At 46.5% G+C, this 231,374-nt stretch overlaps 1 protein-coding gene and 1 pseudogene across 2 annotated transcripts; one reads left to right on the top strand and one right to left on the bottom strand.

The window, feature by feature from the left end:
* Positions 1-8,054: 8,054 nt before the first annotated feature.
* c2cd3 (C2 domain containing 3 centriole elongation regulator) lies at positions 8,055-199,161 on the top strand. Of its 2 annotated transcripts, XM_072477143.1 has the most exons (33): positions 8,055-8,232; positions 11,983-12,252; positions 17,064-17,221; positions 21,013-21,242; positions 23,359-23,540; positions 34,396-34,531; positions 43,250-43,402; positions 47,658-47,805; positions 54,160-54,341; positions 59,087-59,296; positions 62,234-62,349; positions 63,609-63,727; positions 70,111-70,245; positions 78,041-78,544; positions 78,973-79,124; positions 85,267-85,510; positions 86,324-86,501; positions 88,217-88,400; positions 91,814-91,983; positions 93,586-93,721; positions 132,331-132,596; positions 134,354-134,446; positions 135,394-136,002; positions 138,522-138,866; positions 159,563-159,701; positions 161,213-161,277; positions 167,995-168,197; positions 173,836-173,963; positions 174,195-174,335; positions 180,352-180,563; positions 184,573-185,599; positions 186,214-186,322; positions 197,494-199,161. In XM_072477143.1, the coding sequence occupies exons 1-33, from the start codon at positions 8,184-8,186 to the stop codon at positions 197,626-197,628; spliced, it is 7,128 nt and encodes a 2,375-aa protein (XP_072333244.1). In that variant the 5' UTR covers positions 8,055-8,183; the 3' UTR covers positions 197,629-199,161. The 2 variants fall into 2 exon arrangements, with proteins under 2 accessions (XP_072333244.1, XP_072333245.1); XM_072477144.1 differs by lacking the exons at positions 8,055-8,232; positions 11,983-12,252 and adding an exon at positions 16,750-16,774.
* LOC140391714 (U6 snRNA-associated Sm-like protein LSm3 pseudogene) lies at positions 195,179-196,841 on the bottom strand (annotated as a pseudogene).
* Positions 199,162-231,374: the final 32,213 nt, after the last annotated feature.

Below are 231,374 nucleotides of genomic sequence, written 5' to 3'. Positions count from 1 at the left end.
TCATGAAAGCCCACCTTCTCAATGTTACTGTGTCTGAGATAGTGTGAAAAATGGTTTCCAGATCTGCCAACATGAAGTAATTTATTGCTTGTGAGGTACTTTAGGATTTGGAGAGAGGCACTTCTTAAAACCTGGGATTTCCAGCGTGCTTTTTCTGATACTCAACCAAGTTAGCTCAAAAAAGTAAGCCTGCAATTCTTAGGAACTGAAGTGAATGCTTAAGTGAAAAATAAGTTGGGAAACTGTCCTTAGTGAACAATAACTCCATGTGTTATCACTAGATTTACAATTAGTATTGTCATTACTTGTTAATGTCTCTTCAGGGCACAAGTAAAATAAATCACACCAGACATTTTCATAACTGATTATGATACCAAACATTTTATTTGTAAATAATGTTTTACAGAAAGAAGCAGTGGCAGTCAAAACATGTAGCAGTTTCGAACAAGTTCACAAAGGAATTAAACAGTCAAGTGTGTCAGTTGAATTGATTTAAGGACTCTGTGGCCGATCTTTCAAAGATCGGCAAGCATTTGGAAAAAGAAGCAATCTAAAAACTACCGCTTACTTCTTGGAATTCAGTGGGTTGTCTACCTATGGAATAGTGCCTGTCCTCTATGACTTTCAAAACCATAACTAATTGATTTTATGAGTCAGGTCCTTATATTTGTAAAAGGTTTTGAAATAATTACCTTTGAAAATCTAGTAGAATCAAATAATTTTTAACATGTTTGTTTATCTTAGCTGTTCGATTTCTGAATGAGGGAAGCAGTTTAGCCTCATTCCCCTTTCTGCTAACTTTTTTTTCACATATTTATCCACTCCTGTTGTAAACATTTTAATGAATTCTACTTCAATCATTGCTCCTGGGAGAACATTCCGCGTCATAATAATATTCAAAAAGAAATCCAAGCACTCCCTTTGTCCTTTTGGTGAGTCTTAAATTTATGCCCTTCAGTTACTAACTCAGTGATGTGGAAATAATTACTTTCATAACTTCTTATCATTTGTACCCTACCTCTGTATTCTGGGCCACAGTTGCTTTTTGAACCGGATGCCAATATGGGAGAAATTATGATAAAAGGTAGCTCACCTGAAAATAATTTTATATGATCTTTCCATATCACGATAAATGTGATCATATTTACATTTTCGTGGGGTTTCTTTTGAGGGATTGCTGCCATAGAAGGAAGTATTGGGTTGATCTAAAGGTTCTGAATGGTCTGCCCGAACTTTGTGCTAGGGTTCTCCAATTCTGTCTCCCTCTACTCTGTAATTGCACAACCAGTTGCATCTTCTCACAAAGCTTAGTCTGGCATCTATCACACTCAGTGCTAGGGTACTCTAGCTAAATTATTTGTATCCCTCCTTCTCATCCTAAACTTCTATGCAACATTTGATACAGTAGATCACACCCCAACCCCTACATGTCTGTTAACTGCTGCACAGTTCTGTGGTACTGTCTTTATATCCTTAGTAGTGAGCTTAGCATGATGTGAAATCTTTCAAAGTGTGCATATAAAGAGTCTAGGAATCTAGACTAAGAGCGTACATCAATTTTGGGTGAAGTATTCGAACAGCATTCTGAAAGAAGGAATAATGAGACACCAGCATGCACTTATATGTATGTATGTATTGGTCTTATCAACAAATTGAGCAGAGTTATTTGAAGGAAATAATGTGTTGACAACAGGAAACCCAGGACTGTTGATATATTTACATTTTCCATAAGACTTCAGAGAGTCTAAACTCATAAAATTAAAGAACACAGGGGCGGCATGTGGTTAGTACTGGGACTGCGGCGCTGAGGACCCAGGTTTGAATCCCAGCCCTGGGTCACTGTCCATGTGGAGTCTGCACATTCTCCCCATGTCTGCGTGGGTCTCACCCCCACAACCCAACAATGTGCGGGTTAGGTGGATTGGCCACGCTAAATTGCCCCTTAATTAGAAACAAAATAATTGGGTACTCTTTAAAAAAAGATTGTTTTTAAAAAAAATAAAGAACTGGATATCTTGAACACTTCAGTGATCATGACTAATGATCATGGAAGGCCTCAAATATATTGGTGGACACTGCATACTCCCTTTCCAAGGCCACCCAGAGGCATCTAAGACCATGAAAAAAAAATCAGAGAACAGGAACAGCCAGCCAAACATTTTCCCCCTTATGCTTAGGTATTGTTCTTAAATGTGCACATTTGAAATGGCTTCATTATGAGGTTTTTAGTTGATGTCACGAAAGCAACCCAGTGCAACCTTATTGCTCGCTTAATAAAAAGGCATGGAATAGGAGCAGGCTTCCGATGTGCACTAAAAGTTGACTGAAATGTGATGAACGGTTACTGCCTTGTCATCATATAAGGTGATGACAAAGGACAAAGAAATGTACAGCACAGGAACAGGCCCTTCGGCCCTCCAAGCCCGTGCCGACAATGCTGCCCGACTAAACTAAAATCTTCTACACTTCCTGGGTCCGTATCCCTCTATTCCCATCCTATTCATGTATTTGTCAAGATGCCCCTTAAATGTCACTATCGTCCCTGCTTCCACCACCTCCTCCGGTAGCGAGTTCCAGGCACCCACTACCCTCTGCGTAAAAAACTTGCCTCGTACATCTACTCTAAACCTTGCCCCTCTCACCTTAAACCTATGCCCCCTAGTAATTGACCCCTATACCCCGGGGAAAAGCCTCTCACTATCCACTCTGTCTATGCCCCTCATAATTTTGTAGACCTCTATCAGGTCGCCCCTCAACCTCCTTCGTTCCAGTGAGAACAAACAGAGTTTATTCAACCGCTCCTCATAGCTAATGCCCTCCATACCAGGCAACATTCTGGTAAATCTCTTCTGCACCCTCTCTAAAGCCTCCACATCCTTCTGGTAGTGTGGCGACCAGAATTGAACACTATACTCCAAGTGTGGCCTAACTAAGGTTCTATACAGCTGCAACATGACTTGCCAATTCTTATACTCAATGCCCCGGCCAAGGAAGGCAAGCATGCCGTATGCCGTCTTGACTACCTTCTCCACCTGTGTTGCCCCTTTCAGTGACCTGTGGACCTGTACTCCTAGATCTCTTTGACTTTCAATACTCTTGAGGTCCCCTTTAAGACCGGGCTTGGAGCCCCGGGGACTCCGCCTCTGGCGCCGCCCATCTGTGAGCCATATACAAGGGGCTGCCTTGTGGGCTGTGCAGCAGTTAGCACATGTTTCGGTTCTAGCATAGTTCTTAGTCTATTAAAGCCTTCTTTACTGTTTACACTCTAAGCGTCGTTATTGAGGGTACCTCAATTTAATAGACTAAACTAGATCAGGATGGATGCAGGTCTAAAACCAGAGAAGCTCAATCTGGCAGCACGGACACCGGAGGCAAAGGAAATTTTAAATACTGGCTGCGGTGCTTCAAGGCCTACCTGGACTCCGCAGAGATTCCCATCCTGGGGCCACGCAAGCTGAGCCTACTCCACGCCCGGGTGAGTCACAGAATCTCCGCCACGCTTGAAAACGCGACGACTTATGAAGAGGCGGTCGAGTTACTCCACAAGCGGTTTGTCAAACCCATCAACGAGGTACACGCCAGGCATCTGCTCTCTACCTGCCGGCAGCGCTCGGGGCAATCACTAGACGAATTTGTCGAGAAACTCACCGCGCTTGCCAGGGACTGTGACCATCAGGATGTGACAGGGGAAGTCCATATGAACCTGCACATCAGAGACGCTTTCGTGTCCGGCATCCGCTCGACCTACATCCGGCAGCGGCTGCTCGAAAACGGGGCAAAAGACCTCCAGGACACGCTAACGCTCGCCTCCTCGCTGGAGGTGGCCCGACATAACTTGGGTACGTACCCCGCGAGCCCCCCCTGGACTTCCTCAGACTCAGCCGTATTACAGGCCTGCGCCACGCGGCAACCCGCTCACCATGGCGGCACACCGTGCTACTTCTGCGGGCAGGGCCAGCATCCACGCCCACGCTGCCCAGCCCGCTCCGCGATCTGCAGGAAGAAGGGCATTTTGTGAGGGTCTGCCTGGCCCATGATTCGCACGAGGCTGATGACACGTCAGGGTTGATGGCGCGTGTCGGGTTTGGTCGAGGGTGATCGCACCCACTCACGGGTAGTCCGAGTCCTCAGCCGAGTCGGACTCGTAAAATGGCCGCCGCCGTCGGTCGCACGTGTCAGGTCTCGCAATGCGGCTGCGCACCAACCCGACACGCCCCCTTCTGACGTGTCATCAGCCTCGTGCGAATCATGGGAGCGGCCATCTTCTCGACCTGACACGTGCGACCGACGGCGGCGGCCATTTTACGAGTCCGACTCGGCTGAGGACTCGGACTACCCGTGAGTGGGTGCGATCACCCTCGACCAAACTCCGCCAAAACACCTGCAGAACTCTATGATGCAGGTCCAGGTCAACGGGCGCGACACTGCATGCCTCTTTGACTCCGGGAGCACGGAGAGCTTTATCCATCCTGAAACGGTAAGGCGCTGCTCCCTACGCACCCATCCCGCATCCCAAACCATAGCCCTCGCATCCGGGTCCCACTCAGTACAAATCAAGGGGTACTGTATTGCGGATCTCTCGATCCAGGGCGCCAAATATACCCGTTTCAAATTTTATATCCTCCCTCACCTCTGTGCCCCCCTGCTGCTCGGACTCGATTTCCAGTGCAGCCACCGAAGCCTGACACTGAAGTTCGGCGGACCCTTGCGGACCGTCACGGTATGCTGCCTTGCGACACTGAAAGTCGCACCCTCCTCGCTATTCGCGAACCTCACTCCCGACTGTAAGCCCGTCGCCACCAGGAGCTAGCGCTACAGTGCCCAAGATATGACTTTTATCAAGTCAGAGGTCCAGCGTTTACTGGGAGAGGGGGGGTCATCGAGGCTAGCAACAGCCCTTGGAGAGCGCAAGTGGTGGTAGTCCGGTCCAGGGAGAAGAAACAGATGGTCGTGGATTATAGCCAGACCATAAACCGATTCACGCAGCTTGATGCGTACCCCCATCCTCGCATTGCGGAAATGGTAAATTGGATCACCCAATACCGAGTCTTTTCCACGGTCGAGCTCAAGTCCACCTACCACCAGCTCCCCATCCGACCAAAAGACCGCCCCTATACTGCCTTCGAAATAGCCGGCCGGCTCTTCCACTTCCTCAGGGTCCCCTTCGGTGTTACAAATGGGGTCTCCGTCTTTCAAAGGGCGATGGACCAAATGGTGGACCAGTACGGTTTGCGGGCTACATACCCGTACTTGGACAATGTCACCATCTGCGGCCATGACCAGCAGGACCATGACGCTAACCTCAAAAAGCTCCTCCAGACCGCCCGAGCCCTTAACCTGACCTTTAACGAGGAAAAATGCGTTTTCCACACCACCTGTCTAGCCATCCTCGGCTATGTCATGGAAGACGGGGTCCTAGGTCCTGACCCCGACCGCATCCGCCCCCTTAAGGAACTCCCTCTCCCCCGCAGCCTGAAGGCCCTCAAATGGTGCTTGGGGCTTTTCTCTTATTACGCCCAGTGGGTCCCCAAGTATGCGGACAAAGCCCGCCCACTCATAAAGACCACCATGTTTCCCCTCTCGGCTGAGGCTCAATTGGCCTTCAACCGCATCAAGGCTGACATCATCAAGGCCGCTACGCACGCAGTGGACGAAACCATTCCTTTCCAGGTAGAGAGCGATGCATCAGATATCGCCCTGGCTGCTACCCTCAATCAGGCAGGCAGACCAGTAGCGTTCTTCTCCCGAACCCTCACCGCCTCCGAGGTTCGACACTCTGCAGTCGAAAAGGAGGCACAAGCCATTGTGGAGGCTATGCGGCGCTGGAGACACTACCGCGCCGGTAGGAGGTTTACCCTCGTCACCGACCAACGGTCAGTCTCCTATATGTTCGATAACACGCAACGGGGCAAAATAAAAAATGATAAAATTTTGAGGTGGAGGATCAAACTCTCCACCCACACGTACGATATCAAGTATCGTTTAGGGGAGCTCAACGAGCCCCCTGATGCCCTGTCCCGCGGCACATGTGCCAACACGCAGGACGACCGCCTGCAAGCCATCCACAATGACCTCTGACACCCGGGGGTTACCCGGCTCGTCCATTTTATCAACTCCCGCAACCTACCTTACTCAACCAAGGACGTCAAGGCCATGGTCAGGGCCTGCCAGATCTGTGCGGAGTGCAAACCGCACTTCTACCGGCCAGACAAGGTTCGGCTCGTGAAGGCCTTGGGTCCCTTTTGAGCGACTGAGCGTGGACTTCAAGGGGCCCCTCCCGTCCACCAATCGTTATGCCTATTTCCTCACCGTTATCGATGAGTTCTCCCGTTTCCCATTCGCCATTCCCTGCCCCGACATGACCTCAGCCACGGTGATTAAGGCACTGCACAGCATCTTCACCCTGTTCGGTTTCCCCGCTTATATCCACAGCGACCGGGGTACATCGTTCATGAGCGATGAACTGCGTCAGTATCTGCTCAGCAAAGACATCGCCTCGAGCAGAACGACCAGTTATAACCCGCGGGGAAACGGGCAAGTGGAGAGGGAGAACGCGACAGTGTGGAAGGCTGTCCTTCTGGCCCTGCAGTCGAGAAGTCTCCCAACTACCCGCTGGCAGGAGGTCCTACCCAATGCCCTATACTCCATTAGGTCACTCCTCTGCACGGCCACGAATGAGACCCCTCACAACCAATTGTTTGTCTTCCCCAGGAAGTCTACGTCCGGGGTCTCGCTTCCACCTTGGCTGATGGCTCTGGGGCCTGTTCTTCTCCGGAGGCACACGGGGAGCCATAAAACGGACCCCCTGGTTGGAAAGGTCCGACTGCTCCACGCCAACCCCAGTTACGCCTACATTGAGTACCCTGACAGCAGGCAAGATACGGTTTCCCTCTGGGATCTGGCACCCGCTGGATCCCCCACTACAGACGCCCCTTCCCGTGCCGCTCCCCTGCAGGACCCAGCGCCCCCTACAACACACCCCCTTCCGGCCCTATGTTGGTGAGCACCTACCTTTACACACCCCGCTGGCGCTGGCACCGCTACCCCCGGCTCTGCCTAGTCCCCCTGCCCCGACCCAGACCGAAGCTCCGGCCGCTGTGCTCCCGGATGTACCCTCAACTGGGATGTCTGTGCCCGCCGCACCACAGCCCGAACTGAGGAGGTCGATGAGGACGATCAGACCACTGAGACGGATGGACCTATGATGGCACTTCACCCCCGCCGGCCTCTTTTTTAAACAGGGGGTGAATGTGATGAACGGTTACTGCCTTGTCATCATGTAAGGTGATGTCCCCTTTAAGACCGGGCTTGGAGCCCTGGGGACTCCGCCTCTGGCGCCGCCCATCTGTGAGCCGTATATAAGGTGCTGCCTTGTGGGCTGTGCAGCAGTTAGTACATGTTTTGGCTCTAGCATAGTTCTTAGTCTATAAACAAGCCTTCTTTACCGTTTACACTCTCAAGTGTCATTATTGAGGGTACCCCAATCGGAGAAAAAGAGTAGCTGGAAATCACTAGTAAAATGCCATAAGGATCAGTGCTCTGATCATTGCTCCCAGTGTTTATAAAAGATTTGGAGTCTGCACCCGCCTATTTATTAAACAACATATTTAATGTGGAAAAATACATGGCAATGAAAGGAATGTATAAATTAATTGCCTCTGGACGAAAAGACACAACCTGGTCCAATGAAGGTCTCCAACCCCCAATATTATTAACCTTTCCTCTTTCAGTGTTTTTCAGGCCGGAGTGCCTATGCAATTAAACATTTACTAGTTTTATTTCATATTTCCAACCTTTTCTTCCCCCATGATGGTCTCAGCTTTCCAAAATGTTACGCCCGTCACAACGAAAGGGCAGCACTCACCAAGAGGGATGCGACGCTGCTGCTCCGCCATCCCATAGGGCGGCGCGTCGCTGGTCCTCCGCCGTCCCACGTGGTCTTTGGTTGGCGGCGGGTTTGAAAGCCGAGTCCGTTGCCGGGGAGAGCGGGCTTTGTAAACAAAAGTGAGTGAGGCGTCACTGTTGGTCCTCCAGTATCCCAGGGTGCAGCGCGGGCCGTGTCCCTGCCGCCGGCACTGGGGCTGGCAGCGGGATAGTGCGGGAGGCGGTTTTGTTGCTGGAGGACGAGCCAGGGCGAGGTGAAGATTACTCGAAGTCATGTGCAGGAAAGTAGCAGGGAAACAATGAAAACTAAAAAAGCCAAAGCGGCGAAACTCGGAAAGAAGAACCGAGGTAAGGGCACGTTCTCCCTTCTGTTTGAAATGTTGTTATTTGGCCCTCGCTTCTTTAGGCCGACTTGTGAGTAGCAACTGGTTATCAATGACTACTGCACAAGGTGTTCCGAGTTTAAGAAATTAAGTGTAAGAAATAAAAGCAGAGAGTGCTGAAACACGAAGTTCCGAAGGGGAATCATGTTGGACTCGAAACGCTAATTCTTTCTCTCCTTGGATAAGTTTTTCCAGCACTTTCTGTTTCTCATTGAATTTACAGTGCAGAAGGAGACAATTCGGCCCATTGAGTTTGCACCGGCCCTTGGAAAGAGCACCCCACACCTCATCCGTATCCCAGTGACCCCCCCCCCCCCCTAATCATTTGGACACTAACGGCAATTTTACACTAACGGCAATTTTATCATGCCCTGTCCACCTAACCTGCACTTCTTTGGACTGTGGAAGGAAACTAAAGCACCCGGAGGAAACCCGTGCAGACTCCACACAGGCAGTGACTCAAGTTGGAAATCGAACCTGGGACCCTGGAGCTGTGAAGCTACTGTGCTGCCTGATTTCGAACATCCGCAGTATTTTGCTTTTTTACCTATTATTCATTTATGGGATGTGATCGCCTCTGGCTATGCCAGCATTTATTGCCCATCCCTAGTTGCCCTTAAGAATGTGGTGGTCAGCTGCCCCCTTGAACTGTTGCAGTCCATGTGGTGTAGGTACACCCATAGTGCTGTTGGAGAGAAGGGGGGATTCCAGGAATATTGGGCATGACTGAAATCCTGAACTGCATAACCTGAAAACATTCAGGTCGCTCTAGATTTTGGTCTGAGAAGGGTCTATCCTTTGAAAGCTTGGTTTATCGGTTTTGGTTTCCTGGTCTAGCCACTGTCAACTGATTGCAGCCTGCCAACATGGCGCAGCTGCCAAGCTGCTTTGCACCTTGCTGTGCGAATGGCGGCATTAGAAAATAAACTTGACTATGTCTTCAAGGACTTAAGATCCTAATGGTTTTTCCTCATGTCACTTCTTGTCGTTTTGTCAATCATGTTAAACAGGTACCCACACTTATCAACCCTTCACCTGTCGGAAACTGTTTCTCTTTGCCTACTGTATCGAAACCTTCATGAATGGGCGGTATGATGGTGGGGTGGGGTGGGGGGGGGGGGGGGGTGACAGTGGTTAGCACTGCTGTCCCACAGCACCAGGGACCAAGTTAAATTCCGGCCTTGGGTGGCTGTCTTTGTGGAGTTTGTGCATTCTCCTTGGGTCTGCATGGGTTTCTCTGGGGTGCTCCGGTTTCCTCCCACAGTCCAAAGATGTGTGGATTAGGTCGATTGGCCATGCTAAATTATCCCGTAGCATCCAAGGATGTGCAGGTTAGGTGGGGTTATGGGGATGGGGCGTGGGAGTGGGTCTAGATAGGGTGCTGTTTTGGAGGGTCGGTGCAGACTCAAGGGGCCAAATGGCTTCCTTTTACACTGTCGGGATTCTGAGAGTTTAAACATCTCCATCAAACCTCCTTTAGCTTCTGCTTGAAGGAGAGCGAACCCTGCTTTCCACTCGTTCATGTTAATCCATCGTAAGATTTTAGAGTCTGTTATTAAAGATGAGATTGTGGGGTATATGGAAGTGCATGATAAAATTTGACTAAGTCAGCAAGGCTTCGTCAAGGGGAGGTCATGTCTGACAAATCTGTTAGAATTCAAGGAAGTTAGACAAAGCAGAACCAGTGGACATGATCTATTTAGATTTCCAGAAGGCCTTTTGCAAGATGCCATATTGGAGGCTGTTAAATAAGTTAAGAACCCATGGTGTTAAGGGCATGGATAGAGGATTAGCTGACTGGCAGAAGGAAGAGTATGGGGATAAAGGGGTCTTTTTCAGGATGGCAGCCAGTGACTCGTGGTGTGCCTCGGGGGTCAGTGTTGGGTCAACTTTTCACAATATAAATTAACCCTCGGGAAGAAGGAACTGAGGGCACTGTTGCTAAGTTTGCAGATGATACAAAGGTATGCTGAAGGACATGTAGTATTGAGGAAGCAGGGGAGCTACAGAAGGATTTGGACAGACTTAAGAGAGTGGGCAAAGAAGTGGTAGATGGACTGCAATGTGGAAAAGAGTGAGGTTATGCACTTTGGTAGGAAGAATGGAAGCATAGACTATTTTCTAAATGGGAAAGTAGGAAATCAAAAGCACAAAGGGACTTAGGAATCCTAGTTCAAGATTCTCTTAAGGTTAAAGTGCATGTTCAGTCGACAGTTAGGAAGGCAAATGCAACAATAGCATTCATGTGGCGAGATCTAGCAGACAAGAGCAGGGATGTATAAGATGGTCAGACCCCATTTGGAGTATTGTGAGCCGTTTTCGGCCCTGTATCTAAGGAAGGATGTGCTGGCCTTGTAAAGGGTCCAGAAGAGGTTCACAAGAATGATCCCTGGAATGATGAAATTGTCATATGAGCAGGGTTGAGGACTCTGGGTCTGTACTCGTTGGAGTTTAGGAGGAGGAGGGGGGATCTTATTGAAACTTACAGGATACCGAGAGGCCTAAATAGAGGGGAAGTGGAGAGGATGTTTCCACTAGTAGGAAAAACTAGAACTCGAGAACACAGCCTCAGACCGAAGGGACGATCCTTTAAAACTGAGATGAGAAGGAATTTCTTCAGCCAGAGGATGGCAAATCTGTGGAACTCTTTGCTGCAGAAGTCTGTGGAGCCCAAATCATTGAGTACCTTTAAGACAGAGATAGACAGGTTCTTAATTAATAAGGGGGGAAGGCAGGAGAATGGCGATGAGAAACATGGCAGGAGAATGTGGATGAGAAACATATCAACCATGATTGAACGCTGGAGCAAACTCGATGGGCTGAATGGCCTAATTCTGCTACTATGTCTTGTGTTATTGTAATCCCTCTTCATGGAGATATCTTGATACATTCCTTCTGTCGGCTTTCCAAAGCCTTTACATCCATCCTGAAATTTGGTGTCTGGAGTTGGGCACAATACTGCAGCTGAGGCTAAACTATTGTTTTATATAGGTTTATCATAGCTTCCTTGTATTTGTACTCCATGCCTGTGTGTAAAACCCAGGATTGCATCCATTTTGTTCACTATCCTCTTAACCGGTTGTCATCTTCAAAACATTATGCAGACATTTTCAAGCCTCTCTGTTCATACACCCTCCTTAAATGTGTACCATTTAGCATCTATTGTTGCTCAATCTTCAACACTTCACATTTTTGCTTTGAATTTTGTGTCTGCCCATTTCACCAGTCTATGTTATTGCTGCCATTATGTAGTCCAGTGTTATGAGCACCTTGATGAGAGCACATTTTGTTCTTGACTTAATTTTTAAAAATTCATTTACGGGATGTAAATCTGAGAAATCTTTTAAATTTGATTCTTGGTTAGTATTGGGCCTCATAGCGATGAGCAGCCTGATTGTAAAATACTCCTTATTTGTGGACTTAAAGCACTCTCAGAGCATTGAAACCAATATTGATATAAATTTTGTGAAAAACTTTTAATTTCTCTCCACAAGTCCCTCCCACCATATTGATAGATCTATCAGCATCAGTACTGTTTGATATTTCGCAAAATACGCTTTCTATAGCCAAAATCAAAGATTGGAACAGTAAATTCTGTTCTTGTACGACTGGGTATTTTGTAGGGAGCATTTGTTTATATTGTACAATCAACATACTTAATAATCATGGTCCTTAAAGTCATTGTAAGTTTAACTTTGTTAATTTCATGTTACAGGGATTAGTGATGTCTCACCATCCACTAGTTTGCCGCCACTTGTTGAAGGCCAGGTTCAGTGTTTTCTAAGGATTGCAGTCAGCAAAATCTTGTGGATTGTCCCCAGACCTCCAGCCTCGCCTCTTGTTAGACTGCGTTGGTGGGGTGAAACTTCCAATGGCACTCAGTTTCGCCCTAGAGATGCTTCGCATGCTGAACAAAAGTCTGCGAAAACAATTGCACGATATGCTGTTCGCTGTGGACCAAAACAGTTCACTTCGTACCTCACAGGTTGGTTGTATCCATGCTACTTTAGATTAGGGGGTTTCATTAGTGTTTGTCCTGCAGAGTACTGACTACTGTAATGAGATCAAGATAATCTTTATTAGTGTCACAAGTAAGCTTACATTAACATTGCAATGAAGTTACTGTGAAAATCCCTTAGTCGCCACACTACGGCACCTGTTACACAGGGTACAATGAACAAAGAAATGTACAGCACAGGAACAGGCCCTTCGGCCCTCCAAGCCCGTGCCGACCATATTGCCCGACTAAACTACAATCTTCTACACAGAGGGAGAATTCTGAATGTCCAAATGACCTAACAGCACGTCTTTCGGAACTTGTGGGAGGAAACTGGAGCACCCGGAGGAAACCCACGCGGACAGGGGGAGAACATGCAGACTCCACACAGACAGTGACCCCCCCCCCCAAAAAAAAACCAGGAATCGAACAGGGGTCCCTGGCACTGTAATTTATGGGATTGATTTCCCCGAAAGCAGTCAGCAGGCCTCAACAGCATGCTAATATTGCACCGAGGCAGATGTTAGGCTCTTTGTTATGCAGAAAGCCTATGAAGCTAGATAAGCTGTGATTCTTCATTGCCCAGACCCAATAAGGCAGGTGATGGCTTCATGCCCATCATTTGGCGTCTTAGCCAGCCACGGGGTGCTTGGAGAACACATGTTGCTATGTCCAAGGAAGTAGGCCATTCAGTTCTTCGAACCTGCTCTTCCATTTGATAAGAGCTTGGCAGATCTGGTTGTGGTCTCATTCACACTTTCCTGTCTGTCCTCCATAATCCTCAGACTTGTCTGTCAAAAATCTATCTATCTAACGTAGCCTTGAATACATTCAATGACCCAGCCTCCACTGCTTTCTGGGGAAGAGAATTACATATCCTGTAGCACAGAGAAACAAAATCTCAACTTGTTCTTAAAAGGATACCCTTATTCTTAAACTGTCTTCCCTAGGTTGCATCATCCCCACAAGAGGAAATATTCTCCTGGTATCCACTTGGCAGTATGTTATATGTTTCATAAAGATTGCTACTCATTCTTCTTAAGTCCAATGGCCTGACCTGTTCAATGTTTCTTCATAAGATAGGCCCTTGACTCTAGGAAATAGTTGAGTGAACCTGCTTCTAACACAATTGTACGCTTTCTCAAATAAGCAGTACTCCAGTGGTGGTCTAACCAAGGTCCTGTACAGCTGCAGTGAAACTTCCCTATTTTTATATTCCATTACCCTGGCAATAAACACCAACATTGCATTTGCTGTCTTAACCACTTGCATTCACCTGCGCACTAAAGTTTTGTGGTTCATGTATCAGGACAAGACGATCCCTCTATACATAGATATCATAGAATTTACAGTGCAGAAGGAGGCCATTTGGCCCATCGAGTCTGCACCGGCTCTTGGAAAGAGCACCCTACCCAAGGTCAACACCTCTACCCTATCCCCATAACCCAGTAACCCCACACAACACTAAGGGCAATTTTGGACATTAAGGGCAATTTATCATGGCCAATCCACCTAACCTGCACATCTTTGGGCTGTGGGAGGAAACCGGAGCACCCGGAGGGAACCCACGCAAACACTGGGAGGATGTGCAGACTCCGCACAGACAGTGACCCAAGCCGGAATCGAACCTGGAACCCTGGAGCTGTAAAGCAATTGTGCTATCCACAATGCTACCGTGCTGCCCTAAACCATGGAGTTCTCTATTTAAATAATATATTGCTTTTCTATTCTTCCTGCCAAAGTGGACAAGTTCTATATTATATTTCATCGTCCAAATCGTTGCCCACTCACTTAACCTATCCATATCCCTCTACAGATCTTTTTGACAACTAACTTTCCGATCTATCATGGTGTCATCAGCAAATTTAGCTATACATCCTTCATCCAAGTCACTGATGTAGGTTGGAAATAGTTGAGGCCCAGTACTGACCCTGTAACACTACACTCATTACAGCTTGCCAGCATGAACAAGATCCATTTATCCCTACTTTCTGCTCATGTTTAGCTAACCAATTCTTTATCCATGCTAATATGTTACCGCCAACTGCTCTTATCTTTTGTTGTAACCTTTGATTTGGCACCTTATCAAATGGCTTTTCAAAATCCAAATACAGATCTATAGGCTTCCCTTTATCTACTTTGCTAGTTATTTCCTCAAAAAAAAGCCATTATTTTAAATGATTTTTGCTTTCACGAAACCATGTTGAAAATGCCCGATTTCATTATGAATAATGCTATAACCTTATTAATGGATTATACCAATTTCTTTATGTTAGGTGTTAGGCTAACTGGCCTATAATTTCTGACTTTCCAGAATCTAAGGAATTTGGAACTTGTACATCCAATGCCTTTACTATCGCTGAAACCAATTATTTTCAGATCCTCAGGTGCAGCCACCTAGGTCCTGGGACTTGTCAGCTTTTAGGTCTAATACTGTCCTCAGCACCTTTTTGCTGATGGTGGTGATTGGTTAAGCTCCTCCCTCCCTTTCAGCTCATGATTTTCAAAAATCTTTTAGATGTTTCCGTGTCTTCTACAGGGAAGACAGACACAAAATGCCTCGCCATTTCCTTGTTTTCCATGATCAATTCCCTACACCAACATTAGAATGGGCGCCATGTGCCCCAACATCTAGGCGAGCTATCAGGAAGTTTTAATGAGAATGTTGTAATGGCCTGAGACCTTCATAATCGGGAGTAGGCGCAACGTGATGTTCAGGCCACTATCAGCCATAGTTATATTGACTAGTGGAGCAGGTTCGAGGGATTGAATGGCCTCCTCCTAATTCATATGTTTGTAATTAACACAGCTTTAACTATAGTATTATCAATTTTAAGAACAAAAAGAGACCATTTGGCTTGAATGAGTCTACTTCTTCATTATAGCTCAAGTCCACTTACCACATTTCTTGCCTGTAAAGCATAATCGTGTTCACTGCTGGCTTTGAGTTCCCTGATCTGCAAAACCTTTCCTGGCCTTGGATCTCCAAAAGATCATGCCTCCAGGCTCCCCAACCCTGTCCCTTTCTTCATTCCCTCCATCAGTACTGATTTCTGTTTTCCCTGTGATCCTGCTGATGTGGCCCACAATTATCTGACTTGCTAGAATGTTAAGTTTAGCTTGATCTTCGTTCCATCATCCCAGGTATCTTTGTGCAACACTGCCCTCCTGGTAATGAGTTCTGAGGCCTAATTTCTGGGTTCCGGCTCACTCTATTCTGATGCAAAATTGGGTGCTCCTGAATTTCCTCGTGCTTCCGATAATAAAGATTAAGTTTTCGTTTCTATTAAGCTTTTCTTTAAATACAAGTAAAGCAGCTGTGACCAATATTTAATTACATTATGAAGTCATGTTCTGATGTTTACTGGATAAACAATTATATTACCAAAATAGTACAAACTTTCCTTTGATGACGCGTCCTATTTTTAAAGTACAAAAGAAGATTCATGAGCATATCTTATGATGAAAGAATTATGATGAGGTTGCAATCGTGTAGAAAGAAAAATTGTTTGGGAAAAGTTTATTTAAATTTTGATTTGTAATATCTATAGGGGTCAATAGGCAGCTTCTGTGCCATTCAAATATTGATGCCATAGACTTAAACAAATGCAGGGCCTGTTTATTACCAACAAGGTTGAAGGCAAATAGATTTGACTTTTTAGTAAGAATCAATAAATGATTGCATTTACAGTGCAATTATATATCAATTTTGTTGCACACTGATTCAGTCCCATTGGAAATACTTTCGAATTGTAAATCAATCATACTTGAAATAAATTATGAATCACAATAAATTATATCCATTTAATTTCATATTGACTGACATACAAAAAGCATTTTTTTAAGATTAGATTTTAAAAACGCTATGAAGTTTTATAACCTGTCACTTGGGCATGTATTGGTTATTTATAGTCGTTTGGAATATAGAATTTGAGTATTTTTGAAAAAAAGTGACATGCTATCAAATCTTCTTGGCTTGTATGCATCAGGCCAGCTATGCAAGATAAACCAACAGTATATACACTGCATGAGAAGAGAGTGATGACTGCTTGGCAAATGGACTTTAATTTGTAGAGGTGTTGCCATGGAGAATGCAGCAGGAAGCAGTTGACTGACAAGCTTTTGTTTCAAATTCATTTTGGACAGGTCGCCTCTGATTGTCAAGGTATTGCCATGGGGAATGAACCAGGGAATGGCGGTCCCCCAAGCTTTTGTTTAGAGTTTAGTTGGAAAAAGCATAATGCATGGACATGTTCCTTCTGTCTGCAAAGGACAAGACCATGTATGTGAATATATGTGGATTTTAGTATGTATAAGTGTACCACCAAGCAAACTATTAGCCTGACTGATGAAATTGGTTTTCAGTGTAATTCTTAGCACAATCAGAATTGTTGAGCAAGTGTTGTCCAATCGCTTACTCACACCTAATCATGTTCGTTGTATTTTGCGCAGACTAGTGAATGGGCCTGGAAAGTGCCCGGTCTACCTCCGATTACCCTGGAAGGCTAAGGTGTCTCAGAAATGTGAACACTGGATGAAGCTAGCTGTTGCACGTTGTTATTATGCAGTAATTTTTATTGGGTCAGATAACTCTGCAGATTCTTATTCTTATTCATCAGCTTCCTATAACTTGCAGCCTCTTAAAACAAAATCATGACATCACTTAAGGTTTTGTGAACAAAAATGTCTTGTATTTTTTCCTGTATCTTTAGTTTGTTTGTCTAGTAGAAAAGTTTCTAAAATGCTGGTATTATTTTGCTTGCTGTTTTGTTCAAATGTGTACTTTTTCATCGTCATAGATATGGGAACGCTGGTGTTGGAGGTGATGACGAAGCCTGACCATCTTCCCATTGGCCGAGTCCAAATAAATGGAATATCACAACTTTCACCAACCTATGGTATTAGTGGGTTCTTCACAGTGATTTCACCAACCTCCGAGAAACTCGGAGAACTACAGGTTAGAAATATCTTGCTTACTGATATTTCTATATTAAGAAATGTGATCTGATCAAACTTTGTTTTTCCTTATTTGTTCATGGGATGTGGGCATCACTGGCTGGGTCAGCATTTGTATTGCTCATCCTTGAGGGCATTTAAGAGTCAAACACATTGCTGTGGGTCTGAGTCACATAGAATCTGCATTGACCCTCTGAAAGAGCACCCTACCAAATAGGAAAGAAAGCTTCACCAAGAAATATTTTTCTGCATTGTTCAAGACTATGTTTTGCTGCAAAGCTTAAGAAACAACATTTAGTTATTGGAGAATTTAGCTTTATCATGTTCTTGACCAAATAAGGATCACTTTTTTTGTTATATGCTTATTTCGTTTCAGTTTGTCATATGTACATCTTTCAGGAAGAGCAAGTTAAAAGATTGTCTAAAATTGCAGCCTTTACCAGAAAACTAATGTGTTTTAGAGACAGAAACAGATGTTCGACATATGGAATTCACGAAGCAAAGGGGTCCTGCTTATTTATGGTTCTTTTAATTGGGGTTGCTCTTTTGTTCATCTGTAGGTTACGGTTATGCTTTTTGCTCTTGTGTTATGGCTTTGTGGAGAGGTACGAGTTTGTTCAGCAAGTTCAATTGGTGTGGGTGAGGATGTGTCTGACTGATGCTCCACCATGCTTGCTGTTTGAAGGACCACGCCATAAGTGTCCAAGCCATCCCCAAGCTCTGCCAATGCAGTCCCCAGAGTCCAGATAATTCAATCCTACTGATGTGCACTTATTTATTGGCTGGTGCTGTTTGTATCTTCTAGACTATGAGTTTTGAAAGGACTGCTTTTACAAGTTGCATGTAGGTCAGACCAAGTAAGGATGACCTATTTCCTTCCCTAAGGACATTTGTGAACCAGATATGTTTACGACCATCGACCACTAAGTCATCATTAGACTTTTGATTCCAGATTTTTATTGAATTCAAATTTCACCATCTCCCCTGGTGGGATTCAAACCTGGGTGCCAAGAGCATTTTCCTGGGTCTCTGAGTTATTAGTCCAATGACAATGCCGCTACGCCACTGCCTTCCCTTTGAGACTTGGCTAAAATAAACCAAAACAAATGATGTTCCCTAGTAATTTTGATTGATTGAAAAGACATATAAACTGTCAAGGTTTATTAATTGGTCAGGTATTTAAACTTTGGTTATGAGTTTTGCTGCTATTCATGTTCTTAATGTGTTTCCTAACTATAAGGATAGGAAGTATAAAGGCCAGGTGAGTATTGATTTCAATTACTAGGTAGCGCTACCTCCTGAGAGTCATGCATTTGTGGATCCAAGCTCTTGCAGGGATTTCAGCATATATTCCAGGTTCAGTCCAAATGTGGCATGTTGCATTGTGCGAACATTTGTCTCGGATGAAACAGTGAAGCGAGACACATTCTGGCTGATAAAGAATGTGTGGCACTTTGAAAGCAAGCAAACAGTTCAATTTTCATCCCTCGGTCAACATTACTAGAAACACACCTTCAAAAGGTGGAGACAGGAAGAGGGGACTCTGACGGTTAGGGACATGTAAAAGGGCGATAGAGGAGTGACCCTGGGAGAACTCACGGAGAGGTCCAGCTGCCAAGAGAAAACGACTTGAGATACTTTCACTGCAAGGAAACAACAATGTACCCCCAGATACCAGGACCCTCGTTAGTAGACGAATTCTGGACGTGGGCGACCTAGGGAAGGGAAACTGCAACCTTGTATGGGCTACTGTTGGAGGAAGTACCCTTCCCCCTGGACAAGACAAGGAAAATGGGAGGAAGAACTAGGCATAGAGATAGGGAGAGGCACTACACAGGGCAAACCTCCACGTGCGCAGGGCTGAAAGAGCCACAGGACAAAGCAGAAAAGGAAAGAGGGTGGGGGGAGAAGGGAAGTGGGGGGAGGCATGCAAAGAGAACGAGAGGGAAAAAGCCAGAGGGGATTGGTCTGATTGTTGGAGCCCAAACCAAATTGTAAATACTGTAGTGCTCTGGCCACACTGAGGATTGTAATATATGTATGCCGGCTAAAGGGAGGTCACGGCCACAGTGGAGGGGAGGAAGGCAATTGCTTGAAAACAGAATTGATCATTTCAGTTCCACACACACATGTTTAACTGGAATGCTTGAGTTTAAATCTTAGTACAGGTTGCCAGTCAGTTGGATTCTCTGAATGAAAGTTCCACCACAGGCCTTTTCACTCACCAATTCCCATTTGACAGTCCTTTTAGTGTGAATGCTTTACAACTGTGCAGCAGAAATGTATTCCACTGTAATCCAACCCCATCACTCTCCACATCCTTCACTCCACTCTTATGATCAAGCTGGGGGACATACCTTGGTTTAATGAGGAGTGTTGAAGAGTCTGCCAGGATTAGCATCAAGCATACATAGAAATAAAGTGCCAACTTGGTGAAGCTACAACACAGGATCGCATGCATATTAGCCTGGTATCGTCAGTTAAGCGATCCTCCAGCTAACCGATCCGATCAAAGCTCCACAGCCCTGCCACATCCAGTTGTGAATGGTGGTGGAAAATCAAGTAATGACTGTGAGGAGGAGAAGCTCTCTGATCAGCCCCATCCTTGGTGATGGAGTGCAAAGGACAAAGCTGAAGTACTTTTAGTCATCTTCACCCAGAGGTTCTGAGTGGGTAATCCATCCTGGCCTCCTCCTGCAGTCCCTACCATTACTGAAGCCAGTTTTTAGTCAATTCAATTCACTCCACATGATGTCAAACAGTTGAAAGCACTCAATACCACAAAGACTATGGGCCCCCAAAACATCCTCGCTCTATGCTGAAGACTTAGGCTCCAGAACTGTGCTCACGTTAAGCTGTTCCACTGCAGTAATGAACTAGTATCTACCCACTTAGTGGAAGATTTCCCAGGTGTGGGTAACCTCCATTAACTGCTCCATCAACCTACTTTTGATGATTAGCAAAGGGATGTAAGGGGCCATTGATGGTTCTATCAAGCAGCATTTGCTTAATTTGGGTCCTGAGGACGTCCCCGCTCCAGACCTCATTATAACCGAAGCACTGTTGCTTCACAGACTGTGCGGAGTCTGCATGTTCTCTCCGTGTCTGCGTGGGTTTTGTCCGGGGGCTCCGGTTTCCTCCCACAAGTTCCGAAAGACGTGCTGTTAGATAATTTGGACATTCTGTACTACCCCTCCATGTACTCGACAGGCGCCGGAGTGTGGTGACTAGGGGATTTTCACAGTAACTTCATTGCAGTGTTTAAAGCCTACTTGTGACAATAAAGATTATTTTTAAATAGTCAAAGCATGGACAAAAGAACTGAATTCCTCTTAACATATGTCACTTAGCACACACGAGTTTGTTTGAAGTAAAGTAAGCTGCTCTATTTTTGCATACGTGGAGGGGAGTGGGCTAGCTTGATCTTGGTTTCGGAAAATGCTCGGCACAACATCGAGGTCCAAAGTGCCTGTTTTGTGCTGTACTGTTCTATGTTCTATAACTGTCTTGGGCATACCCTTAATTTTTGCAGTGTTTTATTCCAAGGGCTTAAACATGATTTTTATAATACATGGTGCCATCCTAAAATGGCACAGCATTGTTATGTGATTAGCACTGAGCATAGTTTTCAGACTTAAATGAAGTCAATTCAGCCAGTCACTGTAAGAGGTATGATCTGCATATTACTTTATTTCATACTTCTTGAAACATTAACAAATTATGTCACTGAATTGTCACACGTTATTCTTGCTGATCATTAAAACAAATTTCTATAATTGGTACAACTTTTAGGTATCACTTGCTCTGGAATCTCTGTCAGAATCTTGCGACAGCAGCAGTTCTATTCCAAACACAGACGCAAGTGTAGATGGTGCGGTTTCAGCCCAAAGCTCTGCAGTACTGCTCACTTCACGGACAGGATCCTTTGAAAATCTCATTGAATTTTCTGCTCCTCGTAAATCATCCATAACCAGTGCAAGTGGAAAGGAGTCGCTGTCCAGTAGCACCTGTAATACCCCAAGGTAATGGCAGTAAAATAAATCTTCTGGGTCTGTGTTTTCAATAATATTTGCCAGTGGTCACTTTGGGTGGAATTTAATGCCTCCCCCTGTAGTGAGTGGTGCATTTGACCAAGTGGGGGAGTGGAAAATGGGGGTCCTGCTGCCTCGGCCCTGATTTAGCCCTGGTGGGGAAGGCTTATTGGCCTTCCCACCGCCACCAATTGAGGCTGTATTCACCAGCGGCAGGAAGGAAACACGCCATGTGGGAAGCCTGAAAAGCTAACCTTGTCAGGCTTGCTTGTCGGCTTCTGGGTTGAGTTGGGGGGAGACGCTCAGTGCCTGATCAAAGGACCCAGCAATGGGAGGGGCTTGCCGATCAAGATCCGTTCCCCTGCTTTACTGCCGACCCTAACCTCTTGTAATGTCCGTCCTGCCAGCACTTGTCTGCAACCTGGGTCCCTCGGCGATCCTGGGTCTCAGGTAGGTGATGAAGTAAAGATGTTTATGTCTGCAATGTGTATGATGGGATCTTTCCTTACATTTTATTTTGGTTAGCTTATTAACAGTTATAATCTTTTCTTTGACTACAGTATCTAAATTCCTGCCTTGAATTTTTTATTTTATTCGTTCATGGGATGTGGGCATCACTGGCTGGGCCAGCATTTAAGAGTCAACCACATTGCTGTGGATCTAGAGTCTCATGTAGGCCAGACCAGGTGAGGACACCGATTTCCTTCCCTAAAGGATACTAGTGAACCAGATGGATTTTTATGACGGTCAACGATGGTCATTGGCATAGATTTTTAAAAATTGAATTCCAATGTCGCAATCTGGTGTGGTGGGATTCTAAGCCAGCCTCCAGCGCATTACCCTGGGTTTCTGGATTATTCGTCCTGCGGCAATGCAATATGCCACTGCCTTGTATAAAGTATTCTTTATAGTGGATCTTGCTCATTGGTAGTCCAGTGCAATTTCTGTTGCAACTTGAACCTAACAGCTGATTTTTCACACAGTAAGTTATATGAGCTGCTTGCAGAAAAATATTTTTCACTGTACCTCAGTCCACGTGACAATAAACAAATCCAATCCAATGGGGGGGGGGGATAGATTATGTGTATCATTAGTGGTATAAAAGATACAGGACTGACAGATATAATTTATGATGTTGTGCTTGTTTTTCCACAGTCATTTTGCAGGTGCACCCAGGCCAACTACGATGCACTCCAAAATACCTATTGACTCTATTTGCCTTCTTCCATACCATCCTGAACCACCGTGTTTCATCTGCAAACCAGTCCCACATCCCCAGTGCCACTCCTTTCAAACTCTGCTTGCACTCTCCAAATATGTTTTGAAGCACTTTGACCATTTCTCTCTCAAAAGCAGATGCATGCTTTCCTCATCTTAGTTGCTCTTTTTTAAAAAAAGCTAAGGCAAAGAAATTGAGTACACGAGTGAAGAAATGTGTATGAAAGCCAAACAAGAATTCAGTCATTTAGAGAATGAGGGTAGGAGAATCTTATCGAGGGCAGCATGCTAGCACAGTGGTTAGCACAGTTGCTTCACAGCTCCAGGGTCCCAGGTACGATTCCCGGCTTGGGTCACAGTCTGTGCAGAGTCTGCGCGTTCTCCCCGTGTCTGCGTGGGTTTCCTCCCACAGTCCACAGATGAGCAGGTTAGGTGGATTGGCCATGATAAATTGCCCTTGGTGTCCAAAAAGGTTAGGTGGGGTTACGGGGATGGGGTGGGTGTGTGGGCTTGGGTGGGGTGCTGTTTCCAAGGGCAGTGCAGACTCGATGGGCTGAATGGCCTCCTCCTGCGCTGTAAATTCTATGAAATGGAGAGAGAAAAGTAGCCAGTGAAAATCTGAAAGCTGCAAACACCAGAGATAGAAATTGAAAGGAGAAAGAAAAAAGTTAAAGATAGAGAAAGAAGCAGAAAGCTTTCAGGAAGAGGCACAGTTCTTTTTCTTTGCGGGTGATAAATTGATTATTATAGTCCAATTTATTTATTATATGGAAGTAAGTTATAAACCTTGCCTCTAGTCTGTCGATTATTTGAAGGAGCCAAAACTTGTAAGAAAGAAATTGAGATTGTTTAAAAAAAAATGTAATTTTCTGTGTATTTTTCCCTCTAGAGGAAGAGATCATGTGTATTTCCAGGAAAACGCCAAAATTACTAAGACTGTTTCCTCTGAAAAGAAGCAGCCCCTCAGTTCAGCCCCCTATGTTCCTGCGGAGACGCTTGAGGCTGCAGGCGAGCGGATTGAAGCACGGGTACTGTCAACAGATAGCCAAACTACCAAAAACCTTATTTCGGGTACGTTGCTAACCTAGCAAAATTCTTAAATAGCGGCAGAAAATGCTCAGCAGGCGAGGCAGAATCTGTGGACAGTGAGGAATAAAGTTAATGGGCTGGATTTAACATTGAAGATGTGGGAAATGCATGTTAAAAACAGTGGGCGCCCTGCCCCATTGCAACCACCCCAACGGCAGGATGGTTTTTCTTTACCCAGAGTATGGTAAGCCTGTGCAATTCGCTACTACAGAAAGCAGTTGAGGCCAAAACATTGTGTATGTTTTCAAGAAGCAGTTAGATACAGCACTTGGAGTGAAGGGGATCAAAGGGTTTGGGGCGATGGTGGGATCAGGCTATTGAGTTGGATGATCAGCCATGATCATAATGAATGGCGTAGCTGGCTTGAAGGGCCATATGGCCTCTTGCTCCTATTTTTTATGTTTCTATGTACAGCCTACCCAGCAGTGGACGGTGGGAGAGTCTTGCAACAATAGTGGCAGGTTTCTCTGTATGGCCTGCTGGCAGGCAGGGGATCCCTCAAAGAGCCGCCACGGTTTTGCCACCTCCTCCCCCATGGCATGTCAAACCTTAGCCCCGCACCCACCTCACCAGGGTCTAAATGATTCAGTACAGCACATCTGAAGTGCTGGAGAGCTACCAACTTCTGATTCGCCACCAGTTGTCTGAGACGGGATTTTGTCTCCAGTCTATTGACAGCCAAATTGACCGTTAAATGAAAGCCGGTGTTCCCCTCTGTGCACTCTCTCCACCCCACCCATATCCTTTTTAGTCAATGCTTGAGAATCCAGCATCTCGTCTTATTCAGTCCAGTGTTTGTGATCCTTCACTAGAACAGTCCTGATGAAAGGTCACAAATCTGAAATGTTAATTCTGTTTCTGTCTTGACAGATGGTGCTAGACCTGCTGAGTATTTGCAGTATTTTCTGTTTAAAATTTCAGATTTCCAGCAAATGCTTTTGCAACTAAAGAAATACCTAGCTAAAGGTATTTAAATAGAGACAGCTGCTGGAGAACCTGCGATTAATTGCTTCAAAGAAGTAGTCAGGATTCTTAATGACGCAGATAAATTGCACCCTGATAATATGTTCAGATTGTGAAAAGCTGTAGAACACAGGCTCAAGCTTAGGAATGAAATGAAAAAATCGCTTATTGTCACAAGTTGGCTTCAAATGAAGTTACTGTGAAAAGCCCCTAGTCCCCACATTCCGGTGCCTGTTCGGGGAGGCTGTTACGAGAGAGTTAAAATGTGTAGACAGTTTAGATTTAACTCTTCTACGCAATGGGTGATGAATATTTGGAATCAACTACCCTGTTAGGTGGTGCAAGCAGTAGCATGGAAAATGTAAGGAAGAATTGGATAGAGTATGGCTGGTACTCAGCAGTACTGGTCTTGGGATTGGCTGCTTGGTCTCTACGGTCTCTTCAGTGCTACACTTTTTTTCAAAGTGAAATTTTCTGATGCATCTTGGTTAAGCCTTGCAATCCCAAATTGAGGAATATTGACCATTTTAATAACCCCCAAGATCCCATGTTCCTAAGCTTAAACATGTGGAATTCTCCCATTTTGAATGTCCTGTCTTTGTGCCATATTGAAAAGACGTCCAACATCACTGACCCACTATTGAAAGAAAATGGACTGACTGAGAGCGGAGACGAATTTGTTGGAACGTTCTGAGGTCAGAAGATAGACCGCCTCTAGGACACACAATCTGGAAGATCCACCTGCAGGTGCTCCCTCAACCCACTGCTGTGGTCTTCCAGGATTGTGGGCAGCCTCTATCCTGAACTGCAGAGCAGCCCCAGGCATTCAGATGGGTCCCAACATGGGCGGCACGATAGCACAGTGGTTAGCACTGTTGCTTCACAGCGCCAGGGTCCCGGGTTCGATTCCTGGCTTGGGTCACTGTCTGCGCGGAGTCTGCTGATTAATGCACTGAAATTCATGGTAGGAGGACAACAAAATGCTGTTTTTCGATGGTTCTAGACAACTGGTGGAGCATTGTGATTTGAGATTTTGTTTTCAGCTCACCCATGCCTCCTGCAGGATAATTTACCATCTACCATGGTGGGAATCAAGCCTAGAACCCCAGAGCATTGCCTGAGGTTTGTGGATTACCAATAAGTCACGCGCTAACTCATCAACAATCACCGTATGACAAATTGCTGTACGTTTAAACACATTCTTTGCCAGTACATTCAATTAACATGTTACATGTTTAGTTTGAGTTACCAGAAGGTGGCAGCAAATGCCACTTAATACAATAGGTGAATAAAACTTGGCTTCTATCGCTTTTCAAGAATTCATATTGGTACTTTCCTCTGCATTTTTTCTTTTTAAATAATTTGTATTCAAATTTTCACACAATATCAACAACAAAATACAGCAAGAAAAGAACCCCCCCTTATACAAAAATAATAAATTAACAACCTTCATCAACACAAAGGCAAATATACACGCCCACTCAAGATAAACAAAAAATCCTTCGCCGGGCTACCAGGGACGCAAAGGCCAGAATATCAGCCTCTTTCGCCTCCTGCACTCCTGGCTCCTCTGCCACCCCAAATATTGCGAGCCCTCAGCCCGGCTTGACCTTGGAACCTACCACCCTCGACACCGTCCTCACTAGCCCCTTCCAAAAGTCCTCCAGCGCTGGGCACGTCCAGAACATGTGGGTGTGGTTTGCTGGGCTCCCTGAGCACCTAATACACCTGTCCTCGCACCCAAAGAACTTATCTCTTTGCCAAGGATAAGCCAAGGCTTATCCTTGCCCCGGTCATGTGAGCCTTATGCAGCACCTTAAATTGTATGAGACTGAGCCTCGCGCAAGAGGAGGAAGAGTTCACCCTCCCCACGGCATCCACCCACGTCCCCTCGCCAATCTCCTCATCCAACTCCTCCCACTTACCCTTTAGCTCCTCCACCGAGGCCTCCTCCTGCATCACCTGATACGTTGCCGAGATCCTCCCCCTCCAACCCACAACCCTGACAGCACCCTGTCCTGGACCCTGTGGCAACAGTGGGAACTCCACCACCTGCCGTCGAACAAACGCCCTTACCTGCATATATCTGAAGGTGTTCCCCGGGGGGAGACCGAACTTCTCCTCCAGCTCAGCCAGGCTCACGAACTCCCCGTCCACAAACAGGTCCCCCATCCTTCTACTACCCACCCTGTGCCAGCTCAGGAACCCACCGTCCATCCTCCCCGGGACAAACCGGTGGTTCCCCCGAATCGGGGATCACACCGAGGCTCCCACCTCCCCCTGTGACGTCTCCATTGCCCCCAAATTTTGAGGGTAGCCGCCACCACCGGGCTCGTGGTATACCTCTGAGGAAGCGGCAGCGGCGCTGTCACCAGCGCCTCCAGGCTCGTGCCCACACAGGACGCCATCTCCAGCCCCTTCCATGCCGCCTCATCTCCTTCCATCACCCACTTGCACACCATCGCCATGTTGGCGGCCCAATGATACCCACAGAGGTTAGGCAGCGCCAACCCCCCCCCCCAATCCCGGCACCGCTCCAGGAACACCCTTCTCGCCCTCGGAGTCTTCTGCGCCCACACAAACCCCATAACGCTCCTTTTAACCCGCCTGAAGAAGGCCCTAGGGATCCAGATGGGGAGGCATTGGAACAGGAACAGAATCCTCGGGAACACCGTCATTTTAACTGACCGCACCCTACCCGCCCGGGAGCGTGGCACAGGTCCCACCTCTTAAACTCCTCCTCCATCTGCTCCACCAGCCTCGTGAAGTTAAGCTTATGTAGGGCCCCCCAGCTCCTAGCCACCTGGACCCCCAGGTACCAGAAATTCCTCTCTGCCCTTTTTAAACGGGAGCTCACCAATCCCCCTCCCCTGGTCCCCTGGGTGCACTACGAACAACTCGCTCTTCCCCATATTAAGCTTGTACCCGGAGAAATCTCCAAACTCCCTAAGGATCCTCATCACCTCCGGCATTCCCCCCACCGGGTCTGCCACATATAGCAGCAAATCATCCGCATAGAGCGACACCCGATGCTCCTCCCCACCCCGTACCAGCCCCCTCCAGTTCCTCGACTCCCTCAACGCCATGGCCAGGGGTTCAATCGCCAGCGCAAAGAGCAGGGAGGACAGGGGACACCCCTGCCTCATCCCCCGATATAGCTGGAAATACTCTGACCTCCTCCTGTTCGTGGCCACACTCACCACCGGGGCCTCATATAGCAGCCTCACCCACCTGATGAACCCCGAACCCGAAACTTTTCAACACCTCCCACAGGTACCCCCACTCCACCCTATCAAAGGCCTTCTCCACATCAATCGCTGCCACTATCTCTGCCTCCCCTTCCATCGCCGGCATCATTATAACATTCAAGAGCCTCCGTACATTAGTATTCAACTGCCTCCCTTTCCCGAACCCCGTCTAATCCTCGTGTATGACCTGCGGCGCACAGTCCTCTATCCTCATGGCTAAAATCTTTGCCAGCATCTTTGCATCTACATTTAGGAGTGAGATCGGCCTATATGACCCACACTCGGGGATCCTTGTCCTGCTTCAGGATCGGGATAATCAGCGCTCTAGACATCATCGGGGGCAGAGCCCCCCCTTCCCTTACCAACAGCGGGCCCAGCAGGTCCGAATACTTGTAAAATTCAATCGGGAACCTTCCGGCCCCGGTGCCTTCCCTGCCTGCATGTTCCCTATCTCTTTGACCCACTCCTCCAACCCAACCAGCGCCCCCGACCCTGCCACCTGCTCCTCCACCCTTGGAAACCTCAGCCGGTCTAGGAAGCGACCCACCCCTCCCTCCCTCCAGTGGGGGCTCAGACCGGTACAGTTCCTCGTAGAAGTCCCTGAAGACCCCATTGATACCCACCGCACTTCGCACCGTGCTCCCTCCTCCATCCCTAACTCCCTCGATTTCCCCCTAGCTGCCTCGCGCTTCCGAAGTTGGTGCGGCAGCATCAGGCTCGCCTTTTCTCCGTATTCATATACCGCCCCCTGCGCCTTTCTCCACTGCGCCTCCGCCTTCCTGGTGGTCAACAAATCAAACTCAGCCTGGAGGCTACGCTGCTCCCTAAGCAATCCCTCCTCCGGGGCCTCCGCATATCTCCTGTCCACCCTCACCATCTCCCCCACCAACCTCCCACTCTCTCTCCTCTTTCCCCCCCCTCTCCTTGTGTGCCATAATAGTGATCAGCTCTCCTCTGACCACCACCTTCAGCACCTCCCAGACCACCCCTACTTGCACCTCCCCATTGTCATTAGCCTCCAGGTACCTCTCTGTACACCCCCGGACCTGCCCGCTCGCCTCCTCGTCCGCCAGCAACCCCATCTCTAGGCGCCACAGTGGGCGCTGGTCCCTCTCCTCCCCCAACACGAGGTCCACCCAGTGCGGAGCATGATCAGAAATGGCTATCGCTGAGTACTCCGTATCCTCCACCCTCGGAATCAGCTGCTCATGACAAAAAAGTTAATCCGGGAGTCGGCCTTGTGAACATGGGAGAAGAATGAAAATTCCCTGGCCCCCAGCCTCGCAAACCTCCATGGGTCCACCCCTCCCATCTGGTCCATGAACCTCCTCAGCACCTTGGCCGCCGGCCTCTTGCCCGTCCTCGACCTAGAGCGATCCAATGCCGGGTCCAGCACTGTGTTGAAATCCCCCCCCCCCCCCCCCCCATTATCAGGCCCCCTGTCTCCAGGTCCGGAATCCGGCCCAGCATACGCCGCATGAACCCCACATCGTCCCAATTCGGGGCATATACATTGACAAACACCACCCGCTCCCCCTGCAGCTTGCCACATACCATCACATACCTACCGCCATTGTCTGCCACAATGCTCGACGCCTCGAACAACACTCTCTTCCCCACCAAGATCGCCACCCCCCGATCTTTTTTGCATCCAAACCCGCATGAAACACCTGCCCTACCCACCCCTTTCTCAACCTTACCTGATCCGCCACCCTCGGGTGCATCTCCTGAAGCATGGCCACATACACCTTCAGATGCGCGAACACCCGGGCCCGCTTGACCGGCCCATTCAGCCCCCTTACATTCCTGGTTATCAGCCGGATCAGAGGGCTACTCACCCCCCCCCCCCCCCGGCCGGCTAGCCATAGCCCTTCCTGGGCCAGCCACGTGCCCGCACGACCCGTTCCCCACAGCGGCAGACTCCGGCCCTGACCTCCTCTACCAACTCCAGCTCCCCCTTGGCCATTCCAGCATCAACCTGGTTCTCCCCCACCCCCCTCTAGGTCCCCCCCTAGCTGCATTGCTCCCCTCATTGCACTCCCGTAAGTCTGCTGACCCCGGCCACTCCCACCGCTCCATCGACACCCCCCCCCCTCCCCCCCCCCCCCCCCCCCCCCCCCCCCCGTCCACCAGCAGACTCTCATCCATTCCACTCCCAGCGCGGGAGAAAAAGCCTGCGCTTCCCAGCTCTAGCCCCGCCCCTTCAAGCCTAAACGTGGGAAAAAGCCCGCGTTTTCCACTCACCCAGCCCCACCTCCCCTGGCGCAGCTCCCTTTCCAGGCCCGGTCCCACCTTAACACACACTCTCGATCAGCAAACCGGTGGAACCGCATCAGCACCGCCCGCGGCGGCTCAGTGGGCTTGGGCCTCTCGCCAGCACTCAGTGGGCCCCCTCCAGCTCCCAGGGCCCCTGAAAGGCCCCCGCTCCCATCAGCGAATTCAGCATGGTGACCACGTAGGCCCCCACGTCTGATCCCTCCAGCCCCTCCGGGAGACCCAGGATCCACAGGTTCTTCTGCCTCAACTGGTTCGCCATCTCCTCTAACCTCGCCTGCCATTTCTTGTGGAGCGCCTCGTGCGCCTCCACCTTCACTGCCAGGCCCAGGATCATCGTTCCTCGAGACCTTCTGCCGGACCTCCCGGATCGCCGCACCTTGGGCCATCTTGGTCCCCAGCAGCTTATCGATTGAAGCCTTCATTGGCTCCAGCAGCTCTGCTTTCAGTTCCTTAAAACAGCACTGGAGAAGCTCCTGCTGCTCTTGCGCCCACTGCCTCCTTGCTGCCTGGTCTCCGCCCGCCGCCATCTTGGTCCTCCTCCCTCGCACCTTTCTTTGCTTCAATGCCGCTTTTTTAATCGCCCCACTCCTGGTCCAATCCACACACTATCGGGGGAATGTTGCTGTCCCCTTCCCACACCGGGAAACGTCAAACAAGCGCCGTTATGGGCCCTAAAAAGAGCCCAAAAGTCAATTTTTACCGGGAGCTGCTGAACGTGTGACTTGGCTCCGCATAGCTTCAACCGAAAGTCTCTTCCTCTGCATTTTTTAAAAGACGGCCACAAATGAATTGTTTGCAACAAGTTAGTATGTCATCCTCTCTGCTTCCCTCCTCCATTCCCACTCTCTGTTCTTCTCTGCTCTTGCATTCCCACCATCCCTTTATGCTCTCCCGCTTTCCTCTATGCTATTCCCTAAATAGACCACTATTGTTAGGTTCTTGCAATTAGTGCCCTGTTTACAACATTTCTTTCATTGTCACGGTTAGTAAACATTATCCATGCGCAGTGCTTCGACAACTCCCCTCTTTGAGTCCCACCAATAAAGTTCCCATCCTTTCAGCAGCAAGATGTGTTGAATCATGCTTGGAGTACTTCCCACAGTTCTAATCGTCATATTACAAAAATAATATCAAGTCATAGAGTCATACAGTGCAGATGAGGCATTTTGGCCCATCGGGCCTACACCGACAAAGCAACACTTATCCCACTTTACAGCACGCCCCATAGCCTTGAATGTTATGACATTTGAAGTGCTCATCCACATACTTTTTTAAGTACCCTCCCAGGCAGTGCATTCCAGACTCCCACCACACCCTGGCTCAAAAATATTTTCCTCAAATCCCCTCTAAACCTTCTTCCCCTGTCATAATTATGCTCCTTCGTTATTGACCCTTCAATTAAGGGGAACAGCTACTTCCTATCCATCCTCTCCATACCGCTCATCATCCTACATACCTCAATCAGGGCCCCCCTCAGCCTTCTTTGCTCCAAAGAAAACAACCCAAACCTATCCAGCCTCTCATTGTAGCTTAAATGCTCCATCGCAGGCAACATCCTATTGAGTCTCCTCTGCACTCTCTTCAGTGCAATCACATCCATCCTATAGTGAAGCAACCAGAACTGAACACAGTCCCCCAGCTGTGGCTTTACCAAAGTTTTGCAAAGCTCCAACATAACCTCCCTGCTCTTATAATCTATGCCATAACGATAAAGGCAAGTGTCCCGCATGCCTTCTTAACTACCCTATTAACCTGTCCTGTCGCCTTCAGTCATCTGTGGACAAGCACTCTGAAGACCCCTCTGTTCCTGAACTTCCAAGAGTCCTGCCATTCATTGAGCTTGTCTTGTTACTCCTTCGAAAATGCATCACCTCCCACTTTTCAGGGTTAAATTCCATCTGCCACTGATCTGCCCATTTAACCAACCTGTCTATATCTTCCTGCAGCCTAAGATCATCTTCTCCACAAGTAACCATCCTGCCAGGCTTTGTGTTATCCACAAATGCACATATAAGGGCTGGTTTAGCTCAGTGGGCTAGACAGCTGGTTTGTGATGCAGAACCAGGCCAGCAGCATGGGTTCAATTCCCGTACCAGCTTACCCGAACAGGCGCCTGAATGTGGCGACTAGAGGCTTTTCACAGTAACTTCATACTTGTTATATTTTAAATAATGACTTATCTAAAATATATATATTACTCTTGAATCCACCAGGATGATAAAATGATCAATAGTCTTGTTGAAAGATGAACTATTTAATGAGTAATAAAATAATAAACTGTGAATCCTTTTACTCAATACTAAACTAACAATAAAGAATTAAAGTACAATATCGATAACTATATAACTATGCACTACTATAACAAGCTAGTTCTAACTTCGCTCACTCTAGCTATTCTATGTCTTGCTTGTTCAGTGTTCTGAATCACATCATCATGTCATCTGCATCATCTGACTTAGAAACGTCGGGAAACCAGTTCTTGTAGTATCTGACTGTGAGCCATCGAGTGTTGAAATGACTGTACTACATTTACATATATTGATCATGTATATTGATATCTGAATATCACTACACTTGTGAGAATAAAAGATTATTATATTTCCCCCACACCAAACCAACACACTCTCAGCTATATAAGGGATTCAGCACTAATCCCTGTGGTATGCCACTGGATACCGACCTTCAGTCATGCAAGTAGCCTTCTACCATCACCCTCTGCCTCGTACCACTAAGCAAGTTTTGGATCCAATTTGCCTAGTTGGTTAACTCGGATCACATGTGCTTTTATCTTCTTTATTAGTCTTCCATGTGGGACCTTGTCCAAGGCTTTGTTGAAATCTGTATAAGCTACATCAGCTACACACCCGATTACCTCCTCAAAATTCAATCAGATTCATTCAGCATGACCTCCCTCTGACAAAGCCATGCTGACTAACCCTGATCAAATCTTGCCTCTCCAAGTAGCGATTAATTTTCTCTCAGAATTCTCTCCAGTAGTTTACCTGCCACTAATGTGAGACTCACTGGTCTGTAATTTCCTGGTTTATCTCTACCACCCTTTTTGAAAAGTGAAACCACATTAGCTGTCCTCCAGTACTCTGACACCTCTCCTGTGACCAGAGAGAAATTGAAAATTTGGGCAGAGCCCCTGTAATTTCCTCTCTTGCCTCCCACACAGTCTGGAATACAACCCATCCGGACCTGGGTAATTATCTACTTTTAAGCCCACTAAAACCTCCAGTCCCTCCTCCCTCCTTATGTCAAAGTGTTCAAATACCTCATGGTCCCTCTCCCCGAATTCTGTACCGACATCCTCCTCCTCCCGGGAGAAGTTATATATGAAGCTCTCGTTTAACACCCTACTAATGTGTGTGTGTGTGCCCCACGCTCTGCCGTAGATTTTCCCACATGAAACTGTTCCCAGTCTCTTTTGGCCAAATCCTGCCTTATTCAAATAAAACCTGCTTTCCCCCAATCCAAAACTGTTTTTTGCAGACCATCTTTTTCATTTTCCATGATGAATTTAAATCGTTCTGTGTTGTGGTCGCTATCACTAAAATGCTCCCAACTGCCACCTTAACACCTATTTGGCCTTGTTTGCCAGAATTCGACCCAGCACTGCACTGTCCTATGTTGGACCTTGAGCATATTGACATAAAAGGCTATCCTGAATACATTTCAAGAAATCCACCACCTCTAAACTCTTTACACTATGACTCCTAATTAATGTTAGGGAAGTTGAAATCCGCTAATCATTATCCTATTATTATTTTTGCACACCTCAGTGCATTGTCTGCATACCTGCTCTATTGCCCGACCCATTTCTTATTAAGCTCTACCCACAAAACCTCTTTTGAAGACCCTTCCAAGATACCGTCCTGCCTTCCTGCAGGAACTGACTTAATTAATAATGCAACACCACCTCCTCTTTTACACTCTTCCCCCTGTCTCGCCTGAAGATCCCTTGCCCCGGAATGTTGAGTTGCCACTTCAGCCCCGTCCTCAACCACGTCTCTGTGCTGGTAACAGTGTCACAATTTCACATGTCAATCCAAAAACATTTAGAGAAAATGTAAAAAAGATTTATAAGTATGGTACTGCAAATAGTGAGCGCAGAAAATACTGAACAGACTAGGGCTCTGCAATCCCTATCCCATTCCCCCACCATTGACTGCTGAGTCTTCAGTTTCTAGATTTCAACTCATTTCATGCCATCCTTGAAACCCACCTCTTCGATTAAGCACCTCGAGACATTTTTATGTTTAAAATGTTATATACATGCACATTGTTGTTATAGGGGATGTGAGTCTGCACCTGTCTGTTTGTTCATTGTGTATTCTTGTTTCTAGTTTTGTTGGACCGAGGGAGCAAACTGCGAAATGCAATGGTGATTTCTGCTATGAAAACAGTTCCCAATGGTATGTCTGGATTGGTGGACAGTCCTTACATGGTTCCATGTGAGGACATTGGCATGTCAAAATCGAAGTAAGCTTGATGAAACGTTCAACTGTTAATGCTCTTTATGTGCCTTTGAATTTGAAGCAATCACAATTTTTATCTTGGAAGCTAACCAAAAAAACTATGGCAACCTTTTTGTAGAGACGTGAAGAGTAGCAGTGGCTGAAGTGATCTCTTCACAGTACTTGTCCAAACTACCAACTGATCTAGTTTTTTTTTGATGTATAGCATTTATGGTTTTGACTTCACACTCTTCGATACTGGGATAAAATAGATGCAAAATATTAGCATTGGCTAGAGTTTTTCCCTAGTCCATGAATGGCGTCAGTACTCGAATAATAGCCGCTGGGGTAAAATATCAATGTTTTATTGGGTAATTTGGTTTGAGGTACATCACAATCTTGTAAGATTGTGTCCTGAACCTTTATTTAAAATTATGCATTCTAATAGGAATCACTAGATGATAATCAATTGTGAGAATACCAGCTGGAAGCTGGTGAGGCCAATTCTAGGATGGTATATTTAGTTTCCATCTGAGAGGACTGATCTCGAGTGGGCACCTGTAAGATACTACAGTTCTGTGTCTGCATCTGTAAGGTAGTACAATTGCCCTCACTATTCCTGCACTGAAGGAAAAATACCTGCCTAGTTGCTTTCCACTGATCATTTGGCAGGTATGTGTGGAAGACCGGATGATACTAGCTGTGATGTGCTGCATGATCAAACAATTTGTTAGTATTTGCTCTCTAAGTTCACACATGATGCACAGCCATCTGGGCAGCATGTCAGAGACTGCCAGCATCCTTGTGAATTATATAAGGACTTTATATTAACTGGTCTTGAATAATTTTGAATTGGTTCTGAACGCAATTTGCGATAGCAAGAGTCAGCACCTTCAGGCAAGAAAGGGAGAAAAATGGGGAGGAAGTAAACCAACACACTGAGAATCGGTAATAAATAATGGGTCATATTTTATCATGGTAGGGTATCTGAGAATTGGTCAGACATTCCGTTGCATCTTTCGATTACAAAAGATTACATGGCAATGCTGAAAGTGTGAGATAACCACGTAGTGAGAAAAAATGGGCATCTGGGACCAGAGTGAACAGGGCATCTCCTTAATGTCCATCTCCTTAAACAATCAGAATGAAGGATTGTGAAATCAACTGCATTAGGACGAAGTGACGAAGCATCAATTAAAGTGAGTGAATGGAATACTAAATCGGGACTAAAGAGAAACAAAGTGAGGGAAAGAAAGATTGGGTTAAGAAAGACAGAAAAACAAAGACAACAGTGAAAGATAACTTCTTTGAAAATTGTAAGTCTACAATTAAAACTGAATAAATGAGTCTCCACATTTATAATAGTTAATTTTCCGTGCCAGAGAGGTTGTTTGGAAATAATTATCACTTATTATATCATAAGGGTACTTTGACTGAAATGGACATGATTTAATTCCCATATACCCCACAAGTACAGCACTTCACAGTATTCAATGCATCTTAATATTAAGACAGATAGCAAGATGCTGTTTTCCGGACGCTATTGCTGGAGTGTCACAACTCAGTAGTTTATGGATTATTGATTTTTTTAAAAAAAAATGTATATTTCATTAAAGTTTTCAAACAATTTTTCCCCCTTACAAATCAACAAAAACGGTAACACTAACTAATAGATAACATTGTTTAAGTTAAGTAGTGAACTAACAAAGTAACAAGAAATGGTGCTCTTTCCCCCCCCCCTCCCCCCAACTAGAACAAAAACAAGTTTTTCTCTCTCTTTCCCCCCCCCCCCCCTTTCTGGGCTGCTGCTGCTGGCTATCTATTTTCCCCTAATGTTCCGCTAGATAGTCAAGGAACGGTTGCCACTGCCTGGAGAACCCCTGAGCCGATCCTCTCAGCGCAAACGTCACCCGTTCCAGTTTTATGAACCCTGCCATATCGTTTATCCAGGCCTCCACGCCGGGGGGTTTCGCTTCCTTCCACATGAGTAAAATCCTTCGCCGGGCTACCAGGGACGCAAAGGCCACAATATCGGCCTCTTTCGCCTCCTGCACTCCCGGCTCATCCGCCACCCCAAATATAGCTAACCCCCAGCCTGGCTTGACCCGGACCTTCACCACCTTTGAGATCACTCTTGCCACTCCCCTCCAATACTCCTCCAGTGCTGGACACGACCAAAACGTGTGTGTGGTTTGCCGGGCTTCCCCCGCACCTCCCGCACCTGTCCTCCACTCCGAAGAACCTGCTCAACCTCGCTCCCGTTATATGTGCTCTATGTAGCACCTTAAATTGGATCAGGCTAAGCCTGGAACACGAGGAAGAGGAATTTACCCTACTTGGGGCATCAGCCCACAAACCCTCCTCAATCTCCTCCCCGAGCTCGCTTTCCCATTTTCCTTTCAGCTCTTCTACCAGCTCCTCCCCCTCTTTTCTCATCTCCTGGTATATTTCGGACTCTTTGCCCTCCCCGACCCACACCCCCGAAAGCACTCTATCCTGGATCCCCTGTGTCGGGAGCAGCAGAAATTCCCTCACCTGTTGTCTCGTGAACGCCCTCACCTGCATATACCTAAAGATATTCCCCGGAGGCAGCTCATACTTTTCCTCTAGCGCTCCCAAGCTCGCAAACGTCCCATCTATAAATAAGTCTCCCACTCTCCTAATTCCTGCCCGGTGCCAGCTCTGGAACCCTCCGTCCAACCTTCCTGGGGCAAACCTATGGTTGTTCCTGATCGGGCACCACACCGAGGCTCCCAACACACCCTTCTGTCGCCTCCATTGCCCCCAGATACCTCATGTTGCCGCCACCACTGGGTTCGTGGTAAACCTTTTCGGGGAGAGCGGTAGCGGCGCCGTCACCAGCGCTTTTAAGCTCATTCCTTTACAGGACACCATCTCCAGCCTATTCCACGCCTTCCCCTCTCCTTCTATCATCCACTTGCGGATCATCGCCACATTGGCGGCCCAGTAATAGTCGCCTAAATTCGGCAGCGCCAGTCCACCTCTGTCCCTGCTACGTTGCAGGAACCCCCTCCTTACCCTCGGGGCCTTCCCTGCCCACACGAAGCTCATAATGCTTCTATCTATTTTCTTAAAAAAGGCCTTAGTGATCAAGATGGGGAGACATTGAAACACAAATAGAAACCTCGGGAGGACCATCATCTTAATCGCCTGCACTCTCTCCGCCAGTGACAGCGGCAGCATATCCCACCTTTTGAAATCCTCTTCCATCTGCTCCTCCAGCCGAGTCAGATTGAGTTTGTGTAAAGTTTCCCAGCTCCTGGCTATCTGAATCCCCAAATATCGCAAGTTTCTTTCCACCCTCCTTAGCGACAGGCCATCTATCCCTCTACTCTGGTCCCCAGGGTGTATTACGAAAAGCTCACTCTTTCCCATGTTAAGCCTATATCCTGAAAAGTCTCCAAACACCCTCAATATCTGCCTCTGTCATCCCCCCACTGGATCCGCCACATACAGCAGTAGGTCATCTGCATAGAGTGACACTCGGTGTTCTTCTCCCCCTCTAACCACCCCCCTCCATTTCCTAGAGTCTCTCAGCGCTATGGCCAGTGGTTCAATTGCCAACGCGAACAGTAATGGGGACAGAGGGCACCCCTGTGTAACCGAAAATATTCCGATCTTTGCCGATTTGTGACTACACTTGCCACTGGGGCTCCATAGAGGAGTTTAACCCAGCTGACAAACCCCTCCCCGAACCCAAACCTCCTCAGCACCTCCCATAAGTACTCCCACTCTACCCTATCAAATGCCTTCTCTGCATCCATTGCTGCCACTATCTCTGCCTCCTCCTCTGCTGGGGGCATCATTATCACCCCCAATAGCCGTCGCACATTGACATTCAATTGTCTCCCCTTTACAAACCCTGTCTGGTCTTCGTGCACCACCCCCGGTACACAATCCTCTATCCTCATTGTCAGCACTTTTGCCAGCAACTTGGCGTCCACATTCAGGAGCGAGATAGGCCTATAAGACCCGCATTGCAGCGGATCTTTATCCCGCTTCAGGATTAGTGATATCGTCGCCTCCGACATTGTCGGGGGTAGAGTCCCCCCTTCTCTGGCCTCGTTAAAGGTTCTTGCCAGCAGCTGGGCCAGCAAGTCCACATATTTCCTATAAAATTCCACCAGGAACCCGTCTGGTCCCGGGGCCTTCCCTGCCTGCATGTTCCCCAGCCCTTTAGTCACCTCGTCCACCCCAATTGGCACCCCCAGGCCTGCCACCTCCTGCTCCTCCACCTTCGGGAACCTTAGTTGGTCCAGGAGCTGCTGCATCCCCTCTTTTCCCTCCGGGGGTTGGGACCTATATAACCTCTCATAAAAGGTCTTAAACACCTCATTTACCTTCCCTACACTCCGCACCGTAGTTCCCGTTTCATCCCTAACTCCCCCTATTTCCCTCGCCGCTGTCCTCTTATGAAGCTGGTGGGCCAGCAGCCGACTCGCCTTTTCCCCATACTCGTATCTCATCCCCTGTGCCTTCCTCACTGTGCCTCTGCCTTCCCTGTGGTCAGCAGGTCAAACTCCGTCTGGAGTCTTCGCCTCCCTATATAGTCCTTCGTCTGGGGCCTCCGCATATCTTTTATCCACACTCAAAATCTCCCCCAGTAATCTCTCCCTCTCTTTGGCCTCTGTTTTCCCCTTGTAAGCCCTGATGGAGATCAACTCTCCCCTCACCACCGCCTTCAGCGCTTCCCATACTACCCCCACTTGGACCTCCCCATCATCATTGGCCTCCAGGTACCTTTCGATACATCCCCGCACCCTTCCACAGACTCCCTCATCTGCCAATAATCCCACATCCAGTCGCCAGAGTGGGCGCTGTTCCCTCTCCTCTCCTAGTTCCAGATCCACCCAGTGCGTGGCATGGTCTGAAACAGCTATGGCCGAGTACTCCGTTCCTTCCACCCTCAAAATCAGTGACCTACCCAAAACAAAGAAATCTATCCGGAGTATACCTTATGGACATGGGAGAAAAAGGAGAACTCTTTGACCAGCCCCCCCCCCCATTACCAAGTTTCCTATCTCCAGGTCTGGGATACGTCCCAGCATCCGCTTCATAAATCCCACATCGTCCCAGTACGGGGCATATACATTTACCAGCACGACCTCCATTCCCTGCAGTCTGCCACTCACCACCACATATCTGCCACCGTTGTCCACTACTATATTCCTAGCCTCGAACGACACCCGTTTCCCCACCAATATAGCCACCCCTCTATTCTTTGTGTCCAGCCCTGAGTGGAACACCTGTCCCACCCATCCTTTCCTTAACCTAACCTGATCCGCCACCTTCAGATGCGTCTCCTGAAGCATGGCCACGTCCGCCTTCAGTCCTTTTAGGTGCGCGAACACTCGGGCCCTCTTAATCGGCCCATTTAGGCGCCCCCCCCGGGTCGACTAGCCATCACCCACTCTGGGCCAGTCCCATGTCCAGGTCCCGCGCACCCACCAGTCCCCCAGGCGGCGCATTCCCGTCCCGACCACCTCTTCTCTTACCAGCTCCCTCTTGATCCCAGCAGCAGCAGCCCAGTTATCCCCCCCCCCCACCCCGCTAGATCCCCATCTAGCATGGTTACTCCCCCCATATTGCTTCCGAAAGTCAGCTGACTTCAACTGACCCCGGCTTCTCCAGCTCTCTCCTTGACCCCCCCCCCCTGTGTGTGGAACTCCCATCTTCCTTGCGCCTGTCTTCCCGCCATCATCTCTCTAGCACGGGAAAAGACCCGCGCTTTCCTAGAACCGTCCCGCCCCCTATGGCGCAGCTCCCCCTACAGCCCCGTTCCCATCCCCCACCTATGTCCCTTTTTTCCCCACCGGTGCCCACATTTCTCAGTGTCCCCCCCCCCCCTCAAAGACCGTCCCGATACAGTGAACCTCCCTTTCCCCAATTTACATTTCTTTCCATCAACATTGTCGTTTCCCCCCCAACATCAGTCCCTCAGTTCTGGTCCAGTTTCTCTTTTTGGATGAAGGTCCATGCTTCTTCCGACGTTTCAAAATAATAGTGTCTATCGTGGTACGTGACCCAATATTGCGCCGGCTGCAGCATCCCGAACTTTACTTCTTATGCAGCACCTCCTTGGCTCGATTGAAACTCGCTCTCCTTCTCGCCACCTCCGCGCTCCAGTCCTGATACACTCGTATCACCGCATTCTCCCATCTGCTACTCCGTACCTTCTTGGCCCAGCTCAAAACAACCTCTCTGTCATTGAAGCGGTGAAATCTCACGACCATCGCCCTTGGTGGTTCTCCAGCCTTTGGTCTCCTCGCAGGGACCCGGTGAGCCCCTTCCACCTCCAAGGGGCCCGAGAGGGCCTCAGCTCCCATTAGCGAATGTAGCATCGTGCTCACGTAAGCCCCGCCGTCAGCTCCCTCCACTCCCTCGGGGAGACCCAGGATCCGGAGGTTCTTTCTCCTTGATCTATTTTCCAGGGCTTCAATTCTTTCGATGCACTTCTTATGTAGTGCCTCATGTGTCTCCATTTTGACCGCTAGGCCCAGGATCTCATCCTCGTTTTCAGTTACCTTCTCCTTCACCACATGGAGCTCTATCGCCTGGGCCTTTTGTGTTTCTATGAGCCCATCGATTGCCAGCAACATCGGGGCCAGCACCTCCTTTTTTAACTACTCCACACACCTTCTGAGGAATTCCTCCTGATCCGGTCCCCATGTCGCCCGGCCTCCCTCCGACGCCATCTTGCTTCCTTCTTTTCTTTTCTCCCCTCTGCTGCTGCCCTCGAGGATCCTTTGTGATCTGGCCACCGCCACCGATCTTTTTCCTGCTCACTGGGGGGGGGGGGGGGGGGAGACTCCTTATTTCTTCACCCCACACCGGGTTTTGCCAAAAAAATTCCCGTTGGGGCTCTCAAAAAGAGCCCGAAAATCCGTCGGAGCTGGAGTCGCCGAAACGCGCGGCTTAGCTGAGCATCGCCGCACCCGGATGTGGGTTTTTGATTTTAGCCACACATCTACCTACCCCTTACCTGAAGCTGAGGTACAGTTTGTGCACAAATAATGAAGAACAGCATTGACTCCATTATTTTGTGAGCAAATTATAGCCTAATGCTAACTGTATTTCTGAATTTAAACAACATGAGTGATTAATAATGGGCTGTGTAACAAAATATAAATAAGATGTACAATAATTCCATCAATTTTTGGTCGAAAACATAGGTTAATATTGTCATGAAAGGTCTGCACTTGATATATTCTCTTTGCAACTGCTAATAGACCTGTCCTTAAATGTCCACTAAAATTGAATATACTGCAGATCAGTGCAAACAATGGATGAAAGGAGAGATAAGCTATCTGCTGTGCAATCTCGCTTGTATTGAAAGATGGGTGAAAATTGAGATGGTTTCTCATTGTAGCTTTTTTTAAAAAAAAAAAATTCAATTCCAATTACATTGAGTTCAATTATCTGTTTATAGTGTGAGAGACCTCGGCAGACAATGGAGAGGAATGGTGCTGCAATGCATATTCAGCATTTATACCACTGCACTATGAATCATTTGCTTTGGTCTGACAATGTATTGCCCATCCTAAATTTTAATAATTTTGAATCTATTCTGAGCTTGATTTGTTATAGAGTATCTTTAATTTGAAGTTTGGTCTGTTTTATTAATTGAATAGAAAATTATGAATATTGAGCAAATGCCAATAGAAAGCAATACCAGCAGTATAAGTTGCTTGAAGTGAAAATACGATTACAGAACCATTAGAAGATTGAGGATACTAACATACAAGCTACTTTCAAAAGTAATTGTTTCTACAGATACAATGTGTTACTGATTTTATTTTTCAGGCTTAATTGCAGATAATTACTCCATAAACGTTTTCAAAAATCTTTTTATTGCCATTTTCAACATTATGTACATTAAGGTTCGTGTTTATTTATTGTACAGTGTAACTCAAAAAAGGCATTTACCTTACTTTACTTTATTTACAGATTGCTGTCGTCTAGTTCGGCATGTCCTCCTCCATCCTCCCCATTGATCCATAAACTTCTAATTGCATCATAATTGTTAATCCTTGAATATCAGTCACCTTGTACATCAAATATTTTGTACATCAAATATTTCGGACACCAATGACTCCCATTGCACCCACCACAGATTAAAGAAGAGCCAGTTGGACATGAAGTAAAACTACTTATCAGGATTACTATATTTAAAAACCTCAATTGCCCACTTGGGGTGATTTACTGAATAATAACATTATCTTGGGGTTCAAGTGACAGTTACAAACTGCTCAGCTTTGCTCTTTTAAACTATGATGCCACTTGAACCCCTCAATGAGATTGCTTCCGTGTATCTCTCACTATTTGTTCATGATCAACTTTCTGCATTTGGGTTTAAAGAAAACCCTGACCGTATAAATAATTTCAGAAGTCCATTTCAGGACATCACATAAATATCAAAGAACAACATATTTGAACAGACTGCAATTGTTTTTATTCCTAAATGAAATTAGCCAGTTATTACGAATCTGCCCTGGACAACAGTTTGATATGCTGAATATTTGTACTGATGGAACTGAGTTTATTACCTGTGAATTATCTGATTACCACACTTTTGTAGGTGAATGTGATACCGCAGAATTGCATGGACATATTCTTCTAACTGTTAGTCACTCTACCTTATATGTTCACAAACTTTAGAAGTATATCATTTCATATTTGTTACTGTCTGTTGTCTACAATAATCTTTTTTTTTCCCGGTCAGAAAACTCCCATCTCATTCTGGAAAACTGCTTCATAATTTGCTGGAATCTGAAGATACTTGCCCAACCAACGATTCTTTGCAGTTTTCTCCTGGGCCATTAAAAGAAGTTCATCCTAATACAGACGCCACAGCTATCGGGTTGCTCCTAGGGAGGTAAATATAGGGAGCGCTTTTCATTTTAATTTGCTTTGTACTTGTAACTTTCCATTGGTTTCCATCAGAAAGCCTGGTACTTTTATGCCGAGGGAAGATTTAGATATTAAGCCCTGCTTGTTGGCCTTGTTCAGTCTGCCATTGGTACTGAGCCCAAATTGAGATGAAATTCAGACACTCAATTTGGGATTTGATATTGATCAGAATCTGTGCTGTAAGAGTGGATTTAACTAATTCACCAAGATGTGGGGAGGAACTTAATGGGTCCCATGGAATAAGGTTGGGAGATGGGGTGCGGCCGTTGTAAATTAGAATGTGATGGTGGCATGCGCATTGCCTTCCCATGCCATGGAATTTGATGGACAGCGGGAAAGGTAAGGGGCAGCATTCTACTCACCCCTCCCACTGAGGACAATGAAACCCTTCTGTGGCCATTTAAGGGGCTCTTCCCTGCTGTTGCCACTTTATGGGTGGGCCCTCTGCCACAAGGAGAGACCACTCATTAAAATCTGGTGGCCTCTTTGCAGGGGTCAGTGGGAGGGAGGGGGTGGCTTTCCTGATCAGACACCCTGTACCAGAGATGGTGAGGTCCCTGTAAGCAAGGGCTTCCCCTGCCCTCACTCCCAGTAGTGCTGTTGGGACTAAAGAGCTCCTGGGCCTCTGATTGGCTAGTAGCTCTAAGAGGTCGGATCCCTCCTTGGAGTGATGGCAACCCCAACAACAACTCATTAGCTGCCTGGTTGCTCAGAACCTGGCCGGGGCTCTCCCAAATGGTTGAGTGGGTTTATCACCTGCTTTTCTTTTTAAAAAAAATATTTTTATTCTCCTTTTTCACATTTTCTTCCAAATTAACAGCCACCAACAATAAACAATAATCAGTAATGAATGCAATGTCAACCCCCATATCAATAACAACAATCCCATCCTCCCACTAAGCCCCCAAACATTAGCCCACATGTTAACATAAATAAATAACAAAAAAGAATCAGGAATCACCCATAGTCACCATTAACACATACAGTCCCCCTCCCCCCAACTCTTTCCCCCCCCCCCCCCCCCACCCCCCACACACACACACACACACACACTGTTCAATGTAATCCAATTCTCGAAAGTGCACCCTGAATAACGCCCATGAATTGTAGAACCCCTCCATCCGTCCCCTCAGTTCAAATTTGACCTTCTCCAGAGTCAAGAATTCCAGCAGGTCTCCCCACCACGCCAGGGCATAGGGTGGAGAGGTTGTTCTCCATCCCAACAGGATCTGCCTTCGGGCGATCAACAAGGTGAAGGCTAGAACATCTGCATCTGCACCTGTTTCCAACCCGGCTGGTCCGACACCCTGAATATGGCTTCCCGGGGGTTCGGGTCCAGGTCCAGTTTCACGTGCGCCATTAGATTACCCTAAAAACCTCCTTCCAGTAATTCTCCAGCTTTGGACAGGACCAAAACACATGAACGTAGTTTGCGACCCCCCGCCCCCCACCCTGCAACGATCACACACATCTTCTACCCTCTCAAAGAGTCGGCTCATCCTCTCCCTTGTGAGGTGTGCTCTATATACCACCTACAGCTGTCAGCCCCAACCGCGCACGAGGTGGAGGTGTTCACCCTCCGAGCAACTCACACCAGAACCCCTCGTCCGTCCCCTCTCCTAACTCTTCCTCCCACTTTGCCTTGATCCCTTCCAACAGTGCCTTCTCCTCTTCCAAAATAGCCCCGTGACACTGCCCCCTTATCCAGTCCCCTTGTCGTCAGCATCTCCTCCAGCAGTGTAGAAGCTGGCTCTACCGGGAAGCTCTGTATCTCCTTTCTGGTAAAGTCTCGAACCTGCATGTATCTAAATATTTCCCCCTGCTCCAGTCCATACTTGTCACCTGCTTTTCTACCTGCTACCGGGACCACTGGCACATGTAGTATTAAATAGAAACAAGATATACTACGGTGTGTGAGACAAGAGTTTAAAAATAATAAAGAATTTAGGTGAGATCATGGAAAATAAATAAATCTCGGTTGGGTTTGGAGCATGTGTGCGAATATGAAGTAAGGTTAATGAGGTCGGTGAGCTGCTGGCATAAATAGCCATGTGGGAATATGATGCAAAAGGAAATAATTGAGATCTGGCTCAAAAATTTGATAGGATTAGATGCTTAATATTCCTAGATGCAAAGTATTCAGGGAAGAAAGAAAGGTAGCAGTTTCAACTGAGTAAAATAATGCAGTGCTGAGAAAGATATGGAAGGATTTGCCCATTGTTAGAAGAGCACTGGAGCCAATTAAGGACCAAAATGGAAATCTATTGTGGAGGCAATGGCATGGCTAAATATATTAGTATTTAGCATCATTGTTTACCAAGGAAGATGATTATGCTAAAGATCTGGTGAATGAAAAGGTTATTGGGTGAGATAGTAATAGCTGAAGGTGTGTAATAAAAAGAGGCCCACGAGGATCCATTAATCGATTGCTCTGTGGGACTCGTGGAACGAGCTCTCCCACTAGTGGGCGGTGGCCCACCCAGCTGGAACTCTATAAAAGTTACCTGGACTGGGACTGGCATTTTGGTAGTCCCGACTGGGACCTATTTTCTGTACGCCACCGTAACCTTCTCGGGCTTCCTGGATCATCATGAGGACGTACTAGAAATGCCGGTAGTACTTATTGTAAATACGGCACACTGTGGATGGGATGAATCTGAGGTTGGTGAGGGAAGGGTAAAAAATCGCAGAAGTGCTGATCACCGTCTTCCAGCCCTCCTGAGATACAGGAGTGGTGATGGACTAAAGAATTGCAAACGTGGCAACCTTGTAAATGTCAAAACCTGACTATTACAGGCCATTTGGCTTAACATCAGGTGGGTAAGTTTAGAAATAATTCGGGAGAAACTCAACAGCCTCTTGTAATAACGAGCCAACATGGATTTGTTATTGGCAAATCATATTTGACTAGCCTGATTGTGTTTTTGATGAGATAACAGAGAGTGGATGAGGGCTGTGCAATTGATTTTTATATGGACTTGCAAAAGGTGATTGATAAAATACCATGTATAGGCTGGGTAGCAACGTTGCAGCCCATGAGATAACAGGATCAGTGGCAGTGTGGCTGCAGAATTGTCTGTGGGATAGAAAACAGAATGGTGGTGAATGATGGTTTTTCAGATTGGAGGAAGCTCCAAAGGTTTCACACTGGGCCCACTGCCGATTCTGATATACATAAATGACTTTGAATTGTGAACACAATGCATAACTTAGAAATTTCAGATGACATGCAACTTGGAAGCATAATAAAAACTGAGGAGCGTTTAATAGAGTTCTTTAAAGATGTAACAAGCCGGATGTATAAAGGGGTTACCAGTAGATGTAGTGTTTCCAAAAGAGATTTTATAAGATGCCACATAAATGGTGCAGCACAAGATTAGAGTTTATGCTGTGGGAAGTGATATATTTACATGGATTGGTTAACTAACAGGAAACAGTTGGGATAAACATGGCATTTCAGTTTGGCAAACTGGAACTAGTGGATTGCTACAAGGATCCGTGCTGGGGCCTCCACTATTTACAATCTATATTAATTACTTGGTTGAAGGGACTAACTGTATTGTAGCCAGGTTTGCTTACAATGTTTTATTTAGAATACTGTTGATTGTGGATGTGTTGTGGATTTTTTCAGCTGATGTGGTGGAATTTGTCTCCGCTATCAAAATGTGAGCAGAGTTTTCAGAGCAGGTTGTTGGATGTGGATTTGCCTGAAGCCTCCTCGGTGAATTAGAAGTTTTTTTTAAAGGATTAATTTTTTTCAGCTTTGTAATCAACAAGGAAGGGAAAAACCTTGAGGAGGAACTGCATAATTGTAATCACATTGAGTTAACAGTGTGGTGGAAGTATGCCCTCTACTGAGTGTCCTCTTCACTTTTTAAGGCCGGGCTGGACGCGTTCTTTGATCTACAAGGGAGTTGAGGGTTATGGGGCAGGCACAGAAATGGAGTTAAGACCGCAATCAGATCAACTATGATCTTGATAATGATGGAGCAGGCTCAAGGGACCAAATGGCCTACTAATTCTATTTCTCATGATCTTGTGCTTAAAAAAATTCTGGACAAGCTTTTTACTCGGTGTCCGTTTTTTCTCCTGCTATTTGCTTGATGCTTGTGGTTGGAATGTTTTCAACTTTAAAAGTTCTCCACAAAAAACAGTTGCTTTATATTAATATACACTGTACTGTATGACACCATTTTAATCTGCTCTCTTTTTGCCTACAGTACTGACTCTATCCCTCTACATTATTGGGATGGCATGGGTTCCCCTCCAGAGTCTCCATCTGCAGGAAGTAGTGTCTTAGATGAAAGCGAACTGAATGACCCTCATTATGATCAGAGCCTTTTGGAGCATCTCTTCTACAAGGATCCTGTGAGTCATAAGAGTCCGAAGATCCTAGGAATTACTGCACACTAACTGATGCCGGCATGTTATTATTTGACTGTGGTCAATAGTAACCATGAATAATATTCTGTACCATGAAATGGTTTGAGATATTTAAAAATGGATGGTTTCTATTTTTATGCTGCTGTCCTTGTGCCACCTTCTTGTAGGGTGGAAAGCAGACTGAAGTGGAAGACTTAAAAACTGAGGACTATGATACTATATGAATGGAAGGGTTACTATGCACAAATAGTTATGGTTGCTGGCAAAAAAGGATTGCTGTTGAGAGCTTGTGACCTCTGCAGGCAGCACACTCTTAATTAGTTTCTCCAAAGTTAGTGGAGAAAAACCAGGGAAAGTAAGCAAGTGGTCCAACTGAAGTAACGTAATTCAGGTAAGTCGAGTAGTTATCAGAACTATTGGTACTTCTGGTATCATAGCATGGTTACAGCATGGAAAAAGGCTCTTCAGCCTGTCGTGCCCATGCAAACCCTCTGCAAGAGTTACTCAGCTAGTCCTAATCCTCGGCCCTTTCCTCTCCCTGTTCCATCTTTTTCTCTTATCCAATTCTGTGTTGAAACCCCTGATTACATCAGAACATTTCAGATCCTCACCAGTCATTGCGTACCATCATCTTAAATCAGGGTTTTTCAAACTCGGGGTCACGACCCGCGGGTGGGTGTCGGGAGGGTCGCAGAACGATCTGTCGTGGCAGTCCCGATCGCAGGAGAAGTGTCCAACGGCCGCGATCGGCTTTTAAGAATGCTGGCATGACTGGCCTTTAAATATAAACAATGGAGTCTTCCCATCAGAAGTGGTTGCATAGAGCAAGTCAGAGAGCGCAGAATATACCCTGTATAGAACATTACAGCACAGTACAGGCCCTTTGGCCCTCGATGTTGCGCCGACCTGTGAAACCACTCTAAAGCCCATCTACACTATTCCCTTATCGTCCATATGTCTATCCAATGACCATTTGAATGCCCTTCGTGTTGGCGAGTCCACTGCTGTTGCAGGCAGGGCATTCCAAGCCCTTACTACTCTCTGAGTAAAGAACCTACCTCTGACATCTGTCCTATATCTATCTCCCCTCAATTTAAAGCTATGTCCCCTCGTGCTAGACATCACCATCTGAGGGAAAAGGCTCTCACTGTCCACCCTATCCAATCCTCTGATCATCTTGTATGCCTCAATTAAGTCACCTTGTAACCTTCTCTCTAACGAAAACAGCCTCAAGTCCCTCAGCCTTTCCTCACAAAATCTTCCCTCCATACCAGGCAACATTCTGGTAAATCTCCTCTGCACCCTTTCCAATGTCTCCATATCCTTCCTATAATGCGGCGACCAGAATTGCACGCAATATTCCAAATGCGGCCGCACCAGAGTTTTGTACAGCTGAAGGAAGATTCCTCCATTTGTAGCTGCCAGCAAGCAAGCAACAGGGCTGTGTGAAGAACTGAAGATGGGCCATTTTGTAATAAGGTCGAGAGGGCCAGAGTCACAAACTGAATCTGCTGTAGAGAGCGTCTCGGGAGAGTCCAGGGAAGGACAAAGCAGGCTGGCGTGAGCAGTATGCAGAGCACGAGGGCTTCTGGTGAACACCCAACAAAGAAAAAATTGAAGTCGGGTACAAAGCCTAAAAATCATTTATTGAGGTGTGGCTTTCTTAATTGTGCCAGTGAAAATCAGGATGCAAAACCCAAGTGTGGTACATGCAGGGAGATACTGGTAAATGAAAGTTTAAAGCCCTCAAAACTGCCCAGGCATGGCGAGTTCGAGGAAAAATTTATTGATTTTTTTTTTTTTTTCAAAGGATGCAGCAAGAACTTAAATCGTCAGCTGAAGTCCTTAGTAGAAATGTTACATTGAATGACAAAGCAAGTGAGTTTGTGAGGATCAAGCAGGTTCACCTGTTCCATTAAACGCAAGAAATAGTGGTGAGCCATGAAGGTTGGCCCGTGTGTGTCGCGAAGATCGGCTGACCTGAGCTGCGAAGGTCAACCGGTATTGGTCGTGAAGGTCGGCCAGCATGGGCCCCGAAGGTTAGCCAGTTGTTAGAAGTAGGTCCCGGGGGAAAACATTTTGAAAAACACTGTCTTAAATTGATGTCTACTCATTCTAAAATAAGCAACATACTGCAGGTACTGGAATCTGAAACAAGAACAGAATGCTCTTCCAGCTTCTCCAATCTATTCATCTAACTGAAGTCCCTTATCTCTGGAACTAGTCTCATACTTTTTTTTCTGCACCCTATCTAAAACAGGTTCACATCCTTTCTTAAAAATGTGGTGAGCAGAATTGGACACCACTCCCGTTCAGGCGGAACTGATGTCCGAGGAGGGCTAGTTGCTAGAGCGGTTTGGAAGTGTTTAAACTGATGTGGCAGGGGATGGGAACCAATGCAGGAAGTCGGAAGGTAGTAAAACAGGGACAGAAACTAAAGGCCGTAAGGGGGAAAGGGTAAGGCAGAGAAGCCATAGTCATAAATCAAAAAAGGCGGCAGTACAAGGTACAGTGACTGAGGGGAGCTCAGTGACTAGGCCCAGTAATACTAAAAGGAATAAAACGGGAAGTAAAAACATAAATGGAAAGCGACAAGGCAGGTTGTTACATGAAGATATGGGTTCAACGACAAGGAAAATGAGGAGATAAATTAAGAGGAAAAATAACTTGGGCGAGGTTACTGATCAAGGTGTTAAGATTCAAAACCGAGGTATAAATGCCAACACAAGTGTACTTTATCTGAATGCTCGTAGTATTTGGAATAAGGTAAATGAGTTGATGGCGCAAATCATCGTGAATGACTATGATTTAGTGGCCATTACTGAAACATGGTTAAAGGATGGTCACGACTGGGAGTTAAATATCCTCGGGTATCAAACTAATCGGAAGGACAGAGTGGATGGTAGGGGAGGTGGGGTGTAGCTCTGTTATTTAAGGATGACATTGGTGCTATGGAGGGTAAGGTTGAATCCATTTGGGTGGAAATCAGGAATAGTAAGGTGAAAAAGTCGCTGATAGGAGTAGTCTATAGGCCACCAAATAGTAACTTTATGGTGGGGCAGGCAATAAACAAAAAAATAACTGATGCATGTAGAAATGGTACAGCAGTTATCATGGGGGATTTTAATCTACATGTTGATTGGTTTAACCAGGTCGGTCAAGGCAGCCTTGAAGAGGAGTTTATAAAATGTATCCGCGATAGTTTCCTGGAATAGTATGTAATGGAACCTACGAGAAAACAAGCGGTCCTAGATCTGGTCCTGTGTACTGAGACAGGATTGTTTAATGATCTCATAGTTAGGGATCCTCTCGGAAGGATATGGTGGAATTTAAAATACAGATGGAGGGTGAGAAGATAAAATCAAGCACTAGTGTTTTGTGCTTAAACAAAGGAGATTACAATGGGATGAGAGAAGAACTAGCTACGGTAGACTGGGAGCAAAGACTTTCTGATGAAACAGTTGAGGAACAGTGGAGACCCTTCCAAGTGATTTTTCAGAGTGCTCAGCAAAGGTTTATACCCAAAAAGGAAGGACGGTAGAAAGAGGGGAAATCGACCGTGGATATCTAAGGAAATAAGGGAGAGTATCAAATTGAAGGAAAAAACATACAAAGTGGCAAAGATTAGTGAGAGACTAGAGGACTGGGAAATCTTTAGGGGGCAACAGAAAGCTACTAAAAAAGCTATAAAGAAGAGTAAGATATATTGAGAGTAAACTTGCTCAGAATATAAAAACAGATAGTAAAAGTTTCTACAAATATATAAAACAAAAAAAGAGTAGCTAAGGTAAATATTGGTCCTTTAGAGGATGAGAAGGGAGATTTAACAATGGGAGATGAGGAAATGGCTGAGGCACTGAACAGGTTTTTTGGGTCGGTCTTCACAGTGGAAGACACAAATAACATGCCAGTCACTGATGGAAATGAGGCTATGCCAGGTGAGGACCTTGAGATGATTGTTATCACGAAGGAGGTAGTAATGGGCAAGCTAATGGGGCTAAAGGTAGACGAGTCTCCTGGCCCTGATGGAATGCATCCCAGAGTGCTAAAAGAGATGGTTAGGGAAATTGCAAATGCACTAGTGATAATTTATCAACATTCACTAGACTCTGGGGTGGTCCTGGCGGATTGGAAATTAGCAAACGTGACACCACTGTTTTAAAAAAAAAAAAAAAAGAGGTAGGCAGAAAGCGGGTAATTATAGGCCAGTTAGCTTAACTTCGGTAGTAGGGAAGATGCTGGAAATCTATCATCAAGGAAGAAATAGCGAGGCATCTGGATGGAAATTGTCCCATTGGGCAGAGGCAGCATGGGTTCATAAAGGGCAGGTCGTGCCTAACTAATTTTGTGAGGACATTACCAGTGCGGTAGATAACGGGCAGCCAATGGATGTGTTTATCTGGATTTCCAGAAAGCTTTTGACACGGTGCCACACAAAAGGTTGCAGCATAAGATGAAGCTGCATGGCATTAAGGGGAAAGTAGTAGCATGGATAGAGGATTGGTTAATTAATAGAAAGCAAAGAGTGGGGATTAATGGGTGTTTCTCTGGTTGGCAATCAGTAGCTGGTGGTGTCCCTCAAGGATCCGTGTTGGGCCCACAATTGTTCACAATTTACATAGATGATTTGGAGTTGGGGACCAAGGGCAATATGTCCAAGTTTGCAGACGACACTAAGATAAGTGGTAAAGCAAAAAGTGCAGAGGATACTGGAAGTCTGCAGAGGGATTCGGATAGGCTAAGTGTATGGGCTAGGGTCTGGCAGATGAAATACAATGTTGACAAATGTGAGGTTATCCATTTTGGTAGGAATAACAGTAAAAGGGATTATTATTTAAATGATAAAATGTTAAAACATGCTGCTGTGCAGAGAGACCTGGGTGTGCTAGTGCATGAGTCGCAAAAAGTTGGTTAACAGATGTTTGTCCTTCATTGTTCGAGGGATAGAGTTTAAGACTAGGGAGGTTGCGCTGCAATTGTATAAGGTGTTAGTGAGGCCGCACCTGGAGTACTGTGTTCAGTTTTGGTCTCCTTGCCTGAGAAAGGATGCACTGCCGCTGGAGGATGTGCAGAGGAGATTCACTTCGGTTAATCCCAGAGCTGAAGGGGTTGGATTACAAGGAGAGGTTGAGTAGACTGGGACTGTACTCATTGGAATTTAGAAGGATGAGGGGGGATCTTATAGAAACATATAAAATTATGAAGGGAATAGATAGGATAGATGTGGGCAGGTTGTTTCCACTGGCGGGTGAAAGCAGAACTAGGGGGCATAGCCTGAAAATAAGGGGAAGTAGATTTAGGACTGAGCTTAGGAGGCATTTCTTCACCCAAAGGGTTGTGAATCTATGGAATTCCTTGCCCAGTGAAGCAGTTGAGCCTCCTTCATTAAATGTTTTTGAGATAAAGATAGTTTTTTGAAGAATAAAGAGATTAAGGGTTATGGTGTTCGGGCCGGAAAGTGGAGCTGAGTCCAAAGAAGATCAGCCATGATCTCATTGAATGGTGAAGCGGGCTCGAGGAGCCAGATGGCCTACTCCTGCTCCTAGTTCTTATGTTCTTATGAAACACTGCTTTATAAACGCTCCTCATAACTTCCTTTCTTTTGCACTTTATGCCTCTGTAAAATCCAGGATCGCATGTTCCTTTTTAACTACTTTCTCAACCTGCCTTGCCACTTTCAACTATTTGTGCACATATGCCCCCAGCACTCTATTACCTGCACTCACTTCTGTGAGATGTTAGATGCATCTCCATATATGCTGCCAGTTGTAAATCAAATGTTTTCAGTTGGTCTCGGAACAAGCTGGCATCAATATTTTGGCTGCTGAGAATGGATTTGGCGTGTAATAACAAACCTAATTGTGGTGTATGTATGGAGATGTTAAGATGTTGATATGCATTATAATTGTGTAATTTTTATTGTGAAATGGAAATAGTGCAGTCATCAAAATTATTAGGAGCCTGGTTCAACGGATATTTTTGATGTGCACTTCATTAATAATTCCAAGAATGTGAGCCATTTTGAGCTCATGCAGCTATCTACAGCACAGTATGACATGCCCTAATGTACTCTACCATTAGCCTAAACTCCTAAACCGAGCATTCCTGTTCTGATTTGTCTGAATATACTGAATAAACTTAATGCCGTATTAAACTATTCGTGAAAATTATCATGTTCCCAGTATTCCCGAAGTATCCCAGTCCGTTTTATGTAAGTTTTGTACACTTGGAATAGCTGACTTTTGATGCCAGGTGATCAATGGGTAAATTACTGCAATCTTGATTCAATCCTTCAAACATCTTAATTTGATTTCTTATCCATTATTTCTTTTTATGCAGAAGTATGAAAGTAGTGGAAGTGAATTTACTAGTGATGATGAAGAGTTGGATATCTCAAAGAAAAAACTGAGACAACAATCCCACCACAAAGCTGATATCCGTAACCAGCAAGGATTGTCCCACCTTGCATCAGATTGCAGTATTATTGACTTGACTCAAAATGAGGCAGTAAAGACTATCGGGTAAGACACTATTTTAAAGAATATGAGCCATTCTGAACCCGCATGCAGTCATCTGTAGCACACTATGTCATGCCCTAATGTACCACTAAGATAAGCCCAAACTCCTAAACTCAGCATTCCTGTTATCTGATTTGTCTGAAATAATTAAACAAAATTAATGTAGTAATAAAACGTTGGTGAAAATCATCATGTTCCCTGTATTCTCTCATTTACAAATTGGGTCAAAATCCTAGAACTCCCTCCCTAATAGCACCTTAGGGACTGCAGTGGTTCAAGAAGGTAGTTCACCATCCCCTTCTCCAGACAATTAGAGATTGGCAATAAATGCTGGTCCAGCCAGCAATGTCCACATCCCATGAATTAATGAACAAGAAAGCAAAATATTTAATGTCAGTGAATATAACATTATGTATGTATCCAGTGTACAGAAACTGGCTAGTTTACTAATAGATCATGGATCATAGAATTTACAGTGCCGAAGGAGGCCATTCAGCCCATCAAGTCTGCACCCGCCTTGGAAAGAGCACCCTACTTAAGCCGACACTTCCACCCCATCCCCGTAATCCAGTAACCCCAGCTAACCTTTTTTTGGACATGAAGGGCAATTTAGCATGGCCAATCCACCTAATCTGCACATCTTTGGACCGTGGGAGGAGACTGGAGCACCCGGTGGAAACCCATGCAGACATGGGGAGAATGTGCAGACTCCGCACAGGCAGTGACCCAAGCCGAGAACCGAATCTGGGACTCTGGAGAAGTGAAGCAACAGTGCTAACCACTGTGCTACCGTGCTGCCCAATAATGTGAAATGTAGTTGCTAGATTCTGGTTTTAATCAATGACCGGAACTGCTTATGCTTAGATGGTTCTGTCAGCACTATGTTTAAAAAGAGTAGGTTCCTTTCTTATGTGATTGCCAACTTATCCTTGACATTTAACCATTCATTATCATATTATTTTAAGATTAAAAATTCAGTAAAATTCATTCTCCTATCCATATTTGCTTAAAAGGGACAGGATAAATAACAAAGAACAAAGAAAAGTACAGCACAGGAACAGGCCCTTCGGCCTTCCAAGCCCGTGCCGACCATGCTGCCCGACTAAACTACAATCTTCTACACTTCCTGGGTCCTTATCCCCCTCTTCCCATCCTATTCATGTATTTGTCAAGATGCTCCTTAAATGTCACTATCGTCCCTGCTTCCACCACCACCTCCGGTAGCGAGTTCCAGGCACCCACTCCCCTCTGTGAAATGAAAAATGAAATGAAAATCGATTATTGTCACAAGTAGGCTTCAAATGAAGTTACTGTGAAAAGCCCCTAGTCGCCACATTCCGGCGCCTGTTCGGGGAGGCTGGTACGAGGCTGTGTAAAAAAAACTTGCCTCGTACATCTACTCTAAACCTTGTCCCTCGCACCTTAAACCTTTACCCCCATAGTAATTGACCCCTCTACCCTGGGGAAAAGCCTCTGACTATCCACTCTGTCTATGCCCCTCATAATTTTGTAGACCTCTATCAGGTCGCCCCTCAACCTCCGTCGTTCCAGTGACAACAAACCGAGTTTATTCAACCGCTCCTCATAGCTAATGCCCTCCATACCAGGCAACATTCTGGTAAATCTCTTCTGCACCCTCTCTAAAGCCTCCACATCCTTCTGGTAGTGTGGCGACCAGAATTGAACACTATATTCCAAGTATGTCCCAACTAAGGTTCTATACAGCTGCAGCATGACTTGCCAATTTTTATACTCAATGCCCGGCCAATGAAGGCAAGCATGCCGTATGCCTTCTTGACTACCTTCTCCACCTGTGTTGCCCCTTTCAGTGACCTGTGGACCTGTACACCTAGATCTCTCTGACTTTCAATACTCTTGAGGGTTCTACCATTCACTGTATATTCCCTACCTGCATTAGACCTTCCAAAATGCATTACCTCACATTTGTCCGGATTAAACTCCATCTGCCATATCTCCGCCCAAGTCACCAAACAATCTAAATCCTGCTGTATCCCCTGACAGTCCTCATCGCTATCCGCAATTCCACCAACCTGTGTGTCATCTGCAAACTTACTAATCAGACCAGTTACATTTTCCTCCAAATCATTTATATATACTACAAACCGCAAAGGTCCCAGCACTGACCCCTGTGGAACACCACTAGTCACAGCCCTCCAATTAGAAAAGCACCCTTCCATTGCTACTCTCTGCCTTCTTTGACCGAGCCAGTTCTGTATCCACCTTGCCTGCTCACCCCTGATCCCGTGTGACTTCACCTTTTGTACTCGTCTACCATGAGGGACCTTGTCAAAGGCCTTACTGAAGTCCATATAGACAACATCCATTGCCCTACCTGCATCAATCATCTTTGTGATCTCTTTGAAAAACTGTATCAAGTTAGTGAGACACAACCTCCCCTTCACAAACCGTGCTGCCTCTCACTAATACGCCCATTTGCTTCCAAATGGGAGTAGATCCTGTCTCGAAGAATTCTCTCCAGTAATTTCCCAACCACTGACGTAAGGCTCACCAGCCTGTAGTTCCCTGGATTATCCTTGCTACCCTTCTTAAACGGAGGAAAATATTTGAAAATTAACGATATAAAAAATGGGTAAAAAGATCAGGAAATGGAATGAGGTAGATTGGTTTCATTGAAAAGCTAGATTTATCACAGACATGCTGCAAGGAAACCTCTAGTGCTGTCATTTTCATACTTATTAGAAATACTTTTGTAGTGGCGTGGGCGAGGGTAGTTCTCTCTGTTTGCAGGGAAGTGTTGGTTCTCTTGAATAACCTTTTATTCTGAGCTCATGCACCAAAATTGTAAGTATCTAATGCCAGCTGATTAGGCTGGCCTAAAAGACTGGCTTCCATGTCAGCAACTAGAGCAGCATCATATTCTACGCAAGGTTATATGTACAACGATTAGTTGCACATTATTGGAGTAGCACTCTGTGTAAGCTAAATCACCAATTATGGCAATGCAAAATACCCCACCTGATTTAGATTTAAAGCAAATACAGATTGAGAGAATTTTTGTAACTGCAATAGTGCTTCTTGGCAAACTTCAGATGTATCAATATTGGTCTTCCTTATATTGGAATTCATATTTATATTGCACGACTTCTGTCATGTCAAATCCCGCAAGGCTGCATACTTAGCCCCCTACTCTACTCCCTGTACACACACAACTGCGTGGCAAAATTTTGTTCCAACTCATCTACAAGGTTGCTTGACGATACGACCATAGTGGGCCGGATCTCGAATAACGACGAGTCAGAATACAAGGGGGGGATGGAGAACCTAGTGGAGTGGTGCAGCGACAACAATCTCTCCCATCAATGCCAGCAAAACTAAAGAGCTGGTCATTGACTTCAGGAAGCAAAGTACTGTACACACCCCTGTCTGCATCAACGGGGCCGAGGTGGAGATGGTTAGCAGTTTCAAATTCTTAGGGGTGCACATCTCCAAAAATCTGTCATGGTCCACCCACGTCGACGCTACCACCAAGAAAGCACAACAGCGCCTATACTTCCTCAGGAAACTAAGGAAATTCGGCATGTCCATGTTAACCCTTACCAACTTTTACAGATGCACCATAGAAAGCATCCTATCTGGCTGCATCACAGCCTGGTATGGCAACTGCTCAGCCCAGAACCGTAAGAAACTTCAGAGAGTCGTGAACACCGCCCAGTCCATCACACGAACCTGCCCCCCAGGTGTAGATGTCCATCTGCACTTCACTCTGCTGGGGGAAAGCGGGCAGCATAATCAAAGACTCCTGTCACCCGGCTTACTCACTCTTCCAACTTCTTCCATTGGGCAGGAGATACAGAAGTCTGAGAACATGCATGAACAGACTCAAAAATAGCTTCTTCCCCGCTGTTACCAGACTCCTAAATGACCCTCTTATGGACTGACCTCATTCACACTATACCCTGTATGCTTCATCTGATGCCGGTGCTTATGTAGTTACATTGTATACCTTGTGTTGCCCTATTATGTATTTTCTTTTATTCCCTTTTCTTCTCATGTACTTAATGATCTGTTGAGCTGCTTGCAGAAATATACTTTTCACTGTACCTCGGTACACGTGACAATAAACAAATCCAATCCAATCATATCAGTCAGGTTATGGAAACCTGATTAGTACTATAGCTTCTCAGCATTTCTAATTTTACATGTTTTAATGCTAGATGTTGAATTGTTATGGAAACTATCAGCGAGCTGACATATTATCTAAAACCGAATTTAAAATCCCCCCCCCCCCCCCCCCCCCCACCCAAAGAACAAAACAACATATTGCTGCTTTTTCATCCTCCTCAGAAGATGGTGAATTGAGCTGACTTGAATTGAAAATGCACTGAGAATGCTCGGGTAGGTTTGCTAGGTGCACAGAACGTCTTCTCTTGTCTAAAGCAATTACTATGTAACCCATTGGAACTGCACCGACTGGTCAATCTTCATCTGCAAGCCAGTGTTTATTTTGTGTCCGTTAGTGCTGGGAATACTGGCTTTCCCATTCCTTCCTGGGTTTTATTGTACACTCATGGCCACCTCAGTTGAAACTAGTTATCTCACACACAAGGGATTGTACCTGGTAACCTCTTGAATAATATGTCTCAGAATTACATCATGCATTTTATCCCTTGAGCCCACTAGTGCAATCTGCTCTTTGTAGAGATAAGAGTGGCTTCGCTTTTATGAGTTGCACGTGTTTTATAGTTTTTCATGTTTCTTATCTACAGCTCCTACCCTGTGCTAGAAGGTCCTCCACTAGCTGAACAGGAGATGCAAGCTATCGAATTGAGTGTTGATAGACTAACCCTGCTGGGTCGCATTTATCTGGCCCGAGTTATCATTGAAACATTAAAACTTCCTCCAGATAGCGCACAAACAACCCCAAAACAAAAAGGCAGTCGTGGAAAGCCACCTCGACCTGTTCCAGGAAGAAAATGGTAATTTCTGAAATGTCACAGCATGTGCAATTATTAAGTTTGCCTCTGAAATGAAATATATATATACTTGTGGCTAGCTAGAATGTTGTCCTTTTAGTATCAGATTGGCTCATTTGCTAGCACTTTTGCCTCAGAATCAACAGGTGTGGGTTCAAACCTCACTTCAGTATATATTGTTGTTTTGGTGTATAACTAAGTAAACACTTAGTTACAGTTGCAGTTTGTAGTGCGTGGACGTTCGTGTGAAGGATGTGTTGCCAATCAAACAGACTGCTTTGTTCTGCAGAATGTTGAACTTTTAGAGTGTTGTTGCAGCTGCACTCTTCCGACAAATAGAACATAGAAAAATACAGCACAGAACAGGCCCTTCGGCCCATGTAGGGGATTCCTGACTTGTGTCTCACAGGTAATGGCGAAGCTTTAGAGAGTCGAGAGGTAAGCCATGCAGTACAGAATGTTCAGGCTCTGATCTGGTCCAGTAGACGCTGTATCTTTGTAGCTGGTTTAGTTAAGTTTCTGGTCAGTTATTGGGGGATTATGTAACGGTCATGCTAATGTATGTCATGGGGAGACTTTTTCAAAGCTCTCTCTTGTTGGAGAGCGTCATTGTTTGTTTTTTGTCCAGCAACCTGACAACCATTTTCTAAGTTTCTATATAGATGCAAATTCTTTCTTTCCCATCTGAGAATAAATTGGTCTTGTGTACCCCGCCGATGCTGTATAAATGATTTAGATTCTTGCCTGACACAACTGAATTTTGTGTTTGTGTCTTATTAACATTTATGGATTGTTTTATCAGTCTCACTTGTGTTGTATGCTGGAGGGCTGAAGCAATGGCTGGGAATCTACTTGCGTTTTCCAAGTGAATGATTCTTTTCGCTGGTTATAAAAAGCTGCATGCCTGCATCAAGAAATTTCACATTGAAATGACTTGCTCACAAAGTCTCCCGTTTTAAGACTGAGATGAGAAGTAATCTCTTCTCTAAGGGTGGTTAGTGTTTGGAATTCCCTTCCCCAGCAAGCAATGGAGGCTGGATAATTGATTAGTCAAGGCTGAGTTACAGGCTTTTGGTTGACATCTGAGTTGAGGGTTATGGCAGAGGCATGCAAGAAAGTGGAGTTAATGCAATATTCAGATCAGCCATTATCTAATTGAATGGCAGAGCAGGCAACTCCTACTGCTTGTTGTTATGGATAACATGATCGCATAGGGAAAGATGAGAAAATGTAATGCAATTATTTTTCTTTAGCGATTATGTATCTTTTGGAGTGGACAAATTAACTGTAGTCTTCCCTGGTAAAATGTTTCTTCTGAAATACAAGCATTATCATTAATGGCTGGGATCACTCTTGATAGTTAAGTTAGTTCAGCCAATTATGGGAACATGACTCAATGACAAAAATGTATATCACATTTAACATAAAATGTCCCAAAGCACTTTATCGGAACATTATAAAACAAAATTTGACACCAAGTCACATAAGGAGATGGTCAGATAATCAAAATCTTTGGTCAAAGAGCGATGTTTTAGAAACTGTCTTAAGGGGGAAGGCACAAGGTAGAATGGCAAATAGATGAGGGGAGGATATCACAAACCTTGGTCATGCATCGAATCGTGAATGCACAAGACGCCCGACTTCAAGTACAGGGCTGGTTGCTAACAGAAGAGTGGCAAATGGAACTCATCCATGAAAAGAGTAAGGTAATGCATTTTGGAGGACTAACAAAGCAGGGGAATAGATCTAATGAATGGACAGACCCAAGAAAGTGCAGCAGATCAAAGGGACCTTGGTGCGCAGATTCACAGATCTCTCGACAGCAGGACAATAAGGTGGTTAAGAAGGACTATAGGATCCTTGCCTTTATTAAACATGTGTTGAATATAAGAGCAGTGCGATTATGCTGGAACTGTATAAAAGGCTGGTTAGCCCCAGCTGAAGTACAGTGTATAGTTCTGGTCACCACACTAGAGAAAGAATGATTGTACTGGAAAGGGTGCAGAGGAGACTCATCAGGATATTTCCTGGGCTGGATCATTTCAGCTATCGAGAGACTGGATAGGCGAGGGTTGTTTGCGTGGAGCAGAGAAGGCTGGCGGGGGGGGGGGGGATATTTGATTGAAGTATTTAAATTATGAGGGACATAGGGTGGTTAGGACAGTACTTTTCCCCTTAGTGGGGGGGGGGTCAATGACCAGGGGGCATAGATTTATGGTAACAGGCAAGAGGTTTAGAGGAGATAGAACATAGATGTGAGGAAAAACTTTTTCACTCAGAAGGTGGTTAGAATCTGGAACTCTGCCTGAAAGAAGTATTTAGCTGAGCACTTGAAATGCCGTTGCACACAAGGCTATGGGCCAAGTGCTAGAAATTGGATTAGAATAGTTAGGCACTTGATGGTCAGCGTGGTCACGATGGGCCTCTTTTGCTGTAAAAATTCTATGACTGTCTTGGAAGGCTGTAGGGCCGAAGGAGATCACAGAGATAGTAGAGTAGTGAGGCCATGGAGGGATTTGAAAACCACTGAGAATTTTAAAATTAAGCTATTGCTTGACCAGGAGCCAATGTAGGTCAACAAACACGAGTGATAGGAGAATAGGACTTGCTGCGTGTTAAAATACTGCAACAGTTTTGGATGACCTCGAGTCTACGAGGGTAGAATGTGGGAGACCAGCCAGAGATGATCAGAATGGTGGGGTCTAGAGGTAAGAAAGGCAAGTGTAAGGGTTTCAGCAGTAAATCCGCAGAAATTAATGTATTTCATATTTTGGAAGCCACTTTTATGTCTTTTGTTACGTTTAGTTTCTGGTGAATGGTGACTCCCAAGTATGTTACTGGGAGATTCACTATTGATAATGCCAATTTATTGACTTCATTTGAAGAAAAGAAAACTTGTGAAGAATTCGATTTCAATTTGTTTCTTTTTACTGCCCTCAGCACTTACTTTGTTGAGTATCACTTTCCAGTGGCCACACCTTCAAGAGGTGCAGCTAGAGGTGTATCAATGACCTCTGAAATTACAAGGGTAGCCTCCAGCAAAGTTACAAGCGAAGGTAAGGAATGGACAAAAATTTTGGTGTTGCATTTAATTTTAAATGTTTTTTCTTTATTTGTTTATGAGATGTGGGTGTCGCAGGCTGTGCCAGCATTTATTGCCCATCCCTAATTGCCCTTGAGGGGCAGTTAAGAGTCAACCACATTGCTGGTTGGAGTCACATGTCGACCAGACCAGGTAAAAACTGCAGCTTTCCGTCCCTAAAGGACATTAGTGCACCAGATGGGTTTTTACAACAATCGACAATGGTTTCATGGTCATCCATCAGACTTTTAATTCCAGATTTTCATTGAATTCAATTTCACCATCTGCAGTGGCGGGATTTGAACCTGGGTTCCCAGAGCATTACTCTGGGTCTATGGTTTACTGGTCCAGTGACAATACCACTACGGCACCACCTCCCCCGCTAAGGAGTGTGTAACAACTCACCTGGCGAATCAACTAGCCCTGAAAATGGATGGCGCTGGAGCGTTGGGCCAATACTCAGCCGTTGCTGGCAATGACCCACCTGACCCGTCTTGAAACTCAAACCAAGAAATCTAATACGTGCGCGAGTCAAAGGGTGTCACAAATTAAAAATGTGTGCGATTAACATTGTTACCAGAATGGGATTTTGTCTTCAGGTAATTTTTGTGGTTTCACCTATGTCAACTGAAGGCAGTGGTAGCGAATGATGGGCAGGAGATTATTCTGGCATCCTTCCTTACAAGAAAATATAAGCAACGATTGCTGCCGAGATTCCAGTTTGCTTTGTTATCTTGATGTAGACGGAGGTCACATTTCCCACCTTGCTGGTTAGGGAATATTATGAGACTTGGAGAAACCTAAACTGTTGAAAGAGTCATTTTGTTAAAAAATCCATCGAAAAACATGATACGTCGATGGTAAATGTCACATTATATGGCTACTGCAGCCCTATTTTGTTGATTTTAAGTGAAGTTTAATTTATCCACATTTCTTTCTGAATTCAGGCTCTTGAAAGAGCACCTTCAGAGTAATGAGCTGAACTATAAAGGTGCACTTCCTGAACTTATTGGAAGAAAAGAAGTAGTACAGTAGATCTCCCAACATTTTGCTCTTGTGAGCTTCGTGCTGGGTAGAACCAAGGAATTCGCCAAGAAGAAAAATATTGCTAAGATTGTCCTGAGCTAGGTAATAGTGGCAGGAGATAACAGTAGCGTTTTAAAGGGGTAATGGTTCAATATTAGGGATTCAAATTACTTTAAAATTAAAATAATTGTTTTGTATTTTCTACAGCTGTTAAGTTCCAGCAGCGTTTTGTTTTTCCTATCTGTTTTAACGGTTTAATGATAGAGCGATGGTGGAACTCCGATCTTCTGTTCAAAATTTACTCCAGGAAGAGTACACAAAAAAAGGTTAGAGTTTAACTACACTTCAAAGGATCTGATAATGTAAACATTTACTTTTTGACCTGGTATTTCCTTAAAATTTTTATTAACTTTTTTTTTTTAGGCCAAACTAATTTGAAATTTATCCCATAATCAATTATGATAAGATTAAGTGAAACTACCAACACTATTATAACGGGGTCCTTCGGTGACGGGGATGTGCTGAATAGGTGCACATCAGGTGGCTCTCCTCCAGAACACAGTTTTTAAAAAAGAGGCACTTTTGGCCGAATTTAGCTCGAAAATTCGGACTCATTCAACTCCTAAACCAAAAATAGGTGAGGAAGAGCAATATGCAGCAAGCAGTAGCTCAAGAGGCTGCAGGGAAGTCAGAAGCGGTGGAAAAGGGCAGGAGTAGCGAGCAAGCAAGTCGGCGGACCCACGAGGTGAGGGATCCCCGGCTACCCCTGAGAGAGGACGACCAATGTCCCCTAACTGGGGAGGGATGGAAGACATTCCTAACCAAGGAGCTGACAGCAATGAAAGAAGAGATCAAGTGGCACTCAAGGTGGTGGTGGCAGTGGCGCTGGAAAAGCGCCAACTGACCAGAGCGACAGGATTGTCGCCCTGGAAGCAGAGATAAAAAGGTTGGTGGTGACCCAAAGGGGAAGGGGAAGGTCGAGGACCAAGAAAACCGGTCCAGGCCTGCTGGAAGGGATAGAGGGCAGAGACCCGACTGACTACGTGGCCCAGATGCTGTACAACTTGGTTGGAAGGGACAACTTTCCAAAACCACCGGCGATCGACAAGGCCCACAGGTCACTCCGACCGAAAACCAGGCAACAGCCAACGGCAATAATCGCCATGTTGCACAGGATTGGGAAAAGATCCTGCGTTGGTCTTGGAAGACCAAAGCGAGCAGTTGGGAAGGACACAAAGTAAGGGTATAGCCGGATTTTTGGGTGGACCTAGCAAAGAGCAGGGCCCCGTTTAACCTCGCGAAGTTGGCCCTTTGCAAGAACAATGTAAAATTCCTTATGTTAGTCCCAGCCAGGCTCTGGGTGACATTGCAAATAAAGAACACTATTTCACACCCCGGCAGATGTGGCTGAGTTTGTATGTGCGAGAGGCCTGGACAAACGGCAAACAATGCAGTGGTGAGGAAGATGCAGGGAGAAAATAAGTGATGGACATGGACAATTTTGCATGGAGTGGCACTGCCTAGCTATGAGTAGGAGCACAAGCTCCTCGGAAGGAAGGGGTGAGGGCAGCAGAGCGCTGGTGAGGGAGAGACCGAGGACAGCAACGGATCAGGCTTAGGAGAGAGAAAGATCAGCTCCGGGAGGGGGACCACCACACTAGCAGGGAAAGCTACTGCTAGGAAGCTTCAAAGAGAGGGGTGCCGGGGTGCATGGGAGGGAGTGCCTGGCCGGGGCAAAGACCGGGATGGGGGATATGGTAGGGGGGTAAATAGGAAGGGAAGGTCACCTGGGGGGCGGGGTCAGGGAAAACAGAAAGGGGGATAAAGGGGAGAATCGGGACAAAGGGGGCGAACATAATAAGGAAAGGTTCTAGACTAGCTTCAGTAGGTCAGGTTTAGGTTGATGAAACAAGATGGCACATAAGCAGCCACTTTGGAGGGTTTCGAAACAAAAAGCAAACCTTGAGCACAGGGGCTTACCCATGTGGCATGCACACAGTCGCCGGCCATGTTGTATGCCCCTGGACACAGTGGTCCAGCCTCATGGTGAGTACGGTGACAGCGGCCATTTTGGATGGCTCCCTAACGAAGGGAAACCCCGGAGTGTAGGGGCCGGGTAAGTATGGTTGATCCTGCAGGAAGGAGGGGGGGGGAGAGACCGAAACCCCCCGCGAAGATAGCCACCTGGAATTTTACGGGACTCAACAGCCCAGTGAAAACATCCAGAGTCTTCGCCCACCTAAACGACATGAAAGCCGACATAGTCTTCCTGCAAGAGATGCACCTTAGAAAGAAGGACTGACAGCGGGTAAGGAAGGGCTGGATGTGAGAGATCTACCTTTTCTTCTACGGGACAAGGGGGGTAGTCATTCTGCGAAGCAAGAGGACTGTGTTCACGGCGACAAAGACGGTTACAAACCAAGGGGGACGGTGAGGTTAGCGGTGCCCTAGATGAGGCACCAGTAGTCCTGGTGAAGGTGTATGCACCCAACTGGGGCGACACAGAGTTTGTTAAAAAGAACATAGCGGAAATCCCCGACATAGATACACACTGACTGATCATGAGGGGGGGGGGACTTAACTGTGTACAGGACCCACTGACGGACAGATCATGGAGCAGATGGGGGCACTGGACCCATGGCGGTTCCTGCACCCAGGTGAGAGAGAATTCTCGTTCTTCTCACCAGTACATAAGGTATACACTTCTTTGTAGTGGGGAAATTGGTGCTTCCAGAAATAATCAGTGTGGAATACTCCGTGATCGTAATCTCCGACCACGCTCCACATTACATGGATATGAGGTTATAGACGAGCCACGCCCAATGCCCCTCCTGGAAGTTGGACACGACTTTCTTGGCAGACAAGGTCTTCTGCCAGAAAACATCACCGGCTGTAGGCGAGTTACTAACGACTGGAACGGGAAAGTCTCACGTTCCACGTTCTGGGAGGCACTGATGCTGATGATTATGGGAGAGATTATAAGCCTACAAGGCACATAGGCATAGGGAAGAGAGGACAGCTAGGCAACAACTGATTGACTCCATCCTGGAGGCCGGTAGGAGATACTCCGAGGCCCCAACCGTAGAACTGCTGGCGGAGAGGAAAAAGCTACAAATGGACTTTAACCTGCTATCCACCAGGAAGACAGCGAACCAACTCCGCCAGGCACGAGGGACCATTTATGACCACTGAGAGAAGGCTAGCCGCCTGCTGGCTCACCAGCTGAGAAAGCGTGCAGCCACAAGGGAAATAGCGCAGGTGAAGGACAGCAGAGGCAGACTGGTAACAAAACCAAAAACGGTCAACGAAGTGTTCGAGGCCTTCTACCGGGGACTGTACAACTCCGAACTCCCCAACGGGGACTCTGAGATGAAACAATTCCTCGATGGACTGGGCAGGTCAGTTGTGTGGGACGACAGACGGGGGGGAACTGGAAACACCAATGGAACTGGGAGAGGTCATGGAGAGCATCAACTCCATGCAGGAAAGGCAGGCTAAAGAAAAAGGAGTGGGGTAGCACTGAAAATAAGGGATGAGATCAGTACTTGAGAGAGGATCTTTGATCAGAAGAACAACATCCTCTCACTGATGTACTAGTGTCACCCTTGTTATCAAGGGGCAGCAAAGATTGATAGGATTTGTTTAGACACCACCAAACGGGAGTGATGATGTAAAGCATGGTATAAATCGGGAAAGAGGTACATGTAACAAGGGTAATACGGTTATCACGGTGACTTTAATCTACATATACACTGGGTGACTTTAATGAGTATTAATGCTGTGGAGGATCATTCCTGGAACATGTCCGTGCTGGTTTCCTAGAGAGCAGTTTTTTGAGGAATCATCTGGGGAATATGCTATTTTCGATTTAGTATACAAAGTAAAGACTAATTGTAAAATAACCTTTAGGGAAGAGTGACCATAATATGCTAAGAATGTTTCATTAAGTTTGAAAACTACGTAGTTCGACCTAAAACTAGGATCTTAAACCTAAATAAAGGAAACTATAAAGATATGAGAGGCTTGTTAGCTGTGAAGGATTAAGAAATTATATCAAAAGGTATTATGGTAGCAGGCAATGGCTTGTACTTAAAGAATTAGTACATGGTTTACAACAAATATACATTCCTTTAAGACACAAAGGTCTTGTGGAGTCAAATGTGGCTAACAAAAAGGAAGGTAAAGATTGTATTAGATCAAAGGAAGAGACTCATAAAGTTGTCAAAAAGTAGCAAACCTCTGGGTTGGAAACAATTTCAAATTCAGCAAAGAAGAACCAAGAAACTGGCAAAGGGGGAATAGAATATACATTTAAACTTACTAAGAAACAAAAATGGACTGAAGGCTTCTATAACTATGTATAAATGAATGTAGGTCGATTACAGGCAGAGACAGGAGAATTTATAATGGGAAGAGGGGAGAAGTTAAATAATTGCTTTGTGTATGTCTTCACAGAGGAAGTTACTTAAAACCTCCCAGAAATAATAGAACATCAAGGGACTCATGGGAATGAGTAACTGAAAAAAATGAGTATTAGTTAAAAAGAAGTAATGCTGGTGAAATTAGTGGGACTGAAAATTGTTAAATTCCAGGACCCTGATCCACATCCCAGAGTGTTGAAAGAGATGGCTGGAGAGATGTAGATGCGTTTTGAAATGTTGCAAATGTAACCCCACTGTTTAAGAAGGGAGAAGAGAACAGGGAAATAGGAAAGAAAGAAGAGAACAGGGAACTACAGACCTGTTAGCCTGACGTTACGAGTTGGGGAAGTACTAAAATCTATTATAAAAGGTGTGATAACTGGGCACTTAAAAAATAACGATGATTGGGCAGAGTCACAATTGATTTACCAAAAGGGAAATCATGTTTGACAAGCATGTTGGAGATTTTTGAGGATGTTGCTGGCAGAATAGATAAAGGGGAACCAGTGGGTTTATTTATTTGGATTTTCAGAAGGTTTTTAATATGGTCCCACACACTGGGCTAGTAAACAAAATTGGAACACATTGAATAGGGGATAATATACTATAGGGGATAATATACTGTCATGGTTTGGTTAATGGACAGAGAACATAGAGTAGGAATAAATGGGTAATTGTCTGGTTGGCAGGCTGTGACTGGTGGGGTACTGCAAGGAACAATACTTGGGCCCCAGCTGATCAGAATCTTTATCAATGATTTGAAAATGGGGACCAAATGTCATAGTCCCAAGTTTGCGGATGACACAAAACTAGATGGAAATGTGTGCTAAGGATGGTGCAAAAAGGCATCAAAGAGATTTTGATGGGTTTAGTGATGGGCAAGAACATGGCAGATGGAATACAATGTAAGGTTACCCACTTGGGTAGGAGGAATGAAAGTGTATCGTGTTTCGTAAATAGTGAGAGATTGAGAAATGTTGTGTCCAAAGAGGTGCCCTTATTCATAAGTCACTGAAGGCTAGCATGCAGATGCAGCAAGCAATTAGGAAGACAAATGGCATGTTGACCTTGTATGTTTGTATTTGAATACAGCAGTAAAGATGTTTGTTATGTTTTCAGTCCTGGTACCTTTCAAGATCAATCAGTACACCTGTAGTAACATGAGGTGATTAACATTGCAACTATCCTTAATGGCTTCAACAGTCGAACTGACAAGGAAAACATGTTTTTCTTTAGTTTCATAGAACCTTGGTTAGACCACACCTGGAGTATTGCATGCAGTTTTGGTCCTCTTACCTAAACAAGGGTGTACTTACCATAGAGAAATGCAACAGAGGTTCACCAGACAAACTCTTGAGGTGACGGAACTGTCCTTTGAAGAGAGATAGGAGACTGGGCCTATGTTCTTGAATTTAGAAAAATGAATAGTGATCTAATTGAAACTTACAAATTTCTTAAGAAGCTGGACTGGGTCAGTGTAGGAAGGATGTTTCCACTCCGTCTAAAACCAGGGTTCACCGACTCAGAATAAGAGGCAAGCCTTTAGGACTGAGGTGAGGAGGAATTTCTTCACTCCGAGGATAGTGAATCTTTGGAATTCTCTACCCCAGAGAGCTGTGGAAGCTCAGTCATCGAATGTGTTCAAGACAGCGATTGATAGGTTTTTAGATACTAACAATCTCAGGAGTTATGAGGATAGGGTGGCAAAATGGCATTCATGAGGTAGATGATCAACCACAATCTGGTTCAATGGTGGAGCAGGCTCAAGGGGCTGAATGACCTTCTCGTGCTCCCATGTTCGTACAATTGGTATGGATAGTTTGGACTGTCATTTCAGCCAAAATTGTGATTAAACCCCTGCTTTGGAGAAGTTATTTTATCCAATGAATATAATGTAATACAGTATTGATGAGTTTGTTCTCTGATCACCTGTTAACTTATAGTAATGTTCATGCTAATATCAAGAGAATGGGTTCCAAATTGTTGTCAGATCTCTGGCGTGAAACCAGGAACTGACCACAAGGAGGCATCTGTGAGAAGATTAGGAACCAGATTCTTTCCGATCTCTTTACCCCCCCCCCCCCCCCCCACCCCCCACCCCCCTGAATACTGAGTAAATTATTTGATGTGTACAACATTATAAAAAGATAGATCTTTAAAATGAACAAATAGCACATTGTGCTTTATTGCAGCAAGAGGCATTTTATGATGCGAATAGATAATCTTTTGTGAAATGATTTCTTCAAGCTGTTCTAACCTAATTATGTTTTTCCTTTTCTTTGCTGAAGCCTATTTTGATCGGCACAGCCAGTCTTGCACTTCGATCTATCATTCAATCGGATTTATTAAATATAACCAGTGAATTGCCTGTGGAAATGGTGTGTGACAATAAAGAGAAGCAGAAACAGATCGGTCCTTTAAAGGTAAACATTCCAAATAAAGATAAAACAATTTGCACAGTGGCTGGAGAGGGAAAGTTGAAAGCTGAAACACTAATCACCTGCTTTCTTGGTCGATGAATAGTACATAACAGAAAGTTGAGAGAGAAAACATTTTTAAAAGGCCAAAATAAATAATGAATATAGTTTGTGATGTTCGGCAATGCAAGGCACTTTATGGAAAATTTCAGTAAGTACAAAACCACATTCATTGCATTAACTGTTAAATAACCAATATTAAATTAGACAATAGAAAGAACGTTTTTCAGGAAGAACAGTTTGCGAATTTTCCCAGTGACACATCAAGTTAATGCAGTGTACACCCATGCTGCACAGGGCAGGGAGGCCTCGGGTTCATGTCCAGTCTGGACTGTTAACTGATCTCTGTTGATTGCATTGGGAATACAAAAATTAGCCATTGTGCCTCTAATACGGAGGGACAAACCAGCCAGGTTCCCGTTCCTGATTCAGCAGGACTGCCTGTTTGGAATGCATGATTGTGGACAAATTATTTTCACTACGGAGAACATGTCCATCATGGCCATGTGGATGAATGTGGAAATTCTAATTTCCGCCCCCAACATTGGACTTACTATTTTCGCGTGCAGGGGTTTGCACAGACATGGTTCACAGAGGCTGCTGACCATTTAAATCGTCAAATCCGGTTTTGCCATTCTGTAGTATGGAACTCGATGTGTACAGATCAGGCCAAATTCTGACCCCTACTGACCATTGCACCCAGGTGTAAGGAAGAACCTAGTGCTTTTGAAGGGCGCATTGAAGGAGCATAGAAGATGGGCATGGCACCCCCTCACATACGCACTGTAGAAGCCAGGAAGAGGGCGAGAGAGGGGGAAACCAGGTTCCATCCTGTGGAGACTGTGTACAGACCTAGGACAGCCTATGTCAATTTGACAGAAAACCAGTGCTAAAGGAGGATTTGGCATGACATTAGGTTGTGACAGATGGTCCACCAGCAACTGCAGTTACAATCCATGTCATGCCCTGCCAGTGGCTGTGAGGTTAACTGTCGCACTAAATTTCCATTGCTCTGTCACTTTCCAGGGCTCGTCAGGAGACCTGGTTGTATATCGTAGTTGGCAACGCACAACTACATTAACGTAGTGACTAATGCCCTGCTTGTTTATGTGAGTGAACATATTAGTTTCCCTATAGGTTTAGCGTCTCAGACGCAGAGCCTTTGTCCAAGTTGCAGGCTTCTCAGGTACAGGATGTAATAGATTGCACTCATGTTGAAATAAAGGCCTCACCTCCACATGTGGACACCTTTTGTCAACTGGAAGTCCTTTCACTCGATCAATTTCCATGTGATTTGTAATGACAATAAAATCTTTCTTCAAGTGTGTGCATGATTCCTGCTGCTACAACTCCTTCGCTCTGTGGAGTTCCCAACTCGCCCATCTATTTCAGTCACCAACACAAATCTGCGGTATGCTCCTCAGGGGCAAAGGTTACCCAAAAAGAACGTGGCTGATAACCCTCTTTCGAAACCAAAATCTAAAATCCAATTACAGCCTCACGCAGAATACCATTGAGCAGGTCATTGACATTTTAAAGAAAAGATTCAGGTGCCTCAATTATTCAGGTGAAGCTCCGCAGTATACCCCAGGAAGGGTTTTAAGAATAGTTTGTATGCTGTATACTGCACAACATTACAGTGCAGAGAGACCTCTAAATTGTTGATGACAAGGCCATGGCAGGGCTGTTACCTCAGAGGAGGAGGAGGACACCTCTGTATGTTCTGCTGATTCCGAAATGGATGTGGATGATGAGCCCGCCAGTGGCAGAGAAGCAGAGTCATGAGCATGTAGCCAGCGCTCTCACTGCAGGTGGGGTGCGTTGCCAGATGGGCCCTTGTTCAAAATAGATTTTCATGAAGGCCACCTATGTAATACCTGCCATCAGCCAGTCCCTGGCTTCCACATAAAGATTCTCGCCGTGTTGTGTGGCACTACCACCGTGCTAAATGGGATAGACTTTGATCAGATCTACCAACTCAAGACTGGCCATCCATGACGTGCAGAATTGTATTCAACCACACTCTGCAACCTCGTGAGCTGGTATTCCCCACTCTACCACTATGAAGAGTGCAGAAGTGAATGCCAGGAGCAACATCAGCCATGCCCAAAAATGAGGTGTCAGCCTAGTGAAGCTACAACACAGGACTACTTGTACATCAAGCAGCAAGTAATAGAGCTAAACGATTCCACAACAAACACATCAGATCTAAGCTCTGCAGTCCTGCCACATCCAGCCGTGAATGGTGGGGGACAATTAAACAACTCACTGGGGGAGGAGGCTTCACAAATATCCCCATCCTCAGTGATGGAGGAGCCCAGCACTTGTGTGCAAAGGACAATGCTGAGGCATTCGCAACAATCTTCAGCCAGCAGTGCCAAGTGGATGATCCATAGATTATCATAGAATTTACAGTGCAGAAGGAGGCCACTCGGCCCATCGAGTCTGCACCGGCTCTTGGAAAGAGCACCCTACCCAAGGTCAACACCTCCACCCTATCCCCATAACCCAATAACCCCACCCAACACTACGGGCAATTTTGGACACTAAGGGCAATTTATCATGGCCAATCCACCTAACCTGCACATCTTTGGACTGTGGGAGGAAACCGGAGCACCCGGAGGAAACCCACGCACACATGGGGAGGATGTGCAGACTCCGCACAGACAGTGATCTAAGCCGGAATCGAACCTGGGACCCTGGAGCTGTGAAGCAATTGTGCTATCCACAATGCTACCGTGTTGCCCTCCGTTTCCTCCGAGGTCCCCAACGTGAGATCTCATTAGAAGAATGAGAGGGGATCTCATAGAAACATATAAAATCCTGATGGGACTGGACAGGCTCGATGCGGGAAGAATGTTCCCGAGGTTGGGGACTTCCAGAACTAGGGATCACAACCTAAGAATAAGAGATAAGCCATTCAGTACTGAGATGAGGAAGAACCTCTTTGTGAACTTGTGGAATTCTCTACCACAGAAGGCTGATGGGCCCAGTTCGTTGGATATATTCAAGAGGGAGCTGGACGTAGGCCTTGCAGCTGAAGGTACCAAGGGGTATGGAGAGAAAGCAGGAGTGAGATACTGAATTTGCATGATAAGCCATGATATTGAATGGTGGTGCAGGCTCGAAGGGTTGAATGGCCTATTCCTGCACCTGTTTCTATGTTTCTATCACAGATGTCCGTCTTCAGCCAATACGGTTCACTCCATGTGATATCAAGGAAAGGCTGAAGGCACTGGATACTGCAAAGGCTGTGTGCCCTGACAATATTCCGGCAATAGTACTGAATACTTGTGCTCCAGAACTTGCCACACCCCTAGCCAAGCTGTTCCAGTACAGCTACAACACAGGCATCTACACGGCATTGTGGAAAATTGCTCAGGTATGTCCTGTACACAAGAAACAGGACAAATCCAACCCAGCCAAATATCGCCCTATCAGTCTACTCTGCATCATCAGCAAAGTGCTGGAACTAGTCATGAACACTGCTATAAAGCGGCACTTACTCAGCGATAACCTTCTCACGGACCCTCAGTTTGGGTTCCGCCAGGGTCATTCAGCTCCTGACTTCATCACAGCATTTAAACATGGGCAAAAGAGCTGAATACCAGAGATGAGGTGAGAGTGACTGTCCTTGACGTCAAGGCAGTCCTTTAACACCAAGTATGGCACCAAGGAGCCCAAGCTAAACCAGAGTTAATGGGAATCAGGGAAAACTCCACTGGTTGGAGTCATACCTGGCACAAAGAGTGGTGGTTGGAGGTCAATCATCTCGGCTCCAGGTCATCACTGCAGGAGTTCCTCAGGGTAGTGTCCCCGGCCTAACCATTTTCAGCTGCTTCGTCAATGACCTACCTTCCATCATAAGATCAGAAGTGGGGATGTTTGCAGAGACTGCCCAATGTTCAGAGTCATTCGCGATTCCTCAGATAATGAAGCAGTCCATGTCCAATTGCAGCAAGACCTGGACTATATCCAGGCTTGGACTGACAAGTGACAAGTTATATTCGCGACACAAGTGCCAGGCAATGACCTTCTGGTCTGGCTGGTTTAGCACAGTTAGCTAAACAGCTGACTTGTAATGCAGTACAAGGCCAGCAGCGTGGGTTCAATTCCTGTACTTGCCTCTCCAAACAGGCGCCCGAATGTGACAACTAGGGGCTTTTCACAGTAACTTCATTGAAGCCTATTCTCCTCTAAGAGAGGATCTAACCACCACCCCTCAACATTTAATGGCATTACCATCATTGAATCCTCCACAATCAACATCCTGGGGGTTGCCATTGATTAGAAACTGAACTGGACTCGCCATATTAATATTGTGGCTACCAGAGCAGGTCAAAAGCTAAGAATCTTACGGCGAGTAACTTATCTCCTGACCCCCCCCCCAAAGCCTGTCCGCTTACAAGGCACAAGTCAGGAGTGTGATGGAATACTCTCCACTTGCCTAGATGAGTGCAGCTTCAACAACACTCGAGACACTCGACACCATCCAGGACAAAGCCGTCTGCTTGATTGCTTCCCCTTCCACAAACATTGAACCCTCCGCCACTGACTAACAATGCAGCCATGTGTACCATCTACTCACCATGGTTCCTTAGACAACATCTCCAAACCCATGACCAGTACCATCTAGAAGGACAAAAGCAGCAGATGCCTGGGAACCCCACCACCTGGAGGATCCTGTCCAAGTCACTCACAACCCTGACTTGGAAATATATCGCTGTTCCTTCACTGCCGCTGGGTCAAAATCCCGGAACTGCCTCCCTAACAGCACAGTGGTGTACCTACAGTTCAAGGACTGCAGTGGTTCAAGAAGGCAACTCACCAGCACCGTCTGAAGGGCAACTAAGGATGGGCAATAAATGCTGGCCTAACCAGCGACGCCCTCATCCCGTTAATTAATTTTAAAAAACATTACTCAAGGGACTGCCCACCGTCTGCAAGGGAGCGAATGACCATCAAATACTATCGTCTGCAAGGGAGCGAATGACAAAGAGCAAAGAAATGTACAGCACAGGAACAGGCCCTTCGGCCCTCCAAGCCTGTGCCGACCATGCTGCCCGACTAAACTACAATCTTCTACACTTCCTGGGTCCGTATCCCTCTATTCCCATCCTATTCATGTATTTGTCAAGATGCCCCTTAAATGTCACTATCGTCCCTGCTTCCACCACCACCTCCGGTAGCGAGTTCCAGGCACCCACTACCCTCTGTGTAAAAAAAACTTGCCTCGTACATCTACTCTAAACCTTGCCACTCTCACCTTAAACCTATGCCCCCTAGTAATTGACCCCTCTACCCTGGGGAAAAGCCTCTGACTATCCACTCTGTCTGTGCCCCTCATAATTTTGTAGACCTCTATCAGGTCGCCCCTCAACCTCCGTTGTTCCAGTGAGAACAACCCGAGTTTATTCAACAGCTCCTCATAGCTAATGCCCTCCATACCAGGCAACATTCTGGTAAATCTCTTCTGCACCCTCTCTAAAGCCTCCACATCCTTCTGGTAGTGTGGCGACCAGAATTGAACACTATACTCCAAGTGTGGCCTAACTAAGGTTCAATACAGCTGCAACATGACTTGCCAATTCTTGTACTCAATGCCCCGGCCAATGAAGGCAAGCATGCCGTATGCCTTCTTGACTACCTTCTCCACCTGTGTTGCCCCTTTCAGTGACCTGTGGACCTGTACACCTAGATCTCTGACTTTCAATACTCCTGAGGGTTCTACCATTCACTGTATATTCCCTACCTGCATTAGACCTTCCAAAATGCATTACCTCACACTTGTCCGGTGGATTAAACTCCATCTGCCATCTCTCCGCCCAAGTCGCCAAACAATCTAAATCCTGCTGTATCCTCTGACAGTCCTCATCGCTATCTGCAATTCCACCAACCTTTGTGTCGTCTGCAAACTTACTAATCAGACCAGTTATATTTTCCTCCAAATCATTTATATATACTACAAACAGCAACGGTCCCAGCACTGATCCCTGCGGAACACCACTGGTCACAGCCCTCCAATTAGAAAAGCATCCTTCCATTGCTACTCTCTGCCTTCTATGGCCTAGCCAGTTCTGTATCCACCTTGCCAGCTCACTCCTGATCCCGTGTGACTTCACCTTTTGTACTAGTCTACCATGAGGGACCTTGTCAAAGGCCTTACTGAAGTCCATATAGACACCATCCACTGCCCTACCTGCATCAATCATCTTTGTGACCTCCTCGAAAAACTCTATCAAGTTAGTGAGACACGACCGCCCCTTCACAAAACCATGCTGCCTCTCACTAATACGTCCATTTGCTTCCAAATGGGAGTAGATCCTGCCTCGAAGAATTCTCTCCAGTAATTTCCCTACCACAGAAGTAAGGCTCACCGGCCTGTAGTTCTCTGGATTATCCTTGCTACCCTTCTTAAACAGAGGAACAACATTGGCTATTCTCCAGTCCTCTGGGACATCACCTGAAGACAGGATCCAAAGATTTCTGTCAAGGCCTCAGCAATTTCCTCTCCAGCCTCCTTCAGTATTCTGGGGTTGATCCCATCAGGCCCTGGGGACTTATCTACCTTAATATTTTTTAAGACGCCCAACACCTCATCTTTTTGGATCTCAATGTGACCCAGGCTATCTACGCACCCTTCTCCAGACTCAATATCTACCAATTCCTTCTCTTTGGTGAATACTGATGCAAAGTATTCATTTAGTACCTCACCCATTTCCTCTGGCTCCACACATAGATTCCCTTGCCTATCCTTCAGTGGGCCAACCCTTTCCCTGGCTACCCTCTTGCTTTTTATGTATGTGTAAAAAGCCTTGGGATTTTCCTTAACCCTATTTGCCAATGACTTTTTGTGACCCCTTCTAGCCCTCCTGACTCCTTGCTTAAGTTCCTTCCTACTTTCCATATATTCCACACAGGCTTCGTCTGTTCCCTGCCTTTTAGCCCTGACAAATGCCTCCTTTTTCTTTTTGACGAGGCCTACAATATCTCTCGTTATCCAAGGTTCCTGAAAATGGCTGTATTTATCCTTCTTCCTCACAGGAACATGCCGGTCATCAAATACTTTGACTCAGTCATATTCATACAGCTGCTACCCTCTCCATTCTCACATGGGCCTCATCATATTTCAAACACACATGGTGATAACGACATCACAACCTGCCACGCCCCACACATGAATGTCATTACTGTCACCGAAGAACCTGTGCCACCAACTTGTCCATAATCAAGCCGTGCCCACAATGCGGAAATTGACATGCAAATACATACGCATGTATCATTACAATTACATATGACATCTCGTACATGATGATGACACAACTGTGCCTCTGTAGCTCCTTCAAAAAAGTTTTGCAACGTCCATCCTGGTCAGTGGTCCTGTTTTAACAGCTAGGCACCATATCCATCATTCCTGACTTTCGTGTTTACCTCTGCAACTGCACAAATCAAATCCAGTGACAGTTGGTATGCCAGCGCAATCACTATTGTGGACACCGCAAATGACCAGTATTGCTTGAACAGTACATGGCCTGCCAAACTCCACACGGACAGTGACGCGAGACCGGTATCAAACCCAGGTCCTTGGCGCCGTGAGGTTGCAGTGCTAACCATGCTGCCCGAGGGGATTGAAAATTGATCTGACAGAGGAATGAAAATATTAATGCTTGAATCTCAAAGGTTTATTGATTGATTTTCCTTTTTTACTTTAATGAAAGTTATAACTTGGTTTGTTTTGTAGGTGTCTGTGGAGCTTGCAGCTGATAACAAAGATTTAACCAGTGCTAATGCCAGATTAGCGGCATCTCCTAAAGCGACTTATGTTGTCTCCAGCCCAAGAGCAAACTTGGCTTCAGAACCCAAAGGTGTTGATGTGTGTCCGATGGATCTACATCCTGTTGGTCCTCATGCCCCTGATTCATCAAGTAAAAGAAATAAACCTCAGTTGAAACAAAGTCATGTGCAAGACATGCTCAGAAATGACCATTCAGAGCATTCATATCCTTCCTCTGTACCTGGAGGGCAACATTTATTCAGGCAGTTCAGCTCTTCAGTAGAGGACGAAGAGGGTTTCTTGCTGCATGTTCTGTTGATGGTGCCTGATGGAAAGGACTTTGTCATGGGTGATGGCACTATCCAGCAACAGCACAGTATCTACCTAAAATGTAAGCTTTTCAGCACAGATGAAGCAACCAGGTCCCCTGTTAGCTGGAGCACAAGCCGCCCAATTTTTAATTTTTCACTGGTAAGATTTATTTTTTAAAAGAAAGATTCAGCAAGTAATAACAGATCATGTATGCTAACATTTCGGATTAGATTTTTGTTTTATCATAACGATAAAATGTACATGTCAGTAGGCCAATGGAGAATGTGTATTGTGGATGCGGGAAAAGAAAAACTTAAGTAAATTATTCTAATTCTTCATGTAGTATGTTTATTCCAAACTAGAATTTGTCCATTTCAGTACAGAAGTATAATCATAATTTAAAGATATATAATTTTGCAGCAACTTATTGCCATTCAAAAGCGAAGGGTGTAAGAAATACAAATTGGTCATGAAAGTTAGTTGAACAACCCAGCCTGTGATATGAGCTGGAGTTAATTGTTGATGAATTCGCTTTCAGAACCATTTCAAGTATTAAGTAAGCAAATTTTATTTTTACTTTTAACCAGGTAGCTCCAATCACATTGACTCCCAGATTACTAGAGAGGATGAAAAATAATATGATGATTATTGAGATCTGGAATAAAGTGAGTAACACGGGGCAGGAAAAGCTACTTGGTCTTGTGAAGCTTCCTCTTCATCAGTTTTACTTATCTTTTAGGTAAGAGCATTCACTGTTATTTAGATAGCTTGGCTAACCTGAGAACTTCAACAGAATTGCATGTCTGGATTCTGCAGTCAAAGAATGCCAGGTGCTACCGCCACAGCGTTATCCTACACCATTGCCACTGCTATCCCCACTGCATCCTGACCTGGTCATCCCAACTTTCTTGCCTGGTTGCCTCTTCCTGCTCATTCTCCTTCACCACCACCCGAGGACTTTTGCTGCTATTGATTCAATCGCACGATAATAAGTGCTAAACTGTTTCCTGCTTGTCTTTTCCTATTGTTCATTTGAGATTATTTGTAAACTGAAAAATAGGTTCCGTTAAATGTCATTAATATGCAGAATGATACATCCACGGCACACATGACAAACCTAGTGGCTTTGTGGGACTACAAGGAAACCGGAATGGGAGTACATTCCAGGAGAATGAAAACTGAATTTTATAACTGACCATCTGAAATTCTCTGAGCACATTTTTGAAATACTTCTTATAATGGTAGTATCGGAGAACTGAGTCCTTTCGAGTGAAACTCTTCACTTGTATTCCTTTTGATGATTGCTCCACAAGCTTTCAGACTGAACTTAAAGTGATCAGTTTTGATGTTGAATTTTAGTCATAAACAATTAACTTAAAGCAGCCACTTGTCTACTTTGTAGGATCAAATACCAGCTATGACTCAGTTGGTAGAAATCTTGCCTCTGATTTGCAAGGTTCGCACCAGGACTTGAGCATAAAAATCAAGGCGGTCATACAAGTGCAAAACTGAGTGAGTGCTAAACTGTCGAAGGTGCCATTCATTGGATGATGCATTAAACTGAGGCCCCATCTGCGAGCACTGGTAGATCTACATGGCACTATTTTGAAGTATCCCCAGTTTTCATGACCAATAATTATCCATAAATCAACATCACAAGAACAGATTATCCAGTGATTATTACAGTGCTGTTTGAGAGTTTTGTGTGGGTCACGAAGAATCCAGCACGAGTTGTAGAATAGAAAGAAATAACATTTATTTACAATAATCATATATACACAACAGCAGCAGTAACTCCATTGCTGCTCACTCCTCTCCGGCTGGTTCCATACTGGCCAGCTTTATTTATGCAGAGACCTGCTAATGATTTCCCCGTCCCCCTCATTGGGGAAGCTCGTATTCCCTAAGGATTGTGGGATTGCCATTAGTCTCCAGCCAGTGGTAAGCAGGCAGGTTATAACATCCCTCTCAGCCCCCAAAGTCCAAGGAATCCACCAAAGACCCTGGCGAAGGAGGGCGTCAGACTCGGTTTGACGCAGGCCGGACACCATTTGCACGAGGCGCTGGATCGGGCGGCGTGTAACGAGACTGAGAACGTCGCTTCTGTGATGAACGGCGTGACGGTTGTACATCAACGGCCCGTGGGCCCGAGGACTCCCTCTCTGAGGCGTCCTGTGTCTCCATCTCAGAGTCGGAGTCCACTGCCTCCATCATCTCGGCGTCCCTATCTCCACGTGGTTCTGCAACGACCTGCGCAGGCTTGGAGGGCGGCACCAGAAAAAGATTGTGAAGAATACTCTCCACTGTGTCTGATCTCTGTGGCTGTAGTAGTGAACTCCTGGGGCGGGGAACCTTTGGAAGAAATGGTCTTCTGGACCAAACGTGGTCTACATGCTTGCGCTAGAAACGACCCTGGGCTTGCACCTGGTAAGAGATACGGCCCGTTCGGCGAAAGATAACGCCAGGGACCCACTGGGCACCACCAGCAAAATTTCTAACGAACACTGGGTCACCAGGCGCAAATTGCCGAATCGGCCGATGCTGAGAAAGGCCATGTCCCTGCAGTTCTTGAGTGCGGCATACGTTTGCACCAATGTCCGGGAAAAACATGCTAAAGCAGGTGCGAAGTCTCCTGCCCATTAGGAGTTCCGCGGGAGCTACCCCAGTCACTGCATGTGGAGTGGTCCTGTATGAAAACAAAAAACAAGCCAGTCTCGTGTCCATAGACCAGGAAGACTGCTTCTTTAGGCCCCGTTTGAATGTCTGCACTGCGTGCTCCGCCAACCCATTGGAAGCCAGGTGATATGGAGCGGTGCGGATATGACGTATGCCGTTCATCTTCATGAACCTTGCAAACTCCTCACTGGTGCACCTCGGGGAGGCCATGCGTACTGAAAGGCAAACGCATCTTCTCGATTGTTGCGCAGGACATTGTGCCTACCATCTTATGCACCTCTAACCATTCAGACTGTGCATCAATTAATAGAAGGAACATGGATCTTTGAAAAGGACCGGCGAAATCCGCATGCAAGCGCGCCCAAGGCCGCCCTGGCCATTCCCAGTGATGAAGGGACACGTCCGGCAGAAGCTTTTGATGCTCCTGGCAAATGGAGCAGTTTTGGACCACCTCCTCGATGTCGGTGTCGAGGCCTGGCCACCCGACATAACTCCGGGCCAACATTTTCATTTTGGTCACACCCGGATGCCCATTGTGCAAGTCCCTTAGTATCAGCTCCTGTCCTTTATCCAAGATAATCACGCGCGTCCCCACAAGAGTCTTCCACGCTATATTCTGACAGCTTGGAGGAAAATGCCCGCAACTCTCTCTGTTGCCCACCATACAGGTCTATGTGCCGAACCTTTGACAGGACTGGCTCCGTCTGGGTTCACTCATGGATCTGTGATGCTGTGACAGGCAAGGAGTCCATAAAATTTAGGGTTGCAACCACCTCACCGGTCGTGGGGGCCGACATGGGGCCGGTCGACAAAGGCAATCGGCTCAGTGCATCAGCATTCGCTATCTGGGTCCCTGGTTGATGCTCCAGAGAATGCTCATAGGCAGCGAGCAACAAAGTCCAGCACTGGATCCATGCGGAAATAATGGGCGGTATTGGCTTATCCTCTCGGAAAAGTCCCAGCAGAGGCTTATGATCAGTCACGATAGTGAAGTGGCAGCCATACACATACTGGTGGAAGCGTTTCACCGCAAAGACCACCGCTAGGCCCTCCTACATCTTGTGGGACAGGATGGCCCCAATACTATACGTGGATGCATCACACGTGATGAGCAAAGGCTTTCCAGGATCATAGTGGGTTAGTAACCCAGACAACGACAATTATTGTTTTACCCGCTGGAAAGCGGTTTCTTGCGGCTGACCCCAAACCCAGGTGTGATTCTTCTTTAGCAGAAGGTGCAACGGGGCCAGCGTAGTTGCCAGATTGGGGAGGAACTTTCCGTAATAGTTTACGAGGCGGAGAAAAGAACAAAGATACAAAGTGTCAGTTGGGGCAGGGGCCTGTTGAATTGCACGCACCTTCTCTGCGACGGGGTGCAAATCTTCACGGTCCACCCGATAACCCAGGTAGACTACTTCCTTCGCCTGAAAGACGCACTTTGTATGACGTAAACGGACTGCAGCCTCTGAAAAGCATCTAAGGACCGCCTCCAAATGTTCCTGCTCCGACGTCTCTGTAATCAAAACTTTGTCTAAGTAGACAGCGACACACGGTAAACCTCTCAAGATGCCCTCCATGATGCGTTGAAAGATAGCGCAGGCAGAGGATACCCCAAAGGGCAACCCTGTATATTCATACAGGCCCTGGTGTGTATTAATAGTTACATATGACCGGGAGGCAGGGTCCAGCTCCAACTGTAGGTAGGGGTAACTCATATCTAATTTCTTGAACGAGAGTCCGCCTGCAAGCTTCGCGTAGAGATCCTCTATGCGAGGCATTGGATATCGGTCAAGCCGGGAAGCCGTATTCACTAAGTTTTTATAGTCGCCGCACAAGTGAACTGTGGCACCTGGCTTCATTACAGGTACAATTGGCGCTGCCCAGTCAGCGAAACGGACGGGCCTGATAATACCCAAGGACTCCAAATGAGTGAGCTCCCCTTCTACCTTCTCGAGCAAGGCGTAAGGCGTGCCTGCAGATAACGTGGCGTGGCTCCTGGTTCGACTTGGATACGGGCTACGGCCCGTTTTATTTTCCCCAAACCCGACTGGAATACATCTGGGTACTGTCCTAGTACTTCCGTCAACCCTCCGGAACTTGTTTGGAGGATGTGCTGCCACTGCAGCCGCAAATGGCACAATCAGTCCCGACCTAACAGGCTGGGCCCATGGCCACGCACCACGATAAGTGGGAAATGCCCCTCCTGGCGTCCATAAACAACAGGGGTCATCGTAGTTCCTGCAATGTCCAATGGTTCCCCCGTGTAGGTGGCCAACCTGGCTTGTGTATCAGTTAATGTAAGGAACTGTATACCCTGCTTGATGCGGTCCAATGTCCTCTGGACGATCACTGAGACTGCTGCGCCAGTGTCCAACTCCATCTCAAGCGGGTGACCATTGACCCATACTGTCACCTTAATGGGGGCCACACGGAGACCTGCCACACAATGCAGCTGCAGGCAGTCGTCCTCCGTCTCCACGTCCTCGGGAGTAGTCGCCGCAGGTTCATCCAAATGGAAGGTACGGTCCCTGGGCTGGCCCCAGTTTCTGTCGGAATGACCGTGCCTCTGGCGCTCCCAGGACCGGTGTCCGCAACGGGGTCGGCGCCCACAAGTCCAACACTGACATGGCTCCTCAGTTCTGGAGAAGGCTCCCTTCGGGGAGGAACGTCCGGCATCCACGAGCGTCAATCCGGCCGCTGCCCCGCCCAAGGCACCGCAGGCATCCGGAGGACTCTTTTGGACGGAAAGGGTTGCGCCCCAAGGCTTGTACCTCCATTCCCTGTAGCTCCTGCACTCCCCGTTCTGTGCTCTCTCGGGACAATACTACTTGAATGGCCTGTTGAAAAGTCAATGTTGGCTCAGCTAACAACTTTCTATGGGTGGCCGCATTGTTAATAACGCAAACCAAATGGTTGCGTAACATTTCTGACAAGGTCGCTCAGTAGCCTGGATAGAAACTCTGCAAGGAATTCTCCTGGGGTCCTCTCAGTGGTATTAAACCGGTAACGCTGGGCTATCGTGGACGGGGTTTGGTTAAAATGTTGCCCCACTAAGGTCACAAGTTCATCAAACGTCTTGGTGTCCAGCGCAGCTGGGTACGCAAGGCTCCTAATCACCCCAAATGTATCCGTTGTGCGTACTGGTTCCAACTTGCCAGCGCAGCATCAAAGACATCCAAACGTCCATACAGAGGCATGGTGAAATAGAAAATAAACTTCCAACCTGCATTCCAACAAAAATCCAGGGAGGTGGCTTCAGCAGCGTAGACAGCTATCCACTTTAACCCTCGTCGCCATTTTTGTGAGGGCCACGAAGAATCCAGCACGAGGTGTAGAATAGAAAGAAATAACATTAATTTACAATAATATATATGCAGCAGTAAAGCCCTTGCTGCTCACTTTTCTACGGCTGGTTCCATATTGGCCAGCTTTATTTATGCAGGGACCTGCTGATGATTTCTCCGCCCCCCCCCCCTCATTGGGGAAGCTCGTACGGATTGTGGGATTGCCATTAGTCCCCAGCCAGTGGTAAGCAGGCAGGTTATAACAGAGTTTACTGTGTATAAATTAGCTACCGCATTTCTACATTACAAAAGTATACAAAAGAATACGTTGGATGTAAAATGCTTTGAGAAGTCTCATGGTCATGCAAAGCACTATGTAAATGCCTGTGTATTTTTTAAAATTCAAATTTATTCAGGGCACTCCTGTTTCTTTATATTGAATCCAATTTATGACCAAGTCCAATCCACAATGACCACAATGAACTTCATCTCGTTTCAATATTTTTACAGTTCTAACTATTTAATCGCACAATGTTTCATTTTCTTCACAGGGGCTTGAGGTTCCAGTCTGCGTAAAATAAATGTCAAGTAGTTGCTAGGTGTTAACATGAAAATCGAGAAATGATTGTAGGGGCAGGAGCTGTAATAAAAAATATTTTTAAAATTTAACCTATGTAATTATGGATCCTGTATAAGCTTGGAATTTAATGAAAATGGGGAATCTTTTTCATGGATAGGTTTTTAATGATAAAATTGTACCCATTGTCTGATTAGTTTGGCATTTAAATGTTTCCAAATGGTTTTTTTTTAATTAAGTGTGGTAAATGAAAGCTAATGACATTTGGGGGGGAAAAGGTTATTGATTGAAGTTGTGACCACTTTCCATTTGACGTATTGATTTTTTTTCCCGGAAATCAAAAGGGACCCTAAGATTTCGCATTTACTGTTCCAAGCTCAATATCCTGTGGTTGCTGTAGACAGCTACATGCCAATGATGGATGTTTTCACAGGCTGCCAAAGGGGCAGCCTTCGTGTTCTTTTAGCAATGGGAGAAGCAAACCAGATAGTAGAACTTCAGAGACTGAAGAATGAAGCGGGGACTGCTGTCTCTGTTTTCCAGCGGACACCTCATTTTCTGGAACAGGTGGCTTCAGTTCCTTCAAAGGTTTGTTATTATTTATAATGTTACATGTGTGTTTTAACCCAGTTGAAGTGCATTTGTCCAAATGATCTAGACAAACATACACTCCTCACACAAACTTTCATTTGCACCAAGAACCAGATAAATATTTGGTGCTAATTGGTATCAGTCTCTGAAACCTTTCTTGTTTCATCCATCTTAAGTTGGAGTGATAATATATTTGTAGTCACTGACTGGTAACTACAGAGTCAAAGTGTAGCTAACAGCATGAAAATTATTGAGTTGCACTGCCTCCCAAGAGAAAGCTGTGCCATATGAGTTCATGTGCAGAACTTGATTTACCAGCGACTCATCTTCCATTGTTGGGAGAAAACCGTTGAGTTGGCCACTTGCTCATAACATGAGAAGCGCTCTGCGATAAATATATAAAGAGTTTGAGAAATTAGCAAATCCTTGACCACCTTTTAAATCCAGCTTCACATCAGACTGGACAATGAGAAACAGAATGAGGTACTATCCTGGAAGAGTGATTGCCCTACTGGACTTCAATGCATTGTGAAGTTAAGATAGGCAGCTGCCTCCAGTATTGTGTCACCACTTCTGTGTCCGTGTACGGTTGAAATCATTTCATGTCAATGGAAAGTGCAGCATAAAATCCACATTGCACTAAGTTATTAATTTATGTTGAAGTTGCTGAAGTAATTACATCTAGAGAAATGCCTTGCTTGCATTCTTCAGAAACCATTCACTATCATACTAGTGTAGTGTAAACACTGCAAAGTTTTTAAAGTTCAAAAATATCGCACTGTTCTGATACACTAATGCATGCTTTCTTAGTTGGGCAGAGAGGAGACAGAATCACTGATGGAGCACATCTTTGAGATAAACGTGGTACAACTTAAAGGATTGACTCCCTTGCAGTCCACTGTCTGGGGCGAAGCAGACTGCTATATACAATACTATTTCCCAACTCTGGAAGCAGATACTATAACTGAGACATTGCCAATTGTAAATGGTAAGCAATTTTCTACGCCGAGAATCTTGTTTTCCATTGGGTGTAATATAATAACCATTTTGTAGCTTTTATAAATAAATTGTAAATTCAAAAAATAAATTGTGTTAATGGAAGAATGCAAGAACTTCCAAAAATGTAAAACAGACTATCAAAAGACAACATTTGAACTAAAATGAACTTTAGCCACTGTTTTTAAAAAAAACTTACAGTATAAAAGAATAAGCATTTAGAATTGATGTGACAGTGATGATGGACTAAGAATAGTTATATATTCTAAATAATATAGCCAATCCCTCCTTTCTCCAGTACATTTTTCAAAACTCTTAGCTTAATAGGATTGCTCTCATCTCATTTTGCACTTGCACATCTAATCATTGCCAGCAAATGTTTCCTTTCCTGCCTTGCCCCATTCCTACATTGCTCCCCTGGAGTTCCATCAAGCAACGTCCTTGGCCTCTCCCTATTCCATATCTAAATGCTGCCCCGCTGTTTTGAGATTTGGGGTCAGGTTTTCCCTCTACCTGACAACACCCACGCGCTGCCTCTTCCAAGATGTCTCGCACATCTCCTACTAGCTTTGTATTGTTATTCTGTTTGATACGCAGTCTTGGACTAGTTGTAACTCAATGTTTCAGGCCTCATTACAAACTCTAACTCTGGACGCTGATTCTTTCCTCTCCTTGCCCATTGTCTCACATCCATTCCCACATGAAATCTTACTAACCTGTCACTTGTCTTTGCTGACTTATGTTGGCTTTCAGTCCCCAGCCATTCATAATTTAAAATACCCCCCTGCTTACTTAAATTTCTTCACAGATTTGCTCCTCACTACTCTGCAACCTTCGCCAGATGTATTTGACATAACTCAAACACTGACCTTTTGTGCATCCCACCCGTCATTGACAGCTATGTCTTCAATCACCTAGGATCTGTGCATCGGAATTCCCTTTCTAAATCTCTTTGTCTCTAAGTCCCTCTCCTTGCTAGAAAACTCACTTGTTTTGATCAAGATTTAGTCACCCTTCCTAACAGCATCATCTTTGCATTGGTATACGTTTTTATTAGGCTATATCTCTGTAAAATGCCATGAGCTGTTTTTTTTCTTTACATTGAAGGTGCTACTTAAATGCTTGAAACAACGGCCAAGAAAGGGGGAAAGAATTGGTGTCAAGGGTGTAGTGTTTGTGATGAGAACCTGCAGTGATATCTTAAGACTTCATTGCTATTGAAATGATCTTCTAAGTAGGCTGTTAGGGATGATAGCTTTACAGTGGTTCAGGCGCGATGGTGGGATTGCAGATTTTTGTGGAGGATGTGATAGATCGGCTGAATGTCTTCTCCTAACTGCCCTTGAAGTGGCCGAGTAAGCTGTCAGTTGTATCAAGCTACTACAATTAGAGCAGTTCACAAAGAAGGCCGCTTCCAACATCCTCTGAGAGCAACTAAGAATGGATAGGAAATGTTTGCTTGTCAGCAGCAAGTTCCTACTGTATTTATTATATCAGATGTGGATTAATTGCATATAACCACGTATTTAAAATGTCTTATGGTAATATTTTCAGTATTACGATATTTAAGACGTCAGCTGTTCTGGAAGGTCTGTTCTATTTGGATTGACTATGACTCTTAAAACTAGTTCTTGTTTTTGAATGCAGTAGTAATTGGTTCTTGCATAGTTGAGTTAAATCACATTTGTACTTACTGTTTTTCTGCAGACATCATCCTAAAGCCTTTTCGCACAGCAACAACTTTGTGTGTACCAGATCCCCTATTTAACGACTGTCGAAGTCACTCTCTTCTCATTCCACCGGACCTTCCAGTTCAGAGAATACTGCTGAATGCTTGCTCAAAACAGAAGTCTACAGGAGGTGGTGGCCTTCAATTTGAGGTTTGGTGCAGGTAAGTGCTGAAAACATAGAAACTAATAGATCTCAGTCAGCAAAGAAATAAGATGGAGGCTTAAGTGTGTGGACGTTCACAATGAGATGTGTCATCAACTACATCAAATTTAAAACTGTTTTCTGCTGATCATTCACATTTATTACTGAAAGGAGAGATGTATTGCCCGAGTTATTTTTTGTCTTGCACCCCTGGGGACAGACACAAACATGCGAAATTTGAAACGATCACAGCAATTACACCACAGGTGAAAAGAGTCCTTCTTCTTAACCAATCCTTTGGAATTAAGATGACGAGCTTCCATTCTGCTTCGATGGACATTGAAATGGCCGATAAGTTGTCTGAAGGTGATGCTTGAAGGGTTTGGTAGATGGGATAATTTGAGGATTGTGCCTCTGATGCCTTGACTTCATCATAAGACATAGGAGGAGAATTAGGCCACTTGGCCCATCGAGTCTGCTCCGCCATTCAATCATGGCTGATGTTTTCTCTGTCTTAAAGACACTCAGTGATTTGCCCTCCACAGCCTTCTGCAGCAAAGAGTTCCACAGATTCACCACCCTCTGGCTGATGAAATTCCTCCTCATCACTATTTTAAAGAATCGTCCCTTTAGTCTGAGATGGTGTCCTCTGGTTCTAGTTTTTCCTACAAGTGGAAACATCCTCTCCACGTCCACTCTATCCAGGCCTCTCAGTATCCTGTAAGTTTCAATGAGATCCCCCCTCATCCCTCTAAACTCCACCGAGTACAGACCCAGAGTCCTCAACCGTTCCTCATACGACAAGCTCTTCATTCTAGGGATCATTCTTCTGAACCTCCTCTGGACCCTTTCCAAGGCCAGCACGTCCTTCCTTAGATACGGGGCCCAAAACTGCTCACAATACTCCAAATGGGGTCTGACCAGAGCCTTATACAACCTCAGAAGTACATCCCCGGTATTGAATTCTAGCCCTCTCGACATGAATGCTAACATTGCATTTGCCTTCTTAACGGCCGACTGAACCTGCACGTTAAACTTAAGAGAATCGTGAACAAGGACTCCCAAGTCCCTTTGTGTTTCTGATTTCCTAAGCATTTCCCCATTTACAAAATAGTCTACGCCTAAATTCCTCTTTCCAAAGTGCATAATCTCACACTTTTCCACATTGTATTTAATCTGCCACTTATTTGCCCACTTTCCTAGCTTGTCCAAATCCTTCTGCAGCCCCCTTGCTTCCTCAATAGTACCTGTCCCTCTACAGATCTTTGTATCATCTGCAAACCTAGCAACAGTGCCTTCAGATCCTTCTTCCAGATCATTAATGTATATTACAAAATGTTGTGGTCCCAGCACAGACTCCTGAGGCACACCACTAGTCACCGGCTGCCATCCTGAAAAAGACCCCTTTATCCCCACTCTCTGCCTTCTGCCAGTCAGCCAATCCTCTATCCATGCCAGGAACGTACCCTTAACACCATGGGCTCTTAACTTATTGAACAATCTCCTATGTGGCACCTTGTCACAAGCCTTCTGGAAATCTAAATAAATCACGTGCACTGGTTCTCCTTTGTCTAACATCCTTGTTACCTCCTCAAAGAACGCTACCAGATTTGTCAGTCATGACCTCCCTTTGACAAGGCCGTGCTAACTCAGTCCTAATTTACCATGCACTTCCAAGTACTTTGCGATCTCATCTTTAATAAACGACTCCAAAATCTTACCAATGACCAAAGTCAGGCTAACTGGCCTATAATTTCCTGTCTTCTGCCTCCCTCCCTTCTGAAACAGTGGTGATACATTAGCCACTTTCCAGTCCTCTGGGACCGTTCCTGCTTCCAGTGATTCCTGAAAGATCACTACTAATGCCTCCACGATTCCCTCAGCTATCTCTTTTAGGACCCTGGAGTGTAGTCCATCCGGTCCAGGTGACTTATTCACCTTCAGTCCTATCAGTTTCCCCAGATCCTTCTCCTTAGTGACGGCCACTGCACTCCCCTCTGCTCCCCGATTCTCCTGGAGCTCTGGCATCCCACTTGTATCTTCCACAGTGAAGATTGATGCAAAGTAACTATTCAGTTCGTCTGCCATTTCTTTGTTTCCTATTATTACTTCCCCAGCCACTTTTTCCAGTGGTTCAATGTCTATTTTTGCCTCTCTCTTACCTTTTATATATTGAAAGAAACTCTTCCTATCTTATTTTATATCACTAGCTAACTTGCACCCCTATTTCATCTTCCCTCCTTATTGATTTTTTAGTTGTCCTCTGCTCGCTTTTAAATGATTCCGAATCCTCCGGCTTCCCACGAATCCTTGCCACTTTGTATGCTTTTTCACCTCTGTATGCTTCCCATAAAATCTCTCAATGTGGTCGGTACCTTCCTGAATGAGTCTTCTCCATTTTGGTTGGTCACAAGCCAGAGTCTCCCATGAGTTGCCGGAGATGTTTGGCCTCTTAAGAACATCCCTGATGTTTCCGCTCTTTTCTGCCACATACTAGGTCTGAATAGATTAATTGTTTCAGGAGCCTGGTGTCAAGTCATCTAAGCGACATGTCCTAACTAGCAGTGCTGGCTTTGAGTGAATAGAACCTTGATTCTGGGCAAGTTAGCCTGGGAGCAGATGCTGTTGGACTGCCTTTCTTCGTTGGATTGGTTGACAAGTTGATACTCACTGGCCAAGGCGTTGAGAAACTAACAGGACTCTCCAAACACCCTGGTAATTCAAAAAAGGCGCAAAGCTTGAACAATTTTGTTTGTAGAGAGTGGGCCCCTGCATGTGGATGCAGGGGGCCCTGCATGTGGAAGCGTGTTGCTCCTAACAAGATAAGCCACATTACAAGCTCTTAAATTATACGATTGTCTTAAATTGGTGGTTAAAATTCTTTGATGTGAGCATCACTGACAAGGTCAACATTTGTTCCCCATACCTAATTGCCCTTGAGCAGATGTGTTCAGCCATCTCTTGAATCACTGCAATCCATGCGGCCTAGGTACACACCAGTATTGTTTGGAAGGTTTGTTTGAGTTCCAGGTTTTTGACTTGATAATGAAGGAACAGCGATATGTTACAAGTCTAGATGCTGTGTAAATTGGCAGGTGGTGGTGTTCCCACACACCTGCTGCCCTTGTCCTAGATGGTAGAGGTTATGGGTTTGAACTGTGCTATCAAAGGAGCCTTGGTTAGTTGCTGCACTGCATGTTGCAGATGGTACACACTGGTGTCACCATGTGTCTGTGGTGGAGGGAGTGAATGTTTAAGATGGTAGATGGGATGCCAATCAAGTGGGATGGCGTTGAGCTTCTTGAATGTTGTTGGTGCTGCACTATTTCAGTCAAGTGGAGAGTATTCCATCACACTCTTGACTTATGCCATGCTAATAATGGAGAGGATTTAGGGAGTTAATTTATTACAATGGTAATTTTGTTTTCTTAGGTATTATTACCCTAATGTGAGAGACCAGGTTGTTGCCAGGGGTGTCCTGCCTTTGTCCAAGCTGTGTGCTATGGTAACAATGCAACATCACAAGGAAGTTGGAGTTCAGACATTTGGCATTCCCCTAATGCCTAGAATAGAAAATGAAGGACATGCTGCATGCTCCGCTGGTAGGTTAAAACTTTTAAATTTCTTTGATCCACATCAGAGACGATTTAATAAATAATTAAACTGACCCATATCCGATAACTATTCTTTATGACAACACTTAGTGGAGCTACATAATTCAGATAAGAATGCTGCAACAGCATGTTGATACATACCAACCTAAGGGGTAGCACAGTGGTTAGCACTGCTGCCTCTCAGCTCCAGGGACTCGGGTTCAATCCTGGCCTCGGGTGACTGTGTGGAGTTTGCACTTTCTCCCCGTGTCTGCGTGGGTTTCCTCTGGACGTTCCAGTTTTCTCCCACAATCCAAAGATGTACAGGTTAGGAGGATTGGCCATGCTAAATTGTCCCTTGGTGTTATTGTCAAAAAGGTTAGGTGGGTTAATAGATTATGGGGATGGGTGGAGGCATGGGCTTAAGTAGGGTGCTCTTTCCATGGGCCGATGCAGACCCGATGGGCTGAATGGCCTCCACTGTAAATTCTATGATTCTATGAAAACTAACATAACCTGACCAACAGCTTCCTAAAGCTATCGTGAGCTCCAAAAAGATAAACTACTTTAAGACCATCTTGCAGCAAGGTCGACATGTGAGAGGCCGAGCACTGGCCACTCCACCTCTCCCAGCGCCCCTGTAAAAACACTCCAGGAGCCCGGTGGTAGTGTCCACACTAAAAACTTGGTCAAGATGGAGCCGCTCCCCTCTGTGGCGGTCTTTGGGGAGGGGGGGTCAGAGCATCCAGAGTTATACTTCCTTGGTTTTCCAAGGGAGGGGAAGACCCTTGGCCTTCACCTCACTGATCACCAGGCAAAGACTTCTGCGAAGTTGGAAGTCGGCAGCACCACCCAGGGCCTCGGAGTGACTCTCAGACCTTGCCGTGTTCCTGAGACTAGCGCTAAAATTCTCGATCAGAGGCTCTGAGGAGAGATTCCACGACACATGGAAGAAGTTCACCAACCTCTTTGGGGACCAGTTCGCAACCAGCAACTAACTGGGGAGAGAGCAGCAGAAAGGAGGGGAAAGTGGGTTGAAAGCATAGGAAGGAGGGAGTCAGGAGGATGGGAGGGAGAGCACGGCAAGGGGGTGCAGGGAGTACCGCCAGGATGACAGAGAGCTCGCAGCAGATGAGACATTGTGGGGGGGGGGGGGGGGAGGAATTTGCCGACACAGACCCCTGTCACACTTGGAAAACCAGGGTAGTGGACCATCCTAACCCCTCTCATGAGCTCTCTCTCTCTCTCTTCTATTCCCCCCCCCCCCCCCCAAAGCAAAATTAGTGTAAATATAAATTCTGGCATTGAATGTAAATACAAATGTAAATAAGATAAAGCGAGCACAGGAACCTAGGTCTCAGGAAATGTGACAAACTGTTGTACAGCTGTTTATGAAGTTGCTGTTGCTTGATTTCTTCATGTGATTTTTATAATGGCTCTGTCTCTTGTGTATGAATCTTGATACTAAATGTTAAAAATCCCTGTAAAAATATTTAAACAAAAAATGTTTTCCTTGACTAGACTAGACTAAGCTTGATTAGACTCTGGACATTGCACCATCAATTAATGTAACAACTTGAAATTGATGTAATTGTTTCATATTTATTTCAGGCTTATTGGATGTTAGCGTAAGATACAGATGTTCAGTGCAATCAACTGAGGATGCCGGTAACGGTGTCATAGCATCTCGTGCTGTATCCCTTTCGGTACAGCTGCTCCGGGCTTCAGGCCTACAAGCTGCAGCAAGGTGAGGAAAATGAAGTAATATTTTGTGTTCTGATAATGTGCCTCTTTTTGATTTTACTAATGTTGAATTGAAACTGGGATCTTTTATTAATTTTAAAATCACGTGGTTAAAAATAATTGTGACTGATTTTAGCTCCCATTTGTGTTTTTTCTTTCCATTTTAACATACAACTTGAGTACCCTAACTAATTAACTCTTCAAATAAATTATTGACCAGGTTGCCAAAAGGAATGTAATGCATTTGGACCTTTACAAACTAATTGCCACATAAGATACCTGTTGCAAAGATTAAGGCTCCTCATATTGAATGTATGGTGATCAAGAAGGATGGTTGAAAGCTAAAAAGTATGAGTCAAAAGATGTTTCACAGATTGAACTAGATGTCATTAGAAATCTGTGTTGCTAACTCTCTGGAGGTACATGAACTATTTAGAGATGGGCATAGTGGGATTCTGCCCTTGGATTCTGTGTTTATTACCTCGGGATACTGAATATAATGCAAGAAAGTAGGAGATAAATCTGCACCACAGGATTTTGACTCTCATTAAAGGCAAGGTAAAGAAAATGTAATGGAAATGGTACATTGCAGACCTTTTCCAATGAATATATAGATTTGGAGTAGGCTAGGTCATTCGGTCAATGGAACTTGCTTTGCCATTTGATAAGATCATGGCTGACTGATTATGACCTCTACTTTCCTGTCTACCCCCTGTACACTTGTCAGTCAAAAAATCTAACTCAGCCTTAAAAATATTCAATGACCCAATCTCCACTGCTCTCTGGGGAAGAGAATTCCAGTCTAGCAACCCTCTGCAAGAAAAATAATTCTCTCCATCTCTGGGAGACCCCGGGGTGGATTCTGCGTCCCACCGCACCATATTTTTGTTTTGCCCTGCCGGCGAGATGCTCCGTTACGCCAGCTGGTCAATGGGGTTTCCCATTGTGGGGCAGCCCCGCGCTGTCGGGAAACCACCGGGCTGCCGGCAAAACAGAGCATTCCGCCGGTGGAGAATACAGCCCCCCATATTTTTAAACTGTTGTGCCTGGTTCTTGCCTCTTCCACAAAGCATTTACCCTGTCAAATTTCCTCCGGATTCTATAGATGTCATAGAATTTACAGTGCAGAAGGAGGCCATTCGGCCCATCGAGTCTGCACCGGCTCTTGGAAAGAGCAACCTACCCAAGGTCCACACCTCCACCCTATCCTCAATAACCCAGCAACCCTACCGAACACTATGGGCAATTTTGGACACTAAGGGCAATTTAGCATGGCCAATCCACCTAACCTGCACATCTTTGGACTGTGGGAGGAAACCGGAGCACCCGGAGGAAACCCACGCACACACTGGGAGGATGTGCAGACTCCGCACAGACAGTGACCCAAGCCGGAATCGAACCTGGGACCCTGGAGCCGTGAAGCAATTGTGCTATCCACAATGCTACCGTGCTGCCCACTATGTTTCAGTAAAATCATCTCTCCTTCTTCTAAACTCGAATGGATAAGGTCCAACATTTCCTCAAAACATTTCATCCCAGGAATCAGCCTAGTGAACCCTCTCTGCACTGCTTTCAATACAGTTATACCCTTTCTTAAATAAAGAGATCAAAACTGGGCATGGTATTCCAGATGTGATCTTGCCAACTGTAACAAAGCTTCACTACTTTTATACTTCACTCCTCTTGCAATAAAATACAACATTGCCTTCCTAGTCATTTGCTGTACGTGCATATTAACTTTTCGTGACTTGATGTGCCAGGACACCCAGATCCCTTTGGACCACAAGAGTTTTGCAGTCTCTCCATTGAGATAACATGCTGCTTTTCTTCCTGCCAAAGTGGACAAGTTCACATTATTGCACATCACACTGCCAAATCTTTGACTACCTACTTAACCTATCTTTTGCAGAATTTTTATGTTCTCTTCAGAACCTCTGCTACCTTGTCTTTGTGTTATTATCAAATTTAGCAACCATTCATTCGGTCTTTTCATCCATGTCATTGATGTAGATTGTAAATTGTTGAGGCTCGAGCACTGAATTTTAACACTGGATGTTACTCCCGCAAAGAACACAAATTAGTCAAACGTTACTCCTTTTTACAAAACAATATTGACTCTGGATAAAAGCAAATTACTGTGGATGCTGGAATCTGAAACGAAAGAGAAAATGCTGGAAAATCTAAGCAGATCTGGCAGCATCTGTAGGGAGAGAAAAGAGCTAACGCTTCGAGTCCGATGACTCTTTGTCAGAGCTTATACCTGCCTCGACCCCGAAAAACTTACTCATCCTAGCTGCTGTCATGTGTACCCGGTGGAGTACCTTAAATTGTATCAGGCTAAGTCTGGCACATGATGAGGAGGTATTAACCCTGCTTAGGTGATCCGCCCATAAACCCGCCTCTATCTCTCCTCCTAGCTCGTCCTCCCACTTGCCCTTAAGCTCCTCCACTGGAGTTTCCTCCGCCTCCGAAAGCGCCTGGTAAATATCTGAAACCTTCCCCTCTCCCACCCAGGTACTGGAGACTACTCTATCCTGTATCCCCGGTGGCGGCAGCCGCGAAAAGGCCAGCACCTGTTTTCTCAGGAAGTCTCGCACCTGCAAATACCTAAACCCGTTCGCTGCTGGCAATTTAAATTTATCCTCCAAAGCTTTCAGCTGGGAAAGCTCTCGTCTATAAATAGATCCCCCATCCTTCCAATTCCTGCCCTCTGCCGACTCCGGAACCCGCCATCTAGCCTACCCGGTACAAACCGATGATTATTATAAATCGTGGTCCAAACCAATGCTCCCTCCACTCTCTTGTATCTCCTCCATTGCCCCCACATTCTCAGAGCTGCCACCACCACCGGACTTGTGGAGTATCGGGCCGGCGAGAACGGAAGAGGTGCCGTTATCAGCGCTCCCAAACTAGTGACTTTGCATGACACCGCTTCCATCTGCTCTCATGCCGACCCCTCCCCCACTATCCACTTCCTAATCATGGCTATATTAGCCGCCCAGTAGTAATTGCAGAAGTTCGGCAGCGCCAACCCCCCCCCCCCCCCCCCCCCCCCCCCCCAACTGTGCTCAAGCAACACTTTCTTCACTCGCAGGGTTTTACCTTGCCCGAAATAACCTTACAAAGCCCGAAATAACCTTATTCACCTGCTTGAAAAAGGCCTTTGGGGTGAAGATGGGGAGGCACTGAAAGACAAACCTAAATCTGGGGAGGACCGTCATTTTCATGGTCTGTACCCTCCCCGCCAGTGATAGCGTGAGCCTGTCCCATCTCTTAAAGTCCCCTTCCATTTGTTCTACCAGCCGGGATAAGTTTAACTTGTACAGTGCCTCCCATTCTTGGGCCACCTGGATTCCCAGATACCAAAAGCTCTTCCCTACCACTCGAAGCCGCAGCTCTCCCAGTCTCTTCTGTCCTCTTGCCTGGATCGCGAACGTCTCGCTTTTTACCATGTTCAATTTATACCCCGGAAAATTGCCAAATTCTCCCACGATTCTCATTACTTCCCCCATACCCTCCAACGGGTCTGAAATTTACAAGAGCAGGTCATCTGCGTAAAACGAAATCCGGTGCTCCATCCCCCCGAACTAGCCCTTTCCAGTTCCTAGAGGCTCTTAACGCCATGGCCAATGGCTCTATGGCCAGAGTAAACAGTAACGGGGAGAGGGGGCACCCATGCCTCGTCCCTCAGTGTAGTTTAAAGTAACCCAACCTCAGCCGGTTCGTACGCACACTCGCTACTGGTGCCTGATAGAGCAACTGCACCCAGTCAATAAAGCCCTCACCAAACCCAAAACTTCCCAGGTAATTCCATTCCACCCGATCAAAAGCCTTCTCCGCATCCATTGCTACCATCACCTCCACCTCCCCTCCTTCTGAGGGCATCATAATAACATTCAAAAGCCTTCGAACATTGGCGTCGAGTTGCCTGCCCTTTACAAATCCCGTCTGGTCTTCCACGATCACCCCCGGGACACAGTCCTCTATCCTTGTGGCCAGTATCTTAGCCAGCAGTTTGGGGTCCACATTCAGTAGAGAAATTGGCCTGTATGACCCGCATTGCTCCGGATCCTTCTCCCGTTTCAGGATCAATGAAGTTGAGGCCTGCGACATTGTTGGGGGGAGGACTCCTTTCTCTCTTGCTTCATTAAATGTCTTCACTAGCAGTGGGCTCTATATCTCTGAAAACTTCTTATAGAATTCCACCGGGTAGCCGTCAGGCCCCGGGGTCTTGCCCGACTGCATGCCCTCCAGCTCCTTGATTATTTCCTCAATCTCAATTGGGGCTCCAGGCCCTTCCACCAGATCCTCATCTACCCTCGGATGATCCAAAAACTGCCTCATCCCCTCCACCCCAGCCGCGGGTTCCGACTAATATCATTTACTATAGAAGTCCTTAAACACCTTGTTCACCCCCGCTGAGTCCAGGACAGTATTCCCGCCTCTATTCTTTACTTTACCTATCTCCCTGGCTGCCTCCCTTTTCCTGAGCTGGTGCGTCAACATTCTGCTTGCCTTTTCCCCGAAATCATAAATCGCCCCCCCCTTGCCTTCCTCAACTGTTCCACCACTTTCCCTGTGATCAACAGCCCAAACTCCGCCTGTAACCTCCACCACTCCCTCAGTAGCCCCGCGCCCGGGGCCTTCGCGTATCTCCTGTCCGCCTGGAGTATCTCCTCCACTAACATATCCCTCTCAGCCCATTCCGCCTTTTCTCTATGAGCCCGTATCAAGATTAATTCCCCTCTGACCACTGCCCTCAGAGCTTCCCAAACCGTCGCTGCAGTGTCCTTCCCCGTATCATTTGTTTCCAGGTAGTTCTGGGTGGACTTGTTAACCGGCCCACAGATCGCTTTGTCCGCTAGCAACCCCACATCCAGTCTCCACAGCGGGCGTTGCCTTCTCTCCACACTAACCCGTAGATCCACCCAATGCAGGGCATGATCCGACACTGCGATCGCCGAGTACTCTGTATCCACCACCTCCGGTATTAGCGCCCTGCTCAGAACAAAAAAGCTTATGCAAGAGTATACCTTATGGACATGTGAGAAAAAGGAAAACTCCTTCACCCTTGGCCATGCAAACCTCCATGTTTTTGTTCCTAAAGTGGCTGTTTCTTCACTTTTTTCCTGATGTTTGTTTACTATGGAATGTGATGCTTTTAATATGTTTGTCCAAGTGGGGGGAGAGGGGAGAGAGCAATGGGGAGACAGACTGCTTGGTGCCAGGGGCGGGCGCTATCAAGTCAACATGGGTCAGCTGACTCTCGGAAGCGCAGTGGGGGGGGGCTGGTGAGCAGGCGTTAAGCTGGAGCTCTACTCCCCCCATCTGTTCCATAAACCCCTTCAATTCCTTTGCCGCAGCCGGCCTCCTGCCTGACCTGGATTTTGACCGGTCCAATTCCGGATCAATGACTGTGTTAAAGTCTCCTCCCATGATCAGGTTATGTGAATCTAAGTTTGGGATCTTACCTAAAACCCGCCTCATAAATTCCACATCATCCCAATTCGGAGCATATATGTTCACGAGTACCACCTGCACCCCCTCCAGCTTCCCACTCACCATTATGTCTAATTCAGCCTTGTAATAACCCCCCCCCCACCCTCCCTAGCAACAGCACTAGAAACCCAAACCCCCCTCCCGTCAAGCTCCAGCTCAACACCTGCTCAACCCCCCCCCCCCCCCCCCCCCCCCCCCCCCGGCGCTTCCGAGAGTCAGCTGACCCATGCTGACTTGATAGCTCCCACCCCTGGCACCAAGCAGTCTGTCTCCCCATTGTTCTCTCCTCTCTCCCCCCACTTGGACAAACATATTGAAAGCATCACATTCCACAGTAAACAAATATCAGGAAAAAAACAGTGAAGAAACAGCCACTTTAGGAACAAAAACACCCAAAAATCAGAACCAGCCCCAAAGACCCCCCCCCCCTCCCCTCTAACCAGCTCCCTGCAAGACAAAGTTGCCTTTAGCCATCCAAACACATAGCACTACTTATACAGCCCAGCACAACAAATCGCCGCCACAGTACTTCTCCAAGGCTTCAGTGTCTTTTAATTCACCTCCAGACTCTTTTCTTTAATAAAAGTCCATACTTCGTCTGGTGTTTCGAAGTAGAAGTCCCATTCCTCGTGTGACCCACAGACGGGCTGGGTACAACATCCCAAACTTCACCCCCTTCTTAAAGAGGGCCATTTTTGCCCGATTAAACCCAGCTCACCCCTTGGCCAGATCCGCGCCCAGGTCCTGATAAATATGCAGCTCACAATTCTCCCACTTGCTGCTCTGCTCCTTCTTGGCCCACCGCGGAACGTGTTCCTTGTCCAGGAATCGGTGAAAGCGTACCACCATCACCCGCGGCGGCGCATTCGCTCGGGGCTTCTTCACAAGGGCTCTGAGCGCTCTATCCACTTCCAGGGACCGAGGGAACGCCTCAGCCCCCATCAGCTTCTCCAACATGTCCGTCACATACGTCCTCGCATCCGAATCCTCACTGCCTTCAGGGAGGCCGACAATTCTAAGGTTCTGCCTTCTTGACCTGTTCTCCAGGTCCTCCAGCTTCTCCTGCATTCTTTTCTGGCAGTCGTTCATCATCTCCACCTTGGTCTCCAGCACGGTTATGTACTCATCGTGCTCGGACACCTTTTTCTCCACCTCCTGGATCACTCTCCTGTGGGTGTCTTGGTTCTGCACAACCTTGATCAATTGAAGCCTTAATCGGGCCCAGCGTGTCCTCCTTCAGCTTGGCGAAGCAATCTTTAAAAAATTCCACCAGATGCCCGTCGACCACTGTGCCGTCTCCCCGCGGCCCTTGCTCTCCGCCATGCTTTCCCGCATTGCCGGCTCTGCTCGCATCTTCCTTACAGGACTTTGTCCTCTCACACGGCCACTTCTGGTCCAATTTTCCATACACCGGAGGGGGACCTCACTGTCTCACTCTTCACCGATTTATCCCATAAAATCTGGGGAAAAACAGGGGGAAAAGGTCCAAAGTTCTGTCACAGGCGGGAGCTATCAAATGATCGAGAATTGATTGACAGACAGGAAACAGAGTGGGAATAAGTGGGTCTTTAATAAATGGCAGGCAGTGACTAGTGGGATGCCACAGGGATCAATGCTTGGGCCCCAGCTGTTCACAAAATATATAAATTTATCTCGATGAGGGAACCAAATGTAACCGTTCCAAGTTCGCTGACAACACAAAACTTGGTGGAATTGTGAGGAGGATACAAGGAGGCTTTACGGTGATTTAAACAAGTTGAGTGAGTTGGCAAACACATCATAGAATTTACAGTGCAGAAGGAGACCATTCGGCCATCGAGTCTGCACTGGTCTTTGGAAAGAGCACCCCACTTTAGCCCACGCCTCCACCCTATCCCCGGAGCCCAGTAACCCCACCTAATCTTTTGAACACTAAGGGGCAATTTAGCACGGCCAATCCACCTAACCTGCACATCTTTGGACTGTGGGGAGAAACCGGAGCACCCAGAGGAAACCCACGCAGCCACAGAGAAAGTGCAAACTATACACAGACAGTGACCCGAGGACTGGAATTGCACCCTGGAGCTGTGAGACAGCAGTGCTAACCACCATGCCACAAGCAGATGCAGGACAACGTTGCTACACGTGAAGTTATATTCTTCGATGTGAAAAACAGAAAGGAAGATTTGAATGGTAATATATATTTGGATCTGTGGATGTACAAAGGAATCTGGATGACCTTGTAAACCAGTCAATGAAAGTGAGAGGCAGGTATGGCGAGCAATTAGGAAGGCAAATGGTATGTTGGCTTTCATTACAAGAGGATTTGAGTTCAGAAGTAGGAATGTCTTATTGTACTCCTACAGGGTCTTGGTGAGACCACACCTGGAGTATTGCTTGCAGTTTTGGTCTGAATAAAGAAAGGATATCCTTGCCATAGAGGAAGTACCACGGAGATTCACTACCATTAATACTGGGGTTGGTGGGACTGTCCGATGAGGAGAGATTGGTTCGACTGGGTTTGTATTCATTTGAGATTAGGAGGATGAGAAGAGATCTGATTAAAACGTATAAAATTCTAACGGGACAGACTAAATGCAGGGAGAATGTTTTCCCTGGTTGGGAAATTGGGACTGAGGTGAGGAAAAAATGTCTTTACTCAAAGGGTAGTGAAGCTGTGGAATTCTCTACCACAGAAGGCTGTGGAGGCCAAGTCAACAATGTATTCAATAAAGAGATAGACTTTTTAAACATTTTACTGGCATTAAGAGGTATGGGGAGAAAACAGGAGTATGGCATTGAGATAGAGGATCAGCCATGATCATATTGAATGATGGAGCAAGCTCCAAGATCCAAATGGTTCCCAGTTTCTATGTTTTTCCCCTAGAATATATAGAATTAGCAGCCACTTCTTTTAAGATGCTAGGATGAAGTCCATTAGGACCTGGACACTTGTCAACCTTTAGTTCTAATAATTTTCTCAGTACCCTTGGTGATTGCAATTGTTTAAGTTCCTTCCTCTGTTTCATCTCCCGATTTAGTTCTGGGATGCTATTTGTGTCTCCTGCAGTGAAAGCAAACACAAATTATCCTTCACCTGGAGTCTTTCTTTCTCACTGGAACTATTTTGAGAGTATTATGAATTAACTCCTAAAATGTCTGCTACAGCATCTCAACTGACCAAACCATTGACCTTAATTTCCAAGTTCACTTTAGCCAGCTCTTTCTTCATACCCTTATAATTCCCTTTATATAAAATGCTGCACTAAGACCCATTCTTTCTTCTTCAAACTGAATGTGAAATTCACTCATGTTCAGATCACTAATACCTCAGAGCTCCTTTACTTTGTACTCTGAGGTCATAATTAATCCTGCCTCATTGCACATTACCATGTCTAGAATAGCCTGCCTTCTTGTTGGCTTCTGTGTTGCTCTAAAAAGCTGCCCAGAAAAGTCTCAAGAACTCTTCTTCCAGGCTAGCTTTTGCCAGTCTGATACATACAATCTACATGTGGATTAAAATAATCCATAATTTATTGCTGTCCCTTTCTCATAAATTCCCACTATTTCTTCCTGTGCACCCTGTCCTATACTGCAGTTACTGTGACCTATAAACTACTCCCACAGGTGTATACTTGTCATTGCTATTTCTTATCTCTGCCTAAACTGATTCTACATCTTCATCTTTAGAACCAAGAGCATTTCTCACAATTGTACTAATGTCATCCTTATTTAACAGAGCTATCCATTGGCTACTTGTTCTGAAATGTCATGTACGCATGAATATTCGGGTCCCAGCCTCTGTCATCTAGCAGCCTTGTCTCTAGTAGCTAGTAGATCATGCATATTTATTTCTATTTGAATTGACAATTGATCCATCTAGTTATGAATATTATCTGCATTCAGATGCAGAGCCTTTGGCGTCCTTTTACTATTTTTGCAAGTTCTGGCCTATCTGCTGGCACACTTTTAAGTTTGTATGCTCTGTCCCTTCTTACCACATTCTAATTTATCATTACCCTTTTTGCAGCATTGTTCTCTTGCCTTGTTCTCTCCCTTTCATTTCTCACATCTTTCCACACATGATCCCTCACCCTTACTATTTGGTTCAAAGCACTCTCAGCCACCCAATTTTAACACTCACCAGAACACTGGTCTCAGCGCAGATCAAGTGAAGAGCTTCCCAACAGTGTAGCTCCCACTTATCCCAATACTGGTGCCGGTGCCCCATGAATAGAAACTAATTTCTCCGACACCAATCTTTGAGCCATGTCATTGGTACCTGCATGGACCATGCCGACTGGATCCTCCTCCTCCCACTGCAAGTTCCCCTCCAGCCCAAAGAGCACCAGGATGCAGGTTTCAAAACCTAGATTCCAGCTCAAAAGATTCTGAGCCAAAGTCCTTCAAGCTGCAGCCACTTACAGCAGGTGTTGGATCACGTCCATGCCCATGGGTCCCTACAGACTGCAACACATCATCTGCTCTGCCATCTTTATACTGTTTTAATTAACTAATTAATAATGTTACCAATTACATTTTAATTAATACCTCTACTCCTGCCTGTGCTTAATATTATAATTTCAATTAATATTCTACTTACCCTGGTTGAAATTTCCTAGCTTAGAAATAGTCATCAACCAATCACCTACTTCCCTTAGATGTCATGCCTTGATTTTTCATTTCTGAATGCGGGCTCTGAACCTAAAGACTGGTGGTGGCTAGTCCTGACAGCTCGCTGCTTTTCAACTCTCCCTCCCGAAGGCTTCTCACTTTTCAACTTTGTCCCAAATTCTCGCCGCTGAAAGGGGTGAGTGCTTGCCTCAGTACTCAAAAACACCTCGAGAGTTGGATATCATGTTCAAACTAACAATCTTTATTATGAGCATGCAAGGAGAACTTTCATTCTCGCGTGTGATCATCGGCGTTCTTCCAGTACAATGTCTGAGCAGTCATTTTATACAGTTAGAAGAGGTTTACTTGACAAGTTGTTTCTTTAATTACATCACCTCCCACTTTATTCTCTTCCCTGATCTTTTCTTAAACATATGGCTCTCTTGTTTCTTCCCTGCTGACCTCATCTACCTCCTAATTCAATTTATTCTTGGGATGTGACCCTCACTAGGTAGGCCAACATTTATTGTATCCCTAATTGAGAAGTTTGTGGTGAGCTGGCTTCTTGAACTGCTGCAGTCTGTGGTGTAGGTACACCCACAGTGCTGTTAACGAGGGAGTTTAAGGATTCTGAACCAGCGACAAGTGAAGGAACGACGATATGTTTCCAAGACAGAATGGTGGGTGCCTTGGAGGGAAACGTCCAGGCTGTGGTGTTCCCAGGTGTCTGCTACCCTTTCCCTTCTGGATGGTAATTGTCATGGGTTTGGAAGATGCTATCTAAGGAGCCTTGGTGAGTACCTGCAGTGCATCTTATAGATGATAAACACTGATGATACTGTGTGTCGATGGTGGAGTGAATGAATACTCGTGGATGGGGTCCAATCAAGCATGCTGCTTTGTCTGGATGGTTTCAGGTTTCTTGAGTGTTGTTGGAGCTGCACCCACCCAGGCAAATGGAGAGTATTCCATCGCATTCCTGACTTGTGTCTCCTAGATGGGAGACGGGCTTTGGGGAGGCAAGATTCTGAACCTCTGACTAGCTCTTATTGCCACAGTATTTATATGGCTAGTGCAGTTCAGTTTCTGATCCATGGTAGCTCCAAGGACATTGATAATAGGGGTATCAGTGATGGTAATGTCATTTAATGTCAACGGGCGATGGTTAGATTATTTGAGTGCCTCACGGACAAGTGTTTCTCAAGTTTCAGCAACCCAAGTTTTTTGCCAACTATCCCATTTCATCAATCTCCCCTTACTGATTTTCCACTTTGTCCCGAAGAAGACACCAAGGATAAAAGCGCACCATTTTGATGAGAGCTTGTTTGTACTACTTAATGAATTGGTGATCATAAACCATAGTGCAGAAGGAGGCCATTCGGCCCATCGAGCCTGCACTGCCACTCTGAAAGAGCACCCTACCTAGGCTCACTACCCCATCCTCTCCTCGTAGCTACACCTAATCTGCACATCTTTGTACACTATGGAGAAACTTAGCATGGCCAATCCATCTAGCCTGCACATCTTTGGACTGTGGTAGGAAAACGGAGTACCCGGAGGAATCCGACGCAGACACGGAGAAAGCGGAAAGTACAAACTGCACACAGTCGCCCAAAGCTGGAATTGAACCTGGGTCCCTGGTACTGTGAGGCAGCAGTGCTAACCAATGTGCCACCCTTATCAAGACCTCAAAATTTCAGATTTCCAGTACAAGACCGACAACAGTAAGGACCTACAGGTATAATACATAGATCTTTAAAAATGGGAGTATAAATGGAAAAGTCCATAAAAAGGAAATTCTGACTGGACGGAGCTGGAGCTGGGGAATGTAGTGGCTGCCTGCTGAGAGTTGCTCTGTTTGCCCCTAACAAGAAACCACCTCCATCCACGAAGTAAATCACCCCAAAATACTTCCTGAATTTAGATACAGGCACAGAATGAGCCAAAGTTCGAGACGCAAGAGAGATGAATTGAAAATGCTTCAGGATGACAGAAATAAAAAAGTGAGAAGCCACAGCCTTACTCCATGTGGCAGCAGTGGGCTCTCCTGCATTCAACTCTGGGCCTGAGTTGTCTGAGCGGAGCACAATCCTGATTGAGCTGAGAAAATTCAGAAAAGAAGGAAATGACATCCTTGGGAAAATAAATATTTCAATCTCAGAACTAGAACAAACTGTCAATGGTTTGGGAAAGGGGGTAGTGGAGTCTGAGAGCATAATTGTTGAGGATAGCAACATATGCAGCAACAGGCTACTCATTTACTCTGGATGGACAGGCAGTTCGAGGACAGACATGAGCATTTCAAATTTCATGAGATGGAACAATCCGTGAATTTATGTGGTGCCAGAAAACTGAGAAGGTGTCACATTATCCAGTGGGAAAGCTTTCTCAAGGACCTACTTAAACCCCTGGTCGATTTTCCACTACAACTAGAGCGGGCTCACAGATCGCTGCAACAAAAAGCAGTCTGATGCTAACGTACCACCGACTTCATTCATGATAAGATTTCTCAGCTTCCGGATGAAACAGTATGTTCCCATCAAGGCTTGGAGCAAGGAAAATCTCCAATTCAAACAGAGGCAAATCATGTTAATCAGGACTACTTGCCAGCTCTGCAGTGGAAAAGACCTGAATATGCAGATATGAATAAGCAGCTTGGGGAGAAGAACACCCGATTCCAAACTCCTTACCCAGTGATGCTGAGAGTGCACCTCAAGGATGGAGGCAAGACTTTTTCATCAGCATGGGAGGCTATAGAAGGACTGAAACACCTGGACGTCACTGCGAACCCCTCATGGGAGAGCAGCTGGAGAGAGTACTACACCACATTGGATGGCACACTGCTGGTAGAAATCAACAACAACATGGTTCCCTGCTTGGCCATCCGGTGGTTCGTGATGTAGAGGGACTGTGTTAAAGCAGTGGTGAGATGTGTCTCCGATATCAGTGGGAATGAAATGAAACTGTTTAAATTGCAGGCTCTTTAACTTGTATGTTACCCATAGACTGGGTTAGCTAATTAAAACTCAACTGCGGGACTTCCGGGTGCGGCTATGCAGAGCTAGGTCGCATATTCGGTAGCTCCCGCTTGGAACGGACTTTTGGGCTCTTTTACAGGGCCCCCACGGCATTTGTTTGACATTTCCCGGTGTGGCAGGAAGACTGCAACATTGCCCTGACAGTGTCGCCCAGGAATTTTATGTCTTTTGGCGACCAAACCCGGCAGAAACAGTAAAAGATTTGGCTGTAACTGCAGGATTAACAGAGCCTCTTCCAGCATGCAGGCGGGGGAAGGGCAAGCTTAAAGCTGCAAACTGACCTGAGGGCCTTTATCAAAGTTGAATTCTAACAGCAGAGGGAACAACTGTGAAAAGATCTCACCAAGGCCACTGAAGAAGCGGGGTCGAGGCTTCCGGTGGCGGCCATGGAGGAGTAGGTCGCGCATTCGGCAGCTCCCGTCCTGAATGGACACTTAGACCTTTTTCAGGAGTTTCCACAGACATTTTGGGGTAGATTGGTGAAGCGAATACTGCCAAAAGGATTCCCTCTCGAGACTTCCGGTTGCAGCTATGCGGAGCTAAGTCGCACATTCGGTGGCTCCCCCAGAAACGGACTTTTGGGCTCTTTTCTGGCCCCCAAGGGCACTTTTTCGACGTTTCCCGGTGTGGGAAGGAGTTAATAATAGCTCCCCGTCAGTATATGGCTTTAACTAGGAGCAGGGTGACAAAAAAAGGTGGTGGTGGACCAGAAGAAGGGAGGGAAGAAGGACAAAATGGCAGCGGGCGGAGACCAGGCAGCGTGGGGCAGTGGGCGGAGGAGCAACAGGAGGGTATCCAGCACTGCCTCAGAGAGATTAAAACTGACCTGCTAGAGCCGATGAAGGCTTCTATTGATAAGCTGCTGGAGACACAGACGGCCCAGGGGGTGGCGATCCGAGAGGCACAACAAAAGATCTCTGACAATGAGGACGAGATCTTAGTCTTGGCGGTAAAGGTGGAGGCGCACGAGGCGCTCCACGAGAAATGGCAGGAGTGGTTCGAGTAGATGGAGAATCGGTCGAGGCGGAAGAATCTGCAATTTCTGGGCCTCCTGGAGGGGCCGGACGTGGGGGCCTATGTGGTCACCATGTTAAACTCGCTGATGGGAGCGGGGTCCTTCCAGGGGCCCCTGGAGCTGGAAGGGGCCCATAGTGTTGGCGAGGAGGCCCAAGGCTAACGAGCCTCCGCGGGCGGTGCTGGTGCAGTTCCATCGGTTCGTCGATCGGGAGTGTGTGCTCAGGTGGGCCAAGAAGGAGAGGAGCAGCAGGTGGGAGAATGCGGAGGTTCGGATATATCAGGACTGGAGTGCGGAGGTGGCGAAGAGAAGGGCCGGGTACAATCGAGCGAAGGCAGTGCTGCACAGGAAGGGGTGAAGTTTGGCATGTTGCAGCCGGCGCGACTGTGGGTTACCTACAAGGACCGGCACCATTATTTTGAGTCTCCGGAGGAGGCGTTGGCCTTTGTTCAGGCCGAGAAGCTGGACACAGACTGAGGGTCGGGATGGGCGATTGGGGACTGTGGTGGATAAGTTATGCCTATTTTTGGGGCGGGGGGGGGCCTCTGCGTTGTTTTGGGTTTCTTTTTCTCTGTGTTTTTCTCTTTCGGGTTGGGGAGGGTGGATGGGGCGGGTTGGGCACTGTTTTGGTTGGTGGCGGGGCCTGGTAGGTGTAGACCGCGTTTTTTTTTTCCCGCGCCGAAGACTGGGGGGGCGGGGGGACCGGGGCGGGGAAGCGAGGATTGTTTCCCACGCTTAGAACGGAGGGGGAGAGCCTGTGAATGGGGAGCGGGAGAGGAGGGTGTGCCACACAATGGGAGGAGTCGAAGGGGAGGCGGGAGTGGCTGGGGTCAGCAGGAGTCAGCTGACTTGCGGAAGTGCAATGGGGGGAGTAAACCAGCTAGGATGGGTCCTAGCCGGGGGGGGGGGGGATCGAGTTGCTGCTGCTAAGATCAAGGAGGAGCTGGAGCGAGTGGGGTGGGTCGAGACTGGGGTATGCCACTGTGGGGAACGGGCCGGGTGTGGGGTGCGGGCACGTGGCTGGCCGAGGAGGGGTCATGGCTAGTCAGCGGGGGAGGGGGGCTGGTAGCCCCCTGATCCGGCTGATAACCTGGAATGTAAGGGGACTGAATGGGCCGGTTAAGCGGGCCCGCGTGTTCGCGCACCTGAAGGGGCTCAAGGCGGATGTGGTTATGCTCCAGGAGACACACTTGAAGGTGGCAGACCAGGTAAGACTGAGGAAAGGGTGGGTAGGTCAGGTGTTTCACTCTGGGCTAGATGCCAAAAATCGAGGGGTGGCGATCTAGGTGGGAAAGAAGGTGTTATTTGAGGCGTTGAGCATTGTGGCAGATAATGGCGGTAGGTACATAATGGTAAGTGGTAAGTTGCAGGGAGAGATGGTGGTACTGGTCAATGTGTATGCTCCGAACTGGGACGATGCGGGTTTTATGCGGCGTATGTTGGGTTGGATCCCAGACTTGGAAGTGGGGGGCCTGATAATGGGGGGAGACTTTAACATGGTGTTGGATCCTGCACTGGATCGCTCCAGGTCTAGAACGGGTAGGAAGCCGGCGGCGGCTAGAGTGTTGAGGGGATTCATGGACCAAATGGGAGGGGTGGACCCTTGGAGATTTGCAAGGCCGAGGGCGAGGAAACTTTCATTCTTCTCACATGTCCATAAGGCTTATTCTCGAATCGACTTTTTCATTTTGAGTAGGGCGCTGATAGCGAGAGTAGAGGATACCGAGTATTCGGCAATAGCCATTTCGGACCATGCCCCGCATTGGGTGGACTTGGAGATGGGGGAGGAGAGGGACCAGCGCCCGCTGTGGCGCTTGGAGGTGGGGCTGTTGGCGGACGAGGAGGTGAGCGAGCGGGTCCGAGGAAGTATAGAGAGGTACTTGGAGACCAACGACAATGGGGAGTTCCGAGTGGGGATGGTATGGGTGGCACTGAAGGCGGTGGTGAGGGGAGAGCTGATCTCCATCAGGGCCCACAAGGAGTGGGGGGAGAGGGAGAGGCTGGTGGGGGAGATGGTGAGGGTAGACAGAAGGTATGCGGAAGAACCTGAGGAAGGATTGTTGAGGAAGAGGCGCAGCCTCCAGGCCAAATTCGACCTGGTGACCACCAGGAAGGGTGAGGTGCAGTGGAAGAAGGCCCAGGGGGCGGTCTACGAGTATGGGGAAAAGGCAAGCCAGATGCTGGCGCATCAGCTTCGGAAGCGGGACGCAGCTAGGGAGATCGGGGGAGTTAAGGACAGGGGAGGGAGCATGGTGCGGAGTGGGGTTGGCATCAATGGGGTCTTCAGGGACTTCTACGAGGAATTGTACCGATCCGAGCCCCCACGGGAGGAGGGAGGGATGGGCCGTTTCCTGGACCAATTGAGGTTTCCAAAGGTGGAAGAGGGACTGGTGGCGTGAGTGGGGGGCCACGATTGGGCTGGAGGAGCTGATCAAAGGGATAGGAAGCATGCAGGCGGGGAAGGCATCGGGGCCAGACGGTTTCCCGGTCGAGTTCTATAAAAAATATATGGACCTGTTGAGCCCGCTGTTAGTTAGGACCTTCAATGAGGCAAGGGAGGGGGGGGGCTTTACCCCCGATGATGTCCTGGGCACTGATCTCCTTGATCCTGAAGCGGGACAAGGATCCCCTGCAATGTGGGTCTTACAGACCGATTTCCTTGCTAAATGTAGATGCCAAGGTGCTGGCGAAGGTCTTAGCCACGAGGATTGAGGATTGTGTGCCGCAGATCATCCATGAAGACCAGACGGGGTTTGTGAAGGGGAAACAGTTGAACGCGAATGTGCGGAGGCTTTTAAACGTTATCACGATGCCGGCGAGGGAGGGGGTGGCGATGGACGCTGAGAAAGCCTTAGATAGGGTAGAGTGGGGGTACCTGTGGGAGGTGCTGAAGAGGTTCGGGTTTGGGGAGGGGTTTGTCAGGTGGGTTAGGCTGTTGTATGAGGTCCCGATGGCGAGTGTGGCCACAAATAGGAGGAGGTCCGAGTACTTTCGGTTGCACCGAGGGACGAGACAGGGGTGTCCTCTGTCCCCCCTGCTCTTCGCACTGGCGATTGAACCCCTGGCTATGGCACTGAGAGAGTCGAGGAACTGGAGGGGGTTGGTGTGGGGTGGGGAGGAGCATAGGGTGTCGCTTTATGCGGACGACCTGCTGCTGTATGTGGCGGACCCGGTGGGAGGAATGCCAGAGGTAATGAGGATCCTTAGGGAATTCGGGGACTTTTCGGGGTACAAGCTCAATATGGGGAAGAGCGAGCTGTTCGTAATTCAGCTAGGGGACCAGGAGAGGGGGATTGGCGAGCTCCCACTAAAAAGGGCGGAGAGGAGCTTCAGGTATTTGAGGGTCCAGGTGGCCAGGAGCTGCGGGGCCCTGCATAGGCCTAACTTTACAAGGCTGGTGGAGCAAATGGAGGAGGAGTTCAAGAGGTGGGACGCGTTGCCGCTGTCCCTGGCAGGTAGGGTGCAGTCAATCAAAATGACGGTGCTCCCAAGGTTTTTGTTCCTGTTCCAGTGCCTCCCCGTGTTTATCCCGAAGGCTTTTTTCAGGCGGGTTAACAGGAGTATAATGGGGTTTGTGTGGTCGCGAGGGACTCCGAGGGTGAGAAGGGTGTTCCTGGAGCGGAGTAGAGATGGGGGGGGCTGGCGCTGCCCAACCTCTGTGGGTACTACTGGGCCCCCAATGCGACAATGGTGCGCAAGTGGGTGATGGAGGGGGAGGGGGCTGCATGGAAGAGGCTGGAGACGGCGTCCTGTGTGGGTATGAGTCTGGGGGCGCTGGCAACGGCACCGCTGCCGCTCCCTCCAAGCAGGTATACCACAAGCCCGGTGGTGGTGGCGGCCCTCAAAATTTGGGGGCAGTGGAGGCGGCATAGGGGGGAAGTTAGGGCCTCGGCGTGGACCCCATTACGGGGGAACCACCGGTTCGCCCCAGGAAGAACAGGTGGAGGGTTTTCGGGGTGGCACAGAGCAGGGATACGAACGTTGGGGGACCTGTTTGTAGACGGGAAGTTCGCGAGCTTGGGTGAGCTGGAGGAGAAGTATGGACTCCCCCCCGGGGAACACCTTCAGGTACTTAGAGGTAAGGGCGTTTGCCAGACGGCAGGTGGTGGAATTCCCACGGCTACTGCCACATACAGTACAGGACAGGGTGCTCTCGGGGGGGGTGGGTGGGAGTGGGGAAGATCTCGGGAATTCCCACGGCTACTGCCACACACAGTACAGGACAGGGTGCTCTCGGGGGGGTGGGTGGGAGTGGGGAAGATCTCGGAAACTTACCAGGTGATGCAGGAGGAGGCCTCGGTGGTGGAGTTGAAAGGTAAGTGGGAGGAGGAGTTGGGAGAGGAGATCGAAGAGGGGACATGGGCAGATGCCCTAGGGAGGGTGAACTCTTCCTCTTCGTGCGCGAGGCCCAGCCTCATACAGTTTAAGGTGCTGCACAGGGCACACATGACCGGGACAAGGATGAGCAGGTTCTTTGGGGGTGAGGACAGGTGTGTTAGGTGCTCAGGGAGCCCAGCAAATCACACCCATATGTTCTGGGCATGCCCAGCGCTGGAGGAATTTTGGAAGGGTGTAGTGAGGACGGTGTCGAGGCTGGTAGGATCCAGGGTCAAACCGGGCTGGGGGCTCGCAATATTTGGGGTGGCAGAGGAGCCGGGAGTGCAGGAGGCGAAAGAGGCTGGAATTCTGGCCTTTGCGTCCCTGGTAGCCCGGCGAAGGATTCTCCTTCAGTGGAAAGATACGAGGCCCCCAAGCGTGGAATCCTGGATCAGCGATATGGCAGGGTTCATTAAATTGGAGAGGGTGAAATTTGCCTTGAGAGGGTCGGTACAAGGGTTCTTTACGCGGTGGCAACCGTTCTTAGACTTCCTGGCAGAGCGATAGGCATTGGTCAATGGCAGCAGCAGCTCCGGGGGGGGGGGGGGGGGGGGGGGGTTTACTTTATTTTTGCTTATGTTATTGTAGCACACAAAGACTCACGAGAGGCGAATAGAGATGAAGTCGATGAGGCTTTATTAAGCGTGACTTGTTCCCCGCAGTTCAGTAACAGACTGGCCTGCGGGGGAGAACTCCTGGTTCTTATACTCCGCCTTCAGGGCGGAGCTAGAGGTCAACAGCCAACCAGGACCCGGGATCTGTCAGCCAATGACATCACGGCTTCACAGTCCCACATGACCCCTAATGCATACTACCACATTCACCCCTTGTTAAAAATGAACCCGGCGGGGTGGTGCTTCGCATGGTGGTAGGGGTTTACAAGGCTGGTCCTGGGAGGTAAACCTTTGCATGTCATCACAGTATGTACAGGGTATTTTTTGTTTTGCACTATTTACAGTAGTCGTAAGGGGGAAAAGAAAAAAAAGTTCTCGTTAAAGTCCACAACATTGTAGTGTTACATCCATGCCACGAGTCGGTCGGGCGGTCTGGTCGTCCTTGTCGATCGCCTCGGCCCCGGTGGTGGTGCTTGTTCCCGTGTTGTCGTCTCCGGGAGCCTTACGGTTTCTGCTTCAGCTTCACTTCTGGTCGGACCTGGGAGGAGGACCGATCCTCCCGGGAAGGGGGCGGTGGCGGGGTGCGCCGGTGGCAGCGAGGGGGTGATTGGTGTCGGGGGGGTCTGCGTGTTGCCGGCGGGCGCCAGATCTCTCAGGGAGACCGTGTCCTGTCGGCCATCGGGGTACTCCACGTAAGCGTACTGCGGGTTTGCGTGGAGCAGGTGAACCCTCTCGACCAACGGGTCCGACTTGTGCGCCCGCACATGTTTTCGGAGCAAGATGGGTCCTGGGGCCGCCAGCCAGGTCGGCAGCGACGTTCCAGAGGAGGACTTCCTGGGGAAGACAAGGAGGCGCTCATGAGGCGTTTGGTTAGTGCTAGTACACAGTAGTGACCGGATGGAGTGGAGAGCGTCCGGGAGGACCTCCTGCCACCATGAAACTGGGAGGTCCCTGGACCGTAGGGCCAGTAGGACGGTCTTCCAGACCGTGCCGTTCTCCCTCTCTACTTGCCCGTTCCCCCGGGGGTTGTAGCTGGTCGTCCTGCTCGAGGCTATACCGTTGCTGAGCAGGAACTGGCGCAGCTCGTCACTCATGAAGGAGGACACCCTGTCGCTGTGGACGTATGCGGGGCAACCGAACAGTGTGAATATGGTGTTAAGGGCTTTAATGACTGTGGCCGCTGTCATGTCACGGCAGGGGATGACGAAGGGAAAACTGGAGTACTCGTCCACCACATTCAGGAAGTATGTGTTGCGGTCGGTGGAGGGGAGGGGCCCTTTGAAATCCAGACTAAGGCGTTCAAAGGGACGGGAAGCCTTGATCAGGTGCGCACCATCCGGCCTGAAAAAGTGCGGTTTGCACTCTGCGCAGATGTGGCAGTTCCTTGTGACTGTACGGACCTCCTCCACAGAGTAGGGGAGGTTGCGGGACTTTATAAAGTGGTAGAACCGAGTGACCCCCGGGTGGCAGAGGTCCTCGTGGAGGGTTTGGAGGCGGTTAATTTGTGCGTTGACACATGTGCCGCGGGATAGGGCATCGGATGGCTCGTTCAGCTTTCTGGGACGGTACAGGATCTCATAGTTGAAGGTGGAGAGCTCGATCCTCCACCTTAAGATCTTGTCGTTTTTAATTTTGCCCCGCTGTGCATTATCGAACATGAAGGCTACCGACCGTTGGTCCGTGAGGAGAGTGAATCTCTTGCCGGCCAGGTAATGCCTCCAATGTCGCACAGCTTCCACTATGGCTTGGGCTTCCTTTTCCACTGAGGAGTGGCGGATTTCTGAAGCGTGGAGGGTTCGGGAGAAAAAAGCCACGGGTCTGCCCGCTTGGTTAAGGGTTGCCGCTAGAGCTACATCGGAGGCGTCGCTCTCGACCTGGAAGGGGAGGGACTCGTCGATGGCGCGCATCGTGGACTTTGCGATATCCGCTTTGAGGTGGCTGAAGGCCTGGCAAGCCTCTGTCGACAGAGGGAAGGTCGTGGTCTGTATTAGGGGGCGGGCCTTGTCTGTGTACTGGGGGACCCACTGGGCGTAATATGAAAAGAACCCCAGGCAGCGTTTTAGGGCTTTTGAGCAGTGAGGGAGGGGAAATTCCATGAGGGGGCGCATGCGTTCGGGGTCGGGGCCTATTATCCCATTGCGCACTACATATCCCAAGATGGCTAGCCGGTTTGTGCTGAAAACGCACTTGTCCTCGTTGTATGTGAGGTTCAAAGCTTTAGCGGTCTGGAGGAATTTTTGGAGGTTGGCGTCGTGGTCCTGCTGATCATGGCCGCAGATGGTTACTTTGTCGAGATACGGGAACGTGGCCTGCAACCAGTGTTGATCAACCATTCGGTCCATCTCTCGTTGGAAGACCGAGACCCCGTTTGTGACGCCAAATGGGACCCTTAGGAAGTGGTATAATCGCCCGTCTGCCTCGAAGGCTGTGTACTTGCAGTCACTTGGGCGGATGGGGAGCTAATGGTAGGCGGACTTGAGGTCCACGGTGGAGAAAACCTTATATTGCGCAATCCGATTGACCATGTCGGATATGCGGGGGAGAGGGTACGCATCTAGTTGTGTGTACCTGTTGATGGTCTGGCTATAGTCTATGACCATCCTTTGCTTCTCCCCTGTCTTTACTACTACCACCTGTGCTCTCCAGGGACTATTGCTGGCCTGGATTATGCCTTCCTTCAGTAGCCGCTGGACTTCGGACCGAATGAATGTCCGGTCCTGGGCGCTGTACCGTCTGCTCCTAGTGGCGACGGGTTTGCAATCCGGGGTGAGGTTTGCAAGCAAGGATGGGGGCTCAACCTTGAGGGTTGCGAGGCCGCAGATAGTGAGTGGGGGTATTGGGCCGCCAAATTAGAAGGTTAGGCTCTGCAGATTGCACTGGAAGTCTAATCCCAGTAATGTGGGCGCGCAGAGTTGGGGAAGGACGTAGAGCCTGTAGTTTTTAAACTCCCTCCCTTGCACCGTTAGGGTTACTATGCAGAAGCCTTTAATCTGTACGAAGTGGGATCCTGCAGCTACGGAAACCTTTTGCGCACTGGGAGGGATGGTCAAAAAACTGCGTCTTACCGTGTCGGGGTGGATGAAGCTTTCTGTGCTCCCGGAGTCGAGCAGGCATGGTGTCTTGTGCCCGTTTATCAGCACCGTTGTTGTCGTCGTCTGGAGCGTCCGGGGCCGTGCTTGGTCCAGCGTCATTGAGGCCAGACGTGATCGTAGTGCTTGAGCGTCTTCCTCGAACCCCGTGGAGCCGTCGACACTGGGGTCCGTTGTTGCCGTCCAAGATGGCGGCGGTGGTGAACAAACTGGCCGCCCCCACGCATCGCACATGGCTGGGGGGTCACAAGATGGCGGCGGGGGTGGACAAAATGGCCGCCCCCATGCGCCGCACAGGGCTGGGGGGTCCCAAGATGGCGGCGCCCCTCCTCCCCTCATGGTGGCCGGGACCCAAAATGGCGGCGTCTGCGGGTCGCACGGGGCGCTGGGGTGGTTGGGGAGCGTTTGAAACGCGCAGGACTCCTTGGTCTCCGGGGACGGCGGTGGCCGGGACCCAAACTTGCTGTGCTTGCGGGTCGTACATAGGGCACTGGGGGGGTTGGGGAGCGTTAGAAACGCGCAGGACTGCTTCTTCTCCTGGGACAGCAGCGACCTCCCGGGACCGGCACACAGCCGCAAAATGGCCCTTTTTCCCGCAGCTCTTGCAAATCGCTGCGCGGGCCGGGCAGCGCTGCCGGGGGTGTTTCACCTGGCCGCAGAAATAGCAGCGGGCTCCCCCGGGACGACTTGGAGTCTGAACCGCGCAAGCCTGTGGGCTTGGCGGGGGCGGGGGGGGGTTTGTCGCGACGGTGGTCCACTGAGCCCAAGGGGCTGCCGCGCGGTCGGGGCCGTACGCGCGGCTGCAAGGGCCCGTGCCTCTTTTTCCAAAAGTCTTTGGCGGATTTGGGGAGAGTTCATACCTGCGACAAAAGCATCGCACATCAACATGTCCATGTGTTCAATCGCGTTTACCGGCGGGCAGCTGCAGGCCCGTCCCAAAATTAGCAGCGCGGCGTAGAATTCGTCCAGCGATTCTCCGGGTCTTTGCCGTCTCATTGCGAGTTGGTAGCGTGCGTAGATCTGGTTCACTGGGCGAACATAGATGCTCTTTAGTGCTGCGGACGCCGTCTGGAAATCCTCTGCGTCTTCGATGAGAGGGAAAATTTCCGGGCTTACCCTCGAGTGCAGGACCTGTAGTTTCTGGTCTTCTGTGACCCGGCCGGGGGCTGTTCTGAGGTAGGCCTCGAAACAAGTCTGCCAGTGCTTGAAAACTGCTGCTGAGTTCACTGCGTGGGGGCTGATCCTCAGGCATTCCGGGATGATCCTGAGCTCCATAGTCCTTTAAGCACGCTTAATAAATTGTAGCGCACAAAGACTCACGAGAGACGAATAGAGATGAAGTCGAAGAGGCTTTATTCATAGATTATCATAGAATTTACAGTGCAGAAGGAGGCCATTCGGCCCATCGAGTCTGCACCGGCTCTTGGAAAGAGCACCCCACCCAAGGTCAACACCTCCACCCTATCCCCATAACCCAGTAACCCCACCCAACACTAAGGCCAATTTTGGACACTAAGGGCAATTTATCATGGCCAATCCACCTAACCTGCACATCTTTGGACTGTGGGAGGAAACCGGAGCACCCGGAGGAAACCCACGCACACACGGGGAGGATGTGCAGACTCCACACAGACAGTGACCCAAGCTGGAATCGAACCTGAGACCCTGGAGCTGTGAAGCAATTGTGCTATCCACAAGGCTACCGTGCTGCCCTATTAAGCGTGACTTGTTCCCCGCAGTTCAGTAACAGACTGGCCTGCAGGGGAGAACTCTGGTTCTTATACTCCGCCTTCAGGGCGGAGCTAGAGGTCAACAGCCAATCAGGACCCGGGATCTGTCAGCCAATGACATCACGGCTTCACAGTCCCACATGACACCCAATGCATACTACCACAGTTATTTACACTGGAGGGTCTGAGGGGGTGTATACACCTGTTGTCTTAGGTCGGGGTGTTAATGTTAATTTATTATTTGGGCACGGGGGTGGGGAGGGGTTTGGGGGTTGCTTTTTTAGATTGTGTTTTGTACTTAACCCTGTTGGGTTCTTTTTTCTTTCTCATTTTGTTATTGATAATTTATGAAAAGCTTTAATAAAAAATTTTTTTTTTTTTTTTTTAAACTCAATTGCGGCCAGCTTGATAGCTGCAGCCGAGGTAATCTGGTGTAATGTTAGCCAGCTGATGCAACACTGCTCTTTAGGGATATTACTTTCAGCAAACCAGGGACTGGTTTAACACCGTGGGCTAAATAGCTGGCTTGTAACAAGGCCAGCAGCGCGGGTTCAATTCCCATACAGGCCTCCCCAAACAGGCGGCGGAATGTGACGACTAGGGCTTTTTCACAGTAACTTCATTGAAGCCTACTTGTGACAATAAGCTATTATTATTATTATTACTTACAAGTGGCTGAGAAATATTTTCGGATATACACTTTGTTTTGTTTATTCCGAAATGTTCCGTATGTTTTTAGCCAGTTCTTATAATGGGTGGGGCAGTCAGTCCGGGGGGCAGCAATGTGGGGGGGTAAAACAAGCGGGCTTAGCTGACTGTAACCAAGCTGTGCTTGTTAAGACGGGAGAGTTCGTTCAGCTGCTCCATCACCAATACAGCTGAACACTCGAAGGACTGCTCTGGAGACTCCTTGTTATTATTCACAATTGCGTGTTTAAGGAGTTGGACAGTGAGACGCTTAGCCTTGCTTTTGTTGGTTTAAACAATATTAGTTTTCGGCCTAGGCCCACTCGGAAATGGGTCAAATTTTCTATTCAACCTTTCATGTACATAGTTTCTCAAGAGAACAACAGTAACGCCAGTGTTCGGATAGTACTTATTTTCTTTCTTCTCCCCTCCCCCCACCAATGCTCTGTTCTCTGATATTGGGCTATTTGTCAAGCTGGGTACACCTGTCACATAATTGAATACAGATTTTTATGGATGTGTTAAAGGTAATTAGATATAATGTGAAAGGGTTACATAACCCTATTAAGAGAAAAATGATACTCTGTCAGTTGAAACCTCTTAAGCTGCAAAATTGTATTTTTACAAGGAACACATTTGTCAGACATAGAATATAGTAAGCTGGGCAAATCTTGGGTAAGCCAGGTATTCTTCTCATGCATCAGGGAAAAAAGGGGGTCTGGCAATCTTATTCCACAAATCGGTGAATTTCTGTATCCATTCACAACGCAAGGACAATGAAGGCAGGTTCATGTTGCTTAATGGAGCAGTAGATGGGCCAGAGGTATCATTGATAAATGTGTATGTCCTGAACGCGGATGACCCACAATTTATGAAAAAGATCGTCAACCTCTTAAGTACAGGAATGCTCTTATTGAATGGGGATTTTAATTGTGTTATGTCCCAATGGCAGACCGGCTCTCAGCATCATTGAACACCTACTCCAAGATGAGCAAATCATTGAGAAGTCATGTTTCAGAAGCTGGGCTAGTAGGCACATGGCGGCACCTGTACTCGAGTAGCAGAGACTTTACATTTTGCTCCAACAGGCACTGTTCTTACTTCTGCATTGACTATTTCTTTATAAATAAGTCAGAGGCTCAAAGAATAATTGACGGCGACATCTTACCAATAGTCCTCTTTGATTATAGGCCCGTAGCTGTAACTTGAAATCTGAGACTAAAATCTACCTCAGAGGTAGATGCCTGAATGCATTTCTCAAATGATAAAGAATTTGTGGGAGGGAAAAAAGAATTACAATTCTATCTAGAACTGAATGCAGCACTGAATACCTCACCCCTGACCTTATGGCATACCCCAGGCATATTTAAGAGGTAGCATCACCTCGTGCATGTGCCAAAAGGAAGAAAAATGAACCAAAATAGGTTGCATTAGATTAGAACAGGAAATTCAGAATTTAAAAAAAGCAACACAAAAAGTAATGCTCATTAGCTTTGATGGCCTCCCTCACAAACGTTCGCTGACTCAGGATAGTTTGCTTTCAGAACAAGTTGAAAGGTGTTTACGATTTGTAAAACCGATATTATGCACGTGGTAACAGGGCAAGCTGCTTGTTGGCATTTCAATTAAGAAAACTGCAACCATGCTATATTGTTCCAAAACGTGCGTCACAGACGCCCCATCATCTTTTGACCAAATCAGAGAGGATCTTTTGTGCTTTTGTGGACTTCTATGGGAAATTGTACAACGATTCTGATGCCTGTAGGAATATGGGAAAAATTCCCTACTTTCTTCAAAGCGATGGTGCCAGAAAATAGCGCCAATGAATTGGACAAGTCTGTCACTGGTTTGGAAATTGATGAGGCAATAGGTGCACTTAAAAATAAAGTCCGGGGCCCAAAGGCTACATAAACAAATTTTATAAGATCTTTATCGACATACTTACACCTTTACTTCAACTGTCCTATCAACACTCATTAGACGCTGGATCATTGGCTCCTCTCTGGAGAGATGCAGTCATAACGGTCATTCGTGAGGAGAGTAGGGACCCAACAGTGTGTGAGTCATGTCACCCCACATCATTACTTAATTCAGATCTGAAAATTCTAACATCAGTACTAGCCCATAGAGTAAATAAGATAATAACTGAGGTTATACACCCGGACCAAACTGGATTTATAACAGCGTTACTCTTCACAAGCTCCGTCATATTATGACTCCTGCCCAAGCAGTGGAGTTGAGGCCATTGATTTTATCTTTCAACAATGAAAAGGCATTTGGCTGAGCATCATGGCTGTACCTATTTCAGACTTTAGACCATCTGGGGCTTGGACACAACTTTGAGATCTGTCCAGATCCTCTCTTCAAATCCACGTGTTTGTGAAATGTCATATTTCTAAAGTTTATGTGCTCGGCGCCAAGATGGCAGTTGCAGGCAGCCAGATGGGCGCTGCGACCAGGGCCCGGGCGCCAGACGAGCCGGTGAAGGCACCATTCCTAGCCAATTCCTCAGACGTTACCCACGCTCCTAGAAGCTAAGCCTATTATGTCGAGGACCAGGATGACGCATACCAGCAGTTGCATTGCGTTACAGTCCTAGGGTCGCGCCCATCCAGATTGCATTGAAGGTAAATGGATGCCCCATTAACATAGAGCTCGACACCAGAGCTGCGGTCTCGGTAATCAGCTGTCAGTCATTCGCCATGATCCGGGCCAGTCTCCAGACCTCAGATCTTCGGGACATGGTTGGCTACACACACAGGGGAGCTCTTGGCCATTGAGGGCACCACCATGTGACTGTGACATATGGGATGCCAACTGACATATAGTTGGTATGTTTGCCCTTAGTGGTAGTCTACGGTGCAGGACCCAGCTTACTGGGCTTCAACTGGATTGCAGTATGTACCCTCACGGCCCAGAATGAGTGCTGGCGAACTTTCCTGGCGTGTTCATCAAAGGCCTCGACATGATGAAAGGGGCCTTGGCCAAAATCATTGTGGATGAAAACGCGCAACCCAAGCTTCTGGTGGCGGCTATGAAGGAGTAGGTCACACGTTTGGTGGCTCCCGCTCAGGGCCGGACCTTTGGACATTTTCCCCCAAAGAGCAGAGACGGACCGACTGATAAAGGAGATACTGCAGGTCGACAAGAGGTATGCGGAGATCCCAGAGGCAGGGCTTCTAAGGGAGCGACAGAGGTTACAGGGTGGAGTTTGGCTTGTTAGCTACAGGGAAGGCGGTGGAGCAGCTGAGGAAAGAGAGGGGGGCGATTTATGAATACAGAGAGAAGGCCAGCAGAATGCTTGCGCAGCAGCTCAGAAAGAGGGAGGCAGCCAGGGAGATTGGGAAAGTAAGGGACAGGGATGGGAACCTAGTTGGAGATTCAGCAGGGGTTAATAAAGCGTTTTAAGAAATTTTACAGCAGGTTGTATGAGTCGGAACCCCCAGCTGGGCCGGAGGGGCTGAGGCAATTCTTAGGGAGGCTGAAGTTCCCGAAGGTGGACGAGGGGTTGGTCGAAGGGCAAGGGGCCCCGATCGGGTTGGAGGAAATAGCAGATGGGCTGAAGGCCATGCAGTCAGGTAAAGCCCCGGGGCCGGACGGGTACCCAGTGGAGTTTTATAAAAAGTTCTCTGGGATATTGGGGTCGCTGTTGATGAGGACATTTAATGAGGCAAGGGAGAGAGGGGTGCTTCCCCCGACGATGTCACAGGCCACTATCTCATTGATCCTGAAGCAGGACAAGGACCCGGAGCTATACGGGTCCTACAGACTGTACTCCCTACTAAATGTAGACGCCAAACTGTTGGCCAAAATCCTCTCGGATTAAAGACTGCGTTCCGGACGTGATTGAGGAGGACCAGACGGGATTCGTTAAGGGTGGGCAGTTGGCAGCCAATATAAGAAGGTTGCTGAATGTGATCATGATGCCCCCAGAGGGTAGGGACATGGAGGTAGTGGTCGCAATGGACGCAGAGAAGGCATTTGATCAGGTGGAATGGGAATATCTGTGGGAGGTACTAGAGCGGTTTGGATTTGGGCGGGGCTTCTTTGACTGAGCCAGGCTGCTGTATCAGGCTCCCGTGGCGAGTGTACAGACGAACAGGCTAACATCGGGCTATTTTAGGCTGCACCGGGGGATGAGGCAGGGATGCCCCCTCTCCCCACTGCTGTTTGCGCTGGCCATAGAGCTGCTGGCAATTGCGTTGGAGAGCCTCAAGGGGCTGGTCTGGGGCTATACGCAGACGACCTGCTCCTATATGTTTCGGACCCACTGGAAATGATGGAAGAAATTGAGGATTCTGGGGAATTTGGCCGGTTTTCGTATTATAAATTGAACATGGGGAAAAGTGAGATGTGCGCGATCCATGCAAGGTGGCAGGAGAGGCGATTGGGGGAGCTGCTGTTTAGAGTGGTAGGGGGAAGCTTTCAGTGCCTAGGCATCCAGGTGGCACGGGAATGGGAATGGCTACACAGGTTAAATCTGACCCGACTAGTAGACCAAATGAAGGATTATTTCCGAAGGTGGGGCGCTGTCATGTCCGTTGTCACTAGCCGGGAGGGTACAGACAGTGAAAATGATGGTCCTCCCAAGATTCCTGTTTGTGTTTCAGTGTCTCGCCATCTTTATTCCACGGTCCTTCTTTAAACGGGTAAATAAGATAATCACCGGGTTTGTATGGACGGATAAGACCCCGCGAGTAAAAAGGTGATGCTTGAGCAGAGCCAGGGAGGAGGCCGGGCTGGCGCTGCCGAACTTTAGTAATTATTATTGGGCGGCGAATATTGCCGTGACGTGGGGGGTGGGTCGTCGGTGTGGGAGCGAGTGGAGGCGGCATCATGCAAGGGCACTAGTTTGGGAGCATTGGTAACGGCGCCTCGGCCGTTCCGGCCGGCACGGTACTCCACCAGCTCCGTGGTGGTAGAAGCCCTGAGAATCTCTGGGCAGAGGGGGAGCATCGGTCTGGTCTCCAATCTGAAATAATCACCGGTTTGCCCCGGGGAGGCTGGATAGAGGGTTCCGGAGAAGGCAGAGAGCAGGGATTGAGAGGATGGGTGATATGTTTACAGAGGGGAGCTTTTCCAGCCTGAGGGAGTTGGAGGAAAAATTTGAATTGACGAGAGGGAAGGAGTTTCGGTACCTGCAGGCACGGGATTTCCTATGCAGGCAGGTCTCAACCTTCCCGCTCCTACCGCCAAGGGGGATACAGGACAGGGTAGTTTCCAGAATGTGGGTGGGAGAAGGGAGGGTTTTTGACATTTACAAGGAATTCATGGGGTCAGAGGAAACACAGACCGAGGAGCTGAAACGCAAATGGGAAGAGGTGTTAGGAGGAGAGATAGAGGATGGTCTCTGGGTGGACGCATTGAGTAGAGTCAACGCGTCCACAACATGCGCCAGGCTCAGCCTGATACAGTTTAAGGTCGTTCAACGGGCTCACATGACAGTGGCCCAGATGAGCAGGTTCTTTGGGGTGAAAGACGGGTGCGCAAGGTGTGTGGGAGGACCAGCGAACTATGTCAATATGTTCTGGGCATGTCTGAAGCTTAGGGGATTCTGGCAGATGTTTGCGGATGTCGTGTCCAAAGTATTGAAAACAAGGGTTGCACCGAGTCCAGAGATGGCGATTTTCAGAGTTTTGGAAGACCTGGGAATCCAGGAGGAGAAAGAGACAGACGTTCTGGCCTTTGCTTCCCTGGTAGCCCGAAGACTGATACTATTAGCTTGGAGGGACTCGAAGTCGAAGACCTGGCTAACTGACATGGCGAGCTTTCTGTTTGGCGAAAATCAAGTTCGCCTTAAGAGGATCATTGTTAGGATTTGTCCGGAGGTGGCAGCCGTTCGTCGACTTCTTTGGGGAAAATTAACCATCAGCAGAAGGGGGTTGGGGGGGGGGGGCGGTTGGAGTTTAGTTTAGTTTAGAGTAGGATGTTAGTAAAGGTGGGACCTGTGAGGGTGGAAGACGGCTTTTGCACTATGTTTATATATGCATGTTCATTGTTTCTTCTGTTGTTGTTATAAACCCATAATACCTCTAAAATGTTTATATAAAAAAAAGAAAACCGCAACCTCAATATTTCTGCGCCCACCCAGTACCATATGCACTAGCCCAAGGTCACGCAGAGTTGGAGCGCTTGGGCATCATCCTCCCCGTCCACTCCGCCGATTGGGCTGTGCCGGTGGTCACGCCGTGAAAACCCGATGGATCTATGCAGGGACTACAAGATGACAGTGAACTGGGTTTCCCGCCTCAACCGTTACCCGGTCCCTCGCTTTGAGGAACGCCAAACTCCGCCAAGGAAAAGCGTTCGCAGAACTCAACATGAGCCATGTATCTACAGCTGGTCCTCGATCCGGACATCCGTAGGTGTCACTGTTAACATCCACAGAGGGTTGTATGAATACGCCTGGCTGCCATTCGGAGTTTCATCGGTCAGTGCGATTTTCCAGCGGGTAATGGGAAACATCCTGCGGAGCCAACCCAGGGTGGCCATATATCATACATCCCCGGGTCCAGAGACGAGCATTTGGAGAACCTCCGATTTGAACAAGCCAGCACCCTCCTCCACAGAGAAAAGTGCATTTTTTAAGCCCCAAGGTCACCTATTTGGGGTACAGGGTAGACGGGCACAGCCTTCACCCAATGGAAGACAAAGTGCGGACCATCCGACAGGCTCCCATCACTCAAGGAGACCGACTTATGAACTCCGCTCTTATGTCTCATGAATTACTACGGGAAATTCATCCCCAACTAAGCCACGCAGTTTAGCCCGCTCCACCAGTTGTTGAAAAAAGGGCACCAGTGGGAATGGCAGTTATCCTGGGTCCAGCACATAGTCCAGGAGGGGACCCAACATCGAGTCCTACCCGACGATCTGGAGGCCGATACGACGAAGCTCCCAGGCGTGAAGGATAGTGTTTTGTTATGAGGGACATGGGTGGTCTCCATGGAACGCTGTCGAGCACCTTTGCTGCAGAACCTCCACAATGGACGCCTGGGGGTATCCAAGATAAAAGATACTTGCCCACAGCTACGTTTGGTAGCCCAGGATAAACTCCGATATCGAGAAGGTGGCCCACGCTGTGGTCCTTGCCAAGAGTACCAGAAAACCCCACCTGCTGCTCCGATGCACCTTCGGGAGCGGTCTTGAAAACCTTGACTCCAAGTCCACATGGACTTCGCGTCTCCATCCCAGGGGGTGACGTTCCTTGTCACTCAAAGTGGCTCACAGTCCACAAAGTGCAGACCAAGGTCTATGCTCTATATGATTCCCAACCTTTACCACAGGGTATGAACTCCCCTGTGAGGTTTTCCCCTTAACAAAGGGAACCTCTCGGTATAAAAAGCCCCGACTTGGCTGCAGGTCGGGGAGGTTGGCCCTTCGAGGAGGGGAGTTGTTGCGTTTGTAATTATTGTGTGTACCGTAATAGACCTTTGTTCATTCCTATCCGAGCGTGTGTTCCTGCATCTCTTACATTGGATTCTACAGCACCAATTGGTGTGAAACACATGTTTGAATTGGTGAGGCTAGATGCCAGGTCCAGGGGGTTGAAAGGATGAGGGATTTGCTTTTAGCAGGGTGCTTTGTGAGCCTGAAGGAGCTGTCGGAAAAATGTGGGCTTTCACAGGGGGATCCATATAGGTATCTACAGGTTCACAATTCCGCGAGAAAGATCTCTCTGACATTCCCTGTTGTGCTGCCCTCCTCGTTGTTGGAGAGTGTTCTGTCTCTGGCAGGGATGGAGGAGGGAAGTATCTTGGGGATTTATGATACGATTATGGGAGAATGTCGGCGGAAGGGGGTAAAGGCCAAGTGGGGGGAAGGTTGAAATTGGAGGATGGGGTGTGGTGCAAGGCCCTGCGGAGGGTGAATGCAACAATGTCGTGTGCGAGATTCGGGCTGGTACAGTTGAAGGTAACGCATTGGGCCACTTGACAAAGTCTCGGCTGAACAGGTTGTTTGCAGGAATGGAGGATGAATGTGAGAGTTGTAGGAGGGGTCTGGCGAATCATGCGCATATTTTCTGATCGCGTCCTAAGCTTCCGGGGTTGTGGGTCTCCTTTAGCGCCATGTCGGCGAGTCTACAAATTGATCTAAAGCCCTGTCCCTTAGGGCCCATAATTTGGGTGTTCGAGCTGCAGACCGGGTCGGGTGTCCTGGCCTTCGCCTTGCTGATTGCTGGAGGTGGGTGCTGATGGGGTGGACGTCAGCTTCTCCACCCAGTGCCTCAGTATGGCTGCAGATCTTATGGAAATTTTATATCTCGAGAAAATTAAGTACACCATGAGGGGCAATTGAGGGGTTCTCCTAGAGATGGCAGCCGTTTATTCTGTAATTTAAAAGAGCTGGCCACCCTTGGTTGTTAGGGAGGGATGAGGGCGGGGTTGGGGGAGAGAATTGGAAGGGGGAGGATTTTCTGTCAGGGGCCTTTTTCAGGGGAGTGGGCGGGAAGAGGGTTTTGGGTGATTTGTTATTGTTTTGCTGTTATGTATAAAATTGAAGAAGCTGAATAAAAATACTTTATTAAAAAAACATCCAATGAGGTGTCATTGGGTGGGGGGGGAGGGGGAGGGGGGGGAAGTAATATCCTGTAAATAATCAGACATTGCTGCCTGACAATTCTTTATACATTAAAAGGGAATGGGAGGGTATCTGCAGCACGAGATGCCGGTGGAAGACTGGAATGAAATTTGTTCTGAGACCCATCTTGTTACCTATTCAAATACCTGGAGAGAATATAAATGGAAGCTCATTACAAGGTACTTCAGAACACCACATATTACTGTAAAGATTGGTTCCTCTCCCACGAATAGTTGCTAGGGAGACTGCAGGGAACCAATTGATCATTATTTACACACATTCTGGTCATGCCCAAAGTTGAGGGAGTATTGGGATAAGATATTCAAAACATTGGCTGAGGTATTCCACATAAACATCCCACAGACTCCTCTAAATGCTCTTGGGTACAATTCCGGAAGGGATGGAAGGAAGAAAACATGACTATCTTTTGCAAATTCTGCTTATAGCTGCTATTAAGCTGAAACCCCGATGCCCAATTTATGAAACTTGGTTATCCAAAGTCAGAGAGCTTTTTGAGATGGAAAAAATCATACTCACAGAGCGAAAAATCTTTTCAAAGGTGGATCTAGTAATGAGAATCTTGTTCACTGAAGAAACCACGGAGAGCACTCCTCATCCCACCCCAACACCATTCATTATATATATTTGCCCCCTTTTTTTAAACCATGCTTTTCCATCTATTTCCTATAGTCATTTTTCACTGGCATTCTATGGAGGTTGTAAAGCAGTGTGTTGTCAGGACTAGCCATCTGCAGTGTGTAGGTTCAGAGACATATGAGTATTGTTTATCAGCAGTTGTCTGCAGGTTAATGAAGTCAGTATAGAGTATTTGTGTTCTTTTACCCTATCTTTTTTTCTTGCCCCTCATCTGAATGTAGTAACTTTTTCTGAGATTTGGTTCCACAAGTTCCAGGAGCCTAACATCTCGCTGAGTGGTATGATAAAAGTGGATCCATGTGCGAATTGTCCTGGTTAATTCAGTACTACAGAATGACCCTTCATGGAAACTTTACAGGAGCTTGAGCTTTTTCTGAATTGACTCTCCCACCCAGGTTTTCTCTCATTGTCTTGTTCAGGAATTGCCAATAACAACAAGTTCTCTCAACTGTTTGTACAGACTTGGTAAACATTAATTATTTCCCTGCTATTTGGGACAAATTTCAAACCTAAGTAAAGCTTTTGAAGAACTATATGTGCCCAATAATCTAAAACATTCACTTGTTTAACTGGTTATTAATTTGTAATTAGCACATGTATTCCTGAAAATATTATGAGAAATGCAAATCAAATTCAGCATGACATTAGGTATTTCCCTATCCTTGTGACCTCTGCACCAATTAATTATCCTCCAAATGTGAGAACTGTGCAGCAAAACATTCTTCTCCAGTCTTGCAGCCTACACCATGCTTTCTCCAGCCTTCAAATCCTTTTTTTCCATAAAGCTTGCCTGTTTTTTAAACGTTGATTGAATCGACCAGTTCAGACCTATCGAGAATAATTAGTACACATTTTCATTTTAAAATATGTGCTATTTTGAGGCACATTAGTTTTTAAGGGACCATTTTATGAGGTTACATTCTGTATCAGTCCATAACATTGACAGTCTAGGCTGACACTTAATTGCAGTACTGAGGAAGTGCTGTAATTTTCAGCTTAAAAAATAAGCCAGTGTCTTTCTGCCCTCTTGGGTGGAAATAAGCAATCCTATGACAGTCCAAGGCACAAAGAAGGTCTTCTGGTGTCCTGGCCAATAGTTGTCACTGAAATCACTGTAAAAAAGAACATTTATCTTGTTTGTTGAACCATACCGAATGGCGGGACAGTGGTTAGCGCTGCTGCCTCACAGCGTTAGGGACCTAGGTTCAATTCCGGCCTTGGGTTGCTGCCTACATGGCGTTTGCACGTTCTCTTCGTGTCTGTAGGGGTTTCCTCCCGGTACTCCGGTTTCCTCTCTCAGTCCAGAGATATGCAGATTAGGTGGATTGGCCGTGACCAATACGCAGTGTTGCGGAGGATAGTGCTGGGGAATGGGCCTAGGTAGAGTAATCTTTTGGAAGGTCAATTCGGACTTGATGGGCCAAATGACCCCCTTCTGCACTGTGAGGATGAATGCAGATCATCTGTTGTGTTTCACCCTAATTACAACACTGGCTATGTTTTAAAATACTTTATATATTGGGACGACTGGGTGTGAAAGGCAATTTTGGTTTGCCTTTCTTTACCTCTACACTTCACGTAATCCCAAAAGTCCATTTTCCTTTGACTTTTGACCTAATTAAGGTATCAACACTTAGAAAATTAAATGAAGGACACCGTTTTCTTTACTTTTATGAGAAGGTGAGTAAGCTGTTAATTTAGGACAGACCAAAGATTTTGGACTTTTTTTTAAGTTCAGCTACGGCTCCATCCTGAACATTCAATGAATCATTGGGGGCTCCAACAAAAATGAGGACATTTCATTATGTTTTGTTTCAACATGGTAAATCAACAATATAAGAGTTTTGCTGGTGCTTATGATGCTTTCTGCATAATGATATACAATATATCTGCATGAGGTTTCTTATGTGACAAGTTGGGTGCACTGTCAGATATAGGTGCAAAATCTCTGAACTTATCAACTGATGTTCTGAAGTCGATCTAACAAATAGAAAAGTAGAAAATAAGAGGAGGAGGCAATTCATCCCTTCATTATGATCATGGCTGATCATCCAAAGAACAAAGAAATGTACAGCACAGGAACAGGCCCTTCGGCCCTCCAAGCCCGTGCCGACCATGCTGCCCGACTAAACTACAATCTTCTACACTTCCTGGGTCCGTATCCCTCTATTCCCATCCTATTCATGTATTTGTCAAGATTCCCCTTAAATGTCACTATCGTTGATAGTTGGCTATCCAACTCAATAGCCTGTTCCTGCCTCTTCTCTTTTCCCCATATCCTTTGATCCCTTATGCCCTAAGAGCTATATCTTACACCTCCTTGAAAACATGCACCTCCTTGAAAACATGCAATGTTTTGGCCTCAACTGCTTTCTGTGGTAAGGAATTCCACAGGGTCACCACTCTCTGGATGAGGAAATTTCTCCTCTTCTCAGTCTTAAATGCTCTACCCTGTATCCTCAAATTGTGACCCCTTGTTCTGGACTCTCCCAACATCGGAAATATTCTTCCTGCATCTACCCTGTCTAGCCTTGTTAGAATTTTATAACGCGATCCCCCCCTCATTCTCCTGAACTCCAGCGAATTTAGTCCTAACTGACTCAATCTCTCCTCCTATGTCAGGCCATGGTTTAGCCACCTTCCCTGTTTTACTTTTGTGCCAGACAGGAATGAACAATTGTCACTGTTCACCCATGTGCTCTTTGGATGTTTGCCATTGCCTATCCGCTGCCATCTCTTTAAGTAATGTTTCCCAGTCCATCGTAGCCAACTCGCGCCTCATACCATCATAGTTTCCTTTATCAGGACTCTAATCTCAGAATCAACTACATCACTCCCTATCTTGATGAAGAATTCTATTGTCATGGCTGCTCATTCCCAAGGGGTCTCGCGCAATTAGACTGTCAATTGCTCCTTTCTTATTACACTATCCGGTTTAGGGTGGCCCGTTCTCTAGTAGGTTTCTCGACGTATTGGTCCAGAAAACCATCCGTACGCACTCCAGGAATTCCTCCTCTGCAGTATTGTGATTAATTTGATTTAGCCAATCTATTTGCAAATTAAAGTCACCCATAATTACATATGTTCCTTTATTGCTGTCATGAATCTGCCTAGAAACAGCAGTAAAACAAAGAGGACAGGACAAAATAGGATGCGAGGGATCCAGTAATAGGTGAAATCTGCCTAGAGACAGCAGAGACCGTATTCAAAAGGCCCCATTGGTATGCATAGCTCCTAATAGCAAGATTAGAAAGCCATTTGGATCATCAAGTATGAATAGCTTGAGGAGAAACAACTTGTAGACAATTGGGAAGGTCAATGAGGTATACATAATGTTAATGTGGATTGAAGGAAATTGATGAGGCAGCCAGCTGAATACACAGAACGCATAATCAAAAAGGAACAAAGGTATAATTGGCCCGATGATCAGAAGCTAGGGAGTCAATTAACATCTAACAGTCTCAGAAAGCAGACAAGACTTTCTAGCCACAAAGCCTGGAGGCCAATGTTTTTCAGCTCACAACCGAGAGGTCAAGTTTACATGAAACAAACCTCCAAGGCAGTGTCGAAAACCTTTGTAATGGCAGTTTTAAATATTTTCGCTGTAGTAGGATAAGACGTTTCCCACATTTGAGTATCATCCTTTGATTGTACGGTAACTATAAGCTGGTGATTTAATTTGGGAAAATAGAAAGTTTTAAGGAGTTCGGGTGCTGTAGATATATATTGGAACAAGGGGTACATTGGATGTAAACTGTGTGTGTTTAGTAATTCCATACATCGTAACTACATAAGAGTAAAGTAGCCCGGTTATTGTGTATTTGTCTTTATTTTAAGAAATAGTTTTTAATAATTGTTACACTATGACTTGGCTGTTTATACTCACTGGAGTTTCACTTGTCTCCTCACACTAAAACAAAATAAAACTATACACTCCCCCGAATCGGTGTTCCAAGTTGGGATACCCATACAGGTAACATCGGCTGACTTCGTGACAATTGTCTGCATCTCTAATTTCCTGTTTAATGCCATTCCCAACATCAACACGACAGTTTGGGTGTTTATATGAATCCCCACTAATGTTTTTTGCCCCTTGGTGTTTCTCAGCCGCACCCATACAGATTCCACATTGTCGGAGCTAATATCTTTTCTCACTATTGCGCTAATTTCCTCTTTAATCAGCGTTGCAACACCATCGCCTTTCCTTTTTGTCTGTCCTTCCTAGATACTGAATACCCCTGGATGTTCAGTTCCCATTCTTGGTCACCCTGCAGCACGTCTCCATAATCTCAACTGTATCATACCAGTTTACATCTATTTATGCAATTAATACATCCACTTTATTGCAAATGCTCCGTGCTTTAAGGCACAAAGCCTTAAGGCTTGTCTTTACTTGTCTCGTTTACACTATTTTTCACTGTGGCCCTGTTTGATTTTGGCACTTGATTTTTCTGTCTATCACTTTTCTCATTCCCCTTTCTGTCTTTTGTTCTTACCCGAGATCTCCCCCTCCTTGCATAGATTTCCATCCCTCCAATTTTAGTTTAACCCTTCCCCAGCCAATGTTGCAGTAACCCCCCCCCCACCACCACCACCTCAGACATCAGTCGCAGTCCTGCCAATGGAACTAGTGTGTTGGTTGAAGTTTTATAATTGTAATTTCTGTGAAACTTAATGCCTAGTTCTTTGGTAGTTGGATAAATGGTTTACGTTTCTCTGTTTCTTTGAATGCAGGGCTGCAGCAGAAAGGAGTCACTCACTAAAATACCAATCTGAAATTGGTGTGAATACTTACATTACAATTCATATTTCATTTCTGGAAAATGAAAAACGGCGCACTAAGGTAGTAGCCCGTACATTCTGCCCAGAATTTGATCATTATTCTGAGTTTCCATGCAACATTCTTATCCAGAGATCTACTGGGGAGAGTTTCAGTTTGGCCGAACTGCTTGAATCCTCAGAGGCCGTCTTTACCATCTATCATCAGTCTACTACACCAGGTAACATTTTTGCATTCAGCTTTTGTTATTTAAATGTACATGATACTATTTACCACTGACCTCTCTGCACACCCATACTATTCTTCGATTTTCACCTACCTGAAAATTTTCACGGCTTAGCAGATAGGTAGGTGAATTACTTTCTGGCCATTGCTGATGTTGCTGTAACTGATTGTCATGAAGCGAGCATGGTGGTTCTGAATAAATTACTCCCCGATGCTCCTTTCCTACCTGTGTTTTAAGACCCTTTTCACTCCCATAGTCTAGTTGAAATGCAGAATTTATTTTGGGAAAATTGTAGTCAAAAATCAACCATTTCATGGCCTACCATATTGATACACTACTGTGCTGTGATACCACCTTGTGACAGGTAGGCTTCTAAAAGATTGTGTAAATGTAATCCAGAAATCTAAGACTGCTGGAGATAATTTATTTTTGTACTTTTTTAATGTTTTAATTAATGGGTGGCACAATGGTTAGCACTACTGCCTCACGCCACCAGGGACCCAGGTTCAATTCCAGCCTTGGGTGACCGTGTGTGAAGTTTGCACGTTCTCCCTGTGGCTGCAGGGGTTTCCACCGGATGCTCCCACAGTCTTAACGATTTGCAGATATTTTGAACGGTCTCACTAAAATTGCCCCTTAAATTGCCCCATCTAAAGATGTGCAAGTAAGGTGGGCTTATTGGAATTGACATGGCAGTGGGCCTGGATGGGGCGCTCTTTCAGAGAGTCGGTGCCGACTCGATGGACGGAATGGCCTCCTGCACTGTAAAGATTCTGTGGATGTCTATGGATTTGATGGATAATTATAATAATGAGGGACTAGGCTGAAGAGGGCAATGCAATATTTCTATAAATGTGCTTACATTTGAGTGTCAGTATTTTGTCAGCCTTGGCTCACTGGTACCATTCTCTGCTCTAATTTAGGCTGTGGATTCAAGCCACAGCAGAAACTTAACCACATAATCCAGGCTGACATTTTAGTGTAATACTGCAGCAATGCCAAAAGTCTCACCTTTCATACAAGCTGAGGCCTTGTCTGCTCCCCTGGATGTGCTTAAAAGATTCAACTACATCCTTTTTTTTTTTTTTGAAGGGAAGCAGCAAGTTCCCCCTGTTGTCTTGGTCAAAATCTGTCCCTCAACCAATGTCAACAAAAATAGATTATCTGGTTATTCCTCTCATTACTCTTTGTGGGAGTTTGCTCTGTGAAAATTATAAGTTAAGAATTCATAGAATTTACAGTGCAGAAGGAGGCCATTCGACCCATCGAGTCTGCACCGGCTGTTGGAAAGAGCACCCTACCCAAGGTCAACACCTCCACCCTATCCCCATAACCCAGTAACCCCACCCAACACTAAGGCCAATTTTGGACACTAAGGGCAATTTATCATGGCCAATCCACCTAACTTGCACATCTTTGGACTGTGGGAGGAAACCGGAGCACCCAGAGGAAACCCACGCATATACGGAGAGGATGTGCAGACTCCGCACAGACAGTAGTGACCCAAGCCGGAATCGAACCTGGGACCCTGGCGCTGTGAAGCAATTGTGCTATCCACAATGCTACCGTGCTGCCCCAAGAAGCATGTTGTGATATTCCAGAAATTGGAAAGGCACTACAGAAATTCATTCTTTAATTATTTTGTCCCTTGTTTCATTTGCATATTTCAATGCTTCATTGTTAAGATGCTAGAATTTCCTTTTCCTTATAACTGTAAACTTCTATGATTTCTATACTCTTTATGTTGACAGCTAAACCAAGCACGATTTTAATTGGTGCATCAAGGGACGTTGTATTGGGAACTGTACGAATTCCACTGGCAAGCCTGCTGACTCGGCGGACAGGTAATGAGCAATCTGGTGCAATTATCACTCGGAGATCTGAGTCTAGCAATTTAGTTAGAAGATTTGGGCAGTTTAATAGCTGTAAAAGAGTATTATGATTTTATTTATTGTTTAAAACACTTGGTTAAATAGGTGAATTTAGTTACAAGGCTACTTTTTAAAAGCTTGATAGCTGCATAAAAATCAGAACATCTACCTTATAGAAAACACATGCTTCCTTAATGTGTTGCCCAGCAGCATGATTGTATGATTACTTGATTCAGAAAGTTGAGGAGAGAATTAATGGAGGGGGAAAAAAGGAACACGGGAGGATGATTCAATCTGAGATCAAGTAACAGGACACTGGAACAGCTCTCCTCCCTGCTCTTTGCCAGGAATCAGGACCTGGCAAGGAAAAGAAAAGAATAAATTTTAGTCAGAGTGCCAATTCCAGAGTGTAGATATGATATCCCTCCAACTTCAGACGTAGTTTCTACATGGAAATGAGATAATTTGCCATCTTGCAATCAGAAACATTGAGGAGTTTCCCTTGAAGAATTTCAGACTGATATACCAGGTGAGCTTTCATATTTCTAATAGACCTTGAGAAATGACACGGCCCCGATCATCCACACAGTGTAAAGGCAACTAAGTAGAGCTGGCAAATTCTCTTCCCTGAAGGACATTTGTGAACAAGTGAATTTTTATGAGCAGCTTTTATGGTCATTTTCTGGGTGTTCCTCACAAATGGCCAGATTTTTAATATTCAGTTTGTATGGTAGGATTTGAATTCCTGATCCCCAGGTTGTTTTTTCACTGCCCTAACCGCTGAACTGCTGCGTCCCTGTTGACAATATGTTAATTAATTACATATTCATTATTTACGTGCTGACTGCATTATATTTCTGAAAACTGAAACTGCATGTTGAATGGGTTCTCACACTATTTATTTTGTATTATATATTAAGGCATCTCTGGTTGGTATGCAGTGAGTCTTCCAGAAATTCCAGCTTCTGCTCAGTCTTGTGGAGCTCTCCAGAACTTGGGTGGTGGGCTCGAGATTTCAATCCACTTTGCACATCCCAATGATAGAGAGCGGGTCGTAAAGGCTGCAGAGACATTAGGTTGGAAGTATGGAACAAGTGGGGAAGAAGGTAAAGAGGGGCAATCCCCAGAAAGTAGCATATCAATAACGTTAACTGTGTCACGGATATGGCTCCCATTGCACTCTGTAGTGCTGGCTGGACGTGCACATCTGGATAAATCCACTTTTTGTTATCTCCGATATAAACTGTATGATAGAGAGGCCATTTGCACGTCACTTCAAAAACCAGTTCTGACTGTCAACGAAAGTTATGCAACAGTAAACTTTGACCAAGCAACGACTATATATCTGAAACGTACCCAATCATTGATCTGGTACCTAAAGGAAGAAAGACTAGAAGTGCAAGCATGGCTGGCATTTGGGAAAGACAACAAGACTCTAAGACCTTGTGATACTGATCGGCTAATTGGATATTCATTCATTGATCTGTCGACTCTTGCAGAGAAACCTTTGAGAAAGCTTACAGTTAGTGGTAAGCCAATTTAGTTTTATATATTTACTCATTTCCGTGCCTTGCTTTTTCCTTCCCTGCTTTTAAAAGCTGTCAAAAAACTCATCTTCACAACTCTTTCGGCCTCCACCCCTTAAGGGCGTTCTACGTATTTTCTGCCTTTGTATTGTCTTTTTCAGAGTCCAATATGTAAAACCTAGGAATCTTACTGATGCTTAAAATACTATATAATTGCACGGCCATTTTACATGGAGGCAGAAAACAGGTTTTTTTTGATTGAAGTTACCTATCACCCTGATATCTCTAATGTTGCAAAGCTGGAAGACTATTTTAAATTACTTGCTGCTCAGCAAGTTAGAACTTGTATGTGCCCACTTTTTTAAAATATATTTTATATAAGTAAAATCCGCTTTTGATAAGGATCTCGTTAGTGGAAGGCAACAAAACGATCAGTTATAACAAAAACATTAATATGATTCAATTTGGAGAGATAAATGCATACATTACTTGCAAGCTCACACTTTTCACAATGATGTCAAACAGTTCCTGTGAGACATTAGCAAGTTGAATTTTTAACCCTGTTTTACATTTAATTTCTCCTCCTTTTATCAGCAGTAACACTTCTCCACTAACCTTTGTGTCTCTCTTCTCATTTTATGTTCAAAAATACATATTCAAATAATCACTATAACTCCAATTCTTGCTATTATTAGTGTGAACACTGCAAATCAGATGCCTCCAATCTGCATTCCTGTCAAACTAAACTTCATGCAAGAACTCAACTCAAAAGGTTTCACGGCTAATATACACATTAGTAATATAAATTTGTTTTTTAAATAAATTTAGAGTTCCCAATTCATTTTGTCCAATTAAGGAGCAATTTAGCGTGGCCAATCCACTTACCCTGCACATCTTTGGGTTGTGGGGGTGAAACCCACGCAAACACGGGGAGAAAGTGCAAACTCCACACGGGCAGTGACCCAGGGCTGGGATCAAACCTGGGACCTCGGTGCTGTGAGGCAGCAGTGATAACCACTGTGCCACCGTGCTGCCCACAAATTTGCCTTTAATCGTTAATGCCTTTATTGCCTGGTGTGAAAGTTGCATTATCTGAGGAAATTTAAACAAGTCAGAGATACTGGGAGAATGGAATGGAATCCTTTCAGAAAGTGGAATGCAAAGGTGTATAATCATGACAGCTAAGTATTGGCAAGCAGCTGCTGATGGATAGTCATCAGCACTGGAGATAGAAACTTCGAAGAAAGAATGAGGACATCTCTGAGATGTTGCGTGTAAAGATTAGCAAGAGCTAGATATCAGAATTAACTTTTTTTTAAATCCACTTCAGGGTGAGAATAGCAGTTAGCACTGTTACGGTCATTTATGTATTGGGGGAAGAAACCCAAGTAGATCTAGAACCAAGAATACTGGCCATTTTCTACAAAAAAGCAGACTAGATTAGGGTCCATGCAGATGCATAATGACACAGTGTATTTGATGGTAATGGTGGTGTAAAAAGAATAGCTGCTCGATGAGAACAAGTAGAATGAAGCAGTAGAGGGTGAGGTCACAGAATTGTTACGGTGCAGAAGGAGATGATTTGAGGATCTCCGAATGAGCCTTTTGCCTACTGCCATTCTCCTACCTTCTCCCCATAGCTCTGCAGGATTGTTTATTTTCAAATCATCTAATTTCCTCTTGAATGCCTCACCAACTCAGTCCATAGACCTTAACTGTATCGCTTTTGCTACTCTTTCCAATTACTTTCCTTATGTGCCCTCTCATTCTCGATCATTTCACAAGTAGGGACAATTTGCACCTGCCTACTCTGACCTGGGCCCACATGATTTTGAATGCTTCTCTCAACTTTTCTCTTCTTTTCTCCAAAGAGAAGAGGCCCAGCTTGCGCTCTCTGCCCCTATTAAGACAGCCTAAGACACTGTTTGCTTTATTAACTGCCTCAACCTGTCCTGACACCTTTCATGACTTCTGCACATATACACTTGGGTCCCTCTGCTCCTGCACCCTTTATATTATACCGTGTCTCCATGATCTTCAGACCAAAATAACTCTTATCACATTTCCCCACATTGAACTTAACTGCCACCTAACTACCTGTTCCACCAACTTATCTATGAAGTGGTTGCAGACTGGTAAGCCAAACCCAATTATCTTGATTACAAACATTCTCATCCCACTTCCTGTAAGATTAAAGAATAAGAAGGAACTTGGTAAATTAGAAGAAAATGTTCTGTGAGCAGGAGCATGCTAAAATACTGGGCAGAGGGGCAGAAGGAAATTACTTCCCTAAATGCTTCTGCATCTTTTTTTTTCCTTTTCAAGCACCCCCCAGACTTTTCTCCAGACTTCAATCCCCAATTTGTCTAGATGCCTGCTTTTTCTTGCTTCTGTGAGCATGTTGCATTTTCTATAAATGTAATTTGCACGTTTTCAAATAAAACCTATGCAATGGTGAAGGAAGAGCAACAAAATTACAGATTGAACATATTTCTTCATTTAATATATCCTTTTCTTTACAGGTGTTTATCCACTGTTTAAGCGAGGTGCTTCTGACTTGTCAGGTGCTGCTCTAAGATTCCATATCACACTAGCACCACATGATCGTCTATCTTCTACTGGTGACTATACATCTCCGAGAATATGCGATGTTGAGGATGACCATGATTATGCACATGATACTAAAGAAAATGTTCCATCAATTAATGAAAAAGAACAAATGTCAGACGGACACATTGTTAAAGAAATGTCTACAGGTTTTAACATTGAATGCCAAAAAGTGGTAAATGAGATTTCTGAGGTGGACCTGGCAAACACGTTTGCAGTGAATGTTGTAGTAGAGAGAGCTATGCATCTAAGCTTGAAAGGTAAGAATTTTGCATCACTCCAAAGATGCAAATATATATTGCCTTTCTGGTGATGTTGAGTTGCAATCAGTGATTAATACCATTTTCTTCAGGCTCCAGATAATTTATGAACTTACGGTAATTGTATATCAGTGGAGTGAGCGCCTCTTATGTGTAATGTAGCATGATATGAGTTGACTCTTTTCTTTAATTACTCCACGGCTTTGCTGATACTTTGATACTTTCTAAAATGGTGTGCAGGTTCTGAAGTACATGTGGTATGGAGGAAAAGGTACAAGATATAATGGAGGAATTTTCTTCTAGCCAATGTAAGTGAGGGTAACTAGTTCTATCCCAGTTGTTCAATAGCCCCTTTAAATTTTTTAATGAGCTGGAAGAGGTTGTATGAAACGTAAAATGGCTAATGCCTGCTTACATGCTCCTTTGAGTTTATACTGAAACAGCTGACTTTTAACACCTGACAGCTTTAAATTTGTAATGAGACACTGGATTCTGTTTTGTTTCTGGCTAAGATAGACTTGGTGTGTGTTAGTCTTCAAAAGTCTTTCTGTTCTGATCTGAAATTTTTTTTTAACTTAAAGTACCCAATTAATTTCTTTTTCCAATTAAGGGGCAATTTTGCGTGGCCAATCCACCTACCCTGCACATCTTTTGGGGTTATGGGGGGGAAACCTACGCAAACACGGGGAGAATATGAAAACTCCACACGGACAGTGACCTGGGGCCTGGATCGAACCGGATCCTCAGCACCATTACAGCAGTGCTAACCACTGCGCCACTGTGCCGCCCTGTGATCTGAGATTTTTAAAGATCTTTCTTGAGAGTTGTTTTGGAGGCAAGTCATTTTTTGAAATTTTGGTCTATTACTATTGAGTAGCACTGCATTCTCAGCAGGTGATAACCAAACACGTTTGACTTCCATTTGGAATGCTGTCAATGTTTCTCTGAGGGTTGCTGAAGCCCAATTATTACATGTCTCTATTTGTCTGATTCCTCCGGCTCTTATTTTATTACGAGCAATTAACCTAAAAATAAGACGTAGAACCCAAATATTAGAAAAGTCCATAAAAATAGTACACTTCCATTGTTACTATATTCTGCTTACTGACAAAACTGCAGCATTAAACCCTTCAATCAAACTGGTTTGGGGCATAGAGTTGAAATGAGTACAAAACCCATTTTGATTCTGAGTTGAACTGTTAGATCACTGAGAAAGATTGGGATTCACCGTATTCTGCCTCACACTTCAGAGTTTAAAAAATTTTTTTTAGAGTATCCAATTAATTTTTTCCAATTAAGGGGCAATTTTGCATGACCAATCCACCTACCCTGCACATCTTTTGGGTTGTGGGGTCGAAACCAACGCAAACACACGGACAGTGACCCAGAGCTGGGATCGAACCTGGGACCTCGGCGCCGTGAGGCAACTTGTGCCACCATGCTGCCCAACACTTCAGAGTTAATATTCCATAAACTTTGTAATATTGGTTTGAAAGGCTGAGTGGATCCACTGAAAAATGTTCCATAAACTAATAAGAATGTATCAGAGTGGCTATAAATAATAATCTCAATGGAAAAAAAAAATGATCCCTTTCATCTACTAACTAACTGAGAGTTTGTCCTCTTCCGATTTTACCATAGAACATAGAAAAATAGGAATAGGAGTTGGCCATTCAGCCCTTCGAGGTTGTTCAACTATTCAACATGATAATTTTGTTACAATTCCAGTTCATATAGCTGGAAGGGAAGATTCCAGAATGGGGCCCTGGCCCCAAAGATCATAACTTTTTAAAAAACAGCATGGAAGCACAGTCACAGGATCACTAGTTAGTTTTAAGAACAAGAAAAAGACATTTATTAAACATGGAAAGTTGGATTATTGTACAATACCCCTTTGCCCCTCCTTTAGCTTAACAATTTCACCCCAATTTTAAGGTTAACAGATTATAAAGTACATCTTCAGCTACAGTGGTCCCACTATCACAAAGCCCCTTTAAGGACACAGATTGGCTGTGGTCAAATGCACTGTGCCCAAGTTAATGTCTGTGGTTTTCTCCTCCGAATCCCCTTGAGATGATTGACACATGAGAGTTTCCACATTCCACTCCCAAAAGCATGCTTTAAAATCTTCTCTCCTAATAATGCTTTCTCTTAGCAGCTTGCATTCTGAAATCCAGTCTGGGTTTTCCAAATGACACTGAAACAAAGCTTCCACTCTACTTTTAACAGCAAATCCAGCCAAGATTCTGCATTAACTCTTTTAGGATTTCATTGACTTGGCGGCTGTACAATCTGTTCACAATTGCTTTAACTCTCAACTCCCAGATTATATTAAAATGGCAACAAACTTTTCATTTACCTCTGACGTCTGCTGCCCCACTTTAAATCTGGTTATTGTAATTGTCTCTAACTCCAAACACTTGTTTACTCTTCCTTGAATTCTTCTGAACACTACCTTGGTATCTATTCTCTTAACTTCAGGTGTCTTTAACATTATTTTTGTCCCAATTCCCTGGTTATCTGAATTGTATCTTGTATGTTTGGAAGCAGCTTGCATCTTTGCAACTTCCTGGCCCGCTACTCTGGCAGAGTTGAGAGCTGTTCACTCCCCAGTGTCCTGTCTCCAACTGCTCTGGCTTCCAGTTAAAATTAAAAACACAGGAAAGCTCTTCCCTCTGGAAAGTGGCCTCCGATTGGCTAAGCAACAACTTACTTCCATTTACTCTTCATGCCGTAAACCTCTCTAAGCACAACATGCCACAACCCCCTCTAAGCACAATAGAGACACAGTTGGAACTGAACCGACCCTCACACATCCTTGCTCCTGCACTCTTGCAATGAAGGCCAGCATACCATTTGCCTTCCTAACTGCTTGCTGTACGAGCATTCTTGCCTTCAGTGACTGGTGTACTAGGACATCCACGTCCCTTTGTACATCAGCATTTTCCAATCTATCACCATTTAAATAATTTCTCCATCCAAAGTGGATAACTTCACATTTATCCACGTTATACTGCAACTGCCGAGTATTCCCACTCAATTTGTCTCTTTCACCTTGAAGCCTCTTTACATCCTCCTCATCAATCACATTCCCATCAAGTTTGACATTAGCAAACTTGGGAATATAACTTTTGGTTCCCTTTGTTATGGGCCAGGGTTTAGAAAACTCCAAAGTATATCATGGAGTTCACCTGACCTGCAACTGTTTATTGAATGTGGCTGGGATGAGAACAAGAGCTTGCCTTTCAGGTGTTATTCAACAGAGTTCTTAGGCACTTTTAATTTTTTAAAAATTATTCTACGAATTTAGTTAACATTTGTATAAACACACACATGCAAGAATTTTTACAAACTACAAACATAAATACCCTACACTGCTACAGTGATCTATGTATAACCCTTAATGAATCCCCCCTTTACTGTTCCAATTTAATAACAAGATCCAAATAAAAACCAGAACCCCCTTTTTAAAGGTGTGGCAAAAAATAGACACTCTTACTGGTATAAAACTTGGTATTGATGCTCTTGTTTCCTTTCCAAACTGCAGATTTGAATTCCTTTCAGAAAACAATTATTTATTTTAAGTTAGCAAGCAGTCTGGAAACAGCTTTTAAAATTAAGATAGAGAAACCCTTCTTTGAAGATAGAGAAACCCTTATTTCAACTCGTGCAGTACAAACTCAAAGTAAAACTCAAAAGCAAAAGTAAACTCAGAGCCACAGCCCAGCGCCACCCACACAATGACATCACTGAAGTCATATGATCAGATAAAACATTTCTTAAAGAGGCACTCACGTGGCATCTTATCCAAATCATTGTATATTGCGAATAGCTGGGAACTGAGCACTTATCCTTGCAGGGCCCCAATAGTCATTGCCTGCCAGTTCAAAAAATACCCATTTATTCCTACTATCTGTTTCTTGTCTGCTAACCAATTCTCAATCCATTCCAATAGAACACCCCCAGTCCCATGCACACTAACCTCTTACATGGGACTTTATCAAAATCTTTCTGAAAATCTATTGGTTCACCCTTTCTACTAGTTACATTCTCAAAAATCTCCAGTAGGTTTATCAAACTTGGAGGTGTTGATGAGAAGCCTGGACAGAACACTATTTTGCTGCAACAAGGAAACTAACTTTTGGCCCAATTTAAATAATTTGGCCTTATTGCAGTTTGTTTGATAATGGCATTTTGGGCCCTAACCATATAGAACATAGAAAATACAGCACAGAACAGGCCCTTCGGCCCACGATGTTGTGCCGAACCTTTGTCCTAGATTAATCATAGATTATCATTGAATTTACAGTGCAGAAGGAGGCCATTCGGCCCTTTGAGTCTGCACCAGCTCTTGGAAAGAGCACCCTACCCAAACTCAACACCTCCACCCAACACCAAGGGCAATTTGGACATTAAGGGCAATTTATCATTGGCCAATTCACCTAACCCGCACATCTTTGGACTGTGGGAGGAAACCGGAGCACCCGGAGGAAACCCACGCAGACACGGGGAGGACGTGCAGACTCCGCACAGACAATGACCCAAGCCGGAATCGAACCTGGGACCATGGATCTGTGAAGCAATTGTGCTATCCACAATGCTACCGTGCTGCCCTTAAGAACAAATAAATCTACACTATATCATTTTCCCGTAATCCATGTACCTATCCAACAGCTGCTTGAAGGTCCCTAATGTTTCCGACTCAACTACTTCCACAGGCAGTGCATTCCATGCCCCCACTACTCTCTGGGTAAAGAACCTACCTCTGATATCCCTCCTAAATCTTCCACCTTTCACCTTAAATTTATGTCCCCTTGTAATAGTGTGTTCCACCTGGGGAAAAAGTCTCTGACTGTCTATCTATTCCCCTGATCATCTTATAAACCTCTATCAAGTCGCCCCTCATCCTTCTCCGCTCTAATGAGAAAAGGCCTAGCACCCTCAAACTTTCCTCGTAAGACCTACTCTCCATTCCAGGCAACATCCTGGTAAATCTTCTTTGCACCTTTTCCAGAGCTTCCGCATCCTTCCTAAAATGAGGCGACCAGAACTGTACACAGTACTCCAAATGTGGCCTTACCAAAGTTTTGTACAGCTGCATCATCACCTCACAGCTCTTAAATTCAATCCCTCTGTTAATGAACGCGAGCACACCATAGGCCTTCTTCACAGCTCTATCCACTTGAGTGGCAACTTTCAAAGATGTATGAACATAGACCCCAAGGTCTCTCTGCTCCTCCACAATGCCAAGAACTCTACCGTTAACCCTGTATTCCGCATTCATATTTGTCCTTCCAAAATGGACAACCTCACACTTTTCAGGGTTAAACTCCATCTGCCACTTCTCAGCCCAGCTCTGCATCCTATCTGTGTCTCTTTGCAGCCGACAACAGCCCTCCTTACTATCCACAACTCCACCAATCTTCGTATCGTCTGCAAATTTACTGACCCACCCTTCAACTCCCTCATCCAAGTCATTAATGAAAATCACAAACAGCAGAGGACCCAGAACTGATCCCTGCGGTACACCACTGGTAACTGGGATCCAGGCTGAATATTTGCCATCCACCACCACTCTCTGACTTCTATCGGTTAGCCAGTTCGTTATCCAACTGGCCAAATTTCCCACTATCCCATGCTTCCTTACTTTGTGCAGAAGCCTACCATGGGGAACTTTATCAAATGCCTTACTAAAATCCATGTACACTACATCCACTGCTTTACCTTCATCCACATGCTTGGTCACCTCCTCAAAGAATTCAATAAGATTTGTAAGGCAAGACCTACCCCTCACAAATCCGTGCTGACTATCCCTAATCAAGCAGTGTCTTTCCAGATGCTCAGAAATCCTATCCTTCAGTACCCTTTCCATTACTTTGCCTACCACCAAAGTAAGACTAACTGGCCTGTAATTCCCAGGGTTATCCCTAGTTCCTTTTTTGAACAGGGGCACGACATTCGCCACTCTCCAATCCCCTGGTACCACCCCTGTTGACAGTGAGGACGAAAAGATAATTGCCAACGGCTCTGCAATTTCATCTCTTGCTTCCCATAGAATCCTTGGATATATCCCGTCAGGCCCGGGGGACTTGTCTATCCTCAAGTTTTTCAAAATGCCCAACACATCTTCCTTCCTAACAAGTATTTCCTCGAGCTTACCAATCTGTTTCACACTGTCCTCTCCAACAATATCGCCCCTCTCATTTGTAAATACAGAAGAAAAGTACTCATTCAAGACCTCTCCTATCTCTTCAGACTCAATACACAATCTCCCGCTACTGTCCTTGATCGGACCTACCCTCGCTCTAGTCATTCTCATATTTCTCACATGTGTAAAAGGCCTTGGGGTTTTCCTTGATCCTACCCGCCAAAGATTGTTCATGCCCTCTCTTAGCTCTCCTAATCCCTTTCTTCAGTTCCCTCCTGGCTATCTTGTATCCCTCCAATGCCCTGTCTGAACCTTGTTTCCTCAGCCTTACATAAGTCACCTTTTTCCTCTTAACAAGACATTCAACCTCTCTTGTCAACCATGGTTCCCTTACTCAACCATCTCTTCCCTGCCTGACAGGGACATACATATCAAGGACACTTAGCACCTGTTCCTTGAACAAGTTCCACATTTCACTTGTGTCCTTCCCTGCCAGCCTATGTTCCCAACTTATGCACTTCAATTCTTGTCTGACAACATCGTATTTACCCTTCCCCCAATTGTAAACCTTGCCCTGTTACACGTACTTATCCCTCTCCATTACTAAAGTGAAAGTCACAGAATTGTGGTCACTATCTCCAAAATGCTCCCCCACTAACAAATCTATCACTTGACCTGGTTCATTACCCAGTACTAAATCCAATATTGCCCCTCCTCTGGTCGGACAATCTACATACTGTGTTAGAAAAGCTTCCTGGACACACTGCACAAACACCACCCCATCCAAACTATTTGATCTAAAGAGTTTCCACTCAATATTTGGGAAGTTAAAGTCGCCCATGACTACTACCCTATGACTTCTGCACCTTTCCAAAATCTGGGGCGAAATTCTCCGTTATCGGCGGAAAGTCCGCCGATCGGCGCAAAAAACGGCGCAAATCCGACTTGCGTCACGTCGGAAAAATGGGTCGATAGTCTCCAGCCCGAAATGGGCTAGCAGCGACGTAACTGGATCCGCGCTTGCACAGTGGTTCACGCCGTGCTGCGTCATACGCGCTGCACGGCGTGACGGCTCATAAGGCCGCGCTGCTCCCCCCCACCCGACCGCAACACCCGACCGCAACACCCGACTGGATGGCTGGCCGTCGCTCAGCCCCGAGGTTCGAGTCACGCGATGTGGAGGCGCTCCTGGACGCGGTGGAGCAGAGGAGGGACGCCCTGTATCCCAGGCACGGCCGCAGAGTTGCCCCACGCCACAGCCGGCGTCTGTGGAGGGAAGTGGCAGAGGCCGTCACCGCTGTGGCCCTGACACCACGGACAGGCACCCAGTGCCACAAGAAGGTGAACGACCTAGTCAGAGCAGGCAGGGTGAGCCTCCCCATATCCCCCCCTCCCCATATCCCCCCCTCCCCCATATCCCCCCTCCCCCATATCCCCCCTCCCCCATATCCCCCCTCCCCCATGTCCCCCCTCCCCCATGTCCCCCCTCCCCCATGTGTCCCCCCCTCCCCCATGTGTCCCCCCCTCCCCCATGTGTCCCCCCCTCCCCCATGTGTCCCCCCCTCCCCCATGTGTCCCCCCCTCCCCCATGTCCTCCCCCATATCCCCAAGTGAATCCAGCCCTAACCTTAACCTCTGCAATGCACGCGCAACCGATACCCCTGCCACCCCCCCCCCGCCACAGGAGAAGCGCGCACACAACAATAGGGAGCATGTGAGGACTGGAGGAGGGGCCGCTGATGAGGGGCCGCTGACCGTACACGAGGAAAGGGCCCTGGAACTGGCTGGCGGACCTGAGGACCGGGAGGTTGCTGATGCAGAGGTCGGGGGCCCACCAGCAAGTGAGCCACCGACAGCCCGTCCCCATATCCCCCTCCCCGTATCACCTGATCACTGCCTGATGTCTAACCATGCATGCTTCATTGTGTATCACAGGACCAAACGTCCAGGCACCCATCCCCGCAGATACACACCGCCCGCAGTATGCCCCTCGGAGACCACAGGAGACGGAGTGACCCGCACCTCCAGCATGCGACGCCCGCAGGATGCCCCTCGGAGACCACGGGAGACGGAGAGACCCGGACCCTCCAGCATGCGACACCCGCAGGATGCCCCTCGGAGACCACGGGAGACGGAGAGACCCGGACCCTCCAGCATGCGACGCCCGCAGGATGCCCCTCGGAGACCACGGGAGACTGAGAGACCCGGACCGTCCAGCATGCGACGCCCGCAAGATGCCCCTCGCACACCACGGGAGACGGAGAGACCTGGAGCAACAGGGAGACGACACCCCCGTCACATGCGGGAGCAACCACCCAGCGATGAGGGGGGCAGCCACAGGCCCCCGTCACATCCGAGCCGGGACACCCCTACCCGGGACACCCCTACCCGGGACAGCACTACCCAGGAAGACAAAATACCGGACAGTGACTCAGAGTGGGTGGGTGGAGACGAACCCCCACCCCAAAGTGCCATGGACTCAGAGTGGGACGAAGAGCACGACACAACGCCACTGCTGTCACCAACACCCTCCACCATCGCAGAAACACTCACCACGGTTGGGCACTTTAGTGATGAGGCGTCTGGTACACTCACTGGTGCGCACAACACAGCCATCCCGGTACAGCAGGTGGAGGTAGGAGCAGCAGAGGGACCGGGCGGTCAGAGGGCAGCCCAGGCCAAGCAAACATTTGCCGCCCAGATGGATCCCGGGTTCCTGCAGTTACCACACCCACACATAGATCCGATGCAACCACCGACCCGGAGACGAGCGAAGAGGGTGACGGGCGGCTTGTGGCGGCTGCGGTCGCAGGTGGAGGAGTCCACCCGCGTCCAGGAGCTGGGAGTGGTCCCGGTCATGCGTGCCACCCAGGCTGACACCGCACGGGTGGCGTCCGCGGTGGAGGCAATGGTTGCGACGGTGTCAGACATGGGGAACGGTTTGCGAGGCCTGGGGCCTTCCGTGCAGGCGGCGTCTGTGGCCCAGGAAATGGCTGCCCTCTCACAGGAGGCCATGAGCCAGTGCCAGCGCCAGATGGCAGAGGCGCTCAACGCCATGGTTTCTGCAGGCCATGGCCCAGTCTCTGCAGGCCATGGCCCAGTCTCTGCAGGCCATGGCCCAGTCTCTGCAGGCCATGGCCCAGTCTCTGCAGGCCATGGCCCAGTCTCTGCAGGCCATGGCCCAGTCTCTGCAGGCCATGGCCCAGTCTCTGCAGGCCATGGCCCAGTCTCTGCAGGCCATGGCCCAGTCTCTGCAGGCCATGGCCCAGTCTCAGCAGGCCATCGCTGAGGGCATCGGCGTCAGTGGCCATGTGCGAGCCGGCGTCGCACTGTCACAGACAGGGTTTGCCAACACCCTGGGCTCCATGGCTGCAAACCTGCAGACCCCTGTCGATACCAGCACGGGCCTCCAGGACTGGCAGCGCCAGATGTCGGGGGGGCGTCGGATGGCCAGTCCGTTCGCATCCCCCACCCATGTAGAGGCCTGGGGGCCATCGGGCACCCCGAGGGAGGAGGAGGTGGTGTGGTCCGTCCCGCCTCCCTCTGTAGGGGAGGTCCCGGTACACCGCGACACCTCGGACTCCCCCCCCCCCCCCCCCCCCCCCCCCCCCCTTCCGTCCCAGGTGCATCGGGTGGGCAACGGGCAGGACAGGCTGGCAGCTCGCCATCCCAGTCGCCCGGGCCGCAGCCTGGCCCATCTAGGCCAGGACGCCCCAGGAAACGGCCGCCAAAGGGATCCAGTGTCAGAGGGCAGGAATCACAGGAGTCCACCTCCAGTTCTGCTGTACCGTCTGGGGAACCACGTAGACGTAGTCAAAGGGCCCCTAAGGCCAAACAATTAGACACTGAGTAAGTTGGCACGGTTGCAGGGCACAGATGAGTTTTAGGGGCTAGGGCACGTGCATGAACTCCTTTGGTTATTAAAGTCAATGTTACAACTACCGAAGCTGCCTTTGTGCTCTGTCCGAAGTGTGCGGGCGTGTCATGTACGTTGAGCGCAAGTGTGTGTGTGAGGGGTGGTCTTACCTCAGCCCCAGGTGAGTCTGCCCCCTTCCCCCTGGGCCGCCATCAACATCCCCCCGGGCAGAGGACGGGACCGTGCGCTGCAGTGTCACAGCCGCATGCAGGGATGGTCCGGGTGGATGGTGGTACTGTGGCCATGGGTCAGACATAGTCCAACGATGTAGAGCCAGGAGCTCATCGCAGGGCGGGTTGTCATCATCCTCCATGGCCTGCGATAGACACGCGTCCACCCGCAACTGTGTGAGCCCGGCCCGTTGTGCCGCCGGTGGATCGGCAATGGGGGGGGGTGTGGTGTGCATGCGGGTGGGGTGGGTGGGGTTGGGGAGGGGGGTGAGGGTGCTGGGTGGGTGGATGGGTGGGGGGTGTGGGTGGTCGGCTGTTGCCATGGTGTGCGGTCTGTGGCCATACTACCCGATTCCCACGCCCATCTAGTCAGCGAAGCGGGCATCTATCAGTCTGTCCCGTGCACGCTGGGCCAGCCGGTAACGGTGGACAGCCACCCGCCTGTGTCTACCCCGCCTGCCCTGACCATTGCCCCCATCCCCCTCATCTGGGGAGGACTGTGCCTCTTCCTGCTGCTCCTCCACTCCGCCCTCCTCTGCCTGCAGCACATCGCCCCTCTGCTGGGCTATGTTGTGCAGGACGCAGCACACCACAATGATGCGGCCGACCCTATCTGACCGATACTGGAGGGCGCCCCCAGAGAAGTCCAGGCACCTGAAACGCATCTTCAGCACGCCAAAGCACCTCTCGATCACTCCCCTTGTCGCTACATGGGCATCATTGTAGCGGTTCTCCGCCTCATTGCGTGGCCTCCGTATAGGCGTCATCAGCCACGATCGCAATGGGTAGCCCCTGTCGCCCAGCAACCAGCCCCTCAGCCGGGGATGGCGTCCCTCGTACATGCCGGGGATGGATGACCGCGACAACACGAATGAGTCGTGTACACTGCCTGGGTGACGGGTGCAGACGTGCAGGATCATCATGCGGTGGTCGCAGACCACCTGTACGTTCATCAAATAGGTCCCCTTCCTATTAGTGAACACGGCCCTGTTATCTGCAGGTGGCCGCACGGCGACGTGCATCCCATCGATCGCGCCCTGGACCATGGGGAAGCCCACGGCCCGGGCATCTTGGCTGGCCCGGTCCACGGGGAAGCGGATGTAGTGGTGCGCCATGGCATAAAGGGCATCTGTCACTGCCCGGATGCACCGGTGCACCGATGTCTGCGATATGCCGGACAGGTCCCCACTCGGTGCCTGGAATGACCCCGTTGCATAAAGGTTCAGGGCCACCGTAACCTTGACGGACACGGGGAGAGGGTGTCCCCCACCAGTTCCACGTGGTGACAGGTGTGCCAGCAGGTGGCAGATGTGTGCCACGGTTTCCCGGCTCATCCGGAGTCTCCTCCTGCATTCCCGGTCCGTGAGGTCCTGGTATGACTGCCGGGGCCAGTACACACGGGGCGCCCTCGGGTGCCTCCGTTGCCGTGGGGCCGCGACGTCCTCCTCCCCCTCCTCGTCCTGTCGGTCAGGTGTCCCTCCAGCCTGAGCGGCTGCCGCCTGCCCCTCTGCGGCAGCCTGCGCCGCCTCTCTGGCACGCTCCTCCTCCTCCTCCTCCTCCTCCTCATCCAGGGCAACATAGACATGAGCGGCTGCCACCACGGCGGCCAACATCGCTGGATGATCTGAAAACATGACGGCCCGGTGGGGGGGAACGACAACATGTCATCATTGCCCATATCCCCTCCTTCCCCCCAGCCAGGTGGCATGGACCGCATGGGTCCAACTGTTGGAGTCTGGCACCTGGCCAGGTGGACCAACTCACTTGCCCTCCCATCCCCCTCCTCGGCACGGACCCCCCCCCCCCCCCCCCCCAACCTCCACCCCGGCACGGACCCCCCCAACCTCCACCCCAGCACGGACCCCCTCCACAACCTCCATCCCAGCACGGACCCCCCCCAACCTCCACCCCAGCACGGACCCCCTCCCCAACCTCCACCCCGGCACGGACCCCCCACAACCCCCAACTTCCACCCCAGCACGGACCCCCTCCCCAACCTCCACCCCAGCACGGACCCCCCCCCAACCTCCACCCCAGCACGGACCCCCTCCCCAACCTCCACCCCGGCACAGACGCCCTCCCCAACCTCCACCCCAGCACGGACCCCCCCCCCCCCCAACCTCCACCACAGCACGGACCCCCTCCCCAACCTCCACCCCAGCACGGACCCCCTCCCCAACCTCCACCCCAGCACGGACCCCCTCCCCAACCTCCACCTCAGCACGGACCCCCCCCCCCCCAACCTCCACTCCGGCACGGACACCCCCCCCCCCCAACCCCCAACCTCCACCCCAGCACGGACCCCCTCCCCAACCTCCACCCCAGCACGGACCCCCTCCCCAACCTCCACCCCAGCACGGACCCCCTCCCCAACCTCCACCCCAGCACGGACCCCCTCCCCAACCTCCACCCCAGCACGGACCCCCTCCCCAACCTCCACCCCAGCACGGACCCCCCCCCCCCCCAAACCTCCACTCCAGCACGGACCCCAACCCCCAACCTCCACCCCGGCACGGACCTCCACCCCGGCACGGACCCCCAACCTCCACCCCAGCACGGACCTCCACCCCAGCACGGACCTCCACCCCGGCACGGACCCCCACCCCCAACCTCCACCCCGGCACGGACCCCCCAACCTCCACCCCGGCACGGACCCCCCCAACCTCCACCCCAGCACGGACCCCCTCCCCAACCTCCATCCCAGCACGGACCCCCCCCCCCAACCTCCACCCCAGCACGGACCCCCTCCCCAACCTCCACCCCGGCACGGACCCCCCACAACCCCAACTTCCACCCCAGCACGGACCCCCTCCCCAACCTCCACCCCAGCACGGACCCCCTCCCCAACCTCCACCCCAGCACGGACCCCCCCCAACCCCCAACCTCCACCCCAGCACGGACCCCCTCCCCAACCTCCACCCCGGCACAGACGCCCTCCCCAACCTCCACCCCAGCACGGACCCCCCCCCCCCCCAACCTCCACCCCAGCACGGACCCCCCCAACCTCCACCACAGCACGGACCCCCTCCCCAACCTGCACCCCAGCACGGACCCCCCCCAACCTCCACCCCAGCACGGACCCCCTCCCCAACCTCCACCCCAGCACGGACCCCCTCCCCAACCTCCACCCCAGCACGGACCCCCCCCCCCCCCCAACCTCCACTCCGGCACGGACACCCCCCCCCCCCCCCCAACCCCCAACCTCCACCCCAGCACGGACCCCCTCCCCAACCTCCACCCCAGCACGGATCCCCTCCCCAACCTCCACCCCAGCACGGACCCCCTCCCCAACCTCCACCCCAGCACGGACCCCCTCCCCAACCTCCACCCCAGCACGGACCCCCTCCCCAACCTCCACCCCAGCACGGACCCCCTCCCCAACCTCCACCCCAGCACGGACCCCCCCCCAAACCTCCACTCCAGCACGGACCCCAACCCCCAACCTCCACCCCGGCACGGACCTCCACCCCGGCACGGAACCCCCAACCTCCACCCCAGCACGGACCTCCACCCCGGCACGGACCCCCACCCCCAACCTCCACCCCGGCACGGACCCCCCCCCCCCCACAACCTCCACCCCGGCACGGACCCCCTCCCCAACCTCCACCCCGGCACGGACCCCCTCCCGGCACTCCCCCGGAGCCCAGCCTACTCTTAAACCCCCCCCCCCCCCCGCCGCCGCACACACACACAAGCCGAGACACGCCTCTCCTCACGCAATCAGTCTGCGGCCACGCCATTTCCTGCCCAGAGCCAACCCCCCAGGCCGTCACTCACCTCCACGCTAGTCGGCGTGAGCCTGGAGCACCGGGTCACGCCAATGAAAAGGAGGTTTGATTCACGTCGACGTGAACGGTCATCACGTCGACGGGACTTCGGCCCATCCGGAAGGGAGAATATCGCAGGCCGAAAATCGGCTGCCTTGCGCAGACCCGTGACATTCTCCGCGGCAGCGGCGCCATTAACGCCCCGCCGACTTTTCTCCCTTCGGAGACTTCGGCGGGGGCGGGATTCACGGCGGCCAACGGCCATTCTCCGACCCTCTGGGGGGTCGGAGAATGACGTCCCTGTTTCCCAATCTGTTCCTCCACATCTCTGCTACTATTGGGGGGCCTATAGAAAACTCCTAACAAGGTGACTGCTCCTTTCCTATTTCTGACTTCAACCCATACTACCTCAATAGGGTGATACTCCTCGAACTGCCTTTCTGCAGCTGTTATACTATCTCTAGTTAATAATGCCACCCCCCCCACCTCTTTTACCACCCTCCCTTATCTTATTGAAACATCTTATTGAAACATCTAGAACCAGGGACCTCCAACAACCATTTCTGCCCCTCTTCTATCCAAGTTTCCGTGATGGCCACCACATCTAGTCCCAAGTACCGATCCATGCCTTAGATCTGTGCTGGTGTTTATGGTGTTTATCCTCAACACCAGCCTCCTCCAATATGTGCAGGGTAGGTGGATTGGCCACGCTAAAGGGCCCCTGAATTGAAAAAACGAATTGAATACTCTAAATTTATTTTTAAAAAGAAATATTTTTTTAAAGTTAGCAACACCATTTAACCTTGCTGCTATTGATATTAAATAGTATTTAAACAGCAGCTCCTAAGTTACATGACGCAATTGCTTTCTCATATTTATCGTGTTATAGGTACACTGAAAGCTGTGAATTTAACAATAAGCTCTATAACCACAGGATGACCTAATTTGCTACTACAGGGATTAATTGAATTTTTTGTGTTCTATTCTTGCACAAGAGCTGATAAACGTTCAAAAATCAATTGATCTTTACTGCGTGGAATGTGTATATTAACAGCGATGTAACAGCAAAATATCCAACTGATTTATTTATTCAGTACAATTCTTTATATACTTTGTTGGCGTTATCACCCATAATTAACCTTGGTCAGTCATTCAGGGCAACTCTTCATGGATAGGACTGGGAGTGGTTTCCTCTTGTTTGCATAGCTTGAATTAGTAATGCTTGCAACATTTCTTCAAACACTTTGGCGAGCAGGATTCTGCTAGCTACATGGAATACATCCTTTGTGTGAACTCTTGAGTAGCACAATGGTGAACTGGACCTCAAGTAACATGACAGAATTCCTCATGTGTTAAGATTACAGCAACCATGCAACTGAATTTAAATACTTTCAGTTCTGTAATTACTTGAGAAAGGAGCCAGAGCCCTTGTTTGGTGTATCTGTTCATGAGTACACGTGCCTCTAGAAACTATCCAAAGGCTATTATTTAATACTTAAAATATCGTTACCTGTTTACTAAAAACCTATCTATCTGTTTCCAGTGTTCCTATTCTCAGGTGAAAGAATGTAGCTTTTTCAAGACTTGGATATATAATTGTACTGTTTTGAAAACAATCAAATACATGATTCACGTTTTTCAGAAACCAGTTCCCAGGCACTTGCTGACCTGAATAAATTGAGGCGAATTAAACCACTATTTGTAATGTATATGATAATGATTTCTGTGCTGCTTTCAATTATGAACTGTCAGAAAGTTGCTGCAGTGTTGTGTAAGCAAGTTTCTAATCCAAATTCAGTTGTCTTACATTGGCAAGGTTCATTGAAACTGGATTCTTCTGACAATCTGTAACAGTTGAGCACAAGCTAGTGATCCTGGCGCACATCACGTGCTATGTTTGTACTTAGCCACAAAAGGAGAAACAGGATCTGTGTATATTTTGCAGTACAATCTTCTGCTTTATGCAACCGATCCATTTATACTGTGGGAAAATGAGGGGTGAAACTTAATCCACAATTTAACTTTAGATTTGAATAACACGGCAGTTGATGGGAACTGTTAGATCAAAGTTAAGTAATTATTTTTCTTTCTGTCAAATTTCCTGTATTATTTCATCCTTCCGGTACTATGTAGGCAATAACCTATGCTGCAGTGCAGCTATGTCAGTAGGGTGGCACGCTAGCACAGTGGTTAGCACCGTTGATTCACAGCGCCAGGGATCAGCGTTTGATTTCCAGCTTGGGTCACTGTCTTTGCGGAGTCTGCGCGTTCTACACGCGACTGCGTGGGTTTCCTCCGGGTGCTCCGGTTTCCTCCCACAAGTCTCGAAAGACGTGCTGTTAGGTGAATTGGACATTCTGAATTCTCCCTCCGTGTACCTGAACGTGGCGACTAGGGGATCTTCACAATAACTTCATTGCACTGTTAATGTAAGCCTACTTGTGACACTAATAAAGATTATTATTAGTAGGAGTAGCTGCAGCCACCTGCCAGTACCTAATGAGCCTGAAGATTGAAAGTTGGCAACCAAGCCCACTCCATCTCTGTCCTCACCTGCAACATTTTCATATTTTTATTTCTGCACTGAGTAGTCTGGAGGCCAGTAGAAACATTGTTAAGGGAATATAATGTTGCTTTGTTGCATTAGTGATGCTTGCACCATTTCTTCAAACACATGTCAAGCAGGACGTCGGCTTGCTACATGGAGTGCATCCTTGCTGCAAACGTTTCAGTAGCACAATGGTAAACTGAATCTCAATTAACATTACAGAATTTCCCATGTATGTTTAAAAAAAATACAGCAACCATTTCACTCCATGCAACTGAATTTAAAATATTTTCATGTTTAATTTCTTTTTTTTTAAAGTTTATTGTTCAGATAGCTTTTTCACCCAGAGGATGGTGAACTTCTGGAATTCTCTGCCTTTGGTGGTTGAGGCTGAAACGCTCAACTCATTTAAAAAGGTCCCTGGATCTGCATCTGAAATGCTGTAACCGGCAAGGCTATGAGACAGGTGCTGGAAGATGGGGATTAAAATGGGTGGCTAGTTTTTTTTTGGCCGGTGCAGAAAGGATGGGCTGAATGTCCTTTTTATGCACCGTAACCTTTCTATGGTTCTATGAAAACAAAAAATGATACAGCTAGGGGCATATTTATCAATGAGTAAGAATTAAAATCACCAAACCTAAAATTTAAAAATTGCAACTCAAAAAATTAGCTGTATGGAATGACCCAGTAAAAAGGGAATCGGGCAAAATTGCTCAAAAGATTTTGTGAAAAAGCTTTTGGCTGCCATAATGCAAAAAAACCTTCCTGCTAGCTCTTCCCAAGAACCCGATCCACTCGTAATCTGAAAATTCTAGACACCACAAAGGTTCCAAGAGGATTCCCTAGCGCATCTCTTTAGGGTACTCCCCAAATCCAACACTGGAGAGCCAGGAAGTTACGGGCCATTGCATTTATGTAATTCACAGTGTGATATTTCTCATATTGCATGATTCAAGGGGGGGGGGTAGCAATTCAGTTAAATACTTGTCAAAGTGGATGAATCAATTTCAGGCTATGTCACAGTTTAAGGCTCTATCAATAGAATATGGCATCAATATAATAGAAGGGTGCAAGAGTACCCTTGAATTGGCAAAAATAATGGCATTGCAAGAAAGTATAATTCTGACTGGCAGCATCATAAGATAAAGGGAACAAGAGTGCCCCACAGTTAGTTAGTAATGGCAAAACAATGATTGTGTGATCTTTGTGCCACTCAATGTTTCTGGAGGCACTTTACATTCAATGGCATGATAGTAATGAAAAGATTTGTACTTTGAAAGTAACATAGCAACTTTAAGTCTTGTCACTATTGGACATGGCTGTTGAAAATGATAGGTGCTAGGGCAGCATTGTGGCGCAGTGGGTTAGCCCTGCTGCCTCACGGTGCCGAGGTCCCAGATTCGATCCTGGCTCTGGGTCACTGTCCGTGTGGAGGTTGCACATTCTCCCAGTGTTTGCGTGGGTTTCGCCCCCACAACCCAAAAATGTGCAGGGCAGGTGGATTGGCCACGCTAAATTGCCCCTTGGAAAAAAAATAATTGGGTACTCTAAATTTTAAAAAAAAGAAAATGATGGGTGCTTGCTGTTCAGAGAACTATTCTAGAGCTCAACGAGAGACTTAAGCCAGTATGGTGCTATACTCCATTATCGAAGTTGTATACATTCATTGTTGCAAATCTTATGTACAAAATGTTCTAAACTTTTTCATACAAATGTTTGTTTTGAATGGAAGTGGAGTGTCTAAATAAAGGGCTTCGAACCTCCAAACCTAGAAATGAAGTGACGAACAGACTGGGAAAGAGTTTATTACACAGGCCTGAGCAGTCTTCCAAATGTTACAGTTTGGGATTTTTTTCAACTTTTTGTTCATGAGAAAGGATTTTTGCCTTTTGTTATTTTGTGACTCAAACAAGAGGTGAATGTCATTTCTGTTTGCATGACAACAATGTGACATCTGGAATCCTGAAATTGCATAGCCTGAAATTGACTCATCAATTTTGACAAATATTTAACTGAAATGCTGCCTTTACCCCCCCCCCCCCCCCCCCTGTTTGAAGCATGCAATAGCACTGCTGCCTCATAGCTCCAGGGTCCCAGGTTTAATTCCGGTTTTGGGTGACTGTGTAGAGTTTGCACTTTCTCCCAGTGTCTGCGTGGGTTTCTTCTGGGTACGGTTTCCTCCCACTGTCCAAAGAAGTGGCCAAACAAAATTGCCGCTTGGTGCCCAAAAGGTTAGGTGGTGTAACTGGGTTACGGGTAAAGGGTGGAAGCATGGGCTTGGGTGGGGTGCTCTTTCTGGGGGCTGGTGCAGGCTTGATGGGCCGAATGGCAGCCTCCTGCACTGTAAATTCTATCATTCAATGAGATGCGCTAGGGAATCCCTCTTGGAAGTTCCCAGGTAAGGCTTTACGTGGCAATTGTTCAGAGATAGTAACTTCCAGTGGACAATTGTGCAGTGCTGGGAACCATCTGACATTAACTTTGGATGGTTCTGCCAACTTTACACCAATAGTTACACTGAAAAAGTTGGAAGAAATAGAACCACTTCGAACTTCAGTGTAACTATTTTAAACACCCAGACTGAGCCCTGCAAAGGACAACCCCCCTCCCACACACAGCCCCATGCAAGCGGACCCGACATGACACTATTGAAAATGATGGTGCTTGCTGTTTAGAAAACTATTCGAGAGCTCAACAAGATATTTAAGCATAGGATGGTGCTGTACGCATTCACTTCCCTGGACACTTCTCTGGTCTGTCACTCGCTGGGCCATTTAAAACTACCTGCTTTACGGCAGCCAGTGCAGCCTGAGCTCGCAGTTCCAGCTGGCGAAGGTTGGAACTAAATTTTCCAGAGCAAGTCAGTGCACCTTAGACTCTTGTAATTCCAGCGGGCCATCACTTTACACCACTGGGTGGAAGATATGGGCCAATTTTTTTAAAGTTCTACATTTAATGTGAAATTTGACAAATTTACTTAATGTGTCTAGTTCGGATCATCGAGACACAAAGAGAAGCATTCAACACTGGAACAGTGAAGAGAAGAGTCGCAATGTCAATGCTCTGACTTCTGGGGAAAGACTGGTTAAACTTGGGTCTTTCCATCTGAAAAAGAGGCAACCGTGAGGTGATCTTGTAGAAGTGTGTAAGGTAGTAAATGGTATGGAAAAGGCAAATCCAGAAAATTGCTTCAAATTAAATTAGGTGATAGAAAAGGGGCCACTGGTTCAAAACAGTAAAAGATGAACAATGGCTAATGTCAGGAAGCTATTTTTCCTGTACCTGCAGTGAGCTCAGATTAAATGGTGGAATAATTTAAGAAATGGTTTGAGACTGCAATCCTGATGGTGGTGGTGGTTGGAAGGGAAGTCTGGCCTCTTATGGAATTGATGAACTGAGATGGGCCAAATAACTTTCCTCATCCATCATTACCTTATGATAATTTCTAATTGGTACAATGAATATCTGTTCACTATTTCCTGATGCTTTGGTTTGAGATGCAGCTTTGCTGGTTGGACTATTAAACCTTACCTAGTATGACACAAGATGATTAATATTACTTCATTTGCAGAAAGATGAGAGGCTTTTGTTTCTTCATTTTGGTTCCGTGCTACTACCAAATGTCATTTATAGCAGAATCTGTTCACAATATTGTGGTGCTTTTCTCAGGCAGGAGAAGTTTTTTGAAATCCAGAATGACTCCATTTGCTCTCACCAATAAAAGTTAACCTTTCACTTTCAGTTGCAAATCCTCACCACTGTGCGCATGCACCATTGTTTCTATGTCAGTACAGTGGCCTACAAGGAAATTCGATTGATAACAAATGTAACCTCGTACAATAACCTCTGAAGTTTTAGCAGCCAAAGAGCAGCAATTACCAAAAATGCTACTATTGAAGTTACTGTCTTTGGTCATGTGACCACAAGTGCATTAAAATGTAGAAAGTTTGTATTATCTACACAGGTCACCCTTGGATCTTCAGCTAGCTTTTACAGGCAGTTGTTTGATACAAATTAAGTGCAAATTTGCTTTAGATTTTGCAGTATTAGTCGGTATTTAATTCTGTAATGCCGTATCAGTATTTTTCATGTTCATTTTATTTGTTCTACTATAACCTTTTTTATAATGGTATTTTTTTTTTTCAAGGATGTCCCTTGACGGAACAAACTATTGTTAAGCCCAGTTGCTATGTATCATATGCTACACCAGTCAGTCCCACTCCTATAACAACTCAGCTAATAGAAAATGCATACAGCCCCGTTTGGGACCACCAACAGCAAACAAGGTACTGTATGTGTTGCATGATATTTCATGATGCACCTTTAAATCTGGTCTTTAAGAGAAATAAGAGCAGCAGCAGTTTGAAAGAGTAATAAATTCCCCAATCTTCCAGAATAAATTGATTAATCTCATGTTGTTCCCCCAGGATTATTATTCCAAAACAAAACCTGATTCCTATATGTTCTTATGGAATGGAAGTAGGCCCATCCAGCCTGCTCTGACATTGAACACGATCATGGTTCATCTTTTAGTCTTCTTCCACTTCTTCGCTCACTCCCCACCTCTCTTCTCTAAGAGACCAAAAAACTGCATATCTCTGCCGTACGTTTATTTAACAATGAAGCATCTACAACCTAGTGGGGTCAAGAATTCCAAAGATACACAGCAGTTTAAGTGAAGAAATGTCGTCTCATCTCAGTCCTAAATGATCGGCCTCTTATCCCCAGCCTGTACCCTCCTATTCTAGATTCTGCAGCCAGGAGAAACAAACTTTCAGCGCGAGCCAGTCTTCAACCCTTAATTCAATACAGTCAGACTCTTCTCACAAATCATCCATCTTTAAATAGTTCTAATTGAACAAAATTTTAGTAGATCTGTTTGTTCAAACCAAAGCTACAATGGCACAAAGTCATGTAATGCCTTCAAAACTCCATCCTGAGTATCCAGTCATTGCCAGGGAATCAATTGCAGTGTATTATCGTCTTGCTCCTTCACCTTTACCTCAGGGGTCCCCCAAGGATCTCTCCTTGAGCCACCTCCTATCTCTTATCCATTTGCTGTCCTTCAGTGACATCATCCAATAATACATTAGGTTCCACATGTACACTGGCAGCACCCACTCTACCTCACTTGGTCCCACCATTGCTTGTCTGACATCCAGTACTGGATGTGCAAGAATTTTCTCCAACTAAATAGTGGGAAGACCACAAGTCTTGTCTACAGGCCCATTGTGTCCTCACCATGGATTCCTTTCCCAGCCACCTACTTCACCCTTATCCTTGGCCACTGTTTGAGGAAGAGACAGATATTCTGTTTGACTCGAAGATGAATTTCTGATCCCCTAATCCACTCTATCACCAAGGCTCCCTACTCCCATGTCCATAACATCACCCATCTCTGCCCTGCTGCTGAAACACTAATCCTTAACTTTATTCAATGATTCCCATGCATTCCTGACCAGCCTCATATTTTGCATCCTCCATAAATTGAGCTCACCCAAATCTCTGCTGTCCACATCGCTATTTTAAAGTAATCAATTCATTTTATTTTCCAATTAAGTGGCAATTTAGCATGGCCAATCCATCTATCCTGCACATCGTTGGGTTGTGGGGGTGAGACCCACGCCACCATGCCACGCCAAAGCTGCCCACATGCTAACTTGCAACAAGCCCTGAACTTCTGCTTTGTGATGAGGGTCACTTATTTATTCATGTGGGAAATTAACAACAGTAAAATGGTGAGGAGGACACCAATTAATTGTGTTGTTTGCAGTGACTTCCATTTGTACCATTGCAGGCTGCCCAAGGAGTTATTACTAGACCCACAGCAAACTCTGGTTTTCAAAGTATGGCATAAAGCAGGTAACTGTTTTAAAATGTAATTTTATTCTGTTTCTCTGTTTAGGTTACTACTCTGTTTCTTTAAAACTTAGCAATTGCTACAGATATGCATATGACATAATAGAAGCTTAATTGACATTTCAATCCAATCAAAATGACGGTGCTCCCAAGGTTTTTGTTCCTGTTCCAGTGCCTCCCCGTGTTTATCCCGAAGGCTTTTTTCAGGCGGGTTAACAGGAGTATAATGGGGTTTGTGTGGGCGCGAGGGACTCCGAGGGTGAGAAGGGTGTTCCTGGAGCGGAGTAGAGATAGGGGGGGGGCTGGCGCTGCCCAACCTCTGTGGGTACTACTGGGCCGCCAATGCGATAATGGTGCGCAAGTGGGTGATGGAGGGGGAGGGGGCTGCATGGAAGAGGCTGGAGACGGCGTCCTGTGTGGGTACGAGTCTGGGGGCGCTGGCAATGGCGCCGCTGCCGCTCCCTCCAAGGATGTATACCACGAGCCCGGTGGTGGTGGCTGCCCTCAAAATTTGGGGGCTGTGGAGGCGGCATAGGGGGGAAGTTAGGGCCTCGGCGTGGACCCCATTACGGGGGAACCACCGGTTCGCCCCAGGAAGAACAGGTGGAGGGTTTTCGGGGTGGCACAGGGCCGGGGTACAAAAGTTGGGGGACCTGTTTGTGGACGGGAAGTTCGCAAGCTTGGGTGAGCTGGAGGAGAAGTATGGGCTCCCCCCGGGGAACACCTTCAGGTACTTACAGGTAAGGGCGTTTGCCAGACGGCAGGTGGTGGAATTCCCACGGCTACTGCCACACACAGTACAGGACAGGGTGCTCTCGGGGGGGGGGGGGGAGATATTGGAAACTTACCAGGTGATGCAGGAGGAGGAGGAGGAGGAGGAGGCCGCGGTGGTGGAGTTGAAAGGTAGTGGGAGGAGGAGTTGGGAGAGAAGATCGAAGAGGGGACGTGGGCAGATGCCCTAGGGAGGTGAACTCTTCCTCTTCGTGCGCGAGGCTCAGCCTCATACAGTTTAAGGTGCTGCACAGGGCACACATGACCGGGACAAGGATGAGCAGGTTCTTTGGGGGTGAGGACAGGTGTGTTCGGTGCTCAGGGAGACCAGCAAATCACACCCATATGTTCTGGGCATGCCCAGCGCTGGAGGAATTTTGGAAGGGCGTAGCGAGGACGGTGTCGAGGGTGGTAGAATCCAGGGTCAAACCGGGCTGGGGGCTCGCAATATTGGGTGGCACAGGAGCCGAGAGTGCAGGAGGCGAAAGAGGCTGGAATTCTGGCCTTTGCGTCCCTGGTAGCCCGGCAAAGGATTCTCCTTCAGTGGAAAGATACGAGGCCCCCAAGCGTGGAATCCTGGATCAGCGATATGGCAGGGTTCATTAAATTGGAGAGGGTGTAATTCGCCTTGAGAGGGTCGGTACAAGGGTTCTTTAGGCGGTGGCAACCGTTCTTAGACTTCCTGGCAGAACGATAGACATTGGTCAATGGCAGCAGCAGGTGGGGGGGGGGGGGGGGGGCGGGGTTACTTTATTTTTGTTTATGTTATTTACACTGGAAGGGTCTGAGGGGGTGTATACACCTGTTGTCTTAAGTCGGGGTGTTAATGTTAATTTATTATTTAGGCCCGGGGGGGAGGGGTTTGGGGGGTTGCTTTTTTTAGATTGTGTTTTGTACTTAACCCTGTTGGGTTCTATTTTCTTCTCATTTTGTTATTGATATTTTATGAAAACCTTTACTAAAAATTATTTTTTAAAAAATTTTAAAAATTGACATTTCAATCTCTTGAGTTACTTAACCAGAACATGTTGAATTGTAATGTACGCTGTTAAGCTGGGTGGATACAGAAAGTCTGCACACAGTGGACTTAAGTGAATCTCATGCATGCACACTCTGAAGAATATATATACATTGATCTGGCAATAAACTGGGGGAAAATGAAGTGGTTTTTTTTAATTCGTTCTTGGGATGTGGACGTTGCTGGCTGGGTCAGCATTTGTTGCCTGTCCCTAATTGTCCTTGAACTGAGAGGTTTCTTCGTTGACTTCAGTGCAGGGCAGTTGACAATCAACTGCATCGTTGTGTGGGTCAGGAGTCACACGTAGGCCAGACAGGGTAAGGATGGCAGATTTTCTTCCCTGAAGGACATTAGTGAACCAATAAGTATAGTCAATAAGTAAACAAATAGACTTCAGGTTGCACATAAGGCAGCTTCCGCCATGGTCTTTGTTTTTTATACTTTATAACCCAGTTCCTAGGGATTTTGATGATCAAAACCGGCCCATCATATGGGATAAGGAATTTATCGGTGGAAATATGTCAATCAAGAAGAAAGTTGTTTTTATTTTTTGTTGTTTTTTTGGTTTTTTAAATTTAGAGTACCCAATTCATTTTTTCCAATTAAGGGGCAATTTAGTGTGTTCAATCCACCTACCCTGCACATCTTTGTGTTGTGGGGGTGAAACCCACGCAAACACAGGGAGAATGTGAAAACTCCACACGGACAGTGACCCAGAGCCGGGATCGAACCTTGGACCTCGGCGCCGTAAGACTGCAATGCTAACCACTGTATCACTGTGCTGCCCAAATCAAGAAGAACGGTGGTGGCAAGAGGATTACCGGGGTAATCCTTCAACGGAGCCAAAAAGCCCGCAAAGCTCAACAGGAGGGGAAGTGGCGGACCCGGCCTTGGGTGTGGCTGCTCGTATCACGGTGGAAATATTGACGGGTGATGGAGCAGGACTTTAAAAAAACAGTTTACAAAAAATTTGATGAGCAGGGCAAGGTGATGATGGAAACCCTTAAACAGTCAATTGAGGAGGCACTTGGCCTGATTCAGGAGAACCTGGAAAAGACCTCTTGAGGTGTAGGAGCATGGAGAGGTGCTGATGGGTGTGGAGGCGGCCTTAGGTCGGGATACTGTTGGTGGAGGAGAGGAGCGGGATTTTGAAGGCAAAGATGGATGACGCGGAGAACCGGTCAAGGAGTCAGAACTTCAGAATTGTGGGGTTACCAGAAGGGGTGGAGGGCTAACGTCGACGGAGTACATGCTTTTTTTGTGCAGGAGGTGGGGCACCTGCACAGAGTTGGATCAGGTCCACCAAGTACTCCGACAGTCGTCTCGGGCGAAAGAGCCGCCACGGGCGGTGATTATTGAATTCCATTATTGGAGTATTGTGTGCAGTTTGGTGTCCTCAACTGGGGAAGGATGTTCTTGGTCTGGAGGGGCTGCAGCGAAGGTTTACCAGACTGATTCCTGGGATGGCGAGACTGTCATATGAGGAGAGACTAAGTCAGTTAGGATTATATTAATTGGAGTTTAGAAGAGTGAGAGGGATCTCATAGAAACTTATAAAATGCTAACAGGATTAGACAGGATCGATTCAGAAAGAATGTTCCCGTGATGGGGGTGGTCCAGAACTACGCGTCATAGTTTGAGGCTAAGGGGTAAACCTTTTAGTAATGAGGTGAGGAGGAATGTCTTTACCCAGAGTGGTGAATCTGTGGAATTTACTACCGCAGAAAGTAGTTGAGTCCAAATCTTTGTGTAATTTTTAGGAGTTAGATATAGCTTTTGGGACTAAAGGGATGGGGCGGAAGTCTGGAATCAGGGGATAGATCTTGATGCTGAGCCATGATCCTAATGAATGGCGGTGCAGGCTTGATGGGCCAAATGGCCTCCTCCCACTTCTATTTATGTTTTTACCTATATGGCCTTGGGAGAGGGACGTTGCGGTTTGGTTACACCTGCAGCCGGGAGGGGCTGGGGAAATGTTGTTTTTCTTTGTACTTTGAACATACACCCTGGTTTGGGGGAGGGGCTTACATTTTGCTGGCTGTAAAGTATTAGCTAGTGAGTGGGAGGAGGGGCTACGACTTGTTGAACCTGCTTGGACAAGGTTCAGTGAGCCTAGCTTGTTTGTTGGTGGGGTGAGCGGAAGGTTATTTTTTCTGATAAACTCTTTTCAGGTTTGTAGAGGGGAGGTGGTACGGCTCTGACGGGGATGGAAGGCCTTTCTTTGTCTTGCAATAGGGGCAGGGTTGGTGGCTGATTTTGGGTGGGCCCTGCGCCCAGACCTACTGGAGATTGTGACCTTTGTCTTCCTCCTTTAGGAATTGGTCACTATCACTGGTTTGGGGAAGGGGAGATGGGATTGTGGTTTGGGGGATTTTTCTTTCATGGGTTGGGGTTTGTAAACAGTATTTTGTTTGTATGGTTTGTTTATTTTGTGTTTTATAAAATGAAAACTTTAATTTGAAGAAGTAAACCAATAAATGGAAGTAGCTTTAAAAAAACACTTGTGCAGAATTTGGAAACAGCACCGCCCAACAAAGTACTCCGTGAGAAATTTCTGGGTTCAGTTCCAGCCATGATGAGTCAACAGATCTTGGGTGTTACACTGAAATGGTATACTTGACCTACACACTGCACCAAACTTGAATAATTGGAAAGAAAAGGTTCTTTCTCTTGTGTCCAGAAAACAAAGGTAGTTTTACATAAGAACTAGGAGCAGGCGTAGGCAGTTGAGTCCCTTGTGCCTACTTCACCATTCAATATGATCATGGGTGATCTCATCTCTGTCTCAACTCCACTTTCCTGTCCGTTCTCCATAACCCTTCAACCCATTTCCAATCAAACATCTGCCTATCTCCTCAAATGTCCAGGCATCCACCACACTCTGGGGTAGTGAATTCCATAGATTCATGATCCTTTGGGAAAAGTAATTTCTCCTCATCGTTGTTTTAATCTGCCACGCCTTATCCTAAAACCATGCCCCACAAGAGGAAACATCCGCTGTACGTCTACTTTGTCAATCCCCTTTATCAATCCCCTATATACCGCTATTTGATCTCCTCTCATTCTCCAAACTATGGCCTAAACTGTTCAATCTTCATAAGAAAAACCTGTTGGACAGGATTCTCCGTTTCTCAGACTAAGTGTTGACGCCAACGGAGAATTTGTGTACCTTCACAACAGAAAAACTGTGGCACACCTGGACCGATTCCGCTACTGTTAAGGGGCTAGCACCGGTGCAGCGTGGAACACAATCAATTCCAATGAAAAACGGTGCGGAATTCACTGGGTCCGTGATTGACACTCGGGCGGCTGACAAGCTTCAGCCGCACATACACATTACGCTCCTCACACGCACTCATCCCAGCCAACAAGATGGCACTGGTTGTGCTGGAGAGTGCCCATGCAGCTGATGGGTCGGCTGAGGCCAGAGGGCACCCAGGGGGTGGCCTGGGGGACACCCATATGACCCATGGCACTAAGTTCAAAGTGGGCTATTACCAGTGTGTGCAGCTGTATGGCTGCCTTCGAGCTGCGGCAATGGTGTTCCGATCACCTCCACTCTGACCCCAGAGGCCACCTCCTGGCCACCTCCTGCTATTCCCCCATGCCCTGGCAGAAGTACCCAGGGGAGCAGCTCAACTGTTGGCACACTATGGCGATGTTGGACACTTTCCGTACCCCCTCTCCCTCAGCAGCTGCCACCCCAGTTTCACGATTTTTAAAAGCACAAGTGAACCACTGTCCGGATCTCGGCCCATCGGAGGTGGAGAATCGCGGAGGCCCCGGAGCATACCAGATCGGGCCCGCTAATGATATGCAAAAAGTGTCTACTGTACTTGCGTTCCAGAACGCATTGATGCCGCTGTCGAGGTGCTGGAACATTGCGATTTAGCGTCTAATCTGCGCCTGCTGCGACTTTGGCGCCGGAAACGATTCTCCGCCCAATCGCCCTTCCCGATTTTGGCATTGGCTAACAGAGAATCCCGCCCGTCATCTTTGTAATCAATCCAGTGAACCTCCCCTGAACTGTCTCCAATGCAATTACATCACTCCTGAAATGAGGGGACAAAAACTGTATTCGATACTCCTAAGTACAGCCTCGCTAATGCCCGTACAGTTGCAGCAACACTTCCCTACTTTTATATTCTATCCCTTTAGCTATAAATGCCAAATTCCACTTGCCTTCCTTATTATCTGCTTATCTGCTGTACCTGCCTACTAGTTTTCTGTGATTCAAGCACAAAGACACCCAGATCCCTCTGCATTGAAGCACTCTGAAGTTTCTCTCCATTTAGATAATAGGTTGCCTTTCTATATGCTTTTCAAATCTACTGCCGATTTTTGAGGATATAACTAATAAAATCCACTAAGGAAAGAGTTATTATTATTATGAGAAGATTTTTAAAACATGGTTTTCAGAATGGAGTGTGGAAACTCTCATGTGAAAATCATCTGGGGAGGTTCTGAGGAGACGTCAACAAACATTCACTTGGGGTTCAGAATGGCGTGTGTATTTGCCGACAATCATCTTGTGTGCTTAAAAGGAACTGGTTAATATCATCGTAGATTAGGTGTTACTTTGTAATCAATGTTAATCCTAAAACCTGTGTGTAATTGTTACCATAAAGGGGGGGAGGGGTGGAGTAAAGACATTTTGTATCGTAATCCAATTTTTAATTTTTTTTTTGTTAAAACTAATTAGCGATCCTCTGACTCTGTTACTCCAAGTTTTATTTAAAAAAAGTAAAAGCTACAGTCTTTCAAGCCAGGGATCCATTCAGGGACCTTCCCACCCAGCTATAACACCAATTGGGCTCATAACAATCGCCAATGAAAGCGCTACAAAGTGTAAATAGTAACAAACTCATGAGGCTTTTCTCTTCACATAGTGCGTTATCAAATCTTATTAAATGCTGTGTTTTGTGTTTTAGATATTGATCGGGTTATAGGGTTTGCCACTGTAGATCTTTCTGCTTTATTATCCGGATTCCTAACTATTTGTGGCTGGTACAATATCACTGATTTTAGTGGTCAATGCCAAGGACAACTTAAAGTAGCAATTACCCCTTTGGAGAATATCCATCACCTGAGAGAGAAGAGATCGACCCAAACACACAAACAAGTAGCAGGTTCTGTAAGTATTTTTTTTTCTTGATTTGTTGGAAATAAGTTGGTCACTGAATGTGCAGGTTGAGAAAAACAATTAGTCTGAACATAGATAATGTCAGTTCAACAGATAATGTCAGTTCAACACAACGGTAGTGCAATGAATTAGCATTAAAGCATTACTGCAGGCTGGCAGAAGATAAGTGCACACCTGGGATTCCATGTATAAAAGTTCATTATTCACTCCTATGGGGATGTGGTGGGTTTGAGCTAACATCGAAGAATGGCATAACAACACCGTAGTCAACAGTAATACAAGAAATGCAGCATTAAATTTGCACAATGCGTGACATGAGGAGCGGAGCTGGAAGAGAGACTGTGGACTGTGATTGGGGAGCTGGTAAATGTATAAATGCTATAACTTTCTTTTCATTGACGTGTATTGTAATTTACTTCATTTCCCATTGTTACAGAGTTCAAGTTATCGGTTGGGTTGATTGGCATTCTGTGTTGCGACGGCGATATCTTATTTTCGTGAATTGTATGGGTGAAATATTTAGATACATGCAAGTTCGAGATTTTGCCAGAAAGGAGATACAGAGCTTCCTGATGGAGCCGGCCTCCACATTGCAGGAGGACATGCTGACGACGGGGGGACTGGAGAAGGGGGTAGTGTCGGTGGTTTACAGAGCTATTTTGGAAGAGGAGAAGGCACCACTAGAAGGGATCAAAGCAAAGTGGGAGGAAGAGTTGGGAGAGGATATGGAGGAGGGGTTCTGGTGTGAGGTGCTCCGGAGAGTGAACACCTCCACCTCGTGCGCGGGCAGATGTTGTAGCCTTCGCCTCGTTGATCGCCCTAAGGCGGATCCTGATGGGTTGGAGTGCAACCTCTCCACCCTGTGCCCTGGCATGGCGGGGGGGGGGACCTGTTGGAATTCTTGAGAAGGTTACGTTTGGACTGAGGGGAAAGATGGAGGGGTTCTACAATTCATGGGCATTATTCATTATGCACTTTCAAGAACTGGGTAACATCGAACATTAGTTGGGGGGGGGCGTTGGGAGTTGGGAGGGTAGTGTGGGGGGGGGGGGGGGTTGGGAGGGTGGGGGGGGGACTGTTTGTTAATGGTGATTCCTGATTCCTTTTTGTCATTTGTTTATGTGAACATGCGGGCTAATGTTTGGGGTTTGGTGGGAGGATGGGGTCGTTGTTACTGATATGGGGATTGACATATTTGTTACTGATTATTGTTTGTTGTTGGTGGGTGTAAATTTGGGAGAAAATGTGAAAAAGGAGGCAAATAAAAATATATTTTTTAAACAATTTGCATAATGCGAAGTCTCACAAACAACAGTCAGAGAATTCTTTGGAATTCTGTACCCCTCCGAGGGCTGTTGAAGGCCCAGTCGTCGCACACGTTCAAAGCAGAGATTGATCGATTACTAAATGCTAATGACATAAAGGGATAATGCAGAAAGATTTTTTTTTTTCCAATTAGGGGGCAATTTAGCGTGGCCAATCCACCTACACCGCACATCTTTTAGGTTCTGGGGGTGAGACCCATGCAGACACTGGGAGAATGGGCAAACTCCACATGGACAGTGACCCGGGGCCGGGATCGAACCTGGGACCTCGGTGCCATGAGGCAGCAGTGCTAACCACTCTATAATGCAGAAAGATGTCATTGAGGTAAAAGATCAGCCATGATGCACTTAGATGGCGGAGCAGACTCGAGGGGCCAAATGGCCTACTCCTGCTCCTATATTCCTAAATGATCAGATTGTTGATTCTAATGATGTTGCTTGAGGGATAAATGTTGGCCAGAGAAGAACTCTTGACTCCTGAAATATTGCGTGGGATCTTTTACATCCACCTGAGAAGGTTGTGGTGTAACATCTCATCTGAAAGATGGCACCTCCAACAGGGCAGTATTCTCTCAGTATCAAATTGAGGTGTTAACCTAGATTAAGCCTCTGGGAGGCTCCTGGTGGTCGATCATTATGGCCCTCTTTTTGTCTTGCCAGAAAGTGTTCTAGCCCTCAGCCATTGAGGTCTTGGGGTAGGGCTCGCAATACCCAATGTTGTACCAATTGCAACTCTGCAGGACACTAGGAGCACAACCCCAGGGGTCCATTCCTAGGAATATTGTTTGCACATAACCTCCCTCCATATATGGTGCTGGCAGGAAAACTGGGCAACCCAACACAATCAATTGATGCATATGATTGGGACTGATTATCTCCTGATATGCGATTGACAGGGCAGGTCCAGTCATGTCTTAGCAGTTTTACTGTGCTAGTGTATTCAAACTTGGCCAGGTTCGAATTCCCATCAGGCCAGTCCTGGAGCTGACTGATTTGACTTAGTGTCCAATTTTATATCAGGCCCAACGTCTGGGCCGCTGCCCATATTACCACACAATGCAAGAGGATGTCTTGATGGATTAATAGGCCAGGAGTGAAACATTATGACCAACCCTTTTTCTATTATTTTCCAAAGTAAGTGAAGTCACATGTATTTTTCTGAATAATACCTATATTTAAGTCTTTTTTTAGATATGTCGCCATCTAATTGATGCCTATTTCTCCATCCTTTAGAGGTATATCATTTTCCTCATTATGTAATAATAATAACCTTTATTATTGTCACAAGTAGGCTTACATTAGCACTGCAATGAAATTACTGTGAAAATCCCCTAGTCCCCACACATGGCATCTGTTCGGGTACACTTAAGGAGAATTCAGAATGTTAAATTCACCTAACCAGTACGTCTTTCGTGATTTGTGGGAAGAAACCGGAGCACCCAGAGGAAACCCACATAGACACGGGGAGAACAGGCAGACTCCGCTCAGACAGTGATCCAAGCGGGAATCAAACCTGGTACCCTGGAGCTGTGAAGCAACAGTGCTAATCAGAGCAGTCCCAATGTAATGATTATGTTACTGGTATTACTCTACTGGGTTTTGTAGTACAGAACACAAGTCTTGCTGAAAACAAACATGCTATCAAAGCTTTTCATTTGCATTCATCAAGATAGCTCTCAAGAAATTGCCAACATTAACAATGCAGCAACAATTTATTCTGCATGTAAAGAGTGCTGATTGGTTGGCAAGTGGATTCTTTTATTGGTGAAGGCATGAAACAGTGAACTGTCTGGTTCAATGTCAAACTGGGCCAGGTCAACTCTGGTCAAGACATTGTCCTGGGGAATGAACCAGGGAATAACTGTTCCCTAAGTTTTTGTTTGATTGAGAAGGCGTAATGTGTGGACACGTTCCATTTGTCTGCAACGGGCAGGGCCCTACATGTGAACATATGTGGCTTCTAGCATGCATGAGCACCACATTGCAAGCTCGACTGACGATCTTAAATTGGTTTTCAGTGTAATTCTTAGCACTATCAGGATTGATGTAGTAGGTTTATTTGATTCGATCTTGCAGAAAAAGAGCAACCAGTGGGACACAAAGGGCCTCTTTCCGTGTTGTAAAAACTCTATGACAATCATTCACAGTTGTGTTGTTCAGAGAAGTTTTTCATTTCTTTAAAATTTAATTGCCGAACTTGATTAATCTCTCAGATTTTGTGATACCGATGCACCAGTAGTCTTGTGGCCTCTTCAGGGTATCAGTATATTTTGACAGTAATGTACATAATATTGTACACATGTGGCAGCATGGTGGCGCAGTGGGTTAGCCCTGCTGCCTCACGACGCCGAGGCTCCTGGTTTGATCCCGGCTCTGGATCACTGTCTGTGTGGAGTTTGTACAATTCCCCGTGTTCGTGTAGGTTTCGCCCCCACAATCCAAAGATGTGCAGGGTAGGTAGATTGGCCACTCTAAATTGCCCCTTAATTGGAAAAAAAAAATGAATTGGGTACTCTTTTTTTTTAAAAAAAAAAAAAAAAAAAAATTTAAATTGTTTTTAAATAATATTGTACACACTCTTTAATTGTGGTTTACTTGAGCACTATTTATAAACTTTCCTCACTTCAAGTCAATATTCTATTAGCTTGTTGGTAAAGTGCCAGCCTTGGTTCAGTGATAGCATTGTCATGACTGCTCAGAAGGTTGTGGATTCAAGACCCACTCCTGAGAATTAAAGATTTGATATAGGCTAATATGACAGTGTATTTCTGTTCTCGGGATACAAGTTAAATGTAGGGAAAAGCAAAGTGTTCCCGGTGAATGAGTTGGGTCGGCGAGTCAATTTAAGGGGGATGCCATTTATGGTGGCTAGCGACAGGTTTAGATACCTGGGGATTCAGATAGAAAGGGAATGGGTGATGCTTCACAAATGGGATTTAACAAAACTGGTGGAGGAGGCTAGGGAGGATCTCAAGGGGTGGGATACGCTGCACTTTGGCAGGGAGGGTCCATGTGATGAAGATGAGGATTCTGCTGAGGTTCGTGTTCATATTTCAGACACTCCCGATCTTTATGCTGAAGGCCTTCTTTCGGAAACTGGACAGAATTATTTTGGACTTTATATGGGCAGGGAAGGGGCCAAGGGTAAGGGGACCCTGTTAAAGAGGCAGAGGCAGCAGGGAGGGTTGGCGTTGCCGAACCTGCTTCGTTACTATTGGGTGGCGAACGTGGAGAAGGTGAGACGACGGTGGGAAGGAGAGGAGGTAGAAAGGGTTAGGGTGGAGGAGGAATCCTGTAATGTGTCTAGCCAATGGCGGTGAGCACATACTCTGGGAGTCCGGGGGTGCAATCCATGATGAAGATCTGGAACCAGCTGAGGAGGCACTTAGGATAGAGGAATGTCGGTGTTAACGCCGTTGTGTGAAAACCACGGTTTTGAGCCGGTGTGGGATAGACAGCACGTATAGGAAGTGGAGAGAAGTGAGGCTGGTTAAGGTGAGGCATTTGTATTTGGAGAAAGGGTTTGTCAATATAGATGAATTGAAGGAGAGTGTAGAGATCCTGAGAGGAAGTGAATTTGGAAATCTGCAGGTAAGGAACTTTTTAGTGCTTGGAACATACTGAGGTCATGAAGATTAATCTAGAAATGCAATTTCTTTCTTTATAACTGGTTCGTTTGAACTGTCTACGCTCTGCTTTGACCTTGTTTGACTTCAGCAACCAAGCATGGTTGAATTGTGTTAATAGTCAAATGAGAGACTTTTAAGGAACAACAGTTGCTGTAGTTGTTTTATCAAAATAGAATTGCTTTTCCTGTTCCATTGTACATTGCTGTGCACTTACTGGCATTAAAACCCATTTGCCATTCTTAGCCCACTTGTTTAATTGGAGAAAATTAATTTAAACATCACAATCATCCTTAAAACTTATCAAATGGTTTGCTGTTATTTAGTACCTTCATGACATTACAAGGACCATTTGTCTTCACGCAATTTATAAATAATGTAAACAGAGGACAGAAAATAGACCTTGGGGAATTCCATTAATAATTCTTGCCTCACCTTGCTTCCACCAACTTGACAAAATTCATCTGTTTAACTTAACCAGGCTAGTATCATTCAAGAATATATCAACCAGAGAAATGGCAGAGAAGTATATATGCCATTTGAAATTAGAAAGAAACTAGCGAATGCAGAAGGAGGCATTTATGAAGTGTTTATAGTGGGAAAGTTTTTTTTTCAAAATGGAATGCCAAGAAAATGATTTTGTACATTATATCTAATGGTGCTACTTTAATATTACAGGCGTCTATCCTTGAATCATTGTCATATAGGACCAGCGGCATGTATAATTCTTTTCCCAGTCACATCTCCAAATATTCAGAACAATTCATCACGTCTCTGAATGCTGATGCGACGTCAGCCAATGACAGGTATGCAATTTCACAGATTGTTCTGTTAGGGTAAAGAAAATGTAAATTGCTAATTTGGCAACGAAAAGGTTTGTGCCTGAATGTATACTTACTTTGGAAGCATGGTTGACGAGTAAAGAGATTAAACAGTGAACTTTGTTTCAATCATGTACAGAGATACCTTTCATGCTAAACTTAAATAATCAAATGGAGCTAATGCAAATTGAAATGCGGTTTCCAACTTCTTAACAGATCAGCCAACACAGAAATCCAAACGTCCCGCCACGAGGAACACATGAAAAATATTCGTAGGTTCCATCAGTCCTTGCAAAATACTGGGTTTTCGGAATCACTTTCACAAACTTCACGGACTTCACTTTTCAGTGCTCTAAGGTAAACCCGTTGTTTCTACGTTAAAGTATAAAATTATTACATTTGGGAAAAAGCAAAATACTGCCGCAGCTGGAGACCTGAAAAAAAACACAAGCCTCTTCCAATCTTTTTAGAATAGTCCTACAGCTCCTGTTTCATAGAATCATAGAATGATACAAGCCAGCAGGAAGTCATTCAGCCCAGCAGGTATGTGCCAACTCTCTGAAAGAACTGTGCCAATTAGTCACGCTCCTCCGTTCTTTCTCCATGGCACTGCAAATATTCCTGCTTTGAGCATTTATTCAATTCCCTTTTGAAATTTATTACTAAATCTGCCTCCACCCTCCTTTAATGTGGATATGCCGGTGTTGGATTGGGGTGGGCACAGTAAGAAGTCTTACAACGCCATTAGTGCTGTAAGACTTCTTATTGTGACCATCCTTTAAGGCAGTGCGTTTCAATCATACCTTGCTTCCATCGATTTATTTTGCTTCATGTCTCCTCTGGTTCTTTTGCCGGTTCCATTAAATCTATGATCTCAACTCGTCTTTACAAAGTTGAAGTAGTCACAATATTTAATTCAAGCCACTGTGCTTTAAGAGTAGTTAATACCTTGGCGATCACATCGGAAAAAGGTACAATCCCATGCCCAAAATTGTTCATCTGATTCTCTTTTCTTTTTTTTTAACAAATTTAGAGCACCTGATTATTTTTTTTCCAATTAATGGGCAATTTAGAGTGCCAATCCATCTACCCTGGACATCTTTGGGTTGTGGGAGTTAGACCCACGCAGACATGGGAAAGTGCAAACTCCACGTGGACAGTGACCCGGAACCGAACTTGGGTCCTCAGCGCCATGAGGCAGCAGTGCTAACCACTGCCACCATGCCGCCCCCTGTCTGATTCTCTTTTCTAATCATCAGTCTTCAAAAGAACCATTGTGTCAACATTTAGTCTCATTCCCGTACCAGCCTCCCCGAACAGGTGACTAGGGGCTTTTCACAGTAACTTCATTTGAAGCCTACTTGTGACAATAAGCGATTTTCATTTCATTTCATTCATTTAGTTCAACACCGTAAAGGAAACTTGATGAGACCTGAAAAGAATATTATATGTAATCACCAATTTGCACCCTTGGGACCCTCTTCTCAGAATTGAATTATTCACCAAATACTCATATTTTTAATGTTCAAAAGATAAGCCTGTAAATGTACATTTGGGCTATATTTGCATCATATTGAGACTTTAGGCTAGATTTTCCCGGCCACTTGAATACGGGTTTAGAGGCGGAGGTGTGAGGGGAGAGGCCAGGGAAATAGGGAGAGCCCCATTGTGTGGCTCTGTGAAACATTCTCACTGCCAAAGAACTTTCCAAGCGACGGGCTAGGAAAATGCCCGCTCCACAGCAACAGGTAGCCAATGAAAGTGATTAAGGCCCCAATTAGGAACATTTTTTGTGAACAGCTGTGCTGGTGGAGGGGCCACACCTCTATGCGCAGAGGTTGCCAAGTCAATGGAGGCAGCTGTTTGGACAGCAGATATTGCTTTTGGAAGCTCCATATCCACGTGGGTAAAAGGACACAATCACGACTGGGCCCAATTTCAGCAGAGGAGTTCCCCTCCACCCCAATGGACCTACCAACCTTTATTTGTAATAATAATCTTTATTGTCACATCTCGGCTTACGTTAACACTGCAATGAAGTTACTGCGAAAAGCCCCGAGTCGCCACATTTCGGCGTTTGTTCGGGTACTTGCTGCTGTGAAGGCCAGTGAAGATGTCCAGTTGTTAATGTTCCTTCAGTTTGCTGACCTGCCTCAGTAGTGCGCACCTCGCCCAGGGGCATTGCCAAGGCTCCAGAGTACAGCACATCGAGAGCTATTAAGAATGGTGAATGCATGTCGCAGCCAATTAGTGGTAATATATAAAGTAAAAATATATTAATTTTGAGAATGCTATTGTTTTGACAATTGATTCATAAAGAATGCTATAATAATCTTTACTGGTGTCAGAAATAGGCACTGCAATGAAGTTACTGTGGGAATACTCCCCGTCGCCACACTACGGTGCCTGTTCGGGTACACTGATGGGAGAATTCAAAATGTCCAATTCACCGAACAAGCGCGTCTTTCGGTGGGAGGAAACCGGAGCACTCGGAGGAAACCCACGCAGACACATGGAGAACATGTAGACTTTGCACAGACAGTGACCGAAGCCGGGAATCGAACCCAGGTTCTTCAAATGTGAAGCAACAGTGCTACCTGTTCGACCGTGCTGTCTACTGACCTTGAGGGCTGGAGTCTTTGGAAAATACAGCTTTTTCTTTAGTTTAGAGACAGCAGTTTGTCAAAATACTGTGGCAAAATATTAGAAAATGAAACCCCCTCCATTTGAAATAAAATGAAACATCCTCCATTTATGGGCAGCACGGTAGCACAGTGGTTATCACTGTTGCTTCACAGCTCAAGGGTCCCAGGTTCGATTCCGGCTTGGGTCATTGACTGTGTGGGGTCTGCACGTTCTCTGTGTCTGCGTGGGTTTCCTCCGGGTGCTCTGGCTTCCTCCCACAAGTCCCGAAAGACGTGCTGTTAGGGAATTTGGACATTCCGAATTCTTCCTCAGTGTACCCGAACAGGCGCCAGAATGTGGAGACTGGGGGCTTTTCACAGTAACTTTGTTGCAGTGTTAATGTAAGCCTACTTGTGACAATAAAGATTATTAAATTATAGGCAGGACTTCCAGTTGCGGCGATGCGGAGCTAAGCCGCACGATTCGGCAGCTCCCGCGATTACGGACTTTCGGGCTCTCCAGAGGAGCCCCAACGGGAATTTTTTGAAGACGTTCCGTGTGGGAATGTGAGAGTGAGGTCCCCCTTCACTGTATATGGAACGGACAAGAAGTGAAACGGCTAAAAAAGCGGCGTTGGAGAAGCGAGGGAAGAAAAACAAGATGGCAGCGGCCGGAGATAAAATGGAAGGTGGGCCAGAGCTGCAAGAGTTTATTAAGCGCTGTTTTGAGGAGCTGCGGAAAGAGATGCTGGCGCTTGTGCTGTTGGCGATTGAAGGATTAGGGATGACCCAGAAGGCCCACGAGGTAAAAGATCCAGGAGGTGCAGAAAAAAGTTAATGAGGATGAGATCTTGGGCCTGGCGGTGAAGGTGGAGGCGCACGAGGCGCTGCACAAAAGGTGGGCGGAAAGATTCGAAGACCTGGAGAACAGGTCGAGGTGAAAGAATCTTCGGATCCTGGGTCTCCCTGAAGGAGTGGACGGGGCCGATGCCGGGGCATAGGCGAGTACGATGCTCGAGTCGCTGATGGGTGCAGAGGCCCCTCCGAGGCCTCTGGAGCTGGATGGGGCACATCGGGTGCTGGCGAGGAGGCCCAAGGCTAATGAGCCGCCGAGGGCGATTGTGGTGAGGTTTCACCGTTTCGCGGACAGAGAGAGGGTCTTGAAATAGGCCAAGAAAGAGCCGAGCAGCAGCTGGGAGAATGCGGAGATCCGAATCTACCCGGACTGGAGCATGGAGGTAGCAAAGAGGAGAGCGGGTTTCAACCGGGCCAAAGCAGTGCTGCACCGGAAAGGAGTGAGATTTGGAATGCTGCAGCCAACGCGATTGTGGGTCACATTCAAGGATCGACATCACTATTTTGAAACGCCTGAGGAGGCTTGGACCTTTATTCAAACTGAAACGTTGGACTCAAACTGAGGGTTTGTGAGGGTGTGGGGGGGGGATGTTCAATGTTTGTTGTACACGGAGATAATCACGCGCAGGAAATGTTCCACGGGTTGGGTGATGGATGGGGATGGGGAAAGGGACCGGGTGAGAAGACTGTGTGAGACGGTGGACGCCGCTGCTGGAGGGAGGGGAGGCTCGGGGATGGGGGAAATGAGACACGGCTGCGACAGGAGCTGCGCCAGAGGGGGCGGGGCAGGCTTAGGAAAGCGCGGGCTTTTTCCCGTGCGAGGGAAGGATGGGGGGGGGGGGGGAATGAAGGAGCGCACACTGATTGGGAGACTCCCACATGGGGGGGTTCAAGGGGACAGCGGGGGAAGCCGGGGTCAGCAGGAGTCAGCTGACTTACGGGAGTGCTATGGGGGGATCAAAAGAGCAAGACATGGGTCTGGGGGGGGGGGGAGAATAGGGTTGCTGCTGCACTGGCCGAGGGGGAATTGGACACAGAAGAGGTGGTCGGGGCGGGGGTCCCCCGTCTGGGGGACTGGAGGGTGAGGGCGGCGCGGGCACGGGACTGGCCTAGAAAAGGGGATGGCTAGTCGGCAGGAAGGGGGGGGGGTGGAACGCCCCCCAATCCGGCTGATAATGTGGAATGCGAGGTGCCTGAATGGGCCGGTGAAGAGGGCCCGAGTGTTCGCGCACTTAAAGGGACTGAAGGCAGACATGGTCATGCTCCAGGAGACACATTTGAAGGTGGCGGATCAGGTCAGGTTAAGAAAGGGATGGGTAGGACAGGTATTCCATTCAGGGCTGGATGCGAAGAACAGAGGGGTGGCAATATTGGTGGGGAAGCAGGTGTCGTTTGAGGCCAAGAATATCGTAGTGGACAATGGAGGTCGATACGTGATGGTGAGCGGTAAGTTGCAGGGGACATGGGTGGTATTGGTAAATGTATATGCCCCGAACTGGGATGATGCTGGATTCACGAAGCGTATGTTGGGGTGCATTCCGGACCTGGAGGTAGGAAGCTTGATAATGGGTGGGGGTTTTAATACGGTGTTGGACCCAGCACTGAATCGCTCCAGATCTAGGACCGGAAAGAGGCCGGCTGCGGCCAAGGTGCTTAGGGGTTTATGGACCAGATGGGGGGAATGGATCCGTGGAGGTTTGCCAGGCCGCAGGCCAGGGAATTTTCTTTTTTCTCCCACGTGCACAAAGCCTACTCCCGGATAGATTTTTTTGTTCTGGGCAGGGCGCTGATCCCGAAAGTGGAGGGAACGGAGTATTTGGCTATAGCCATTTCAGATCACGCCCCACACTGGGTGGAACTGGAGTTGGGAGAGGAGAGGGACCAACTCCTCGATACAGCCGAAAATACTCCGACCTCCGCCGATTCGTAACCACACTCGCCACCGGGGCTCTGTATAGGAGCTTAACCCAGCTAATAAACCCTCCCCCGAACCCAAACCTCCGCAGTACTTCCCAGAGGTACTCCCACTCTACTCGGTCAAAGGCCTTCTCCGCGTCCATAGCCGCCACTATCTCCGCCTCTCCGTCCACCGATGGCATTGATGAAAACCTTTCATAAAATTTTTTTTTTTTTTTTTTAAATGATTCATTTTTTGAACTCTGATATTGTTATTGTTTGGAAGCATCAAGAGTCTTTAAGAATATTTTGCCCACCCTGCCTATAGTGACTATAACAACACTGTGGAAGGGGGTTAATTAGGAAGGTTCTTCAGATTTTTTTTTACTATTAATTGGGAGAGTTTTGTGTCAAAAGGATGATCAAATTTAGATTGCTTTTCCCTAAAGAACGGCCATGTATAAACTGAAAATAGTCTTGTAAGCCTTTTGCAAAGTATTGGAATGCTGACATACACCACATCAATTCTTCGGAATGGTGTTTCAGCATTCCTCCCCTTCCCCGAAAACCAATAAACTGCATCTCTGCTGTAGTGTTCTGCTGTTCACCCACGTCTGGAAACTGTTCACCACGTCCGCTAGATTAATTTGGCACAGTTTGAAATTGAGTAGCAGGCCACCTCCTACTGCTCTTGATCACAAAAGTTCAGTAAGACAAATGATGAAGGGTCGTGCATTTGAGGAGCATTGATTCTCAGAAAAATAATTACATTGAATGGCGGAGAATATGTGACAATGTGGTACCATTTTAATAACAATCTTCCATGATTTTTAAAAGAAGAAAATTAAAAGCAACTTGGCCGCTATGTAGTTTTATTCTTTGGACAGTGTCATTTTTTTCACTTCACACATGGGTGCATTGTCTTTAAATAAAACCGCTTTTGTTTATTACAACTGAAATTTTATGTTTTTTAAATGTTATCCCTCTTTGATGTGCAGGAGGAATCTCAGTGAGCTGGATGATATTCAAAGATACTTCAGTCAAAAGCTATCTACGTCCCCATTTTCTCAAATGGTAAACCCCACCCCAGCGCAAAGAGCAGATGAAAATACAATGAATTATCACCATAGATCATCAAGTTCTGGTGATGAGCAACGTCTCTTGGAGAAGTCAAAGAAACTGGTCTCTGAAACCCGGCATTTTATAAATGGTGAGCAGAAGCTATTTTTAAATTTGATTACAACACTGTTTTCTTATCCAATTTCACAAATCATGATTATTTAAATCAATAGTCAAATTTTCTATAGAAAATAACTTTGTCTCAGACTTCGTAATTGTAAGATTAATACGATCTTTCCATGAAAAAGTGAGTTTGTGAAATTAAAAAGGAGATAGTATTTTGATGAAGAAAAGTTCAGAAGTGAAACAATCCATCATCTTCTAAGACTAGTGACACAATGGGCAGCACGGTGGCGCAGTGGTAGCACTGCAGCCTCACGGCACCGAGGTCCCAGGTTCGATCCCGGCTCTGGGTCACTGTCCGTGTGGAGTTTGCACATTCTCCCAGTGTTTGCATGGGTTTTGCCCCCCCCACAACCCAAAGATGTGCAGGCTAGGTGGATTGGCCACCCTAAATTGCCCCTTAATTGGGAAAAATGAATTGGGTACTCTAAATTTATTTTAAAAAAAGACTAGTGACACAATTGACCCACAAAATATTGCGTTCCAACAACCCGAAAACTGCTGTTGCACATGCCGTTGAACTGCTTTGCAGTTTTATTTTTATATAAATGGGAATTATTGCAGATTTTATGTGCCAAAACCCACAGAACAGACATTTTCCAACCGACTAACCAAAGTTGTTTTTAATAGAGTTCTTAAGGCTTTTCATTCGATGGTTGTCTCTCTGGTTCTTTAAGCGCAAATTGATATTTCAATTATCAACATGTAGCGTGATCCACCAGCCGCATTGTGCTCTCGCTTTAGTGCAGTGCCGCCTGTGAATGCCAGGAGAGCCCTCTCGCGGGCTTCCCAGACGTTTCATGCCTCGCGGGATTTACCCAATTCCCGCGAGGCGTCAGAGTCAGAACCCTGCCCACAAGGGGCAGGACCATACGGCTAATTTACCCACTATCCACTGGCATCACAGGATCCACCGGCTTCCCCAGTGAAGACCAGGCGGAACAGCACCCGGTGAGTCTCCCGGGCCATCGGAGACCCCTGGATGGTTAGGGTCAGTGCAGGGTGGCTCCCTGGCCCTCCCCTGAGAACTTGGGCACCTTGACACTGACACCCTGGCACTGCCAAGGTTCCCAGATGGCACTGCCAAGCTGGCAGGAGCACTGCCTGAGTGTCAGGGTGGCAGTGCATGGGTGCACATGGCAGGGAGGCACTGCCAAGGGTCAGGGATCGTGGGGGCCATGCCCATGAAAGTAGGGTGGGATAGTGCTGGGCAGGTAAGGTGGGGCTTCCGAGAGGTCGGGGGAGGGGTGGGGATGACAGATGGGGTGGACTCCATCGCGAGGTGTCCTCACTTGGGGAGTTTGGGTTAGTGTCCATGTGTGGGGGTGAGGGGTAGTGCCCATGTGTGTGGGGGAGGTGACATTGCCCATGGGTTGGGGGGGTATGGGGTCCCACAAGCTCACTCCGAGATCAGGGCACCCTTTAAATGGTGGCCCAATCTCATTAAATTTAGCTCCCCAGTGCTAAAGGAAATTCTAAGTGTGGGCTAAACTGGTGAGAAGCTCTCCAGGCCTCAAAAAAATGAGTCTGTGTCATTGAATAGCAGTGGGGAACACGCCGGCAGAATCGCCAGGAAACTCCCTGAAAAAAACGCCACAAATGAACTTAGAAATTTTTTGGGAGAATCACGCCCTACGTCTTTATCACCACACAACCCAGTTATAGGATGATAACCACCATCTACAAAAAAGGCATGATTGAAATGGTTTCATGGCATGTACAAAAAGCAGTTAAAATAATTCATATGTCACTAACTGCCAAAGCTCTGCATTTGATGTGTTTCATATAACAACTATATTGAAAAAAGATGCAAGTCCTCTCGTGGAATAGGATAAGCATCAGCTTCTGTCAGGTCAGTTAGTTTGCAATAGTCTGCAGAGAATATTTGGTTACGTGCATTTTATCGACCAATACTGCTGGATATCCACGCTATTTCCCAATCCAGTGTCCTCTGCCCGTGATGTGTGTTTTCTCACAAATATGAACCACATGATGTTGTGGATTGACACAAGGATTTGAAGTGTTAGTATTTACTACTTGCACTAATTACTTTAAATAGTCTGCTTTGCTGAAAGACTGGGCTGGATTCTCTGCAGCCAGTAGCAGAGTTCCCAATGTAGCGGAGAATCCAGCATTTTGTAAAAAAACAGCCCTAATCCCGTTCCAATCCTCGGGACCCCAAGGTATAGACGTTCACACCCTGTACCAACAGGAGGATGCAAATAGGTCAAATTGATCCATTTGCATTATATTAGTGGGCTAGGCACCTAATTCTCCAAGTCCGCGTGATCCTCTGGACCTGATATCAGTGGGCGGGAATTGGTGCAGGTATTTCCCAACTTGGCCCTGGTGCGCGGTGGGCAAGGGGATAATGCAATGCAAATCATTCCCACTAGACCCACCATTACAGAGGCTCCCCAGAACTCCTCCCCCTCCCCCCACATAAGAGGCATCGCCATTACAGAGATTCCCACCAGAGATGACCCATTCTCCATTACAGAGACTCCTGCCTGGAAGCTAGAGCGGTCCAGGCAGAGACAGTGGAAAAATCATTGTTCTAAAACTCATCTGTGCAGTACACCTGTCAGCTCAGGCAGAGGAAGCAGCACCCATAAATTTCTAGAAAGCGAAAACCACATCAACTGGGTTTAAACCGCCTCAGATCTTTGATCTGCAAGACTTTCATTCACATCAATGGGAATTGGTTTTACTAGGATGTGATTGCAGTTTGCACACAGCCAGCTGTCTGGATTATTTAATCTCATTTCCCTTCATGCTTGACTGGGTCTCCAGTACCCTGCTGTGCCACTAACCACATGTTTATGAACATCTATCTATGATTGACAGCTCTTGGGCCACATCAAAGGTAGTTAAGTGCTTTCCCTTTTTTCTGCAGAAAGCACTTAACTGCTTTTGCATAGGTGAGTTTTAAAGCAGTGATATTTTTCTCTGTCTCTTTCTGGACTGCTCTCTAGCTTCCAGACAGGGGTCTCTGTATTGGGGGGGGGGCAGTCTCAGTAATGGAAGGCGGTCTCAGTAATGGGGGGCAGTCTCTGTAATGGGGGGGGGGGGGGAAACGATATTTGTTCTGTAGGGCTGGTGGTCTCTATAATGTAGGGGTCTCTGATATGCAGGGGGAGCAGTCTCTGATATGCAGGGGAGGGGGGGGCGGTCTCTGTAATGCAGGGGGGACGGTCCCTGTAATGGGGGGGCAGTCCCTGTAACGGGGGGGATGGCCCCTGTAATGGGGGAATGGCACCTGTAATGGAGGGGACAGACTGTAATGGGGATGACTGTTGGGGGGGGGGTGCTCTCTTATTGGAGGGGGTTTGTGTCACCATTGTACTGTGGGGCGGTGGGGGTCACCCAGCAAATACCATGGTGGGGTGGACAGAATAACGTTGCGGGGGGCAGCCGCCGGACCTCACTATCAGACCACCCATTCAGAATGGCAGCTCGATAGAAGGATTTGCAGGGGAATCCCTCGCAATCCCCACCATGTATAAATTTGCATGGCATGATGATCACCTCTGGATTCTCACTCACTGCGCGAGCGCAAACGAGAGGCGATTCAATGCCAGCAGGAGAACATAATCTCCCAAACGGAGAATTCAACCCAGTGGCTGGAATCCTAACACCATTTTCCTCACCTGGTTTTTCTATGTTGGGAGGGAACTAACCTAATGGTGATTTCGTCCCCAACTTTATTTTTTTAATAAGACCTCTATAATCTCACTTTTCTTCTACTCTGGGGTGGCTATGATGTACACAGCCACCTTTTTGTGAGTAAGTTAACTTTTAGCATGTTCACTTGATAGATTGAGGTGCAATCTAAATCTAGAAACCAGAGCCAGTTATATACAATACAATTCTATACTAAATCTGTGCGCCTGATAACGTATTAACAGCTAACCAAAAGCAAAATATTGGCAGAATTGCTTTATTATTCATGCCTGTTTGCACTTTAAATTTAACAGGACTGCAAGAATCAACTAAAGCTGATGTTACTTCTCCAACACAGTCTTCTCGAGCTACAGAAGATTGGGTGAAAATTGCTGAAAATGAACCACAACGATTAGAAAATGAGAGAAACAAAAGCCAGTGTGAAGTTTTCCCATATGTGCAGTCACCAGAGAGGGAAAATCTGAAGACTCAGATCTGCATACAAGGAAATTCAGAGTTGGGACACATTAAACTTGACGAATACTTTGATCAAGAGCAGATAAGTTCCCAGAATAATAGATCCAATGTAGAAAATGGAAACCACCAAAATGACGATAGTAGTGAAGAAGGATATGAGGAAGATGTGATACAACCAAGAATCTTAAATGACATGACCGTTATGACTGACAGGACCAGCCCTTGGTCAAGTATCCTCTCTGAATTTGAAGATAATTACAAGCACGAATGTGAAGGTACACGAGAGACTCATGAGCCAATTGGAAATGGAATTCAGGCTGAGGAAAAACAAGCAATTCCTGTTTATGTACATGATGAGCTGTTTACTAAGAGGGTGCAAAATAAAAATTGTCATCTACCTGGCAATATTGCAACTGGTGAGTCCCCACCTTCAGCTAGATTTTCATTAGTAAATGAAGGTATAAACCTCGACATACCAGACACAAATTTAATTCTCCAAAGTGAGCAGTACTCAGAAATAGAGTTACTAGAAATACAGTCCTCAGATGATCGAGATTTGTTTTCCTCAAACCCTGATGAAGCAGAAGACCTGATACAAGAAAATGGGGATGTTACAGAATGTAATATTTTTCCCAGTGGAGAATTTCCACTTGCAGATAGAGAGAAAGGAGGACTAAAAGTAAATAGTAATCATGAAGACTACCGCCACAACAATACAAACCGAGAAATTGAAATCCAAGAGTTATTCAAAAGACAGAACCATGAAGGCCCACAGTTCTCTGAAGCTGGTGGGGAATGTGTTCAGAGGAGATGCGAGGAGAGTTCAGATACAGATTCATCAGAAGATACTCATTCGGTCAGATTGTATCCTTTAGTAACCATAACTTATTTTAAAGTGAACTTTTATTCAGGCACACATTTGTTCCGAATATATTCCAATGAAAGGCTGCAGTGATAAGCATTTGTAAAATGTTATTTATGTGTAGTTAGCCATGTGCAATGACACTTTGTCATCGTTGCTGATTGAGCTTTTCATAATTTGAGACGGTGATTTAAATGGATTTTAATTACCAGTTGTTAGCTGGCTGTACTTTCTCATCACACAATATGAAAAGGGTTAATCATATTGAGTAATAACCAGTAGTGCTCATGTCATTATAATTAGTATTTCAGGATGGAAAAGTAGTGGTGAAGACGAATTTTGCACAGAAAATCCTATACCATTTGCTATTTCATATTGATTTGTTGTATTTTTCACACATTTTCAGATATGTTCTAAATATCAATAATTTAATTTTGTACAAAGGAACCAGTTGGTCAAGTTCGCCTATATTGTAGATAGTCTGGTCCCAGAGATTGGAGTTGGGAAAGAAATATAGCATGTTCCCGGTGTGAAATAGGCTATACTGAAGAACCTATATATGTTTGTGCTCTTAAAAAGCTCATTAATGTTAATAATCTTTAACATCTTTATTCAGATCTGATCCAGTTGTAATTCCAAATTTTTTTCTGCCACCAAGTCATTTAGAAGCTTCAATGCGGGTGTTAAATGTCGCACAGTCAATCCACAGAGCAGCAACAAATCACGTAAGTCACAATTGTTCCCTTACATTTGTTGCACTGGTCAAAAATTGCATCCACTTAATTTAAAATTGTATATTAATTTTAAGAGCAAAATTATCTTATGAATGTTTAGTGCCAGGTGAAAGTTACAGTGGCAGGAATTAACTGATTGAACATGCGTAATTGAGGAGTCTGGTTTGTTCATATGTCTCTCAAGCAGCTGGATGTACTGATGATTGTTAGATTGTCATGAAAGGTCAAGAGAATTCCCTCAATTGTTTCCTTATTTGGCTGATGTTCATAGAATCCCTACAGTGGAGAAGGAGGCCATTCGGCTCATCGAGTCTGCAACGACCCTCCAAAAGAGCACCCTATCTAGGTAACTTATTACCTAGTAACCCTTTTAAGGGGCAATTTAGCATTACCAAAACACCTAACCTGCTCACCTTTGGACTGTGGGAGGAAACCGGAGCACCCAGAGGAAACCCACGCAGACACTGGGAGAATGTGCAAACTTCTGAGGTTGGAATCAAACCCAATCAAACTCTGGCACTTTGAGACAGCAGTGCTAACCACTGTGCCACCCTGGTTCTGTCCCTTAGTTTTACCTGCGATGATAATAGCATTTCTAGGTAGTGGATGAATGATTTGTAAGATTGTGCTATTAGCTCGGCATGGTGGACATATATTTGGTCATAATTTTTGTAAATTCTTTCTTTATGTTCACCACATATAATACTAGGTTAGAAAGTATTGGGAAGAGGGACTTCCGGTGACGGCGGGCGGGAGGCAGCCGCACAATGGAGAGCTCCCGCTCGGGAATGGCATTTTAGGGGCTTTAAGCCCGGTCCCAGGGTCCACAGAGGCGGCAGAAGCAGGGAGAAGGCACGGAGGAGGCACAGTGAAGACACAGGAGGAAAAAAAGAACAAAGAAAAATGTTGAGGGTGAGCAAAAAAACGGCCGAAAAAAAACCAGCTGGAGGTCTGTCGGGGAGTGGAAAGGTCACCAGGAAAAATGGAGGCTGGAGCACCAGGGAAGGCCGCACTGCTTACGGCTGAAGAAATAACCAAGGTGATGGCTGCGGAATTTGAAAAGCAGTTGGCGCAGATTGCGAAATGCATGGAGACGGTGAGGAAGGAGATGAGGGAGGTTTTGAGTGTGCTGGTGGAGGAGGCGGTTTCCCCGGTGAGGACGGAGGTGGCGAGCGCAGTGGCGGAGGTGCGAGAGCAAGGGGAGGCACTGAAGGAAGTGAAGGAGACGTTATTGCAGCACGGTGATCAACTTGCCTCGTTGGGGAAAGAGATGCGGAAGGTGATGGATACTAACAAGGATCTGCGAGGAAAAATGGAAGACCTGGAAAATAGATCCAGGCGACAGAACTTTAGGATTGTGGGGCTGCCCGAAGGAGTTGAAGGACCGAAGCCGACTGAGTATTTTGCCGCGATGCTGGCAAAACTATTGGGGGAGGGGGAGGACCCCTCCTGATATGAACTGGATCGGGCTCATCGGTCGTGGAGGCCTGTACCAAAGGCGAGTGAGCCGCCAAGGGCAGTGACTGTGCTTCCGTAGGTACAGGGTGAAGGAGAAGGTCCTGAGCTGGGCCAAGCAGAAGCGGGTGGTGCAGTGGGCTGGAGCTGGTATACGTGTATACCAGGACTTTACGGTGGAGCTGGCAAGGAGGCGGGCTGCCTTCAACCGGGTGAAGAGGGCACTGTACATTAGCAAGGTGCGGTGCGGCATTGTATATCCAGCGAAGCTGAGGGTGACTTACAAGCTCAGGGACTTTTATTTTGGAACGGCGGAAGCAGCGGAGGAGTTTGCGAAAGCAGAAGGACTGTGGCAGAACTGACAAATTGAGGAATGGCCATGTGCCGATGTAACCTCATGACTGTATTTTCTTTTTTGTATCACTGCGCGTGGGTGTAGAGATTAAAGGAGCCAAGGTGGTATATATTTGGACAAGGGAAGGGACTGGACTTTCACTCGAAATGAGAGTTCTTTGGGGTGTAGGTGGCTATGCGGGGTTTATGTGCTAAAAGGGGATCTTTGGGCTTTCCTGGGGCCGGGCAAGTGGGAAAGGGACCCGGGCAGGGGCCTCCACGCTGGCCGGTTTGTGCCGGCCAGTGAACGGGAGTGAGGTGGGGGGAGGGGCTGCGGCCATCTGAGCCTGGCAGAACAGGGTCCGAGTGGTCTAGCCGGGGTGGAAAGTTGGAGGGGAAGGAACCGAGGGTGGGGGGAGGAGTTTTACAAGAGGCAGTGGACGGGAGGAGCTGGAGACCTGGGGTGGGAGCTGTGTAAGATTAAGGGTGACTACGGGTAATCCCTGATTCCTTTTTGTCATCTGTTTATGTAAACATGCGGGTTGAGGTTTGGGGGTTGGTGGGTAGATGGGATCATTGTTATTATGGGGACTGACATATCTTGCTGATTATTGTTTATTGTTGATGGATGTAAATGTGGGAGAAAATGTGAAAATGGAGGAGAATTTTTTTTTTTTAATTTTTATTAAAGAAAGTAATGGGAAGAAGCAAATGCAAACCGTCAGCTAGACATTTAGAAGTGGATTGAGGAATCATAAATTAATGTAATGTGTGAAGTAGGTACATTTTGGATTCATGTAGCAGATGTAAATGAAAACTAAATGGGAAGCAGTGAAGGGATGGGGTTGTCTTGAGTATTGTGTGTCAATTAGAAACCGCCCATTCATTTATTCGTCTGTAACTTCACTCAACACCACCTCCATCAGGTCCCCACATGATCAAATGTAATGACCGCCTATATCCCAATATTTCTTTTATTTGGGATAAGAGGGGTTTTGTACTTAGAAAATACAGTTTGGGTTCTGGATTCAATTTAAGTGCTACCAACATACTTGTACAAAATTGCCTTCTAAGCTCTTATCTCCATACTCGTTGCCTGTCTTTTCACTGTTTCGTTAATTTTGTAGCTATGCTATTTGGTTTGTAAATCAAGTTAATATAGCACTTTTAAGCAAATTAAATGTCATATAATAGACTGTTCATTAAATTAAGGCCAGAGCGGCTGCCTGGGCTGTTTTTGAATTTCTATATTTGTTACTTCTCATTGGCCTGGATTTCAACTTTGGTTTTCCCTGCCCCAACAGATTGTGTAGCTTTCTGATGAGGTGTAATACAGAAGCCCCCATAGTTGTGTGGGACTGCTAAATGGGCTAATGTGCCTTTTCCTGTCCATCATTGCTGATATCTAAATAGTATTGCCGCTATCCACTGGTATTTTGAGGGGGAAGGAAAATCAATTGCCTTTCTCCAGTACAATCCATTTTAATGCACCTTCTGGGGAATACCTCTCGCAGAACGTGCACATGAACATTTTGTCCAGCCTCAAGTGGTTGGTGAGCTATTGCTACTTTGCACGGCAGATTAAAAAACATGTTTGTGCCAACTAAGTGCTCAAAATAACCTGGCCTTTTATAATTTGTGGCAGGCTCCTTCTGCTGTGTAGGAAGATTATTATGCACTTTATACATAACTGGTTTCTTATTACAGTATTCTGACACACACTGTCCATTAGTACTGTTTACTTCATTCAGGCTTGCTGTTGCAATCATTCTGTTATGAGATCACTACAGTAGGCCATATATATTTAGCATACCGTAAACAGATTGCTTTTATACACTATTTTTACTTTATGATTTGACTTCTACTGGTCAGGTATTCAATTCCAATAATATTTAATGCCCGCAGATTAAAGGATAAATGCTTTATACCCCAGGTTTGAATCCACCTTTCCTGGTATATTAACTGATTTGAGACATGCTGGATGTTGAGATGTTACAATTGGCTTGAATAACACTGAGTTGAAAGGGATGGAATGGAGGCAAAGCACTAACTAGCATTCCTGCTCCTGATTGTGATCAAGTAAGCTGGTGACTGCACGTATGTGGACACACTCTGCTCTTTTTTCAAGTGTTATTTTTCTCTAGTTCAGGGGCCGTGTAGTAGCAGTGCAGCCGCATTACTTAGATCAATGCAATAAACCAAACCTTCTTCCCAATGTAGTTTGATACTACTATGACTTGATTTTTCAAAGTGTTTTACCAGCAGAACATTCTCTCTTGTATTTAAGATGCTAATGCAGCACTGCTCCAACAAAAACACTTTGGTTGCCAACAATTAAAAACATTGCATTTGTATGTAATTCCTAACTTAAATTTGTTAAGACTTAATAACACTTTAATGTGGATATTGTCATGGAGTGTCCCTTTAAGAAATGTTTTTGTCTAACCACATGGCTTCAGTGATGTCATTGTGTGGGTGGAGCTGGGCTGTGGCTCTGTGAGTCTTTACTTTTGCTTTGAGTTTGGGGCTGGCTGTAGCTTTGAGTTTTGGACTGGTTTTGTACTGCACAAAGAAGTGTCTCTATCTTCAATTTTAAAGCTGTTTCCAGTCTATTTGATAACTTAAAGATAATTGCTTTCTGGAAGGAATTCAAATCTGCTGTTTTGAAATGGGGAACAGAGTATCAATAACAGTCAGTAAGAGTGCCGTGTGCTGGGCCACATCTTTGAAAAGGGGTTTCTGGTTTTACTTGGATTTTGTTATTGAATTGGAACAGACTATGGGCTGAATTCTCCACCGTCGGGATTCTCCGTTTTGCAGGCATCCTGGGGGTTTCCCGACAGCCAGTATGGGACTGCCCCACAATGGGAAACCCCATTGACCAGCCAGCGAAACGGAGAATCCCGACCATAATTTGTGTTAATAATCAATACATAGGTTACCAATTTATAATCACTTATTTACTTAAGTGGCTGATCTCACCGAAGGTGACAATTGGTGCACGAAGTCTGGCATCACTGCTAAGTTGAAGATAGTGGGGACTGTGGAAGGAGCATAGAGGAATTAGACAGGGTTCCCACACTTGATGGCTATTGGATGCGGACAGGATCTAGATTGACTATGATCCCTCCCTCTGTTAGATCATCTTCTGCCACTTGCTGTCAAAGCACCTTGAGCATGAAAGGAATTTGTGGAATGAGGGGCTGGATTAGTCTTAAAGAAACAATATTTGCTCATCATCAGAGGAACTTATTTTACTCCATTCAGTACAATTGTTCCCTCTGTTAGAAGATGAACTTGGGGCAGCGCGGTGGTGCAGTGATTAGCACTACTGCCTCACGGCGGTGAGGTCCCAGGTTCGATCCCGGCTCTGGGTCACTGTCCGTGTGGAGTTTGCACATTCTCCCCGTGTTTGCGTGGGTTTCGCCCCCACATCCCAAAGATGTGCAGGGTAGGTGGATTGGCCACGCTAAATTGCCCCTTAATTGGAAAAATGAATTGGGTACTCTAAATTTAAAAAAAATAAAAACAATTTTAAATGATGGACTGTATTTTCTTTTGTGAAACTGTTACTCTTCCTCGTTCCGTAAGTGGCTGAATTATTGTATCACAGAAAACTCTTACTTTGCACATGATTTGAGTGGAGACATCCCGTTTATCAAGTTTCACTTTGTAGCCTTTACATGCATAAAGGTCACGCATTGATAATTCAAACCAGTTGCAGCCAGATATCCTTGTTTTGAAGGCTAAGATATCACCAGCTGTTCTGGTTTAAGCCAAATATTTTTTTGCAACACTCAGCTGATCAGGCAGGTAGTCGGGCATATCGAGGAGGGTACGAAACCCAGTTTGCTGATGACTCTTGCTGGTTTCTGTTCTGCAAGCCAGTAATTCACTACATGTAAAATGTAATTGGAAATGTTGTAACTAGTTTCCTTGAACCATATTGTGTTTAATTAAAGTAAATCATAGCATAATATTAAATGCCATAAAAATATGTGCCCGTCTTCAGCTGTAAGTCTATATCAAGCCAAATATAAGCAATATTAGTTTTAAACTAATTTCTCTTATGTTTCCCATGATATGGAGATGCCGACACTGGACTGGAGTGGACACAGTATGAGGTCTCAAAACACCAAATTAAAGTTCAGCAGGATAATTTGAAATCACAAGCTTACGGAGCACTGCTCCTTCACCTGATGAAAGCTAGTTATTTCAAATAAACCTGGTGGACTTTAACCTGGTGTTTTGAGATTTCTTACTATGTCCACCCTGCATGTGGCCACAGACTTCATTATCTGCAGAACACTGTTCAACCATCAGTGAACTTGACCCCCTTCTGATTTTATGATGGAGGGAATGATATTAATGAAGCAGTTGAAGATAGTTGGGCCTCGGGTGCTGCCCTGTCAAATTCTTGCACCGATTTCCTGGGGGATGAGATAATTGGCCTCCATCAACTTCCACCATCATCCCTGTACCAAAAAAATAGTCAAGCAGCGTGCCTTAATGACTATCATCCAGCGGCTCTGACATCCATCATCATGAAGTGCTTCAAAAGGTTAGTCATAGCACAAATCAACTCCAGCCTCCCGGATTGCCTTGATCCATTACAGTTTGCCTACCGCTGCAACAGGTCCACAGCAGACGCCATCTCCATGGCCCTGCACTCTATCCTGGAACACCTAGATAACAAAGACACCTATGTCAGACTCCTATTTATCGACTACAGCTCAGCCTTCAACACCATCATTCCTACAAAACTCATCTCCAAACTCCGTCCCTCTGCGACTGGATCCTGAACTTTCTAACCCACAGGCCGCAATCAGTAAAGATAGGCAACAACGCCTCCTCCACGATCATCCTCAACACCAGTGCCCCACAAGGCTGTGTGCTCAGCCCCCTACTATACTCCTTATACACCTATGACTATGTGGCCAAATTCCCCTCCAACTCGATTTTCAAATTTGCTGATGATACCACCGTAGTGGGTCAGATTTCAAACAATGATGAGACCGAGTACAGGAATGAGATAGAGAATCCGGTGAACTGGTGCGACGACAATAATCTCTCAATATCAACAAAACGAAGGAGATTGTCATCGACTTCAGGAAGCGTAGTGGAGTACATCCCCTGTCTACATCAATGGGAACGAAGTAGAAAGGGTCAAGAGCTTCAGGTTTTTAGGTGTACGGATCACCAACAGCCTGTCCTGGTCCCCTCGATGCCGACACTATAGTTAAGAAAGCCCACCAACGACTACTTTCTCAGAAGACTAAGGAAATTTGGCATGTCAGCTACGACCCTCACCAACCTCTACAGATGCACCATAGACAGCATTCTTTCTGGTTGTATCACAGCTTGGTATGGAGCCTGCTCTGCCCCAGACTGCAGGAAACTACAAAAGGTTGTGAATGTACTACAGTCCATCACGCAAACCAGCCTCCCATCCATTGACTCTATCTATAATTCCCGCTGCCTCAGAAAGGCAGCCAACATAATTAAGGGCCCCAAGCACCCTGGACGTACTGTCTTCCACCTTCTTCCGTCAGGAAAAAGATACCAAAGTTTGAGGTCACGTACCCACCGACTCAAGAACAGCTTCTTCCCTACTGCCATCAGACTTTTGAATTGACCTACCTCGTATTAAGTTGATCTTTTCGCTACACCTTGCTATAACTGTAACATTATATTCTGCAGTCTCTCCTTCCTTCCCTATGTACGGTATGCATTGTTTGTACAGCACGCAAGAAACAATACTTTTCACCGTATACTAATACATGTGACAATAATAAATCCAATCTTCCTTTGTGCTAGGTGTGACGGCAGCTACTGAAGAATGTTTTCTCTGGTCCTCTTTGTCTTGGGGACCGTAAGGGCGTGATTCCCTGGTCTCATCCGTGGCGGGACTCGTTGCAAGCGAGAACGGAGAATTTGGTATTCCAGCCAAAACTCCATTCACTCTGTGACACTGGAAAATCTCAGCCCTGAACAGGGACGAGAAATTTTGGTCTTGATGCCACGCTTAGTCAAATGCTGCTTAGTTGTTGAGGACAATCCATTTGACCTTGTCTCTGGATTCAGCTCGTGTCTGTTTGAATACAAGCTGTAATTGTGTCCTAAAATCAAGTGGTCCAGAGGAATACAAACTGAGCATTGACTAAGAGGGGTATTTGTGAATTTATGTTGCTTAATAGCATTGTTGGTGACTCCTTCCATCGCTTTAGCTGATGGTTTAAATTTTGTGTACCGCGGTACAGTGGAAATTATTGAACATAAGAACTAGGAGCAGGAGTAGGCCATCTGGCCCCTCGAGCCTGCTCCACCATTCAATGAGATCATGGCTGATCTTTTGTTCTGAGAACGGCCCATGAAAAACATGAGACATACAATAAATACACAACGTAAATACACAGACATCGGGTGAAGCATACGGAGTGTAGTGCTACTCAGTAGAGAAGATGTGTGGAGAGATCAGTTCAGTCCATAAGAGGGTCATTCAGGAGTCTGGTAACAGCAGGGAAGAAGCGGTTTTTGAATCTGTTGGTGTGTTCTCTCTTGACTTTTGTATGTTCTGTCCGATGGAAGAGGTTGGAAGAGAGACTAACCCAGGTGAGAATAGACTGAATTTGTGGCATTTAGCCAAATTGTGAGCAGGTGATAATGAGACAATTGATGCCAGTGTTGTAACTGTTCTGGAACAGTTGGCTGAGAAACAATTGGGAGCACAGGTCTTCAAGCACAACCGCCAGGCTGTGCATGGAGCCTTTATGTTCCTTGCACCGAGCCATTTCTAAATGTCACGCAGAATGAATCAAATGACTGAACAGTGGCATATGTGATTGTTTTTAAAGGTCAATCTTTATTAAAACAAACAAAAATACTTTCTTCTCGCAAGAGCCCAAGCTGAACACTTTTTTTTAAATTAAAGAACAGTCGTCAGCCTTCATTTTTGTACCTAATATTGAGTTTCATTTTAGAATAATATTGGAGCATTCTCTCCAGCAACTCCTAAATATAATCACAGATTGAAGTTCAGTTCATAATGTTTGGTTGTGCTCAAACAACCCTTAGCGAAGGAGCCGCAAGAACAACACCATCACAAAGAACAAACAGCATTGGGATATTTCTCTTGCATTTGTATATCTTCTCGTATGTTTCCTCATTAATTTCTACGGTTATAACCGTATCTTCAATATCTCCCAAAATCATGTTTAGATGCTGATCATAGGCATGTAGTCTTATTTGAAGCTCCCTGTTGTTTCTCAATTTCACATAAATTCACTCGTCCAGACTGAGGCTGATCAAGTCGAGAGGTTCCTCAACCGTGTTGGTTGTTTGACACTGCTCTCATTCCTCTGCCTTGATTCGATTGTTACGGCCACAGGTAGGGACAGAGAATGATCATCTAATTTCTGATTGAAGCTTGTTGCAAGCATTTCAGCCCCTGGGCAATATACCTGTTTCCAATTAAAACTATTAGCTCATTAAACCTACTCCATTTACTTGACAGTGAAACCTCAAATACCATTTGCTTCCCTCTGTGAAAATGCTACCTCTTCCCGTACCAGCCTCTCCGAACAGGCGCTGGTCGGAATGTGGCGACTAGGGGCTTTTCACAGTAACTCAATTTGAAGCCTACTTGTGACAATAAGCGATTTTCATTTCATTTCTTAAAGCAAGAAAAAATTGTCAATTCAGAAAAAAATTAGAAATTCCTCTTCAACTCCAATCGAGCAAGCTGCAGGAGACCACATATACCCATGACTCATTACAATCTCAACTAACCGGCAACTTTCTTTTGCAAAGGTTCTCTTTTCCCAGAAACCTGACAAGCTTGTTTTTAAACTATTGTGACAAGCTTGTACTACATAATTTGTTCCAGAGAACAATGACTGAGTGGTCTGGTTCAAAGTATATATCTTTATATTGCATCTGATTTATCAACATACCTAATCAGAAGAAGTGAATTGTGAAAATGATGTTCTAAACTCTTAATCAATTTTCCTTCCAGCCCTCTTCACTGCTACATGACTTGCCTAATCTTTGTTGTAACCCAGAATTTAGTTTACGTTCACATGCACATTTGGCTGGCAATCGGCCCAAGACCATTAATATTGTCTGACTGTCTTTGGCCTCCCTTGGGCGATACTCGATTCTTGCCTCCAAATCCCTTCTACCCTGTCACCCAGTCAAGCAACCATTCATTTTTTCAAATGTTTTTCATCTACCCTACTCCCCTCAATCCCAAACCAAACTCCTCATTACACCACTGCCTTCCTTCTCTCTTATTGCCATCAACGGCTTGAATCACCTTGGACAAGCCCATTGTTGTCAATATGCTCCGATGGATGCATCCTCTTACTGCCTCCTAATAAATAGTAACGTTTAGAGGCTAACCCTCGTTTCCTTGACCCTCCATGTTGGGCACAAACCTTTCTGTTCCACCCACCCTACCCATTACTGCCCCTTAGGCGCTATCTGTAAAAATATGAGTCCAGTCCTTCTCCATATTTTTGGCCACTCACTTGTGAACACAGTCTTAAAACCTGTGACATTGTGAATGATTGCATTAACATCCTGGCTTTTGCTGAACCTTGAATCCTAGATCTCAAAACCTTGATGTTTAACAAAACCTCTCTACTTGGCTAGACTTCAACCATCTGACCGATTCAAATTGATGTAGTGGAAGTTGAAGTTGTATATCATCCAAGTAACGCATTGTCCCTAATCCTCTGGTATGTTCTCCTGTTCCAACCCTCTCTGCTCCTTTAAACTCTCATCTGTTGGCCCTTCCTTGGTCAAGCTCTTTGCCAAATTTCTCCCCAATATATCTGTATTTTTGCTCTTTCAGCCCAACTCTTTCCAAACAACTCCAGATCCTTGGTGATTTCAACTTGGCATCTCTGCTCACCATGCCCATTTGCTTTCACATTTGCCACTCCTTGATGCGCACCCTCTATATAAACCCTCCTATCCATATTCACAGCTATCCTTTTGTCATAATCATCTACAGGAAGAAATCTTACAACGTACTGTGTCCTCAATTACTACCAGAAACTCCTGCCATTGCTGTTCTACTGTCTTTCCCACTAGGCTCTGCTCCCAGTCGATTTTCATCAGTTTCTCCCTCATGCCCCTGTAGTTACCTTTATTTAACTGTAACATCTTTAATGGACGGAAAATTTCTAGCAGGTAATCATGTAATTGAAAAAGCTATTGCTGCAGTGGACGTTAATGTAATCCCAAGTTAACTTAATAATTTGCTTTCATGCAATCATTTTATTATGAGAATTGCTAAAAGAATAAAAGCATTCTTGTTGGCTTTGAACTCAGCTTGCTTTTAAAAATGTTTTCTAAATTTCTCTTTTCAGAGTGAAGTTTCGAGTTTGATTAGAACTCGCCGCAGCAATCGGCAAAAACCAAGATTAGCGTTGACGGAACTACCTAAAGAAGAAACTGAGAGAATTGCCAAGATTTTTGCAGGACGCTTTGTAGAAAAAAGCTGAAAAAAAGTATTTTACAGTTATTATTTAAAAATAGGAACATAATTCACACCTAAAATTGGAAATGTTCACATTACCCCTGACAATTAATGCTGCATGTAGACTCTTGAGCTACTTACCACCAGGACCTGAACAACAAATGTAGTGAAGTTTATCACCACTGATAGCTTTTGTTCCACAGAAGAAAGTACATAACTCATTTGCTCCCACATTCTATTCATACATATCTGTTCAGCCCATTGGTCCTCTTTTCTCATGGATGTGAGTATGGTGAGATTCTACTTGGGGTGGAAATGCAAGCTTTGAGTTTCCAGCTTCCACATTAACCATTGAAATTTATCCTTGTTGCACACCAGTATAAATGATGTGCTCAACAGCCCAGAATAAAAGACATTGGAGCAGTGTAAAGCACACACCATACATCTGCAAAATAGTGTCTTTTCCACATTCTCCATAAAGCACTGATATAATAAAGTGGCAATATTTATTTCAATGCAATGATTTCATTACCCGCTTGTAAAATATTTAGATCATGATAGTTCTGACACACATGATCGGTATAAGGGACCAAATTGCAGAAACAGCCAATTCTCTAACAACAACAATGAGATTTTATTTTTTAATCCATTAACTCTGCTTTACAAGCTTCTGCTTGAACTGGGAACAATCCCACTCATGAATTGTCAAAAATCTCAGTAACTGAACCAAAAATACTGCTCATGTGTACCTAAATGTTCAGTTTTTTTGCCCCAGGTGGGCAAAGATGGCATGAGTTTAAAATAAATGTTGTTATGGTATTAGTCCAGTGTATAATGCAGACATGAAATTATCCAACAGATTATGTCTGCCAGTTTCAGGATGAACAAAGACCAACAATGAAGAATTGTCCTATATAATTATATTGGTTCTGGAGGCAGTTTCAGAACTGCTGTTTGATTTGCAGTGAAAACCAGGGTACAGGAACAAATGGATGCTAATTTATTCAAACCTGTAGCCCAGTTAGGTTGTCTTTTTTTTTTACATTGTTAAATTGGAACACTGAGGTGAGGCCACTGATTGTTTACTCGCGTAAACAACTTGAGTGTGTCCTTCCCGTACTTTAACAATGCACATTCATGCTAGAATTAATCTCTATGTACTTGTTTGGTTTTTAAGTACTGTGTAGGGGAAAGGGAAAGATGACTCAACAGTTTTCAAATGCACATTTGATATTGTTTTGTAGTGCTGACGGTAAATAAATTGGACCATTAGTTATGAACTGTTAACGGGCTCTTTTAAATATGATTTGGTCTGATGATGTGTGCTGTCTAAAAGTACGGAGAGTAAAAATCAACGGGCAGCTATGTACACACTTTCACTTGCATGGATAGGAGTATTTCATTCTGTTGCCATTGTTTTAATGTACTTTGCATTTGTATGAAATTATTTAAATCTTGTAAACTGCTACATTTTAACATTCTTTTGTATCAATCAGAATTATGTCTGCGGTTTTTCAAAAAAATGTTGCAGTGCAGTAATAAATTATTTTTCAATGTAGTACTTTTTGTTTGTAGCAGTTCACCTGAGGGAAACTATTTCAAACACCTTGCTATTCATGCTGGTTTCCTTTTTGTGATATGTCAGTAAAGTCACAAGTATGCTTTGTAATTAACATATGTTTTCAAGAAGTTAGTCACTATAGGCAATGTTTTGGCTTCAACTACTTCCTGTGGTAATGAATTTCACAGGCCGACCACTCTCTAGGTGAAGAAATTTCTCTTCATCTCGGTCTTAAATGGTCTACCGAGTATCTTCAGACTGTGGCTCCTGGTTCTGGACACACCCACCATCGGGAACATTCTCCCTGCATCTACCCTGTCTAGTCCTGTTTAAATTTTATAGGTTTCTATAAGATCTCCCCCTCATTCTTCTGAACTCCAGTGAATACAATCCTAAACGATTCAATCTGTCCTTATGCGTCAGCCCCGTCAACCCAAGAATCAGTCGGGTAAACCTTCGCTACGCTCCCTCTAGAGCAAGAACATCCTTTCTCAGATAAGGAGACCAGAACTGCGCTCAATATTCCAGGTGTGGCCTCACCAAGGCCCTGTATAATTGCAGCAAGACCTCCCTGCTCCTGTACTTGAATCTTCTCGCTATGAAGGCCAATATACTATTTGATGCCTTTACCACCTACTGTACCTGCATGCTTACCATCGGTGACTGGAATGCAAGGACCCTCGGGTCTTGTTGCACGTTCCCCTCTCGTAATTTATGGCCATTCAAATAATAGTCTGCCTTCACGATTTTGCTACCAAAGTGGATAACCTTGCATTTCTCTAAATTATACTGCATCTGCCATTCATTAGCCACTCACTCAACTTGTCCAAATCACACTGAAGGATCCCTGCATCCCCCTTACAGCTCACTTTCCCACCCATGAAAGCAAAATATGTAGCCGAAAAGGCCATAAAGGTAGGCGTAAATGACATTGCCAGAGTAACATTTGTACATTAGTAGGAGTCACCAAATCTGCAAAACAACACAATGGAAGAAAAATATTCAGGTGGTTAATTATTTACAGGCTGAAGAATATAATTGGAGCAGAAGATGATACCCACCACATGTAGTTTAAGTTTCCATGGTGTTCTTCATCAAGACATGCTTTATATTGAGAATGGACTTTATTTGTTTAGTGGGCTGAAACTACTGGTTGAATGTTAAAAGACTGAACGGCGGTATTTCAGTGACTTAAAAACAGCAACTTAAAAGGTGGAAGAAAATTTGCATAATTGTATCCTGCAAATTTCAAAGCCAGTAACACGGAGTCTGCTTGTCTAGAAGCGTGCACCTTGTAGGAATGTGAAAAGCTGAAGGTGGCGCAGTGGTTAGTGCTGCTGCCTCACAGCGCTGAGGAGCCGCGTTCGATCCCGGCCCCAGGTCACTGTCCGTGTGGTCTTTGCACATTCTGCCTGGGTCTCACCCCACAACCCAAAAATATGAAGGATAGGTGGATTGGTCATGCTAAATTGCCCCTCAATTGGAAAAAAAGAGAATTGGGTACTTTAAATTTTTAAAAAATCAAAAATGAATGTGGATAGCTCTTTGAGCTATTCAAAAAACACCCAGTCAGCAAATGTATAGTAAGCTGGTTATGGAACAAGCTATTTGAAACATTTAAGGCCGGCATAGACAGAATTATAGTTTCTCAGGCATTCAAGAGATATGGGGAAATGGCAGGAAAGTTGAGTTTGAAGCCCATGATCGCTTGAATGGCGGAGCAGGCCTGATGGGCCCTACACTCTACTCCCACTCTGATTTCTTGTATTAGAGACAGTCACTTTTGAAAATAGACCCTGGGCGCTCTTCCAGCCATAATCCAATCATGGCTAAACTGTGAGCCTGGAATCCATGTGTTATGACCATGTTTGAGTAATTGGTCAGTTTGTGAGCGGTGATCATGTGTTGAGTTTCTTTGTGTTTCATAGAATTTACAGTGCAGAAGGAGGCCATTCGGCCCATCGAGTCTGCACCAGCTCTTGAAAAAAGCACCCTACCCAAGGTCAACACTTCCACTCTATCCCCATAACCCAGTAACCCCACCCAACACAACGTTAAGAAACATTTTCTCAAGACCAGTGAGGATAGAAGAAAATTAAGAAAAAGAATAATCCTGAGTGGGCACGCCCTTTTTCTCCATCCATCCTGCAAGCTTGAGCCTTGTCCATTTTTTGATCATCTGCACACTGCAGGCAGTATTTTAAGAATCAACCCCGCAGCTGCTGATTCCAGAAAGGCCATTGAGGCTAGCCTGAAACTAAGTCATTAATCTACAAGATCAGTAAGCAACTGACTTTTCTGGACTCTTAACTACTCAACCTGTCCTCCCACTTTGCAACTCGCTTGTCTGTGTGAGAGTTGGAGCATTTTTATTATTTCTATTTAGATTGGGTGTTAGTATAACAAATAATACTTTTTTTAATTTACAAGAAAACCTGCGTGTCCCTTGTAGTCAAAGCAGTTAAATACTTGCTGAATTGGCACGCATTTTTTTTTTACATCAGTTGTGGTCAAACGACGTTAGGAAAAAGGGGAGCCATTCTACCACTTCACCTCACCACAACAAAGACCTCCCATAACCCCACAAAGAAAAGAGGAACACAATTTTTCTGCCTATTTTTGTGCTGATCCCCTGCTTTCTTGTATTGTCCTAGTGTGGGTGTTACATCAACTTGCTGCTGATAATGTTGTCAGCACCTGACATGTTTATGTCAAAATGGATCACGCTAGCTTTGAGTTGGTATGTTTTCCCTTTGTCCAGGGCAGCAAGTAAAATTTGTGTACTGTGAGATATGGGTATCTCTAGAGCAGACAAATAACTGCACATTAAATGTCTAGTGGCCTTGTTTCTGAGAGGTAGACAGGATTAAAGACTCTTCTGGTCTGCCTTTCTGCACTTCGAATACTCCTACTCTTCCCCCTGCCCGTGCAACTTCATTAAAATCATCAGACGGGTGAGACAGAATTTAAAGAGGAGATCATAACAGAAAAACTGGAACACTGGCCAGTCCCGGCTGTCGACACAGTAATCCACCCTTGTCAAGTGTGATTCAACATTAGAGGTGGAGGCTTGCAAAGTTTACCCACTTCTGTCCATTACTTCCTCACTGAGGTTTTTGATGTTGCCTGCCTTCCAAATGCCTAAGACAACTTTTGAGGACCAGGTCATGTGCATTCCCACATTCGATGAGACAGCAGACTGCTCTTGATTAAATTATTTATTTTAAATTGACGACTTAAGACCATAAGACATAGGAGTGGAAGTAAGGCCATTCGGCCCATCGAGTCCACTCCACCATTCAATCATGGCTGATTTCAACTCCATTTACCCGCTCTCTCTCCATAGCCCTTAATTCCGCGAGAAATCAAGAATTTATCAACTTCTGTCTTAAAGGCACTCAATGTCCTGGCCTCCACCGCCCTCTGTGGCAATGAATTCCACAGACCCACCACTCTCTGGCTGAAGAAATTTCTCCTCATCTCTATTCTAAAGTGACTCCCTTTTATTCTAAGGCTGTGCCCCCGGGTCCTAGTCTCCCCTGCTAATGGAAACAACTTCCCTACATCCACCCTATCTAAGCCATTCATTATCTTGTAAGTTTCTATTAGATCTCCCCTCAACCTCCTAAACTCCAATGAATATAATCCCAGGATCCTCAGACGTTCATCGTATGTTAGGCCTACCATTCCTGGGATCATCCGTGTGAATCTCTGCTGGACCCGCTCCAGTGCCAGTATGTCCTTCCTGAGGTGTGGGGCCCAAAATTGCTCACAGTATTCTAAATGGGGCCTAACTAATGCTTTATAAAGCTTCAGAAGTACATCCCTGCTTTTATATTCCAAGCCTTTTGAGATGAATGACAACATTGCATTTGCTTTCTTGATTATGGACTCAACCTGCAAGTTTACCTTTAGAGAATCCTGGACTGGGACTCCCAAGTCCTTTTGCACTTCAGCATTATGAATTTTGTCACCGTTTAGAAAATAGTCCACGCCTCCAAAGTGCAATACCTCGCACTTGCCCACGTTGAATTTCATCAGCCATTTCTTGGACCACTCTCCTAAACTGTCTAAATCTTTCTGCAGCCTCCCCACCTCCTCCATACTACCTGCCCCTCCACCTATCTTTGTATCATCGGCAAACTTAGCCAGAATGCCCTCAGTCCCGTCATCTAGATCGTTAATATATAAAGAGAACAGCTGTGGCCCCAACACTGAACCCTGCGGGACACCACTCGTCACCGGTTGCCATTCCGAAAAAGAACCTTTTATCCCAACTCTCTGCGTTCTGCCTGACAGCCCGTCGTCAATCCATGTTAGTACCTTGCCTCGAATACCATGGGCCCTTATTTTACTCAGCAGTCTCCCGTGAGGCACCTTATCAACTTATTAACTTTCATAGTAAATTGCACAATTGCTCTGGTTACAACTCAAAGATGTTTATTTTTGGACACACTTTACCTTGAGTGCTTTGGATATTTTTTTTCTTACATTGATACGGAACTCGTGGATGACATTTATTTGGCATTTGAGACCTTTGCAGTTAAGAACTGGGAGGTCTTGTGGTGCAATGGGTATCCTCCCTTCCTTTGTCCAGAGTTCAGATTCAAGACCCACTCCAGGACTTGATGGTGATGGAAAGTGTATTAACAGCATAATCAAACGGGCTGTTTTTCTGTGTGTAAATCTGTCGAATACACTTATGGCAGGTGTAAAGAATGGAAGAGTCTCCTGGACAGCAATGCTAAATGAGGAGAGGTGCCTCCTCAAGCTATAGTCTCTAGTGGACTAGCTCTAGGAAATAGACATAAGCATGTGCTTTGTCTGCCTTGCACCTTGAGGCACAGGGAGAGAATGAAGAAGTTAAGAATTGATTTTGATTTGTAAATGCATTCAAGATTGCTGGACTATACTCAAGCAGTCCTGGTCAACATTGGAAATGAATCCTTTTACCCAACAATCATCACCCCCCACCCCATCCCACCCAAATCTGCTTGGTGTATCTGTGATATTCAGAATCCCAGGGAGGAGGAGTGGAGCCCAACTCTCCAGCCTCATCAAACCCAGGGGTTGGGGACAGGGGAGATGAGCAGTGGAGCCTAATTCTCCATGGGGTTTGGGAGACCTGGTGAGGAGGGATGGACCAGCAGAGCCCGGTGCATAAATCTTCATTTTCCTCTGGAAGACTTGGAAACTGTGGTTGCAGAGGTTGTAAATGTATATGTGTCACAAATGGAAATTTACAGTTTCAATTAAGGGGCAGTTTAGCGTGGCCAATCCACCTACCCTTCACATCTTTGGGGTTGTGGGGGTGAGATCCACGTAGACATTGGGGGAATGTGCAAACTCCACACAGATAGTGACCCGGGATCAAACCCAGATCCTCAGCACTGTGAGGCAGCAGTGCTAACCACTGTGCCACCTTGGAAATTTACAACGTTAGGTGGATTCTGCACTGTGCTTCATTTATTTGTCAAGTCAAAGTAAGCAAAGTGTTTAGACTTGTGCACTGAAAGGGAACTTGTAAAAGTTAATGTCCCTTGATTTCCAGCAAAAAATAAATTATACAACTTTTTGCTGCATTATAGAAAAACTCATCTGACAGTAAAATCGTGGGCTGAATTCTCCGTAGCCCGACGGCGAAATCGGGATCGGCAATCGGGCGGAGAATGGATTCCGACACCGGAATCGCGACAGGTGCCTGTTTGACGCCGGTCTGCCATGCTCTGTCCCTCCAAACCAGCGTCTTCGAGATGCATGTCGTTGCAACGCCATTGGCCCGTCGTCGGCCGCCACACCCGCGATGGTCCCCCCTGATAGGCCGAGTTCCCAACGGCGTGGGCCACATGTCCCAGTGGTCGGGAGCCCATCGTGCCGGCTGCGGACAGTGTCCAGTGTCACCACACTCGTCCGGGGTCCGTGCTGCTGGCTGGTGGGGGCTTCTGCTAGGACAGGAGGGTACTGGTGGGGGGTGGGCTGTGGGGTCGCAGCTGACGCATTAGGGTTAGAGTACGGCCGGGCCATGTTTTCCAGTGTGACCGGTGCAGGTTGTCAGCCCTTTGCATGCGCAACCCGGGATTCGGCACGATCCGCAGGCATTTCAGGCAGTGAGGTGCTCGCCCCTCACCGGTACTGGAATGGGTGAGGTATTTGTGCCAATTTTCCTGTCGTGAAACTCCCGCAGATTCTCTGTTCGCTCTGGCACTTAGCCTCAGCAACAGAGAATCCAGCCCCTTTTCTTTATTCAGTGAAATGTTTTACTAAAATTAGCTTCAAAATGCCAGAGGTTGCAATGCTTGTCCATTGCAAAAAATGGAAAACAACACAAGATTCAAGAACCTTTAGTAAACAATGCACTATCAGCATACTGAGAATCAAACATGCAGCTATTGTGAAAAGTGTTATTCATTAACCAAAGTACTTTTAGGAAACAGACTCCAAACAGCCTTGCTCAGATTGATATGTATTCTAAAATTAATTTCACAACGTACCCCTGCAGCTAATTCAGGCTGGTCTGCTTTTTGTTTGTAAGTTCCTCACTGAATCAAGTCTGAGCAAGCACGGCAGCATTGTGGATAGCACAATTGCTTCACAGCTCCAGGGTCCCAGGTTCGATTCCCGGCTTGGGTCACTGTCTGTGCGGAGTCTGCACATCCTCCCCGTGTGTGCGTGGGTTTCCTCCGGGTGCTCCGGTTTCCTCCCACAGTCCAAAGATGTGCAGGTTAGGTGGATTGGCCATGATAAATTGCCCTTAGTGTCCAAAATTGCCCTTTGTGTTGGGTAGGGTTACTGGGTTATGGGGATAGGGTGGAAGTGTTGACCTTGGGTAGGGTGCTCTTTCCAAGAGCCGGTGCAGACTCGATGGGCTGAAAGGCCTCCTTCTGCACTGTAAATGCTATGCTATGCTAAGACTTGCAAAATAGGTTAAAAATGGTACGTTAAGGAATATGCTTTGACATAATAAAGCCAGCTACCCAGAGGCTGAGTCATAGCTGGTTACAGTTGGATCAACAGCAGTTTTCAGTCATGAAGGTTGGCATAAAGGGACCTCTGGGACCACAGAGAAGAGGCTGCTGGGATGGGAGGACAGGGTGAGATGGGAGAGAGAGGCTGATTACAATGCATGTGGAGGGCAATGGAAGGGACAAGAGTTTCACTGAGCCTTCTGTCAAAATGGAACATGTGAACCTTGGCTTATAGCTGCATGATTATGTAAAAGAATAACATTTTTACAGAGTACCTTTACACAGATGTTCATCTTTATATGATTTATTATATGTTGATCTATAGTATGCAAACTTTAATCAATTGGCGAGATTCTCTGTTTGGGAGACTATGTTCCCCTGCTGGAAGTGAATTGCAACTGATTTATGATTTAGGCACAGATCAGGAAGCAATTCACTATCCTTCGGCGTGCAAATTTATACTTGGCGAGAATTCCGAGGGAATCCCACCATCCGTCCTCCATTTTAAACGGACGACCCAAAAACGAGGTCCGGCGGCTGCGCCCCCCCCCCCCCCCCCCACACACACACAAACATCACCCCCCCCCCCCCCCCCCCCCCACCCCTAGAGTTTGAGTCCGTCAAGTACGGGGGTGACCCAACCCCTAAATGAAAGGACCCCCCAAGACCAATTAAAAATAATTAATTGGCTGAAAAGCCATTTGAAGCACCCCTAGGATGCTGAAAAGTGCTGTATAAATGTAAGTTAGTTCTCTACGCTGCTCCTCTGCCCATCAATTATTGGGTGGGGAAAGGGATGTGAGCCCCTAAATGCATGTTTATAGCGTATCTTCACACCCATATACTGTTATTTTACCCTTTGGGGAATGTGGTGGAACGATTCCTCAGCTGATTATCAGCCTGTTGAACCACTCCTTCCATGACCAACAAGTCCTGGCATTGGACATGAACCCAGAGCTTCTAGTCCAGCAGTAGGGGCACTATCACTGCGCCATAAGGTCTCCTAATGCATGTTGATGGTGCCAATGTATCCACAGTTGCATCCTTTGGCAATTACATTATTAAGCCAATTGCATGGTTAAATACGGGTAGTGATCATTGGCTCAGCCTCCAAAAGATGTATATTCCTGCTGACAAGTTTAAGTTTGGCTTTATCATTATCAGCAAAAAGTCAAATTAAGAGTAAAGTACTTTCAGAATGGAATGTGGATGATTTGGATAACAGAGGGATTGAACCTTATGTTACAGAATTTGGATAGATTTTACAAAAGGATGACTGATTGGAAGCATAGGATGTTTGGTCAGCCTTTGATAGATTTAAGAAAACAGATGGTCAGTCCATGGAGGAATATATCATGACTTTGACAAATAGTATAAAATATTGAAGACAGTTGAGCTAAAAATCCTGGAATCTATATCGGCATTTGAGTTACTTGATTTTGCGGGCATTTCTCATGTCGATAAACATTTAGCATTGTTGGGGATTCAATTCCAAAGTGAAGACACTCTTTTAGACCAAATAGCTGCTGCCCTAAACAAGGTTTCCAGGAGCTCAGTCATTTCCAACTACTTTCCTGTTGAATACATGGAATTCTGTGATTAAAACAAAGGAATGGAGGATTCCTTGGTGGCTGAGTTTCAAAATCAACAAAACGTTAAATGCAGATTCCAGTACAAAGATGGGGTTATCAATAAGCGATCTAAAGATGGCCGTACTCTTAACCAATTTGAGAGTCGAGACAAAATGTGGGTTTGGGATGGTGACCACAAGTACTTTTATCCAAGAAATGCATGAGTAATGGTAAATCGATGTTTCATAGAATTTACAGTGCAGAAGGAGGCCATTCAGCCCACCGGGTCTGCACCGGCTCTTGGAAAGAGCACCCCAACCAAGGTCAACACCTCCACCCTATCCCCATAACCCAGCAATCCCACCCAACACTAAGGGCAATTTTGGACACTAAGGGCAATTTAGCATGGCCAATGCACCTAACCTGCACATCTTTAGACTGTGGGTGGAAAGCGGAGCACCTGGAGGAAACCCACGCACACCCGGTGAGAATGTGCAGACTCTGCACAGACAGTGACCCAAGCTGGGAATTGAACCTGGGACCCTGGAGCTGTGAAGTAATTGTGCTATCCACAATGTCGGTATGAAACCTGAAATATCAAAAGACACCCACGTCTGGTTCTGAGCTTGCCACTAGCCAGGAAATTTAGCAATGAACTTAAAAGTATGTAACAAAGATAGGGGCATTTTTCTGCCACTGTACAGATATGGCAAATTACCATGCATTACAGCCTATCGACTGTAATGCATGGTAAGGACAAACGGACAATTGTCAATAAGGTCATGGAGAAATGGGCGGGCAAAGGATTAGGAACACCAACGAATTTCCTGACATATAATGGTGGGGAATTTGCCAATGGGAAGTTTTGGGAGGTGTGAAAATTTGAACATCATAGTTATGTACACTGCAGCTGAGAACTGTTCAGTAATGGTCTATTTGAAATAAACCATGTCGTGATAGATGACATGATTGGTAAAATATTGGCTGATTAACCAGGTTGTAAATTGCAATCAGTGCTGGCATGGGTAGTCCATGCAAGTGACTCTTTGCAAACAGGTGGAGGATACAGTCCGTGCCAACTGGTGTACAACATGAATCCAAAGTTGCCTTCCATCCTATCTAGAAGGGACGAGCTAAGAGCAAATTACTGCGGATGCTGGAATCTGAAACGAAAGAGAAAATGCTGGAAAATCTCAGCAAGTCTGGCAGCATCTGTAGGGAGAGAAAAGAGCTAATGTTTCGAGTCCGATGACTCTTTGTCAAAGCAAAGTGACGAGCATTGGACCTAATTGTTCTGCTCATCTGAATACATAGCATGCAAGCGGAAAGACAGTCATTAAAGCTGAGGCTTTGGGGAAAATGTGGTGAGCCTTACGGCGTTGCATAAGGCCAATGGGAATACAGTTTAGACAGGGATACCTTGTATATAACAAAAGAGCAAGACGGAAAGAATGGAAAAGTGATAGGCAGTGATGAAAAATTAGTAGTTGTGCAACAGAGGAATCGAACTGTTAGGGTTCATTCTTCGAGGCTAATTGGCACTGACTATACCTTTTACAGATTTGGAACAAGACATAGAGAGTGAAGAGGCGCCATACACTTCACATATGCACATATTGGGCAAATATGAGGAACCAACTGTGGCAAATGAAGAATTTATTTCTTGATCAAAGTAACACTGATGTGCCGGATGAGGCTATTTAGTATTCAGAGGACAATTACCCAAGATAGGAACCAAGGTGACATGCATGCCAGACGGGACCAATGTGTGGAGGGATGCAACCATCATAGGAAGAGAATGAGAGGCCACAAGTAAATATAAACATTATTGTAATGTGCAGGGTGAGGGTCAGAAGATAAGATCCATGGATTGGCAAAACGAGGTAAAAATGTGGCAGGCCAGAAGGTGCAGTCTGAGCTCTGACAGTGAACTGGAAAAGGGTCGTGATCCCAGGAAATGATTTCAGACTTGCAAACAGGACTCTGGACATGCAGGAAATACCCTGTAGCAGCAGTCCAGGAAGAGAGGAGGCATCAAGCAGAGATCATAGCTTAACCAGAAAGAGAGTTACAGAACAAGCTAGGAATGTCACTAGATGTAAAAACCCTCATGATAGAAAACTTTTAGTAGCTGCTAATAAACTGGAAGATAAGCTGATAAACGAACCAAAAATAAAGTTAGAAAGAATTTGGTGTATACATACCAGACACGGGGCAGTCAGTCTTGTCATATAGGTGGATATGCATGGAAAAGGTGCTCCCTGTCAGTAGACACAAAGCTAAAGCTGTATTAGTATCGGGGTTTGAGGCAAGACTTGGGGATCAAGATATCAGAGTGGACTCCCCAACTGCAGAAGAAGTGAGCTTAAAGATTTTTTTGGCCATTCTGGCAACACACTCCTGGGAGTGCAAATCGATAGATATAAATACAGCATTTTTACAGGCAAAGTGTTTTTGAAACCATCTACAGAAGCCTGCACCAAAAACAGAAAATACTGGACAATTTCAGCAGGTCTGACAGCATCTGTGGAGAGAGAATGCAGCTAACATTTTGGATCTGGATGACTCTTTGTCAGAGCTTTGACAAATAGAGTCACACAGACTTGAAAAGTTAAGCTCCCTTCTCTCTCCACAGATGCTGTCAGACCTGCTGAGATTATCCAGTATTTTTAATTTTAATAATCTTTATTATCACAAGTAGGCTCACACCAACACTGCAATGAAGTCTGCAATTTAGAAGGAAAATTGTGGATTGAATGACACATCAGGAGTTGGTCCTGTTGAAAACAGGTTGCTTCCAGCTAAAGGCAGACTCTGCGATGGTCTATTGGTGTCACAAGGAGAAACTAGCAGGAATCTTCATTATGCATGTTGATGATTTTCTGTGTGGAGTTTCTATAGAATTTGAGCAATGGGTGATCGATTAAATTGAAGAAGGAATTCAAGGTTGGAAGCCAGGATTCAGAGGCCGTTACGTACATAGGTATAGACATTCAGAAAAACAAATCAGGAGTGACATTGAATCAACAATCTTATCTGGAAAATGTTAGTCACATACCAATAAATCGGATCAGATCCTCACCAAAAGAGGATCCAGCGTTCAAGGAAGAAACAGATCAATTGAGAAGTTTGATTGCACGTTGAACTGGTTGTGTACTCAGATGAGACATGATTCTAGTTATGATGTTTTGGAGCTGAGTACTTTGATGAAGCATGCCACAGTTGAGAAAGTTCTGAGAACAAGCAAAACATTAAAACCATTACATTTAGAGCAATGCACACTCCGGTTTCCAGCCACGGGTGAACCAGCTGATATGACGTTGGTCATTTTTAACGATGATTTGCATGCCAATCTTCCAGATGGTTTTCTAGCACACCAGAGTTAATCATATTCCTGGTGGAAACAAATGTTGTAAGTTGCCTAATTTCAGCAGGTCTGATAGCCTATGTGGAGAGAGAAGGTTTTGAGTCTGGATGACTCTTTGTCAAAACTAAGATTGTCCAGTGTTTTCTGTTTTTGTTTCAGATTACAGCGTCCGCAGTAATTTGCTTTTATCAGTGATATGGTGCCCATTGACTTGGGAAGCCAAGAAAATTGAAAGGGTAGTGAAAAACACATTAGTTGCTGAAACACTGGCATCAGTAGAAACAACAGGTCTGGGGATCGACTTATCCTAAATATTGACAGAAATACTGTACAAGGGGGAAAGTGAGGAAAGTTTGTCCATAGAGTGCTCTGTCAAAACACATGACTTTGTTTCTATTTGTTTGGATTGAAGAAAAAATATGTTCTTGGAATTATTTTTTCTTTTTAAAAAAATATATATTTTATTGAAAATTTTTTCCTGAACAACATTTTTCCCTCTTACAAAACAAACGGAACGATAACAAAATAGAAATATTTAACAATACACAAGTAACAAAACCCCATTATCTATTGACCTATACTAAACTAAACCCCCCCCCCCCCCCCCTCCCCCTGGGTTGCTGCTGCTGGTCATCTGTCTTCCCTCTAACGTTCCCTTAGGTAGTCGAGAAATGGCTGCCACCGCCTGGTGAACCCTTGAGCCGATCCTCTCAGGGCAAACTTTATCTGCTCCAGTTTAATAAACCCCGCCATATCGTTTACCCAGGCCTCCAGTCCGGGGGGTTTCGCCTCCTTCCACATAAGTAGGATCCTGCGCCGGGCTACTAGGGACGCAAAGGCCACGACATCGGCCTCTTTCACCTCCTGCACTCCCGGCTCTTCCGCAACTCCAAATAGAGCTAACCCCCAGCTTGGTTTGACCCGGGCATTCACCACCTGCGAGATCACTCCCGTCACTCCCTTCCAATATCCTTCCAGTGCCGGGCACGCCCAAAACATATGTGCGTGGTTTGCCGGGCTCCCGCCACACCTCCCACATCTGTTCTCCACTCCAAAGAACCTGCTCAATCTTGCCCCCGTTATGTGTGCTCTATGTAGTACCTTAAATTGAATCAGGCTAAGCCTGGCGCACGAGGAAGAGGAGTTTACCCTGCTTAGGGCATCAGCCCACATACCCTCTTCTATCTCCTCCCCTAATTCTTCTTCCCACTTTCCCTTTAGTTCTCCCACCGACTCCTCCCTCTCTTCCCTCATCTCTCTGTAAATCTCTGACACCTTGCCCTCTCCGACCCACACCCCTGAAAGCACCCTGTCCTGTATCCCCTGTGTCGGGAGCAACGGAAATTCCCTCACCTGTTGTCTAGTAAACGCCCTCACCTGCATGTATCTCAAGAAATTTCCCCGGGGTAACTTATACTTTTCCTCCAATGCTCCCAAGCTCGCAAAAGTCCCATCTATGAATCAATCTCCCACCTTCCTAATTCCCAACTGGTACCAGCTCTGAAATCCTCCATCCATTCTTCCTGGGGCGAACCTATGGTTGTTCCTGATAGGGGACCCCACCAGGGCTCCCCGCACCCCTCTCTGTCGCCTCCACTGTCCCCATATGTTCAGTGTTGCCGCCACCACCGGGTTCGTGGTATACTTTTTAGTGAGAGCGGTAGCGGTGCCGTCACCAGCGCCTCTAAACTCGTCCCTTTACAAGACTTTCTCTCCAGTCTTTTCCACGCCGCTCCCTCACCCTCCATCATCCATCTACGTATCATTGCCACATTGGCAGCCCAATAATAATCTCCCAAGTTCGGTAGTGCCAGTCCTCCTCTATCCCTACTACGCTGAAGGAACCCCCTCCTTACTCTCGGAACTTTCCCTGCCCACACAAAGCTCGTGATGCTCCTATCTATTTTATTAAAAAAGGTCCTGGTGATTAATATAGGGAGACATTGAAATATAAATAAGAACCTCGGGAGGACTATCATCTTAATTGCTTGCACCCTACCCGCCAGCGATAAAGGCTGCATGTCCCACCTCTTGAAGTCCTACCAGCCGTGTCAAATTAAGTCTGTGCAAGGTTCCCCAGCTCCTAGCGATCTGAATCCCCAAGTATCGAAAGTTTCTTTCCACTTTCCTTAGCGGTAAGCCTTCTATCTCTCTACTCTGGTCCCCTGGATGTATCACAAATAATTCACTCTTCCCCATGTTTAGCCTATACCCCGAGAATTCCCCGAACCTCTTCAAAATTCGCATAACCTCTATCATCCCCCCCGCTGGGTCCGACACGTATAGCAATAGGTCATCCGCGTATAATGAGACTCGATGTTCTTCTCCCCCTCTAATCACCCCTCTCCATTTCCTGGAGTCTCTCAACACCATGGCCAGAGGTTCAATTGCCAACGCAAACAACAATGGAGACAGCGGGCATCCCTGCCTTGTTCCCCTATATAATCGGAAATACTCCGATCTATGTCGACCTGTAACTACGCTTGCCGTTGGTGCCCCATAAAGAAGTCTAACCCAGCGAATAAACCCGTTCCCAAACCCAAACCTCCTTAACACTTCCCATAAATACTCCCACTCCACCCTATCAAATGCCTTCTCTGCGTCCATTGCCGCCACTATCTCTGCCTCCCCCTCCACTGGGGGCATCATTATCATCCCTAATAGTCGTCGCACGTTAACATTCAGCTGTCTCCCTTTTACGAACCCTGTCTGGTCTTCGTGCACCACCCCCGGGACACAGTCCTCTATCCTCAATGCCAGTACCTTTGCCAGCAACTTGGCGTCCACGTTCAGTAGTGAAATAGGTCTATAGGACCCGCACTGCAACGGATCTTTGTCTCTCTTCAAAATTAGCGATATCGACGCCTCCGACATCGTCGGGGGTAGAGTCCCCCCTTCCCTGGCCTCATTGAACGTCCTCGCCATCAACGGGGCCAACAAGTCCACATATTTTCTGTAGTATTCCACCGGGAACCCGTCCGGCCCCGGAGCCTTCCCTGCTTGCATGCTTCCCAGTCCCTTAATAACCTCATCCACCTCAATCGGCGCCCCCAGGCCTGCCACCTCCTGCTCCTCCACTTTCGGGAACCTCAATTGGTCCAGGAACTGCCGCATCCCCTCCTCTCCCTCTGGGGGTTGAGACCTATACAGTTCCTCATAAAAGGTCTTAAACACCTCATTTATCTTTCCTGGCCTTCGCACAGTGTCTCCCCTTTCATCCCTAATTCCTCCTATCTCCCTCGCTGCTGCCCTCTTTCGCAGTTGGTGCGCCAACAGGCGACTAGCCTTTTCCCCATATTCGTACCTCCTCCCCTGTGCCTTCCTCCACAATACCTCCGCCTTTCTGGTGGTCAGAAGGTCAAACTCGGTCTGGAGTCGTCTCCTCTCCCTGTACAGCTCCTCCTCCGGGGTCTCTGCAAATTCCCTGTCCACCCTTAAAATTTCCCCCAGTAATCTATCCCTTTCCTTGGCCACTGTTTTCCTTTTGTGGGCCCCAATAGAGATCAGCTCTCCTCTGACTACCGCTTTTAGTGCTTCCCAGACCACTCCCACAGGGACCTCGCCGTCGTCATTGACCTCCAGGTATCTCTCAATACACCCCCTCACTCTTGCACACACTCCCTCATCCGCCATCAGTCCCACATCTAATCGCCAGAGTGTTCTCTGCTCCCTGTCCTCTCCTACTTCCAGGCCCACCCAATGTGGGGCATGATCCGAGACCGCTATGGCTGAGTATTCAGCTTCTTCCACCCTAGAGATCAATGACCTTCCGAAAACAAAAAAATCTATCCGGGAGTACACTTTATGGACATGGGAGAAGAAGGAATACTCCCTAGCCCTAGGTCTTAGAAATCGCCATGGATCCACTCCCCCCATTTGGTCCATAAACCCCTTAAGTACCTTAGAACATAGAACATAGAACAATACAGCGCAGTACAGGCCCTTCGGCCCACGATGTTGCACCGAAACAAAAGCTATCTAACCTACACTATGCCATTATCATCCATATGTTTATCCAATAAACTTTTAAATGCCCTCAATGTTGGCGAGTTCACTACTGTAGCAGGTAGGGCATTCCACGGCCTCACTACTCTTTGCGTAAAGAACCTACCTCTGACCTCTGTCCTATATCTATTACCCCTCAGTTTAAAGTTATGTCCCCTCGTGCCAGCCATTTCCATCTGCGGGAGAAGGCTCTCACTGTCCACCCTATCCAACCCCCTGATCATTTTGTATGCCTATCATTTTGGCCGCTGCCGGCCTTCTTCCGGTCCTTGAGCTGGATCTATCTAGTCCCGGGTCCAGCACCGTATTGAAGTCCCCTCCTAAAATCAAATTTCCTGCCTCCAGGTCCGGTATACGCCCCAGCATGCGTCTCATGAATCCCGCATCGTCCCAATTTGGGGCATACACATTAACCACCACGACCTCCATTCCCTCCAGCCTACCACTCACCATTACATATCTACCTCTGCTATCTGCTACGATGTTCTTTGCTTCAAATGCTACCCGTTTCCCCACCAAAATGGCCACCCCTCTGTTCTTTGCGTCCAGTACTGAGTGGAACACCTGTCCCACCCATCCTTTCCTTAGCCTAACTTGGTCTGCCACCTTTAGGTGCATCTCTTGGAGCATAGCCACGTCTGCCCTTAGTCCTTTCAAATGCGCGAGCGCTCGTGCCCTTTTTATCGGTCCATTCAGGCCTCTCACGTTCCACGTGATCAGCCTCACTAGGGGGCTACCTGCCCCCCTCCCGTGTCGACTAGCCATTACCTTCTCTAGGCCAGTCCCATATCCCGCCTCCGCGCTCCCACTCGCTCCCCCAGCGTCGCACACCGTCCCCGACCACCCACTCTTTAGCCATTCCCTTTTGGATTTCCGCAGCAGCAACCCAGTTGTGTCTCCCCCCCCACCCCCCGCTAGATCCCTATCTAGCTTGATTGCTCCCCCCATATCACTTCCGTAAGTCAGCTGACTTCAACTGACCCCGGCTACTCCTGCTCACTCCTCGACCCCCCCCGGTGTGAGGGAGCTCCCATCCACCTTGCGCCTGTTTTCCCGCCTTATTCATTCTGGCACGGGAACATCCCTTTACCTGACCCGCCTCTTATGGCGCAGCTCCCTTTCCCCTCCCCCTCCCCTTCCACATTCTCCGACTATGTCCCGTCTTTCCCCCCTCACCGGCGCCCACATTTCCCCAGTGTCTCCCCCCTTCCCTGTTTACTTCTCGATTAACTTTCACCACAACATTAACAAAACCATAACAATAACAATTCCCTGCAGCATCAGTCCCTCAGTTCCGGTCCAGTTTCTCTTCATTAATAAAGGTCCATGCTTCCTCCGCCGTCTCAAAGTAATAGTGTCTCTCCTGATACGTGACCCATAGTCTTGCCGGCTGCAGCATCCCAAACTTCACCTTCTTTTTGTGCAAAACCTCTTTGGCTCGGTTGAAGCTCGCCCTCCTTCTCGCCACCTCCGCACTCCAATCCTGGTATATCCGTACCACCGCATTCTCCCATCTGCTACTCCGCACCTTTTTAGCCCATCTCAGGACCTCTTCTCTGACCTTAAGGCGGTAGAATCGCACGATTATCGCCCTCGGTGGTTCTCCCGCTTTTGGTCTTCTCGCCGGGATCCGACCTGCCCACTCCACCTCCATGGGGCCCGCAGGGGCCTCAGCACCCATCAGTGAGCTCAGCATCTTACTTGCGTACGCTCCACAGTCCACTCCTTCCACACCCTCAGGGAGACCTAGTATCCTAAGGTTCTTCCTTCGCGCTCCATTTTCAAGGGCCTCGATCCTTTCAGCACACTTTTTATGAAATGCCTCGTGCGTCTGAGTCTGAACCGCCAGGCCCAGGACCTCGTCCTCAATACCTGACACCTTCTGCTCCACCACGCGAAGCTCAGTCTCCTGGGTCTTTAAAGTCTCCTTAAGCCCCTCAATTGCCTGTAGCATCGGGGTCAGTACCTCCTTCTTCAGCAGGTCCACGCACCTTCTCACGACCTCGTCCTGCTCAGGCCCCCATGTCGCCTGCGATTTCTCCGCCGCCATTTTGTCTTCCTCTCCCTCTGACCTTATGGTCGAAGATTCTTCAGGCTGCAGCCACCGCCGCCGGTTTTTTCTTCCGTCGTTCAGGGGGGACTCCCTTCCCACACACCCCACACCGGGTTACTCGGCTGAAAAATTCCCCGTTGGGGCTCTTAGAAGAGCCCAAAGGTCCGTCGGAGCTGGAGCCGCCGAAACGTGCGGCTAGCTCATCCTCACCGCAACCGGACGTTGAATTATTTTTTCTAATGCTTTAATTTAAACGAAAGAAGACGTCTTAGCCTTCGCCTCGTTGATTGCTCGCAGGCGGATCTTGTTGGGGTGGAGGTCAGCTTCTCCACCCTGCGCCTCGGTGAGGGCACCTGCTGGAGCTTTTTACCCTGGAGAAGGTGAGTGTTTCTCTGAAGAGGGCAAGTGATGGGTTCTACAAAAGTTTTGGATTGTTCATTTTGCATTTTAGAGAGTTGGTTACCGTTGACTGCTGAGGGAGTGGTGGGGTGGGGGGGGAGGGAGGGGGAGGTATGGGTGGGTGGGGGGTTTAATGTGTTGGGTAGGTTTTTGTTACTGCTGTAAATTGTAAAACTGTTGAAAATTTGGGATAAAAATACTTTTTTAAAAATACCTCTAATAGTCCACTTGCCAACCAATCGGCACTGTCTTCTCATGCAGTGTAAATTGGAGATGGTTTGACAATTCCGATCAATCATGTTTGGGTCACTGTCTGGGCGGAGTCTGCACATCCTTCCCGTGTGTGCGTGGGTTTCCTCCAGGTGCTCCAGTTTCCTCCCACAGTCCAAAGATGTGCAGGTTAGGTGGATTGGCCATGATAAATTGCCCTTAGTGTCCAAAATTGCCCTTCGTGTTGTGTGGGGTTACTGGGTTATGGGGATAGGGTGGAGGTGTTGACCTTGGGTAGGGTGCTCTTTCCAAGAACCGGTGCAGACTCGATGGGCCGAATGGCCTCCTTCTGCACTGTAAATTCTATGAAATCTATTCTATGAAATCTATGATTACACTGCGAGTGAATGGGATTGATTTGAGGCGCATAATTTGTATGATGTAACTATACTTTGCGCTATGCTGGAGAAATCAACCTGTTTTAATTGGGAAACATTGCACTCGTTCTGTTTGCTATAGTCCGTAGAAAGTATTTTTGACCAGAATTATAGGATCATAGATGGTTATAGTACAGAAGGAAGCCACTTGGCCCATTATGTCCTGTCAGTTCTGGGACTCCGGTGGCAGCATGGAGGAGGAGGTCAGCTATTCGGTGGCTCCTGCCAGGGTCCTTGTTCTTGGCCCTTTTGGTCCATTTCCGGGGGTTCCTTGGTGAACAAACTCTACCCATAAGATAATAGAAGGGTCCTATTGTGGAAGTATGTCACAAAAAGGCTACAACTAAGAAGTCTGTGGGTGGAAATTCTGCTGGTGAGAAATGCTCTTGATGAAGCTCCAACATTTTGAATCTAAAGGTGTGACTATTTTGAACTTTTATTTCGAAAAGAGTATCATGAGTTTTGTGTGGGCCGGGAAGACCCCGAGAGTGAGGAAGGGATTCTTACAGCGTAGTAGGGATAGGGGGGGCTGGCACTACCGAGCCTAAGTGAGTACTACTGGGCCGCCAATATCTCAATGGTGAGTAAGTGGATGGGAGAAGAGGAGGGAGCGGCGTGGAAGAGATTGGAGAGGGCGTCCTGTAGGGGGACTAGCCTACAAGCTATGGTGACGGCCCCATTGCAGTTCTCACCGAAGAAAAACACCACAAGCCCGGTGGTGGTGGCGACTTCGAAAATTTGGGGACAGTGGAGACGGCATAGGGGAAAGACGGGAGCCTTGGTGGGGTCCCCGATAAGAAATAACCATAGATTTGCCCCGGGGAGAATGGATGGGGGATTTGGAATATGGCAAAGAGCAGGAGTAACGCAACTGAAAGATCTGTTTGTGGATGGGAAGTTCGCAAGTCTGGGAGCGCTGACCGAGAAATATGGGTTGCCCCAAGGGAATGCATTCCGGTATATGCAACTGAGGGCTTTTGCGAGGCAGCAGGTGAGGGAATTCCCGCAGCTCCCGACGCATGAGGTGCAGGACAGAGTAATCTCAAAGACATGGGTGGGGGACGGTAAGGTGTCAGATATATATAGGGAAATGAGGGACGAGGGGGAGATTATGGTAGATGAGCTGAAAGGGAAATGGGAAGAAGAGCTGGGGGAGGAGATTGAGGAGGGGCTGTGGGCGGATGCCCTAAGTAGGGTAAACTCATCGTCCTCGTGTGCCAGGCTAAGCCTGATTCAATTTAAGGTGTTGCACAGGGCGCATATGACTGGAGCACGGCTCAGTAAATTTTTTGGGGTAGAGGATAGGTGTGCGAGATGCTCGAGAAGCCCAGCGAATCACACCCACATGTTCTGGTCATGTCCGGCACTACAGGGGTTCTGGGTGGGGGTGACAAAGGTGCTTTCGAAAGTAGTGGGGGTCCAGGTCGAACCAAGCTGGGGGTTGGCTATATTTGGGGTTGCACAAGAGCCGGGAGTGCAGGAGGCGAGAGAGGCCGATGTTTTGGCCTTTGCGTCCCTAGTAGCCCGGCGCAGGATACTGTTGATGTGGAAGGAAGCCAAGCCCCCGGGGGTGGAGACCTGGATAAATGACATGGCAGGGTTTATAAAGCTGGAACGGATTAAGTTCGTCCTAAGGGGATCGGCTCAAGGGTTCACCAGGCGGTGGCAACCGTTCGTCGAATACCTCACAGAAAGATAGAGGGAATGGAAAAGAAGAAGGCAGCAGCAGCAGCCCGGGGGGGGAGGGGGGGGGGGAAGGAACCAGAAGGAGTCTCAGGGTTATTAATATATATGTATAATATGTATAGGTCATTGCTATAAATAATTGTATATTGGACTGTTAAATCATATTTTTGGAGAGTGTTTATCTGAGACAAGGCAGTTGCCATTTAGTTTTAGTTTTCGTTTTTGTTATATATTATTTATTCTTTGTTTATAAAACAGGTCATTGTTATTTATACGGTTATATTATTGTGTAAAGGATACACAATGTACTGTGATGGTTGACCAAAAATTTTCAATAAAATATTTTTTTTTTAAAAAGTCTCTTTCTTCAGCGATACTCAAGAACTTGTTTTCTTCGATCTTTACAGAGTGAAATAGATTTGGCTTACTGCAAGACTTGCCGCTAGGTCTCATCTCTTCATCTAATTAGTGGCACATTTGTGCCAACAGACACTAGTAAAACAAAGCAGCAAAAGCTGGTTCAATGCTAATGAGCTAGGCAATTTCTCCATAGGATTCACAGGGATTCTGAGATATTTGCTTCTATGGTCCCTCTTATGTGTTATAAAAGTTTTCTCCATATAAAAATGAGTTAAACTATTAAGTAGATATATTTATTCTTGTTGTTTTACATGATTAATGCAAAACTTATTGCTGATGTTGACCAACAATTCTGTCAAGACATAAAGAATTTCATGGTCAATTTTCATTCTGACTTGATATCTTATTTTCATTGACATCATTTCTGAAAGTTCAACTTTACATCATTTGTTTTTGCTAAGTGGAATCAACGGTTTTAGTGCTGCAGAAGAAGCAGTGCTGAATTCATCGGCGTATTCATATCAAAATGTTGCCAGAAGTATTTCACTGAAGAAATTATCTGAAGAAATGTCAACAATATATTCCAATATCTTTGATGATGTTGAGTGTTTAGCTTCAATTTTCCCACCCGAGGGGTTTATAGCCCACAAGTGTGAAGCAGTGTCATGATGATGTGATGCGTGCTGCATAATATTAATCTTTGATTTCATCAGCTGGTGATATACATAGGACTTCTTGAAATGGACTTTTAAAAACAGGCAAAGACACTGACTGAAGATGGCTGCCACAGGTCACTTGACATGTCTGGTATTACAAGTTTCTGGAGATTTCCAATGTGGATTAAAATTAGGATATCCCAAGGCAAACCTTCCTATGGAATTTTGCACCTGCTGATTTCAAGAACTACTTAAAAGATGAACTGAAACTTGTAACTGGCTTTCTGCATTTGTATTTCTATAAAGCCATCTTTCAGGCAGAGACAGAAAGTCAATGGGGACAATGGCTAAAAAGGTGTTGATATGTTCTTCCTAGCTTATCAAAGGGAAGTTATGGCTGGGCATTAAAGAACTAGGTAAAGGTAAGGTCGCCATAGTCCCAGATGACCATAGGCTGCTTTCCCCTTTGAAGGGCAGCTGGCTGGTGGTGATTTAACCTGAGGATCACCGCACCTCAGGTGAAGGGTAAGGTTAAGAAAGGGGGAACCTGTGTCAGAAGATCCGGGAGTTCAGGGGGTGAAAGAGGCCGACATCCTGGCCTTTGCCTCCCTGGTAGCCCGGAGACGGATCTTATTAATGTGGAGGGACTCGAAGCCCCCGAGTGCAGAGACCTGGGTTAGTAACATGGCTGGGTTTCTCAGTCTTAAGAGGGTCACTGCTAGGGTTCTCCCAGAGGTGGCAGCCGTTCGTCGACTTTCTCGGGAAAAATTAAAAATGGCAGTAGATGCAGAATTCCAAGGGGGGGGGGGGGCGGATTGTTGTTGTATGGTTGAGGTGTATGAAGATTGGGCTGGGGGGGAAATGTTTATTTTACCATGTTGATGTCATTGTTTTTGGTGCTGTTATAAAAATTTTCAAATATGCTTAATAAAATATTATTTTAAAAAAGAAAAGAGGAACCTTCATAAATAACCTGACGGTACAGAAGTTGGACCCATGCTGCTGGCCTTGCTCTGCATCACAAACCAGCTGTTTAGACAAGTGAGATAAATAACTAATCAGCTGGCCAAAATACAATAGCTAAGGTCTGGTGAGACATTAATTACCTTGTGTGCAATACTCATAGTTGAGAGGTCATGTGACCAGAATTATAATTTCAAAATGTCTTTTGTTACATCACCCTTGTCGTTTTGGGGCAGTCTAAAAAGATGAAGTCTGCAAATAGAGTAGTAAGACCATCTCTTTCAAGTTCAGAGCCCTACCTCTGATACATTATGGAATCCATCACAGAGATAGAGATTGTCCATCAAAAGGAACCTCGATTATGGTTTAACGGAGACTATTTCCAGAAATTGCAGTTTACATCAACCCCACTGGAATCTCAAAACCACTGTAAAAATAATCTGCCTCTGTCACAAACACTTGCAAAGGAATGAAAAACAACGAACTCTCTATTTTTCTCTAATATCAATTATTAGACCAAAGTTTAACCTTTTCTCCTGTATAATTTCTACTTTTTCATGGCTTAGTGTTTGTATGTTCTGAAGGTAGGTATATGTGTTTACCTTTTTAAATCATTTTTAAAATGTCTTTAGCTCAATTAAAAACTAGCCCCCTTTGCGTTTAAACTCAAGAAAGCCTGACGGTCTGAGTTCTTTGTGACCAACACGGAAAGAGTTAAGTACAAACACTGAATTGATACTTTTTGTCCTTGTAAATTACAAAAACTCTGTCATGCCCAATCAAGGATTGGAAAAGAAAGACTGAGTGCTGACATATGTTGTCATCAGTTGTAACAATTATTGTCACAAGTAGGCTATCAAACCAAGCTAGAGTCACAGATAGACTCTCGGCGGTTGTGGCAAGGACTAAACAACATAACGGGCTACAAAGCGAAGCCAAACAGTATCTCTGGCAGCAGCGCACCCCTCCCAATGAACTCAATGCATTCTATGCTCGGTTCGAGCAGGTAACCAACAATCGGCTGGCGAGTGCCCCAGCAGCCCATAATTCACCCATACCCACCATCACAGCTTCCGAATTCAGATTGGCCTTCCCGAAAGTGAACCCTTGGAAGGCGACAGGCCCAGACGGGATCCCTGGTCATGCACTCAGAGCCTGCGCGGACCAGCTGGCAGAGGTATTCACGGACATCTTTAACCTGTCCCTACTCCACTCCGAGGTCCCAACCTGCTTCAAGAAGACCACCATCATACCGGTACCAAAGAAGAACCAGGCATCGTGCCTCAATGACTACCGACCAGTGGCCCTGACTTCAGTCGTAATGAAGTGCTTCAAGAGGTTCATCATGAAGCACATCACCTCCATAGTCTCAGAACGCCTTGATCCACTGCAATTCGCATACCGCTGCAACCGGTCCACATCAGACACCATTTCCCTGGCCCTACACTCATCCCTAGAGCATCTCGAAAACAAGGACTCCTACATTAGACTCCTATTTATTGACTACAGCTCCACCTTCAACACCATAATCCCAGCCAAGCTCATATCAAAGCTCCAAAACCTAGGACTTGGCTCCCCACTCTGCAACTGGATCCTCGATTTTCTGACCAACAGACCACAATCAGTAAGAATGAACAACAACACTTCCTCCACAATAGTCCTCAACACCGGTGCCCCGCAAGGCTGCGTACTTAGCCCCCTACTCTACTCCCTGTACACACACACGACTGCGTGGCAAAACCTGGTTCTAACTCCATCTACAAGTTTGCTGATGATACGACCATAGTGGGCCGGATCTCGAATAACGATGAGTCCCAATACAGGAGGGAGATAGAGAACCTAGTGGAGTGGAGTAGCGACAACAATCTCTCCCTCAATGCCAGCAAAACTATTGAGCTGGTCATTGACTTCAGGAAGCAAAGTACTGTACACACCCCTGTCAGCATCAACGGGACCGAGGTGGAGAAATTCCTAGGGGTGCACATCTCCAAAAATCTGTCCTGGTCCACCCACGTCGACGCTACCACCAAGAAAGCACAACAGCGCCTATACTTCCTCAGGAAACTAAGGAAATTCGGCATGTCCACATTGACTCTTACCAACTTTTACAGATGCACCATAGAAAGCATCCTATCTGGCTGCATCACAGCCTGGTATGGCAACTGCTCGGCCCAGGACTGCAAGAAACTTCAGAGAGTCGTGAACACCGCCCAGTCCATCACACGAACCTGCCTCCCATCCATTGACTCCATCTACACCTCCCGCTGCCTGGGGAAAGCGGGCAGTATAATCAAAGATCCCTCCCACCCGGCTTACTCACTCTTCCAACTTCTTCTATCGGGCAGGAGATACAGAAGTCTGAGAACATGCACGAACAGACTCAAAAACAGCTTCTTCCCCACTGTCACCAGACTCCTAAATGACCCTCTCATAGACTGATTTCATTAACACTACACCCTGTATGCTTCATCCGATGCCAGTGCTTATGTAGTTACATTGTATATGTTGTGTTGCCCTATTATGTATTTTCTTTTATTCCCTTTTCTTCTCATGTACTTAATGATCTGTTGAGCTGCTCGCAGAAAAATACTTTTCACTGTACCTCGGTACACGTGACAATAAACAAATCCAATTAACACTGCAATGAAGTTACTGTGAAAAGCCCCAAGTCGTCACATTCCGGCGCCTGTTCGGGTATACGGAGTGAGAATTGTAAATGTCCAAATTACCTAACAGCACGTCTTTTGGAACTTGTGGGAGGAAACCGGAGCACCCGGAGGAAACCCACGCAGACATGGGGAGAATGTGCAGCCTCCGCACAGACAGTGACCCAAGCTGGGAATCGAACCTGGGACCCTCGCGCTGTGAAGCAACAGTGCTAACCACTGTGCCATCTAAGCAGATTGTTCCACTACGAATACAAGAAAATAAATATTAAATTGTTTGTGAGGAATTTGCAGCTGTTCTTGAATGAAATAGTGCAAGAGTACAAACATGACTGTAGTGCCTGCATAGACAAGAACATTCCAGACTAGCAGTTTATTTTTCCATTGGAAGGATAGACAGAAAGGAAAAAAAGGTAGTGTAGCTTTGCTGGCAAAGAAAGTTATCAGTACTGGAGTGAGAAATTATTAAGGCACTGGAGATCAAGATGTGGAATCAGTCTGGATAGAAATAATAAATAGCAAAGGAAATAAGTCCCTAGTGGGAGTAATCTATAGATCCCCAAACAGTAGTTGCACAGTATAAGCCAGGAAATATTGGATGCTTGTAAGAAAGGTACGGCAACAATCAAGGGTGATTTTAAATTGCATATAGACTGGATTAACCAAATTGGCAAGGGTAGCCTCGAGGGAGAGTTCATTGAATATGTTAGACATTGTTTCTTGGCGCAATATGTTGTGGAACCAACCAGGGAGCAGACAATTCTAGATTTGGTATTTGGAATGAGGAGGGATTAATTGATGACCTCATACTAAAGGATCCTGTAGGGAAGGGTGATCATTACATGATAAAATTTCAAATTAATTTTGAAGGCGAGCAACTGGACTCGCACACTAGCGTTCTGGACTTAAACAAAGGTAATAATGTCAGCATGAGGACAGATTTGACCATAGTGAACTGAGCAGGACGGCTAAATATTACGACAGTGAGCAGTGGCAATTGTTTAATGAGATATTCAATTCCTCCCAACTAAAACATATTCCAGAGAAAAAGAAAGATTGTAAGAGGGGGAAAAACATCCATGGCTGAGCAAGGACGTTAAAGATAACATAGAGACAAAAATGAAGGCATACAATATTACTAGTGAAACTCCTCTGAGCTGCCTGGAATGCAACTAGATCTCTCCTTAAATACAGTACGAAGTCTTACAACACCAGGTTAAAGTCCAACAGGTTTGTTTCGATGTCACTTAAATAAGGGGACCAAAATTGTACTTAAGGCCCAATGGCAGACTGGAAGATTGGGAAACTTTTAAAGATCAACAAAGGGTTACTAAAAAAGTAATAAAAAGAACAAAAGTAAATTATGAAAGAAAGCTAGCACAGGTTATCAAAAAAACATCAAAAGCTCCTATAAGTACATAAAAGGGAAGTTGCGAAAGTGAATTTTGGTCCCTTGGCGGATGAGACCAGGAAGTTAATAGTGGGCAACACAGAAATGGCGGAGACGCTAAATCAATATTTTGCCATAGTTTTCACAATGGAGGGCACTAGTACTATCCCTACAGTAACAAGTAACGTAAAGGTAATAGATAGGAAGGAACTTAGAACAATCATCATCAATGGGGAAAAAAGTACTGAATAAACTATTGGGATTGAAGGCAGGCAAGTCCCCAGGGCCTGATGACCTCCATCCTAGGGTCTTAAAGGAAGTGGAAATGGAGAGAGTGGATCCATTGGTTATAATATTCCAAAATTCCTTGGATGTGGGCACGGTTGCAGTGGATTGGAAAAATGTTAATATAACGCCCTTATTCAAAAAGGGAGGGAGGCAGAAAGTAGGAAATTATAAACCAGTTAGTTTATCAGTTGTCGTTGGGGAAAAAGTTAGAATCCATTATTAAGGAAGTAATAGCAGGACATTTAGAAAGTCAAATCACAATCCATCAGAGTCAGCATGGTTTTATAAAGGGTAAATTGTTTTTGACTATTTTGCTTGAATTCTTCAAAGATGTAACAAGCCAAGTTGGATAATGGGGATCCTGTAGATGTTGTATATGTGAACTTCCAGAAGGCATTTAATAAGCCGCGCAAAAGGTTAATACACAAGGATAAGATCATGTGGGATTTGGGTAATTTATTAGCTTGTATAGAAGACTGGCTAACTGACAGATGGCAGGGAGTCAGGATAAATGGGTCTTTTTCTGGTTGGCAAGATGTAACTAGTGAGGTTATTTGTTCTCAGGCCCCAACTATTCACAATATATATTGATGACTTGGATTCAGGGATAGAAGGTACTAGAGCCAAATTTGCAGATGACACAAAAATAGATGGAATCGTAAGTTGCAATGAGGAAATAAGAAATTTGCGAATGGATATAAATAGGTTAAGTGAGTGGGCCAAAATATGGCAGATGGATAAGTGTGAGGTTATCCATTTTGGCTGGAAAAACGGAAAGGCAACTTATCTAAATGGAGAGAAACTTCAGAGTGCTTCGATGCAGAGGGATCTGGGTGTCCTCATGGATAAATTTCAGGAAACTAGTATGCCGGTATAGCAGATAATAAGGAAGGCAAATGGAATGTCAGCTTTTATAGCTAGAGGGATAGAGTATAGACATAAGGAAATGTTGCTGCAACTGTACAAGGCATTAGTGAGACAGCAACTGGAGTACTGTGTACAATTTTGGTCCCCTTATTTAAGGAGAGATCTAGTTGCATTCCAGGCAGTTCAGAGGAGTTTCACTAGGTTGATTCCAGAGACGAGGGGTTTGGCTTCTGAAGAGAGATTGAGCAATTTAGGCCTATACTCTCTCAAGTTTAGAAGAATGGGAGGAGATCTAATTGAGATATATAAGATGATAAAAGGCATTGACAAAGTAGCCTTGGAGCGGATGTTTCCTCTTGTGGGGCAATCTAGAATGAGAGGTCATAGCTTTAGGATACGGGGTAGTCAGACTTAAAACAGAGATGAGGAGAAATTACTTTTCTCAAAGGGTCATGAATCTGTGGAGTTTTGCCATTTACGGTATATTTCCCCTCTATGTTAGGCCTACCAAAATGCATTACCTCACATTTGTCCGGATTAAACTCCATTTGCCATTTCTTTGCCCAAGTCTCCAGCCTATCTATGTCCTGCTGTATCCTCTGACAATCCTCAACAGTATCTGCCACTCCACCAACCTTGGTGTCATCCGCGAACTTACTAATCTGACCCGCTATATTTTCCTCCAAATCGTTTTACTATAAACAGAGGCGCCAGCACAGATCCCTGTGGATCATCACTAGTCACAACCTTCCATTCAGAAAAACACCATTCTACTGCTACCCTTTGCCTTCTGTGACCGAGCCAGTTCTGTATCCATTTTACCACCTCACTTCTGATCCCACGTGACTTCACCTTTTGTACCAGTCTGCCATGAGGCACCTTGTCAAAGGCTTTACTGAAGTCCATGCAAACAACATCCACCGCCCTCCCCTCATCAATCATCTTTGTCACCTCCTCAAAAAACTTGATGAAGTTAATAAGGCATGACCTCCCCTTCACAAAACCATGTTGTCTATCGCTCGAGTCCATTTGTTTCCAAATGGGTATAAGTCCTGTCCCTGAATATTCTCTCCAATAAGTTACCTACTACCGACGTGAGGCTCACCGGTCTACAGTTTCCAGGATTATCCCTGCTATCTTTCTTAAACAGCGGTACCACATTAGCTATTCTCCAGGCCTCTGGGATCTCACATATAGCCAATGATGATACAAAGATGGCACTCAAGGCCCCAGAAATTTCCTCCCTTGCTTCCCTCAGTATTGTGGGGTAAATCCCATCTGGCCCAGGAAACCTATCTACTTTGATGTCTTTTAAAACACCCAATATCTCCTTTTTGATGTCAACATGACCCAGACTGTCTACACACCCTACCCAAGAATCATCTTCCACAAAGCCCATTTTCTCTGGCTCAACACATAGATTCCCCCCACTGACCTGATGTGGTCCAATCCTTTCCCTGGCCACCCTCTTGCTTTTTACATATGAATAAAAAGCTTTGGGATTCACCTTAATCCTACTTGCCAAGGACATTTCATGACCCCTACTAGCCCTCCTTATTTCCTGCTCAAGTACCTTCCTACTTTCTTTATACTCCACCCCACCCTTCTAGACCCTACAAAAGTCTAATTTTCTTTTTGACGAGGTTCACACGGTCCCTCATTATCCAAGCTCCCTAAACTTCCCACACTTACCCTTCGTTCTCTCAGGAACTTGACTTTCCTGAATCCTAATCAACTGTCGCTTGAAAGACTCCCACATGTCCAATGTTGATTTACCCTCCAACAGCCGCACCCAATCCAAATTCTTTAATTCCTGTCTAACGATATCATGATTTGCCTTTGGCACCTTAAACACGCGGGTTACCGTGTTACTCTCATCCCCATCCAAAAGTACCCTAAAAACTTACAGAATTGTGGTCACTACTCCCAAAATGTCCCCCTACTGAAATCTCCATTGTCTGTCCAGGCTCATTCCCCAATACCAGATCCAGTACTGCCCGTTCCCTAGTTGAACTATCTACATATTGCATCAAGAAGCCTTCCTGGATACACCTTACAAACTCTGCCCCATCCAAGCCCTTAACACTGAATGCTTGTTTTATACTTGATAACTAAAGGTCTCTGGAACTTGGGGCATTTTTTTTAAAGATGCATTGAACAGTGCTTGTCCACAAATTACATAATGCAGTTCTAGTTTTAGGATGTCTTATGGCACAGGAACAGTGTCCCTGTCTGCACTCCCAATTCTTGCTCTGATTTATCTCGCTGATTATTGGGTAGGGAGTTTCGAAGGTTTGGGGGTGTTGGTTTGGTTTTCTGTGTGGGGGATGGGACTCTGACAGGGCCCACCCCGCTAGCAAACGTAAGAATGGGAACAAGGTGGGAGGAGGGGCTGTGGTCAGCGGAACCTGTATGGGCAGAGCTTGATGGGCCTGGGACATGGGAAGGGTGGGGGGGGGATGGGGACGATACTAGGGAAGTTGTTTGCGAGAGGAAGTGGTTAGGGGGGTTCTGGGAAAGGGGGGGGGGGAGAATAGGTAGGAGGCTGACGGTGACTAGGGGCAGGGTTGGGTCCCGCCAGCTGGGCAGGGCCAGGAGTAGTGGTTATAACAGATAGGAGGGGCAGTGGAGGTGAAAGACCCCCGGGCAGGGTGGCGGCGTGGTCGTACGAGGCTGGGGTGACAAGTGAAGTGAGCAAGAGTTTTCTCGCATTTGAAGACCTTGAAAGCCAACGTGGTGCGTTATAAGAGGCCCACCTGAGGTCAGGTGTTCCCTCGGGCTTTGATAGCAAGGCCGGTGGGGGGGGGGGTATGATGGCGATTCTGGTGGGTAAGCAGGTGAAGAAGCCGGTGGCTGAGCTGGGGGTAGGTACATAATAGTTACGGGTACATTGGAAGGGAGGTTGGTGGTGTTGGTTCGCATATATGCTCCTAATCGGGACGAAGTAGGATTAATGAAAAAGATAATGGCTGTCATTCCAGATTCGGATACGCACCAGCTAATACTGGGAGGGAACTTGAATACAGTGTTGGATTGCAAGTGGACATCCAGCGTCCCTACATGCCGACGATGTGTTGTTGCATATTTCAGACCTGGGCTCTTCTGTGGGGAATATAAAGAGACTGCTTAGAAAATCTGGGGCATTTTCAGGCCAGAAGCTGAACTTGGGTAAAGTGAGTTTTGTGGTGTCTTCTCCAGGAGCAGGTATCAGCTTGGGTGGGTTGCAAGCTCAGGTGGCAACAACCCACTCCAGGTATTTGGGAGTGCAGGTGACAAGAGATTGGGCCCAGCTTCTAAGTTGAACTTTACGTGTCTGGTAGGTAGGGTTAAGGTAGATCTACCAAGGTGGGATAATCTTCCCCAGTTGTTGGCAGATCGGGTGTAGGTGGTGAAGATGAATATTTTTCCATGGTTTTTATTTTTACTGGGGGTGACAGGCTGATTTTGCCATTTGTCTGGGCAGGTAAGGTGGCTAAGGTTAGGAAGACGGTACTTCAGAGAAGGTGGCAGTATGGTGGGCGGGGGGGATTGAGCCTTCTGAACTTATTGCACTATTACTGGGCAGCAAATGCGGAGAAGGTGCAAGGCTGGAGTAGGGAGACGGAGACTTTATGGGCGAGGATTCTAGGGGGTCGGGGTTGCAGGCGCTGGCAACAGTACCACTCCCATTTACCTCAGGTAGGCATTCAAGGAATCCTGTGGTGGCTGCCACGCTGAAAATATGAAGGCAATTCGGCAGCACTTTAGGTTAAGGGCAGGTCTTAAAGGTTAATGCCGATCTGAGGGAACTATGGGTTTGATCCTGGGAAGATTTGAAGTGAGATTTTGGGAATGGGAAGGAAAGAGGGGTGATGGGAATGAAGCACTTGTTTTTGGAAGATTGGTTCGTTAATTTGGGAGAGTTGGAGGGTGAATTTCGGGTTCCCGTGTGGGGAAGGGTTTTAGGTATGTGCATGTGCAGGACTTTGCAAAAAAGGTCTTTCCAACCTCTCCGCTAGCATCTTCCTCCTCGTTGCTGGAGGAGGTGTTGTTGGTAATGGGGTTGGCAGGTGGGGTCAAAGATTAAGTGGTAGGAGGAGCTGGGTATGGCACTAGGTGCTGTAGAGGGAGAATGCCTCCATCTCAAGGACGAGGCTGGGGTTGGTGCAGCTGAAGGCAATACACAGATTGTACCTGATAAAGTCGAGGATGAACCCGCAGTTTGAGGGGGTACAGGATATTTATACATATAAATATTGGAGAAATTGGAGGTCATTTTTCAGCCCAATGTCCGCGCTCTTGTATGTGGACTTGGAGCCTAGTTCCCTGGGGACCATATTCAGGGTGT

Source organism: Scyliorhinus torazame, chromosome 15 (assembly GCF_047496885.1).
Source record: "Scyliorhinus torazame isolate Kashiwa2021f chromosome 15, sScyTor2.1, whole genome shotgun sequence".
Lineage (NCBI taxonomy): Eukaryota > Metazoa > Chordata > Chondrichthyes > Carcharhiniformes > Scyliorhinidae > Scyliorhinus > Scyliorhinus torazame.
Note: the sequence above shows the minus strand (reverse complement) of the source record. Positions and strands in the feature narration are given on the sequence as shown.

Bases quoted from the DNA above. Each gene is read 5' to 3' on its own strand.
- c2cd3 (XM_072477143.1), top strand. From the start codon at position 8,184: ATGAAAACTAAAAAAGCCAAAGCGGCGAAACTCGGAAAGAAGAACCGA. The intron at 34,532-43,249 runs GTAAGCTTGATG...TTTCCCGGTCAG, and splicing joins ATTGGCATGTCAAAATCGAA to AAAACTCCCATCTCATTCTG. The intron at 185,600-186,213 runs GTATCCTTTAGT...ATCTTTATTCAG, and splicing joins GATACTCATTCGGTCAGATT to ATCTGATCCAGTTGTAATTC.